The sequence below is a fragment of the Candoia aspera genome, chromosome 3, assembly GCF_035149785.1.
Source record: "Candoia aspera isolate rCanAsp1 chromosome 3, rCanAsp1.hap2, whole genome shotgun sequence".
NCBI lineage: Eukaryota > Metazoa > Chordata > Lepidosauria > Squamata > Boidae > Candoia > Candoia aspera.
Genome location: NC_086155.1, coordinates 186,160,599 through 186,448,956, shown reverse-complemented (window position 1 = coordinate 186,448,956; position 288,358 = coordinate 186,160,599). Strand labels below are relative to the sequence as shown.

At 40.7% G+C, this 288,358-nt stretch overlaps 1 protein-coding gene across 1 annotated transcript; it reads right to left on the bottom strand.

Annotated features, from left to right (window-relative positions):
• Nucleotides 1-107,242: 107,242 nt before the first annotated feature.
• On the bottom strand, nucleotides 107,243-273,852 carry CPQ (carboxypeptidase Q). The gene is made up of 8 exons (XM_063300259.1): nucleotides 273,805-273,852; nucleotides 250,828-251,286; nucleotides 244,453-244,660; nucleotides 233,334-233,541; nucleotides 169,152-169,263; nucleotides 155,659-155,750; nucleotides 141,403-141,604; nucleotides 107,243-107,580 (listed from the first exon to the last, which is right to left on the bottom strand). Exons 2-8 carry the CDS (start codon nucleotides 251,255-251,257, stop codon nucleotides 107,420-107,422), a joined length of 1,413 nt encoding a protein of 470 aa, XP_063156329.1. The 5' UTR covers nucleotides 251,258-251,286; nucleotides 273,805-273,852; the 3' UTR covers nucleotides 107,243-107,419.
• Between the last annotated feature and the right edge of the window lie 14,506 nt (nucleotides 273,853-288,358).

Below are 288,358 nucleotides of genomic sequence, written 5' to 3'. Positions count from 1 at the left end.
GATTTTATGGGACTGCCTCCCTATGGAGATCAGGCTGGCTCCCTCCTTGATTAAATTCAGAAAGATGCTGAAAACAAGACTGCTCTGGAGGGCATTCTAATTAAATCAGTCCATCTCTGATCTATTTTCTGAGTTGGTTTTGTTCTTGATTTGTTATTTTAGTGTTATATTATTTTGATATTAGGTTGATTTTCTTTCTACCATGGATGTTTTCAGCTATTTTTCTGTATTATTTTAACCACTGAGAGTAATTTGATTATGGCAGTGTAATGAATGAATGAATGAATGAATGAATAAATACATTGATAACTTGACTGTGGGTAAATTAGAAAAAGACATTAAGTTCATCTGTAATAATCATTTAGCTGTAGCATGCCTTTTAATGGGTTCAAATGCTGCTTGGAAAAGATAATGCTATGAAGAAACAAGTTATTGGTAATACCTGCAGAACCATTAAATAAGATGGGCTTTCGGAGTCTGGTTTAAATCAAAAGATGGAGGATGTCCAGCCTGCAGACCTAATGTGGTCCACAAGATTCCTCAATCTGGCCCTTGAGGCTTTCCTTACTGGATATACCTTCTTTCCATCACCATACACTTCCTCGCTTTTGACATTATAGTGGCTTATAACATTAGGTATAGTGTAGAGAAGGGAATATATTCCTCTTTCATAACACTGGTTTGTCAGGTAAATCTATAAAGCTGAATGATGTGAGATTCAGGAGAGACAAAAAGAAGGGATCTTGCTAGCAGAAGATGTGATGTCTGTCACTGTGGATGGCTTTCAAAACAAATAAGCAAACGTGAGGAGGATGTGGTTATCAGGTTTTATATGCCAAAATGGCTTAATGTGAAGCAGTTTGCATCAAGAAACCAGTTGCTGGGGGGACATACATGGGAAAATGTTATTGCACTCACGTCCTGCTCATAGACTTGGTTGGCCTTTGTGGCACCCAAATATTGAGCTAGTGGCTACATGCATCCAAGATTGAAGAAAGAAGTAATGTAGAGAGAGAGATTGCTGAATGTCCCCAAACCTGGTTTCTTCTTGTCCTCTCAGACAAGTAAAAGTGTGAGTTTCAAATGCTGACTCAGTTATCAGTCCTGCTGTCCTATCCCACATCAAAGGGTCTTCTGTTTCATGATTTAAAGGGCCCAGGGACATCTGTTTCTGTGTTAATCATTTTTTAATTAATTAGAAAAAGAAGCTTTAAAAAAAAAGTGCTTTGGATGCTGGTTTGAGATGGGTGGCTATATATTGAATAAATTGATAAATAAAATTATGTATTGATGATTCCTTGTTGACATTATGGATGAAGGCAGCAGTCAATGAGGGTTGCACAATCTGGGAAAGTTGTATGAACCCCTGAAAGCTTTGCCTGCAGCTCTAATAACACTTTCCAGAGTTATAGAAGGGCAATAGAGAGCTATGTTTATTTTAAACATTTCTGACTGAAAAACAGTTAGGTGAATGTACTTTACGCACAGGTGTCTTACTGATTTTTCTATTTGTTTCTCTGTTTTAAATTTATTAGCATAAAACATTATCCTTGAAAGAAGACATTAGGCCAGTGTAGCAGAAAACTGGTTTTATTGCATATACTTGCAATAAAAACTTGCGAATAAACTTTTTAAACAATAAAAGCTTATACAAGATAACTGTCCTACATTATGGTAATTCCAGTGAAACACATAAGGTAAATATTGAAAAATAATTAAGGATGCATCCCTTGTTTTAGTAGTGGATTTTGTGCAATTTAATAGTTCATATATTTACATTAATTCTTTGTATTACTTTTATGTTTAGTTATGAAGCGCTTGTTTGTGGATATGGTATATTGTGTAACATGCATTTTTTTAAAAACGATGACATAAGTCACCCCCTTAAGAAAGTTAGCATTCTGTCTCCTGGGATGAAGTTGATGGGAGCGCTATTCATTTGTTGCATAAAAGCTGCAGACTCTCTGAATTAGAATTTAGCTCCTGATGCTATGAGAGACAGTTTTAGGGCTAGAATTCCACTCAACTTGTAATTTTCTAGTTATTGTTAGCACAAATGGCTATTATTCATACTCTGTCTTTAGTGCACATTTTCCTCTTTCATTTCTATGCTTAGCAAGCCAAGAAAGGTCTCAGAGCAATCTGTACAAATTCTCATGCCTCAAGCCATGTTGTATGTTAATCAGTTTCATTCACGGAAAACATCTTTTCCAACAGCTCAGATGCCAAGTTGTTCTGTTGTTGACTTGGCTGGCAGCACCTGTCTAGTACAACACTAAGTATAATTTGCACCCAAATGCCTATATTTTGCAATGCCAGCACAGTGGCATCCTATTTTTTTTATTTCGTCTCAACAGTTGCACCCCATTGTCTTGCAAACCAAGTGGCCTCTTTGCTCTCCAAAACTGGCACAAAATGAGCCATGGATAATTTTTGCCTTGGAGGGACCATCTTGTACAATCATCCACAATTCACTGTCTTTTCCATATTTCCTAGCATTACCTCATTCTTCATATCATCCCTGGCTTACTTGTGTGGCTTTCATTAAAAACAAAACAACAAAACAAAACAAAACAAAACAAAACAAAACAAAACAAAACAAAACAAAACAAAACAAAACATACCAATGGTATCTATCGTCTATCCATCTCCATCTCCATCTCCATCTCCATCTATCTATCATCTGTCTATCTGTCTGTCTATCTGTCATCACAATTGGAATAAGTACTGGTAAACCTCAATAAATAAAAACCAGTTGGAGTAAAACAATCCATGAGAGGGCACCAGAGTGCATGTTATGACTCCATCCCAGAACGCTTCCACTTGAATAAGAAAAAGGTTCTCTGTATAGTAAGAGTTCATTTCTGGTATGGTACCATGGTTATATGGTCATATCCCCATCTGGTCTAGAATGATCTAATGTATACCTGTATAACCAATGTCATTGAGTTACCTTAATTGGAAGGTCAAATCCACATTTAGACATCAATGGCAGATAAATGGTGAAAGTTACAGATATGTATGCTCCTAAAACAGATGATTAGAACACATACGGGATTTGCCCGTTGGACTTTGCATTAACTTGCCAGATAAAGATCTAGAATGTTAGCTGATACAAAATGCAGCAGCCAGATTGTTACCCGGTATCTGCTTATAGACCATATAACATTGGTTCTTGAAACATCTGTGCTAGCTTCCATTTGATAAAGAGCAAAGAGCTTGGGACCAAGTGTACAAAAGGCCACTTTCTTCCAAATGAGCCTGCCTGAAACTGATTTGTGGGTCTGATATAGTACTGCTTTCAAGAACTGTGATGTTGTTGCCTGTTCTGCATAGCAACCTTCTGGTTGTGGTATTCTCTTTGTGGGAGGTTAACCCATCTCTTCTTTTAAATAAGTTATATTAATATATAATTTGTAATGCTACTCTCTGCTTTCACTATTAGTCCATTATTTTACTGACTCATTTTTAGGCAGCTTTTTATAATTTATAACTTACACTTTTATTGTTTTTATTTGTACAGTATCTGAAGTGCTTGTTGAATGGAGCAGGGCTGCCACAAGGTAAATGTAGATTTTTAGCTTCATGGTCTTACTGTTACCTCCCATTCTCCCCAATCTAGTGATATTACTCCAGATGGAATATACACTGTTAACTTGCAGATGAGCTTCACTGTTTTGGAGGAAAGAATAATATCTTCTCCAGGAAATAACACAATCATCTGTAATAACTATGTTCCTGCCCATCTGGCCAATTATAAAATGTTTATTAAAAATATTTTAAAAATCCAGAATAGTGCTATTTGCTGCCATCTGACCCTCTGCTACTTCTAACTGAACCACTGGTGTGTGTGTTTATGTGTAGGTGAATATGTATGTATGCATGGACAATCCAACAAGGGGATCTGGGAGAGTTAAAAAGTCAAGATGGCAGCTGTGATTGTGCGATTGAACCTCTCCTTTGTATATGCACTACACATAAAAAAGAGGCAGGATTTCAATTGGGTGGTCATGGCCATGATCTTGACTTTTTGATCCTTACTTTGACCACCCCAGGATCCAAAAATATTTTGCATAATAAATCAATAATAATTGTGGAGAAGAAAATGGCTTGATAGCTTTTGTTATGGAGAATAAGGAAATATGCAAGAGGGCTTGAAATGAGGAGAGGATTCAGAAAAAGACAATGTGCAACAGAAGATATTTTAAGATCTGAGCCATTGGGCAACTCTATACTTTAAAAAACATGGTGACAATCTAATTGATGCAATCAACAAGTACTGCCTACTTGACAAAAAACATTAACACAGCTATCATTTATGAAATTATAGGCTGGGAGAACAAAGCCAGGGATTTCAGAAGTAGCAAAAATACCAGTTTCGGGACAAACAAGTAACATATGTAGAAAACTTTTATACTCTAGACAACTGAACTGTGCATTGTTGGAACTTATCACAAACTTCCCAGTATTCTCTTTGAGTGAGATGGGCAGTGATGAAATTCGAAGTATAAGTTCTAACACTTTTATTTCCAATCTAGCCTACCATTGCTTCTTAAAATGAGATTGTTTCTGCTCAGATATGGATACTTCATTACAACTGGATGAATACTAGAAGTGCTATAGGAAGTATGAAGTTCCAAAAATGGTTTGGGATAACAACAACAGCAACAACAACTTTACCAGATGCTGAAAGAACTAAAACATAGGTTTTCAATTGGCCTCTCTGGAAAGTTCATTCTACAGAATGAGCTGTGACCACTGTGATCACCCATCTCCCCTCATTTGATAGGGCCATTTGGAGAAGAGCCTCTGATGAAGATCTTATGGCCCTGATATGAATGAAGAATCAGAGTGAAATGGACATTGCATTTCCTTAGTCTTAACCTGTAATACATTTATTTATTTATTTATTATTCACATTTCTATCACCGCCCATCTCCCCCTAAAAACATTTCTGTTTCTAGAACCTTCCTTTAAGCTGGTGTTCTCCAAACTGACATTCTTTAGACATGTTGAGGCTGCATTCCTCAAAATTCTAAGTCAACAAAACCAAGAACATTGTTAGCTGAAAATTATGGTAGTTGTAGTCCCTTAATTCCTGGAAAGTATTAAGTTGGCAAAGGCTGTTATAAAGACTTCAAATCAAGCTCTACTTCTAGTAAGCGTATAAATGTAATTCTCCCAATGTCCAATGTAGCTTATTTCCATGTAAGTGGACTAATGTGAGATAATCTCAGAGCCTTAAAGTATGTTCCTTCTGGGATCTCAGCTGTGTTGATGTTTCCTGTCCTAAACCCTTGTAATAGGAATAAAAATTAATTGCTAATTTAATAAATACATCTTCTCTCCTACCATATGCCCAAGTGTCATCTGTATTTATGGCCCATCATTACTGCTTTTCCATTTAATGGGAAGAGAGGCATCCTTCTTTTTGGCTTGGTTAATGAACCAAGGAGGGTCATACATCTCATCTGGAGCATGTTTCATTTTGCATTGGGTTAAGCAGAATTATAGTACTCACTTACAGCCTCCAGAGTTAGACCTGATGATTCATTTACTGTATAAACAAAGCCTTGCTTCAAAATGCCACAAAATTTATCTCCATGTTTCATGTCAATCTTTCCCCACTGTAACATCATCAATCAGCCAGATTGCTCTCATATTTCATTATGTTTCCATAGTGATTTGTCTTGCAAAGTTAAAAATAAAGTCCCTGGTCTGTAGCTGAAATTCGGAGGGTAGAAATCTCCATAATTGCTTAATAGTTGCCTGTATGAGAGAGCAGAGATAGAGTAGAAATAGATAGGAGCTGGAATTCAGCAATATCTGGGGGACCAGTTTCCCTCCTACATACCAGTTTCCTTCAAAATACTGCATAATTCTATATGTCCTCAAAATTACTTTGTGAGGTGTATACAGCATTAGGCATGCCATTAAATCTTTCAGCGCTTGAAAACCAAGACAAAAGAATTATGAGATCCAGCAGTACAGATTCTGTTAACAGTTTGGGCAATGAACAAATAGATTTTGAGATGCTGCTGATAACTTGCAAGGCTTGGTGCTCTAATTAAAGAAAGAGAGAATTCCACCGTAAGGGTGATTATAACCAAAACACCTTCTCTTAGGTTGCTCCATGGTGAATTCCTGGCAAATGTGATACACTGAAGTGGGTATGCCCATCAAATCCTAATAAGCAGATTAAGACATTGATGAGAAAGTGACTCATTAGATCAGGGTTTCTCAATCTCAGCAACTTTAAGATGCGTGGACTTCTTAAAGACTGCTGGCTGGCAGAATTCCCCAGCCAGCATGTTGGTCACGCACTGCATTAAATGTTCAGATCCTAAGCCATGTAGGGGTTAATAGTCAATAGTACCTTGCATCTGGCAATTTAGCACCCAGTATACGTATAATGTATTGACGTAGGATACACTTTTCAACACCCTGAATAGAGCATCTTTGACCATTCAATCTAAAGTTGTATGCTTAGAAATATATACTATGGCATCTGTTGAATATGCCATGAAGTCATTTTTGGAAAACAGTTTAGTAACATGTGCATATAGGGTTGGGATGAGATGGGCGGTAATAGAAATTTGAATAATAAATAAATAAAATCTAGATAGACAAAACTTTGTGAACTACCTACTTCAAAAAATGCAAGGGAGTTTACAATAATCTTAGGTCTAGTTTTCTCAAACAACAGATGAATTGGCAGACACAGGTATGCAATCCTTTGCATGCTACCTAAATTGTGTTATTGTCTAGAGACAAACAGAACTGCAGCCACCTTAATGGTTGTCATGAGACTTTAAGGGGTTCACAAAATTTGACCCAAGACAAAGCACCCAAGACACCTCTTGTGAATCTCCTCTCTCTTTATTAATACAACAAGGCAAAACAAATTTTGATTTTTGGGAAGTTTCATTACACAAACATAGCTCAACAAGCCAATTTCCTTTCTATCTGCTTTCCTGCCATCCTTACTGATAAGAGCTGAGGTGGCAATAAATCCATAAAGAAAAAAAAAGAAAAGTCGACAGAGGCTTGACTGATATGCAAAACATTTCTAGGCAAGATTATTTCTCTACTAGCAAAGTAAATCTCTCTTCTGGAATTCTAGAGTATTGGCTAAATGTGAACACTGCTACTGGTGGTCCTCGCTTAATAACCATTCATTTAGTGACGGTTCAGAATTATAAGAGTGCTGAAAAAACCGACTTGCAACCGGTCCTCACACTTACAATTGTTGTAGCATCCCCACGATCACGTGATCATGATTTGGGCGCTTGGCAACCAGTTCGCATTTGTGACTGTCGCAGCATCCTGTGGTCATGTGATTGCCATTTTTGACCTTCCTGTCTGGCTTCCGGCAAGTAAAATCAATACGGAACCGTGTGATTTGCTTAATGACCACATGGTTTGCTTAACCCCCATGGTGATTCACCTAACGACCACTGCAAAAAAGGTCATAAAACTGGGTTGGATTTGCTTAATGACTGCTTCACTTAGCAACCAAAATTCTGGTCCCAATTGTGGTCATTAAGTGAGGACTACCTGTATTCCTACATCCTGTCCTTACTTCCTACTTAGATATAAGCAAGGGATTAATTATGTTGGTTGGTATTTTCTCTCTTTCTCTGATTGGCAGGACATGATCTCTCTGCCTTTTTTGTCTTTCCACAAAAGCCATGTGCATTTGATAGATTTGCCCTACAACAGTCCTTTTCTTCCTTCAATTACATTGAAAGACCTGTCCCAGACTTTCCTGGACACAGCATACCTTCAACAGCTAACACTGCCTAGAATCCAGATTGTTTCACCAGCCATTGTAGTTTCATCTCTCCTCCTCTTCCCAGAAGACTTTTCTTTAGTCTCCAGCTTTCTCCTCCTGCTCTTCCCTATGGGAAAGCTATGAAAACCAATGCAACCTCTCCACTTTCATGGTCTTCTTTCAGCTAGAAAAACAGCATAGCTGGGGTAAATGTGGCAGGATTGAAGAGAGCCCTGGGCCACTGCATGCATATTCACTATTGTATTGTTGGAAAGTCGAATTGAGACCTTTAAGAAAGGTAAATATTCATTAGTTGTTTTTCCTTTAAAACTTTGCATGGGTGGAAATGATCTCAATTTGACAAAGCTTGTCTCCAGTGTATGGCTGCTGCAACATCTTGAAACAGATTAACAGCACAGTAGCCCAAGCTAGAATTGAATATGGCAGGCCTAGACACATCTGGGAACTGATTTGGAAACTGCGCAAGAGCTGGTTTTTAGTTTGCTTCTTTGAAAACTGATGGCAAGAAATTGTTCCAATATGTGATATTCTCTAGAGCTGATCTCTTGATCAACTAGAAATGTCACCTGAAATATCTCATTTTTACTGCTATTCTGATAAATTCAAATGCGTCATAGGTGAAAAAGGAAAGAATGGGTTGTTATCTTTCTCCTTTTCAATAAAAATCTCATTGTTGCAATACAGGAAAACTGAAAATAAGCTGAGCAAATAAGGCCATTTGTGTGAAACAGCATCAGGACAATGCAGATGGGAATCCATTTTCTTTTGTCCAATTTGCTTTTATAGGTGACAGAACCTATATTCTGTAATGTATAATTTCTTTTCTAATTATACTACTGAAAAAGGCTCAGGCACACAAACTCTGCACTGATCTGTTGCATTAAGCTGATATCTTTTTCATGTGCAGCTTTTTATGTCTTGAAACTGTTGCCAATGTTATGTTCATTTCAAGGGTGTGTGTGTGTGTGTATAAAACCCTTTCCTTTTCTTTGTTTTTCACAACAGTATTTGTGGCCCTGGAAAGGCAGCCCTCAGGCTACTATTACAAATAATGGCCAAGCAAGAATTCAGATTTCTGCTACAAAATGATCTCTAAGAGAACAGCAGGAGGAATGATGGTGAGATAGGAAATAGGACAGAGAAAAGGAACAATCCCATCCGTTTGTGGCACTCCTGGCTCCTTGAGCATGACCTGGACTATTGCTCCTAGATCCAATGTCATGTGGAAATAGGTTGGGATCCTCCCCCTCCCCCTCCCCCTTCTCCCCCTCCTCCCCCTCCTCCTCTGCACTTAAAAGGTTGTCATGGTATTATATGATCTGCACGAAGACAGGTTTCCCAACCTGACATTCTGTAGATGCAATGGGATGACAACTTCCAGAATTCCCAGCTATGCTGCATGAGAATTCCGGAATTTGATGTTTCAATGCTGCTGGAAGGCAACTAACAGGGAATTCTGCTGTAAGAATATCAGAATATAAGAGAAGGAAACTGAGAGAACACCAAGAATCCAACAAGTCAACTCTGTGCTACATATGTTCTTCCTGATGGCAGTATCAGAGTGACCAGGCATGGCCATGCCATGCAATAGCCCAAGCAAGGGATGCTGCTGGAGGAACAGATGAAGGCAGTAACCGGTATCTGAACAGCAGGGATAAGCATTTTAAAATGACTTTTAACATTTAATTAAGGTAACTGCTACATGAACGATGGCTTTAAAAGCAAACTGCCTTGGATCAACACTGAGTGTGGAAAAAATGAAAATTGGAAATGAAATCTCACACTCTATTACCAAGAACGTTTAGTCCAAAGTTGGATTCTGTGATGTCATTTATGGGGAGAAAAATGCATAGAAACAAGTGCAAGAATGGAACTGGTGGCCATTTGCTATTGCAGTCATTGCTATGAATTGCTGGCAAAGGCTGGCTAGATTGCTCCTCCAGCGTATCCTTGTGGCCCTGAAGATGGCACGGGGTGAAAAGTTCTAAGCAATTAAGCTAGCCAGAAGCAGTCACCTTTGTTATAGAGATCATGATGATTGCGAAATGTATTCTAATTACGATATATAATTTCTGAGCACTTGATGAGAAATACTATCTGTATGCCATCGTTAATCAGTATCTTCCTTACTTCTCTTTATCTCTCTTTTACTGAAGTTCTGGATTTGCCTTTTTAGAGAACTGTGTTACTGCTGACCTTCTGAGTTTCTTTTCAAGCATTTCTTCTTTCTTTAATGATCTGCCTATTATCAGTAGCAACTAACATTTCTGACTCATTCCACCACAGCAGGCAAAATGCAGTTTTGACATAAATGCCAGGAAAGTAAAAATGGCCTGCACTCTCTCTTCTGGTATCAAAGAAACAAACTTAATAGTGCATTTGAGATGTGAGTTATCAATTATCTTTCCTCCTTTTCGTGAAGCCAAGTTCTTCTCCAATAACCATACTGTAGACTTATTTAAAAGAGAGAAAGGGGGAGGGAGAATTTCCTTCTTAGCCAGAGACCTTCACAGAACAGTAATAAATGAGCTGCCATCTGCACTTCTAATTAAAAATCCAATCATATAATGTAATGAGTTTTCTAGGTACAATTAGTGACTGCTGATGGTATCTTTATGGAAACAGCTCTACAATTATGAGACAAATTGACTCTATTCATATATTTCAAAAAGATCCATTTAGAAGTTTGTTCTTTCCTTATCTAGCAAAGAATTTACATTTAAGTCACCCAGTGCACACCAAGTCAAATGGAGGGAGCCATTAGGGATTTGCATCAGCCTGGGGATTTTTCAGAGGTGTCTTTAAACATGAAGATCTGCTCTTACCCTTGGTGAAGGAAGGGCTCAAATGGACAGGATAATATACAAGTTGGGTAAATAGTGATGCAAACTGGGCATGGGTGTTGTGTGAGTACAGCATGATATGTAGCAGAATGAGATCCATAGGCTGAACTCTGAACTCATAGAATGAACTCTGCCATAGGCTCTAATCCAAATAACCTAGGTCCTAATGCTAGACGTTCAACTGCTAGGAGTGCCACAATACATGCTGAAGGTTGTATCACTCCATTCAAGCTTCCAGAAACACATTTGCAAATGACAGGATTTGGGAAAGGCTGATGAAGTGGTAGCTATTAGGTCTGGGACACAGAACTGAAAGTGGCAGCTTTCCAGGTAAATTCATTCATGTTATGGAGTCCTGGAGTCGCTCTCTGCCTAGGATCCTGGATCCTCTTGAATAGGAAAGATCCAGTACAAAAGTTATCCTGTTCCAGCTAAGCCTTGCTTGAGCAACAAGTCCTGGCATATCCAATGGCATATCAATGGCATATAATTGGATGGTCCTGATGACTGGCATGTTTCTCAGATCTAACTCTTGTTTAATCCTTCCTTTCTGATTTATATTTAGAACCTGGCTTTTATCGTTCCCATGGTTCCAGGATCTGAATTCATCTTGGACTGCTGCCTTTCCAAGTTGCAATGTTCTCAAGGTAATTTCTCTACTAAGTACCAGTGGCTCTTTTCTGTCCAACTAAAGTAACTGATGCAATTGTAGATTTGTCACACAGTAGGCAAATACCATTATGCACTCACTAATATTTCTTCCTCTACTAGCCAAGCCTACCCTCAAATATCTAGAACCATAATCATACATGTGCTTTGCACTCAGATATTGGCTTAGTGTTCCATCAGAGCTGCAGTGTTGTAGGTATAATGACATGTATGAAAACAAGAGATCTCATCAAGAATGGGGAGGGATAGTTCAACATTGCAACTGATGTTTTCACAGTTGTCATGGCTGGCAACCTGCTGATTAATGCCTAAGAAGTATATTTGTTATAGATGTTCAGATGGTACATTGTACAGTTTTAATACTACCTTTCTGGCAACTCTACACCAGAACAGGAAAGAATTCAGTGGTGATCTTTTTGATCTGCTCAGCTCCTGTGCCACTCTAACATTCTTATATTTTTATTTAAGACCCTGAAAATAAAAAGGATGATTTGTAGCCCCCAATTTTTACTTTCAGGTGAGGCAAGGTTTTTTTTTAAGTGGGAATTTCAGATGCCAAACTTTGAAAACTCCCACTTCTAACTCGATATTATTATCCACTGAAATACAGTTGCTCCTTACACAATTTCTGCTAAACATTTAGCTAAGGGTTAACGGACTTACTATTGTTAAGAATATTGGCAGAAGGCAAAAATAACATTTAAAGTTTGAATGGAATATTTAGCAGTCTGATGTGGTTGTGGCATGGCTGAACCTATAGGATGAAAGACCGAGGTCTCAAAACTCCCTTCCCAGAGCCCCCTGGATCTAGAGATCCTAGCTTCACCTTCTGCCTTGATGTAGCAGTGTGGTAGTTCTGCATGCTTTCGCTGATCTTCTTAGGGAATGCCTTATCTGATTTTTCCCCATAATCCCAGGGTTTGACAGATATAGGGCTCATACAACCTGGGTACCTTACTGCCAAGTTCTTTAAAAAGCGGGAAATGCTATGCTGCCATCTCCTAGCCCCGTGGCAGGGAGTCATGTGGCTAGAAAATTCCCCCTTTCCTGCCTTCATGGAGAGATAGACCAATTGTACAGGAGATGAATAGAATCAAACTTCATTTTAAAGAAGGAAAAAAGAGAACGTAAAAAATCCTTTTAAACTTTAAGTAGTAAAGGTAAAGGTTTCCCTCAACGTAAAGTCCAGTCATGTCCGACTCTAGGGGGCGGTGCTCATCTCCGTTTCTAAGCCTTGGAGCCGGCGTTGTCATAGACACTTCCGGGTCATGTGGCCAGCATGACGACTCGGAACGCCGTTACCTTCCCGCCGAAGCGGTACCTATTGATCTACTCACATTTGCATGTTTTCGAACTGCTAGGTGAGCAGGAGCTGGGACGAGCAACGGGAGCTCACCCCGCCGCGCGGTTTCGAGCCGCCGACCTTCCGATCGGCAGCTCAGCGGTTTAACCCACAGCGCCACCGCGGGTTAAGTAGTTTAAGTAGTTACATACAAATCAGAGATGGTGGAAATAAAATTACAGAACTGCCCAAATCACAGACAGCAACTTAAAAGAACCACCAATCGAATACTATGCAGGAAAAGATAAGAGTCTGAGCAAAACCCACAGAACGATGCTGGCTTGCACCTACCTTAATTCTGATGTAAAGAGATTCAAAGCTGCATAAAAATGCACAAAAACTGAGTTTCTATAGATAGAATAAAGCTCAACATACATTCAGTATAAAAAGTAATCTAATTTCATATTTCTGGTTAAACTTGTTATCTATTCCCAGTAGACAAATGGATCAATGCAGCAAGAGTTTCTTTCCAGATTCTTGTAGATTACAATGTTAACAGATGTAAGAGATCTAGGAAAGCTATGTTACTTTTCTTTCTAGCTTGGATACTGAACTTTTTGCTTCTTTTCTCTCAGAGATTTTCCTCCAGTTTTCAAAGTCAAGTCCTTTTTCTCTCTAACAAAAAGGGAGGGGTTTGGGTAATCTGACTTTGTATGTGAACCATGACTTGATGAGTACAGGTAGTCCTCGAGTTATGACCACTCATTCAGCAACCATTCAAAATTACAACAGCCCTGAATGAGGGGGACTTATGAGTGGTTCACAAAGTGGCCGCTGTTGCAGCATTCCTGCAGTCACTTGAGTGCCTGGCTTGCAATTACGACATGGCAGTGAGCCATGGCCACGTGATTGCTATTTGTGACCTTCCCCGCTGCCTTCCCAGAAGCAAAGTCAATGGGGAAGCCAGCAGGGAAGGTTGAAAGTTGCTCCCGTAAGTCACTCCCACTGCTTTTTCTCCTGAGCAGCTCTACTACGAAGTATGAGATCCCAGGGATCCCCCTGCCCACACTCTGTAGCATGTGTCTGTTTGCAGCACCTCCTCACCCACCTGCACTCCCTAGCACCCCCCCCCCCGTGGCCCTTGCTCACCCACCTGTGGCCCCTGCCAACCTCTTCACATTCCAAAGCACCTGCCCATGGCACCACCCACCCACCTGTGGCACCCACCCACCTTCTATGCTTCTGACTGCTTAACAACCTGCGTGGTCCTGGGGTTATGATGGCAACCAGGATTTCTGGGATTGCTGTTGCTAAGTGATATGGTTGCATAATGTTGCGCTTTATGACCACCAGAAATTCTGGTCCCAAGTGCCGTTGTAACCTGAGGACTACCTGTAGATATGAATTGCGGATGCTCTGATGCTGTCTAGCAAGGAAGGCTGGCAGGGAGGCTGCAGTCTTGTGGAAGCAGGCTGGGCACCGAACAGAAGTATTCATAAAGAAATTGCACACACAACCAGATTGGCTCATATGCAATTTTGATCAGACTAAGAGGTAAAATATGGGATATAGACAATAAGTAGTGTTTAGAGTAGGGACGTGGTGGCGCTGCAAGTTAAACCGCTGAGCTGCTGAGCTTGCCGATTGGAAGGTCGGCAGTTCGAATCCGTGTGATGGGGTGAGCTCCTGTTGCTAGTCCCAGCTCCTGCCAACCTAGCAGTTAGAAAACATGCAAATGTGAGTAGATTAATAGGTGCTGCTTCGGCGGGCAGGTAACGGCGTTCCATGTAGTCATGCCGGCCACATGACCACGGAAGTGTCTACAGACAAACGCCGGCTCTTCGGCTTTGAAACGGAGATGAGCACCGCCCCCTAGAGTCGGACACGACTGGACTTAATGTCAAGGGAAACCTTTACCTTTACTAGTGTTTAGAGTAAATGTTCAGAACATATGGACTAAGTCTATGCTCCCATATGATCTTATTGATCTTATTGTAATTGGGTAAATGTATTACAAATAAAGTTTTGGTATCTTGCTAGAACATCCTCTGAGTATTTTCTTCTAGTATCCCCAGGGCTTAGCTCCTCCATTAGGGACCATTCTCAGACAGTTTCTTAATCACTAGAAAAGCTGCATGAACTACATATGGCGGATTCTAGACAATTTTTTCCTCAATTATTTATTACAATTAAAATAACACTATGAGACTTGTAATCACAACACTCAACCCACACAGCAATTTGCGATAATAATCTTTCTGTTCTCTTTGCAAAGCCCAGGGTAAAAACCTTGAATTTTGTGACCCATTTTTTGTGAAATTATGTTATATGATTTGCTTTAAAAATGCATTCTAGTTCATTTGAATCACATATAAAATGGCTTGTAGATGAAAACAGGTGTAGACAGTTTCAGTGGCTCCATCAAAATTTCTGTGAAATGTCTAAAAGGTGTTTGCAGCAAACTGGGACAATAATATTTCTTTTAAAAAAGGTTATAACAGAATAAGAAGTGTCAGACCTTGAGGTTGAAAATGGGCTTATAGCCAATGTTTAAAAACACATAACCAGGCCTTTTTCCAATTTTTAAGAGCCCTGCCTCCAGATGTAGGGCAACATCAGGCATAGATTTCACTACTTGGAATAACTTCCTTAGAAGCTGATTTTGGACCCTTTCTAGTTTATTGTAATTGATGCCTGGGATTAACTTTATTGTTTAATTTTTATAGTAATTTTATTAAAGATTATAATTATAACAGTAAAAACTAATACAAGCTAAAAAAAGATAGAAGAATAAAAAGAAAGAGTAGGAGGCACAGAAAAGAAAGAAAAAAGTAAAAAAGTAAAAATAGAAATAGGATTTAAAGATGACAGGCTACAAGAATGACATGGAAAAAGATGTTATGCTGGACATATAAAAGAAACTGTCATGTTCACTGATTCAATGTAGTTTGTACATCATAACGTTTCACATGCCATGGCGCTGACACGCGTTTCGGTTTGGGAGGGAGCTGCTGTGAGACCTTGTACCAAGCTCTGTATGTGAAATCAGTACAATGGAATGTGTTTGGGTTATTTTCTCTGTTCAAGGACTTTTCCCGCAGACCATCAGAGACCGTTAGGAGAACCTGGGATTGTGAACTTGAGAAGATTCTACGGGGGGAGGGATTTCATTTGCACCGAGGGTTTTTAGTTTGAATTTGGCACGCTTTCATCATTCTCAGCTTTCTCTGTGATCCTGCATACTATTCTTTAATAAATCAGATATCTTTGAATTCCTACTCATGAGTCTGATGGTGTTTTAGAATAGGCAACCATTACAGAAACCAGCTGATGTCTTAATAATTAAAAGGTATATACAAATAACAAACCAAGAGAGTGACTTGGATAATTTTCCTATTTTGGATTTACAAAAGAGGCTTGTGAAAGCTTTGAAGAATTTTGTGAGAAAGGACAAAGAAAAAATGAAAATAAATCATTATTTGAATGGACTAAAGATTAAGATTGTTAGAAGTAAAAGGAAGGAATATAATGTTGGTTTATTTGATCAAGGTTAAAATAGATATGTTGTTATTTCTGGAAACCCTTAATGGACTTTTGCTGACACCAGGACTGAAATGCTGATGCTTTATGGATTTGTTTATAGATAAGAGATGGGATATAGGAAGAAAAGATCATTTGTTGTATTTTAAGAGAAAGTGAGAAGTCATTAAATTGTTTATACTTGTGATGAAGGGGGAAGTCACTTCTTTATATATTTCTTTTTTTTTTCTTTACTATATTCTTACTTTTCTTTCTCTATTTTTTCTTTTTTATTCTTTTTAGTTGGTATTAGTTTTTATTGTTGTATTTGTAATTTCTAATAAAATTTCTATGTAAAAAAAAATGTGTAGACTTGAACTTCCAGAATTCCCCAGCCAGCAACACCATAGTTGAGAATTTGGAATAGAGTCAAGTCCACACATCTGTAAAAACTTTTGATCCTTCACTTTCTATGGATTTGCTTGTTACAAAAGTGTGTAATATTTGTCCTTTGAATAATCTGCTATGGACTGCATTCCCAAAATCTGCTATGGACTGCATTCCCAGGCCAGGACAAAGAAGTAGGTCGAAGCAGGACAAAAACTCAATTAGTATTTTTTCTCTTCTATCAGATAAAATGTATCAACTGAGTGGCCCCTACACCATCAAGGCCAGCCACCTGCTCAGTGCAGGAATCCAGATTAAAGCATCCAAGACAAATGACTGTCCGGTCTCTGTTTGAACACATCCAAAGAAGGGGAACTCACCACCTCTCTGGGTAAATGGTTCCACTGTCCAACTGCTCTTACTAGCAGGAAGGATTTTGTTTTCCAGTCCTCCTTCCTCTGATCTGAGCCCATTATTCTATGTCCTGCATTCTGGAACTATTACTCTTCTGCTCTCAGAACTAAATATTCCCAACTCCTTCTGGTTCATCATATGCATATTCTATTCTTCCTCTAAATTCGAAACTGCAGAGAATTCACAAGCAGTAAAGATAGTGTCTTGGTTATTATTATTAACTTAGAATCAGAGCCATACTGTCAGTTTGAGGGGTTCTTCCTTGGCTGAGAGGTGTTATAATGCAGAATTGTCATTTTTAAAAAAATATCTTGAAATGCCAGCATCCCTTTTGTGTCTCCAAAAACAGGTGGAGCCCAAACATGCTATTCAAAGTCTTGTGTGGTAGATGCACAGAGGAAGCTGCACTTCCCAGCCGTATTGCAATATATTTAATGTATTTATATGCCTGTTACACAATCTATTCAAAAAAATGGATGTGAGCCTTTGGAAAAAAATAATAAATCCATTAACAAAAAAGCAGTACAGTAGTAGTTGCAATTTATTTATAACATACCTATGGCTAAGTATAGTTAAAATTGTACTTAGCTATAGGTATGTTATAAATATAAAATAAAAGAAAGTTCAAGTAAGCTTTACCATTCCAAGATAAAACAAACAAATAATAATAGCAACAATTAATTAAATGCCATTTTAAGTGAAAATCTTAGAAATGGAAATGGCAGACAATTTGCAAGTCCTTTCTTACAAAAGACTGCATGGAATTGGTTTAAAAACATGAATAAATGTTAACCTACATTCCCTGCAAAAATAACACAAGGAAGGTTTATTCTCTTTTTCCAGAATGAATTATAGATACATGAATTGCCCTAGATCCCTGTATAAAAGTGCATTGCAATCTAACTCTCTGACAATTAGGTTTAACTGAATTATGGTCAGTGTGTGTAAGATACTGTGTATACATACCCTTGCCATTGAATCTGTTTCATTTTATTCAAGCCCTCCAGATACGCAAGTCTCCCGATTAGTCTAGAAGTCAACCAAAATTATGTTCATAGAGCTACTACAATGTCAGCCTCTGTTATTGATTTTCCAAATTCTTTCAAGCTTCATTGATGCAACCATATTGTCTACAGGCTGATTCTACCAACGTCAGGGCAACCTAGTAGAATCAATTGTACAGCTGCTGTATGGGAAACTGCTGTAAGTTAGTGTTATGATTACTAATGGGTTTGAACAGAAAGCCTTGATGGTTGAAAAGCCAAGTCCATTAGCTATTATTATTTCTACTTCTCTTGCTCTGATTGCCAGTGGGGAGGTTTTGCAAAACTATTGTGCATCATCAAGGCCTCAGAATAACGAGGGATGGGTGCTTATTATACACCAAGAGTGCACAACAGTGGGTATGCCAAGGGCTGTACTGACTGTTGAATTGTTGTTGTTGTTAGTTGCTGTTGAGTTGTTTATGACTCATGGCGACCCCATGTATAACAGAACAAAATGCTGTTTGGTCTTGCGCCATATGCCTGACTGTTCCCATGTTTGCATCCATTGTTGCGGTAATTGCATCAATCCATCGCATTGAAGGTCTTCCTCTTTTCCGCTGGCCCTCGACTTTACCAAACATGATGTCCTTTTCAAGCGATCCGCCTTTCCTGACGATGTGCCCAAAGTATGAGAGTCTAAGCCTAGCTACCTTTGCCTCTAGGGAACATTCTGGACTGTTGAATGGACAGTGCCAAAAGACAGAATTAAATTAACATTAATTAATATTTTTACATTTAACTTACTGTTAATTAAACATTCTTTAAATTAAATTTAACTTAATTACTTGAACTGTATGTATTTATTTACAGTCAATGACCAGCAAAGTAGTTACAACACTAAAGCAACACATAAAGTGAGGCTCAAATACAATAAGGGCAATAAAGTGACCATATAAACTTGCCAATTAAAATTTACATGTATAAGAAATAGACAGAGAGAATGAAATAAAACAAAGCAAAGCAAAACAAAACAGATAAAATAAAAATAAAATTAAGATCAAGGAGTAAAAGGAGTTCCCTGTGACCTCATTCCAAGATTAGGACACTTTAAGCAATGGCTGCCAATAAGAACTTGGCGTCTCTGTAACAACCAAGGTTCTAGCATGAGAGTATCTATTGCAATCTATTGCTTGGCCCCTCTCCTTCACTGAAAGCTTGATATACTGTATATATATTTATTAGCAGAATAGCTGAGTCCATAGGGTGAAAGGCTGAGGTCTCAAACCAATTTTGCAGAGAACAGCAACAAAGATAAGGGGTCTGGAGGCTAAATACTATGAAGAATGGCTAAAGGAACTAGGTATGTTTAACTTAAAGAGCCTCGTGTGGCGCAGAGTGGTAGGCGGCAGTATTGCAACCGAAACTCCCCCCATGACCAGAGTTCGATCCCAGCGGAGGCTGGATTCCCGGGTAGCCGGCTCAGGTCAACTCAGCCTTCCATCCTTCCGAGGTCGGTAAAAGGAGCACCCAGCTTGCTGGGGAAGGTGACGACTGGGGAAGGCAATGGCAAACCACCCCGCTAAAGTCTGCCAAGAAAACATCGCCAAAGTGGCATCCCCCCAAAGGGTCAGACATGACCTGGTGCTTGCACAGGGGACCTTTCACATGTTTAACTTAATGAAAAGAAGACTGAGGGGAGACGTAATAGCAGTCTTCCAATACTTGAAGGGCTGCCACATGGAAGAGGGTGTCGATTTATTTTCTGTAGCACCTCAGAGTAGGACAAGAAGCAATGGGTGGAAGTTCATCAGAGGGAGATCCAACCTGGAAATGAGGAGTTGTGGGTGCTCCATTGCTGGAGGTTTTCAAGAAAAGATTGGACAACCATTTGTCTGAGATGGTATGAGGATTCCTGCCTTGGGCTTAGACAGGGGGTTGGACTAGAAACCTCCAGGGTCCCTTCCAACCCTATGACTCTATGATTCTTCTCCCAGGAGGAGCTCTTTCAGTCTATGTATCCTGGCCTTTCCTCCTGAGTTGGGGTAGTTTTCTGCCACTACCTATCTTCCAAGGGGCACCTCACCAGGTATCCTCCTTTTAACCTTGGTGTGTGAAGAACAAGGAGCCCTCATCACTTGTATAACCTTAGTGGAAACGAAATGCTAAAAATGAGGGGGGAAATGACATGATTCCTATACTGCAGTGTCCTGGCCATGTAGCATAATGGTGCATAACTAGAGGTTTCAGCTCTTTCTCCCCCATCCTTTTGGGTGATATGACTATTCTCACAAGAGATCAACAAGCAAAAAAGAAAACCTAAATGTATTTTAAACTATAAATACCCTAAATGCAAATATCTAGTGTTGAAAAGATATATATACCAAAAGAAAGAAAGAAAGAAAGAGAGAGAGAGAGAGAGAGAGAGAGAGAGAGAGGAGGGGAGGGGAGGGGATTCAAACAGCCTTGTAATGCTCTGGGTAAACTGCAGGATGGTTACATAGAATTTCGTTGTTGTTGTTGTTGTTGTTGTTATTTTACAAGAAAATCTTAAACAGGAAAATATTAGATCCTCTGGAACACATCTATGTACTATGATTCACAGCTTCATACAGCACACAGTTACTCAGCTTGTACAGTACCATGCTGCCCATTGAGGCCATGTTGCCAACCTTTGTTCTATGGTCCTAACATCTGGTGATGTCAGATGGTCTACTGCTCACCCTTAATTCTGATAGCATGGCTAAGGGAGGTCACAAACAAAACAATTAAACTAATATTTAAAATATATATTTATCTATTGCTTGACCCCAGCCCTGGTGGCATTCTGTAAATCCTTGAAAGCCTGGATGTTCCTTCAAGGATGGAGTCAATGTGATTCTTTAATAAGATAGTTGTATGAATTCAGTAAGATGTCCAACATCATGTTATTACTGTATTATTCTGCTATTTTTTGTTATTTTCTTTATTTTCTGTTGGTTTTTAATCTTATGTTTGTTGCCCAGAGTTGCAGCTGATGAGAGGGGTGGCTGTATAAATTGATAAAATAAACAAACAAATAAACAAATGAATACAATTCTGACATTCGCAATTAAAACATTTCTGTAGTTGAGCCTTCTTAGCAATGCCCCCCACTTCTGTGAAACAATTTGCCCCCTAATATCTGGACCATCCCCTTCTTGTGCTTCCAGATAGTCCTGAATACATGGCTGTTTAGAGGAGCATTTGGGGATGAGGATTAACCTATCTCCAGTGGGTGGCAACAGCTTTTTCCTCAGGCAATGGCCCAAGATGTCATATGAGCCCACTTCTAAACTGAGTGATTGTTACTGATCGTTGTGTCCCATCTGTCCCCCTGCCCCCCCACCATTCACAGCCACTTCTATATTGTTTTAAACTTTTATTCTGTTGTTTTAACCCTTGTAAGTTGCCCAGAGTCAAGTACAAGTGGGTGGCTATAGAAATTGAACTTATGCTTATATAAATAATAAATAAATATCCAACATACTTTAGGTGACGCGTAGGACCTCTGTAGGGATGGATGAATGTATTTATGTGACTACGTCTGATCTGTGTCAACTCTGTAATGTTTTATACAGGCTTCATGTTAAATGTGAAGGCCAACCTTTGTAAAATTAGGGTCACTGTCAGGTTTAATATGTTCCGCCCACCTTTAATAATGAGAATTCAGTTTTGCATACAGATAATTAAAATGGGAAGTGCTGGTGACCTAATTACAACCACTCAAGAATCACTTTCAGACTGTATTGATTGATTTCAATCTTGCAATTAATTGCAATTTGTGTTGATACAGATAATTCTTTTGTAATTCTGGTTCTTGTCTTGTGGCTTTATAGTACTTAGCAATTACCTTTGGTTTGTTTTCATTACAATTTTTTGAAGTTTTTTTTCACAATATAATTTAATTCATGCTTGTACATTTGCTAAACTATGCACATTTAATCCAATGACCCTACCCACTCCTGGTTTCCCATTGAATCCTACTGAACAAGAACTATGAGCATTGCATGTTATCTAAATTAGGCAACATTCAATTCTGATGATAATTCACAATTCTCAGAGCTGGGGAATGGTGAGGGGCAGGCCAGATCCTACTGAAGAAGATCTGTGAACATCTGTGGGGCAGGGGGCCAGTAGAAGTAATTTGCTTTTCTTTTGGGGAAAAAAGGCAACAGGGCTGTTAATTCATGGAGTACTATAATCTCAGCAATTGGTCCACTGAAAATAGAAAAAGTGGGCATGCATTGGCTGGCCTTCTTTGTGTTCAGCTATTAGCTAGCTTGGACTGAATAATGACTGGCTGAAAGTGCTCCCTGCATGCTACAGACTCATAAGCATCCTGCAAGTTTTGAGATCTGCAGATGGTATGGACAGTGAGTTACCTCACTCCAGGTACCATTCAAGATACTGGTTGTTACCTATAAAGCTCTTGATGGCATAAGGGCTGGCAATCTAAAGGTTTGCCTGTCTCCCATTGCCTCTTCCAATCTGGCAATATCTGACAGAGTTGGCATGACCAGGTCCCATCTTTAAAGTGGTGTTATCTGGCAGGATCTAGGAGGTTTGCCTGTTCTCTAGAACCATATGCCTCTTGTCAGCCCTTTGAGACAGGCCAGGGCAGGAAATGAACTCTGCATGAAATATTGGAACTTTATTGATATAGGCTACAATAAGAGTCTCTAAAAGCTGACCTTGTTTCCCCTTCCCTCCCTCTTATACTAAAGAGGGTCAAGACAAATGTTTCTCATGCTATCTTGTTTTCCTGGGCAGAATTCATGTTTTGCTAGTGGTCTTTGCATACTTCCACCAACCTCATTTCTGCCATTCTCTACACCCCTGGAGGTGCGAATTGCCCCAACCTGGCTCTCCTTTAAGGAGGCCTTGAAATCCTGGCTTTTCCCCCAGGTCTTGGGTTAGGTGGGGTATGAACCCCTGAGTGAAATGTTATGAATGTGATGGATATATCTGGCTCCTTGGCTGTTGCTGCCATGTTTTACCTGGTTTATTTTAGTGGCTTTAGTTTTTCAGTTGTATGCTGCCCAGGGTGATTACAAGTTGGGCAGTTTTATAAATGTGATAGATAAATAAACAAACAAACCAGACACCTGCAGGTTAATTTTAAAGTGTTTTGAGAATGTGTGGAAAAGCGGGTGGTGTGTCAGATTTCTTTTCTACAATAAGGTTCTGTTTCAGTGAGGTTGGTTCTTGCTAGATCAACAAGGTCTTCTTGAACTCTGGTGTCTTTCTCTACACTTTGGATACCTTCTTCATCCTTACTGCTGGTACCTGTTAATGCCTGTTTTGAGTGATCCTCATTAAACAACAAATTCGGCTCACCTTAAAAGTCCAACTCTTGCACCCACCCACTCTTCTAAGACCACAAATCCAGTGTTTTGGATTATTATTATTATTTTTGCCAATATTTGCATCATTCCTAAAGCAAAACAGTCTTAAGGGAAGGGAAGTTTTCAGAGTACAACTGGTGTTCCAGACAATAGAGCAGGGTTCACCTGGCTGATATTTATGGCAGATGTAAGAAGCTACATGATTGGAAAGGATTTTCAAGAATGACTCAGAAAAACACTGAATTAATCAGCAGCAAATTTAGATCTCTTCTTATGAGCCTCTTACATTAACAAAAGAAGCTGGTAGCAGATAGATGTAAATGTAGTTAACTTTACTGCTGGCACTAAACATTTCACTATTATTATCTAATTCCTTTTCAGGAGGAGATTCATAAGGCTCTATCAATGCTTGGCTTCAGGTCACAAGTGAAACTCTTGATTGTTCCAAACAGGTTTTATTTATTTGTTTTGCAAATTTATATGGCCACCTATCTTGCCATCGACTCTTGGCAATGGACAAGCATAAAACTGCACATTAAAAAAATAAGAATAGAAAAAGCAGTAAAAAGTGATAAAAGCGATAAAAGCGATAAAAGCGATAAAAGCGATAAAAGTAATAAAGATGCCAGGTAGAACCTCCTTAGTTAAATAACCAAACACAGGCCAGTCTCCATTAACATCCCGGTAAGGCCTGAGGGACGAGCCAGCCAAAAGGCCAAGAGGTTTTGGGCTGCCTGATTCTATGATACAGCTTGCTCTTTGCTGTTTTCATGCTATAGCGTTTAACGCTTCTGCCTGTTTTATTCCCATCTTGTTTATGGTTTTATTTTGTTCCTGGCAACAAGTAGTTTCTTACGGCAGACTGCTTTCACTAACCTAGGTCTTACTCTTACAACGATGCTCTATGCACATTGTCTATGCCCCTTGCATTGAGCCTTGAGGTCCAAGAACTGCTTTTCACATCCCCAAATTTAAGAAAATAACTGTGCAAGAATAACCATCTGTGCTATTTGTAAGAACAAAAGAGAACATTCAGAGATATTATTCACTGTGAATGGCCTTTTCCCATTGCACCTCTCAGCATGCATGGAGAATCATCACCTTGATTCTTATGACTGGATGTTACAGAGAAACATTTAGTACATATTTTATGCTGCTTGTTTCAATGCCAGAAATGTGGTAATGCAACTAGAATGGACTCTTAACTGCCAGCTGAAGATCTATTTTCAGGACTCTGATTCCTCAGGGAGGAAAGGAGAAAGTATATTCAGTTGCACACAATTACTGTTCTGCTCCCTGGTATTGTAATTCTCTTCTCTCAAGCTTAGCTGTGATCTTCACAACAGGACTCGCAAAGATTGGATGGTCTTGGATATATTATTTTAATTCTCTTTGCTGAGGAGAACAAATGTGGGATTTTAGGCAAAAGGAAGACAATGAGAAGAGTAGAATATAAGGGAGCAGTAAGGGAGAAGGCAGTATGAGAAATGAAAAAGGGATGAAGAAGGAAACATATGGATAAGAAAGGGCTAAGAATTTAGAGAGACAGTGTCATGTTCATCGTTTCAATGTACTGAATACATCGTAACGTTTCGCATGTCAATTTCCTGATCCGTGTCTCACGTTTGCTGGGAGGAGATTTTCAGCCGTGCCAGGCTGTAATCTCCTTACTGTAACTGAGGAATGTATGTTTGGGTTATTGCATGTGTTCAAGGTTACTTTCTCAGGCCGATGTGTGATGGTTGCCAACACCTGGGAGGGGGTGGTTGCTAAGTGGGAGCTAGGGCGGGATCGGGTTTGAAGCGAGGGTTTTTAGTTTGTATTTGGCGCGCTTTTGCTCATTCCCAGCTTTCTTTGTATTTGCACACTATTCTTTCAATAAACCAGTTTTCCTTAAGCACCTGCTTGTGAGACTGAGTCTGTTAGAATAGGCAACCCTTACAGACAGCATATAGCAAATACTACAGTTCTGTCTACTCTGGGGACCCTTGCTATAGTATGGATAGGTATCTGGGATATTCATGTATTTATGTGTTGAATCCATGGAGATGGGCATGTGGGGGGGGGGCAAATGACAAATGATATCTGCATCAATCCACATGACTTACCAGATAGGATACTAGAGCCAGTTTGGTGTAGTGGTTAACACACCAGGCTAGAAACCGGGAGACAGTGAGTTCTAGTCCCTCTTTAGGCACAAAGCCAGCCAGGTGAGCTTGGGCCAGTCACTCTCTCTCAGCCCTAGGAAGGAGGCAGTGGCAAACCATTTCTGGAAAACCTTGCCAAGAAAACTGCAGGGACTTGTCCAGACAGTCTCCAAGAATCGAACATGATTGAATGGATTAAAAAAAAAAAGTGGGGAAGAGCAATTTATGCGCGCTTTCCATTAAGGATAGTGGGCCTTACTTCCTAATAAGCATTCACAAGCCTGTGCTGAAAAGCAAGTTTTATTTTAAAGTGCTCACAAACAACTGCTGCCATTTGCAATGTACAAATAGTTCCTACATATGTTTGATAGATGATTGCAGTGGGCTAGCCTCTGCTTTCTCTCACGTGGCCTCCAATTTGGGGGGCCATTGAACTCTGCTTGTCTCACTGATGAAGTATTTGCTGCACAATTTCCTGTCAAATTGTGGCAAGAAAATAAAAAGATAAGGTGCACCAATCCTTAACAGACCTTAATAATTTTGCAACAAAACAAAACGATCACTCAAATAGCCGGAAGAAAATCAATCCTGTCCACTTGAATGAGACCGTTACATCACTGACCTTCCTCCATGCTCCCCAACCACTCATTTTATAAAAAAGAAGAGTTTCCCCTAGATACGCAACAGAAGCCCACCTGGTATGTAGATAGACTGATACTTTATAAGCAATTTCTTTATCTGTTTTGATATTTATTTCTGACACAGCACGATATAAGAAGCCAATAGCCAAAACTAGGCCACAGTTTGCTTTATGACTTACCTAACTTACTGAAAATTCTGGTCCCAGCTATAAAAACATACTGCATGTAACAAACAGCAAATGCCAATTTAATTAAATTACACATTTAAAGTAATTGAAAGCATAGTATGAAAAGGCAATTGCAATCATGAGCCACATTAGTAGCTGACCTTAGAATTTATGATGATGGATACAGTCTTAGAGTAATGTAGAGACTCACTGTGATGGAATTAGTATAGCTGTGCTTTTCACCTGAATTAATTTCTGACTGTAAAGCTGATATACATTCAAATGCTTTTCACCATCTGCTGCTGAAGACCACCATTAGTATGAAAATCTCAGAGTGACTTGGGTCTCTTCCCTATCACTTCATGGGGCCAAGCTGAAAAAAATGACTTAGTTGAAGAAAAACATTTCTTTACTCAAGAAATGGGTTCAAGGTTCTGTGGCTAGTAAAGTCTGGGGAATATTGTTATAGTTGCAGATATTTTCTGTATATGTGTTTGAAGAGATTAGGGGGAGCAGATCTGTAAAACATTTCTTTATTGCAACTGAATAATGTTTTGTTTTGCACAGACATTTTCCCAAAAGCATCTCTGCAGTGAAAGGCAAAAAAGAGGATTTTCCTGGGGTATTCAGGGCACGATCATAATGAAATGAAAGATGAGTGGAAGTGAGGCTATGTGGGTCATGAGCATTCTACTCTTCTGAAACATTTTGAAATGGATCCAGTTGACCTCCACCAGACACTGCATCTATAATGGCTTTAATGGCGATGGCTTCTCCTGACTAACTCTGGGAATTGTAGGGGATTATGAGAAGCTCTTGTAAATCTTTAACACTTCATCAAAATCTTAACTTTTTCTCCCAAGCCACAGCTTCCTAAATTCCCAGTTTGTCCTGAATGGTCTTGTCTGGTGGTTCATATGGAACAATTCCAGTCTAGTTGCCAGATAATTTGGAGTCATCCCTCCGGCTGCAAAGTGTGTAATAACGTGGGTAGATTGAATTGTGGAGTCCTTGGTGCTCTCTGAGCCCTGTTGGTTTCTTGCAGACGTTTCATTGCCAGACTAGGCAACATCTTCAGTGCGAAGAGGGAGTGGGCTTGCTCTCTGTTTATATACCGTGGCTTGCCCTGCTTGTGTTGGTGGAGGTGTTGTTCTCTCCTTGGGAGTTCTTTGATTGGGCTGTTGTTTGCTGCTTGGTTGATTGCCTGAGTTAATAGTTCCTTGATTAGGGTGTATTGTGCTGTTTGATGGTTCATCTGGTGTTAATCCTAGTGTTGATCTTTGCATATCTGGGTGTTGATTGCTGGTGAGGAGGTGTTATGGTCTTGTGGCTTTTCTATTGTCTCTTCTGAATGGTCTGTACATGTTGTTTACCTCTATGTGTCTGTTGATGGCTGCTTTGTCTGAATGCCAAGCTTCCAGGAATTCCTTAGCATTTTTGTATTTGGCTTGGTTTAGGATGCTCACTGTTTCCCTGTTGAAAGTATGGTTGAGTCTGTCCATGTGTTGTGAGATTAAGGAGTTCTCACTGTGTCTTCTGACTGCCAGTTGATGTTTGTGGATGCGCTCTGCTAGTCTTCTGCCTGTCTGTCCTACATAGTGGCTGTTACAGTCTTTGCACTGTATGTTGTAAATAACTCCTGTTTTTTTCTTCTTGGGCTATTGGGTCTTTTGGGTTGCTTAACATGTTTTGAAGAGTTTTAGTTGGTTTATGTGCTACCGTGATGCCATGTGGCTGTAACAGTCTGAACAGATTGTAACAGTCTGTAACAGATTGAATTGTCATTGGTGGTCACTAGGATTCATGAGAACATTAATTGTGACTGAGTTCTACAGTTTGCTCATCTGCAGATTTTCTGTGCTGCAGATCTGACTGTTGAGATCAGAATTTACTAGTGGTGGTGATTCCCAACTTTAGTAATGGGTTCCACACAGCATCCAGGAATTGATATGGCTTTCTCAGATTGTTGATTCCTTAAATATATAGTGAATTTCCTTGTATTTCATGAAAAAGTGTGCAAAAAATTACCACCATAAGATACACAGTTTCCCACATGACCATGACACTATTTTATAATAGGACTTTATTTTTATCTATAGTTATTAGTTATTTATGATTGTGTTTTATATAGTATATTTTTATATATTGTAATTATATTATATATCTATTGTTTTATTATTTTGTTGTAAAATGCTCAGAGACACCCTGGTGGGAAAATATGGGTGGTGACAAATTTGATAAATAAATAAATAAATAAATAATAATCTATATTTTGAGCCTGAAAAGCATTCTGCATACCAAAAATGATAATTAGTCACATCTAGAATATTTATTTCTTTATTCAATTTATACAGCTGCCACTGGCTGTGTGACTCTGGTGGATAACCTCCGGTTAAAAACAATTAAAAATTGAAAGCAAAATTGAAAACATCTGAGGCCATTGATCAGTCTGTACAAATAAATCCCCTGAAAACAGGTTCACCTAATGCCCTAGTTCAGTGCCCAAGGGAAAAATTATCTTTGCAGCACCTGTCAAGCTCTTTGAGGCTGGCAAACTCAGGAAACAAGAACTATAGTACTTGGATTTCTGACATGATTTTTGACTGTTAGTAGGGTAATGTAACAATTGCCAAAGCAATTCTCCAAATCAATTTATACCTGGCATAATTAAGGTGGAGTTACTCTCTTTCTCATGCTTCTCTGTCACAGACTAAGGATTTTTTTCTGTAATGGTCCTATACCCTCCTCTGGGTTCTCAGGGTCTGCAATTCCATCCCAATGCCTTACAAAAGGCTGTCAGGGTCAGGACCATCCAGATCTTGGGAAATAGCTGTTCTGACAGCTCTGGAAGAGAAGCTGGTATAGTAGCAGCAATTCCATCCTGCTGGATTCCCAAACAGAGCCTCACATCTGGGTATCTGTGGAGCAGCACTTCTGAAAGCCTCAAGTCTTCTGGGTAGGCACTCCATTGCTTCTGCTCTGGGGCCACAGCTGGTGCCATGTTTGAGACAAATGGGCACCTTTCCTACACCATGCCCATCCAGGTCTTGGTTATGCATGTCAGGTCAATCCTCATCCCTGATTGGGTACTGGATAAAGGAGACCTGACCTGGCATTCAGTGGCAAGTGCTGGAGGAACACCAGGGCCACTGAGGGTCTGATGACTGGGCATTGGGGCAGAGCCCACGGGTCTAGAATGTGGAATTGGTATAAGACACTGCCTTCCCCGAGGGCAGACTATCTCCATGTATCGAACCATATCTCATTGTGAGGTTATTCCTGCCCTTTTCCCCTAATGACTAACTCCCCCCCCCCCATGGCATCCCCTGCTCAGGTCGGAGACCCCCATCCACATGCAGATGATACAGAAATGAATATGATGAATAAAAATTAAGATGTGATAATAGTGACAAACTTGAGGCAGAACTGCCTGATAGGGACCTGCCTGTCCCTACTGGCTACCTGTGTGTAATGGTTGCTAGTCAAGGACCACAAGAATCCTCTGCTAGTTCTGAGAGAAGAAGCTGCCTTTCCTAAGACATGCCAGAGGAAGCTGTTTGTGGAGTCACTGCTATGACTGTCGTGAGGATCACTGTGTGCTATAGACAGTTGGTAAGAAGACTTCAGCAAAGGATCGTTACCTTGTCGTGGTGGAGCTTGAGCACTTCAATGACACCATGAGCTAAACCGTGAAGGGCCACCCAAGACGGGAAGGTCATGACAGAGAGGTCAGACTAAATGCGATCCCTGGGAAAGGTAATGGCAACCCACCCCAGTATTCTTGCCGTGAAAACTAAATGGATCAGTTCCACCAGAGATATGTCGGTATACCATCGGAAGATGAGACCCCCAGGTCGGAAGATGGTCAAAATGCTACTGGGGAGGAACAGAGAATGAGTTCAACTAGCCCCAGACGTGATGATGCAGCCAGCTCAAAGCCAAAAGGACGGCTAGCGGCCGACGGTGCTGGTGGTGAACGGCGAATCCGATGTTCTAAGGATCAACACGCCATTGGAACCTGGAATGTAAGATCTATGAGCCAGGGCAAATTGGATGTGGTTATTGGTGAGATGTCAAGATTAAAGATAGACATTCTGGGCGTCAGTGAACTGAAACGGACTGGAATGGGCCACTTCACATCAAATGACCACCAGATCTACTAGTGTGGACAAGAGGACCACAGAAGAAATGGAGTAGCCTTCATAATTAATAGTAAAGTGATAAAGCAGTGCTTGGATACAATCCAAAAAACGATAGAATGATCTCAATTCGAATTCAGGGCAAGCCATCTAACATCACAGTGATCCAAATATACGCCCCAACCACAGATGCTGAAGAAGCTGAAGTAGAGCAGCTCTATGAGGATCTGCAGCACCTACTGGACAACACGCCTAAAAGAGATGTTATTTTCATCACGGGAGACTGAAATGCTAAGGTGGGCAGTCAAATGACACCTGGAATTACAGGTAAGCATGGCCTGGGAGAACAAAACGAAGCAGGACATAGGCTGATAGAATTTTGCCAAGACAACTCACTGCATAACAAACACTCTCTTCCAACAACCTGAGAGACGGCTTTATACATGGACTTCCCCAGATGGACAACACTGAAACCAGATTGACTACATCCTTTGCAGCCAAAGGTGGCGGACATCTATACAGTCGGTAAAAACAAGACCTGGAGCTGACTGTAGTTCAGATCACGAACTTCTTGCACAATTTAGGATCAGACTAAAGAGCTTAGGGAAGACCCACAGATCAGCTAGATATGAGCTCACTAATATTCCTAAGGAATATGCAGTGGAGGTGAAGAATAGATTTAAGGGACTGGACTTAGTAGATAGGATCCCAGAAGAACTTTGCACAGAAGTTCGCAACATTGTTCAGGAGGCGGCAACAAAATACATCCCAAAGAAAGAGAAAACCAAGAAGGCAAAATGGCTGTCTGCTGAGACACTAGAAGTAGCCCAAGAAAGAAGGAAAGCAAAAGGCAACAGTGATAGGGGGAGATATGCCCAATTAAATGCAAAATTCCAGAGCTTAGCCACAAGAGATAAGGAATTATTTTTAAACAAGCAATGCACGGAAGTGGAAGAAAACAATAGAATAGGAAGGACAAGAGACCTCTTCCAGAAAATTAGAAACATTGGAGGTAAATTCCAGGCAAAAATGGGTATGATCAAAAACAAAGATGGCAAGGACCTAACAGAAGAAGAAGAAGAGATCAAGAAAAGGTGGCAAGAATATACGGAAGACCTGTATAGGAAGGATAACAATATCAGGGATAGCTTTGACGGTGTGGTCAGTGAGCTAGAGCCAGACATCCTGAAGACTGAGGTTGAATGGGCCTTAAGAAGCATTGCTAATGACAAGGAAGTAGGAGATGACGGCATCCCAGCTGAACTGTTCAAAATCTTGCAAGATGATGCTGTCAAGGTAATGCATGCTATATGCCAGCAAATTTGGAAAACACAGGAATGGCCATCAGATTGGAAAAAATCAACTTATATCCCCGTACTAAAAACGGGAAACACTAAAGAATGTTCAAACTATCGAACAGTGGCACTCATTTCACATGCCAGTAAGGTAATGCTCAAGATCCTGCAAGGTAGACTTCAGCAATTCATGGAGCAAGAATTGCCAGATGTACAAGTTGGGTTTAGAAAAGGCAGAGGAACTAGGGACCAAATTGCCAATATCCGCTGGATAATGGAAAAAGCCAGGGAGTTTCAGAAAAACATCTATTTCTGTTTTATTGACTATTCTAAAGCCTTTGACTGTGTGGACCATAACAAATTGTGGCAAGTTCTTAGCGGTATGGGGATGCCAAGTCATCTTGTCTGCCTCCTGAAGAATCAGTATAACGACCAAGTAGCAACAGTAAGAACAGACCACGGAACAACGGACTGGTTTCAGATTGGGAAAGGAGTACAGCAGGGCTGTATCCTCTCACCCTACCTATTCAGCTTGTACGCAGAACACATCATGCGACGTGCTGGGCTTGAGGAATCCAAGGCTGGAGTTAAAATCGCTCGAAGAAACATTGACAATCTCAGATATGCAGATGATACCACTTTGATGGCTGAAAGCGAAGAGGAACTGAGGAGCCTTATGATGAAGGTGAAAGAAGAAAGTGCAAAAGCTGGTTTGCAGCTAAACCTCAAAAAAACCAAGATTATGGCAACCAGCTTGATTGATAACTGGCAAATAGAGGGAGAAAATGTAGAAGCCGTGAAAGACTTTGTATTTCTAGGTGCGAAGATTACTGCAGATGCTGACTGCAGTCAGGAAATCAGAAGACGCTTGATCCTTGGGAGAAGAGCAATGACAAATCTCGATAAAATAGTTATGAGCAGAGACATCACACTGACAACAAAGGTCCGCATAGTTAAAGCAATGGTATTCCCCGTAGTAACATATGGCTGCGAGAGCTGGACCATAAGGAAGGCTGAGAGCAGGAAGATAGATGCTTTTGAACTGTGGTGTTGGAGGAAAATTCTGAGAGTGCCTTGGACTGCAAGAAGATCAAACCAGTCCATCCTCCAGGAAATAAAGCCAGACTGCTCACTTGAAGGAATGATATTAAAGGCAAAACGGAAATATTTTGGCCACATAATGAGAAGACAGGACACCCTGGAGAAGATGCTGATGCTAGGGAGAGTGCAGAGCAAAAGGAAGAGGGGCCGACCAAGGGCAAGGTGGATGGATGATATTCTAGAGGTGACGGACTCATCCCTGGGGGAGCTGGGGGTGTTGACGACCGACAGGAAGCTCTGGCGTGGGCTGGTCCATGAAGTCACGAAGAGTCGGAAGCGACTAAACGAATAAACAGCAACAAAAAAGACTGGAGTAGATAATCCTTGTGGTCGCTTCCAAATCCATAGTTCTATGATTCTATTATTGTGCAAGAGCCAGTTTGGTGTAGTGGTTAAGGCATTGGGCTAGAAGCTGGGAGACCGTGAGTTCCAGTCCCGCCTGAGGCACAAAGCCAGCTGAGTGACCTTGGCCAGTCCCTCTCTGTCAGCCTTAGGAAGAAAGCAGAACAAACAAAGCATTGGGATACAGATGTCCACCATTTTTATTTTCTAAGAACGTTTATTATCTAAAACAATAGATATGCCCTTTGGAACACCCTCTCCCCAGAAGTGAGGTTAACCTCCTCCCTCCTGGACTTCAGAAAGCAGTTGAAGACCTGATTTTGTCATCATGCCTGGAGTGGGGAGAGGAAGAGCCACTCTTGGGGTTGGTCAGTTCCCTAGTCCTGCTGGGACTGGTCTTGTCCCCCTTTGGGTGGAATTAGATCTGCCATTATTTGGATTGCATTACATTTTATATTGATATTGATATTGATATTGATATTGATATTGATATTGATATTGATATTTATTGATATTGATATTTATTGATTATTGATATTATTTATGATTTTATTGAATTTTAAACTGTTCTACTATGAACTGCCCAGGGTCCCCCATGTGGGGGAGATGGGCGTTGATATGATAAATAAATATAAATAAATAAATAAATAAATAAAATTGATGCAGGAAAACCACACTTTTCTTTCCAACATGCCAACTTTGAGATAATGATGGACAGACAACAGACAGACAGATGATAGATAGCATTAAGGGAGTCATTTGCCCTCTGGCACACTATACATTGATCATAGCTGTAATTGTTTCTAATTGTTCTTGTTTTTTGGTTTTATTTGCTGTTAGCTGCCCAGAGTCTCGGTAGTGAGATGGGGGCCATAAAAACTGTTTCCATCCATCCATCCTAGAACACAAAATGTCATGTGGGCAGAGTGCCTGAGAAGCATCAAAAAAGATGTCTGCAGAAAGGTTGCACCCATCGATATTTTATTGGGAACAGGATTAAAGGAAATGCACATGAGAAGAATGGAGGCATAACAGTGAGCAACTCTTCATATTAGAAAAAAAAACACTTGCAAAATCACATATGAAGCAAAACTGTTTGTATTCAGAGAAATGCAAGTCAACATTCACAGCCTGGTCCAAACATCTCCCAAACATCATCTCATCTATCACTTAGGGGGCCAGTCAACCTGAGAAGCAGACCACTTCTCCATAGGGTAGAAGTTCTGCCATGGTCAGCAGATCCAGCACTCACTCCGGCTGCACACCGAACCTCTTGGCCAGATTTCTTCTTTCTTTCCACTTCAGATCATTCAGCTGATGCCACTTCACTATAACCTGCAGTTTAATTATCCCTTGAGTTATATACCTGATGAGATGCCTTTGCTCATAAGGAGGGAGCTCTTGATCTTATGAGCTTAACCAACCTACTTACCCTCAGATCTGTAATGGTAATCAAGGATGAAAAATAATTGAATCCCTTTGCTCAGCAGTGAATAATGCATGTTCCCGCAGAGCTGCAAAAAAGTTATATATAAATAGGGACTTAAAATGTAATGCACACATCTATACACACACTTCATTAAATTATATGGCTTTATTTCTTTCTGTCTTTTTTTGGCATTTACAGTAGAGTATGGTTTAGCATACTTCAAAATCTATTACATCCCTTATGCCCCTTTGCACAGCCAGCCTTCTCAGTAACTGTACAGAATATCTTTCAAAAGAAACAGGATAAAAGGAGAGTACAGGGAGGAGGAGAAGAGGAATCTGATTCAAGGGAAGAATGTATAAAATATGCTTTTAATGTGGATGCATCTGGAAAGCATAATACAAGTGGATTAGATGATCCAAGCGGTCTGAATGGATGTGATTACCCTGCAGGGCTTGATATGAAATTCCTGAGAATGGCTGAGGTAGATTGGTTGGCTTGTCTGAGAAGAGCAAAGCAGAGGTGAAGTGTCTCTAATCTCCCCGTTTTGACAGTTCATTACTCTCTCCCTCTCGGTCTATGTAACAGGATGCAGATAGTGGTTATAAAAAAGGAAGAAGGAAAGAGACAGAATATGTTCAATGAAATCTATATTGCAAATGCCACTCTCAGTAGATTTGCGGGGCGGGTTGGGGGGCGATATTTATGATGCAGTGCCACCAGATCATCTTTACCATTTCAGAGAGCCACCGAGACAAGCGCCACACGAACTTGGGGAAGTCATTCAGCGGAATGAAACCAGGACTCACTTTCTGGATCACCCGCTTCTCTAGTCCCCCCCCCTTTTTTTCTTTTTTGCAACCCAACCACCATCATGTTCATCCAAGTGTTCCTTTCAGTCCAGTGGGGTTTCTCGTTTACTAGCTAGTTCCAGTGGGCAGCTGCATTAGTCTTTTTGTCAAAACAGCAATCCATGAAGAACAATGACCGTCACATCAACAGATTTAGTACGGCTTAAGCTTTTGTGGGTTACGTTCCATTTTGTCAGAGGCATAAAATGCTATCGTGAGACAAGAGTCCATATTTAGTCATGAGTGGGAGAAGGTATTGTAAAAAATTAAGTCGGAAGGTAATGAAATACAGAACATTCAGACACTGATGATTGCTTTATTAGCATTTACAAAAGAGATACTGTATGCCACTCTTGTACTGAAGAGTTTATTAACACACACCCTGTGAAAAAACCCACCTTTGTTGCCAATTGAGCCTCCTTCAGAAAGAGGCTACTCTTTCTGGTCACTAGGTTGTATTTCTATTTTAAAACTTCTACAGGTGTGGGCTCTGTAGTGCACAAACAAAGATTGTACCAAAGTGGGTGAGATTAAGAGGTCTTTTGTCCCCCCCCCCTTATTTTGTGGGGGTGTTTTTTTCTTTTTTTCTGTGTGTCATCTTCTGGCATATGAAGCTTACAGTAACGTCTACATGTTATTTTTCTTCTTTTTCTACCCAAAATATGGTAAGAAATCATGCTACCAGTTTTCAGCTTTTGGTTACTAAAATTCAAATGGTACAAAAGTGGGTTTGGAACCCTATGGATCCTGTGGTCTATGGATGGTTTGAATCTAATCCTTGTTTTGGTTAGGTGCAGGCCAGCTGTTTCATGATGAACTCTGCCTTTGAAATTCTTTTGTTCAAGAATGCCATTTTAAGGTCAGGAACAGACTGAGATTAAATTCTTTCCCACTGTTTTTTGAATATTTTTGTTTGTGATGTTAGACTGGTGTTTGCTTATTTTGTGTAGAGACTAGCTACTGCTCTACACAGAATATAGCAGGCTGTTTATTACAGTAAATGAATGGTATAACTAAAGCTATCAGATCTGGACTGCAAAAATCAAGGGAACTGGTACATGATATCAGAGAGTTTTCTGTATCTCTTTGCTGCCATCTAGTGGATATCCACATTTTGCAGCCCAGATCTATCCCATAAGCACAGCACATTTCTTGATTTCTGGAGGGCAACAAAGCCCTTCCTTGTTTTTAATTTCTAGGAAGTGAGTGCAATTTCTAATATCCAGTAAAAATTATTCCCAGATCAGCATGTACCCTTAGATAGGAGTGGATCTAATTTAGTTTGAGATAGACGTGGGTGGATTAGCCGTAAATCTTGTTAAGTGTGAATGACTGACTTCTAAATAAACATGCTGAATGTGAGTCTGAAGTTTGTAATTGCAAAAGAAGAAATTTTATATAGAGGAAACTTCACACTTGGATTGTCATCTAACTTAACAAACTGACCTGCCATATTCTTTTTTTGCCTTGCTGCGATTATCAGTAGGAGAATCTGTGGTGTGTGTTTGTGTGTGTGTGAAAAAAGTCAAGATTGTGGGTGCAGTCACATGACCTTGACTTTTTTGACACCCACCTCCCCGAAGATAACCTTGGTTATCAGGCTATGCAGTGGTTAGTTTTAAATGATGGGAAATGCACACGTTAAAAGGCTTTTTTATTTCTTACAGTAGAATAAAGCATTTTAATTTCCTCAAAGGTTTATTGTTCACTAACAACAGGAAATTAATGTTACCAGAAAATTAAAGGCAATGCCAGATAACCCCCTACCTTTTAGAACATAAGCCCATCATGTCTAAAAGCCACAATGTCTTGAAGCAGCTTTCCCCAAAGTTTCACTATAACTTTGATAATCCTTTATTATCCCTTATTATTTCATAATAAGTCAGACTGACTGGGAATTCTGAGAGTTGTAGTCTCACATGTCTGGAAGGGGCCACTTAGGAATTTTTAAAAAATATATATATTTTAAGATTATCTTCCTCCTCCCAACATTTATTGCCTGAAGAACACAATTGGTATGATTGGGTGCCCAGGGGAGAAATGTATTTCTCATTTGCATATTTGATTTTGAATATCTATTGAATTATATATTTTTGTTCTTATATGAAAAATGAAACAGAGAACCTAAGGTTCAGACTGGATGCATTGATGATCACACAAGGACAGATTTCATGCCTGTCAATCTCCTTTAAAAAAAAAAAAACATTCATAGCAAAGTTATCCCATGAAACAAGTTATTTACAGTATAATTGAGTAAAACCATTTGTGGGACTCACCAAAAGGACAGAAAGGAGCATGCAAACTTTCAAGAACTCTTTTCACTCAACTTATATGTCTGCTGTTTTGGTTTTCTTGAATTTTCATTTCAGTGTACCAGGTTAGCTGGAAAGATATTTTTAAAAATACTCAGGTGTTGCTATGGCAAAATGACTGGGAATTGAAGCCCTGGGCAGAGATCTGTAAGTCTTGATCTACTTTCACTTCTTTTTACACAAAGATGGAATCCCATATGGCAGAGAAAACCTGACTGGATGATTTCCAATATGTCACATCCTGGCTTGCTCATAGTGCATTTTCACAAAAGCTTGCAGGGGGAAGCCAGGACTTGGGATATGAAAATGCCCATTCATGCTTTCAGTTGATCAGCAGGGATTCTCTTCACTTCCCATGTGGATTTCAAGCCATGCCTGGTTATATCTTTGGGGGCCATTTCTTTTTTTCCTCATTTTCCTCAGCTTCAGGACTGGCCATTATAATGCGGTCATCTGGGAATCTCTTGAATTTAGCTACTGCAGGAAGGCTAGAGGACAATTTGCTTTATTGTATTAAAGACAAACTTACTAAACAGAGTCCAGACCATTCTTCATAAATCTGATAAAAATAATCCTGAAAAATCTGAAATGAGGGAGAGGGAAAAAAACAACCCTGTCAGAGTTGCCCAATCCCTATTAAGGCCTCACCTCCATTAAACTCAGTAAGACTTAGTTTTGAGAAAACACGAAAACGTTTGCACTCTGGATTTCCTTGAGTAATTAATTACAAAGCTTCTTTGGCCAAACAGAAAGGGTTTTGATCTCATAACCTTTAGGATCATGGGTCATGCTTTTGATTCTTCTATAAAAACAGGGTCATTGTTGGTCTGTTTTCCTTTCCTTTTTGTTACTGAGAGCAGGGCTGAGAAAAACTTGTGTTAACAAAAGAAACTGAAGAACTACACTTTGAGGAGTGCTACCACACACAGGCAGGATTCTCTTCCTAATGATTACCAGAAGTGGGGTTAAAAAACAGGACTCTGGTCCTCCTTTTCCTGAAATGTCAAAATTCTGTCTAGTTATAGATGTTACATATGCTGTAATGACATCAAGCTGTGACTTAAAGGATAGCTCTGTTGCCAGCATTTTGTGTGGCAGTATGTAAAGCCAGCCAGTTTTCTCTGGTGAGGAGTGCATACTTACAACAAGACATAAAGCCACTATAGCAAATGACTCACCATGTCATTTGAGTATGGAGACAAGTCTCCCTCAATGTTATGAAGGCTAAAATGGCAGCTGGAAAGATACAGATATAAAAATGCTTGTCAGGGAACAAAATTGTACTGAATTAATTCATAATGAATGATGTGACAGAAATCTCACAAGCAAAATGAATGAGAATAGACTTATCAAAATATACAGATATTTGTGCTTATGGCAACTTCACTGCTTGATTACACTTGTATGTCTCACATTCTCTGGCTATCCATATTTATTAGAAGAGTTCTGATTTTCAAGGTCCCTACAGTATCCCAGGGAAGTCTCAGTTTGATGCTATATCTGAATATTTGTGAATGACTGCACAGATTAGTTGCTTGTCTTGTATAATTACATGACCATTATTAATTTGGTTTTGGGCCCAGTTATCAATCTGCCTTATGCAGACTGAACTCTTCATAATGCAAAGCTTTAAAGTGCTTTAATTTGGCTTACTATATTCTGTGAACTCAGTCCCTGTGGTTTGTAAGTCATGGTTAAGATTCTGAATGTTGTGTAAACCCAGCCCGTTTTGATTGTTAAACAAATCATGGCATAGCATGACACATTAATTAAGCAATAGAGGTAGATTCATGGATGGAGAACCTATGCTTGACCAGGAGCTGCTGGACTATAACACCCATAGTTCCTAACAACTGACCATACTGTTTTAATTCTTGAAACCCAAAGCACTTCGAATGTGAATTGTTTTATATTCACTGGTAGTGGCTTCCAAATGTTTTTAGACTGGAGCATTTCCAGACCTTCCAGGTGAACACCTTTTGGCCTTTTGCAATGCACTGAAAACCTGGCTCTTCCCCCAGGCATTGAGATGAGCCCATTTGTAATGTCTTAGGATGATGGCTGTGGCTGGCCTTGAAGTATTAAGTTCTCACTGCTGGGTTTATTTTTGTTTTGGTTATTTTTTGTTTATCTGTTTTAACCCAACGTTAGCCACCCAGAGTTGCGATTTATGAATTGGGAAGTCATATAAAATGATTGATTGATTGATTGATTGAATAAATGTCAGGAATTCAACCTGGAATCTACTGGATATACAGTACAACATTAAGTTAAACCTTAATGAGCTACAGTGAGCTATATGCCATTCTATAAAGAGATTGGGCTCCATTCCAATACCCTCAAGGTACTGAGAAGAATCTCCTGATTTTCAGCTGTGAAAATGATGGAGCACAACTTGGAATTTGGATTTCCCTCAGGAAGATGTCATTGTCCCTTAGGTGTAGATTCTCATACAGAGCATCATCCGTCTTAATGCAGTTAGCATTGCTTGTTCCTAGCAGAAAGACCACATCCCTTCTCTAATACTGTGTAGACAGAACCCTCTTTCATACATTTAGGATGGAAGCTTCCATTGGTATGGAGTTTTCCAAGATGTTACAACTTTGCAGGCCCTCTTAAAATAATATTTTTGGATAGCCTATCAAAGACGTTTTGTAAGTTGAAAGTGTTTATTCAGTGAAAACACAGATCCTAGCAAATATTTGCACTATAACAGGACAGTACATACAGCCTAAGAGTCTGAATGAAGCAAGTGCCAATTACATCTATCCAGCCTTGCAGTTAAATGCTTATTGTATGCTTGAAGTTGCCAGCATGTCTACGCATGTATTTTGTCTGAGAATTTTGAATAGACTGAAAATGCTGATTAGGAGCTGCAAGTTGAGGGAAAGGTTCCCTCAACGTCACCTTCAGCCTGTTTAAATACAAAGTGATCACCGACAGCCAATGTGGTGTAGTGGTCAAAATGTTGAATCAGGAGGGGGAGACCTAGTCTATGTTCATCCATGGAAGCTCACTGGGTATCTTTGGGCCAGTCACTTCCTTGCATTCTATCTCACTAGGTAGTTGTTGTATGGAAAATCTGGAGGAGGAGGGTTATATATATTGCCCAGAGCTGGGGGGTTCAAACTTAACAAGTTGCGGAACCTATTAGTTAAAAGGTAAAAAAATATTCCGGAACCTCTGATTAAGGGGCAAAGTACTAGTGATGGAAAACTGGCAATAAAACAAAAAGCAATCAGTTTATTGTAAATGCAAAATGAACAACTCCAAAATAAAACAAAAACAAATACAACAAATTTCTGAATTATTTGGGTGGTTAATGTTTTAATGAAGCAAATCAGTGTTCAATAAGTGGGGTGTGATTGGTTTTCTTTGGATAAAAGTTCAGTATTTAGAGTAACTGATGTTACTTGTAAGCAGATATCTTCTCTATTGGCTGGGGAATTCTAGGAGCGGAAATCTATATATCTTAAAGTTGCTGAGGTAGAGAAATACTGATTTAGCCTATTTCTATACTTTTTTTGGGTGAGTTCATATAAAGAGAAGGTTCTTTAATGAAGGTATGTTGTAAATGGCATGAGATTTTTCAATGCTCAACAGGCATTTTCAGGATACTGTACTCTTTTGAAAGCTCTATCCAGAAATTCCTGTTTTCCACATGGAAATGTTATTTTAATGTGAAATCAATCTAAATGTCTATAACTTATTCTATCTCCTTTAATGGCAATTCAGGTGCAGTTCAATGGGTCTTACTCCTAAGTAGGTGTGCACAGGACACCACCTTGTTGATTAATAAGCAGACGTCTTGGGGTCTGCAATGGGGAAGGTGAAGAGGAAGGAAAGGACACACCACGGTCACTCGTGATGAATTTCTAGTTTCTCTGCTTTAAACTCCCTCAGCTCCCCTTAAGAAAACTTTTGCCTGGGAAACGTTTGCTGGAGTTTGGGAGCAAGCAGGAAGTCAAGTTTAGTGTATGTTCATGTGGGAAGATGGAATACTCCAGTGGTGGTTCGAGAAAGGCAGCCAGATGGGTGAATTGCTTGCAAATGCTGGTGACGACAAATGCTGGTGACGCACAGGCAGTGAGAGGGGAAGGTCAGCATTGAGGTGGGAGTGGATGGGATGGCTGTGTATTCAAGAGCAGTGCATTCAAGGTATTTAAATTTCCCCTTAGTCCCTCATGGAATCCATTCAACTTCTCACGGAACCCTAGGATTCTGTAGAACCCAGTTTGAAAAAGGCCATCCTAGAGCTTCTAGAGCAATGTTTCTCAATCTTGGCAATTTTAAGATATGTGGACTTCTACTTCCAGAATTCCCCAGCCAGCATGGCTGGCTGGGGAATTCTGGGAGTTGAAGTCCACGTATCTTAAAGTTGCCAAGATTGAGAACCACTATCCTAGAGGAAAGGCAAAGGAGAACTCTAACAAATAAATAAATATACCATATTTTAACTTACTAATCTCCAACCAGCACAATATGGAAGGTAATGAAGCAGCAGTAGGAACCTTTTGGATGCCTCATTGATAGTTGTTTTTGTTTTTCAGCAAATGCTGCTCATGTACGGAACAAGAACAATCGGACTTTAAAAGCGCTCCCTGTTTGAAGGTGCTGTGGAGGCAAACACATTAAAAGCAAACAAACATCTTGGGTGATGCTTTTAATTTTTTTTTCTCAAGTGCACTGGAGTTGATTGTGTCCTCCTTCCCTTGGGATTAGTTTTGTTGCCAAAGTTGGTCTGACCACAGTAGCCTACTCTACAATTTTCCAGGATATTTTCCAATACATCTGTGTGAAGTACAGGGATAGTCCACAAATTCTTATAGCGTGAAGGCTTTATTTACAAACCATTTCTTCCAGCATGAATGGATTGCTGTTTTAACAGGGGCAGGTATAAGATGGATTTAAAACGCTGTTGAATTCCAAATCCCTTCTGCACTTGCCAGTGATGGTCAGGGATGATTATAGGTTGGTTTGTGTGCAGTAGTGATTTCATGATCTCTGTGTTACCAGGCATGCATACTTAATGACTGAGTCTTCTCTCAATGGGTTCTGTTCAAGTTGACTTCTGAACTACACTACTTTTCTGTCTCAGTAACCTATGCATTGGGTTCCAATCCAGCTTTTGTGTGGATAGAAGGAACACCTGGGACTTGTGGTAGAACTGTAGTTTGATGAGCACAACCTAGGAAGATGGGTATATTCACTGTCTTTTTAGTGGAATCAGTAAACAACTGCATGCAAATTGTATGTTTGTATTCAAATTTGCAGAGATGTGATGTTTAATTTATACAAACAGAGGTTGAGTTAGCTTTTGTTCACTTGGGAGTCATTTGACCAGGGATGCTAAACTTGTTCATGCCACTATCTGTATTTCTCACTGGGTGTAAAACAGATGAAAACAAAGAGCTTTCAGTGGGGATAATTATGTGGCAAAAGTGATAGATAAGTGTTCAGTTAGATAAAAAAGGGCTTTCTGGGGGGAAATGCTTTAAAAGCTGGTAAGTCAGGAAATGTTCCACAGGTTAATAGTCCGCTGTATTTGAAAAAGTCAGTGATTGCAAATGTTTTTCTGGTTTTCAAAAGTAAAATAACATGACACATCAAAATACTGCCTCACTAGTGCAACCAGGAAAAATGACTGGATAGTTATTAATCTATGCATCCATTTATTGAGATAGGTAAACTTCAGCATTCTCTTACTGTAGGATTATGGGAGGGAGGGTTGGGATCTCCCCAGACTGGAGAAAATCCATATATAGTATTGATATTTGGGAATATGATGCTTTCTTGTTTTCCCACTATCTTTTGTGGTCAGCATAAGCAACTATGCATGACTAATATGTCATACAGTCCATAGAGATATGAACATCCAGATGAACATACTTTCTGCTGTCTTGCATTTTCTCTTATAGGGCATTGATCAGCACAAGACCCATAAATCATCGTGCTTCTTGGATGAGTCAACATCTTGCTACGTGAACATTTTTACATCAGAAGTTTTTTTCAAACTTCAGGCTGCAATTCTTACTTGGGAATAATTCCAAGCAAGACATCTACAGCAATATTCATGGAGTTATATTGATGGATTTGAAAATTCTTTCAAAGGATACAATATATATGGATGCCCCCTCCCCATCCTTCCTCTTTTGACTGCGGGGGATCATTGATACTGTGTGGCTCACCTCTGTCATGATTTATGGCATCACTACAGATATACCATCTTCCATAATCTCAATATAGCCTAAAAAGACCCTTCAAAATGCAGATGTTAAGTTACCCAGCAGCTGGACTGTATTTTGAGAGAAGGTTGGCAGGAAGATGTCTACCTCAAATTTAGATAGTTAGTCTTTCACTGAGAGATGGCAGAGTTTTTCAGCAAAGGTAAATCTTTCTTGGTTTAGGACTTTTCCTCAAGCATGAACAACTGATAAACATCACACAATATACCTAAGGAGTTCATAGTACATGCAAGTCAGTTTGCCCAAAGTTTTTGATATCTTAATTGATCTGCAAATGGATTTCTATATTGCTTTTAGGAGGGCTGTTCATTAACATAACCATATGTCCTACTTTAAAGAAGACAGGTTTAGATAAGAAGTTGTTAAGAATGGAGAGCAAGGGTCTTGAAACTGTTGAAATTGTGCACCCACAGTTATCACCTGGACAGCAGACTGAGCAAGTAGAGGGCTCACCCACTTAAGATATCCCCCACTATGGTGAAATGTATATTATTTCCCTTTAAATTATTTCCAAATGCACATATACAATTTTTATCTTCAATGTCTTTTTGGGGGCAGTGTGTATTACAATTTGGCTGTACTTTAACAGAAGGGTTGGTTCAGTGTTCCTGAATACCCTGTAGAATTAAACCTCTTGTTTATGTAAGAGCTTTACGTAAGGTATGATTTAGAGGCCACGTATGAACAGAGCAGAACAAGGGTCTAGATAAAAATGACCAGGATCGGACACATGGCATGTGGAGCACCACTTTTTAAAACATCAGTGTAGATTCCTAACCACTCCTTGAGGTTCTGATCAAGAACAGAATGCTCCAAAAAGTTTATCTGTTTTGTTGAAAAAGCTAGGGAATAAATGACATGTCTTCCTCAACCATCCAGAGTGAAAAACATGCTGGTTCAATAAAAGATCTAAAGCCCCCTTTGCCAGTTTTTGTTCAGATCCTTATTTCATCTGGAAGCAATATTGGCCATAAGGAAAAGAAACCTCAAGGAATGCATTTTTCACAAGATCCTACCTAGCAAAGGAATCTTTTGTTCCAGCCAGCCTAATCCAATAATTATGACAGAATGAGATACCTTGTCACTATTACCATCACCCACAAGCAGTCAGATGCATTTGGTCCTTATATTTGCATCTATTTCCAGCCTCTGGTTTCTTTTCGGCTTGTATAAATCTTTCACCTTTTACACATATCCTGCCTGTACCTTTATGTCAGCAAAAAAAGTTCACTGGAAGGAACATTTACATGTAATATATTCCTAATGCATACATTTTTGTATGCACTTTTTGGGTGAAAATTTCCTAACACAATTCTGAAAAGTGCAAATACTAGTGTAGAAGTATTTTTTGGTTTGCATATAGTTTGGGGAGCACAGTTTGAGTAAGTTCAGTTTTGGATAGCATTTTGGGCTGCAATTTGGGTACATAAAAATGTGAACCATATGTCCCACCTACTGTTAGAGAAAACAAGGTGTGTTTGTAAGTGTGGCAAGCAATACTTTGTTCTATAGTTTTGTATCATTATTCCTCTCTATGTTCTTACGTTGCAATATCAAAGAGAAATACAGAGGAACCTGCTGCCTTTCTGATCTTGAAAGATTAATCATGGTATTGAATATTGTAGAATTTTTGGGATAAGGATTGTGCATGTAAAGCCCTTTAAAGATTAAAAAAATCAGCTTAAACATTTTGCATCCCATTATACAATAGCCATGTTGAGTTGGTTTCTATGATGTATATTTGAATCATTAAAAGAAGATTATTATGGATCTGTTATATTTAGTACATATTTAAATCAAGACATAAGTAGCCACATTGTTGATGGATGGGAGTTTAATGATTCCCAAGAGTCTTAAAAATTAAAACAATTTATTTTAGTATTTTGCTTATGGGCAGCTCATGACTTCACATTAACAGTGTGAGGAGTTGGATCTAGATAGTTCTGAATTTTCTGTAGTGCGACTGAAACTGCACATGAGGTGACTTTCCTTTTGCTGTGCTGAGGAGCGCTTGTGGGTGGGCCACTTTTCTATAGAAATTTTTTTCTCTGTGTGTGTCGGCTCCTGGCAACTGCCTGGACAAGTCCCTGCAGTTTCCTTGGCAAGATTTCAGAAGTGGTTTGCCATTGCCTTCCTCCTAGAGCTGAGAGGGAGCAACCGACCCAAGGTCACCAGCTGGCTTCATGCCTAAACTGGGACTAGAACTCACTTTCTCCTGGATTCTAGCCTGGTGTCTTAACTACTATGCCAAACTGGCTCTCTACAGGAAATTGCTCTCGCCTGATCCTCCCTCGAAACTCCAGCATCTCATGCTTGTCCTATAGAGATTTCCAGAACTTCTTGCAGGACTGCTCACTGCCCTTATAGTGCAGCAAAGTGATAGTTCCTTGGGGGCTTTGCAGCTCCCCTCCACAAAGTTATTGCTTTCATTTTCAAGAAACCATCCAACACGTGTAGATAATGTGAAACAATAATGAAGATGGGGCATTAACTGAGGACTGTTCTTTGCACTCTCCAATTGGTAAGCTGGAGGAAACCTTGATTTGATCAGAGTGTTGTCAGTATTTCAAGGGCCAGCAGCAGCACAATCAAAGACTACAGCAGGTCATCTTCAAACCACTTTTGAGGGACTGGTAAGTGCAAATGGTGGTGGTTTGGAAGTGCCCTTTGTTGCCTACTTTGATGTATGAAAATTCCTGATAACCTGAGGTGAGTTTGTGCAGCAGAAACTCCTGTTTGTTGTTTATTCGTTTAGTCGCTTCCGACTCTTCGTGACTTCATGGACCAGCCCACGCCAGAGCTTCCTGTCGGTCGTCAACACCCCCAGCTCCCCCAGGGACGAGTCCGTCACCTCTAGAATATCATCCATCCATCTTGCCCTTGGTCGACCCCTCTTCCTTTTGCCCTCCACTCTCCCTAGCATCAGCATCTTCTCCAGGGTGTCCTGTCTTCTCATTATGTGGCCAAAGTATTTCAGTTTTGCCTTTAATATCATTCCCTCAAGTGAGCAGTCTGGCTTGATTTCCTGGAGTATGGACTGGTTTGATCTTCTTGCAGTCCAAGGCACTCTCAGAATTTTCCTCCAACACCACAGTTCAAAAGCATCGATCTTCCTTCGCTCAGCCTTCCTTATGGTCCAGCTCTCGCAGCCATATGTTACTACGGGGAACACCATTGCTTTAACTATGCGGGCCTTTGTTGTCAGTGTGATGTCTCTGCTCTTAACTATTTTATCGAGATTTGTCATTGCTCTTCTTCCAAGGATTAAGCGTCTTCTGATTTCCTGACTGCAGTCAGCATCTGCAGTAATCTTTGCACCTAGGAATACAAAGTCTTTCACTGCTTCTACATTTTCTCCCTCTATTTGCCAGTTATCAATCAAGCTGGTTGCCATAATCTTGGTTTTTTTGAGGTTTAGCTGCAAACCAGCTTTTGCACTTTCTTCTTTCACCTTCATCATAAGGCTCCTCAGTTCCTCTTCACTTTCAGCCATCAAAGTGGTATCATCTGCATATCTGAGATTGTTAATGTTTCTTCCAGAGATTTTAACTCCAGCCTTGGATTCCTCAAGGCCAGCTTGTCGCATGATGTGTTCTGCATACAAGTTGAATAGGTAGGGTGAGAGTATACAGCCCTGCCGTACACCTTTCCCAATCTTAAACCAGTCTGTTGTTCCGTGGTCTGTTCTTACTGTTGCTACTTGGTCGTTATACAGATTCTTCAGGAGGCAGACAAGATGACTTGGTATCCCCATACCACTAAGAACTTGCCACAATTTGTTATGGTCCACACAGTCAAAGGCTTTAGAATAGTCAATAAAACAGAAATAGATGTTTTTCTGAAACTCCCTGGCTTTTTCCATTATCCAGCGGATATTGGCAATTTGGTCTCTAGTTCCTCTGCCTTTTCTAAACCCAGCTTGTACGTCTGGCAATTCTCGCTCCATGAACTGCTGAAGTCTACCTTGCAGGATCTTGAGCATTACCTTACTGGCATGTGAAATGAGTGCCACTGTTCGATAGTTTGAACATTCTTTAGTGTTTCCCTTTTTTGGTATGGGGATATAAGTTGATTTTTTCCAGTCTGATGGCCATTCTTGTGTTTTCCAAATTTGCTGGCATATAGCATGCATTACCTTGACAGCATCATCTTGCAAGATTTTGAACAGTTCAGCTGGGATGCCGTCGTCTCCTGTTGCCTTGTTATTAGCAATGCTTCTTAAGGCCCACTCAACCTCACTCTTCAGGATGTCTGGCTCTAGCTCACCGACCACACTGTCAAAGCTATCCCCGATATTGTTATCCTTCCTATACAGGTTTTCTGTATATTCTTGCCACCTTTTCTTGATCTCTTCTTCTTCTGTTAGGTCCTTGCCATCTTTGTTTTTGATCATACCCATTTTGGCCTGGAATTTACCTCCAATGTTTCTAATTTTCTGGAAGAGGTCTCTTGTCCTTCCTATTCTATTGTCTTCTTCCACTTCCACGCATTGCTTGTTTAAAAATAATTCCTTATCTCTTCTGGCTAACCTCTGGAATTTTGCATTTAATTGGGCATATCTCCCCCTATCACTGTTGCCTTTTGCTTTCCTTCTTTCTTGGGCTACTTCTAGTGTCTCAGCAGACAGCCATTTTGCCTTCTTGGTTTTCTCTTTCTTTGGGATGTATTTTGTTGCCGCCTCCTGAACAATGCTGCCAACTTCTGTCCAGAGTTCTTCCGGGACCCTATCTACTAAGTCCAGTCCCTTAAATCGATTCTTCACCTCCACTGCATATTCCTTAGGAATATTAGTGAGCTCATATCTAGCTGATCTGTGGGTCTTCCCTAATCTCTTTAGTCTGATCCTAAATTGTGCAAGAAGAAGTTCGTGATCTGAACTACAGTCAGCTCCAGGCCTTGTTTTTACCGACTGTACAGATGTCCGCCACCTTTGGCTGCAAAGGATGTAATCAATCTGATTTTGGTGTTGTCCATCTGGTGAAGTCCATGTATAAAGCCGTCTCTTAGGTTGTTGGAAGAGAGTGTTTGTTATGCAGAGTGAATTGTCTTGGCAAAATTCTATCAGTCTGTGTCCTGCTTCGTTTTGTTCTCCCAGGCCATACTTACCTGTAATTCGAGGTGTCATTTGACTGCCCACCTTAGCATTCCAGTCTCCCGTGATGAAAATAACATCTCTTTTAGGCGTGTTGTCCAGTAGGTGCTGCAGATCCTCATAGAACTGCTCTACTTCAGCTTCTTCAGCATTTGTGGTTGGGGCGTATATTTGGATCACTGTGATGTTAGATGGCTTGCCCTGAATTCGAATTGAGATCATTCTATCATTTTTTGGGTTGTATCCAAGCACTGCTTTAGCCACTTTACTATTAATTATGAAGGCTACTCCATTTCTTCTGTGGTCCTCTTGTCCGCAGTAGTAGATCTGGTGGTCATTTGATGTGAAGTGGCCCATTCCAGTCCATTTCAGTTCACTGACGCCCAGAATGTCTATCTTTAATCTTGACATCTCACCAATAACCACATCCAATTTGCCCTGGCTCATAGATCTTACATTCCAGGTTCCGATGGTGTGTTGATCCTTAGAACATCGGATTCGCCGTTCACCACCAGCACCGTCGGCCGCTAGCCGTCCTTTTGGCTTTGAGCTAGCTGCGTCATCACGGCTGGGGCTAGTTGAGCTCATCCTCTGTTCCTCCCCAGTAGCATTTTGACCATCTTCCGACCTGGGGGTCTCATCTTCCGATGGTATACCGACATATCTCTGGTTGTACTGATCCATTTAGTTTTCACGGCAAGAATACTGAGGTGGGTTGCCATTACCTTCCCCAGGGATCGCATTTAGTCTGACCTCTCTGTCATGACCTTCCCGTCTTGGGTGGCCCTTCACGGTTTAGCTCATGGCATCATTGAGGTGCTCAAGCTCCAGCACCACGACAAGGTAACGATCCTTTGCTGAAGAGAAACTCCTGTAGGCTGGCCTTTTAGCGTGATATACATTCTAAGTCAAGCAAATCTTATTTATACACTGGTGAGGGAACCTCAAAAGGTACGGGTATTCAGTTTGGACAAATGTTGCAATGTTGAGAAATTTGTCTACATTTAATCTACCGCAGGTATAATGGAATGAAATGTTTGGCATCTAGCCTTGTGTGCACTTAATTTGACAGTGACAGACACAGAATTTTCAATTCCACAGGTTCTGTGCTGAATCCCAAAGGGTGGTTCTTTGCTCCTTTCCCCCATTGATAAACAGGGGATTTTATCCCTTCATATTCATCACTTAAGGACTCCAGCCATGTCAGACACGGTCTACAAGAGAATGCAAACGCACAGTGCTGCCACAATTTCCATACCTTCTGTTATGATTTAATTTCTATCATCATCTTTTTCCTGAGAGAGTTCAGCGTACTGCACAAAGAAAATAATGTGTGATAAGCAATAAACAAGACAGAATTAAAATACACACATGCACAAAAAGAAAATTATGAATTCAACATAAAATATTTATTTGTTGCATATATATGCCAGCAGGCTCCCTTGTTTATATGATTATAATCAATAAGGCAATTAATGCTGTGGCCGTTTGATTCTTGGCAATTGTCATCCTGCAAATCTCAAATAAACAAGATTGTCTGAAACTAGATTGTACAGGATTAAGCCATATTTCTGTGGGAGACGTAAGCACTGGAAACTGAATAAGGTTGTCAATGATCTGCAATAGAGGTCTTCTTGGTTAGGTGGTATAGGATTCTTTTAGTGGCAGGAACCCAACTGTAGGGGTTTTTTTAGGCAGCTAAGAGGCTCCTTGTGTATAATTCAGGAGATATACAAAACCTACATGTTCAGAATGTTCAGTTTGGTAATTTTATTATCTTACTGCTACAGTTCTGAACTGCACATTTCAAGATACTGTTTAAATTACCTCTGCGAAGAATTATGGAAGCTCAGAGTCCAAAACATCTGGAGTGCCCTAGGTTGGGGAAAGTAACTTGAACACTAGCTCCATTCTAATATGGGCTTCAGGAAATAACCCATATGCTTGTAGCCTGCCAACAGACTGTTTGTCTTACAGACCAGGCTTTGCTACTCCATAATCATAAACCACTAGCAATGATTATAGTCTTGAATCCAAGATAGGGGGCTTCATAACATTTGTTTAATGTAAATGCTTAGAAGATCTTTCTGGAGAATAAGCACGTCATCTCTGAGTAGGGAATATTAAATCACAATCCAGATTGGTAGTGTGGAGCACCTTAACATGGAACAGATGTAGTTTACCAGTTCATTTCCAGATTTTTAGACTGTGGTCATGGACTAATTGTGGCCGTGAAACACTGATGCTTACCCCAAATAAGCACCACTGATCACAGTGGGATTTTCTTCCAGGCACACATGTCTAGAATTGCACTGTATATTTTCTGCTTATGGTAGCATAAAGGTTTTTGACAATTATGTTAACTAGGATAATTCTAAATGATTAATCTGCTTAATAGGGATACTATATTTTGGATGTAAGGGACGTGGTGGCACTGCGGGTTAAACCCGCAGAAGCTGAGCTTCTGAATCCGCATGACGGGGTGAACTCCCGTTGCTAGGCCCAGCTCCTGCCAACCTAGCAGTTCGAAAACATGCAAATGTGAGTAGATTAATAGGTACCACTTCGGCGGGCAGGTAACGGCGTTCCGTTTAGTCATGCCGGCCACATGACCATGAAAGTGTCTACGGACAAACGCCAGCTCTTCGGCTTTGAAACTGAGATGAGCACCACCCGCCCCCTAGAGTCGGACACGACTGGACTTAATGTCAAGGGAAACCTTTACCTTTACCTATATTTTGGATGCATTTTAGGGATGTGAGGTTTTTCAAACTTCTTGCCTTTTCTGATTACAATAAGAACTAGAATAGAATTACTAGTGGAATAGTAAAGTTTGACTTGCTTTACCTGAAATGCAGTGGCCTCATCATAACACGTTGCCAGATGTATTTATTTGGCAATCCCATCATCTACAATAAAAGAAGTAAAAAGCAGGTTATCCAGACATTGTCCACTTGATATGGCATGGTGACTCTAACTCCAGCAAGCTAAGTGTTGTTCATAGTTAATTGTTAAGTGTTAAGTTAATAGTTAATAGTTAATAGTTAAGTGTTGTTCATAGTTAACCTTCAATTACTTTCATTGACATGGTTTGGTAATAATAAAAGAAAATTAAGTATTAGAAGTTGAACTACATCTCAGTACAGGACTGGCAAGTTGCAATTTGGAGATTTGTGCTATGTTGTTCTCTTTTAATTCTCGGTATATCAGCAGCTGAAAAGGAGAGCTTTCAAGAGAGCCAGTCTGGTCTAGTGGCTTAGGTGTTGCATCAGAAACTGCGAGTTCTAGTCCTGCGTTAGGCATGGAAGCCGGCTGGTTGACTTTGGGCCAGTCACTCTCTCTCTCTCAGCCCAACCCATCTCACGGGGTCGTTGTTGTGGGGAAAATGGGAGGTGGGAGCATTATGTACATATCCTGAGTTGTACAAAATAAAGGCAGGGTACATATCTAATAATAAATAATGAAATTTCTCCCACCCTATCACTCCACCCTGCCATCCACCCATTTCCTCCTTGCAGAGCAGCTGAGTCCCCTCAAAATTTTGCTTGTTACAGCAGTTAGCGCCGTCTTGGAATAATAAGGAAGATAATGGACAGATAAAGGAATTCTGACTGTCCCATCTCATAGATGAGTATGTGTGTGTGTGTATCTGTGGGTGTGCGTGGGTGTGCATGAGTTTGGAAGACTTGCTCACCAAGGGATCATCTGCTGAATCCTACATGCTGCTGCTACCCCATCCAGCAGATTTTTGGAAAACAGCAAATCTCTTCTGCCCGGGGTCTGGATGGCTTGCAGAAGGCTTTTGAAATCAGGTCAATGTTTGCAGGTTGCCCATGCCTGAAGTAAAATTACTATTTATTGTTTATCCATTTTGTAAACTTACATCAATCTTAAGTCTGAATAATACATGCAGCCAAATGAATGGTGGCGGGTCGATGGCACTGTAAGGTTTTTCTGCACTGCAGCCTTAAACTGCTGAATTCCCATGAGTAAACCAGCTGGAAATGTGGCTGGCTTAAGACATTCCTTTTCTGGAATTTAACCTCTTCTCCCGGTTGGCCTCAGTGTAAACAGGTTATGTCCAGGCTGTGTTTACCAGGGCCCCTGCCTGGTGGGCTTCCTTTCTTTCTTACCCCACCAGGACCTATAAAAAAAGGAGGGGGGAAGAGAGAGAAAGAGAGAGAGAATGGTGCAGGTCTACCATTTTTCTGCCACTTCAGCTAGGAGTGGAAAATGGCAGATCTCTTGTCAATCTCACCTGGTCAAAAAACATGTGGATCAGCAATGAGAAAGGCCTCCCCACACCAGGAAAGAGAAAAAGTATTCTGAATGCAAGGAGCTGAGACAGAATGGAGAGCTGACCTTGGAGATAGGGAAGGAATTAATCAGTGTTTATTTATTTATTTATTAGTTTGATTTATGAAGCCACCCATCTCAAATGTATAACAATGGGCAGTTTACAATGATTTAAAACTACAAAAAGAATAAAGTACATGCTTAAAATATATTAAAAAGCCTATAAAACCATATACAAACTAAGTAACAGAATCCACAGTGAAGGTCTAAAAAATAGTCTGCATTCAACACAATCACTGTATAGGCTGTACTGCAGTGTTCCTCAACCTTAGCAACTTTAAGATGTGTGGACTTCAACTCCCACAATTCCCATGGCTGGCTGGGGAATTCTGGGAGTTGAAGTCCACATGTCTTAAAGTCACCAAGGTTGAAAAACACTGCTCTACTGTGTTAAGGAGGGATTTAGAGAAAAGATTACACAATCCTGAGAAAATAATCCACCTGGATTTTGAGGGGAGAGAAACTTGAACAGGCTTTCAAGCTTCTGTTATTCTACCTGACTACAATAAAAAGCATTCCTGGAATCCCAGCCATGCTCGTTTCTTGACCTGGCCAACCTCAAAGGGCTGACAGGAACAAACAAACTCTAAGCTACTATATTTACCCAAAAGGAAGTTGATCCTGATGATGATCCTGATGATGATATCCTGACCCCCAGAAAGTTTAAACAGACCTCCCCCCCTAATCTTCTAGGTAGTGTTCTCCAAGCCATTTCACCTGTTTTAAAAGATAAATTATTTAGGAGAGAAATTATCTTCTTTTCAGGTAAAAGCCTTTTGTTCAGTAGCAAAATAGGAAGGTATCTAGCTTTCTATTTAAAGGGAGCTCTTATGTGGTTGTATTTTACAAAAGGGAGCTTTTGAAAATGCCTGAGGTAGACTAGTTCATTGTACCACTTGACACTTTTCCTCATCTCTCCTCTATGTTATTTTAAGACATTTTAACATTTGAAGTACAAAAAAAAAGTGTAAACATGACTTGTTAGTTTTACCTAGAATTGGGGGATTGGTTTAAAAATTCAAATATATTGTTCATGATGTATAATTCGGTAGAAATAACAATTGGTTCATTACCTGATGCCTTGCTTTAAATTCAAAGGTGACACTCCTAGAGGATCACAAAGTCTGGAAAAGCATAGAAGTAATGGAGATTACAAATCCATCCCAGGAAAAATGGAATCTCAGTTAAGAGAATGCCCTGGTTCACATCTGCACATCCATAACTTCATTTCCCATCATTTGGAATTTGCTACTTTATTGTCAAGTTAAGGACATGCCTGTGTGATCAGTTCTGTTTAGAGATGATATCTTTTTTCCATCTGAGAGGAGAACAGCTAAAGGGAAAAACTGGGAATAATTATTTGGGTGCCGTGTTTTTGCTTTTTTTCATTCGATGCTTGCTTATGTCATTTCGAAGCTAACTGAGATGGCAACCCAAGAACATTCTGTTTTGGCTTCCCTGCTTTACTTCGACCCTGTGATGTTTAACTTTCCCTGAACTGTGACTTCTTTTCAGACTTTAACAGACATGAGCACATTCTCAGAAAGCGTCACTGGGTGGCCCAAGCTTAAGATGGGTGCGAGGAATAAACCCCCACCTACCCTTCAAAGCCTTAAGAGAAGATTTTAGGGCCTGCAATTTCTCCCCTGCCTCCCCCTCCCTGCCCCAATATGTTTCTACAGCCTGTAACCAGACTCAGTAAAAACAAATCATCTGGTACTGGCTGGATAAAAAAGAAAAATAATAGAAGGAGCTGTGTTTAACATACTCTGCCTGTAGGCAAGAAGGCCAGTTTGTTTTTTGTACTATGATGCTGTTTGGAATGTTCCCATATGGCCCAAAGCAGATTTCTTTCTTTTTTTTCACTCCCATTTTTTTTCCCTCTGTCATAGAGAGGAAATACAATTTCTTGCAGGAATCTCATACAGTACCTGCTTTTGCCTTAGGGCTCCCTTCTATGGTACATTTGATTCCTCTGAGCTGGTCTTGTATCTGAGTATGCGAGAGAGAATTGTGCAAAGGACCATTTTCTGACTAGGCTCCCAATGAACTCTAGGTTTTAGCTAGCAATTTCTGTAGAGTGGTCTGTCTCGTGTTGATTATTCGTTTGTGTAAAATGTTTCTTTTGGGTGTATTTTATCACTGCAACATCCGGAGAGATCTTGGAGCATGTCTGTGATGTAAACTCAATGTGATTTAAATAACAGTGATCTGGTTCAGGAGTAATTCATTGCTAGAATTATGAACTGCATTCAGCGGGTACTGAGGCACAGCCAGATGGATGTGTTCTAACACTATCCTCCTGTCAGGGGCCTGGCAGAAAAGTATGCTGGCATAAAGTGTGCTGCTGCCATTGCTGATTCCTGTTTCCCTTGTTTCCTTTTCCCTTCCACTGAGCATCACCTGTCAGCGGAAAAAACAACCACCCATTAGCTCTCCTTAAGGTGTGATGGGGCAGGGATGGGTAAGGATTGCTGAATGCTTAGAATGGCGGCTAAGCCACCTGTTGTGATGCTCAACTAGCAAGCTCCAGGTGCAGAGGTATTCTGTTGCCCTGTTGCTGCTAGTCAGTCTTTTGAAAAGGTGCTAAATATACAGCTAAAAATAGCCTGGCTGACAGGTCACAGGTATGAAAGAGGGGAACAGGGTGAGGCTGGAGGGAGCACTTACAATGCTTCTGCTTGAACAACCCCTCCTCCTTGCCTGTGACCTGTCGGTTGAGCTATTTTGAAACATGGGTCTGGTTCTCTGTCAAAACAGCACTAGAGGTATGTTCAGAAGTAGCTCAGCTGTCAGGTAAGAGTGGTGGAGGAGGAGCAGGGGTGGAAGAGGCAGGGGTGACTGAGAACAAGTAAAGTGTGGTGGAATGTGAGGGTGACCTTGGGGAACAGAGGGAAGATATGCTGCCGAGGGAATGATCAGATAAAAGGAAAGGGAGTCCACAAGAGGGTAACCGTCTAAAGAAGAAACTTAGGAAAGACTCACCCTGAACACTCAAGCGAAAAATAGAGAGGGCAGGAGATTTGTCCTTTCAGACTTGCAAGATTCTGTTAACGTAGCCTTACAATAAAGTAGAATTAGCTCATCTAGTCATGTTTCCTGTCTGGTTTAACTGGAAGGGCTGACATAAAGGGACCAGCAGTTAGGAAATATACTGCCGACTAGCACTTCATAGGGTAACAATCAAGGCCTTGGAAAAGAGATGCAGATGCTGTGACATGTCTCCATCTACAAAGATCAGAAGAGTGCAGGCAATGTTTTTTTCTTGTGACACTCTGAATGAAAGCAGGATAGAAAGAGTGTTGAACTCTGGTGTTGGAGAAGACTTCTGAAAATACCGTCTCAGAAAATAAGAAATCAAACAAATGGACCATAGAACAAATTAATCCAGAGTTCTCGCACAATTTGTCATATTTGAAGACATTGTGTAAAGACCTAGTTCTCTTGAGAAGTCTATAATACCGGGGAAGGTAGAAGAATGAGAAAAAGGTGACCAGCGACAAGGTAGGTAGACTCGATTACAGTGCCAAGGGTGCACTCCAGGAAGCCTTGAAAGTCATCCTGGAGAAGGTCTATCTATACGCTTGCTAAGAGCCGAGACCAACTTGATGGCAAATAATCATAATCAATTACCATAATAAATATTATAGTTGCAATAAATATATGGCCACATGAAGACCTTTTCTCAGCAGAAGCAGCAGAAAACCAATATTGTATTACTTTACAGGGCTGTGGATGAGTAGGAGGCAACTTTGCAACATGATATAGAAAAAGGTTTCCAGGGCATGTTTGTGTTGTGCTGAAAGAAAGGTGAGGATGAACTCTCAGGAGTTTGGCTTCCTTCTTCCCTGTGTACAAGGTAGGAGTCACTCCACTTGATTTTGAATAAGCCAGAATTTCCATTAGAAACTCCACTGTTTCCATTAGAAAAAACTTGATGGAGTTTTTAAAGGTTAATAAAAGAACTCCAAGCAGCTAACAGCAATCTTGCAGAGTAGAAGCATGGACCAAAAAAGAGAACTTGCACATTAAGCATAATTGTGTTCAGAAAAGAATTCAGTCTTCACTCTGTAGTTAGATGAAGAAAAATAGAGATAGCTTACTTTTATTCAGTAGATCTGGATGCAGGTAGGTTCACAGTAGAGAGCACTTAATCATCACTGGTTCTTGGTAGCAGAGGATGGTTGGGGGAGGGCTGCATTCCTGCAGCACCTCCTGCTTGCATGTCTGCCCATGAAGTAATGGACATTGTTAATCCACAAACCCAAGGAGGAGGAGGAAGAGGAAGTCAGGTGACCCACATGACATCTCACAAGCACAATAGAGATGCAGTTTGCTAGAGTGACCCCTTTATGCTTATGAGACAATGCTGAGTTGACCCCTGATAATTCCAACAAAACTGTCATTCATTCTTATATTGTAACTCTCAAATCAAAAAGCAAAATTTTGATAGTTTGGATAGCTTTAAAGTAACTGTAAGTCACTGTTTCCTGAGTTTGAAACTGTTCAAACAGCATCAGAAACTGTTATTTCTTCAAAAACATACTTTTGTATGAGAAAAAAGAAAGAGGTTTTCACCAAAAAATAATCTTTCAAAATAACTATCCCCTTTATCTGTTTTAAACTTTCTTACATCAACTCCTTGTTAAGCTTTTAGCCAAAAGCTTTTAATTCTTTAAAAGACCCCTTTTTTATTCATTTGTAATCCAGAAAAAATAACAACTCACCAAGTGGAATTTTTATCCTGCTATTCAGAAAATCTTTCTTTAGCTGTGAATTAATTACAGTATATGATTATGATGTTAAACATACATTTTTATGACATTTGTATTGATTCGTATTGATCAATTCATAATTTCCATGCATCATTCTAAGGAATTCATTGATTGGCAGTGTAGGAATACTATGTACACACAACAAAATGCTTATTCTGAGCAGCTTCTGCTTTCCAGTGTCTCTGCTCAGGGGCTCTTTTGGAACACTCTCCACACTATTCTTGAATTGTAAGAATCAGGGATTCAGCCTACATAGAAAACATGTCCTCTTGCCCTTCCACTGAGCAGTGGGTCCCCTTGCTAGGGGACCTCTGGTTGTCTATACATTTCCTCTATCTTATTCCCCCCCCCTATTCTCCTTGAACTACATTTGCCTACTACAAGCTGTTTATGGAATTTTTCATCAGGGCTGGTTAGTGAAGGGCACTGAGGCGCTGAACAGGTTAACACCAACATAATGACCAGGGAACAAAGGTAATGAAGTCATACAGAAGCTTGGAATTCTCTAAAGATGCTCCTGATCTAAGAATGTGAAACACATATAGTTTCCTTTCCCTCTTTCATTTCTACTAATTGCTTCAGTGACTTCATCTAATAATCATGTATTCCTCATGCTTATTATCCATTGATTGAAATAGCTCTGCTTGCATTCCCCTTTCACTCATAATTTCCTGATTTATTTTTTTTTACATGTTTCTTATTTCTCCAGCTTCCTCATCAGGATGAAGAGTTTATCTCTTCCTGCTTGATCAAGCCTCTTCAAAATCTGAATATTTCTCATTGCCCACTAAGAAATCTGTCTTCTTGTAACTTTTTTTTTTAATGAGTAGTGAATGTATGCCTTGGCAGCTTATGGATTCATTTAATGTACTCTTTATGTAAAAAATAAAACTCATTGAACATGATTTGCTACTGAATTATACAATAGTGAAACAGGTGTGCTTTGTTCTCTGAATTGTGAGAACTCCGGGTCTTCTAAAATCATGATGTTCTGTTAATACCACTATGATATTTCTCATGGAGGAATTTTTAGCAGAGTAGCACATATTTCAGAGAAACTGGACTCAGGTTTGGCTGAATTACAGTAGTGTTAATATCAGAGTCAGACTGATTTTATTCAGCGCCATATTTATACCCCATTATTTTCTCTAGAGCTCAAGGCTGCTTATATGGGAATTTTCCTTCATTTCATCCTCGCAATAACCCTGTGAAGTAGGTTTGGCTAAGAAACAGGATTGCACCCAAATCTTCCAGTGAGTTTCTATGGCTGTGGTGAACTTGAATTTTGGATCATCAGCACCTTAATCCGTACACTACACTGACTCTCTAAGGACAATTCTCTATAAGGGCTTTATGCCAGTTTGGGGCCAGTTCCAGGTATTGACTGGTTTCGAGGGCTGAGCCAATTTTTTTCTGGCTCTGCTACTGTTTCTTTGAAACTGGAGCAAAGCTGGTGTTTTCTTTGAAACACAGACTCTGCAGAGCTTGTTGGAGGTCTATTTTCCAGTTGGTGGGAATTCTTGCCCCACCCCATCTCCGCAAGACAAATATTGTACTAGGCAATTATTTTCTGTACTCACTATGCCTTGGAGTTTCTGCATCAGATTTCTGATGTCTGTCTGTTGGCTTTGTTTAAAATGTATCTCCCATTCTCCCCGCCCCCTTGCAACAGCCACTTGGAACCACACTTACAGCCATTTGGAAAATAGCCCGTGCAAAGATGGTAGTATCTATCACCATTTGTAAGTATAGGAGGAATGGAATTTTTGCAGCCCAGATGTTTATTAAAACCACTGGGCTAAATTTTTCAGCCCAGCACCACTATTTAATCTTCTGAATTTTCCTTAAATGTCTACTTATTGCCTACTCTTTTTCTTCATGGCAGATAACAAAGATGAAAATACAGAATACGAAAAAGAAAGAGCATGAATGACTGTTGATGCTAATATCAATCAACAGTCCAAGATCTGGTGAAAGGGATGTGGTTTTACAGATTTTCTAAAGGCTGAGAAAGGAGGAGCCGGATGCAGCTCTCAAGGTTTTGTACCCTAACAGCAACACAGGAGAGGAGAGTTTCAAACCGGTGCAGAATCTCTGTGTAGACTTGCCCATAAGAACATCAACAGTGACCTGCTGGATTGGATCTTGGTCCATCTAGTCCAGCAGTCTGTTTTCACAGTGGCCAACCACCTGCAAGAGGAAGCCTACTACTCTCCCAGTGGATGGCCTTCAGAGACAGTTGTACTGCCTAGTGAAAATACAGCTATTGGAGAAAGAATTATGAAAGTTGACCTATCCAATAGAGGACCAAACAAACATTGTTTGCAAGGCATATCTGTTTTTAAGTAATATAACACCTCTTCTCATACATTATGTGAAGACCCAGCTCTCTGGAAAAGGCTTTAATGCTGGGAAAGGTAGACAGAAAGAGAAGAAGAAAGTGACCAGCAGCAAGGTGGATGGACTCAGATACAATGGCCATGAGTGCAGTGTTGGGAGACTTGAAAGAACAGGTTAGGGATAGATCATCTTGGAGAAAATCTATCAGTGTGGTCGCTCGTTGTTGAAAATGACTTGATGGCATAATGATAATAATAATACCACATTTGCCTAAATGCAGCAGTGGCATCTGCAGGGAGGGTCAAAATATTCAAAATGGCAGCTGTGACTGCATGATTGAAGCCATACCCCTTTTTACCTGCATTGTAAAACGGGTGGGGCTGTGATTGTGTGGCCATGGCCATCATCTTGACCTTTGACCCACTGCTGTGCATGCCCCTGGAACAGGGCCCTTGGATGGCTCACAGTGAACTTCCATGGGCTCACAGGATACTATCGTAGATAAAATATTATTAGATAAAACCACTGTAATAGCAACAACTGAATCCAGGAGGTATTAGTAATAAAATTATTAAAATGGCTCAGAATATTTTATAATGATTGCAATAAAGCTGCAGTGAAACAAATAACAGGAATTGCTCAGTGAGCTATTGCTAAATATCTCCTAGGATGGCTTTCTGGATCACTGAAAAATCTACTCAGCTGAGCCTTCTATTTCTGGGTTTCAGCTGCCAGGTGGTTCTGGAACTTGCATAAGCAGGTTACTGTCCCATCCCATCTGTCCTCTATAACTGGCAAATGCTTTGCAAAATTGTATGGATATAGAATGAATGCTTCTATTAGCTACATTTGCATGAGGACAGCTGAGTGACTGAGAGATGTGGCAGCCTTTGGGGAGATGTGCTGGACAGTGGAAGATCTTTGTTCCTGAATATTGCAAACCGCTCTGCCTTTCCATCATGCTTATGGTAGCAAATCAGCAAATTCTGCTGATTAACATAATTTGCATCAAGATGCTCGGTCTCATCTCGCCAGTGGAGCTTTCATACCAGCTGTGCTGACCAACACTTTTGATCACATTTGCCCCAACAGGGTAGTCACAAAACTAATAAAAATTTGAGAAATGAATACATAATAAATCCACTGCCTTCAGTTAATTGTTGCCATTGTAGCACCAAAAATACAATGTCCCCTTGTTCAGAAGCAGAAAGTGTATAATATTAAGAGGACATTTAAAAAATAGAAGATGAAAGTCCAGGGAACATTGCTGTTCTTTATAAGGTAAAGTCTCCTTCCAGCCAGGCTCAACTTCTACTGTTTTCATGGGTGCCTCCATGTAATTTTCTTGACAAGAATAAGAAGTGCTTAACCTCTGCCCACTTTTAGGATGCTTTTTAAACTATTGCTTATGCCTGGTCTAGAAAATATTGAAATCAGTACTTCTCTGCATGGCAATGTTTTCTGGAAAGTTAGGAGTTTCAGAATAAAATTCTGGACAAAATTTAACTTGTCCTGGGGAGAAGGACAAGTTAAAGAAAAGGTAGTTTTCTGTGGAAATGGGTTTGCCATTGCCTTCTATCAGGACTGTCCTTTTTTGTTTTTTAAAATTCTCACCTTGGAATTAGTGAGTTCCCATCCCAGTGCAAACCAGCTCTAACCCTGCTCAGCTCTTGAGTCAGCTGAGGTCCTTTAGATACTGCTACCTCCTTGAGAGCTATTTGTACATTGATCAATTAATCTGGCAAGAAGAGATTCTGTTGCGTAACACCGTTGTTAGGTCAAGGATGCCCCTGATTTCCAAGTATCAGTTACTGTTAGTAAAAAGAAGAGGACAAATTAAAAAACAGTGTTATTTAAAGTTATGCTTCAAAAGCATTCTGGAGTTGTTCTGCTTACCTTTTAACTAATACTTTTTTCTTCTTTTTCAAAAGCTGCACTTCATGACAAAGATCACTGTAGAAACAACCACCTGGCCAACCTCATGCTCCTGCCTGTGTTCAGCTGTTGAGCAATTTATGTTTGGGTCACTTGTGATATCTCTGAAACTGCAGCCTAACTAGTTTTTTCTTTAAGAGGTTGCAGCTCCAGAGCACCTGTGGATGGTCTGTTTTGCCATTTATAGGAATTGTTACCTCACTATCCCTTCAGCTGCTTCAGGAGGGCTTTCAAAGGGAAAGGTGGACTGATGCCTTAACAGCCTTCCCTCATAGGAACCACTGAGTATGTACTGCATGTATTTATTTTTGCTTATGACCAGAAAAATGCACACAGCATGAAGGAAAGAGGTGGATAGGAACAAAAAACAGATTAGGCCAGAGGCGTTTTTGTTACTGTAAGACCTATAGCAGCTTGGAGGAAAATAATAATTATGTTATGGTTGCTGCTCAGCATTTCAAGGTCAGAAAAGGTGAAAACAATTTCAAATAAGCTTCAAACTCCTTTTAAGGAAGTAGGGAGTGGAAACAATAGCAGCATGAAAGAGCCCAAATAATTTATGTATGTTTGGTTTCTTTTCATTGACTAAAATGGGATTGGAATAGTTAGTCTTCATTTTTTAAGGAAAGGGCAGAGATGGAAAAATATATATGAATCTGTAATAATTTTTGTTAAGATGATCATGAACATTGTTTGGACCTGTTGAAAGCTTATGTCTAGCCAGAGTTGCAGGTAGAATATTTTATAGAGTTCAGAGCTGCAGGTAGAATATTTTATAGAGTTGAGTATTTAGTTTATTACAGATTTATATTCTGTGTGCTTCTGTGAGGGTTCTCTGCTCCCTCGCATCCACATATATTGCCAAAGATTTGCTCCAAAAAAGTTGCAAATCCCTGGTTTTACAGGTAGAAGTTTTCCAGCATAAATTTAATGCATTGGATGTATCAGGGCTGGGAAAGGAGTCGCAGTTTGATAGCAGTTCTCCAGTAGTTCAGTCAGTAATGTGCCTTGGTATAAGAATGCCTTCTTTGTTCATAAGAAACATTTTTGATACAAAGGGTTTTTTTTTATGCTTTGGGAAGAAGCGTAACCTTGTGCCTTATCGCAGAGTGGTCATGATGGACTGGTATGATCCTGCTGAAAAGCAAAACAGCTTCTCTGTGGTTTAAGCTGCAGATGGGCTTACCTAACTGCTTTCCAACCATCAATTCAGATACACAGGTTTTTTTTCCCCCTTTTACAATGTGAAGGATTATCTGAGAAGCTGTAAAATGTCAAGCATGTCTTCCATCAGCCAGGAATTCTGCTACTGCGTAGTCCCTTGAAGGAGACTGTGAAGCTCTTGTTAGAGACCTTGGCTGACCCCATTTTTGGAATCACTTCAATTACCTGTTTGTGCATTGGCAAAAAATTGATTGTGGAGTGAAAGCTAAAGGGACTGCTCAGGAGGTCTAGGTTGAGAAAAGTCTTACAAGAAGAGGACACGTTATGAATCCTGATCCATGGAACCAGGTCATCTATGCTTCTTTTAAAGCAGTTTAAAGGAGGGGTATAAGAGGTTTTATACTGATTTGCTGCACATGGAAAATGGGCTGTAAATGAACTCTGAATAAACCCTAATTCACTGCATATGGTAAATTCCCTAAATATAGTAAATTGAAAGAAAGAGCCAGTTTGGTCTAGTGATTAAGGCACTAGGCTAGAAACCAGGAGACCGTGCATTCTAGTCCTGCCTCAGGCCTGAAAGCCTGTTGGGTGACTTCAGGCCAGTCATTCCCTCTCAGCCCAATTTACCTTACAGGGTGCTTGTTGTGGGGAAGATAGGAGGAGGAAGGAGTATTAGGTATGTTTGCTGCCTTGAGTTGTTTATAAAAATAAGGCGGGATAAAAAAAATTTAAAAAATCAGTTTTGTCTTTCATATTCATGCCACTCCAAATGAAAAAGTGTTTATGTATCCTTTTAATACATATTTGGCGAAACATTTTCTTAATTTCATAAATTGTATGTTTATGTCAGTGTTTCTCAACCTTGGCAACTTTAAGACAGGTGGACTTTAACTCCTGTGCTGGCTGGGGAATTTTGGGAGTTGAGAACCACCTATCTTAAAGTTGCCAAGGTTGAGAAATGCTGGTTTATGTGCTGGTGCAGCAACCAACATATAGAAGTAAATTAAGTTGGGCCAACGAAAATAGCTTGATAGAGTAAGCTGTATTTTATCTTTTTCCAAATTATTATCTTTCTGTGGAGTCCTCGGTGCTCTCTGAGCCTCGTTGTTTTCTTGCAGACATTTCATTGCCAGACTAGGCAACATCTTCAGTGAGAAGAGGGAGTGGGCCTTGCTCTCAGTTTATATACTTGCCCTGCTTGTGTTGGTAGGGGTGGTGTTCTCTCCTTGGGAGTTCCTTGATTGGGCTGTTGTTTGCTGCTTGGTTGATGGCCTGAGTTAATAGTTCCTTGATTAGGGTGTATTGTGCTGTTTGATGGTTCATCTGGTGTTAATCCTAGCGTTGATCTTTGCATATCTGGGTGTTGATTGCTGGTGAGGAGGTGTTATGGTCTTGTGGCTTTTCTATTGTCTCTTAATGGTATGTAAATGTTGTTTACCTTTATGTGTCTGTTGATGGCTGCTTTGTCTGAGTGCCAAGCTTCCAGGAATTCCTTAGCATTTTTGTATTTGGCTTGGTTTAGGATGCTCACTGTTTCCCTGTTGAAAGTATGGTTGAGTCTGTCCATGTGTTGTGAGATTAAGGAGTTCTCACTGTGTCTTCTGACTGCCAGTTGGTGTTCATGGATGTGCTCTGCTAGTCTTCTGCCTGTCTGTCCTACATAGTGGCTGTTACAGTCCTTACACTGCATGTTGTAAATAACTTGTTTTTTTCTTCTTGGGCTACTGGGTCTTTTGGGTTACTTAGGTTGTTTTGAAGTTTTAGTTGGTTTATGTGCTACAGTGACACCGTGTGGTTGTAACAGTCTGTTGGTGGTTTCTGAGATGTTTCTGATGTATGGCAGTGTTATAGGTTATAACCTATAACCCAAGCTATAAAAAGCATAACACAGGTTATAGTTTTCATAGGTTGGGTTATTATCTTTCTTTCTTACATTGTAAAAGTGACACCCTTACATGGAACAAGACCACTGTTGTGTTTCCATGCAAAGCACCAAACTGATCTTGTTGAATGGACCTTATTTTGGAAGTGCCTTCAGATGACGCCTGGGACAATGTCCTACCTCCCATGGTTCCCTTACTGAAGGCATAGCTTCTCCTATGAAGTTCTGAATGACACATGGTGCTTTCTTCCACAGCATTATAGACCCCTTGTACAAGTACAGCTAGAGCCGATTTCCATGTTCTGGGCTTTCAGAAGCAAGTTCCAGAACAACCTTTTTCCTGCTACTCACCACCATCAATTTTTCTTCTCATCTCCCTTTGTGACCTTCACCCTTTGCTTTCCTGTCCCTTCGGGATCTGTGCTACCTGAGGTCAAATATAAAATGCCATCCTGTTCTCAGGAATGCTACTCATTCCACGGCTGTGTAACAGACTTTCTCCTAGTGTTTGCAGCATGCAGGAGATTTAAATGCCTGGTTCCACTTCTCTGCCTCTTTCTCCCTCCCTCTCTCCTAATGGTTTCCAGCTGTGTGTTCTTTGGATATGTCTCCTCATCAGCTTTTTCCACAATGTGGAGCCAGCCCACTTCCAAATCCCAGATGTGCTATTTTATTTACTCGGCAGCATCTGGGTCTCGCAACAGTTCTGTCGCTGCAACGTGGCAAACTTGTGAAAAATCAGACTGGCAGCCAGTTAACAAGCAGCATTTCCCTGTGAGAACATTTCAAAGGAGAAAGTTAAAAGCCAGGAAAGAGGGGGGCAAGGGAGGGAGGGAGGGAGGGAAAGACGGAAAAGGGGAAAAACAGACAATGTTTTTCTATGCTGTGTTTTACAAGGTTACAGATGACTAGTAATGCATTAACTTTGGAAATCGGGAGTTTGCTCTTTTTGGAAGACTTCCTGTAATGTTTCTTCAATAGGGTGGCCTCTAGGCATTTTGGAACTACATATCCCATTGTCCCCAATCACAGTGGGTTAGCTCTTGATATAGGTGCCCCCTGATTATGCAATTTATTCCATGTCCAGTTGTGGTTGGCGCTACATTTTGTTTGCTTTCAACCTCTGCTTAGTATTCAACGGCCTATCCAGGTTTTTGGTGAAACTCAGGTTTCTGTGAGCCTTTTCTCATGTGTATGTAACACCAGTGCAAACAGGCTTGAGCAAGCTCTTTTTCTGCTGGGTCCTCACGACCTTTCTTTCATTTCATTCCCTGTCATTTGATTTGGTTCCTTCTTTGATTCCCTGTCTTCAGGTTGTCTGAGGCAGCCTGAAATTGATCGTAACTGGACCAGGGTTTTCCTCTTTATTTTTCCAATCAACTCTCATCAACTCTTACCCTGACACTGATTTTTCCAGGAATACAATCTGATGTACTTCATTGACCACTCTGTCCATGGCACAGTCAGGGGATCCCTAGAGGGTAGGGTCGGACCAGCACCCATTGTCCACCTTAGGCTGGTGTGGGCATCTGTCCTTCCCCCTGGTCCTTGGGGTCAGGCTTCTCCTGGAAAGCTAGACTGGAATCAGCTAAACAGATAGAAAAGAATCCAGGAAAGTCTGATAGGTAGTTTTATTGTTAAAGTAAAAGAACATTAGGAAAGAACGCCAGCATCTTCTGTATATCAAACATGAATCCTATTTATAGTGAAGTCAACATTCAAATTCTTGCACCTCTTTCTTCTGCCTAAGCTATGCAATGGTCTGGACAGCCCTCTTTTAAGTGGGAGGCCTGGTTTCCATCTGTCTCTTGTTTTGCTAATGGACAGATCTGTTGTCAGGCTGTTTTCTTCTGACAGTGTGTGAACAAACTCACTTACCTGGACACTGTATTCGGGTGCTTCTGATTTGGGCAGCAGGAGAGTCCAGTTCTTTCAAATAAAACTTTCTCTGTATCCACAAGATCTCCAAAAATCCTGGCGTATGTATGTATCCATATCGCCAAAATGCTCTTACATGTATATAGACACATAAGCACCCACACAGGGAAAGGTAGTGGAAATTGAGCCTCAGGAAGCACAAGCCCATGTGCCTTCAATCAGTGTTGACTCCTGGCAGCTGGCTGGACTAGATCCTGCAGTTTTCTTAGCAAGATTTTGGTAGTGGTTTGCCATTGCTTTGTTCCTAGGGCTGGGAGGAAGTGACTAGCCCTGTAGTAAATCCCACTAAGTTCAGTGGTTTTTAGTTCCAATTAACTATGCACAGGCTGTTGCTATATAGGGGACTGAAGTGTTTAGCCTCTCTTAGTGGATGTTTGCTGTGCTGGAAATGGAAAAAAGAGATCCTTGAAGTATTGGGCTTTTTTTTTTCATTGGTTTATAGAAAGTCCCATTGAGTTTAGTGCCTCTTATTTGTAGGGAAGTGTACAGTGGCATCAACAGCAAACCAGGATGATGCCAAAATAACATGCGATTGATGATGCCATCATGCAAATGCCACCATTATGTACTTGCTTCCTGTATCTGATGCAAGTATGTAAGACAAGAATTTGCATGACATCATGAATGTGTTGTCATTTGCCCTCCCTTGCCCCTCCTGCAAACATCCATGTAAATGTGTTTAGGGTTCTAATCCTGAAGAATCAACCTGTTAGCTCAGCCAACATCTCTTCCCCTCCACTTTACTGAGTGAGAGTCTATTATGGAGAATTTCTCTATCCATGAAAACTCTACAAATGGAGGATCTTGAATGTCTACAATTTCAATTGCATCCATCACCACCATGGATAGAGGAGGCTCTACATTGTCTCAGATATACTGTACATAGGTTTTTATCTGATATTTGTATCCTTTTCTCAACTTTTTTTCTTTTTGGATCTGATTTCACACACACACATATATTTCAGACTTTATTGATTTTCAAAATATAAGTAAAATACAAAATGTAAAGTACAGAAAAGATAGAATACAGAAGAAAAAAGAAAAGCTATAAAAGTGCAGAAATAGATAGCAAATATAGAAGGAAAGTGACTTCCGACCTTCTCCAACACAGATATAAATGCATACTGTATTATACAAATGTAATCTTGTACCATTAATTAAATTTTTAGTAACATTTCTATAAAATCAAACCATTCAATCGTCAAAACCCAATATCAAAACCTTATCTTTTTCAGATACAAGCAAATAATCCAAAAGTGGATTCCAAGTAGAAATAAATCCAATCACAGTATTTTCTCTTATCAATGCTGTCAACTTAGCAATTTGTGCCAGTTCCATTAGCTTAGCCATCCATTCCTCCATTGTAGGAATGTGAGGATCTTTCCATCTTTGAGCATATAAAGTCTTACTGCTGTTATCATACAGTATATAGAAACAAAGTCCCATGCTGCTCTTCAAGCTGTTTGTCCATTAAACCAAAAGAAACAATTCTGGTTTCAGCTGTATATCCATTTTAAGAACCTTTTGGATCATCACACATATTTGGTCCCAGAATTTCTTAGCCTTCTCACAGGTCCACCAAAGATGGTAAAAAGTTCCTTCACCAGGAGAACATTTCCAACAAACATTTGATACCCCATTAAACCATTTTGATAACTTATCAGGTGTTAAATACCAATGATACAGGCAATCATATATTATAATAAAATTAAACAATTATGTCTTCCCTGAAGGGGAACATATAACATTTTCCTAAGCCATTTACTCAGGATATGTGACAAATGAAAACTCTATGAATATATAACATTGGTTGCACTTGGCTTGTGCAATCAGTGTTTTGCTTTTCATTTACTGAAACTCTGATGAATTGCTATTGTAAATTGATTGGGAGAAAAATTGCATATGTGAACAGGTTTGTGAAAATCTTAGCTTTGAAAAGGGAATCACATTATGTGCTGGTTTGGTTATGCTTTTTTAAAAAAAAATTATAAAAAGCTGTAATTCTACATGATATTGAATCCTCCCTTCAACCCTCTTTCTTTGAATAGGAATAGAGGCAAAGGGTTTTTTAGCTTTAAAAGGAACTTGATCCAAGTAGTTTTTCAAAGAAAAGACCTTTCAGAGACACAAATGCCCTCTGATAGCCTTCAAAGACAGTCGTCCTCTGTAAAGCAGGGCACCCTCAGACACTGTTGAGCTGAAATTATTATTTTTTTTTAGGACTGTCTGTTATTTCTCATTTTCCAACTCAGATGACATGTAGATCATTTGCAGGAGATATCTTCCTGCTTATAGAGGATAGTTTTGGTAAACAAGAGCCAATACTGAAATCCATCCAAGTACTTGGAGATATTTCTGTTTCTGCTACAGAATAAGGAGACCTTGTTGTTAATATCTTCCAGCTAATGGTCATACAGTGAAATTGGTGAAGCTCACTGGGGAAATGTCTGCAGGAAATGAATGTGTTTTTCTATCATTCATCTTCCTTCCCGAGGGTCTTGATGCTCAGACCTGCTGACTGTATTCTTGATTTTATTTGGTCCATCCTTGTTTGGAACAAAGTAATTCTCTTACAACTCATCTCCCACCTCTACTTTCTCTGAACCTCGATGGTGCAAGAGCTCGGCCTCCAGCGTCTGACACAGTGGAAAGACAAGCAACTTAACAAACCCTCCTGTCTCCCTTCTCAGGGCCTTTTATTTCATCTCATCCTAAGTTGGTGTTTTGCTTTTAGTTTGCTTCTTTTTTACTCTAGCATGCTTGAAAAAACCAGAGCAAAGAAGAAAGGAAGTTACTGGTTGTTTGTGAAGGATAGAAAAAAACAAACAAAAACCCCTCTCTCCATTAATTTAACTGTACAATTTATATGCATGTTACTAAAGATTTTATAACATATATAATGGAAAAATGTTTGTTTTCATTTGCTAGATAGCATTTATTTAATTAATAAGATGTTTAAATCTGCTGTGTTTCTTAAATTTACTATACTTCAAATGACACCTCCCTTCCCCACCTTTGGTGTATATATGGATAGTTTTGGCTGTCAAAGTATATATATCTAGGTCAGGGTTTAAAAATAAATATTTTTAAATAATTAGGGAAGACAGAGTTACAATCCTGGGGGATTTTGAACCAGAATTTTGAAAGCTTTTATGAAGTATGGAGTTTCTCAGCTAATTGCAAGAAACGTCCTACTGTGAACAAGGCTAAGACAAAATTTAGCCTCTGTAAACTCACAGCGATTTCTGCTTCCAAATATTAAAACTGCTTAAAAGTCAGAATGGACAAGAAATCTTGCAGGCAACAAGTGACATCTCTGTTAATGCCTGTAGCCACTAGCTAGGTAGACCAATGATCTCCCACTCAGCCTCTCAATTTAAACTGTAAGTCCTAAAACATAATGGAAGTAATTTGAATTCCTATGTCTAAGAAGAAAAGTCCAGCAGAGATTTTGGGCACAGCCAGATGTTCAATCCACTGGTCCTTGAGCTGTATAAAATTTGCTTCCCTGGTTTCCAAGTCCTACTCTGCCTTAGTAACAACGCTGGTGAGTGATGCTGTCCTTATATAAGGGACAATTAAGAAAAGTGATTGATGGATTCCTCTGGCTTCACTTCTTCTTCCACTGAGCATTACCTGCTGGTAATGCAGCCATAATTCTGTCCCTAACATGGGGTTAGGCTGGGTGAGAGAAATTTTGATAGCCATCTGTCAAAAGCTGGTACCAATGTAGCTGTTCTATTGGTAAATGGAGACAGTCTTGTAAAGTGGGGACCCCACTCTCCATATCAGTACACATTGAAGACCTGGTGGGTAAATAATATTCTCTCTCAGATCCTCCTACCACTCCTCCCAGACTTGACTGCAGGAAAAGTGAGGATGATCCATCAGCTGTTAGTAAAGGTAAAGGTTTCCCTTGACGTAAAGTCCAGTCGTGTCCGACTCTAGGGGGCGGTGCTCATCTCCGTTTCAAAGCCTTGGAGCCGGCGTTGTCCATAGGACACTTCCGGGTCATGTGGCCAGTATGACTCACGGAACGCCGTTACCTTCCCGCCGAAGCGGTACCAATTAATCTACTCACATTTGCATGTTTTCGAACTGCTTGGTGTGCAGAAGCTGGGACGAGCAACGGGAGCTCACCCCGCCGCGCGGTTTCGAACCGCCGACCTTCCGATCGACAGCTCAGCGGTTTAACCCGCAGCGCCACCGCGTCCCTCCATCAGCTGTTAGCCAATCTGAAAAATAGCTAACAGGTAGTTGGGCAATAGCTTGGTTAAGTGAGAGACCCTGCTCAGCTGCTCTTAGGGGCTATTTTTGAACACAAGTGTAGCATTCTTCTGAAAGAGCACTAGACCGATGTTCTGGCTGATGAATATGGGTTTCAGAAGAGTGCTGGATCCATGTCTAACTTACAACAGGGGAGAGGGGCTGTTACCTGCAACAGGAGAGCTACTTCCTATCTTCACCTGCAGCTCTCTTGATTCCTTTCACTTATTTTTCAGCTCTTTTTAAGCATGGATTTGGTGCTACAAGTCATGTCAGGAAACAAGATTGCTCTTCTCATTGGTGGGTTGAGATGGTTAATTGCAGATAAGTGAAGTGGGAGGTGGGGAGCCAACTTTTTACCCAGTTACTATTAGGGATCTGGTGGGTAAAAAGGCCATTTGCCCAAGATTATCCTGTGATTGGAGGCTTGGCAGGCCAATTTAATATTAACAGTTCTTTCCTGCTTTACTTGCAGGCCCCCAACTCCTTTGCCACCACTGGTCAACTTTTGTTAGGGTATATTCAGACCTCCAGGTTTAGAGATCTCATAGAGCCCAGTCTGAAAGAACCAAGATCTCCTATGGCCAAATCATAATTGTCCTCTAAAGCCAAACCCAGGGACCAGGTGGAGGGTGTATGGAACTGGGCAGGTCCCAACCCCTGACTAGTCATCAACTACATTATCAGTGAAGTGGTCAATGACAACACAGCCAAGACTGTCTCTGGAAAAGAGGGAAAACATTAAAATGGAGTAGTTAAAGACAACTTGAAGCTGTCTCTGCTATGGGCCAGGGATGAGACAGGCAACCTCATGAGGACATGCCATATAGAAATGGCTACTAGGCATGTTCATGCCATAGTTAGGTGGACATGAGCATGAGCCCTTAGGGAGTAGTTTGCATAAACATGATTTCTCTTGGTCTAGATTGTATTTCCTTTGAAAATGCACTTATTTTTCCTAAAAACAAAATAGCAAATTTATTTAAATATCACACAAAAGCACAATGAATGTGTATTTGCTATAGATACATTTTCTTCCCCCCAAATTCCCATAACCACCAAGACCAAAAGTTGAGTATCCTTGTTATGAGAACAAAAAAACATCCAGCAATTTTTTGTTTTGTTTTGTTGAGAGGGTTTTGCTTTTGCTGATGCTGTGAAGATGTAATTGCAGAGTTGCCAATGGAATATCAGATTTACTTTCACTTCTAAGATATAATACATCCACTCTTTAAATGTTGCATGTGAATCCCAAAGTATTCCATTAAAAGATGTAATTTTTTTCATTCAGTGAGAATGAAAAAAAGCATTTTTTTCAGTGGTATTTAATTTGAATATATGAAATGTCACTGTGTTAGTAATTGTGCCCCAATGCTCTTTCTCTTACATTTACATTTCTCTTACATCCCTTGTTTAAGAACAAAAGAAGGCCCTGTTGGATCATTTTAAGTAACTCAACTGTAGACTCTTTTTTTTCCCAATGAAATGAACTTGATATCTCTGGGAAGCCTATTGACAGTATAAGCTGGGAATGTAAAATAATTCTGTCATGGATCCTAATGAGAGTGAATCTGGGTGTTTAGCTACAGGAACAATACTAAGATCAAGTCCAGCAAGGATTTGTCTTTCACTTAAAAAGAAGGCTTTTTTTTTTTACAGAAGCTGCACATGGTGGCTAGGTATCCTGGGCTTTTCTTTCCTCTAATAGTAGTAATACTCCATATGCTGTTCACAGAGCTTGCTTCTTCTTTTTAGCACTTCTTGGAATGACCAAGTGAACATGCAATGTCTCAAGTGCAGAGAAAAAGAACACTAAATCTGCTCTGCAAGCAGATAGGAAAATGGATCAGTTGGCAATCCATATGTATATTCCTAACATAGTTCCATTGTTTACCCAAGAGCTATTATGTCATTGAAATTTTCTGAGAAGCCAAATTGGCTCTTGATATTTGTTAGCTAATCATCGTAACTTTTTACTGAAGGAAGAATCTACTACCCAACACTCATCCTTAAAACAAAAATTCTGTGGTACAAAAGCCTACTGTTTTCAGCTAATGGAAAACTAACTCAAAAAATAAAGGCTGTGTGGACATGTAGCATGCCAGTGGAGGCATCTGGGTAGGTATTCTGGGACTTTCTCATTACAACCCTCCAATGGTAGCCAGAACAAGGGCAGAGGAAGATGTGCCTGTCAGGATTAGAATAATTGGGTCAAGTTTATAGTGCCCAGAACTGACAGAGAAGAGCATTAACGGATATAGGAAAGGGATGCTAAACGTTTTATCATTTGGGTTTTCCCCCCTCATAATTCCTTCTGGACATCCTACTACCATGCTTAACCTTGAGTGTAGGATAAATGGCTTTCCCCCTACCTGCATGCCCTTCAGATGTGTGTCTTACTGATTCCCCCGCCTATTTCATATATTGCTGTTGGTTCTTCCCACTTCTTGCTCTTCTACCAGTTGCTGGCTGAGACGGCCGCAGTTCATGATTCCAAAGAAGAAATGGATGACGGAAGCCAGAATGAACACATTAGTGAGGATTGGCTATCTTGTTAAATGTCTAGTGGGAAATGGATGCCTAGTTAAGGCAAAAGTAGGAAATAATTGTCTACTTGAGGTCAGAGCAGGAAGCTCCTTATCACTATGCTCATGTAAAACAAGGAGGGTACCTGGAACTTCATGGAAGAAACTAGGTTGTCTAAGTAAGGTTTTGTGTGCTGGTCAAAAGTGCAGTTCATTCACAATATACTACCCAACCACAAATTACTTAGTTTTTCCTTCCTCACAGCCTATCCATCTTTCCTCAATATATTTGCTTTCTGATTTCATCCTCATTCATTCTCTCCATATGTCCAAACCATCTCACCACCCTTCTTTCATACTACTCACTCACTCGCCCACTTCTGTATTTGATACAAATTCATTCCTAACCAGTTTTGTTTTACAGACACACTTCTTAAGTAACCATTGAGTGTTACTATAAACAGAAGAATGGATATACATTCAAAATTCAGTTTCATCCCATTCCCACTCTGCTCAAGTTATTTTTATGTTTCTCCTGATATTATGAATACGTATAATTGACTTCAGGCACATTGTAACAAGTGGGAATCAGAAGGGTTTTTTTTGCTCCAGTCACAAGAAGTACATTGTTTGCCAGATAACTGTTTAGCCCTGGAGTCCTCCTTAAAAGCTTTTTTCAAGTCCCTGCAAATGCACTAAGAATTGTCTGGGTACATACATCAGCTTCAGTCTTGCCTATCCTAATGAATCTATTCAGGTTTTTGTCTTCCTGACCCTGATTTTTTTTTCCACCTAGCGAGCCCCAAGATTACCAACATAATTCAGGTCACCTATTTTCTGACACTGGTCCATTAACTTCTATACACAGTGCTCGTAGTACTAAGTAAAAATTGAGTAATGGAGAATTTCAAGTCAGAAATGGTTTCTGAGATTTCAGTCTTAAAAATTGTTACCTGGAGTAGGCCCTAGAAAACAATAAAAATGGAACAAGAGGTATCACTATGTACATATGTATATTTTTTTTCCCATGCTGGTTTGATAAAAGTTCAGAGTGACAGATTGTTTTCAAACATCACAAAACTGTCTGGAAAGGGAAAACATTGAACTAGGATAACGCTTGGGGCCCATTTTATCTAGGGGCAGCTGGTACATGTTAGCTAACTTGGGATCCTTTAGGATCAAAAGCACATGTAGGAAATAGAAAGGGTTTTTTTAGTCTGTTCAGTCATGTCTGCTTCTCAGAGACTGCCTGGACAAGTCCCTGAAGTTTTCTTGGCAAGGTTTTTCAGAAGTGGTTTGCCATTACCTCCTTCCTAGGGCTGAGAGAGAGTGACTGGCCCAAGGTCACCCAGCTAGCTTTGTTCCCAAGGCGGGACTAGAACTCACGGTCGCCTGGTGCCTTAACCAATACTCCAAACTGGCTTTCATAGATAGAAAGTAGCACCACCATTAATGTTTGTTAGCACAGTTGGTAGCCCCACTGCAGTATATATTATAGACTGACAGCTTCATTAACTTGATGTTTTCAAGTTGCATTGGGATGACAGCTCCCATGACTGTTGGTGATCCTGATGGGGAATTCTGGGAGTTGCAGTCTGGCTTGTTTGTGGACAAGACATTGCTATTCTTTGTATTGGTCTGCACAATAAAAGTAATGAAACTGAAAGTATTTGCATAACTCCCTCTGATTTTATTATGGCCCTAGCAACTTACAGCATTACCCAACCATTGTTGAAGCAATATAAAGCCTCTCCTTGTTGATCTTATCTCAACAAAGTGATAGTTGGATGACTTCAGAACGCACCAGGTATTAGTGACTCTGCCTCAGTCTGTGAGTACAAATTCTTGAAGATGGTTACTTGGACATTCCAGTTGCAGGTGGATTCTGTCCAGCACCATGCTGTCATTTTATTTTTCATCATATACTACATATGCTACTTTTGGAGCCTCTAAGCAAGCATACAATTGATATTCACAGTTAAGGAGAAAGTTTTACCTGCACATACATCATATGCAGGTCCCTTCTTTTAATGAAACTATGTACCAATAGAGTGACTTTGGGAATAATTTACATAGATGGTAATTCCAAGTTTGAGATCCAGTACAAGTAGATTCCAAATGATATGGGGACCACATTAAATCTTTTTTCACAGCAGCAATTGGCAACTGCTACTTATGCGTCCAAACTGCCAACCTTGACAGTCCTCACACTCCGAAAAATGTATTGCTGAATATTTGTACATTTGTTACACAATTCAGTTGTAGGGCCCCTATTTTGGCTGGAGAAAACAGAATACAAATTAAGTAGACTTTAAGAAACCATAATTAATTTTCTCCATAAAGCTTTTTTAATGGCTTACTGATATTAGATACCTCATTTACAAATCAAACAAAGGCTTTTACCAAAGATACAGGCAACATTAGTGACAAGGAGAACCCAAAAGGGCTCAGGAGAATTTGCAGCCATACAGACACATGAAAGTATCCCTGATCAAGGTGTTTGAACATGGAAGGAACTTTATATGCCCTACCTGTATATTCACGCACTCCTCCAGCTCTGCATGACCTACATGATTCTGAATAGTTTACAGCACAAGTATGCTAGATGCATATCAATTTCCCACTTTTGTTGGCAGCCCCTTCTGCTGACAGCATGCAATATAAGTGTCCAGAGCTGACAAGACAGAAGCACTGTTTTTATTTGGCTCTATCTTGATGTATACCAGTAGATGCTTCACTCATATTATTTGAGTGACTTGAGAATATAAAGAAAGAAGGAGCAGTATCAGGGGTCTGAAGAATAAAATAAAGCCAAATAAAAGGCACAATTTTAAAAACTGATATGTGTACTGCATGCTTAAAAAAACTTGGGTCACAATAATTTCAGTTTCAAGCTTTATGTTTTGGTGCGTTCTAAGCATACAACCTCATTGCTTAAGGGCTGAGTAAAGTGATGACAGGTAAAGTTACATGGTAGGTAAAAAGTAAATCAAATCAGTAATTTTAAAATACTTTGGGAACTATGCAGTTAAATTTGGAATCTCAGCAAAAGTAGGCTTGAAACTTTGTTTTGGTCTTATCCAACCCACTATAAACTCATGGTCCTTTCTAGGGCAGTCTGAATTGGTACAGCCCCTCTGCCCCTCCCCCCATTATATGACCATCACATAGTTTTCCATATGTGACTGACTCTAGCCAAATAAACCAATTCTTACTTGGATTGATTTTCAGATTTCTGAAGTTGCAACTCTTTACCTGTCATGGGGTTTAGAGTTTACTAACTGATTTCTTTCTTATATCAGATAAAGGGGATCCACCCGGCCTTGTACTGCAAAGTATTTTCTGTATACCTTCCCAGACTCTGCAGAGCCATGCTTTTGCAAAACCCTTTCCAATTTCTGTCCCTCTTCTCTTAATGATGTTTTTCTCTACGACATAAACAAGATGCAAACATGTAAGCAGAACCAAGGCAAGGGAGTTCTTCTGAAAGAACTTCTGTATCAGGTCTCAATCCTCAAAGGGAAGCTGGGTGTTTTCTAATGTAGATGAGATTCTTCCATATCACTATATATTGAAATGTGTAGGTGGGGAGAATCATGGTTCACTCTTAGTCATAAGAAACAAGAGTTGTATCAAATTCTTTCTTGGACCAGTTCCGTTTTGATTAAGCTGGAAGGAAGATGCTGATTTTCTAGCCAGTTCTGAACTTTTAGTCTTTTGGGATATGGTTTAATATTTGTATTTCAAGGAATGAAACTGACTGCATTTGTTATTTTTCTGACATGGCTTCATGTCTACCCATTAACAGTTTGATAGGTAGCTGCCAGGAGGGGAACAAACAATACATCTGTAGTGAAAATTTCCATAGCTTCATTTGCCCTGAATTAGAGTTAAAGCCTTAAGAATTATTTGTTTTGGGAATGCATCAGTGTAGTTAACTGTTGAGGAAAGCATAAAAATATAGGCAAATGTGAAAAACCAGATGCAAGCTCCAATCAATGGGTAATAATTTTCCCATATTTGTTATGAACTGGGGCTTCCCATGGTGCCAGTTCTGTTGGGACCAGACACTAAAGATTGTTATGAAGACTTAAGTTGAAAAATGACATTATAATTAACAACCAATCAGTATAATTTATTAAAATATTTGAGGTTCTTGACTGAAATGCAGCATAATCACTTGTTTATTAAAAATGAGGACAAAAGAAAAGGCATATTTGTATGCTATTTGAATATGTCAACTTTAGCTAGATATGGTTAGGTGGATTCACATGAAGAAAGAGGGGTAGTGATATCACTACAAAGGAAGAAAAAAACACATGTGAGTCTAGAGGCATATAGGGTAATCAAATAATCACTTAATGTTCATTACTATTAATCTCTAAGTTAGCCTCTATTGGAGGTTAATGAATATTAAGTGATTATTTGCTTGCCCTATATGCCTTTAGACTCACATGTGTTTTTTTACAGTTAACCATCTAAGATGAATTTAGAACATTTAGTTCAATAAGAGAAAGACAAAGAGCAGAGGATTCACTTTAACAGAGCATGCACAGAATTCTTATAGGTGGAGGAAGCAGATAAATAACATCTAAAACAGGATTTCTCAACCTGGGCCACTTTAAGAAGTGTGGACTGCAACTCCCAGAATTCACCAGCCAGCTGTCCACTAATGGCTTCAAAAGCTTCATATTTTTTTCAGTCCTGCTTAGCTCCATCCCCATGGCCTTGGTAAGAAGTTTTGCTGGCTGGTGAATTCTGGGAGTTGCAGTCCACACATCTTAAAGTGGCCCAGGTTGAGAAACCCTGGTCTAAAGACATTGCAAAACTTCTTACCAAGGCCATGGGGATGGAGCTAAGCAGGACTGAAAAAAATATGAAGCTTCTGAAGCCATTAGTGGACAGCCAGGACCACTGAATGGAGCAGAGCTGAACACAGCGAAAGATGCGCACAGAAAAAAGAATATCTTAAATAGCATTCATAAGCACGTTAGAGAAATATAGGCTATTGATCTTACACACTTAGCCCACCCAAGCATAAAGAATTACACACTTAGACAAAGTAGGTTCAAAAGTAAGTAAAAGAGTCTTACTGATTTATTTGGTCCAGTTACATCCATTTCAGCAGAAAAGATGATTCTTCTTTCTTTTCCCTAAACTGAATTGCCCCTCAGCCCTCATTGCTACTTAAGGCTGCATGGAGAAGGGGGAATCTCCTGATTCTAGGCTCTACGCATGGCCCAAGATGGAAAGAGCTGCAGCTGCGTGCTTCTTCCCAGATGGAGAAGGAGGAGGAAGTGAGGAATGTGGGAGGGGCAACAAACAGCTTCCTCCAGAAGCACATAGAGAATTTGCATCCTAGAGTGAACTCATCCACATGCTAATGAGGCATGCTGATTTGCTGGGACCTCCAACAGCTTCATGCCAAGCGTATCAGGCAGGAGATTTAAAGATGTATCATTAAAACTTGCCATAAAAGGGAAAGTAGGAAGTTTACAGATGTAGCATTCACTCACAAGCATATATACAACTTGCACAGACACTGTTACTTTGGGAAAGAAAATATGGAGACAAAAGGTTACATTCCTGCAGAAAAAGGGAAAGAAAGGTTTTTGGATAGAGGAGGGAGGGAAGGCTGATAAGAGAGGAATCACCTTTTTAGGCAGCTCTGAGGTGCTTGAGCTTGCATTGTTGTTGGAAAAAGTTATCCAAGAAGGCGGAAGAAAAGAAACCCCCAGAAAAACAAAGAGTTAGGGTTAGATATCCACTTTTTCTGTCTGTCTTTTCAGGAATGCTGTTATTGAGGGCTTTGAGACACAGGGAGTTAGATCAGGGAGGCATACTTTCAGAGGGAAAAAGTGGTGACAAGAGAACGTGGCAGACTCTAACACAGACAGTCAAGAAAGGATGGTGGGAAAAACCTTGGGCTAGATTTCTGGTTTGGTGAATGGTTATATCTCCGGGCATGAACAACAGATAGACCAAGATGTAAATCCTCTTGGGTTATCTATATAAATGTTGAAACATTCAAACAAACATACATCTAGACTCCTTCCTTGGTTTACCGCAAAAGTCCCTTGGAGGAGCCAATGGGTCATTGTAAGGCACCTGCTAACCTGCTCATTGTTTAACAAAGATCTGGAAGTCAGCAACGTAAATAGGGAGGGGTTTAGGATATATCTGTACAACCTTGCATTCACTCATATACCATTTTACCCCATGGTGCTGCCAGATTTTGCAGTGCTTTTCTGCCAGCCTGGGTTCCTTTTCAGACAACCAGGCATCCCTTCCAGCATCCTTCTAGAGCAACATTTCTCAACCTTGGCAACTTCATCTCCCAGCATTCTGGGAATTGAAGTCCATACATCTTAAAAATTGCTAAGGTTGTTCTAGAGAGTAAGAGTGCCAGCTTCACTCTAGCTATGAGCTACTTACTATAAACAGTAGGCTGTATGGCTTGGCTAGCGTACTTCAGTTGCATAAGGTAAAGGTAAAGGTTTCCCTTGACGTAAAGTCCAGTCGTGTCCGACTCTAGGGGGCGGTGCTCATCTCCGTTTCAAAGCCTTGGAGCCGGCGTTGTCATAGACACTTCCGGGTCATGTGGCCAGTATGACTCACGGAACGCCGTTACCAGTTGCATAAACGTTGAGTCAAATTATTGGGTACTATTTGGAGGGGGGAGGCAAAGCAGGTAACCTATGATTGCCTGCCTTCACTGAAGGAGAGGAAACCATTTTAAGATGCCAGCCTGCAAGGGTCTACTTAAAATCAGCTGCAATGAAATTTAGGCCAAAAGATTAATAGGAAACTGACAGATCTTGTTTAAGAACATATTTATTTTGTCAGATTTCTTGAGTGGTAGCTATTTCTCAATTCAAGCTGAATGGTGGTATTCACGCTATATACTTTCTCATCCTGACAGCTTGCAAGATAAACATGTCAGCATAAGATTGGCTAAATACTTTCCCATGGAATCTAGACAGATGTTGCCAGCAGTGCCTACTTTGAAAAGGGGGATCATGACTTTGGAACTCATAAAGGATCTCAAATTTTGAATGATACCAAAGAAATGCTTTTAGTGACACAAGTACTTCTCTGGCCATCACAACTTCTAGTTCCATTCTGATGTATCTGCAAAGTGTGAGTTGTGCTTAGTGATAAATTCTGAAGCCGCTCAACTTCTGCAATTACCAGATCACATGAAGTATTATGTTGATCACTAATGCCTAACAGGAATTAGGACTCTGTTCCAGTTTGGAACTAAGATGAGATCCAGACCAAATCAGGGCAATTCAGGGTGTATATGTTTTTTCTCACCCATTCTCACCCATAGACAGACAGCTCCAACTCACCCATTCCCAGTTCAAAAATATCTGTAAAACTCTAGACATGATGCGTTGATTTGGGCAGAACTGGAGCAGCTATGCCAAAAAGAGTTTTTAGGCGAGAAAAGAACCCTTTGATGCTTGCTTGGGTAAAACACGGGAAAAGACAGAGAGGAATGTAGGTTCAATGACTGACAGGCTGGTCCTCAGCTCAGTGTCCTTCTAGCTATCAGACCAACCCCAGAATCCCAAATACAACCTTTTGGATATGTGGTGAGATCTGAGGAAAGAGACCTTTGGACATTAATTGAATAGCACAGTGGACTGCAGCGATCCAAGATGAACAGGATAGTCAAGTTGCATTCCAAAGAATTATTAGGAGCTCTGAGGATGCTATGAAAGTGGGGTTTTAATTGCACAGGGATGACTTCTTGACTTTGTTGATCCCTTTCCTGACCTCCCCCGGTATGCTCTTGGTACCCATGAAACTCACTCGATCACTTCAGACCTCTCACTGTCTTTCAACTGAACTCAAAACGGTTGCCCTTAACCATTTCATGTGGATCAGGAAAATCTTTTAAACAATGAAAAATGTTGCCTGGGTACAACATTTAATGTTGTGCCCAGTCAGTTATCTTTTCCATAGGTAAAGGTAAAGGTTTCCCTTGACATTAAGTTCAGTTGTGTCCGACTCTAGGGGGCGGTGCTCATCTCCGTTTCAAAGCTGAAGAGCCGGCGTTTGTCCATAGACACTTCCGGGTCATGTGGCCAGCATGACGACACGGAACGCCGTTACCTGCCCGCTGAAGCGGTACCTATTAATCTACTCACATTTGCATGTTTTCGAACTGCTAGGTTGGCAGGAGCTGGGACTAGCAACGGGAGCTCACCCCGTCACGCAAATTCGAACTGCCGACCTTCCGATTGGCAAGCTCAGCAGCTCAGCGGTTTAACCTGCAGCGCCACCATGTCCCTCCTATCTCTTCCATACAATGTAGGAAAAAATCCAGGTAGGTATTCTGTATGTTACCCACTGGAGCACATGGGATCTTGTATTTAGGCTTGCCAGTATACAGTGCAGCAATTATATGTGCAGTTACTTACTGTGCTGCGAAATCCAGAGAGCGAAAGGCAGGCTTACCATTGTGCCAATATTATTGCATTTTCACAGTATTCAATTTTCAGTATTTGGTGCTTGAAAACATGTTTTTCCTTTCTCCTATCATAATCAACCCAGGTAAGTGGGCTTTAAAAAAACCCACCTTCATTAAACATGAGAAAAGAAAAGAAAAAACTCCATAAATGAAAATCCCAAGTCAATATGATCTAACTTAAAAATGTTAAAATTACAAGGCCAATATAGAATGTATTAATGAAAACAGGAGAGGAAAAAACAGGAAAAGAAAAAAATTCTAAATATTACTCACAGGGTAAAAACTATAAAACCAGACCAAACTTGAAAGTCTTCTTTTTCGCCTTGGGTCTTTAAAAAACAAAAGAAGAAAGAAAATGCCAAGGCAATTCAAGCATTGAGAGAAATCCTTTTTAAAATTTAGTTTATTAACTTTACAAAAAACAGCAAAGAAGAAAACAGCAACGCATAGTGTGGCTGATGAATGTTGCAGACATTTATTAGACATTGCCTTTGTCATCCTCTGCTAGGAGCAGCAACATCCATCTGTGCCAATTCTATTTTGACAAGTTTGTTTATAGAGTTTAATTCTTAAACAACGAAGTCTAAACTGTGGTATTGAAAACAAAGCAAAAGGCCAACTCCTATCCAAAATCAGTAAAAATGCATGAGATGGTCCTACCCCCTTGTACCATTAAACCACCTCTCTGACTTGAGTTTGGCTCCTGTGATTACATGAACAAGTCCATGTAGTTAGCTTAGCAACAATGCAGAACTGGTTGACCACTGCCTTCTCTGGAGGTCTACTGGCTTCCAGTCTACCCTATGGTCCTGGGTGTCTTGATAGCTCATCTAAATGAGAATGATTCATCAGCCTGGTACAGTGGACCAAAATCCACTAAAACTTGTATTTGATAAACATATTGTTTAAGGTGCCAGAAATGGCTTCACTTTTTTTGCCTCAAACACTGCAAATTTTTAATAGAAGCCCTTGTATAACGCACACAGGTAGCAAATAGTGTCCATGTGCTTGCAATCTTTTACACCAATATTTCCCCCCATATTTTTATCTTTCAAAGTTTTTTTAAAATAAATATAATCTATTTTATCAGACTAATTAATGGAAAAAGTGTTCATACACACAACAGTATTAACAATATAATATAATCTCAAAAATAATCATTTTTTGTTTTATTGATTCTATTGTAATTTCTTTGTTTGATTTTGTGAACTGCCCAGAGTCATTGAGAGTTGGACAGCATGTTGTTGTTGTTTATTCATTTAGTCGCTTCCGACTCTTCATGACTTCATGGACCAGCCCATGCCAGAGCTTCCTGTCAGTCGTCAACACCCCCAGCTCCCCCAGGGACAAATCCATCACCTCTAGAATATCATCCATCCATCTTGTCCTTGGTCAGCCCTTCTTTCTTTTGCCTTCCACTCTCCCTAGCATCAGCATCTTCTCCAGGGTGTCCTGTCTTCTCATCATGTGGCCAAAGTCTTTCAGTTTTGCCTTTAATATCATTCCCTCAAGTGAGCAGTCTGGCTTTATTTCCTGGAGTATGGACTGGTTTGATCTTCTTGCAGTCCAAGGCACTCTCAGAATTTTCCTCCAACACCACAGTTCAAAAGCATCGATCTTCCTTCTCTCAGCCTTCCTTATGGTCCAGCTCTCGCAGCCATATGTTACTACGGGGAACACCATTGCTTTAACTATGCGGACCTTTGTTGTCAGTGTGATGTCTCTGCGCTTAACTATTTTATCAAGATTTGTCATTGCTCTTCTCCCAAGGATTAAGCGTCTTCTGATTTCCTGACTGCAGTCAGCATCTGCAGTAACCTTCGCACCTAGAAATACAAAGACTTTCACTGCTTCTACATTTTCTCCCTCTATTTGCCAGTTATCAATCAAGCTGGTTGCCATAATCTTGGTTTTTTTGAGGTTTAGCTGCAAGTCAGCTTTTGCACTTTCTTCTTTCACCTTCATCATAAGGCTCCTCAGTTCCTCTTCGCTTTCAGCCATCAAAGTGGTATCATCTGCATATCTGAGATTGTTAATGTTTCTTCCAGTGATTTTAACTCCAGCCTTGGATTCCTCAAGCCCAGCATGTCGCATGATGTGTTCTGCGTACAAGTTGAATAGGTAGGGTGAGAGTATACAGGCCTGCCGTACTCCTTTCCCAATCTGAAACCAGTCCGTTGTTCCGTGGTCTGTTCTTACTGTTGCTACTTGGTCGTTATACAGATTCTTCAAGAGGCATACAAGATGACTTGGTATCCCCATACCACTAAGAACTTGTCACAATTTGTTATGGTCCACACAGTCAAAGGCTTTAGAATAGTCAATAAAACAGAAATAGATGTCTTTCTGAAACTCCTTGGCTTTTTCCATTCTCCAGCGGATATTGGCAATTTGGTCCCTAGTTCCTCTGCCTTTTCTAAACTCAGCTTGTACATCTGGCAATTCTTGCTCCATGAATTGCTGAAGTCTACCTTGCAGGACCTTGAGCATTACCTTACTGGCATGTGAAATGAGTGCCACTGTTCGATAGTTTGAACATTCTTTAGTGTTTCCCTTTTTTGGTATGGGGATATAAGTTGATTTTTTCCAGTCTGATGGCCATTCTTGTGTTTTCCAAATTTGCTGGCATATAGCATGCATTACCTTGAGAGCATCATCTGCAAGATTTTGAACAGTTCAGCTGGGATGCCGTCGTCTCCTGCTGCCTTGTTATTAGCAATGCTTCCTAAGGCCCATTCAACCTCACTCTTCAGGATGTCTGGCTCTAGCTCACTGACCACACCGTCAAAGCTATCCCTGATACTGTTATCCTTCCTATACAGGTCTTCCGTATATTCTTGCCACCTTTTCTTGATCTCTTCTTCTTCTGTTAGGTCCTTGCCATCTTTGTTTTTGATCATACCCATTTTTGCCTGGAATTTACCTCCGATGTTTCTAATTTTCTGGAAGAGGTCTCTTGTCCTTCCTATTCTATTGTCTTCTTCCACTTCCGCGCATTGCTTGTTTAAAAATAATTCCTTATCTCTTCTGGCTAACCTCTGGAATTTTGCATTTAATTGGGCATATCTCCCCCTATCACTCTTGCCTTCTTTCTTGGGCTACTTCTAGTGTCTCAGCAGACAGCCATTTTGCCTTCTTGGTTTTCTCTTTCTTTGGGATGTATTTTGTTGCTGCCTCCTGAACAATGTTGCGGACTTCTGTCCAGAGTTCTTCCGGGACCCTATCTACTAAGTTCAGTCACTTAAATCGATTCTTCACCTCCACTGCATATTCCTTGGGAATATTAGTGAGCTCATATCTAGCTGATCTGTGGGTCTTCCCTAAGCTCTTTAGTCTGATCCTAAATTGTGCAAGGAGAAGTTCGTGATCGGAACTACAGTCAGCTCCAGGTCTTGTTTTTACTGACTGTATAGATGTCCGCCACCTTTGGCTGCAAAGGATGTAGTCAATCTGATTTCGGTGTTGTCCATCTGGTGAAGTCCATGTATAAAGCCGTCTCTTAGGTTGTTGGAAGAGAGTGTTTGTTATGCAGAGTGAGTTGTCTTGGCAAAATTCTATCAGCCTATGTCCTGCTTCATTTTGTTCTCCCAGGCCATGCTTACCGGTAATTCCAGGTGTCATTTGACTGCCCACCTTAGGATTCCAGTCTCCTGTGATGAAAATAACATCTTTTTTAGACGTGTTGTCCAGTAGGTGCTGCAGATCCTCATAGAGCTGCTCTACTTCAGCTTCTTCAGCATCTGTGGTTGGGGCGTATATTTGGATCACTGTGATGTTAGATGGCTTGCCCTGAATTCGAATTGAGATCATTCTATTGTTTTTTGGATTGTATCCAAGCACTGCTTTAGCCACTTTACTATTAATTATGAAGGCTACTCCATTTCTTCTGTGGTCCTCTTGTCCACACTAGTAGATTTGGTGGTCATTTGATGTGAAGTGGCCCATTCCAGTCTGTTTCAGTTCACTGACACCCAGAATGTCTATCTTTAATCTTGACATCTCACCAATAACCACATCCAGTTTGCCCTGGCTCATAGATCTTACATTCCAGGTTCCAATGGCGTGTTGATCCTTAGAACATCGGATTTGCCGTTCACCACCAGCACCGTCAGCCACTAGCCGTCCTTTCGGCTTTGAGCTAGCTGCGTCATCACGTCTGGGGCTAGTTGAACTCATCCTCTGTTCCTCCCCAGTAGCATTTTGACCATCTTCCGACCTGGGGGTCTTATCTTCCGATGGTATACCGACATATCTCTGGTTGTACTGATCCATTTAGTTTTCACGGCAAGAATAGTGGGGTGGGTTGCCATTACCTTCCCCAGGGATCGCATTTAGTCTGACCTCTCTGTCATGACCTTCCCGTCTTGGGGAGGTCTGAAATACTTTGGCCACATCATGAGAAGACAGGACACCCTGGAGAAGATGCTGATGCTAGGGAGAGTGGAAGGCAAAAGGAAGAGGGGCCGACCAAGGGCAAGGTGGATGGATGATATTCTAGAGGTGACGGACTTGTCCCTGGGGGAGCTGGGGGTGTTGACGACTGACAGGAAGCTCTGGCGTGGGCTGGTCCATGAAGTCACGAAGAGTCGGAAGCGACGAAACGAATAAACAACAACAAAAAGGTTGCAGAATGCTGGAGTAATTAAACAGCCAAATTTTACGAAGTTATGATTCACCGAGGTTGAGTCTTTTTTTTTTTGGCAGCAACAAATTTGGCCCTACATATAACTGGTTGAAAATTATAAAGTTAGAGAAAGTATAATGGCCAGCTTTCTCAAACTGTTTTTTCCCAGATGTGTTTTTTTCCTGTCCCCATATCCAGTCAGCATGGAGAGAGTTGCTTTATGACTTGGGATCCTCTCTCGTACACACATACCCTTTCTTTTCTCTCTCTGGGAAAAAGTATGAATAATCTTACATTAAAATGACTCAAGGGATGAAATCTGAAACTGAAGATAAGTCTCTCATTATTATGCTTCCTTCAACTATGAGAAATATATAAGCACTATGTCATACTGAGATAAGCATCAGCCAGATATACTTTGTTTAGGAACCAAAACAAATAAGAAACTACAGTGGCTAATGTGTTTTGCTGCTTTTTATTTCCAACATGTCTCTCCCCACCAACCCCTTAAGAAAAAGATGCAGAATAAACTAGAACAAAAATGTAAAACATTTACATTGAATTCAGCCTTAGCCACACTTAAAGCAGGCCAATTGAATTTGTGGGACTTTATATCTCACTGACTTCAGTTGGTCTATTTCAACTACATCTTGAGGCAACTCATTAAAACTGATTGATTTTTAACATGGGGTTAGTGGAGAAAATAGTTCAAATAAACTAGTATAACCCACTGGTGGTATTTCTATTGAAAGCAAGCTACACTTCTTGTTTTGAAACGTCCACTTTAATTCTGTATTATATGAACTGCTTTGAGGGCTCTGGTCAGTATGTCTTCTGGAAACAAATGCAAAAATACCAGTAGTGAGAAATCCAGTTAACAGATGGGTGTTTCAGAGAGAGTTTGTGGCTTTGCATTTTAAATGATTTGTGCAAGAGCACATAAACATATACCCACAAAAATTGCTCAGTGACCAAGTATTATATACATTCCCATGGAAACAGTAGGACATAAATCCAAACAAGCAGCCTTGAACAGCTCTTCCCTGCTTCAGTGGTCCCTTCAGCCATTCACTTGCAGTCCATTCTAGCTTTTTGTAGACATATTTTAAACATCTGCTCCAGCTCACTTACATTATGTACAGGACATATCAGAGCAATGGGCATGAAATTGCTCTGCTTAAATGTTTACAATTAAACTACTGCAAATACAATGAAGCATTGCGACACTGTTATTCTTTGCAAGGCTTCTACAAAGAAAAAAGTAAAGATTTTTAAAATTAACAAAGCAATAAAATGCATAGCATGGAGACTGTACTTCAGCACTGGAAGGAAGAAACATTCCTTTAAACAACTATCATAGTGTTCTCCCGGCCACATAAGTATATTGGATACCTCTTTTAATAATGATTGGTTGCAACTGCCTTGCAGTAGGTTATACAATTCAGGACTTGGAACATCAACTCATGTGGTTTGGGCTTGTCCTATTATTGCCACATTTTGGGCTAACATCAAGAGGATTGTTAAAATTACTCTGAAGCAATTTTTGTATGTTAAAAATGCACAGATTATTTGTAATCGATCAAGACATCAAAAATTGTGGTATTCGGGGCACAAGGTTTGGCTGAAAGCATTATTAAAGAGCACAAAAAGATACATGTACATATGACTGGTAGTAGTTAACTGTTTGTACCTGTTGTCTGTCATCTGTTGAGGTGGGGAGGAAAGAGAGGAAAGGAAGAAGCAATATGGTCAATTGGGGAAAGTTCTATTTAAGACATAATTTTCCAAGTCTTTCCTCCTTTTTTCAATAATAATAATAATAATTTATTAAACCTGTATGCTTCAGCAAAGGAACATTACCTTGTCATGGTGCTGGAGCTTGAGCACCTCAATGATGCCATGAGTTAAACCATGAGTCAGCATCTGCAGTAATCTTCGCACCTAGAAATACAAAGTCTTTCACGGCTTCTACATTTTCTCCCTTTATTTGCCAGTTATCAATCAAGCTGGTTGCCATAATCTTGGTTTTTTTGAGGTTTAGCTGCAAGCCAGCTTTTGCACTTTCTTCTTTCACCTTCATCATAAGGCTCCTCAGTTCCTCTTCGCTTTCAGCCATCAAAGTGGTATCATCTGCATATCTGAGATTGTTAATGTTTCTTCCAGTGATTTTAACTCCAGCCTTGGATTCCTCAAGCCCAGCATGTCGCATGATGTGTTCTGCGTACAAGTTGAATAGGTAGGGTGAGAGTATACAGGCCTGCCGTACTCCTTTCCCAATCTTAAACCAGTCCGTTGTTCCGTGGTCTGTTCTTACTGTTGCTACTTGGTCGTTATACAGATTCTTCAGGAAGCAGACAAGATGACTTGGTATCCCCATACCACTAAGAACTTGCCACAATTTGTTATGGTCCACACAGTCAAAGGCTTTAGAATAGTCAATAAAACAGAAATAGATGTTTTTCTGAAACTCCCTGGCTTTTTCCATTCTCCAGCGGATATTGGCAATTTGGTCCCTAGTTCCTCTGCCTTTTCTAAAGCCAGCTTGTACATCTGGCAATTCTCGCTCCATGAATTGCTGAAGTCTACCTTGCAGGATCTTGAGCATTACCTTACTGGCATGTGAAATGAGTGCCACTGTTTGATAGTTTGAACATTCTTGAGTGTTTCCCTTTTTTGGTATGGGGATATAAGTTGATTTTTTCCAGTCTGATGGCCATTCTTGTGTTTTCCAAATTTGCTGGCATATAGCATGCATTACCTTGGGAGCATCATCTGCAAGATTTTGAACAGTTCAGCTGGGATGCCGTCGTCTCCTGCTGCCTTGTTATTAGCAATGCTTCCTAAGGCCCATTCAACCTCACTCTTCAGGATGTCTGGCTCTAGCTCACTGACCACACCATCAAAGCTATCCCCGATATTGTTATCCTTCCTATACAGGTCTTCCGTATATTCTTGCCACCTTTTCTTGATCTCTTCTTCTTCTGTTAGGTCCTTGCCATCTTTGTTTTTGATCATACCCATTTTTGCCTGGAATTTACCTCCGATGTTTCTAATTTTCTGGAAGAGGTCTCTTGTCCTTCCTATTCTATTGTCTTCTTCCACTTCCGCGCATTGCTTGTTTAAAAATAATTCCTTGTCTGTTCTGGCTAACCTCTGGAATTTTGCATTTAATTGGGGATATCTCCCCCTTTCACTCTTGCCTTTTGCTTTCCCTCTTTCTTGGGCTACTTCTAGTGTCTCAGCAGACAGCCATTTGCCTTCTTGGTTTTCTCTTTCTTTGGGATGTATTTTGTTGCCACCTCTTGAACAATGTTGCAGACTTCTGTCCAGAGTTCTTCTGGGACCTTATCTACTAAGTCCAGTCCCTTAAATCTATTCTTCACCTCCACTGCATATTCCTTAGGAATATTAGTGAGCTCATATCTAGCTGATCTGTGGGTCTTCCCTAAGCTCTTTAGTCTGATCCTAAATTGTGCAAGAAGAAGTTCGTGATCTGAACTACAGTCAGCTCCAGGTCTTGTTTTTACTGACTGTATAGATGTCCGCCACCTTTGGCTGCAAAGGATGTAGTCAATCTGGTTTCAGTGTTGTCCATCTGGGGAAGTCCATGTATAAAGCCGTCTCTTAAGTTGTTGGAAGAGAGCGTTTGTTATGCAGAGTGAGTTGTCTTGGCAAAATTCTATCAACCTATGTCCTGCTTCATTTTGTTCACCCAGGCCATGCTTACCTGTAATTCCAGGTGTCATTTGACTGCCCACCTTAGCATTCCAGTCTCCCGTGATGAAAATAACATCTCTTTTAGGCGTGTTGTCCAGTAGGTGCTGCAGATCCTCATAGTACTGCTCTACTTCAGCTTCTTCAGCATCTGTGGTTGGGGCGTATATTTGGATCTCTGTGATGTTAGATGGCTTGCCCTGAATTCGAATTGAGATCATTCTATTGTTTTTTGGGTTGTATCCGAGCACTGCTTTAGCCACTTTACTATTAATTATGAAGGCTACTCCATTTCTTCTGTGGTCCTCTTGTCCACACTAGTAGATCTGGTGGTCATTTGATGTGAAGTGGCCCATTCCAGTCCGTTTCAGTTCACTGACACCCAGAATGTCTATTTTTAATCTTGACATCTCACCAATAACCACATCCAGTTTGCCCTGGCTCATAGATCTTACATTCCAGGTTCCAATGGCGTGTTGATCCTTAGAACATCGGATTCGCCGTTCACCACCAGCACCGTCAGCCGCTAGCCATCCTTTCGGCTTTGAGCTAGCTGCGTCATCACGTCTGGGGCTAGTTGAGCTCATCCTCTGTTCCTCCCCAGTAGCATTTTGACCATCTTCCGACCTGGGGGTCTCATCTTCCGATGGTATACCGACATATCTCTGGTTGTACTGATCCATTTAGTTTTCACGGCAAGAATAGTGGGGTGGGTTGCCATTACCTTCCCCAGGGATCGCATTTAGTCTGACCTCTCTGTCATGACCTTCCCGTCTTGGGTGGGCCTTCACGGTTTAGCTCATGGCATCATTGAGGTGCTCAAGCTCCAGCACCACGACAAGGTAATGATCCTTTGCTGAAGATTCTGCAACCTAGGGGTCTCCAAAACCATTGGATGATCTCTCCTGCAGTTTGAAACTCAGAGCATTTTTATTCATTTATCTGTATTTATTTTACTTTGGCTTCTATGCCTGAAAACTCTGAGCAGCCTACAGAAATAGAATTAATACAATACAATAACCCCCAGACTCCAACAAAACCATAACCTGTTCCCAATCCATCACATTACTGTGCCTACATCTCCAGTGTGATCAACCTTCCATCCCACACTCCAAGGCCCTGTGAAAGAGCCATGTCTTCAGAGCACTTTAGAAGCTTAATAGAGAAGGGGCAGTCCTTCCAACCAGGGTAAGACTATTTCAAAGACAGGGCCAATCACTAAGAAGGCTCACCACCTGGGTCCCTGATGAAAATAACTCTTTGTTAGCAGGACCTTTAACATACCCGCTCTGCCTGAACTCCCTGGACAGGTAGATTTTACCTAGGTGAACACATCCCATAAGAGTCATGCTGGATCGGGATCATGGGAATTTTACTCTAATAGAATTAGAAGGTGGCTGGGAGTTGGGTGGCATATACATTTAAATAATAATTTTTTCCTGAGTCACCTGTAAACGAGCTTCTACGTTGCACATTCTTCCATGTGTTCCCATGTGGCATATGTGGTATATGCATAGTGATGGGAAAGAATATGTTTCCCCATTTACCCTCTGTTATTGCAAAGATGCATTTTGCACAGAGATGTTTCTAGATCAGAGATTCCTGGTGTCCCACTTGATTGATGTATGTTGTATTGTGACCTCCATATAGTAAATAGTTATTTCTATCCATCTGAAGAAAATCTCTGAAAACTTGAGAAATGGATGCAAAACTTTTATTCCTGGTTATGGAAACGGTTCTTTCCTTGCATATCAATAAATCAATGCTGAGAATATAAATCTCAGCCTTTTCATTTTTTGTTTTGCACTTTGGGAATATGGAGGATGTAGTTTTATTCTTTCATGCTCCTGAACTCCCCTCAATGCAGGCCTTGGCCTTATCCCCTTCTCATGTAGCCCCTGATGTACAGTTAAGTGTGGTTCATTTCTTTAACCAACAGAAGTTGCATGCTGCTGATGTAGATCGTATGCTGTGTATTTGAAGCTTGTGAGAAAAGCCCCTCACTGAATAAATTTGACACAATCTTGAGAAGCAGCAGAAGCAAACTTTATTAATACGTTCTTGCAAGGACGGGTGGCTAGCAAAGTAGGCACACCCCATTAACACAAAGCACAGTTTTATTCCCTATCCCGGCCAGTAGAGCCCTCCTCCTGTTCCCTATGGGATAGGTACTGAGGAGTGTACAGCCTATCAGAAATGCCTAAAAATATCACGTGAAGTCCTGCCTCTGTTTAGATCTCCCATTCCCCACTTTTTATCTCCCCCAGTCCCTTATTTACTTCTTCCTTTATAAGGCAGCTAGCCCCCTTGGAGCAAGTAGGTCCGGGTCGTTTTTGACTGCAAAGCTTGCTAGAACTGGCTCTGAGCATATTTTCAGCATTGGTTATGCATCTTCTTTCCTTTACACGTGTCAAGGTAGGGAAACAGTCTCCTGTTCACCCAACCACATCCCGCATCCTCTGCACTACATGTCTTAGTTTTACAAAACTATTTACTGAAAAAGCAAGCTTAGTTTTACAATTTACTGGGAAAGCAAGCTTTCTTCCATTGCAAAAACAACATTCCATCATTCCTCACAAGCTCACCTTTTTGCCAGTGACTGATATTTTCATTTAATCCACTCCCTTAAACGGAAGCTTTAAAATAACATGTGAAACATAGGGCAGAGATGGAGGAAACAGTAGTTGACAATACAGCACACCAAATAAATATTTGTTCAGTTTTTTTTTTTTTCAGTTTGGAAGCATTGTGAATGATACCAATATAGCTCAGTGGTGTTCTGCCCCAGTTTTATAACTCAGTTTTGAGAACACAGTGATATATTGAGATACATATTGGATTTTACCGATTATGCAGTGTGATGACAGCATCTAAATAGCACCTCCAAGACTGAAAGGTATCGAAGTGGGGTAATTATTAATATACAATTTCAACTGTTTTATGTTATAAAATGTTGAGCCACGATTGAAGGGCTGGAAAAATGATACTTTTGAGCAATTCATCTTATGAGCCACCAATCAGTTTCAAATAATTACCTGAACAACTGAAACAAAACAAAACAACAAATACCCCAACCTAAACTACCCTATATAAAAAAGATGAATGAGTCCTCCCTCCTCATTCCTTTAAACTCAATAAAATGAATGTGATCTCAGCTGCATACAGAACGTTACGAAAAGGGGAAGAAGTTGATGCAGTTGTCTATCAACCAGCTTTCCCCATCGTGATTAGTGGATATTTTCTTTATCTTGTATAGGCTTTCAATAACACATTTTAGCCCTTTGCTCATGCTTGACTGAACACATGAGGGAGACAATGCATTGGATGACTTATACCTGCCTGCCCTTTGCCAACCTCTTTGATTTTTGTATGGATCTGTAGGGAAGCTTCACATCTGTTGTGCACACTGCACTCCAGGCCCACACAAAGGGGCAAGGAATGGGATGAGCAGGTGGTGATGATAGGGTGGGGTTGGCATCTGCAATCTGCTTCTTTGCACCAGTGTTTCTCAGCCTTGGCAACTTCAAGCTGTGTGGACTTTAACTCCATGCTGGCTGGAGAATCCTGGGAGTTGAAGTCCACACAGCTTGAAGTTGCCAAGGCTGAGAAATACTGCTCTGCACAGTTTTAACACTCTCCCCCATGCATTTAGGTGAACACTTGTAAGGGATTTTCTAAATACCTATAAAAGGCAATTTATTTTAAGATCTGTTAATATATACCTAGGTTCTTCAGTACCTATCCATTGGAGCAAGAATACTACTTGTACCCAACGTCACATATGGTATGATAGGTAGACAGTTGTACTGCAGCTGGAGCATCCCAGGCTCAAACTTCCACCCAGCCATGAACCTCAATTCATGAACCTAGATCAGTTTTTTTTTTCCTTTGCCTAAAGGATCTACACCATTTCAAAGACAGTGTTGAGCTACAGAACAGGCATACTAGAGCTTTTAAGGATCGAAATCATCTACAGTACCATTACACACACACTTTTTTGTTTCTATTAAGCTAGGAAGACACGGATTGCAAAAATGGGTAGAGGGGTTCCAAGGTTGGATCTCCCCCTCTGAGATTAAATTGTTTCTTTTGCTCTCAGGGAAGGGGTCTCAAACATTCTACTGGTCCAGGTCCAGGACGTCCTCTAGAGGAACACAGAATTGCAGCTGAGGAATTGTTTACTAAACCAGTCTATTTAAATGAAGCTCAACAGAAAAGTAATTGCCATTACTGCAACTGTCATTATACACAAATGGCCTAAGATACGGAACATCAGATAAGAAATGTGTATGTAAGTGGTTCATTAGAACCCAAATAGTCATGGATAAGTAAATTTAAAATATTACTTAGCAGAAAACACAAACTACACTGTAAAGGGAGCCAGAAACATTCCTTCTGATTCAAGCAGGAAATGCATATTCAAGTATAGCCAGCTGCAGCGTGTCAGTTGAATCACAATTATTGTAAAAAATTGGCATAATATCATAGCTCTCCAGGGCATAGGAATTCCATTCCTAATTTATCTGAGTTCTTTTTTTAATTAAATGAAAACTAAAAACACAAAATTTACAAATAAAAATATAGTTTGTGATGGGCTGGAGGAGGGGAGAGGGGTAGAAGACCTGAAGTGTGATCAGAGTATCTAGGCTGGTTTTCATGAGCAAAACTTCTTCATTCATTAGATCTTACAAGTCAAACAGGCTTCGCAGTAAAATATGTTCAGACAGGAACTGTTCTGTTGCTCTGCGGCCTTGTGAGATACAAAGAGCAAGGGCAGTTTCATCCAGGTGCAAAACACTTCATCTACACAGGTCAACCAGGCAACAAACTTTCTGGCATAGGCAGAACTGCCTGAAAAAAAGATAGAACTAAAGTGCCCTGTGAAAAAAATCTTTATTATTAAAAAGGAGGAGAAGGTAGAGTGAGAAGAAATTCTTTGGTTTAATGCAGTGTTTCTCAACCTTGGCAACTTTAAGATGCATGGACTTCATCTCCCAGAATTCCCCAGCCTCCATGCTGGCTGAGGAATTCTGGCAGTTGAAGTCCATGCATCTTAAAGTTGCTAAGATTGAGAAACACTGGTTTAACGCATCAGGCAGTATTTTTAACTCAGTAGATCTGAGTCCCATGAAACAAATGTAAACATTTCATTATATTAACTAGGCTTATATAATAGGAGAAAATGTTTCAATATAGCCTGAAATATTTTGATACAGTACTGTGGCTTCTACAGTTCTGAAAGTCGCTTAAATAAAATTTACTCTGCCACATATTATCAATCGAGAACTTCATTTTATAAGATGGATTTTTTTTAAAAAAAATGTAAAGCGGGTCCTTTAAGGGTACCAGAGTCTTGGGAGGCATTTTTGTAGTGCGTGTTTGAAAAAGAGAAATTGTGCCTTCAAACAGGAATAGCTTCAGTGGCCTGTTAGGTGTTCTCACAAGAAGTTTGAACTATAAAAAAAAAACTGAAGGCCAAATGTGACCTATGAATTGTCCATCTTGCATTAGGCCAAGTAAGGGCTTGGTCTCAGGCAGAAGACCCTGGGAGAGAGCAACAGGTGCTGGAGGACAGAGTCATGTTCCATGCAACCTAGAACACTAACCTAGTACACTGCCTTCAGGGCAGATGGAGGCATGCCAACATCATTGCTGACCAGATGTTTTTTTCCAGATGGAATAGAAAGAAGGAACAATCTTGTTCTTTGTCTCAGCCAATGAAAAAGACCTAGCATTGGCCTTGAGCCACTGGACTCTTTAGGCTCCATCCCCTTGGTCCCCAAAGAAGAAAAATAATTTCACACTATTTATTTATACCTAGTGGTACATCCTTCAGCAAAGGATTGTTACCTTGTCGTGGTGCTGGAGCTTGAGCACCTCAATGATGCCATGAGCTAAACCGTGAAGGGCCACCCAAGACGGGAAGGTCATGACAGAGAGGTCAGACTAAATGCGATCCCTGGGGAAGGTAATGGCAACCCACCTCAGTATTCTTGCCGTGAAAACTCAATGGATCAGTACAACCAGAGATATGTCGGTATACCATCGGAAGATGAGACCCCCAGGTCGGAAGATGGTCAAAATGCTACTGGGGAGGAACAGAGGATGAGCTCAACTAGCCCCAGACGTGATGATGCAGCTAGCTCAAAGCCGAAAGGACGGCTAGCAGCCGACGGTGCTGGTGGTGAACGGCGAATCCGATGTTCTAAGGATCAACACACCATCGGAACCTGGAATGTAAGATCTATGAGCCAGGGCAAATTGGATGTGGTTATTGGTGAGATGTCAAGATTAAAGATAGATATTCTGGGCATCAGTGAACTGAAATGGACTGGAATGGGCCACTTCACATCAAATGACCACCAGATCTACTACTGCGGACAAGAGGACCACAGAAGAAATGGAGTAGCCTTCATAATTAATAGTAAAGTGGCTAAAGCAGTGCTTGGATACAACCCAAAAAACGACAGAATGATCTCAATTCGAATTCAGGGCAAGCCATCTAACATCACAGTGATCCAAATATACGCCCCAACCACAAATGCTGAAGAAGCTGAAGTAGAGCAGTTCTATGAGGATCTGCAGCACCTACTGGACAACACGCCTAAAAGAGATGTTATTTTCATCACAGGAGACTGGAATGCTAAGGTGGGCAGTCAAATGACACCTCGAATTACAGGTAAGTATGGCCTGGGAGAACAAAACGAAGCAGGACACAGGCTGATAGAATTTTGCCAAGACAATTCACTCTGCATAACAAACACTCTCTTCCAACAACCTAAGAGACGGCTTTATACATGGACTTCACCAGATGGACAACACCGAAATCAGATTGATTACATCCTTTGCAGCCAAAGGTGGCGGACATCTGTACAGTCGGTAAAAACAAGGCCTGGAGCTGACTGTAGTTCAGATCACGAACTTCTTCTTGCACAATTTAGGATCAGACTAAAGAGATTAGGGAAGACCCACAGATCAGCTAGATATGAGCTCACTAATATTCCTAAGGAATATGCAGTGGAGGTGAAGAATAGATTTAAGGGACTGGACTTAGTAGATAGGGTCCCGGAAGAACTCTGGAAAGAAGTTGGCAGCATTGTTCAGGAGGCGGCAACAAAATACATCCCAAAGAGAAAACCAAGAAGGCAAAATGGCTGTCTGCTGAGACACTAGAAGTAGCCCAAGAAAGAAGGAAAGCAAAAGGCAACAGTGATAGGGGGAGATATCCCCAATTAAATGCAAAATTCCAGAGGTTAGCCAGAAGAGATAAGGAATTATTTTTAAACAAGCAATGCGCGGAAGTGGAAGAAGACAATAGAATAGGAAGGACAAGAGACCTCTTCCAGAAAATTAGAAACATTGGAGGTAAATTCCAGGCAAAAATGGGTATGATCAAAAACAAAGATGGCAAGGACCTAACAGAAGAAGAAGAGATCAAGAAAAGGTGGCAAGAATATACAGAAAACCTGTATAGGAAGGATAACAATATCGGGGATAGCTTTGACGGTGTGGTCGGTGAGCTAGAGCCAGACATCCTGAAGAGTGAGGTTGAGTGGGCCTTAAGAAGCATTGCTAATAACAAGGCAACAGGAGACGACGGCATCCCAGCTGAACTGTTCAAAATCTTGCAAGATGATGCTGTCAAGGTAATGTATGCTATATGCCAGCAAATTTGGAAAACACAAGAATGGCCATCAGACTGGAAAAAATCAACTTATATCCCCATACCAAAAAAGGGAAACACTAAAGAATGTTCAAACTATCGAACAGTGGCACTCATTTCACATGCCAGTAAGGTAATGCTCAAGATCCTGCAAGGTAGACTTCAGCAGTTCATGGAGCGAGAATTGCCAGATGTACAAGCTGGGTTTAGAAAAGGCAGAGGAACTAGAGACCAAATTGCCAATATCCGCTGGAGAATGGAAAAAGCCAAGGAGTTTCAGAAAAACATCTATTTCTGTTTTATTGACTATTCTAAAGCCTTTGACTGTGTGGACCATAACAAATTGTGGCAAGTTCTTAGTGGTATGGGGATACCAAGTCATCTTGTATGCCTCCTGAAGAATCTGTATAACGACCAAGTAGCAACAGTAAGAACAGACCACGGAACAACAGACTGGTTTAAGATAGGGAAAGGAGTACGGCAGGGCTGTATACTCTCACCCTACCTATTCAACTTGTATGCAGAACACATCATGCGACAAGCTGGCCTTGAGGAATCCAAGGCTGGAGTTAAAATCTCTGGAAGAAACATTAACAATCTCAGATATGCAGATGATACCACCTTGATGGCTGAAAGTGAAGAGGAACTGAGGAGCCTTATGATGAAGGTGAAAGAAGAAAGTGCAAAAGCTGGTTTGCAGCTAAACCTCAAAAAAACCAAGATTATGGCAACCAGCTTAATTGATAACTGGCAAATAGAGGGAGAAAATGTAGAAGCAGTGAAAGACTTTGTATTCCTAGGTGCAAAGATTACTGCAGATGCTGACTGCAGTCAGGAAATCAGAAGACGCTTAATCCTTGGAAGAAGAGCAATGACAAATCTCGATAAAATAGTTAAGAGCAGAGACATCACACTGACAACAAAGGCCCGCATAGTTAAAGCAATGGTGTTCCCTGTAGTAACATATGGCTGCGAGAGCTGGACCATAAGGAAGGCTGAGCGAAGGAAGATCGATGCTTTTGAACTGTGGTGTTGGAGGAAAATTCTGAGAGTGCCTTGGACTGCAAGAAGATCCAACCAGTCCATCCTCCAGGAAATAAAGCCAGACTGCTCACTTGAGGGAATGATATTAAAGGCAAAACTGAAAGACTTTGGCCACATGATGAGAAGACAGGACACCCTGGAGAAGATGCTGATGCTAGGGAGAGTGGAAGGCAAAAGGAAGAGGGGCCGACCAAGGGCAAGATGGATGGATGATATTCTAGAGGTGACGGACTCGTCCCTGGGGGAGCTGGGGGTGTTGACGACCGACAGGAAGCTCTGGCGTGGGCTGGTCCATGAAGTCACGAAGAGTCGGAAGCGACTAAACGAATAAACAACAAAGTGGTACATCACTGACTGGATTAAGTTTGAGTTGACACATTTTGTTCAACAAGTGCTGCTCAATGGACATTCCTCTTCCATTATAATGGAAATGATTTGATTTTTCTGAACCAGAAGCAGGGTGTCCGTAGGGCAGCCTTTCCCAACCTTTTGACCCTGGAGGAACCCTTGAAATATTGTTCAGGCCTTGGGGAACCCCTGTGCATTCAGGCTCAAATATAGGCCAGAATGTGCAAAATTATTATATTTGTTTCATGTGTAGGTCTGCATATATGCATTAACAGTGTTCTTAAACTAAGTTTTAAAATAAATCATGATCTCCCAGGGAACACCTAGTGACCTCTCACGGAACCTGAGGGTTCCACGGAACTCTGCTTGAGAAACTCTGCCACCGGGTATGATTAAAAATAAATCAAGATGGGGGCTGCAATACTGCACTCAAAGCTTTGCCTGTTTTTTTTTTCTTTTTATATGCATTGCACATGTGACAACATAGAAAATAGGTGGAGCTATCCTGACCCTTTGGACATACCCTGTGGACACCCCCACCCCCCGGCCAGAAGGGAAAACTGCATGCACCTAAGGAACACTTTTTGATTTAAGAAACGTCTTGCAGAAATGCAGTGCATCTGGGAGAACTGAGACATGTGCTTTGTTAATTTTTATGCAGGAAACATTGCTCACTTCAACTGTCAATTAATGGTAACATTTCTATCTCCCGTTGTCATGAGATTTTTATTATGCTAATCAATAAAGAGCAGAAAATTAGTCATTTGGGTACAGTTGAAGGGAATGTATATTTCATGAGACAGCTATAGATGTTGAGAATACTTTGATGCCCACTGGCAGTAATGGATAAATGGAAGTGCCCCAGATCTTTATGAATGAAGCTTAACTAAATATACAGTTGGAGACTTAGGGGCTGACTAATGCCTGCAGCACTGAGGCATGTGATTCATACTTTTGACTCTTAGCTTAGCCAATAGCTTTCCCAACATGATATAATTGTATATAATTAAGTAAAGCGTTCAGGGCTCAAGTGATCTGAAAGGTAAATAGTCCGGTTCCTTGGCCCAAAGGTAAGCAGTGCTGGGTTATGATCTATCAGAGTAAATATGCAGTACTTGCACTGAGCTCATTGGCTTAATTTCTCCTTCAGCATAGTTGAGAACGCAGCTTCTTTCTGAAGAACGGAAAGGTCCCAAAGTACATATAATTACTTTCTCTACAACCCAATTACCGCAAGGATGCTACAGCGACACACACTAGTTGCTTAGGTATGCTTTGAATCTCCAAGCGCTGGATTCATTTCCTCACAGTTCCACTGGCCAGATAATGTCAGAAGCAGACACTTTGGGGAATGGGAAACAACACTAGTCCTTGAAGCCCTTCCCTCTCCCCATTCATAGCTAGCCTTTCCTCTGGTTTACAAAGGTGCCCTACTTCTGTGTAACTGGAATAAAGAAAAGTCAATACTTGCAGAACTAGTTGCCTGATGCTCTACTGTAGTTGGGATGATGTTTGTGGAGGATGTGGACAGGCTTTGCTGGAACCCTGATGACCAGATGGATCAGCTTCACAGGCCAGATTAGCCTTTGGCCTGGAAGGTCCCAAACTCTGCTTTAGGTTTTTGTATAATCTAGACACTGATGGCGTTAATTGCTCTAAGGGTTTTCTTAACTTCTCATTGTGGCTAGGAAGCCAGTATCACCTGGGTTTAGAATCTGTATATTGCTCATATTGCCATTCCCAGGTCTGGTGAGTGGTGAGGCCTAAGAATTATTCTTGCTGGACTTGCCAATAATTGATGTTGCTGGGTTGGTTGATAATGGCATTTGCGGAATGCTTTCCTCCTCAGAGACCCTCTTCTCTTATCATCAGCTCTTCATCTAAGTATCCCTTGTAGCTATTAACACACTCTTCCCCCCATCTTTTCCCCCATTCAGTTTTGTGTAAAGTGGGAATGTTCAGGTCTGAGCTATGCTTATTTCAACACACAAAGGTGGGGAGGGGAAACCATTGTTTTCACTTAAGAAAAATAGTGGGCTTCTCTTGCCTGCAGAAAATAAGGTTTGCCTCTGCAACTGGCTTTCTGGGTATTGGAAATTTGTTGCATTCACTCCTAACTTAGGTTTTCCCAATATGGGAATGACCTTGGGAGATGAGGGGAAGAGATGCTGCCTAGGGAAGGATCAGATAAGGCGGGGGGAGCCTGCAGAACGGAACCTCCCTCCCTCATCAGGCTATGAAAAGAGACGGCAGGAGATTTGTACTTTCAGACTTGCAAGATCCTGTTAATGCAGCTTACAATAAAGTAGAGTTAGCTCATCTGGTCGTGTGTTCTGCCTGGTCTACCTGGGAGGGCTGACACAATGTTAGTATGTGCATAAACCCTGAATCCAAATTGTAACTGGGATACAAAGCAAGATCTAATGTTTCCAGAGCTGAACTTGCTAAAGTAAAGGCTGAATCAAACAAACAGAAGCTTTTCTTCCATTTTCCAGAATGGTACTGGTCCTCTGTTTTCTTCCATTCTCACAAGTTCCTCCTAAGGCTGGAACAAGGCTCTTCCTCTTTCAGAAGAAGACAGGGGAGACACGAGAAGAAGCAGGATGTTGCCAGACTACTTAGGAAGATACTGTACTCTGGCTGATGTTCATGGGTCCATTCTTCTTGTAGAGGCCAGCATGTAGTAAGGTTGGAGTTGAGGGAAGTTATAAATCAGTTCTTCTGTAAGATCTGTTTAACTACTGTATTTCAGAAATTCAGGTAGCATTCATAACAAATATGCTTGTAATGCACTGAGCAATGACAATATGATTGCATGCATTACATTCTTATAAACTGTATTGATTCACAATGAACCACATAACCTAATTACATATTTATACATATTACATAAGCAAACCAATTTGAAATATATGGGACAATTTAAAGTAGTGACTCATTCGGAGTTGATGTCATAGGGGCTTTCACAAAAAGTCTGCCATGAGGGAGCTTGCCAATTCAAAAAATAGCTGTCTTTCTATGAGTGGATAGTGTAAAATGCCTACTTCACAAATTGATGATACTAAAAAAAAAAAGGCTCTTTTCCCTTTTTTGCCTGCCAAAAAGTTTTCCCCCTCCAGTCAGTTTCACCCAGCAATTGTTTATGTCTGCTTCTTTCGTTGATCTTGCGCTTCCCCCCCTCCCCGCCAAATGGATTAGGGTTATCCATCAATGGTTGACAGGTACAGTACCTCTGCAAATTTATGTACCTGTGCCATGACCACACGGATATCACGCAAATTGATTACATTCACTAACACTAGTCGTGGGCAAGAAAGGAACAAGAACTGAAAAGTAACTTGTGAAGAATCTTTAAGGGTTAGGTTTAGTGGGTCTAAGTGTCATGCTCCCAGATCAAACGTTCCCAGAACATCTGATCCGACTTGCATGCATGAATGAAATCAACACGGGTTGAGACTTGCGAGTCAGTAGAAGTGGGAGGGGGGACAAGCCAGGAGTGTGAAAGCATCTTGTTTGGATTATCTCTGGCATCCAAGGTCAACTGGCACAGCCGTTGCAGACGTCTGCGCAGAACTGAACGGACTGGCACAAAAAGGGGGGCTGCATACCGAAGAAGGGGGAGGGGGTTGAGTTCACTGGACTGTTTAACTTGGGGAAAGCGCGGGAACTTCTATTCGCGACTTTTTCTCTGTACTGCACACTACAATCCATTAAAGAGATCTCTACTTAACACGTATGAATTGGATTTAATTGTAAACTAAGTGGCAATCATCACACTAAGTCCCAAAAGTCAAATCACATATTAGCCACTGTAAAGCACAACAACGTATATATTTTGTAGAGGACTGACTGGGGATACTCAGAGAAACATGCACAGACACAAAGTATCTATCAAATTTGTCACCGCCCATCTCCTCCCACTGGAGGGACTCTGGGCAGTTTACAACAAAAAAGCATAGACTTGGGGCACTCATGCCCAAGGAAAAATCAGGCAAAACATATTCATACTATGCAAAGGCAATCAGAATAATGAATGAATAGGGCTGTCATATCTGAGCTGCCAACATCTGAATGATGACTAGGTGGCAGCCGAGAGTGAGTTTTTGTTTTCTCTTGGCTACCATCTTGTGGCTGCCTAGATTATTGCAAAGCAAACATGGTAGCCCTATGAATGAACCAGCTAAAGAAGGCATGTATATATTTTAAAAGACAAAACACAGGCTTGCTCTGTGGCAGCTTTTCTCAACCTTTTGACCCTGGAGGAACCCTTGAAAGATTTTTCAGGCCTTGGGGAACCCCTGCACATTCAGGCTCAAATATAGGCCAGAAGTTAGAAAATTATATTTGTTTCCTGTGTAGGCCTGTATATATGCATAAACAGTGTTGTTAAATTAAAAATAAAGAATGAAATTTACCTCTTTAATGTGAAGTTGCCCGAATTTGAAATAATTTTTTAGATAAATCGTGATCTCCCAGGGAACCCCTACTGATCTCTTGTGGGAACCTCACTGAAAAACCCTGGTCTATGTCTATGCTATCCCTGCAGATCCTCGGGATTCTCCCTTTCAGCATATCTAGGTTCAGGATGCTCCTTACCAACTCAGCTTATTTTTTTTCATTCTTTCTGACTGTCTAAACAGCCATTTACCTTTGTTATTTCCCTTAATGGCCTACATCAGTTAGTTGTATTCTTGGAAAGGTGGATTGCCCTGGAGGGTGATGCCATGTTTTGCAGCATGCCAGCCTTCCAAGTATTTCCATTTATTAAAACGAACAAAAACAGAAGGAATGGGAACCATAGGACACACGGGAATTGTGGTAGTGGGATTTACAGCACTACAGTGAAGGCCACAGACATAATATCACACTCTGGAACCCCATCAGCATTTAAATGTTATAAATAATTTGTGTTCATCTCAATATACGCTCTTACCCGGGGTGGGGAGGGAAATGACTGTGTTAAGGGATCTTTGTGACATTTTGTGGCTGGGCAAACATCCAGGCAAGCAAAAAGAAAATAAGGTTTTGGGCCAAGGCTTCAACCCCAATTTAGAGTTTATATAGGTATGGGAATACAACAGCAAGCAAGAAGAGCCAGCTTGTTCAATGGGCATTCTGTTGATAATCAAAGAGTTCCATCTTTCAAAAAGTTTAAATAATATTTGGGCATGAAAACAGGACTCAGAGTGGGGCACTTAGGTTCTGAGTATAGCTGAGAAAGAGATGTAGAACTCGGAGCTAAATCTCTACTTGTTGAAATGATCTCATCACTGAAGGATAGAGCCAGAGGTTCTCTTGATCCTCTTTGTATAGAACCTTTCAGGTAGATTTTTCCTTGGTGCAATTACTCTAATTTTTGCCTTTGGGCACAGCCAGAGAGTCATGTTAATAAACCATCTATGTTTTGCCAGAATAATATTTTGCTGCCCCAACTGCTGAGCCTTGTTCTGCCTCAGTAATGAGGCCACCTAGTGGTGCTATCCTTTACAGGGGACAAATTAAAGAGGGAGATTGGTGGATTGCCCTGGCTTTATTTCCCCATCACTGAGCACCCCCTTCCCACCAATGGAAAAACAGCCACCAACTGCTTTGCTTAATGTGGGGTAAGGCTGAGGGAGGAGGCAAATTCTGACAGATAGTTAGACTCAAGGGTTCATGCATAACACCAGATTTATTTTAAGTATTTAGCAGATAGGTACACTTAATAATCACTTTTATGATATTGCTGAGTAGAGATCAACACAGCACTGAATCTTTTTTTAATAAGAATTTTATTAAGTTTCAAGCAAAGACAAAAGCTACAGAAAAACAAAAAACTACAAAGGAAAAAACTAAAAATGTGTAGAAACACAAGAGAAAAATTTTCAAAATTACAAAAAGAGGTGACTTCTGACCTTTAACAGCAAGGATATACAACAATTTTCCACAATCCCTTACTCTATATTAAACCAAAATCACATTATTTCTATAAATCATTCCATTGGCACATTATAAAAATCACTAAATACAGTTGTTCCCTCCCCTTATATTAAAAGAAATATATATATATATACACACACAAACACCTCCTAATCAACTTCCCCCCAAAGATAACATTTAATTATTTCCTCCCTACTACTATTCTATACATTCCTGTCTACTATAATAAAGATCAAACTAAAAAACATACAAATTGTCTGCCATTGTACTTGATAATATAAGAATTTTAATCTTAATATTAAACCCAAACCCCCCCAAAATTATTTTTTATTATACCTTAATAATCTTAATCCAAATCATTAAAGATAAATAAAATCAGCCAAACCCTAAAAGCAATCCATATAAATATTCTTAAACCCTTACCCCACTTCAAAATAAACCAGAGCATTTACATGTCCCCACAATGCACACAGAGCTTTTTTCTTAAAAAAAAATCAAACAGCCCAACTGCCCCCCTCAAAAACTCCAACTTCTCTTCAGGAGACCTCCCATACATAATAACCCCTTCTTTTCCATGGCGTTCCACCAGAAGATCAATTTCACTTATGGCTTCCAACTCGATATCTCCCTTTAATTTCTTCAACTTGTCTATCCAATCTTCATCCAGCATTTGAACAGAAGTCTCGATCTCACTCTTAGAAGAGACATTTCTGTCACTGTTAAATTCCTCAGTTTCATCCACAACATCCCCAACCAGATGACACATTTTAGACCTCATGTTTTCCACAATGTCCTGAATGCCTTGCATAAACACTTGGTAGGAATCAGAAAGAATCTGTTTAAAAACTTGTTGGAAATCAGAAAAAGTCTGTTTAAAATTCTCAATGTCTCAAGCAGTAGATTATGGCACCCCCAGGAGCTTAACCAGCAAAAGTCAAAGATATGAAAGAATTCTGAAATGTGTTTACATAAGTGAAAGTGAGGTATGCAGACAGTTCCCCAGGGAAAGTAGAAGCAGAAAACTGAACGTTCAAAACAGCCGATTCAACGTGTAGGAAAACATTTATTTTAATTTAATTTTTTTTAATCCTGCCTTTATTATTTTTATAAATAACTCAAGGCAGCGAACATACCTAATACTCCTTCCTCTTCAAATTTAGTACAAAAATAATAACAGGGAGACAATTATTTACTCTCAATCCTCCTTAATATTTGGATGGAAAACAAAATTCATCAGGAAGCTATCAAAAGACAAAGGTATTAGATCCACAATTCAAAATAAGTACATATAATAAAAGGACATGCTCTGAGTTGATTCAAGAAAAAATTAGCTTTTGAAAGAAACCTAGAGTTTCATCACAGGGCTAGATCACATATATTCCTGCTCTGTACTAAAATAATACTTTTTCTTGATTTATATTTGAATTACACTGGTACCTTCTCCTCCATATCAGCAATCACATAAGACACAACAGTCCAAAGAGCAGCACAGAGATTCATCTTGGCTGGATTCTGAACCGTCATTGTGTCGCCTTGGGAATGATGAAACCAGAAGTATTTAGTGATATCGTTATTCAAGCTGGCACCTGTGGAGAACAGCACAATAGCATTTCCTTGTCATGTGAATGTTAGAAATATTAAAATAATCCTTTAGGTTGGGTTTCATTAAGTCTGAGATGTTAAATCTGTAATCTGATGGTTTGAGGAAAGTCATAGACGTATAGAAGGAGATAACCCTTGGATATCTTCTCTGAGGTCAAAGACAGGAGAGGAAGGAATCTCCCGCTCAGCCTCTATAGTTGGTGTTTTCTGAGGTCAGGAAATTCTCTGATCCCAGCCAAATCAGAGCTAGGTTAGGTACAGATTAGAAGGGTTCTATGCCTCCCAGGCCTTTTCCATTATTCCTGATCCACTGGGAAATTTAAGCCAGCTATTTTGTTGACTAAACCAGTGTTTCTCAACCATGGCAACTTGAAGCATGCTGGCTGGGGAATTCTGGGAAATGAAGTCCACACATCTTAAAATTGCTGAAGTTGAGAAACATGGGTCTAAACTATTTCCTTCCCACTGCTTGGAATGAGAGGAGACTTTAAGAAGCAGACATTCCACAGGATGATGGGTGGGTTGTAAACCTATGGTTATGATTGCCCTCCTTTCTATAGCATGTATGAAATGATTTTAAGTCACCCTGCTTGTTTTTTTTACTGCTGAATGACTTCCATAATGTGTATCAGTCTTGCAAGAGTAAATGTAAATGCTGCCTAATTATTTTTAAAATATTGATGATTCTATTTATCATTTTACTATTCCCTGTAGACTAGTTTTAGGGAAGATGGTTCTCAGAAGTGTGAGACCTTGAGACATGTTCTGAAGTTAAACCACTACCTAGCTGGAGAGTTTGCCATCTGTGCTTGGTAACATAAAACAAATCACAAATCCCTTCTTTCATCTAATTGGGATGGGGTTGGGAACGGGGTGAGGGAGGCAATGAAGAGAAGAGAGGAAGATTGGGCTGAAGGGGAACCATTGCAGTCACATGGATGTAAGCATGACTTCACTGCTTTAGAGTTAAGTACAAGAAATCACAGAAGAGGCTGTTTAGATGTGACATCTGAAGAGGCAGAAGATTTCTGGGAGGAAGAGAGAAATCTCTGCTGGAACTTTGCCAACTGATTCCAAAGGATTACATTTGCATTAATGAGATTTTCAAGAATTACAGTTTGCATGAAGGGAGAGACTTTTCTCTCCCAGTCTATATATTGGCAGCAGCTTACAAAAATACAACATTCAAACCAAGCATCCTGAAATCTTTATTTTAATTGTTATTTGCTGCAGTCCTGTAATGGGGGATTTTTTTTTAAAGCTCCTCTTTCCTAAAAAAAACTAGGACACAGCATAATTTCACTATCAGTGTCAGAGTTGTTCCAATAATCAAAGTGATGATGGCTGTATCAAATAACATTTTAAAATCACAATGTATTCGATGGATTTATTGGGGGTGGTTATAATGGATGATCCCATTAGAAGCTTAAACAGATTTTAAATTAAATTTACAAAGGGTGGATTCCCAAGCACTGCTGATAAGTTTTTGCTCTCTTATGGGTGTCTGGGGGTTGGGTGGGGTGGCGGATGCTCAAGAAAATCAAGATGCCAGGACCTTGATTGCACAGTTGTGACCATCATCTTGACCTTTTTGACCTCTCTGTATAGGAACAGGGGCACCATTTTACTTCACAAGGTTTTTCCAAAGTCACACCTGTGAAGCCCAGGGCCTGCCACTATGAGATAAAGCCCGGTATGTCATTATCATCTTTTTTAAACCCCTACACATAAACCAGCATTTAGTTGTCCTTCAGACTTTTGCAGTGCAGTTCACCAGTAAGAAACCAAAACAAAATAAATAGGCCCATCAAATATATTAGTAATAGTAATGGAATTGTTTGGAAAACTGCATATGCAGGCAAAAAAATTCCTTGCCATGTTATTGCAAATATTAAAAAAAAAACCACCCCCAAACCAACCTCAACCAAATATAGCTATGCAACAAATCCAATTCAAGGAGGGAAAATTGAGAGGAACCAAAATTGGCATATTCACAAAAATGAGAAATTGAGGGGAAAAAACCTGACAGATTCATTCATTGACTCCCAGCCAAAGTGCTTAATTTTTGCTTTGAGTTGCTTAATAACATCCTGGTTAAACTGAAACCATTATTTGCTGCTGCCCAAGAAATTCTTGGCATGTGTCACGAATGATATTGTGGTCTGGACCAAAATCGCATAAAGTTCCAAGAGTTTACTGGGAGCTTAATGATTCCATACCTCAGAGCATCAGCAAAACTAGGAAATATGACACAAATCAGCCTCCAAAAGATGTTGCAGTCAAGAAAACTGACAGGAAGCCTGAGATCGTGCCTAAAATATCTGCTTAAGTAGAAGAAGAGTTGCAACCAGATGCCATGTGATCAGTACCGTGCTTCTGCGTAAGGACAATGGGATGGGCTCAATCCAATGCACAATCATAATTACCTTTATTGGTTATTTGGCATCTAAATATTGCACTGCATTTTTCTTTTAGTGTTTTAGTATATTGAAATACGGGGTGAAGGATTTCATTCATTCATGCCTATTGTACATTGCCCTAACAGCCAAGTAGAGGATGGGTAGTCTCAAAACCTGAATTTCAAGTAAGTTCAAAGGAAAATAGAAGAGGAATGAGAAAGGAAAGCAAGTATTAAAGTAGCTGGATCTTCACTGGGTAGTAGATGGAACCATGAAGCTCTTCCTGGGGGACAGAGATGATGCATCTTCCCAGGGGTCCCTGGCTGATGGCAGATACCAGATGAAAAAATCCTTCCCTTCAGCTCTCCACTCTCCACTCCCAGGTTATCTGACATTTAGAGCTGAGTGCTCTTTCCTTTTTAGTTACAATCAGGCTATATATTATAAGCTACCTCCTCCTCAATAAGAGAAGCTTGAAAAGGAAGAGTCATTGACAATGCTAGAGGATATATTTAGCAGGCTTCTAAAGTGCAGAGGCTTGCTTGCTTTTCTCCCCATTATCTTTTACTTGTGTGTTAAGATAGTTCTGCATTAAAGGCACAGGATTCAGATGCATGCATTTAAGCCAGGGAGGCAGAGAGAAAGAACACATATACATCCGTTGGTGCAATCTTAACCTGGAAAGTTCCAGGTGTGTTGGCACGGAAGCTCCCACAATTCCCAGTTAGTATTTTCAGCCTACAAGGGTTAATTCTGATCTCATATCATGAACTCCTGTTACTGATTTTTACATGGAGCCTAACAAGGCAACCTACAAATAAAAATGTTGTAATAAAACAATCCATGATTATCATGGAGAATAACTAGATTGTCGTGGAGAAAATCTATCTCTGCTAAGAGTTGTCACCAACTTGACGGCACATAATCAATTGAAGGAAGGAAGGATCATAAAATGTGGGAAGGAATTGGTTGATAAATCTGACTTTGCATTATCTGCTGCTTTCACAGAATTAGGGGAATGTTTGAGGAGCACAGCACATTATCTGCTGCTTTCACAGAATTTCTTGAATGTTTGAGGAGCACAGAAATTTGGAGAGAAGTTTGGGTGCTACTGACATTGTAGTAAGATGACTAAGCAGCTTCATTTTAAAGTGGTTTTGGTGTTTAAAAAGCCAAGCCATGTACCACCCTTCCAAGGACCATTTGCAGCTCCAAGGTGCTTGACAGGATCTACATAGTCAAGTGATAGCTTAAAATGTAATAAATAAATAAAAACCATCATGCAGGAGGCCTCATCACTGCATAATAATCTTACCTCTTTCTCTCTAGTAGTACCCAAATTATGGCCTTCTGTGGGCTTCAAAACAGTACACAGGGAGCCAGTTATACAGGCTACCCTACAACCTGTGATTCAGCTGGAATAAAATGTCTTATGAATATGTTTATTTCTCTAGTTAAAGCACTGTTACTGAACAACTCCTGTGATGTTAGATGGCTTGCCCTGAATTCGAATTGAGATCATTCTATTGTTTTTTGGATTGTATCCAAGCACTGCTTTAGCCACTTTACTATTAATTATGAAGGCTACTCCATTTCTTCTGTGGTCCTCTTGTCCACACTAGTAGATCTGGTGGTCATTTGATGTGAAGTGGCCCATTCCAGTCCATTTCAGTTCACTGATGCCCAGAATGTCTATCTTTAACCTTGACATCTCACCCATAACCACATCCAATTTGCCCTGGCTCATAGATCTTACATTCCAGGTTCCAATGGCGTGTTGATCCTTAGAACATTGGATTCGCCGTTCACCACCAGCACCGTTGGCCACTAGCCGTCCTTTCGGCTTTGAGCTAGCTGCGTCATCATGTCTGGGCTAGTTGAGCTCATCCTCTGTTCCTCCCCAGTAGCATTTTGACCATCTTCTGACCTGGGGATCTCATCTTCCGATGGTATACCGACATATCTCTGGTTGTACTGATCCATTTAATTTTCACGGCAAGAGTAGTGGGGTGGGTTGCCATTACCTTCCCCAGGGATCGCATTTAGTCTGACCTCTCTGTCATGACCTTCCCGTCTTGGGTGGGCCTTCACGGTTTAGCTCATGGCATCATTGAGGTGCTCAAGCTCCAGCACCACGACAAGGTAACGATCCTTTGCTGAAGTTTGTCTCCATAGACAGGAGCTAAATTATCTTCAGCACAGTTAGGTATGCAGGATCTTCCTTTTGCTCCACACTCAATTTTTGTCTATTCTAGTAAACTGCTTAATAACTGAAAGGAGGCAGATTTGTGGCTGGTACCTGGAAAGGTAGATACCAGAAACCTTCATGAATTACTGACTTTGTGCTATTCAAGATAGTTCTTGCTTCTTTAAACTCAACAGATGTACTTCCTCTGTTGCTGTGTTATAATCCGTCTTCAGTAATACTTCAATAGATTAAGAAAAATGTTCAGCATTTTTCTTCTTCATTAGCTTACCCTAAATGAAATTTTAAAAAATTTGGGGGATTGGGGAATTATATTAAATATTTTTAAGAAGGCATTGATCACAATGCAATATCAGCAAAATTAGTATTGTCGGGCTCCCCACCACCACTGCTTGGGCATCTCTGTGTTAACAAAACTATGTTATAAGCCTATTTTGGGGCTTACAGTGCAATTGCCATATAGGTTTACCTTAAACTGATGGGAAGCTTGTTGCCAACTTTGCTGGAAATGGTAAACAGAGGTATTACAAGGCCTGCAAAAACTGATGCCAAGAGCTGTACATGGTTCTGGGGTATCAGGGTTGTCTACTGCATCTTAGGAGAAAGTACCTCAAGATCTTACACCAGGCAATTCTCTTCAGTGCTCTAGTTATTGCTAAATATGCCCTCAGAAGAGGAATGAGTCTTCATTCAGATTTTCTGGCTGTCAGAAATTCTATTCGCCTTTCCAAATGTTTCTCCTCTGTATCCATCCATGTGAGGCCAGATTAGATGAGACATTACATGCATTGTTGAAATGAAGGTGTGGATTTTGATCCCCCCCCCTTTTTTTTTAAAGTTGCAACCTCACGATGCGCATAGGGCTAGTGGTGGCAGGAGTAGTAGTGATAGTGGGGAATCACTACCAGTGTTGGGATATGCGTTACATTGCTTTGTCATCTTTTTCTCTAAGTCCCTACCCTGATGAACATTTATTTATTTAAAAGGTTTATATGGCTGCCCATCTTGTAAAACACAAATCTGGGTGGCTCACAACAATAAACTTTGTTCTCTCCCAGTTGTTTTTCCCCTTGAGATGGAAGCTGCTATACACACAAATGGTAATTCCTTCCAGAGTAAGCCAAGGTGTGTGTGTGTGTGTATTCATGGAAACTGTGACTTGAGGGGAAAGAATAACACCTTTTTTCTGCAAGCACTACTTCTCCCCACCAAAAGCAAACCAAGAGCACAGTCTTTGCAGCCATATACTTAATATATCTTGGTCCTTAGTTTCATTACCAACGATGGTGTGGATTTGGCCTTATAGACCTGACATAGAATAAACCCTGAGTGAAAGTTGATTTTAAAAGTTGTGGGTCCTCCTTCCCCCATCCTCTCCCCCTCATTTTTTAAAGGCAAAATTTGTGTGGAGATCATGTGTCATTTCAGTTTTTCATTTCAGATGCCGCAACATCTAGAGTGGGCACCGTTCCACGAGATTCAGTGAATTGGTGCCTTCAGCCACAGACAATATGCTGAGAATTTTGTCAAATCAAGCCAAAATGATCAAGAAGTTAATGTATTTCCAGTGCCATTAACCCTGTCACTGAGCTTACACACTTGAAATTAGTGAGTCAAGTAAATGGTGCTTGAGTTACCCTACCACAGACCTTGAAATAGTTTCCGGCACTGAGTTTATAAATAACACCAGAAGTCCCGCTGTTTTACCTCCTGAATCACTCTTCTCTAAAGCTTTTAAAATTCAAGATTTAAACAAAATGGAGAAAGGAAAGCACTCATTCAGCTGTCTTGCGGTTAATTAAATGAGGATTGCCAGTGGGAATGAGAAAGGGAGAGAAAAATACGTTGTGAGTCCAACTTCCCTTTCTGTTTAAGCCATTTTATATTCATTTGTATTGATGCAGTAAATAGGCTAAATTATAGCTCAGATTATCACAGTTACTTTGCAGCACATTAACCTTTCGCTTTTGTGCCATGGAACCATTGCGGCAGCTGGAGATAAAAACTAGGCCTCTATACAACTGGTGTGAAATCAGGCCTCTGTGAAGGAAGGGGTTCCACTCTACAGCACAAATGTGGACAGGAATCTAAGATAACTTATCCTAAAGCGCTCCCAAGTTAGCAAAAACAAATGTAGGCTTTGTTTTATAAGAACACCCTGGTGGCTTTCCCCATCTCTGCTTCTTCCAGGCATTCCAGACAAAGATTTTTGTACTATTAAACAGCATGGATTACCCACAGCCAAGCTACTGCAGTTCAGAGATTGATATGATGGTTAGGTTTTATTTCCACTCCACAATCTGTATTTTTCATCCTGGAGCCCAGAAAAAGTCTTAGAAAAAAGGCAACCAGCCAGTTATCAAGTTCATACAATATGCTAGAATCTTTCTCCTTATTGGACTAGATATTGACTCACCCATGGCTGCTTCAGTATATTCAAAAGTTCTCTCCCCATCTGGACTGACACACAGTATTGTACAATAATGGCAGGGTTTTATCGTTTCACATATTGGTAAGTTATCTTAATATATCACCTATACAACTGGAAGTTTAAATGGGTAATGGATGCCATCAGTTGAAACCCCAATGATTTAAAGCAAAGCTGTATTTTAGTTTCATCATTGAATTTAATCTATCCTGTCTAGCATGTAAGCAACTGAAAAAATTTATTAGATAAGATGGCAAATGTAAATAATTTATTCTTAGGCAATTTCTTTGTTATCCAAACTAGCTATGTGGTATCTCCTGTATGCTGATACGTAAAGGACATATTAGAGTTGAAAGCAGTGGATTCACATCGTCTGACAACATATTCCAGATTTCTAATTTATGAATAATAGCCTTGATACCTGGAGAAGAAGTAAGAATGGAGAGGTCAGTCTATTTCTGGACTATATCACTTCTCTATGTATTAATTCGTAGTTTATTAGCCCCATTCCTGCATGAATCTGTAAGGTTCTAAATTTTTTTAATCCTGCAAGAAAATTCACATTTCATTTCCTATTTGAATAGTTTCTCATAAAATATTTGTTTATAAATATATTTTATCTTGTATGTACATATGTATGCATTTAGTTATTTAAATGTATTATAGCTGCCCACTCCCATGGACTCTGGGCCACTTACAAATACAAATACAAAACAATAAAAAAACATACAACTCCATAGGCAGCCTGGACTAAAACAATCAAATAATAACAAATCCAACCAAACCAGGGGCCCCACAAACATATAATGTATATTGTAATGTATGGTTGTAAGCACAGTGCACTTAAAATTTCAGAAAATCAGATGTTCCAATCCACAAATTTAGAGGCAGGATCAGGTGATCTGTAATGGCAATGACACAAATAAAAATCTTCATGACTCTCTACAAGGAAACAGCAGATAACGAAGGATTCCCTGATACTTCATAAATGAATAAGAAATAAAACTTCACTGAAGTATTAAGTAATGCAGGGATGGGTACTCTGTGATCCTTCAGATGTTGCTAACACCTCCCAGCATCCTTCATCACTGGGCACACTAACTAGGATTGTTAAAAGGGTTGTAAGTCAACAGAATGGGAAGGATGTCACACTTATTATAAATATTAGCCAAAGGTCTGGTAGGCTGTATAGTTGACTGTTTGGATCTGGGTCTCCCCATTACTTGTACAACCTTTGAACCATGGTACCACACTGTCTTTCACTTAACTCTTATATCATTCCCATCATCATTTCATGACCTTATATTGCACATATAACATCTTCTATCTTGATGTTTGCAAGCACAACTTATCAGTGAGAAGACAATGAAAAGATGAATATATAAGGCTTGCTGACCTGAACTTAGGAGAAGCTAGTAGATGCTTGACAGGGTACAACTAAGTGAGACTTTTCATTGTGAGCTGAAAAGAAACCACTTAAAGCAATTGATTGCCTTCTGTCACCATGAGGGTACATTCTCCTCTTATATCCACTGCAGCTTATATTCAGCATTTCCCACATTTCCCATATATTTACAAACACCTTGCTGTGCATTTCTCTGTGCTAGGGGATAGTTGGCTGTTGTCATAACCTGCATTCCTGTCTTGGGAAACTTCAGCTCCCAATATATCTTCCACAGCCCAAGTTACTGGATCACAGTGTAAGATGTGAATGGGTATGGGCCATGCAGACATGCATGGTCAAGCTTGATGCCCAGTGCAAGTCATATCATCAGCCAATGAATGCATAACTCTCCATCAGAATTCCAGTTCCATGTCAATCAATCTACTGTACTCGGCTGCCTTTGATCAATTGATGTTTAATTTAATTTGCACATACAGTACTGACACTATTTACCATACTATGTTCTGTTGGCCATTCACTGTGGGTAAGATTTGGTTCTTATTATTTATAACTTACGTTGAATACTTTGATGTTTAGTTAGTCAGCCACTGCCAAACCTTTGTGTCAAAATTTCAGGGATTTGACATTTCTTTGTCTCTCAGTCATGTTCTTCTTGATTCCCATGCCACTTACTTCTGAAATGTGATTTTAAGCAGCTTAGTTCTTTGAAGCTGCCATATTCATGGCTTAGTGTGTTTGCAGGTAGTAAGAGCTTTTGCCATTCCTTTCCTTTTACAATCCAGACACAGTCCCTAAAAATTCCCAACATCTTGACAGTTTCCTTCTGTTTTAAGGTAAAGTCTATTTAGAACTGATCTTAACTCCTCCAGACTTCAGAGACATATCCATGTAGTTTTCTTGGCAACAATATGGAAGTACTATTACTTGTCTTCGAGGTGCTCAATTTCCCAGTCTAGCCTAGAATTCTGGTAATTCTTGGTGTTATCTCAACTGAGGATTAATCAGGTCTGACTCTATTTAGCTTTTCAAGATTAGCCAGGGCCAGTAAAACATGAAACTTTTACTTAACAAATAAAAAAGAGATTTTAAAAAAATTAGATTATATCCTTTTCAACAAGAAATATTTTAGAAATGACCTCATTGCATTTATGTTGTTGGAGATGCAGTGAAATTATTGCTTTATTTAACTATATTGTTCCATTTCATTAAGAAGCAATTACATGTATTAACTCAACTTTGAGATTTAATATTTTCAGATGCTTATATTCTATATCACATGGGAGTTGACTTCTGGACAAAGAAAATGGACTTACAGTCAAAAGACTTACGGTTTAGCATGGAAAGACAAACGCATGGCTCCAATTATTCAGTAGTTTGCGGAATTGATTAATATCGATCAGCTTTAGATGACTGTAATCAGTCATGTTTCAGTAGATATATATATATATATATATATATATATATGTCTTTAAATATACATTTTGTATGTTTTTGTTCCTTTTTTCAGCTTTTGTTCTTTTATAAGGTTGTGTTCTTTTTTCCCTTTGTTTTTTGAAGAGTAATAATAATAACAAAACAATAACAGCAAGCCAGGGCCAGCTAGGTGTTGCCACCTAGTTGAGCTCCTTCTGGTTTAGAACTCATTTTTCTCCAAAATAATGTGTGCGACAATGCTCTGTGCCAAAAATTTTATTTCATTCTGTGGAATAAAAGACTGAATTTCCTCTTAGAAAAAGCCTGGACCTCAGCATTTTATAGAATCTATTAGAGAATGCAAGGTTGGAAGGGGTCCAGTACTGTAATGTCACAGCAATAAACTAATAGATGGAGCATTTTGTCACAGATAAGACTTTGTGAACATTATTTCTTGGTTCCCTTTGGGGAAAAAAAAAGAGAATCTTTTGAATCTCCTTGAATCTATTTGCTCTTCTTATGGCTGTTGTTTTTGTTTGTTAATGTTCTGTTTACTCAGGAAGTCCCAGCAAAGACTGTCAGAACTAACCGTGGAAATTTGCTGCGTGACAATTACTAATTTCCTGCAGCCTGCTTTACATAATTGTACTTGACTAAATATAAACTTGCATTAAATTGGTTCACTGATGATTGGCAGCTTAAGGACAACATAATAATCAAATTAATCAGTTGCAAGTGTTAGTTTGTGGGCTTTTCTCATCAAAGACAAATGTTTGCAGGTTTTCTTTGATGCAGCAATTGTCTTTACTGTAAAGTCCAGTGGAAGAGAAGTACTGTAATTCACTACAAGAGAATTCATGGTAGAATTCTATCTCCACCTCTAAGGAAGATTAGTAGATTAAGCAAACCATCTGTTGACCACAATAAAATAAATAATAAAAGGAAGTTGACACCTAGTCTCTATTCTCCCTTACTCCTCTAGTGGGTTTCAGACAGGTGTGTTTTTAAAAGATTCAAGATGCTGTGAATACGTTTTGACATTACTTTTCAATACATGTTTGACTCTAGCATAGCAGTGGATAGAAAAGGCTGCAGATATAGTCATATCTAGCCCCACCACCCACATCTGGTCTTCATAACTCAGTATTTGCACAGTTCTTGCATCTACTGTTGGGGAATGACACAACCCATAGCTGAAACTGAGATATGAAGACCAGAGGTGGGTGATGGAGCAGAAAGAAGTTTCTTTCAGATGGCTAACAGCAGGGGAAAGCTGGGCTGGCAACAGTAGGTGAGCTCCCAGTATGCAAAGTGAGAGTTTATAAGGTGGTGACATAGCTGCCTTCTTGTCCCTATTAGTACTGATGCTTTCAACATGTGCATTTCCTTCAGCCTGGGGGGAAAATAATGCCAACTGCCATTCTCACAGTCACCCACGCCCTAGTCACCTCCTGTTTGGACTACTGTAATGCACTCTACAAGGGCTGCCCTTGAAGACTATCGGGAAGCTTCAGTTGGTTCAAAATGCAGCAGCCCACATAGTTTTGCACAAGCCTAGATTTGCACGTGTCATCTCTTTTGCAGGAGCTGCATTGGTTGCCAATTTGCTTCTGGGTCCAATTCAAGGTGCTGGTTATCACCTTTAAAGCCCTACATGGCTTGGGGCCTGGTTATTTGCAGGACCGCCTTTCCCCAATCACATCCACCTGGCCCACCAGAGTGGGGAGGCAGGGCATGTTGTGGGTCCCATCAATTAGAGAGGTACATCTAATGGGACCACGAAAAAGGGCCTTCTCTGTGGTGGCTCCGCCCTATGGAATATCATTCCCTTGGAAATAAGATGGCCCCCACCTTGATACTTTACTGGAAGGCCCTGAAGATGTGGTTCTGTCAGCATGCCTGGGTGTGAAGTTTCAGCCAGCTTCTGATTCAGAAAATGAAACACTTTCTGATTCAGAAGGTGAAACAGAAACTTACCAGGCAGAAACCAGGAAAGCAAAACCCAGAAGTGACTCAGCAGCACAGGAGAAGTTACAGATGCTGATTGGCCAGTCTTCAGAGGAGGATTTGAATCCTCCAATCAGCGCGCAGGAAAGGCATGCAGAAAAGCGTGCGAAAGAGAAGGCAGTCCGATTGGCTGCAGAGGGGAATAGGTGCACGAGGGATCAGCATAAAAGATGAGCAAAGAGCTCACAGCCCCAGAAGAAGAGTCCTTACCTGCATTGGAAACCTTGTCTGTAGCCAGAGAGGAATCAGTGCCTGGGTTTCCTATCTTAGAGGACCTAGATCCTGCACACACTGCCATAGAGGATCTTCTCCCTGCCGAATCCAGCAACATCAGCCTCACGTCCAGTTTTGGACTTTGCTGCCACCATTCTGCGCATTCCAAGCACGTTCCCAGCCTTGCTCCTAGCTCTCAGCCAAGTCCAGAATCTCCAGTCCAGTTTCGTCATGCTCCAAGCTTCCAGCCTTGCCCAGGATCTCCAGTCCGGTCTAGTTGTGCTTTAATTGCCCAGCCTTGTCCAGGGACTCCAGGCCAGTCTTGTTGTGCTCCGGGTTCTCGACCTTGTCCAGGATCTGCAGTCCAGTCATGTTCCAAGCTCCCAGCCTAGTCAAGAGCCTCCAGTCCAGCCTAATCATGTGCCAAGCTCCCAGCCTAGCCTGGAATCTCCTGCCAAGCCCAGTCTTGTTTCAAGTTATCAATCTTGTCCAAGATGGTAGTGTACCCAGTCCAGCCCGGATTGTCCAATTCAGTCCAGTCCTGCCTACAGAGCCAAGCCTTGCCTGGTGGTTCCAGTTTGGTCTTGCCTAGCTTCCAGGTGCCAGTCTCGTTCAGGTGGTGTTCCAGATCCCGGACACTTGCCTCCAGTTCATTTTGCCACGTGCCCTTCCAGTTTCCCAGCTCCAGTCAGCAAATCCTGCCTAGCTGTTTTGCCACAGTCTCCTCCTGCAACCTTGCAGGTTCTCCCGTTGTTGCCTGGGTGGTCTTGATTTGAACCAGCCTAGCTCATTGATCACAAGGACTTATTATTGTAAATAGTTGTATTAATAAAGAGTGGTTTTGATGATAACCCTGTCTGGCCGCCTCATAGTCTGAACAGGACACTGGGACCTCAAGTTGAATGGAGCTGATCAAGTGGCTGATTTGATTGTGTTTATGGCTGCTGTGGGGTATTGATGGGTCTTTGTATTGTGGATTTTAATTCTGTAAGCCACCTGGAGTCACCATGTGTGAGTTGGGCGGCCATATCAATTTGTTTAATAAACAAACAAACAAATAAACAAGCAAACGGCTGTACATCTTCCTAGCTCAAACAAGTGAATTTCAAAACTTTCAAAGGTTATGCTTACAGGGTTCAAATACACACAAACAACTTAACATACCCTCTTCTAATGAAAACAAGATGTGTGTATGTGTGTTAAAAGGCAAAAGGATTTAACATTTGTTGTTAGTTCTCTAAGTGCTAAGCAATTAAAACTGCTCTCTTGGTAACTCAATAGCTTATAGCTTGTCAGATGCATAAACTCTTGTCATCTGGGTGGTTCAGGGGAGATTGGGTGGCTCATGGAAGCTGATGAAATGCTAAAGAAAATATGCCAACCTTTCTGTAGTGTTTCCAGAAATTTTCAATTTCTGCTTCCAGAGCTTTGGACTTTCAGCTTGTGGTGGGGACTTGAGAATGATAGAGGTCTGGATGTAGACTAGGAATTGTGGGTTAAAATATTTAGTCAGCCAGTTTATCCCTAATAAGGAAACAGAAGTGATTCAGCCATGCATTACTAGTTAAAACCATGTGGAAATTGTATATGAAGGGGTGTGAGAACATGGTCACCACTTCGGTCCCATGAATGTGAGCTCCATTTATTCCACCCTTAAGTTACAATATTAAGGTTAGGAGAACAACTGGCTAGGACTGTTTCTCCTCCTCCCTGCCGCCTTCTCTTTTTCATTAGAACATAAGAGCTGTGCTGAATCACACCACACTCTTCTCTTATCCAGCACTATGTCCCAAACACTGCCAAACAGACGACAGAAAAGAAACTGAATCACACCACACTCTTCTCTTATCCAGCACTATGTCCCAAACACTGCCAAACAGACGACAGAAAAGAAACCTATAAGCAGGGCAAACTAAATAAATCTCCAGAGAAGAAAAGCACAGTCCAGAAAAATATTACAATCCTGATAGAAGAGAATAGCTGTAGCTCAGGGTTGAACGGTGGAATCCTTGGTGCTCTCTGAGCTTGGTTGTTTGCTTGCAGACGTTTCATCACCTGACTAGGTAACATCATCAGTGCTGATCATGGGTAGATTATGAGAAGATTATGGGTAGGCTCATACCATGGTAACCTCAAGTCCAGGACAATAAGTTGTGTATAGAGCTGCCTTTAAAAATGGTTATGAAACTGCAGTTTGTGCACAATAGGGCTGCCTGGCAAACAGTTGAGCCATGATGTAATATTCCTGGGTTTCTTTAGATGGACTGGATCAGTTGATTTCTCTGTTCAATTTTAAGTATTGGTTTGATCTTTTGAAGCTCTGAAAGTTTTGGAACCAGCTTTTCTGTCTGAAAGACTGACTTCTTCCTTATGAACTTATTTCATATCTACTTCAAGATGTCTGTTCTGAGTAGCCCTGCCAAATGAAGTGAGATGCAGCAGAACCTGCAGGAAGATTCAAAACAGGCAAGATGGCAATTGTGATATCAAAGCCCTGTCCTTTTGTTATGTGTTTGCAATGTTGACTCATATACAAAAGGGAAGGTGCTTGGATTGCAATGCCAGAACTCCCATTTGCCTGTTTTGACCCCAACCCCTGCAGACATTGTTGGTGAGATATCTATCGTGTAATGCATGTTTCTCATAGTTGCATCCCATGGGGAAGTATCTTAGAGCATCCCTCTGCCATGCTTAAGACCTTTTTGGCATCATATTAAGTCCTTTTTATTCGCCACATATTCTGACCTTGTGAGAATATACACTGAAATCTGGTAATTCCCTATTCTCACAGGAGAATTAATTCACATCAGTATTCTCTTACAGTCAAAGTAAGCTAATTGTTTATAGCAAGTTCAGGATGAAGGCTTTCAACTTACAGTGGAAATGCAGATGAAGATGGTAAATTTAAGCTGATTGCAATGAGAGATGAGATGTTAAAATGATGGGCAGGTTGCAAGAAATGTAAAGAAATATGAGGTAAAAAGAGCACTGTGCTTTAGCTGATGTAGTAGGAGAATCCCACTATAGCTGATACATGCAGAGCATTCTAGGACCTACCAAGATCAGGTTGCTTCAAGGCTTGGCTAATCCTCAGTGGGTTTAGGATCCAAATGTCTATGAAATGAGTGATCACAGCCATTAGTATTCATGGATAAATCTATATTGGGCAGGACAGAATAGGGCAGCCTTTCTCAACTCTTTGACCCTGGAGGAACCCTTGAAATATTTTTCAGGCTTCAGGGAACCCCTGCACATTCAGGCTCAAATACAGGCTGGAAGTTACAAAATTATTATATTTGTTTCATGTGCAGGCTTGTATATATGAATTAGCGTTCTTAACTAAAAATGAAGAATGAAACTTACCTCTTTAATGTGAAGTTGCTGGAATTTGAAATAATTTTTTAAATAAATCCTGATTTCCCAGGAAACCCCTAGTGACCACTCGTGGAACCCTAGGGTTCCATGGAACCCTGGTTGACAAACCCTTGAATAGGGGGTCTGAAGTGACATGCAGGATGAGAGAAGATAGGGGACAACAGCATATAAGCTTATATATTTTATTTTGGGCCCTTCAATGTAATATTTGGGGTCTACTTGGATTTTAGTTTTAATTTGTTGTTGTTTATTCGTTTAGTCGCTTCCGACTCTTCGTGACTTCATGGACCAGCTCATGCCAGAGCTTCCTGTCGGTCATCAACACCCCCAGCTCCCCCAGGGACAAGTCCGTCACCTCTAGAATATCATCCATCCACCTTGCCCTTGGTCGGCCCCTCTTCCTTTTGCCTTCCACTCTCCCTAGCATCAGCATCTTCTCCAGGCTGTCCTGTCTTCTCATTATGTGGCCAAAGTATTGCAGTTTTGCCTTTAATACCATTCCCTCAAGTGAGCAGTCTGGCTTTATTTCCTGGAGGATGGACTGGTTTGATCTTCTTGCAGTCCAAGGCACTCTCAGAATTTTCCTCCAACACCACAGTTCAAAAGCATCGATCTTCCTTCTCTCAGCCTTCCTTATGGTCCAGCTCTCGCAGCCATATGTTACTATGGGGAACACCATTGCTTTAACTATGCGGACCTTTGTTGTCAGTGTGATGTCTCTGCTCTTAACTATTTTATCGAGATTTGTCATTGCTCTTCTCCCAAGGATTAAGCGTCTTCTGATTTCCTGACTGCAGTCAGCATCTGCAGTAATCTTCACACCTAGAAATACAAAGTCTTTCACTGCTTCTACATTTTCTCCCTCTATTTGCCAGTTATCAATCAAGCTGGTTGCCATAATCTTGGTTTTTTTGAGGTTTAGCTGCAAGCCAGCTTTTGCACTTTCTTCTTTCACCTTCATCACAAGGCTCCTCAGTTCCTCTTCGCTTTCAGCCATCAAAGTGGTATCATCTGCATATCTGAGATTGTTAATGTTTCTTCGAGCGATTTTAACTCCAGCCTTGGATTCCTCAAGCCCAGAATGTTGCATGATGTGTTCTGCATACAAGTTGAATAGGTAGGGTGAGAGTATACAGGCCTGCCGTACTCCTTTCCCAATCTGAAACCAGTCCGTTGTTCCGTGGTCTGTTCTTACTGTTGCTACTTGGTCGTTATACAGATTCTTCAGGAGGCAGACAAGATGACTTGGTATCCCCATACCACTAAGAACTTGCCACAATTTGTTATGGTCCACACAGTCAAAGGCTTTAGAATAGTCAATAAAACAGAAATAGATGTTTTTCTGAAACTCCTTGGCTTTTTCCATTATCCAGCGGATATTGGCAATTTGGTCCCTAGTTCCTCTGCCTTTTCTAAACCCAGCTTGTACATCTGGCAATTCTCGCTCCATGAATTGCTGAAGTCTCCCTTGCAGGATCTTGAGCATTACCTTACTGGCATGTGAAATGAGTGCCACTGTTTGATAGTTTGAACATTCTTTAGTGTTTCCCTTTTTTGGTATGGGGATATAAGTTGATTTTTTCCAATCTGATGGCCATTCTTGTGTTTTCCAAATTTGCTGGCATATAGCATGCATTACCTTGACAGCATCATCTTGCAAGATTTTGAACAGTTCAGCTGGGATGCCGTCGTCTCCTGCTGCCTTGTTATTAGCAATGCTTCTTAAGGCCCATTCAACCTCACTCTTCAGGATGTCTGGCTCTAGCTCACTGACCACACCGTCAAAGCTATCCCCGATATTGTTACCCTTCCTATACAGGTCTTCCGTATATTCTTGCCACCTTTTCTTGATCTCTTCTTCTTCTGTTAGGTCCTTGTCATCTTTGTTTTTGATCATACCCATTTTGGCCTGGAATTTAGCTCCAATGTTTCTAATTTTCTGGAAGAGGTCTCTTGTCCTTCCTATTCTATTGTCTTCTTCCACTTCCGCGCATTGCTTGTTTAAAAATAATTCCTTATCTCTTCTGGCTAACCTCTGGAATTTTGCATTTAATTGGGCATATCTCGCCCTATCACTGTTGCCTTTTGCTTCCCTTCTTTCTTGGGCTACTTCTAGTGTCTCAGCAGACAGCCATTTTGCCTTCTTGGTTTTCTCTTTCTTTGGGATGTATTTTGTTGCCGCCTCCTGAACAATGTTGCAAACTTCTGTCCATAGTTCAAGTTTTTATTGTGATCCATTGATAAAACTTGAATTATAGGAAGAATATAAGTAAACCAATAAATTAATAATCCCTAGGTGGTTTTTTAAATTGATTTGACATCTTATGACTCCTTTAATCTAGATAAGTCAGTTGAAATGTTCAGCAATGTCTTTATTCAGAAGCATTCTGAGACTTCATGAAGTATTAGTGGAATGAAATTATACATGTTATTCTGACCTGGTAATGACCTGGAGAAGATCAGATTGCTATATAAAAGTCAAGTACTGGAGTGTTAACAAAACATACAGACCAGCTCTCTGACAATGGGTGGGAGATTAAGAATCTTCTTCCTTCAAGGCATATTTTTCACAGTACACAAGCAGCTGTTACATTCAATATGCATTCCTTAAAGTATTTTGGTTTTCCAATGACTTACAAAGTCAATGTAAAATTTTCAGTAATTCAGAATTAGTTATAATTCATACTGAACCAGTATGATTTCTTATAGAATTACTTTCCAGGTGAAATTCAGTGAACATTTATAAACACAGGCCTTTCAAATAGTAACATCAAATTGCATTTTCCATATTTGCTCTTAGCCTAGCTGAAGATTCTTATGGTTGAGCTTTCATGTGAAATGTAGAGAACGGATTGAAATAGGTGATCAGCTAGGTAAATTTACAGTATTGGGTTGTTTATAAAAAGAGAGATTTATATAGCATAAATTCAAAAGCTGTTCAGAAAAGGCTAATATGTATACAAATATGTAGGAAAAGCAAAGTTGACCTGAAAGCAGCATATATTTTCATCTTATACATCATGAAATAATTCTGCTGATAAATCTTACCGGTTGTAAACATCCAAATAATGACAGCAGAATTCTACTGATGTGATGGTGATTTTGTACTTTTGCACCTTTTAAAAACGTACTCCTCAAGAGGGGACAGGGGAGCTTCTAGTACAGTGTGGGAATCAAGTTGGAAATGGGGGAGGGGGGAAGAGGGGGCAGAATCTGCAGAAAGGAGACCAAACAGACATGAATTTGCAAGCCAAACCACTGTTACTACTGAAAAGCTGCTTGATCTGGAAAGGCATCACAGCCTCCCTCCCTCCCTCTGTTCCCACACTAATCTATTGCAGCCAAAGTGTGTGTGTGCCTGATGGAAACTTAATGATGAAGACATTTATAACAGTGTTAAGTATTCAGGATGAAGTAACGTCTAATCCATAAAAGTTTATCCTACCCAACATTTGTGAGTCTCTAACGTGTTTTGAAAATCTTGGTTATTCAATTGTTGATACACAATTGTTTGTAACAAATATGCAACATGCAGCATTTTATAGCTACATAACAGTGCTTATATTAGAGACCTATTTCTTAATTTTTAGTGCTTTAATGTGTGTGTGTCTCTCTCTACACACACATATACTCTGTATGTATGTATGTGTATGTGTGTATATATCACACAGATACACATAGACATGTGTATGCAAAATACACACACAGAGTTGTACACATATGGAGCTCATTACAGTAACTATAGATACTGTCTGTATTCTGCTCTAATTTCAAAGGTAACTGCTAATAGAATAGAACCAGATTTAGTTCATTTATTAGTCATAAATATTTCCATTCATAAATAGTAACAACTAATGTGTTAGTGCTGTTTATCTGGCTGATAATGAAAGAAATGTCACACAAGTTTAAATTTTCCAGAGTTGGTTAGTAAGTCAGCAAAGTCCAAAAATGACAATGTTTGTCATTCATCAGTGTCTGGGAAAAACATTAATGATTCTTCCCATAACCTGTAGGGCTGAGTTCATTTAGAAATAGGAAGTAAAGCTCTATTAGTGTTGCAGAAAATGAAATTGGACAGCTCAACCAGATGAAAGGTGAATTTGAAATTTCTGGTTAATGCAAGCTGTTTCCAGACCCACATACACAGAGACATACACAAGAGCTTGTGGAAGCTGCTGTGGACAGCAGTACAGACTTGCAGTCTGTTGGAACAGACACCACCTCACCACAGAATACTTCATATTTCAATACTACAAAATTCCAGCTTTCTCACCAGGTTTAAACCCCAAACACATATCAATAGCAGTAAAACGTAATATGGCAATTGGATTCTTTCTATTATAGTGTGGTTTCAGGATAAATATTTGCCCTTTCAAGCAAACACGTGCATGGGAAATAGTTTGGGGTTATATCGTAACCTAATTTTTAAAAAAAGGTAGAAAAGAGTTTATATGGAATACTCTGTAAAAGTACAGATGGCTCCAATCCTCCATGCTTTTCAGAAGCAAGTTAAAACTATTCCAGCAGGCTTTCAGTCCTTTTCAGGTTTTGGACAACCATCATAGGTAGTTCACTATGATGATGGATTCTTTTTAATGATTGGGTTTTGGGATTACTCTTTGTTGCCTATATGGATTAAGGTGGCTGATAAATATTGCAAATAAATAAATGAATAAATAAAATTCACATTTCTGCAATCAAAAGACTCTGTTTACCATAGTATGGATAATTGTCCTAACTGCCAGGAAACACGCTGAGACAAGGAACTGGTCTCTAATGTTTTATTGCTTGTACATAACAGGAATCCTAACAAACTGAAGAAGCGTGGGAAAAACCCAGCCATATAAACCCCAAAGGTTAAGGCGGTCCCGATCTGTGTCTCTTTGAATGGCTACCTAATTCCTCAGTGCTACGCATGTGCTTAACAGTCTGGATGGGAACCCCCTGCTCGCCATCCTTACTCATGACAACAATAGTCCAAAGAACACAGTTTGAAGACATTTAAAGCTCTCTTCATGAACTTCCACACAATGATTCTGGCTAAAGGGGCTGTCCCTGGCATCTCATTCTATTGATCCCATCTGCACCCACACCTGAAAAATGGGAACATAAAAACCAGTGGAGATTCAGGATTATGTTTCATTAGTACTGACAAAGCACAGATGCCATCCTAGACATGTGTACTCAAAAGTAAGCCCTACCATATTGAATAGGACTTCCACATATGCAAAAATTTCAGACTAGGTGATTTTGGAATACAGTTATTTAATTTTTTTAGTAACTCAGTTTGATGCCCACCTTTCCACTTCTAGCCAAATAAGAGAGCTAACAGAAAAAGTAACAATAGTACCTAGCCAACCTTATTTATTTATTTCAATTTATATAGCCACCCATCTCAAAGACATGACTCTGGGTGGATCAACCCTAGCTGATGTTGAGAAAGCTAAGCAGAGATGGACCTGGTTAGGATGGGAGTCTACTAGCAAATCCTATGGCTGTAGGTTAGACTGCAAAGTTGAAAAATAACATTCTGGAAGAAGGCAGGGATAAATCACTATTGTTGCCAGGAAAACACCATGTGTGTGACCATATAGTCACAAGGAATTGATCTCAAGGGAGAATTCATTTTTACCTAAAATTAATTTAAAACAGCAGTAAACTCATCCTTAGTTCAACTCACAAAGTCTGGCTGAAGTAGAAGGTCTTAACTGCTTTCTGAAAGACCAAAAGAATGGGACCTGGAGCAGTTCTTGAGGAAGTGCTTCTCATAGCTTGGGAATCAACTTTTCCAGACTACATTGGTTAGACTTACCTCACAAAGTTGATGCCATGGTAAATTTCTTTCCCAATTAAAAAAGAAATTATTGGTTATGGGGAAATGTATCTTTCAAATCAAGATTATACTTCTCTTGGAATGGATTTAATATAGAAATTTTATGTGAAAGATTGAAGAAGTTGTGATAAGCTGCTCTGGTCCTGATCCAAAATATATTACTTTTAACTATTGGCAGAAAGTGTTTCAGATGACATCTTACAGTATTTTAGGTAAAAAAAAAAGTTGATTTCAGTTGTTGCTAGACAAACAGCAAGAAAGAGCAACTTGCCATGAATTAATAGGCTGACTATCTTCCCCATGATGCAAGAACAATGAATGTAAGTTTACGGGTGAGAGCACTGTAAAGCAGCTGTCATTTACTGTAAATTTGGTCATTTACTGTACTCTGATCCTGTGATTAAAATTAGTTCTGTTTCATGATCCAGCTGCTGTCTTGAAAGGTCCAGGATGAAGACGTGAAATACTTTTTAACACAAAGGGTTCAGATCATTTATATGTGGAAGCCCATTCATATTTATTTATTTACCTAATTTGTCCCTGCCCATCTCCTCCCATCGGCAGGTACTTCACGCAGAGCACTTCTCCATTTTTTCTGTGGCTGAGGGTGGGCTTATACCCAGAACTTTCCAGACCTAGTCCCATCATCTTAACAACTACAACCAACTTGATTTTGGAATGATAATCTAAGTGATAAACCACTACCAGTAAGATGGTGGTCAAGAAGAGCTGTAAACAGCACCATTCAACAGAGGAAATGAGAAGAAGCAAACAGTATATCATTGCTTCGATGTATCTAGTAGAAGGATCCAGAGAATGAATACTATAACATGGCAGTTTCTGATCACCAAGAATCCTTATTTATCCTTTCTTGGACATCCTCATCAGTAGGGAAAATGATGGCCAGTTAGAAATACAAGTCTACCGGAAATCAACCCACACTAACCAAGTGCTCCATTACCAAAGCAACAATCCAACCTCCCACAAGAGGAGCTGTGTAAGACAAGCACTAACTCACTGCAGCAACCCAGAACACCAGAAAAAGGAAACAATCTATACAGCATCTTCCAGCAAAATGGGTACCCGCTCAACTTTATCAAAAAGTGCCTGACCGCTCAACCCACTACAACCCAACCAACAGAAGCTATGAAAAGGATAACACATTATGAAAAGGATAACACTGCCATACATCACAAACATCTCAGAAACTACCAACAGACTGTTACAACCACACGGCATCACTGTAGCACATAAACCAACTAAAACTCTTCAAAACATCCTAAGTAACCCAAAAGACCCAGTAGCCCAGGAAGAAAAAACATGGGTCACCTACAACATACAGTGTAAGGACTGTAACAGCCACTATGTAGGACAGACAGGCAAAAGATTAGCAGAGCGCATCTATGAACACCAACTAGTGGTCAGAAGACACAATGAAAACTCCTTAATCTCACAACACATGGACAGACTCAACCATACTTTCAACTGGGAAACTGTGAGCATCCTAAACCAAGCCAAATCCAAAAATGCTAAGGAATTTCTGGAAGCTTGGCGCTCAGACAAAGCAGCCATCAACAGACACATAGAGGTAAACAACTTTTACATACCATTCAGAAGAGACAATAGAAAAGCCAAAAGACCAGAACCTCACCAGCAATCAACACCCAGATATGCAAAGATTAACACCAGGATTAATACCAGATGAACAATCAAACAGCACAATGTACCCTAATCAAGGAACTATTAACCAAGCAGCAAACAACAGCCCAATCAAGGAACTCCCAAGGAGAGAACACCACCTCCACCAACACAAGCTGGACAAGCCACTGAAGATGTTGCCTAGTCTGGCAATGAAACATCTGCAAGAAAACAACAAGGCTCAGAGAGCACCAAGGACTCCACAATCCTTGGTAGTAAACACCAATTCTGGCTGATCAGTAGTGAGATGTTGTTATCATCTCAATTGTTGCTGAAATGCTCCTCTTATCACTCCAGGTAAGGATACTAATTGTTGTAATGACATTCAGAAAGTCATTGAAAAGTTTGAAAATTCTCCCAGGCCTTGGGGCAGAGTGGTTGAGCCCCTGTAGGTTGTTTTATTGTTATTTAGAGCCTATCTTTTAAATATAATATAAATATATTTGAATGTTCCTATCTCTTTTTAGTGTAAGTTGCCCAGGGGTAGGGTGTTCCATATAAACTCTTTTCTACCTTTTTTTATTAGGTTACGATATAACCCCAAAGTGTTTCCCATGCTCATGTTTGCTTGAAGGGGCAAATATTTATCCTGAAACCACATTTTAATAGAAAGGTTCTAATTTCAAGGATCCGATTTCCATATTACGTTTTACTGCCATTGATATGTGTTTGGGGTTTAAACCTGGTGAGAAAGCTGGAAATTTGTAGTATTTAGAAGAGTCAGGCAGCCTCTAAACTGAATGAAGGAATAAATAAATGAATATATAAGTAAAACAATTTAGCCACATTTGGAGGATTACAGCATAGGTTTTCTACCTCTGGCATAGGCGTCAGTGAGTTACTGTTGGGAAGACCAACTGGAGAGCTCCCAGGTTTTTACAGGGTTAAGGTAAAGGTAAAGGTTTCCCTTGACATTAAGTCCAGTCGTGTCCGACTCTAGGGGGTGGTGCTCATCTCCGTTTCAAAGCCGAAGAGCTGGTGTTTGTCCGTAGACACTTCTGTGGTCATGTGGCCGGCATGACTAAACGGAATGCCGTTACCTGCCCGCTGAAGCGGTACCTGTTGATCTACTCACATTGGCATGTTTTCGAACTGCTAGGTTGGCAGGAGCTGGGACTAGCAACGGGAGCTCACCCCGTCATGCGGATTCGAACCGCCGACCTTCCGATCGGCAAGCTCAGCAGCTCAGCGGTTTAACCCGCAGCGCCACCGCGTCCCCCTTCATTTACAGGGTTAGGGTTGTATAAATCACTGTCTAAAGTGAGTTCTGTCTCCAGGGGCTGCTTTTCAGAATTTGGTGTGATGGTGAGTAAGGATAAGATAAAAATGTAATAAATAAATATCCCTGTGAGAAATGGTAATAAATCGTTCTAGAGAAACTTCCTTTTTATCTGTTAATAGTACTTGTCATTTTGAGAGGGGAAATTATGGCTTCTCTTCTCTTCCAGTGAATGTAGCAATTTAAAATGGATTAGACTGAAAAGAGATATTGCCTGAGTAGAAAGGGTGAATGGAAGGTCATAGAGCTTTTGTGCCTTTTTGCTACAGAAGTTCCCTTGTGGAAAAAGGAGTTGCTTGGCATTAATAACCTCATTCTTGCTACAATGAACTGCTCACCTTCAGTATTATTGGCTTCTCCAGCAGTCAGATATTTGGACTATGGCCTGGATTTCATAGCCAAAGGCCTGCAATCTTAGGGATGTTCCGGAATCCCCAGGTAGATTTAGATAAGCATTTTGTTTGTATCTTGTCACAGTTTTTCCAATCTCGGAGTAAAGAGAGGAATGGGTGGAAATGGTACACTTCCACTCTTAGTCACTCACCAGAATTTGATTCTGTTTATTCAACATTCAGGAGTTCCTATAAACACCTCTTCTAGAATCCTCAAAACAGTCATATCTTTTTTTTAAAACATGTCCAGCTGCTTCAGAAGCTTCTCACAGTGGTCTCAGTACACATAGCCACTTTGCCTCTCTAGGAAGGGTTTCTATGAGATTATTTTATTTATTAGATTTGTAAAGCTGTTTAATTCAAAAGCAACTCTATATGCTGTAACTAGGTGGCCCCCCAAGTAGAAGCCTATAGCCTCAAAGAACTTCTTTCAGAGGATTTGCATAAACCTAGTTTCGGCTTCCAGTATGGGCAGAAGGGCAATTCAGAAGTCCATGAGCTGCCTGGAGGAATAACTAATGTTTTCAATGACTCTCTGGAGAAGAGGTTAGTACTGCACATCCTCTCAAGCCTCTTCATGTTTTCATCAGCCTGTCCTGCACAGGGTAGTTGTGTTTGTACCACATGGTTTGAACATTATTGCATTGATTATTGCTTTGGATTAGGTAAAGAATATGGAGTATCAAACCACTGGTTTAGGTTATTCATGTTGGTCATAGTTATATGTAAGTTGTTTGCTTGTTTATTTGATTTGTGACATACCTGCAATTACCAGAATAAGGAAGGTGTGACTATATAAGCTACTTGTGCAGTTAATGACACAATTTAAATTGACCAGATATGGAAGCAGGGCTGAAACAACATCTAGTGCATGGGTTGGAGATGAACCAGACTGATAAATACCTCAAGCAGTGCCTGCAGCTTCTTGGAGAAAGAGCCAGGTCTTTATCAGGAGAGACCAAGCAACAGTTCTAGAAAATTCCAAGACTTTCAGGTGGGCTGAAGCAAACTGACCAATCACCAAGCCTAATATTGGATAAAGCGTTATGTAACCCAGCTATCAGATCATTCAGGAGCTAGCTGGGCTGTACCTACCAGAGTTCTGAATGATATTAAAAGTCCACCTGTGACATAGTTAAAATAAACAGGGACCAATACCATCAATACTGCTGAACCTGGGTCTCTCTTCACCTTATCTGCTTCTTTTTCTAAGGGTCTTTATTTATTTAATTAAACAGCATAGAAAAAGAAAATGAGAAGAAAAAAAGAAAGCAAAATGACAAAACAATATTAAATATATGAGAGAATCTCATACACATATACGTCTATCTAAAATGTTACCCAACAGTTTCAATAAAGGATGACCATCTTTCATTATTGTTGCTATAAGACACTTAGAGACCAAAGTTTGGAGCAGCAAAAAAACCCATCATAAATAAATGAATAAATAATCATCCATACATAATTTTTGTCTGTTAGCAACTCATCCATAAATTGCCTTCTCTGCTGTGATTTTCAGGTTCTGAGTTGGATGGCCATCTAGCTACAGCATACAACATTGGGTGAAGAATTCTTGTACTCAGAAATATGAGAACAATTTCTGACTTGTTAAATTTAACAGGGTTTTATCTTGCTCTTTGTAATGTTATCACTGCTTGCTAACTAAATAAAAACACTGACACTTATTTTGGATTTTTGAGCTCATGCTGTCTTCGCAGATCTCTAAAAGTACTGTGAAGAATTGCCTCAGACCAAGCAGCTGCAAATTAGGCAAGAGTGATGTCTGTCACTTAGTTACATGTTAGTAAGTCCAGTGAGGTAAAAAATCCCACTTATGACTGAGTGTACTCTATGTATGCTTTAAGATTGGGAACAAGGAACTTCAATTTCTGTGGCAAGGTGTAACCCTCCTTTGGAGAAGGTTCATTTATGACTGCAGAATATCACACACAGGCATGCCCATCCCAGGTTTGCAAAGTGAAAATTCTTCAAAGAGGCAGTCAGCTGACTCAACACTCAACTGTGTTTGCTAGGCTCTCCCTTAAAATATATATACATAAATAACTAGGTTTGGAGAAGTTTCTTCCAGTGCATAACACAGTTAAGTATGGAATGCTTAACTAGGGCTATGTTGAAGCTACTTCTCAGTCCTAAGGAGATGCTTCAGTTACACATACTTAGTTTCACTGCATTTTAATTGAAGTGGAGGATTAAATAACAAAAGGTTTATTTCATGAAATAGACTGAGCAATGAAAGTTCTCAAACAGAGTGTCCCTCCCTCCCTCCATCCCATGGTCTTACAGAAATTCTGCTCCTTCATCAAGTTACACTGCACTTCAAAACATATTTGATCAGATTCTTTTTTCTTGCACCTACTGTCTTGTTTACTTGCCTGGAATACTAGAATGTTTGTCTAGTTGGGATTCTGGTGTGTCTTTCCTACCAAAGAACATCAAGCAAGTCAGACTGTTTTACAGCTGCACGCACAACATGTTCTCAACTCAAGCACCGAACAGAGCTTGTGGGTTAGAACACATGTGGTGTAGTAAACATATTTTCTATGCAATTGAAGTTCAGAAATGAAAGACAAATTGATGGAAATTGATTAAGACTTCCTGCTAATGAAGTTCTGTCTTATTGGACTGACAATCTATACAAATCAAAAGACCATCAGATTTAATTGATTTTATTCAGTTTGACTGCATTTGGCTTGCATTTGGTAGAAAGGAAAAGACCACCCATTTGTACACACTGTGGACTGTTTAAGTTAAATTAAGAACAGCAATTTTTTTTGGTATTTTTATATATATAAAAAGATCGCCTGATTATAAAGAGTTCTTCAGCTATTCAAAAAAGAAGTGGGCTATTGAAGATGACTCAGTGTATTTACTGTTAAGCAGCTTTATTTAGTTTTAAGTAAGTTCTGTTGATGTATGAATACACTATAGCTTTGTTTGGAACTAAATTTGGCACGCCCACTTTTCCCAAAAATACCTCCTTGTTTTCCACCAGGCCTGATTTTAACTGCCTCTTATGTTCCCAATGGTAGTTCAGTCAGAATAATTTGGCTAGAGTACCTCCTTGAGACTCTCTCCCTTAACTCTCCCCTCCCTTTGCACAAGCCCTTCCCTTCACCCAACCATTATCTGGCATCCAATAACCACAGAGACCAGGAGGTCTACCCATGGAACCTCCATTCATATCAGATTCTTGGGAATCTGAAATGGCAACATCTGAGATGGCAACGTCTAAGGACTCTGGAATAATCCCTCCCTCCCTCCCTCCCTCCTATGGATCCTTGTACGTGGGATCCTGTCACAAGCACACAGAGAAATGTTTCAGGAACTATGGATGACCCTAGGAGGAAATCCAGTAAGTACATTAAAGGGCACGTACCTAACCTGAGATTAGTTTGTTTTCTGAGCAGGGAAAAAACGTCTTCAGGACATATGATGTGGTTCATAGTAGGACTGGAAAAGTTGAGAGAGAAGTTTATGTATGCAGAGACTTCAACGTATTGTTATTTCATCTCTGCAGAACTGTGTTCCTCAGTTTGGAACAGCATCCCCCCCAGAGATACGTGTGGCACCCACTCTCCTGGGGTTCTTGACGGCCCTTCAGACCTGGCTCTGTTCCCAAGCCTGAGGGTTGTGTGTCTGTGAAGCCTCTGTTGTGTTCTGCATTGAGTTTTTATTGGTATGATTGTTTTTAGTCTGGGCTACCATCTGTGTTACATGTCTTTTTAAAAACTTTTTTTAATTGTTCCTTTGATTTTGTAAGTCACCCAGTCTTCTGGAGGAAGCAGCCATAATCAATTTGAATGAATGAATGAATGAATGAATGAATGAATGAATGAATGAATAAATAAATGAATGAATGAATGAATAAATAAATAGCTAGCTAGCTAGCTAGCTAGCTAGCTAGCATCTGGTGTTGTGATAACAATTCCCCAAGTTCTGAGCTATCTTGGCCATTAATACAAATCTATCTGACTCTGAATCTATCTTTGCGGTTTTTTTACATGTGTTGTATTCCTGTTATAAACACACGCATTATTCAATCAAGATGGATGAATGTAAGCTTTCATGTAATAAAGTGACATCTATCCATTCAATCAAGGATGAAGTGGAAATATGGCAAAGCCTATTTGGGGAGAAAGCAATTTTGGGAGTGGTAATGAGAAAAGCAGAGGTGACAAGAGCAATTCTTTTCCTTTCCCGCTTTGCGATTCAAATTTAAAGTAACCTCTCACAAAACTACCTGTAAGCATTTGACATGGTTCATTCACCGGTTAACTAGATAGCAATCTGACGTTTTGGAAAATGAGCAGAAGGAAGGCTCTATTTTAAACTGGGATCAAAATGCACTTGTCAGTCTGAATGTGTGAATTAAGGTGATCCACACAATTTAAAGTAGGCCCCAAACCATTTTGTGCACTTCCTTACCAAATGGCTGAAGATATATTAAACCCAGATAATCCATTCTCTTACTCAAGTTTACATCCTGAATCAAGGCACCAAAACAATATGAAGCCCAGAAACATGGCTAAAGCAGTTTTTCTAAACTGATTTGGAAAATTTACCCCAGTCAGTCGAGTTCAACAATCTGACACAACGGTTCAAATCCATTCAATTTCCTGAACTGACTCAACAATTCAAACTGAGTCAGATCAAGGATCTGTATCAGATCAGGGCTGATTCACTGCAAAACAGGCATCAGTGCCAAGGGAAGAGGAAGATTCAAATACCTAGATTTTATATTTTTATAATTAATAATCAATATTTCTGAAAGAACTATATTCTTATGGCCAAATTGGTGACCCAACATGTTCTTATTAGTTACCAAATTATTACATATGATATTTTAAACCTGGAAAAAACCCTTTGCCTCAAAGCAGCAGAATGAATTTCAAGGAGATGTTAAAATGCAACTGTACAATAGATCATCCTTGGCCTCCAGCGTCCTCACAGCTGTGTACAAACTGGTCCAAGATACCAGTTCTTTTCTTTAGATGATGACGCTGTTTATAGCAACACAAATCCTATCAAGAAGGCTAGTTTCATTCGCTGAAGTTGCTCTTCACTGCACTGCTTATGGATTTCACTTTTGTGAGATGTTACTTTCCTTGTGCAGCCTTGAGAAGGAGTGAAGCTGAACTGTATCGAATTCTATATAATTCGATGCAGTATGTTTAGAAATCCAGTGTATGTTTTCATAAGTGCTTGTAACTGTTCAGGATGAATACAATGAAACTAAACTGGAATCCTTTGTTTCTGAAAAAAAAAGTATGATATTTCATCTCAGGACTACCATCTTTTCCAGTATTTCTACAATACCAAGCAAGAGCTGGGTGTAACTGTTATAAAACTTCCTTAGGCAACTAGAGTTGCCATGCTATGTAGCTTTGGGGCACATACATTCTTCATCTTAGCAGATGAAGAACACTGAGGCATGAGAGTCAGGCAGCAGACAAGTGATGATGATGGTGATGATGATGATGATGATGAGCTCCTTAGAGAGAATGTCAGGTCCCCAATGATGAATTAAGTATTGTATTTTGACTCCTTCGTTAGTCTTGCCACATGCGATAACTTTGCCTTCTTACCCCCGGCAAGAAGTCAGATTTGATTTTTGTATTTGTTCTTCAGCTTTACACCTCCTTGTTATGACTGATGAATATTTTCATTTTTCTGGTTGTTCAGCCGGTCCCTTCCATTTCAGCTATGAGTGACAGCTATAGCATACCTGACACAGTCAAAACAAAGCTTTCCATGGCACCAACTTTTCAAAATAACTTTTCATAATATGGTTTTTATTGGAAAGTAATGCGAAATGGTTGCCTGTTAGTGGAGAGGAGAAAATATTTAAGTATGCCATCAGTGAATTGCATCATGTGAATTGCAAGAACTGAAGGAAAAACTGCAAAAAAAATTCTGTGAAATGACTGAACAATCCCACAGTACACTATGGGTGTGTCTCCTGCAATAATGCTTTTCAGGCATCACTCAGGTAAAAAATTGCTACAATTGTCAAAGCTCAAAGTATTTTATTTTGGTCATTGGCCAGCCTTACTTAATATAAAACATAAAATAAAATAAAACTAAATGCAATAAAACTAAATTGAACGCAGTCAGCACAAGTGAAACTTTTGTAGTTCAGGTAAATCACTTTGAACACTGAGACTATTAAGCTTCATTGAAAAGACCCTCATAAATAAAGCCAGGAACAGACAAGCAGGAGGGTTATTGTGTTATTACTAAACTTGGAAGAAGTTTAATTAAGCCAAATTGTTTCTAATGAAGTCCTGTTGAATCTTGCTGGCTGTTAAACAAAACCTGGTGACATTGTAGGGGTGTGCATCACTCTGGTCAGCTAAACGATGATTGAGATAAAAAGAGGGAGCATGGCCTGGGTATTCAACTAATGAAGCTGTAATAAATTTGTCTCACGGATCTTGGTAAGACTTACAGTAGCGAAGCACGTGGGCTGTTGTTTTGATGGCTCCTGACTTATGCAGTGACAAAGGTATTCATTATACAGTATGGGATTTTATGGAATCTCCCTTCCAGAACCACAGCTTGCTGGTTTATTGTAAGAGAAGGCTAATCTGTGGAAAACTTACAATTATGGAACTAGTAATCTCCATTCACTGTGCTATTACCTCATTATTTGCCCCCATAAAACACTGATTATCAATGTGCCATCAAGTTGATGTCACTTCTTAGTGACCGCATAGATAGATTTTCTCCATAATGATCTGTCCCCAACCTGGTCCTTCAGGCTTTTCAGTAGTGTACCCATCACAACTGTAACTGAGTCTAACCACCTTGCTGCTGGTTATCCTCTTCTCTTTCCTTCCATCTTTTCCAGCATTATAAACTTCTCCAGATTGCTAGGTCTTCACATAATGTGTCCGAAGTATTATAATTTGAGCCTAATAATTTTGCCTCAAGTGAGAAATCTTGGTTGATTTGTTCAACGATCCATTTGCTTTTCTTCTTGGCTGCCTTAGGAGTCTTCTCCAACCCCAAAGTGGAAAACTGTCAATACTCTTTCGATCCTGCTTATCAAAGTCCAGCTTTTGCTTCCATAGACTGTCACGGGGAAAACCATTGCTTGCACGATTCTGATCTTCATAGCTATAGAAACATCATGGGATCTGGCTATCTTTTCCAGGGCCTTCATTGCTAATACTGTATAAAGCATAGTACATTTTTTTATCAGTTGAAATCATTTAATGGCCTTTTTCCAGATGCAGGGGGAAGGCTGGTACCAGACAGAATCGGCATCAGTCTTCTCCCAAAAACATGCTATCGATCTTGAAGCAGGTAGTTCAGAGGTGATAAGTAACCACAACATTTTAAAGCCTATGTTTTTAAGGTGACACTTAATTGGCAACCTGTGCACATTTTGTACCTCCTGACTTGTCATTGTTTAACAGGGTGAACAAACAGCAGTCCAGTCCAGCTTAGAACCAGAACACTAAGAAAAACATTTCTTTCTTTAGGGAAAAAGGGGCAGATGCAAAGTTTAAAAGCCCTGTTCATGTTTTATATTGTTTATAATTGGGTAAGATTTGGAAATAATTCATCCAAGTTTTGTAGTACAATACAGATGAAGAGCAGTCTAGTCCCAATCTTTTACAGTCAACTGATTAATAAATCTCAGACTTTTATTTGGACTTGTATCACCAAGGCGTGACCTCAGCATATCCTTCTCCCTGTTGGGCCACCCTATCATATCAATCTGCTATAAAAAACGATAGCTCCTTTCTCATCCCCACATTCACATGGTGAATAAGTGGATGGGTGGCCTCTTCTTTACATAGATGGGAAGGAACAGAGGAACACCAGCATCCAAAACACAAACAGAAGCAGTGCCTTGACTAACGAGAAAAGAGGGTAAAGTCAAGAAGGTTAGCATATGACTCCCCAAATTACCCAGTTAGGCCACCTTACAGTACCAGTCCTGCTGTAGAGAGTAAGGAAGCTAACCTTGATGGAGTCATGTTGGAACTGCTACCTAGACAAAAGGGGCTGAAGCATTTTTTAAAGTCCAGAACAAGATAACATTCAGAAGCAGCTCAGGCAGACACTTCCCTAATTCACTGAAGTAAAAGGAGGAGGGGAAAGAGATACAGCACCATCAGACTTACAAGATTCTGTTGTTATAACCATTCTCAATAAAAGTAGTTTTAGCCTTCCTGTGGAGTTGATTTCCTGGTCTGGTCTATCTGGTGGGGCTGACACCTGCATAGGCAATGTCTCATTAGAATGACTGCCCAGCTATGGACTAGTTGCAGCGGGAAAGGGGAGAAAGACTCACGTCTGATTATTTCTTTGAAGGCAGTGGTCAGTCAATGGGCCTTCCTAATGCTAGAATGAATGACTTTTTTGTGGGTTTTTTTTTTTTTTTTACTATGATAACCCTTTAGAAATGTTTTAGTGTGAAATCCCTGCTAGTCAGGAAATGAGGTGGATGTGCAGATATGAAAAAGAGTTCTGGGAGTTTGGAGGAAACAGAGAATGAAAGGGAAAGAAAAAAAGAAAGAGGGAACATTTAGAGTTCCTCAATGGGATTAGATAACACCGAGATAAAGCCTGAGGTTGCCAATTTGTGGAAAATCTCTTTTATAAGCTGTTTGCCACCATTCTTACTCTAGCTGTATATTTCTAGATAAAGCATATGATACAGTATTATATATGAACTAGGATAGATTACACCATAAATTTCCCCACATGCTTGTCCTCATGTGCAGCAAACTAATGTGAACAAGTGAAGAAAAAAAGACAGCATGTGTTATTTTTGGTTTGTGTCTTTTCCCCCTTTACAGGGGATGGCCTTTATGTGGGAGGCTATTTTTAATCCATTGCTGAAGGGAAGATTATGCTAAATCCTAAAGCTTAAAAGAAGATTGCAAGCATATTGTCCATGTATCATCTCAAACTGTTTTTTTTTAAAGTCCTTCAAATGTACATTATGTAGCCAAGCTTCTGTAGGTCAGTCCTGACATACGTATAAATGTTTAATTTCTGCTAAACAGCTGCTCAAGAAAAAGAGCTATCCAATGCTGGTCTGCGCAAAAGGGCATCAGATAAGGAAGAGAACACAATTATGCCCCTCCTAACAATTTGTAAAATTCATTTAGGAATCTCACCTGGTATTCCTTCATGTATCCAGTAATTAATGTCTGTTCCCCCACCACCTTCAGTAACATTGGTAATGTTGAGAGGCTCCAAAAGTTTCATGATTTCCTTCATGATACAACGAGCTTTAATGCTGCCTGTGAAAGCCAGGCCAGTGGGCATAAACGTTCCTTCATCTGACTCCATAACAATGTCAAAGTTGGAAATGTTTACCTGAAAAACAGAAAGTGAACGAGATGATGCTGAAAGGGCAATCTGGCAAGTACATCATGTCAGTGGTCATTTTATTTCCTGTGATACCATGAGATTAGACAGGAAAATTATCGGAAGAAAAATTGCATGAAAGCTGCGATATTACAGCAGTTCCAGCCTGGTTTAGATGTGATGTTGCTGCCCTAACCAACTGTGGTTTATTGGCACTTGAATTAGCTTTCCTTGCCTTTCTTTGCTTTTCTCACATGCATAGAGAAGAGATACTGTTTCGATAAACTGCAATTTTAATTACATGGCTAAGCCAGGAAACCATGTTTCCAATGTTGTCTATGATCCTTGTTTACAGACCAGATCAAACTGTGCTTTGCAATCCTAGTTTGTGGGAGCAATTAAAATCACAGTTTATAGGTTTGGAGATAAACAGTGATTTCTCCTTAGGAATTATCATACTGGATAAAATAAATGTAAACTAGGTGGATAAACCTTTACCTTTTCAAGTGATAAATAATATTCTATGTTATCTTTACTTACTAAACAAGTGCTGAGATATAAATTACTGCTTAGTGCATGCCTTATCTATACAAATATTAATTAGATTGGTTTCAAAATGATACTGAGTTGCAAGTAATTATTACTAAACTGAATAGTTTCATGCCCTGAGGAGGAATTTGGAAGCCTGGATTTAGGAGTTTCATTTAGTTTCATTTTTTCTTTTTGATCTTCAAACATCTAGGTTTAGTTGCAAAAAAAGAAGGGACACAATTGGCATTGCCACAGCCATATAACAGGCCTAGCTCAGGAATCCCAGCTTAAGTTTCACTTAATAGCACAAGGAGATTTTTAGCTCATTATGGCGGTCTTTCCCAACCAGCTGCCCTTCAGAAGTTTTAAATTTCAACTCCCATAATCCTCCCGCCACCATGGCATACCACATGGCCTATCATACTATGCTGGTAGAAAGCATTCCTTCTCGCTGCTGCAATCTATACCTCTCCAGTTAGCACTTGCTCAGATGAATCCCTAAATTGCAAACCTGGTCCTTCAGAAGGCATGCAGCCTTTTCAAGACTGGTAGCCTGCTTCCATTCAGTCTGGTCAGATTTCCTACTTAAAATATCTCCATTCCAGCGTGTTTATCCTTATCCATTCCATGTAGAAAGGGGAAAAGTAAACTCCCCAGCCCCCAGGGTTATTGGTACTTGGCTATGGGCATTTGGTGGCTGATTTGCAACCACTGGAGTTGGTAGGAAGGGGAAAGTTACCTGTCATCCAAATGATGTCCTTCCTGCATATAAATGCCCATTGAAAGCTGTGATGATGCCTCAGCACTGTAGTTTTGCAATTAGGTGTTTTTCCCAACAACTGTGACCTTGGCTATAGGTTATAGCATAGAGCCCTTACATGTTTATATTGTACATACAGTATGTATGTGCGTGAAGGAGAAGTTAGGAGGTATGGTGAGGCAAGTACACATTGCATATATAAGCAAGAAAAATCAAGGTGATTGTTTTTACTGGAATTGCAGACTTACTAGAAGGATTAAGGTTCAGGTTTTCTGTTAAACTGGCTTATGAAATTGATTAGATTGCCCCAAGTTCAGGGTGCAGGAAATGGGATGAGGCAAGAGGCCCCACAAATGAGAAAATAGCTTTTCCTCAAGTCCCTCTAAGCTCCAGCATTGCAAATTGCAAAATGGATGTTTTGGAATTCAAGCTGACCCCCCTCCCCCTCCCCCCAAATTTGCAAAGTGGATCTGTCTCTCTCCCTGAAGTTCACAGGGCAATCTTTTTTGTCTGTAGGTTGAGTCATGGCAACTGGATTTCTTTCTTTTTGGTTGAAACGTTTCACTGCTTGTCTAAGCAGCTTCTTCAGTCTGGGCAAAGGTTGGTAAGGGGACCCCATATATGTCTTCCAGGGTGGCTGCATTGTCCCTACACCTGAATGGCTTGTTAATTGTGCCATGGAGGTATGGATTGTCTTTGGGATGTCTTACTCCTAAATCCCTTGCTCATCCCCAAGTGGATCGTTAAATGTGGCCTTCCTGGTGAACTTGTGAAGTGGTCTTACTCTTCCTGGGGACTAATGAAAGAGCAGCATGAAAAATGGGGGACAACTTGGATGACTGAGAATCTTCATCGACATATTCACAGGGCAGTGAAAACATTAGAGAGAGGGAGAGGGAGAGAAGGAGAACAGGGCTGGTAGGAAGAGGTAATAGGGTAGATAGAAGTGAGAAAAGTTGGTCCTGGTCATTTATAGTTCTGCCAACTACTATGTATTGCCAGATACTGGTCCATCTCCTACTCACATGTGGGAGGGTAGGGAAGCTCCCCAATATGATTGACATAAATGTGCTGATTTAAATTTACTTGTCCATCAACTTCCATGCTTTCCCAGTGTTCTGCCTCAGTTAAAAAAATAATTTTCAAATACTATTTTGAGTGAAAGTGAATTTAAAAATAAGTATTTCAGTGAAAATCCAGTATAAAACCCAGATTTAAATTCAGATTAAAAGAACCAGACATATTAAAGAAGAAACAGGATGAAACACATTGCTTTGTATATTGTTGTGTATACATACCTTCATGTATTTGTAGGTTACACATTTCAAGCATGTACACAATGCAAACATTATGCTGATGATTTCCATTTTTTTAAATAAGAGTTTTGCTAAATGTAATAAATGAGCCTGGCTTCAGATTCTGTATTTGACATATACATGTAAGATCTGACATCATGTCTGAGATTAAAAAATCAAAACAAAAAGTGAATGATTGGCAGTCTTGTGCACCACAGTAATGTATCTCGATATGCTCTTTTAAAAAAATTCATTGCTACCACAAAGTCAAGAGTAGGCTGATTTTTAATGGTGCACGATGCACACTAAGTTTGTAAAACACCACCATGAAAGGCTGAGGATTCTTTTAATGGATGATTTATAATGTATGGCTTTATAGTGTATGGCTTCAAAGCAAATGCTTTCAGAGTAAATAGACCAACTGAGGGCAGCTAGTAATGACAATTGTGAAGAGGCCAGTCTGAGACTAGGTAAAAGGAATATATGTGAAACACCAGATGAAACATCAGAGAGTAGGTGAAACACTAGTATTAGAGGCAGGATTAAACAAATCTGGTATCTCTGATGACAGGAGAACCAACTAATAGCATCTCAGATCTCAGTGTAATTGGAAAGAAAGAGAATCCTTTACAATGGTGGGGTTTTATAAGCTGGTGGCAACAGCACATTCCTCAGTTGTTACCCATTTCTGTAATGGTTCAGATGTTTCTAATATTAAATCCAGAATGGGAACCACCCTTAGTATATGATATAGCTACACCTCTCCACCCTTCCATTCCTTATTCTAACTGCTTAATTTGGAGCATATGTTGGCAAAACATTAAAACAAGAATGTTTCTGCAAAGAAAAATCAGAATGAAAAACAAAGCAAAACCTTTCAGAGATCTGGAAGTGGCTTCTTTGTCTTTTGAGGGATAGCCTTTTTTTCCCTAGTAATTTTATTAAAGGTTATAATTACAACAGTAAAAACTAATACAAACTAAAAGAAAGAAAAATAGAAAGGAGTAAAAAGTGCAAAAGGAAAAAAATAAGAAAAACGTAAAGAAAAAAGAAAAATAAGAAAGAAAAATAAGAATATAGTAAAGAAAAGAAAAGAAATATATAAAGAAGTGACTCCCAACCATCATCAGAACAAGTATAAACAATTTTAGTAACTTTTCATCTCCTCTTAATGTCCAACAAATGATCTCTTTTTCGCATATCCCACTTATCTATAAACAAATCCATAAAGCATTGTCATTTCAGTCCTGTTATCAGCAAAAGTCCATTAAGTGTTACCAAAAATAAAAACATATCTATTTTAACCTTAATCAAATAAGCCAACTTTATATTCCTTCCTTTTAGGAATAGCCTTCTAGACTATAGCTATTTCCATGGAATGAATAATTGTCTGAGGTACACTCAGATCTCTGACCAGCAATGGTACAAAGAGTACCTGGTCTAACAGGGCCTTCCTATAGATAGCCTTGTGAATCATTTCAGTTACAAAGCACATCATTATTTTGCTTCTTTAACCTCTCCCTCATACCATTCCATACTTTTCAACCTCTGGATTCTGGATCTGTTAGAGAAGAGTGATATAATTGGGGATTTCAAGGTCACATGCAGCCTTCCCAAAGCCTTTGGTATGATACCCAGAGTGTCTTCAAAAGTTGCTGCTGATTTGTAATTTTTAATGCAACAAAAGGGAAACTGATTAAATATAAATGGAATAATCCTATCCCTGTCATACGATCCATAGTCCAAATATGGCCCCTGCCCCGCAAAAAACTGTGCATCCCTATGTTAGAACAACAAACAAATAAAAAATCAAGCAACCAACTGGAATACTTTTGTGATCAGGATTTAAAAAAGAAGAGATGCTCTGAACATGTACAACTTTGCATCTCAGACTCTAATCATGGCATATCATGACTGCAGGGCTAAAGTAGAGTTTGCTGCTGCTGTTCTAACAGACACTTTTACTTGGGAACAAGCAGATTTTATTGCAGAAAGGAATATTAATATATATATCCTTATATAAACAACGCAGAAAGCATCTATAATTTTGCACATGCTTGGCTGTTTGCCTCTTGCATATAAATAGTTTTTAAAGATAAGAAAGATGTTGCTGTACCCAACATTTGGCTCCCATGGGACTCAGTTATTCATGATGGACTGAGGTTTTATGCAAGGCCTGTTTTCTGCTTTCCTTATTCTCTGCTGATCTCTGGGTGATCACTTGGGAGTTCCCTGGCTGGTAGGACCCTGGGTTATTCCCCTGGGGCAACTGGAAAATGTTATGGGGTGTGTGTGTGTGTGTGTGTGTGTAGAGAGAGAGAGAGAGAGAGGAAAAAACTAACAAGAACGAATACAGAACAAAGAACAGAAAGAAAGGAAAAGAGAAAGACAAAGGTGCAGGAAAAAAAAGATAAAAAGAAACAGAAGAAGCTTCCAATTTTCTTTGCAGCAAATACAAGTATGATTACAAAGTTATCTCTTACTCTATGCTTACAAAAGGAAAAGCTCACTTTTTTTCTATTATCAAGTGTTTTTTCTAATCATCAAAACCACAAGTTTTGCATTTTTTTCCTATTTCATGCAAAAAGTCTATAAGGGGTTTCCAGTCAGCCATAAATGTAGATGTTGTCTTTTCTCTAATCAAGGAAGTCAATTTAGCCATCTCTGCAAGTTCCATCATCTTCACCAACCATTCTTTCACTGTGCATAGTGTCAAATCTTTCCACTTTTGAGCATATAATAATCTTGCTGTAGGAAAACATTATGTAGTAAGAACAGTAATCCACCTATTAAATCTCATAAAAGTATGTATGTGAACATGTGTGAGTGTGTATGTATGTATGTGTATGCATGTATGTATCTGTCTGTCTCTCTTCAGTTTCCTCCAGAAAGCAAAAAGGTAACTACTGATGTCAAAACAAGTTCAGATCAAGCTGTGTTCTCTTAAGTAATTTAACTCAAGAGTCAGGATTGACTATCGAAGGCACAGATTAACTGTGGGCTCAGCTGTTTCTTCCATCTATTCTCATATTGGAAGACTCATTCAAATATGCAGGCTCATTAAATTATCAGTCCACTGAGGTAATCACTTTTGTCAGGGAATAATCTGGACACCAGCCTCTGACTACCATGTGCAGTGAAAGCTTCCCCACAGGGGATGTCAACCAAATGGGAAAAATAAGTCAACCAAGTTGGATCAATAGGTGTAGAATTCCTCAAAAGCCAATTGACAGGGCTGAGGTATGGGCACCACATCCAGATCTGAAGCTGGGAGGAATATTCTCTAGCATCAGAGCATCAAGATCAGCAGGAAAGGAAATAGATATCAGCAAGTTGAAGGCAACTCCCTGTTAACTAAGGCAGAGGAAGAAGAGGCAGTTCACCAGAACCGGCCAATCCATTTTTTAAAATTGACTGTGATATTACATACCTGATATTACACACCTGGACACCTCACCTTTATACTGGAATTTTGAGTGGGTTGTTGGGAACAGGGCACTGAAATCTGAGTGCTCATTGTACATACTGGCTTACTAGGCTAAATTTGAGACCTAGCTCCTTAGTGAGAGGATTTACAATAACTTGCAATACACTTTTCATTTGAGTTCAGAGTGTTACTAATGATGTTCAAAGCTCTAAATGGTTTGGGACCATGATTCTGAATTGAGTACTTCACCTTGTCTAAACCTAAAGTATTACATCTGCCATGGGAGTCCTCTATGAGTCCTATCCCTGAGCACAGAGTAATATGTGAAGACACATGAGGGGACCTTCTCAGCTGTGAACCCCAGATGATGGAACACCAATCCTTGCCTCTCAAACAGTGATGCTTGAAGCTTTATTATTTACTTTGGGGAGCATGTAAGAATATGAGTGAATATTCTCAAATGTTGGGTTTGAGAAACTCAGCTGAGGTTGCTTCTAGGAGTAATGTCTGAAAGTAGACTGATCCAGAGGACAGGCTTGATTAGGCTCTCCAGCTAGTTAAAAAGCATTAGGGAGCCATGTTCCATGGTTCCCTAGACTCTAGCAGTGGAGTTCAAAATGACAACTGGTCTTTTTTTCAGCTACTCTTTCTCTCCAGCTATTTTTCTTTGAGTACTAAGTAGGAAAAAAGGGTCAGGTGTCTTAGTACAGGTGACTGAAGGGAGCTGGTTTACCAATATACAAGGCTGGGTCTGTTCAGGACAAAATCTAATCTCCTAGAGGTGAGGTAGCTGGGGCAATTGACACCTTTTTGTTTTTCTCACAACATATTAACTCCATCTTCATGGCCCTGTTATGGATATTGTAGGAATACAGTCTTTTTGCTTGAAAGCAGACTTTTTTTTTTTTTGCAAATCCAACTCTAGGTAGCCTATCCATCATTAAAGAAAGAGACTTTTGTGGGATACTTCAAATAGTTTGCAGGGCTATGTTCAGCCCACACACTTCCCATTAGTATTCATGGAGAACTGTGAAATGTCATGTCTTAAGTACATATGAACAGAGATCAATATAGTAAAAGGAAAATTTGGCACATGAAAAAAAAATTGTATATACTTATTTAGTTACCTGAAAGCTGTGAAATCACAGTGGGAGTAATAATGTACAACAACTAAATGCTAATTGATGACTATCAAGATCTAAATTATTTTAATGACCTCAATTAACGACATTAACGGAACATTCCTATAAGTTGCTTGATTTGTTAAAATGTAGGCATATATGAATGACACATAATCATTCTAGATTTGGAGATCTGCCGCCTTTCGGTTCCAGATAAAGAAAATCTTTCTACAGAACATCTCCATTGTTTGGGAAACGTTTGCAGCATTTGGTCCCCCATGGCAAAGTATTACAATTGGCTTATTATTTTTTTTAATCTTCCTTCTCTACAAACACAGAGCCTGACCATGTGTATTAGGTTTTCTATTAATAAGTTATAGTTAGCTTTAATACCCACACTTACTTATTGACATGGAAGCTCAGAAGTTCTGAAACTAATTACAGCACTGCAGTAGCAATCTTCTCAGTGCAGTGAAATGATAATCACCTTAGATTTCTAACAAAATGTGCTGCATGGAAATTTGGTAGCTGAAAAAGAAATGCACAGGACATATAATCTATGAAGGGTCTAATATGATTGTATTTATGCTTGAGAAATGAAAACTTGCCAATTCACTGACTTAATTCCTATGTCTCACAGGCCCACAAGGCAAATTAATATTGACCTGAGTTTCTAATGTTATCCTGGCATAGCTAATCAGACCAAACAGCACATATAAAAAAGTATGGAAAAATTCTTTTAGATTGTATTTTTCCTAAGTCAGTCACCAAGAGTTCAATCTACATGAGAAAGAACAGTCTGTAAACAGCACCCTGATGTTTGCATATGAGTCCAAGTGTGTAAGAAACACATATCTGCAAAATTCAGATGGATGTTCAGTATATACAAAATGGAACACCATTACTGACAATGCACTCAACATATTAGGAAGCTGAAATGTGTGAGGTCAAAGCTGGAAGACACCAAATCTGGACAGCAACTGAATGGCAGTGAAGAGACATGGAAAATTCTAACCTTTGCTGTCATCTAATAGGTGCCAGGATGTTGATAGAGCTGGTACAGGGTGGTTGGTGGATGGATGTGAGTTTTACTGGGGCCTCAGTGTTGGTTATTGTTTTAAATGGTTGTTTTATTGTATTATGTTTTTATTTTGTTCATTGTCCAGAGTTTCTTCTGGTAGATGGGTGGCTATATATACAGTATTTGTTTAACATAGGATAGGACAGGACAGGATAGTTGATGGCTGAGTCTGGAAGGATGAACTTTAGTAGAGTTAGAGATTGGACTCTAACCTGGATCATGGGAGAATAGCCGTCCATGCTCTAATAACATCATAGGTGGAATATGAAAATATCAGCTATGCTGGGCTACACTTGAAAAAAATCTAGAACCTGCAGCTGGTGAAGAACACAGCAACCTGATTGCTGAGTGACTAAACATGCTCACCAATCCTGCAAACATTACCTTGGCTGCCTCTGAGCTTTGTTTCGCAGTTGTTCAGTCACTTCTGATGCTTTGTGGATAACAGTTTGCCAGGACTGTCTATTAGTAACTGCTTCATTGAGTTTGTATAAACTCATGCTTATGATACCAATATTAAGCCAACTTGACTTCCAAATGGCTCACACGGTTGCTTTTTTATTTTTATCATCACCACCACCACTACCACCACCATTGCATTTTAGTTTTATTATTAGCATTTCCAGTGAGCTATCTGGTTTTATCTGATCTAGAATTGAATGATTTGGCCTTTCTGATGGTCCAGCTTTCACAGCTCTACATTACAACTGGGAAGATCACGGCCTTGACAATGTGTAATTTTATTGGCAGTATGATGTCTCTACCCTTTAATACTTCATCCAGATTGATCATAGTCTGTCTCCCAAGAAGCAGACATTGCTTTATTACATGGTTACAGTCACCATCCCTGTGGAATTTTGAGCCCAACAATATAAAGTCTGTTATTACTGCCTATGAGTTACCAAGTCCAGTTCAAGATATTTTCATTAAAAAAGACTTCACTGCCTTAGAAAATATGTACTTGTCTCTTCAATATCATACAAATCATGTATTAACATTAGCTGGGATGGCTCTGCTTGTGGTCCTATAAGTGGATCTGACTTACAGAGCAGAAGGTCCTTCTTGGTGGCAGTGTCCTGTCACTGAAACTTTGTCCTAGGAGGAAGCAAAGCTGGCCACCATGCTTTTTGTTTTTAAACACAACTGAAGAAGTGCTTGCACATCTTGGCCTAGGCATGGTGACAACAACTCCAATCTCTGATGGCCTTTTAAATGAACTTTAATTGTTTTACATTAATTGCTTTTCACTGTCTTGTTTCATTATTGATTTTTTTAATAAATCAATTGTTTCTGCTGAAGATTGTTTCATTATTAGTATTTTTTTGCATACCACTAAGGGAAGAAGAACAATATACAAATATTGCTATTTTACTAGCAGCAGCAGCAGCAGCAGTATGTGTGCTGGGGTCATTCCCATCAATCCAAGGGAAATGCTGACAAAGCTGCCACGTTCCAGAATGCTGTTATTTTCTTCTAAGCTTTGCTATTGCTGGTGAATAAGAATTCTAATTAAGCTGCACTAACATCCTGGCCATTGACTTACTTGGACCATAGGAATGTCTGGTGAATTGTTATTTTATATGCAAGAGGTGTTCCTAGTTTACTGAGGCAGAAGAAAATCAGGCAGATAATCAATCTACAATAATCTCAAGAAAAATCTATCCTCCATATATTACAGTCAAAATGTATCCAAGGAAATTAAAATATTTAAAATTACTATTATTGACATTAATTGGTTTGAATGAATGGATTCATGTGGATACCTGCAATGCAAAAATTATACGTGGAAGGCAATGACTAAAAACCAAGACAGTTCCTGTCTTGGAAAAAGCTGATATCAATTTGGTCTAAAGAGTATTTGGGATTCTTGAGATGCACTGGTCAATGACAGTTTGATAGCATTGATAAGCTTGTTTGGATTGTTTACTCATCTTCTCTGATGGTTATTATATTCTGCTGTTTTTTTAAAGAACATTATGTGACGTTTGCCATGGCCTTTTCAATTATTAGGACACACCAATATGCATGTAGTTTCTGACATTTACCATAATTTGTACATTCCCAATATTAATTAATAAAGGCTATTTATTTGAAGGGATTTTCATACTTACAGAAGCAAAAGAAAATGAATAGAAGAGTAGACTTCATAAAGGAAGATCCAGGCTATCTTATTATTGATGCTCTGCCGTAACATCTACCTCTTGCTAATATTACTCTTTTAAGAGAAAATAATTATGTTCTCTTTTGCAATCTGCCAAGCTCATAATAAAACCACCCCTTTTAATGAGCTATCCAATCACTCTTAAAAATAACCTTTAAAATGTAAAGGTTTCAAGTTTAAATGATGGATCATATGCCTCTGCAATTCAAGTAATTACTAGCTACAAGAAGTATTCTGTTCTAGGAAACCATTTCTCAGAAATATGGGCTACAACTCTGTAAAAAGTTAAGATGTTTTTAATGCTAACGGATTATTTACAACATTAATCTGTTTATTTGTTTTTGCCACAGAATGCTTATTAGACTTTCCTGCTGGTAGATATATGGCCAAATATACCATAATTATAACAGATCAAATTTGATATCTAGAGAAGGATGGGAATATTCCTCCAAAAGCACTTTTTTTTTTCTTGCTGATTTCTTCCCATCTCCCCCAAGGCAACTTTCTCCCCGCTCCAATGGATGTTTGCAGTATTCGGATTTGATTTAGTAATGCCCAAGGACTCTTTCCTAGCCCCCTCTATTATTTAGGCAATTCTTTTCATACTTAGAATATAAAATGGAACTATTTATAACATTTCCCTGTCAAATTTTCAATAAATAAGATTAGCAGCAGCACAGAAATACAAACTCTTTGGCAAGCAAGGAAAAATTAGTCTACTAGAAAGTGACAGCAAGGGAAAAATTCAATAGCTGTATAGGGCAGAATAAATATTATACACAAATGAATGTAATAAACCCTAGCATCTTTATGTTGCTGTTGCTGAGAAAAAGGCCTTTTGCTGGAGGGACAATTTGGAGAAGGGAAATGCCAGGAGCATGCTCAATCTTTTCCTTTCAATTTTTGGTCACAGATGCATTTTTTTGAATAAATTATCTATATACTTTTTTCTTTATTTAAAAAAAGACTAGCCTCTGCATGCCATAAGAGATGTCTACTGGAGCAGTGCCACTTGATCTGGGATGGAACTTTTTGGCCCATTTGAGTCATGGGAGGGTAAGTGAGCATTAAAAAAAATGTAAAATAGGTGTGCTACGTGCATAGAGATTTAAGATAGAGGCACTAGATGCAATTCCCTTCCTCCTCTCCATGTGTTCATTTGCACTTTGTTGGACTCCTTCAAAACAGTGAATGAAATATCATTTCAATGTTACAAAGCCAATCAGATTTGGCCAAATGAGGGGTGATGAAGTTGTGGCCCTTGAGATGTTACTGGACTACAGTTTTCATCATCCTGACCATGCTGGTTGAAGCCGACAGAAGTTCAGTTCCAGTAACCTGCAGAGCCAGAGGTTCATTACTCTTGGCCTAAGAAATGTTCCTGAATGCAAATGAAATCATTTCAGAGTGAGGGCAAAGTTTTCTAAACAGGCACTTTTTAACGAATAAAATGTGTGTGCTTGTGTGTGTGAGTATTTATGCTTAAGAAAATGGCAAATATTTTTGTCTGAGCCTTCAAATCACACACAAATACTTTGCAACCATCAACTAAACATAAAAGACACTTGTGCTGAATGTTTATTTCCGTAATGTTTGAGTAAGTATTGCAAACAGTTAAAATCAAATTAAGCTATGAAATGTTTATATAATAATCATATTTGGCTCTGAGACAATTCTATTAAGTTACCCCTCATGCCATATAATGCTTTGAAGAGATAATTGTGAATAAATTCCACAGGAATGAGATGCCATCCTACGGTCTTTTAACTCATTTTTTAAATTTTAGAAGTACATCATAAAAACATTACTGATGTTAAGAATATGCATCATTCTCTATGGCTAAAATGCACATTAAATCCTAAACCTTTTATAAAAACAACTCTGTTGATTTCAGTCCAACATATTGTAAAATGTACTTCTCACATAAGTGAAATATAAAACATGTTTTGCTCACCTTTTTTTTTCCATCCACAAATCACAAGAACTTAATTATTTCTGGAAAGCATTGATGATATCCAAAATGTCCAGGCCCAACAGAAAAAACTTTATAATTTTCAAGGAAGGTCATATAAAGTCTATACACAGATATGGTTATTTTCTCCTTCCAAGGCATAAAATATTAAGAATATACATCATTAGCAAGTTAAGGGCTAAATCAGATACTTTCTTTAATAGTCTGGTTGTTAAAGGTTTTTTTTTAAAAAAAAATTAAATAACAAGTGCAAGAGCCTGCTGTTTTCATTTAGTACCTCATGCAAGCTGAGTGTAGGGTTAATTCATTCCCCAACTATTCTCCAAAGAAAATTGTGCACCTGCAAACAGTACTGGTACTCCAATTAGTAATAAAGGACATGTTTTCCTTCTAAATCTTATAGCCAAGGGGAACAGCATTTTAATTTGAATTATAGCTGGGAAGGAAAGGTCCTCAGAATTAATGTGGGAAAACTGTAGCTTGATATTACATTGTGACTATGGTTTAGAAGAGGATTCTAAAGAGGATTAATTACTCTTTTGCACTGATGGGCACATCTGGAATTTCAAGGACAAACATTTCTTGCAAAATGGCTGGTAGAGAGATCTTGCCCACTGAGAATGATAACCAGAAAGAATATAAGCAGCTATAAAGTACCCCATGTCCAGAATATTACCTGCCAGCTCTCTAGCAGAACCTCATGCTGGTACTCCCAACCACCCTTGTTTATCTTTCTTTGTCTTCTAGCAGGAAAGTAAACTTCCAAAGCACTGGACTTTCATCTGTATTTTCTAGGGAAGCTTACAGAATCCATTTGGTGCACTTTTGGAAATCAAGATGGTGCTGGAGACAGCATAGCGCTTTTCCGTTTTTTAAATTATTTTTGTTCAAGGTGTAAAAACTGAAGTGGGGCAAGAGGCTGGCGTACTAAGGGAGGGCCTTATGGGTATATTGGCAGCCCTGGGTGCAACATTGGGGACTGTAGGCTTAGATGTTACTCCATCTTTGAAGACCATTGTTTGAGCAAATGGGGAGATTCTCAGGGAAAATAGGTAAATGAGGACAACTGGACAAATCAAGTTTTATTAATAAGATTGGGACATAAATAATGCTTAATGCAAATTGTAATTTGGAATTCTATCTCAAACAATCCTTCTTCTGATTCTGGAATGTTGATTTTGATATTTCAGTACCAATCCAGATTATCAACTTGATGGCTGTGTTTACAACACAGAGAGACCAGAGACTAGCTAATGACGGTTTAATCTAGCATGTTGTACAAACCCAGTTTGTGTGGCTGGTTTATAATCCAGCATGGAGTGTTATACCAGAACATTTGTTAGTTGCATAAATCCTGGTTAAGTTCATCAGAGGTTAGAACAATATCAAGTTTAGCCTATTGTTCTCTATACCCCATATCGTAATGTATTTTCTCTGAGAATATAAGCAGAGTTTCCAAGGCCAAACCATAATATGATTATGACTGCTTGATTTCTTTTTCCTTCCAACTCCTTCCAGCTCACAAGTGAGAACTGCAGGGAAGACTGCTAATAAAATGAAGTAATATTTATTTTATTCATCGAATTTATATGGCTGCCCACTTCAGGAAAAATGTGACTCTAGGCAGTGTACAATGAAAACCATAAAACAATGATATAAAAAACAATCAACAAATCCAAAGAATTAAAAATATATTATTCCATCAGGTCGCTTACTTTATGTAGCTTGTAGTATTGTTCGGCTCCAACTCCCCCTTGTTCTTCTCCAGTCCAAAGCACCAAACGCAGAGTTCTTTTGGGGTGGAGTCCTGTTATTAGACAGGAAATAAGCAAACATTTCTCTCTTCTCAGCACCGAAAGCATCTTTCACCTTTTTAGTAACCCAAGGAGCCTACTTAGTGCATTAGGAGAAAATTTACATTTTGCCTATAATGGAAAGTAATTTATTTTAAATGCCTCTCCTCCTAATCTTTTTGTTTCTCACCTTTTCCTCTCTCTGCACTGTTCCTGAAATCTCCACCCCATCCCATTTTGGTTCACAATCTGTCCTAACAGCCAGGAACCATGCTGAGACAAGGAATAGGTCTCTAGTGTTTATTACTGCTACATTAGACAGAAAATCCGAACAAACTGAAGAAGCGTGGGAAAAACCCAGACAGATAAACCCCAAAGTCAAGGCGGGTCTGATCTGTGTCTCTTTGAATGGCTGCTTAACTCCTCAGTACTACGCATGCGTTTTCCCCCCTGGATAAGGGCCCCCTCCTGCTCACCATCAGTGCTCATGACACAATCCAACCAATTTCTCCTTTTTTCTCTGCCCCTTTAAGCACACACTCAAATCTTTCTACCTTTCCTCCTTCTACCTGCTTTCTTCTTTCTCCACAGTCCACTCCATCACAGGGTTTCTCCACTCCTAGCCCTGCTATTCCATTCTGATTTTTGTTCCCCATCATTTTTCTACACCTTTCAGCATTTCTGAACTAACGATTTATAGCAACGCCCAGTTATTGTAGTGTGATATAAAGGTGGTCTGTGTTAAGGATTTAGGACCATTGTGATGGCTAGGTGATACCAGGGTTGAAATCTTCCTTGCTTTCAGGCTTAAGTTGCATACAATGGCAACCAATTTGTTAAAAATGTAGGTCTGCTCCAATTGTGTAGAAAGAATGTGTTTTGGTTTAGGTTATAGTGGGGGAAAATGGTCTGGGGAGGAAGAAGAGATAAATAACTCCTGGAAGGGTATGGTTAAGAGCTCCTGCTGTTCCTGGTTTGCAAACTGTGAACTAATCATAGGATCCAAAAACAAACAAAGCCTTCTAGAACATTTCCTGAAGGCCCCTGTTGCTCCTACAGAAGGGCTTACTATTTGCTGCCTCTATGGCAGCCAGCCAAACATTCTGGCTGTTTTTCTTCCATGTGCTCCTGCATCAAGAGGAAAGGGACTGCTTGTGCTGTCGTCTATCAATATTTCCCAGCATAAAGTTTGCAAATTGTGGCAATGAAGAGTAAGGATGCAGAACCCCAGGAAGTATATTTGTTTGTATCTCCAGTGGGTTGTTGTGTGACAAAGCTGATAGTCCCCTGCTTCTTCCAGTCCAGATTCACAAGAGAAAAGATGTTTTTTTGAAGCTAAATGTTAAGAGTTTCTAAAGCATTCCTGTAGAGTATAAAGTTTTTTAACCGCAACAGCACCAGTTCAAAAAGAGTGCAAGGCAAGGTCATTTGTATTTTAAACACATCTGTGGAGGTATAATCTTAAAATTAAATACAAGCCATTTGAAAGCTACCTAATGTAAGCCCATCTGTATTAGATTCAGCCCAAGCAAGGCATGTACTAAATCCTCTTTCAACAGGTTCTGTGCATGGCCAGATGAGACACACAAGTAAAATGGATCTGTATTTCATACAAAGCAATAACTGGGTTTGCTTTGTAATAACTGGGTTTGCTTGTACTAAGTCATGATTTGCTTACCTATAGTTGGTCACATAAAGCATACTAAGTCTAAAGAGATGTTTGATAAACCAAAATGAGCTCTCATGAAACCCTAGTCCAAAATCAGTTATGGGCAACTATGGTGGGTAGACCTTGTTGGGCAGTACAAATAAGAAGCAAATTCTGGTCTGCCTATAAAAAGTTTATATGGGCATGACTTTTCAAAATCCATGCAATTCTCCCTTTTGTTGGTTGGGATGGAAACAGAGGTATGGGTTACATATGACATGTAAATTTTATATTAATATTAGACTGAGAAGATTAAGAAAAGGAATTATTCCAGCTTTCTTGAGGTTCTTACTTTGTTTCATTACTGATCTATGGTTTGATTTCTTTCAAGTCCATTCGTAGAGTTGAAATAGAATATAGGTAGGATACATATGACATGTTTCATTAGGATTGCTTATTCACTTTTGGTAGTTCTCTTGCCATTTCCATTCCAGGAGGGGAGGGGGAGGAATGATCTGATTTCACAAGACGTAAGAAATTCCCTGACTGCCACTAGTATTTAACAGTCTGAGTGGAAACTTATTTGACACCTTTTAAAAACCGCCTCATGACACTACACCAGTCTATCTATAACTTGTATGAAGAAAGTAAAGCCCAGTGGCTACATATTTAGACACATTTTTATTACAACAGCCTTTGCCTCATATGTCAAATGCAAGGTTAAAATACAACTCTCTGCAGGGAATGCAATAAATAAAATCTGCTTTCCCACAATATTCAGAATCAAAAATATTACTGTGATGATGTTTTAATTCATTGGGTCAATTGACCTAGCCAGGAAATACTCCAGCCAAGTCTTCTCTTTCTAACAATTTAATCCAACTTTCTAAATCTAGAGTGTACAGTAGAATACTGCATTTACCAGAAAGGAAGACAACGGTTTCTCAAGGCTCAGCTAGGAAGAAGAGAGGGAGAAGTTATTCTGTGAGGCACTAGCCAAGAATGGGAACCAAAAGGATCAGTTTTCAAATCAGTTATTTTTGGCTTGAGTAGACAGAGATTATAAATAAGCAAGAAGACCTCTGAAGATGTGGGTGCTGTGGTTTGAACAGGCTTCTCCATGGAAGTTGTGAGGAAAGCCTGATTATGAGAAGTGCTTTGATATTTCAAGACTAGGAGAAAAGAGTTTCTTTTTTAACATCATGGAGGAAGAAGCTACTAGATTTGGTTTTTAAAGAGCCACAGAAGAAGGCCCTGACAAGACAGAGAAGGCATAAATAAGTCTGGGCCCCTGATAGTATGGTTGAGCTTGTTGCTTGGTCTTGGTTGTGTTAACTGAGTTTCTCAGTTGCTATTTTATGTTATTTTTGCTGTTTTAAAACTTGTTGGTTTTTTACTATGTTTTTATTCTGTTTTTAAATGGGTAGCTGAGATGGGTGGCCATATCGAATAAATAAATAAACAAATAAACAAATAAATAAATAAAATTGCTGCAGGCTCAGGGCATTTGATGAAGTACTAGATAAATCTGAAAAACAACATGGTATATAAAGGGAAAAGAGATGTGTCAAGAGACAAGCTGAAGACTTTTGGTGCTGGACATCTTCCCTTTAGTAAAGTAATTAGTCAATTAAAGATTAATAGACAGGAATAGACATAAGACTGGAAAAAGGTTAGAAGTACACTTGAGAATAATTGGTGCTGAGGCAATAGCTGCGCTATGTGGGAGGAAAAATAACAATATGAGAAGGTGCTATGGAGAACTTTCCTAAGACAAAGATGTCAACAAACATTAAACTTGAACTCTCAGCTTAACAATAACTACTGCAAACTAAAAAAGGAAGACAAAGAAGAAGATGCCTTCAAGTCTAACTTGACTCCTGGTGACAGTTAAGAGTTTCTACTTTCTAGTCCAGCTTTTGCCCTCCAAGTGGGTTTGATTTTGACTTCCTAGCTATCAAGGGAGTTGTTTCAGTGATACCCTGTCCAAATCATATAAATCCTGGCAGTTGAAACCTAACACCAAATTGGGAGAAAGTAAACCTTGCTGGCTTTTATTCAATTCTCAAATATACAACTGCTTTCCTTATGAAAAATGTGTTGACCTGTTTAGTACCCTCACTTGCCCTCAATGAAATCACCACATTGCCAAATGTGGAGACACAGAATTATTATGTCATTCAACACCATATAAAATTCCATTTGCTGCCATCTGGTGGTGCTCTGGATTTTTGCAGCCCAGATATGGTAGCCCTACCCCATATAATCAAGTTTCTTGAAGGCATGGGGCAAAGAGTGAGAGGACAAGGGGAGAGCTTGGCAGGATCCCTGTGCCTGCAGGACCCAAGGTAACAGCTTACCCTGCCTTCAGTATTTTTTTGTTTTTATTTTTGCACCTCTTTCCTGATCCTTTGAATCAAATTTGTTCATCCACCTGATCAGTTAGCAACACTGATTCTTCTGGCTTTGAAGTTTCTTCCTGTCTCTATCCTGACTTCAAATATTCTCAACATGACCTAGAATTCTCGAAAAGCAAATTATATCAAGCCATTTTCCCCTCTATCTCAATCTTGTTTACTCTGACTGGAAGCAGTTTTTGAGGTGGCAAGCAAAGGTCTCTCCCATTAGCCACTCTGTGAATCTTAATTTTTAAAACTGGTTATGCCTGGAATTAACCTGGGACTTTCTGCATTCAGAGCTGATTCTCTGCCACTAAGATATCAGCCTTCCCCTAAAAGCTTCTGACCATGGAAGTTGTACCCAACCCCAAGTCTACGAAGTTGGCCACCACTGTTCTACATAATCTCTTTCTCCATAAAAAGTGCTCAATTTCACTCTTCTTTTTTCTCAGCTTGGGTTATTTAAAATCCATAGATGTGCTGTGAGTCTGTTCCAGACCAGAAAAAACTTCATGTTTCCTTTATCCTTATTGGAGAAAGAAACATAACACTGTTATGTTTCTTACGTCATAAGAATTATGACAGAAGCATAACACTGTTGACCTTTAAACTAGACCCAGCTCTGCCATTGCCATTCTGTTCCTGTGCTTTTCTGAGTGAAGTATAGAGATTTACTACTCAATTCATACTTTTAATACAATTTTCTCTTCCTCTCAGTGACACCACCTTCATCTAGCTTGAGGCCTCCTAGAACATTTTCTCTCAGACTCCATCTCTATATAATTACACACACACACACACACACACACACAGAGAGAGAGAGAGAGAACACTGATGCAATGGCTGCTTCTGAATGCCAAGAGCCATCTGGTAAAGTTAAACAGGAGAGTGAAGAGACTGTAAGTTCTTCAGCACCAGGCTGTTTCTGACATGTTTACTGGGAGTGCAGAATCTATACTCAGCCATGTAATGATAATTTGTACGTCACTATTGAACACCCTAGAAAAGAGTCAGAGTCGTGGGGGGGGCGGGGAGGTCAAGAGGAGTCAAATGACAAAGGAAGCATTGCACCACTGTAATGCACACTCCTCCCATTTTGTACAAGAGTTGTGAGTTGCATGCTTGTGTGCGTGGGGTGGAGCTTGCATCACAACAGAGTAACAATACTTTTCTCACTTTGATGTAAGGTTTGGGGCTTTTGGATCCAGGCCCAATCCCACTTTACATTTTGTAGCCAAGGGAGTAGGACGAAACAAGGGCTGAAAATTCTCATTTTCTAATTCAGATGTTTGCACTTTGCAGGAGGAGAAATGATAAGAAAACCAACATGAATTCTATGCTCCATTTCCATACACAGTGGAAAGCCTGACTTTTTAATGGACAAGATGCTACTAAGATGTTACTGAGAAACAGTTTAAAAAAGGAGAAAATATTGTTTACCCAATATTCTATATTCTAAAATGTATAAGCTTGAAATATATATAACTGGTGATGTCAGGATTGCTATTACTGCAATAAGTATACTTTCCCTTTTTTCTTCTGGCTGGCAATTCTAAAAGTATTTGGAAGGCCCCAGATTAAGGAAAGGCTAGAAAAGAAGGATAGTAGGAATGTAGCCAGGGAAGAATGTGTTTCTCATCTGAATACACATCACCTACTTTCACACTGTTGAATCAATATATAAATTCAAAATTCTCAGTCCTCTGATTTATCATGAGAGTTTGCCAATTTTAAAAATGTGTATTAAGAAGTCTGTTAAATTCCCTATTATTAGGGAAGCTTGGTTGTACAAACTATGCACATTAGACAACATGCAAGCAAAATGCCTATGTTTAGAGAAATGTGTGCCAAAATTCATGCCAATCATAGCGCAAACTTTTTCAAAAGCATTCACAAGTTCAAGAAACCAAGGTGGGCACATTCACAAAATGAGAAACTGAAACTGTTTCTTTCCTCTTGGCCCTTGTGTGGAAAGATCCTCACAGTCGTGTAGGTACTATACTGTATGCCCCTAGCAGGAAATTCTTCCCTTGTATTCTAGTAAACATCTTCTCCACTATGTTGATTCTCAGCAGCCTTCCTATAGTTTGAGGCCGCTAAATTAGAAAAGACAAATTGAGAACTGAAATAGCACATCAATGGATGGCTCTGAAGCTGCCTCCCCATTCACATCATACTTGGAACAGAGGAATCTTAATGCAAGTGATCCTGGGTTATATCTGGTGTTGTGGGAAAATAGTACAGCACAACCGTTCATATGTAAAGACAAGCAAAGGAACTTCTGGAGGTCAAATAATTAAGAAGGGCCTTCATCCCCAAGTATGGTCCCCTCTCATTTTGTATCCATATTTATATTTGGTAACCATTAAACTAAAGATGCACTGTGATATGTTTCCCCTTACCTTGCTGCCAAGAAAACATCTTCTAAAGATATATGCTTTTTGCAGCTATTAATCTCCAGAACTATCAACCTTGAGGTAAAGATGACCTCTGTAATTACGGAATTGGAACTTCAGCCCAGATTCAAAGCATGGTTTCATCCAACCTCTGCGGAAATCCAGAGTAGTAAAGGGAAAAGAAACACCCATCTGGCTGAGGAATGTGGTTTGAATCTGAATTAAAAGACATGCCCCTATCCCATTGACTTTTGCACAGGTGGCATTCAGCCCAACCATAACTATTTTTAAAAAAGAACACTTCCCACCTGGATGTCATGTGAGTAAGTGAGAAACCAAGTGAGAGGCTAATCTGATCTCAGAAAGACCAGTTTTCTAAACAAAGAACAACATGAACACAATAAACTAAGTTTGCAAGAATCTCTAAGATGATGTACTCTGGAATTATTTGACCTTGTCATTTCCTCCATGATAAGTAAATACCCCATGATCACAATAATTAAAGCTTTTTCAGCAATGGTCAGGGTATCCACAGATGAAGGTTGCTTCCTTTTGACCACCTCTGAGATATTCTGCTGAAATTTTAAATGGACAGTAGTCAGAGGAATATGCATCTGCCTTAAGCAGCCTATGGGATGTGACTTGACTGAGAGCAAAGAACAAGAAATCATGATTGTCTCAAATACAGATTAGAGACCTTTATGATTTCCTCCTAGTCTTTAAACCCAAGCAGGAAATTTCAGCTCCTTACACATTTTGGCTACTTTCTGGGCAGTATTCTTACATATACTTTCTTGCACAGTGCCTCAGAATGTCAACATCTTCTGGACTTCCAGTGGAGGCATGATGAGCTACACATACCTCTATGGAGAGTGGAGACAACGACCAAGGCAAAGACCGAAGAACTGGTGAATAGACCAGTTATTGGGAAGCTCTCTGGACAAGGAGAGGATGGGATATTTCCCACATGTGTTCCAGATGACTGTTCCTCGTGAGGAGACCACAGGACAGTGGTCTCCTGTGGGTTTGAGTGCTGGGAGATGAAGGAATTAATCATCAAGCTCACAACTGAGGCAGAGCCTTCTAATTTCATGACCACTTTCAGAAATTGCTTATCTAACCATCTTAAAGCTATTAAAGATCTTTGGATTGACAAGTTTGAAAAGCCACCTGGTGAGTCTATCTTCATTTCTGAACAAAATAAAAATTAACTACAAGTTTAAGAACTTAAAGAATTTGAAATAAATTGCAGCAAGCTAAATATTTTAAACCAAGAAAGTTATAAACAAATTTAGGGTCCAGACAAATTAGGAATATTGAAACTTTTACTATAAGAGTTTGGAACTAACTATATAAAGTGAACACCTTTTCATGAGAACCAGAATTATTTTGTCTATGGTAAATCATAACAGAGATTAGAGACCTAATGATTTAAATTGGACACTAGAGGGGACTAAAGATTCCAGGCAAAAAGAAAAAAAACCCCTGCCTTTGGTTTTGATTAGGATTGGGATTTACAAAATGACACAAAACACTGTAACATTTGAAATATTAAAGGAGATCTTTGAAGAATGGGGCCTGAAATTAATAGCTACAATATCAACAATATCAACCCAAACCCGAACCCTAACCCATAGTCTGCTTCTATGGATAGACTATGTTTAAAGGATGTTAATTAAGGAATGACAGATGTGAAACAAATCTTGTTTGATGTGGAAATAGTGGAATCAGAAATATTGGATTAAAAAAAAGTGTGCATTACAAGACAGAGAAGGTATTTAAAGTGGAATCATAAGAGATGGGCCAAGAGAATAACCTGGATAAGGACCCTTTACTGGATATACAAAAATGCTGGCTTAAGTTTTAAAAATTAAAGGGGAAATGCAAATGATAAACCAAGAGAATGACCTGGATGAATGTCTTTTTATTGTATTTACAAAAGAGGCTTGTTAAAGCCTCGAAGAAGCCTATGCAATGGGACAAAAAAGAATTGAAGGGATTTAATGAAATCCTGACAACCCTTTAAGGACTGTTTGCTGATACCAGGATTGAAAAGTTGATGTCTTATGGATTTGCTTATACAGTAGATAAGGGATGGGTTATGGGAAGAAGATATATCTATTTGTAACCTTATAGAGGTGAAGAACTACCAAACTTGTTTATACTTGTTGTGGTAAAGATTGGAAGTCACTTCTTTATATATTTCTTTTTTTCCTTTATTTTGTTCTTTACTTTTTCTTCCTTTTTCTTTGCATTTTTAACTCTCTTTTTATTTTCCTTTCTTTCTCTGAGTTTTGTTTGTATTAGTTTTTATTACAGTACTTAAAATCTTCAAATATGTTTGTACAGTATGTATGTATTTATGTCAACAAGTTCTGGCATCAGCTCAAGTTCTATTCATCATCTATTCTATCTTTTCTCCATAATCTAGGAGCTCTGCCAGCATTTTAAAACAGTCTTTCCAACTTAGGAAAGTGACAGGAGCCTTTCCAGATCTTGTCCTAGTTTCTCTGCATCACGAAGGAAGCAGGTCTTTATTTACCCTTAGATAGCAAGATCTGAGTTGCCTTATGATATGCCTCATTTTCAGGGAACTTCATGGGAATGGTTGAGTTTAGAAAACTGTTTTCCAATTCTACCAAAATTACAGCTGAGGGTAATTTATTCATTTATTTATTTGATTTCTATCCTGCCTTTATTATTTTTATAAATAACTCAAGGTGGCTAACATACCTAATACTCCCTCCTCCTATTTTCCCTGCAACAACCCTGTGAGGTGAGTTGGGCTGAGTGAGAGTGACTGGCCCATGGTCACTCAGCCAGCTTTCATGCCTAATGCCCTTTGAGAGCTCACTCCAATGCTATCCTCTTTTTTTTGGTGGGGGAGTTGCTTCAAGTCAGTCTCTTGGTGACTGCCTAGACAAGTTCTTGCAGTTTTCTTGGTAACATTTCCAAAAGGTTAGCCATTGCCTTCTTCCTAGGGCTTAGAGAGAGTGACTGACCAAAATCACTGGCCTATGGCAAGACTAGAACTCATGGTCTCCTGGTTTCTAGTACAGTGTCTTTAACCACTATACCAAATTGACTCTTGCTAATTTCTTTAGAGGAAGCATATTTACTCTAGAGCAAGATCACCAAATTCTAGATCTCAGAGGCTATCTGGGAATGTTGGGTTTCCCCAGGCATTGGGGTCAGATGGATAGATGAGCTCTGTTATTGATGTGGTTTTTTTTGGGGGGGGTGAGTGGGGTTATTATCTATCCTTTGGTACTGGGAGTTATATGTGGTGCGTTTTTCTGTGTTTTAATCCTTGTAAGCCGCCCAGAGTCACTTATGTGAGATGGGAGGACGGATGGATGGATGACTGTACCCAGGAGCGGCAACAGTAACAAGCAGGAGATGAATCATAGCAGGTCAAGAAGAAAAGGGGAAAACATGTGAGTGGAAGAAGGAAGCCAAATCATGGAGAAGCAAGAAGCGTTTGGCCATTCCACACATATTCTGCAGTTCAGGTTGATAAACAAATCATACTGAATAAAGCTAAAATGAATTGGTGTAAGAATAGGGTCTATATGCTGAACAAATAATTGGTTTTAGATACACATCTGTACACACACATCACCTCTTCCATTATTCTGCTTGCAAGCATTACGGAATTTCTAATAGTTTCCATTTAGTACATACAGCCATCTTTCATTGTATAGGGTGAGCTGATAAGGTTACACAAATAATAAAACTACGGAATAATTAATGAAAAGCAAAATGCTGAATTAGCTAAATATCCATACTAGAAGCTGTATTTTTTAAAAATGAAGAAAATCCTCAATTCTATTATATAGACGTCTTCATGTTTCATCCATGTAGAAATGAACCACAATGGAACAATTTGACCACATTTCTATACATCTTGTGTTTATTTAGGCCTATGAATGGAATGAAGGCACCTCTGAGATGTCTTCAGCTCAGTTTTGTTTGAAGATTTGGAGATCTCTCTCTCCCCCACTCATTGGAACAAACCAGGATGCAGATCCTTCTTCCTATTCTACATAATGTATTTCTATGGAATGAATAAGCAATGCTTTTCAGACTCAACATCTGAAATTCTCTTTGACTGTTTCAACCACTGTCAGCATCTGTGGAACCTGCTATGCATCTTTAAGATTAAAAAAAAAAAAGAAAGCGGTGAATACTTCAGTAGTATTGGCAATTACCAGCTTAAATAGCTGACTTGATCCAGAATGGTTTTCATTAGAAATGCTTTAGGTATTTAGGTTAAATTACTACTACAACAAATTAGTCATGTAAAATCTGGGTAGAATATTATCCAATGAGTGGCAAGGTGAACAACTTTCACTTTGTGTTCTGTTGAATGATGAAGCTAAGCACAAAAGTTCCCGGGTAAATATTTCATCTGTTCAGTTTCTGAGAGCTGCTAAAATCATGGCAGTGCCCTTATTTGTAGAAATGATGTGTAGAAAGAGAGTGACCCATCAACATTTTTTCCATATTTAATAAAACTAAGATTTGCTTTTATAGGATGAAAACTTTTGGAATAAAAAATAGCATACAGTGTATGAAATAATATAGTGCCCAAACCTTATAATTCTGCTTTATGATCTTGTGTTTTAACTTTAATGTGTGTGTGTGTGTGTGTGTGTGTATAGTAGATACATCTATCTACGTATATATCTATATATATCACAAGAGTATTTACAATGTTCTTCTTCTATTTCTATGTTTGCTCTCCAACTTGTGGGTAGGATCAATGGGCGCAGATGAGGTGAAGAGGACATGATAGCAGGAGTGGAACTTGCCATTCCATTGCCATTATTTATTTGTTTGTTTAAAAGATGTGTATGGAACTGTAATTGTCTTACTTTGCTGGCTAGGGAATTCTGGGAGTTGAAGTCCACACAGCTTAAACTTGCCAAGGTTGAGAAACACTGGTCTAAGGTTTGGATAAGACAATAGGAGCATGAGCCCTGTAATCAGTACTACCTTTATCAAACAAAATGCCACAAAAAATGCAAGTTTTTTAATTCTCCAGAACTCTTCATCAGGCAAGATATTATAATGGGCACGAGATGCAAGCAAGCCTCAAAATTTGGTTACATGCCTCAGTTCAGAATCAGTCCCAAGATGAAGATTTTAGACTGAGAGCATCATTGTTGTTAGTATTAGATCCTCTTCTTGGATGCTAACTTAACTTTTGTTAATATACAATTATCCTTAAGACCAGTCACTGCAGCAATGTTCTAACATTTATTAAATGATCATTAATTTGGCCATAGTATGAAAGTCACATTGTATATTATGCATGTTAAAAACACAATGCTTAGTTCAAAGATAGATTTTTTTAGGAATTTTGAGCTATTCCTGGTATTTGTTTGTAGGTATATTGTTTTTAAACACCACCCTTCATCTGCAGTAGCAAATATTTCTAACACTGTAACTAGTGAAAAATTAATAAAGGAGCACTATAATCTTATTGGACATATACCTCTAGGCTGATCGGAGAAAAATGGGAGGGAGAAGATGTAGAACTAGGACCATTAACAAATATAATTGAATTACACTCTTGTACTATGAAAAACTACTTTCTCCTGTTTGGATAGTCACTGAATTCATATGTCAGTCTCCAGCTAGGATTCATATTTAATGCTTCAGACATATCCAGATTCATACTCCAGCAGTCACGTTTCATTTTGAATGGCCATTAAATTAACCCCTGAGTTTGAGCCAGAGGGATTTGGTATATACTTTCCCTTCATTTTGTGCATTTGCTGAAATACCTTCCTGTTTACAGGACCATTCATTCTGGTGAGGACTTTGTGAGAGGTTCCAAAGATTTCATTCCTCGCAGTTTCTGTGATCATGTTGCAGTGAATAGAGGTACTCTGATCCAATCTGTAATAACTATATTTTAACACCTCGGTTGGCAACCTGTGACCCATGAGACTACATTTTGTTCCCAGACTTTGCCCCCTGGATTGCACTGCTGAAATTCACTACCAAACAACTGAATTACAGTGACACATTTTTTTTTCACTTTTTGCATGAAATTGTTAATATTAATTTGACACTCATTGTCTATTAGATCAGGAATAAGTTTCCAAATGTTATGGACATTAGGTATTATGGCCTCTATAGTCCAATTCATAGAGTGAGTGTTATATTGCTTATCCATAGCCTAATTTGTGGAGTCCTTGGTGCTCTCTGAGCTTGGTGGTTTGCTTGTAGACATTTTTTTACCCAACTAGGTAACATCATCAATGCATTGATGTGCAGCACTGATGGTGTTACCTAGTCGGGTAATGAAACGTCCGCAAGAAAGCAACCAAGCTCAGAGAACACCAAGGACTCCACAGTTCACCCTGAGCTACATATATTCTCTTCCATAGCTTAATTTATCATCCAAACCTGCCTAATCAAACTACTTTGAGAAAAGGTGGGGTGCAAACATGGCAGTTAATAAACAGAGATTCATCTTTTATATGCAGGGACTAGACTTATGGACAACAGTGGTGTTACAAGTTGTGTTACCATGGACCAGGCAGTAGAAAAAAGATTACAAACACATAGGATGTGGCTTCAAGAAACAAAATAGCACTACTGTCAGAACTGTTTTTACTGGGACTTTCAATGCACACAGATGCGCTAACAAATAAGAAAGTGCTATGTTTGAAAATAAAAACACTACAGTTCCTAAAGAAACAGCTACTATCAGAAGAAAACATTGGAAAAATGTATTGTGAATGGCAAGGGATAAGGTTAAGGAAGTCTAAGAAGAAGGATAATCCATTAATGTTAGATCATCATACTTTTCATATACTGTAAATCAATGTTTCTCAACCTTGGCAACTTTAAGATGTGTGGACTTCAACTCCCAGAGGCTGGCTGGGGAATTCTGGGAGTTGAAGTCCACACATCTTCAAGTTCCCATGGTTGAGAAGCACTGCTGTATATACTTACCAAGTTCCTTAATGAGTGATAATGCTTCCCATGATATAAATGCTCCTCCACCGTCATCCATGGCTCCCTGCCCCACATCCCAGCTGTCCAGATGTCCACTAATCAGTACGACCTAATAAAATAAAAATATTTACATGACAAGCTGAATTAGAAAGCTCATCCCATGGAATCTATATAGGCTTATTCTTTCACCAGATGTAATTCCTATGATGTGAACCACAATTACACCATCATTATGATGGGTCAATTGTAATGTGCATTACAACTGTTCCTTTGTTCTAATAGGAAATTATGATAAGCAAGGGCTTCACGTGCAGAAGAATATCTGTCAACTTGTCACTACTTTGAATATTGTGGGTTAGGATCTACCATCTTTCTGGGTCAGTGTGCATATATTGGCAAGGTCACTGACAAGAACACCTTAGGGATATATGTCCAGTAAGATTGCTTTTATTGCTTTGTATGTTTGTATGTTTTTATTTTGAATTATTTTTTTCTGGATATTTGTCTTTTGTACACTGCCCAGAGTCACAGCGTTTGAGTTGGGCAGCCATACAAAGCTCAGAAGTAGTCCCTAGACATTTGACTTGGCTTGGCCTGTTATAATAGGGCTTGAATTCTGGTGTACCTCAGACTCAAGACATGGCACAGCTAAACAGGAATCTTTATTGCATATTAGGATGGACCCACTTAAAACAACTGACTCTCCTCAGTCACATGAAAGTGCATTCCCTTCTTATACCCACTGTAGTTTAATTCCAGTGCTTCTTTATCCAACTTCCTTTCCCAACAGACTTTTTGCCCTGCATGTTTTGACCTCGAAATGGGCAACTGCTGGATGTTTATAAAACTGACATCTCTTCCCTGGGAAAATTTGGCTTTCAGCTCTTACAAATTTGACATTCTGAATGAATGTCACGGACAATAAAAGTAAATAGCTGGCTTGGAAGGATTGCCCATTTATAAAAAGGCAAATGCTGTGGCATTTCCGGTTTCCCAGAAGGCGAACTGATGAGATCCTTCTTGACCCCCCGATTACATTTTTCAACTATTTCATTCTTTAAGATGATGCCTCTCTGGGATCAAAGGGCATTCTTAGAAATAAAGCTGATTCTGAAGTTGGTGTTTTCCTCTGCAGCGTGCCAGCCTCTTTTTAAAATGTTCTTTAAAAGGTAAAATGGACCAGAAGGCCTGGCAGGCAACTTTCTGTAGGCACATGTTAGGGTTTCCAGCTAGTGAGCTGATGTACAGATAGTCCTCAGTTAATAACCATTCATTCAGTGACCATTCAAAGTTACAGTGGTGCTGAACAAGGAGACTTACAACCAGTCCTCAAAGTTGCAGCCATTGCAGCATCCCCGCAGTCACATGATCGTGATTTGGGCACTTGGCAACCAGCATGCAATTACAACAGTCACAGCGTCCTGTGGTCACGTGATCACCACTATGGCCCTCACTGTCAGCTTCCAACAAGCAAAGTCAATGGGGAAGCCGGCAGGAGGTCACAAATGGTGATCACATGACATCGTGCCTAATGACCGCGCAGGATTTCTCAAACAACCATGACTGGAACTGCCAGAATTGCTGTTATAAGTTGGCATGGTCACGTAATGTCATGAGTGCCGTTGAGCTAAAGTCATCAGCGCAATGGCACTCATGACAATGACAAGGAAATAAGTGAAGGGGCACAAGTTAAGTAGCCATCAACCCACAACGACTAACGGCTAACAAACAATAGCTAAACGAATCACGGAGCCACCCAAGCCATCAGCGGCAATACAACGGGGATCGCCCAGCTGAAAGCAATCAGCAGAAGAATGGAAACCTGAGGATGGGCGATCCTGGAAACCCTCAACCAATGGCAGGGCAACGCATGGGACAAAGGGGGGTGACGTGACCGTGAGCGAGGGGGCGCTGACCGGCGCGGGGTATTTAAACCCCGCACCGGCGCGCTCCTGTCACTCTCAGCTTTTTTCTACCAACGTTGTACCTGCCCTGAAATAAACCAGAACCTGATTTGCAAACCAGCGTCTGAACGTTATTCAGAGGTAGGCAGCGCATGACATAAAGCTGAGAGTGCTAAACTCAGCCTCGCCGAGCCCCACCGGACGACAACGAGCCGCGGGAGGAGTAGACGGCGAGAAGACCAGCAAGATGAGGCCGGAACGGCGCGGGCAAGGAGGGCGAGCCGCGCGGCAAGAGACAGAGGAGGACCGACCGAGGCCAGAGGCACCGCGGACTCCCGGAGCCATGGACGCCCACCCCACCCGACCCGAGCCTCAGCTCCAACCCCAAGGGGAGATGGCGACGGAGGCAACCCGACCGCGGGAGGGAGCAGCACGACTTCCGAAACCAGCGGAGGACCCCGCGCCCCACATCGCACCCCAGCAACGGGCGTGGAGCGACAGCCCCACGGTGCTCAACACGGAGGAGGACGACGGAGACACCCATCAGACGGAGGAGGAAGCGGACCCGCGGCGGAGGGACGATGAACCCCACCGGCAACCCACCCCCGAGGACGCGCCAACGGAACCGGCCCCAGCGGCGGCGCGGGCTGTGGACGAGGAGGCACGAGCTGAACTCGCGGCCATGCGGGCTCAGCTGACGGAACTCCGGACCATGCTCCAGGCGCTTATGCCCCCCGCGCCACCCAACGACGTCCCCGCACAAGCCCACACCCCGAGCGAAGCACCGAACCCACACGGGCCAGCGGAGAGCCAGCAGACGGCACAGGCGGCCGACACCACACCCCGGGAAGCGAGAGGCGGGGCCGCGCAAAACGCCCGGGCCCCAAAGGACTTCCCCATCTTCTTCGATGGGACCCCCTCAAAACTCTCGTTTTTCGTTACCAACGCTAGGGAGTTCATGGGGAGGCACGGACACTCCTATGACTCCGAGGCCGACAAGATCGCCGCCGTGGCGATCAAACTCCAAGACAGGGCGGCGGACTGGTACGTCCAACTGTACGAGTCCAGCTCCCCCGCCCTCGCCACCTTCCCTGCTTTCATCAAAGAGATGAAAAACTACTTCGAAGACCCCCTAGCTAAAGTACGGGCGAAAAGCGCACTCCAGAGACTTAAACAGGGCACACGCACGGTCCCTGACTACGCCCTGGAGTTCAAAGCCCTCGCGGGAAAGGTCTGCGACTGGTCTGAGACCACCCTGCTGGAAATCTTCAAAAGGGGGCTCAACCGCGACGTTCTCCAATGGGCCCTCTACCGCGACGACCCAGAAACGTTACACGGGTGGATCCACCTCGCGGGGAAAGCCGAACACGCGCACCGCACCTTCCTTATGACAACCACGGAAGACACAAACTACGTCGGGAAAAAGGTACCCGCACCACACGGGGGGATGGCCGGCCCCATATACCCAAAAAAGAAGTTCAACCGGGAGCCCTGCGGGAGGTGTGGCAAATTAGGGCACAAGACGGCGGATTGCTTCGCCAACCGACCGCCGACCAGCGCGCCCAAGCCCGCCCCGAAAATTAGCCCCAAACCACCCAACCCGGGGCCGCCCCCTCACCGCCGAATGACCGTGGCCACAGCGACACCGGAAGAGGGCTGGGACGCTTACTGGGGAGAAGAGGACAATACCGACCCCGACCAGCCGGCGGGAAATGCTCCCCGCTTGCCCTGAGACGCGTGGCGAGGCAGGCGGTGGGACAGCAACGCGGACCACCTCAACGAAACGACAAAAGCTCCGTAATATTGGCAGCAATTCAACTCTCTGCCGGCAACGGAGCCACCACGGCCGCGGCACTAGTGGACTCGGGGTGCTCAAAAAACCTCATCCACCCCGACCTAGTCGCCAAACTCGACCTCCGCTGCTTCCCCCTCCCCACGCCGCTGGCATTCCACCAGCTGGACGGCTCTACAGCGGGAGGGAAACCAGCCACGCTACAAACCGAGCCGGTCACCCTGCAAATGGGCACTCACACCGAGCGCACATCGTTCGTAGTCACGCCCATCGGACGGCCCATTGCAGTCCTGGGGATGCCATGGCTCGCGAAAAACAACCCGCGGATCAACTGGGCGACCCGCACCTTCACATTCGGCGACGGCGAGTATCGAGCACCAGTACCAGCTGGCAAAAGCAACCCCACGGTAGGACGAGCGGAGGCGACCACACAAGACAACGCCGCTACCACAGCAGACCTACCAGAACAATACGCCGACTTCTCCGAGGTCTTCGGAGAGGCAGAGGCAGACCAACTACCCCCCCACCGCAAGACGGATTGCCGGATCGACCTACTGCCCGACGTCCCCCTACCTAGACCAAAGATCTATTCGATGACCCCGAAGGAGATGGCAACCCTCCGGGAGTTCATCGATAAAAACCTAGACAGGGGATTCATAGAGCCAGCATGCTCACCGGTCGGAGCCCCCGTCTTATTCCGGGAGAAGAAAGACGGGACCCTACGGCTCTGCACCGACTACCGGGGCCTAAACGCGGCTTCCCTGTCCAACAAATACCCCTTACCCCTGGTGAAGGACATGCTCGCCCACCTGTCCACGGGCAAAGTCTTTTCCAAATTGGACCTTCGCGAGGCGTACTATCGCATCCGAATCAGGGAGGCGGACGAATGGAAGACGGCGTTTAACTGCCCCCTAGGCGCTTTCCAGTACAAGGTACTGCCCTTCGGACTCGCGGGGGCCCCTGGGGTGTTCATGCAGCTCATCAATGAGGTACTGCATGAACATCTGTTTAAAGGGGTCCTGGTCTACATCGACGACGTCCTCATTTACACAAAAACACACGAGGAACACGTAACCTTAGTCAGGCAAGTCCTCGACAAGCTCAGAAGGGCGCAGCTCTATGCAAAGCCCACAAAGTGCGAGTTTCACAAAGAGCGCCTAGACTATTTGGGGTATCGAATCTCCGGGGACGGCATCGAAATGGACCCCGCAAAAGTCGAAGCGGTGCTAAACTGGGAGCGGCCCCGCAACAGACGGCAACTACAGAGCTTCCTGGGATTCGCGAATTTCTACAGGTCCTTCGCCCGGGGGTTCGCTGAGATAGCCCTCCCCTTAACGGACCTCCTCAAAACCAAAGGGGTGGGGGACACCCGACGCGCCAAGAACCCAGGCACAGTGCTGAATTGGACTCCCGCGTGCCAGACCGCATTCGACAAGCTGAAAGCGCTGTTCACGACGGAGCCAATCCTCGCGCACCCGGACCCAGAACGGCCGTTCGTGGTCCAAGCCGACGCCTCAGACTTCTCCCTGGGAGCCATCCTGCTACAAAAAGACTCCACGGGGCTCCTGAAACCATGCGCCTACCTGTCAAGGAAGTTCTCCGAGACAGAGAGGCGATGGCACGTCTGGGAGAAAGAAGCCTTCGCGGTGAAATCGGCACTAGAGACATGGCGTCACCTACTCGAGGGAGCCACCCAACCATTCGAGGTCTGGACGGACCACCGGAACCTCGAGGCCCTACGAACGCCTAGACGCCTTAGCCCAAAACAGGTCCGATGGGCCCAATTCTTCAGCCGCTTTGATTTCCAGCTGAAGTTCATGCCGGGCAAGAAGAACTTCCTGGCCGACGCCCTCTCCCGGCTGCCCCAAGACGAAGAGCCCGCCCCAGACACCATTGGGACGGTCCTATCCGCCTCGCAACTGGGGATGGCCGTGACCACCCGAAGCGGCGCACGGAGGCAGCTCGACGCTACGGCGCAGCCGACGGCGGGACAACCGGCGACGGAAAGAAGCCAACCGCAACTACCAGGGGGAATGCGCACGGACCTCGCCGCCGCCCTCAAAACCGACCCCTGGTTCCTGGCAAACCCCGACAAGGTAACGATGGCGCAAGACCTGGCATGGGGGGAAGGCAGAATCTACGTCCCGGACTCGCAACGCCAGGCGATCTTGCATAGGTCACACGACGCCAAGCAAGCGGGACACTTTGGGTTCCTCAAGACCCTACACCTAACACGGCGCCAATTCTGGTGGCCCGCGCTCAGGCGAGACGTAAAAACCTACGTGGCGTCCTGCCCAACGTGCGCTAGGGCCAAACGGGCACCAGGCAAACCCGCGGGGCTATTGCAACGGGTGGCAGAACCCTCCCGCCCATGGGAGGAAATCTCTATGGATTTTATAGTGGACCTCCCACCCAGCCAGAAGAAAACGGCCATTTGGGTGGTGAAGGACTACTTCTCAAAGCAGGCCCACTTCATCCCCTGCACGTCGGTCCCATCCTCACAACAACTAGCCAAACTCTTCCTCATCCACGTGTACAGGCTACACGGATGTCCCGCACGTGTGGTGACCGACAGGGGCACACAGTTCACCTCCAAATTCTGGCGGGCCTTCCTGAAGCTGACGGGGACCCAACAGGCCCTATCTACGGCTTGGCATCCGCAGACGGACGGAGCCACTGAGGTTCTTAATGCCACCTTAGAGCAATTTATACGATCATATACGAACTACCACCAAGACGACTGGGCTGAACTGCTCCCGTTCGCCGAAGTCGCATACAACAACGCCGTCCACACGAGCACGGGGAAAACCCCGTTCGAAGTAGTCTCGGGGCGCGACTTCGTCCCCATACCGGAGCTACCTCAACCCCCGGAACCCCAGGTGGACGCCAGCGACTGGGGACGGAAGATCGCGGAAGCATGGCCAGTAATCACGGCGGCGCTGAAGGAGGCACAGGCTGCTTACAAAGAGCAGGCCGACAAGCACCGGCGCCAACAACCGACGTTCCAGGCGGGGGATATGGCCTATCTCTCCACCAAGTTCCTAAAGTCAACCCAACCCTCGAAAAAACTGGGGCCTAAGTACATCGGGCCGTTCCGAGTCACGCAAATAGTGAACCCGGTAGCAATACGCCTGGACCTGCCACACAACCTCCGGAGACTCCACCCGGTGTTCCATACCAGCCTCCTAAAACCGGCAACCACCTCCCGATGGCACCCAAGCACGCCACAGCCCGCACCGCTAATGATCGACGGGCAACACCACTTCGAGATCAGGGACATCCTCGACTCCCACAAGCAACGAGGAACTCTACACTATCTGGTCAGGTGGAAACACTTCCCCCACCCGGAATGGGTGGCGGCGCACAACGTTAACGCGCCTGACCTGACCAGAGCATTTCACCGGGCATACCCCGACAAACCGCAATCAAGGTCAGCAAAACCAACCCCCCCCCGCAGGCCCCCCCCCGCCTCCCGTGCCCCAAGGGAAAGGGCCCCCCCCAAGCCCGCGACTTGGGTGGACCTTCCCCCCCCCGGGACTCACTCCCCCCGCCCCGGGCCCACGGGGTGGTGACAAACGATCGCCAGCACCCTCCCCCCGCCCCCCGGCCGCGGGGGAGTGGCAAGCAAGTCAACAGGGCAACCTGGGGGCAACGCCCAGGAGACACAACAAAGGCGACGCACTCTAAATAAGAAAAGAAGGGCCCTACCTGGAGCTGAGCAGCACCCGACCAGCCACGCCTCTCGCCTCGCCGAACTGAGCCAAACAAACAGGGTGTGGTTGGAGCATGCGCACGCCAGGTCAGAACCCGAGCATGCGCACCATGGACACACCCTGGGAAGGCACGTGGTAGAGGGAGGAGCAAAGGGAGGGGCGACAACTACTCCGGCGGGAACTTTGAAAAAAAAAAAAAAAAAATGTGGCGTTTTGACAGCTCCACGGGGAAAACCAAGAAAACCGGGGGAGAACACTATTCGAAAAGGGGGCAGTATGTCATGAGTGCCGTTGAGCTAAAGTCATCAGCGCAATGGCACTCATGACAATGACAAGGAAATAAGTGAAGGGGCACAAGTTAAGTAGCCATCAACCCACAACGACTAACGGCTAACAAACAATAGCTAAACGAATCACGGAGCCACCCAAGCCATCAGCGGCAATACAACGGGGATCGCCCAGCTGAAAGCAATCAGCAGAAGAATGGAAACCTGAGGATGGGCGATCCTGGAAACCCTCAACCAATGGCAGGGCAACGCATGGGACAAAGGGGGGTGACGTGACCGTGAGCGAGGGGGCGCTGACCGGCGCGGGGTATTTAAACCCCGCACCGGCGCGCTCCTGTCACTCTCAGCTTTTTTCTACCAACGTTGTACCTGCCCTGAAATAAACCAGAACCTGATTTGCAAACCAGCGTCTGAACGTTATTCAGAGGTAGGCAGCGCATGACACGTAAGTTCCTGGTTCCAATTACTGTTGTTAACTAAGGACTACCTGTAATGTGAAATAATGAATGAGTGACTGCTGTGACATGGAACGCACTCAAACTTTGGCAACAATGTCAATTTTGCCTCAAAATGCTGCAATTTTGAATGGAAGAAAGAATACTTGATACTTTCCCTGCTGGATCCTTGTACACTGAAGATCTCTGGTAGCTGCTTTTTTTTGCTGCAGAGGTTTTGTGACATTTTATTTACTTCAATATCAGTAATGACTGATATTAGCATACCCACCATCTATGTGAATTGGATGAGGCAATCACATTTGGGGTGGAGGGTAATTGCATCCTAGTCAGAACACCTGCTCTGGTAAATTCCAATTTTCTAGCCCTTACTTGCTTACTGGAAGCAGGCTAATGTGCATGCTTATCTGGAAGACTACACGCCCCAGATGCATACATTCCACCAGATCCAGCAGGGTAGGCATGCTCCAGATCAATGAAACAGTGCCATCTTGCAAGGCCCAGGAGACATGCAACAGTGCCTGACCTGTGGAACAGCCTCCTCCCTGGATATCCAGTTGGCCCCAACCCCGTTGGCCTTCAGGAAGGCTTGAAAAAGCCTGGGTTTTTCCACAGGCATTAGGGCTGGGTTGTTAGCAGAACCTGATTTAGGCAAGTTTGCAATTGAAGATAGTCTGAGAGGCCTTGGCTTTTGTAGTTTTTATTCTGTATTTATTCTGTCTGATTTAATGGTATTGTTGTTTTTATTGGTTTGAATACTCTGTCCAGAGTTATTGAATGGGCAAAATAAATGTCCTAAATAATAAAAAATAAATAAAATGTCAATGAGCTCACTTGTCATGGGGCTCCAGAGAATGATGCCATCAGATGGGAATAGCAACTGTTTAGCACCACGTGGGTTGGTTTGTTTTTGGTCCCTTCAAGTCAGTTTTTAACTCCTGGTGACTGGCTGGACAAGTCCCTGCAGTTTTCTTGGCAAGATTTCGGCAGTGGTTTACCATTGCCTGCTTCCTAGGGCTGAAAGAGAATGACTGGCCCAAAGTAACTCAGCTGGCTTCGTGCCTAAGGTGGGACTAGAACTCACAGTCTCCCGGTTTCTAGCCTGATGCCTTACCCACTACACCAAACTGGCTCTTTTAGTCTAAAGTCTTATTTTGTTCAAGCTATTCCTTTAAGACTTGAGAGACTGAAAGCGTATGTGGGGGGGAAGCAAACTTATTTTAAAAGTGTATAACATACAACACACAGCACACTGCATAAACCATGTATTTCTTTCAAATCCCAGCATGTCAGCCCAGTTACTGTATATGTTAACAATCAATAAGCAATTACTTATTAACAAGTGTGGCCTTTTAAAATAGAACAAATAATTGTGAATATGGTAGCAGCAATTTACTGTCAAATTGGAGGAGGGAGTGTTCTACATAATTCTTGTGCTTTTGGAGAAAAGGCAGGATAAACATCTAATGAATAGATTTGTAATGGATTTGATCCTAATAGTTTCAGATAAAGATGACTAATCACAGAAGAAAATAATACTCAGGTGACTTCTTTTATCTCAAACCTACATCTGACATTTTGGTGTTAAGGGCTGAAGTTGACATTCCAGACTGTGTGTTGCTGGTGCATGTGGGTGAAATAAATAAAAATGGGGGGGGGGGGTGTTGTCTCAGTCAGCCATGTGAGGCAGTGCTAGTGGTTACTTTTCTATTTCTCAGGATACTCAAAGCAGTATTGTCTGTGCCTATGCCTATATAATTAGACCTGGTGCTTTGCAATTATCTGAAATCACACAAGGTACAGCAAGATTTTCCAGAATTACTAACTAGCTAACAAGATCTCTTCCCAAAGGTTTGAATCCTAGAAAGAAAGAAATGGAAATTTCTTTCCATCCTTTCAAGTCAATAGGGTTTTGGCCATTTTTGTCCTGGTCTTGAGAATCCATGTTTCATATAATGATTCTGCCTAGCCTGAGAATCATTGGTGTTTTTGTTTCTATGAAAGGACTCACACTACTCACTAGGCAATTTTGGATGAGAAAGTGGTGTGATCTGCCGTGGGATTAGACATGTGTGCCTACAGATTTCAGAATGATGTTTCCAAGAATCTGTAGTTCTCGGCAGATTGAGAAACAAAACAGAAAAAGCTGCCTTTTATCAGGTTAGGCCAATGTTTCTCAGACTTAGCAATTTTAAGATGTGTGGACTTCAACTCCCAGAATTCCCCAGCTAGCATGGCTGGCTGGGGAATTCTGGGAGTTGGAGTCCACACATCTTAAAGTTGCCAAGGTTGAGAAACATTGGGTTAGGCCATTTGTCTTTCTAGCAGCAACCCTCTCTACTTTGACTGGCAATTCCTGCTGGCTGGGGAATTCTGGGAGTTGAAGTCCACATATCTGAAAGCTGCCAAGGTTGAGAAATGCTGCTGTAGAAGACCCCAGGTACAATGGTTTCCAAGTTCCATGCTGAAAGAAACCAAGGGAAGTTCATCTATGATTATAACAATTGTTATATTCATGATACTCTACCGAAGTGTTCCTACTGGTTTTCCAGATTTCCTACTGTATTAGAGATACGTTTTATTGTCCCATGACTTCTCTATCAATGATCCACTCTATGGTGCTGAGGATTCAGTAAGGAATCCTTTTAAGAAGCACACTGATGCACTGCATATATCAGGAGCCAATAAAGCAGGCAAGTACACAACCTTGGCTCAAAACTTTTCAGTATTGTTTTTTTTTAAAGAACTTTATTAATTTTCAGAGTATAGTTAAAATACAAAATACAGCCCATTTAATCATACATTCTTTAACTTGTTCATCTTCTAAATTCATCTGTAACATCTTGTACATCTTTGTAATAACATGTTCATCATTTATACAAAGTTCCATTTCATATTGAGTTGTTTCATTGACAAATTTAAAATTCTTTTTATCCACTTTAAAATGTTCTTTTTATCCACTTTAAAACATTCGTGCAAAACCTTCCAACTCTAACTGTTCCCTTGTTTTGAGCTTAGGTTCACCCTCTTCAAAGTTTAACAAATCTTTATAATTTAACCAGCTTGTTCTTTTAACTGTCTTTTGGGTAAGAACCCACATTGATCATGGTGAATAAAGTCCTGTAAAACTTTCTTCATTCTTTCTGCCAGTATTGAAGCAAATATTTTATAACCATTGTTCAACAATGAAATTGGTCTGTAATTCTTAATTAAAGAAGGGTCTTGACCTTCCTTTGGTAGACATGCAATATTAGTTTTTTTCCATGAATCTGGCATTGCGGAGCCTAACAAAACAGAGTTCATCAGTCTTTTAAAAGGTTGAAGAATCTGATCCTCAAAACATCTGTAATATAATGCAGACAAACCATCAGGGCCTGGTGCGTTTCCCAATTTAGTTCTTTTTATAGCTACCCCTTCCACTAGGTACCACTTCAGCGGGAAGGTAACAGAGTTTCCGTGATTGTCATGCTGGCCACATGACGCGGAAGTGTCCTTAGACAACACTGGCTCTTTGGCCATGGAAACGGAGATGAGCACCGCCCCCTAGTGTGTCATTAGAAATGACTAAACAGGAATCTTTACCTTTTTTCTTCTTCTATAGCTTCCACTATTTCAAAAGTAGTTATAGGATTATTCAATGTTGCTTTCTGTGACTGTGAAAGTCTTGGTAGATCTTGTTTATTCAAATATTTTTACTTACTTACTTACTTACTTACTTACTTACTTACTTACTTACTTATTTATCAATCAAATTCATCACCGCCCATCTCCTCCCACCGGGGGACTGAATGAAGATAAATATTCATTTATCTTCTCCAAAGAGGCTTCTTGTTTTTCATACAAGTTAGAAAAAAAAATTACAAAATGCTTTCTTGATCTTCTTGTTGTCCAATAATTCCACATTTCCTTCTTGAATCTTTAATACCATTTTCTTCTCTCTTTCTTTCTTCAGTTTGTATGCTAACCATCTTCCTGGTTTATTTGCAAATTCAGAATGTCTCTGTTTAGCATATTTCAACTTTGCTTCTATTTCTTTCACAGTCAACATTGAAAACTTTTCAGTATTGTTGACTTTTCTTTTTGAAGAACTCCAAGGAAGCCTGGAATATATATTTATTTCCTTATTTCTTGATATTTTTTAGTCGTTCCAGTATCTTCTCTGAGCAGATACATAATATATTCAACAATATCATGGATCAACAAAGGAGAAATTTAAAAACAGCTATTCTAAGCCCGAAATTCTAAACACATCAGTAGAGAAGGATGTCAGGCATGTCTTTGCCTGACATCAGAGATAAGAGTGTGGCAGTTGAGTGAGCTTCTTTGTAGCACCTTTTATAAGTGGGCATGGGAAATGAGATGGGTGTGTATTTTTTAAATAGCTATCTCTTTGGAGAACATTTTAAAGAACCTGACAGGTAGATATGGGAAGAAGGATTAATTTAGATATTACTGGTCAAAATCAACAGGGGTTTGAGATAATGCAACTGCAGAAGTACTAACGTCATGGGATCCAGTTAGAAACTTAACATCTCTGGGTTTGGGGTTAACTGATTTTCTCATGTTCTCAAAAACAGCTTCTTGAACGGTGCAAGGAAGCCAATAATCCAACACCCTGCAATAATTTGCAGTCTTACATTATTAAAACTTTTTAAAGCTTACACTACTTAAGAGTCTTAATAGCATGATAATGTCCCAACTATTTTGGGATTCTCCTTCCCTAAAAAAGATGAAGACTGATCATGCAGACCTAACAGTAAACGGTTCACACGCAAACACTCCAATCTAAAACTTCTGAGAGGACCACAGGAGACAAGTCAAGCCCTAAAACATAACAGGAAGATTTCAGAACCAAAAGCAAAATGATTGTCCGTGCAAATATATGGTCAAAAGCACTCTACGTAGGAGATACACAGTGATCCACAGCCTATTGGAAGACAACAAGCTCCATTTAGATGATCCATAAAAAGGTTATAGAGAAGTAACCAAGTATTTTACTTGGTCCTCAGAGGGAGATCAAGGCTATTTCTGTCAAGCCTAGATTATTAATGAGACTAACAAAAGCATGTGATTTTTAAAAAACATAACATGATACTAATTTCCTCTCCAAATAATAATGGGTTGCTTTTCAGCAGTAATTTCAGCAAGTCACAATGATGCCAAAATGGCAACACAAGGACAAGGGTGCCCTTGTGCAACTGCTTCCATTTACGTATTTGTTTCCCAACATCTGATGCAACTATGTAAGTCACAGCATATGATGTCATCACACTTCTTTTGTCATTTGGTCCCCCACCCTCATAAACACCCATATTGCTTTTGATGAGGAGGCTGGTGCAGAAAAAAGTAAGTTATTTTGTTTTTTTTATAGTTAATTCAGAAATAAAATATATTTCTTGTAATAAAAATGATGCAGTCTACCAACATCTGCAATTTTCAAGCCATCTGTGGAAAAAGTGTAATAACTGCTGCTTCGGGGGAGGGGGTGGAGGGGAATATTTCTGCCAAAAGACTGTTCAGCACATGATTTATATTCTGCTCTTCTTTTAAGCTGGATGAATCCATGGTTTCATAACAGTCTCTAGGGTGGTTCTGAGAAAGCCTATTTACCCTATAAATAAAGAAAATGGGTATTTTCAAATCCATTGAATATCCATTGATATTTTCTCAAGGAAAAGTTTCCTCTTATATACACATGGGAGTAGCTTTATAGTTATGCATAGTAGGGCTGTGCAGGTAAAAATGTAACTGTTTCTCTCCTGTCTCCTGGATAGCAACTATCCAGAATTATTCTGAATAGGCAAGTGAAACCTATGGGTAGAAGAAGCTTCTACCACTTGGTTGAATAGGTCTACAAGCTCCAAGTCTCTACAGCAGTGATTCTCAGAGGACAATGGTCTGCAGAAATCCACCAGATGGTCCACTACAACTTCCCCACATTCATGGCCAGAGTTCCCTTACCGTCTCATCCCTGCCTACTTGTGTTCACCAACAATCAGCTTGCCAGAGCCAGCTCATGACCTTGGCCTTATCAAGTGGGAAATACAAGATTACAATTGGAGGTACAAAACTTAGTTTCAAAAGGCCTTTAAAAATGGAGAAGATGGAAAGACCTACATAAATGCAACTACACGAATTCTTTTCTAGCCAAAAGAAACATGAACTCCCATCGTCTTAAAGGCAAAGGAAAGGGGTGTTTGGTGGATGAACCCCACATTTTACAAAGGTTTAGTGATCCATAATTACAAAACTGGAGTACGGTGTTCCAGGAAGAGATTGAACAGGCTGGCTGGCAAGGGAGGGAGAGTGGGAGAAAATCCTGTTCTTCTCCCTGAAGTTTCTCCTGACTACCCTTCAAACATCCATCACCTCTCAAACCAGATTGTATCCTTTAACCTGAATCTGCCTTGGGCCATCCTGGGCATATTATCCTGTATTTTATTGGATTTTTAAAACTATTGTTTATTTTTGTCTTTGAACTTGACTTAGGCCATTTCCACAGCATTGTCAAACGCAATTTGAATGCAGTCTGCCTATGTCCTGCTTATCCTCAAGCTTTCTGGCCAGCCTCAGATGTGCTCCAATCAGTGCCCAAACACTCCCTCTGTCTCATCCCACCCAAATTCTCCGAAAGGCTGAGCCTGAAGCATTCCTGAGAACAGGCCTATGAGTCACTGAATCTAATACCCCTTCGATCCCTGTGAAAGCACTTGCTGTGAATAAGCAATAAACAGTTTTTAACATTCATTTTTTCAGACAATGGGCACTGCCTTTTACAGTACAGAACTTCTATAGATCGATTGATTGATGTGCAACTTTTGTATATTGCAATCTTGCAACATATCAGAAGTGGAGCTTCAAAGGATGATTTTGAATCTGGGACAGGGTGAGCTAGGAGATATTTATCCCACCCTGAATGAATAAAAACTATCCTGAATTGACCGATTTCATTTTGGGTTTTGGCTTTGCCCCAAGTTACAACATAGCCCCAATATTATTGTATACAGAGAGAAGAGAAAAATAGACCTAGAGCAAAAATGAAATTCAAAATGATATTGATGGATTAGAAAAATGGGGTGAAAGTAGCAGAATGAAATTTAATAGAGTTCTTCATTCAGAAATGTACAGTTATAGAGTGGTGGACATGGGACTTGAGGATATTTATTGTGAAAAAGGTTTTGGAATAAATACAGTAGTTGGTTGCAAACTATGAGCCAGCAATTGGATATGGCACAAAAAACGGTGAATAGAATTTTATGGTGCATTAAATGAAGTATAGTTTCCAAATTATGGGAAGTGACTGTTCCATTTTATTCTGCTTTGATCAGACCTGCCTCCAACCCACACTTCCAAGTACTGTTCCCAGTTCTAGGCATGACGCTTTTAGAAGGATTTAAAGAAACTGGAACAGGTTCAGAGAAGGGCAACGGGGATGACACAGGACTAGAATAGATGTCTTATGAAGAACGATTCAAGGAGCCAGGCATGCCTAGCCTCAAGAACACAAGACCAAGGGGGACATGATCACACTCTTCAAATAACCGAAAGGATGTAACAGAGAAGTAGTTCAAGACTTACCTTCTGCTGTTCAAAGTGAAGGTCATGGAATAAAGGATTAAAGTGATGGGAAGGCAGATGTATGTGTGTGTGTAGTGTTGGCTCCTGGCAATTGCCTGGACTGGTCCCTGCCTTTTTTTTTTTTTTTGCAAGATTTCAGAAGTGATTTGCCATTGCCTCCTTCCTAGGGCTAAGAGAGAGTGACTGGCCCAAGGTCCCCCAGCTGCTTTGTGCCTAAGGTGGAACTAGAACTCACAGTCTCCTGCTTTCTAGTTTGATGCCTTAACCACTATACCAAACTGGCTCTCTAAATTTAATGTAAGGGGGGGACTCAAACCCAACCCTTTCTAACATTAAAAACAGTTTGGCAGTGTAATCAATGACTCAGAGAGGTGGTTGGCTTTCCTTCACTGTATTAGATGCATTGAATAAGGGATCGGACTCAGTGGCCTAAATGGCCCCTCCAAATTCCATGATTTTATAACTGGTATAGAAGAGTGTCTAGGGATGAAAGCTATTTTCAAGGAACATAATCAGGGGTTTACTACAATTGCACAACTGAATGATTCTCTTTGAATACATAGTAAAGATGTACTTTACAACAAAAGAGAAATTAAATGCTGGGTACATGGCAAACGTATAATGATTAATTCAATTTCCTAGATGCCAGCACTATGATGATTATCAAGCACTAACCAGTCATGTGTTGTCCTCTCATCCAGACAAGCTGCATTTAATAAAAACAAGGCAGCTAAGCAAAGTGATTCTTCATCCTCCCACTCACATATGTATGTCTACTTTAGGGAGTGTTTCACTGCTCTAAAAGCAATTTCCCCCTCCCTACTTATTCTTCTGTTCAAGATTCTGCTATGACATGTGTGTGCAAATACAAAATGAGTTAGCATTTTTATGGCAGGACCATTTGGGGGGATGACAAACCATAAATGATTTCCCAGCCCACTGCCAAGGTCTACTTGAAACCTTCCCCAACCTCTCACAAACTATTCTCATGCGTATCCTATGGGAATGAAATACCTCTGGATCTCAAATGTATTTCAGTTTCAATAGAAGATAATATATGTAGCTCAGGGTTGAACTGTGGAGTCCTTGGTGTTCTCTGAGCTTGGTCATTTGCTTGCAGATGTTTCATTACCCAACTAGGTAATGCCATTCGTGCTAGTGAGTGTGGGGTTTGCTCCCTGTTTATATACAGAGCTTGCCCAGCCAGTGTTGGTGGAGGTGTGGTTTTCTCCTCAGTAGTTCATTGATTAGGGTATTATTTTCTGTTTGATTGTTTGTCTGGTGTTAATCCCTGCTTATCTGGGTTGCTGGAGAAGATGTGTTCTGGTCTTTTTGTTTCCTTCTTAGCATTTTTTATTGTTTCTTTTGAATGGTGTATAGATGTGATTTATCTCTTTGTGTCTAATGATGGCTGATTTGTCTGAATGCCAAGCTTCCAGGAACTGCCTAGTGTTTTTGGATTTGGCTTAGTCTAGGATGCTCACTAGTCCAGACTAGTCCCTGAAGTTTAAAATTTTTTTTAAAAGTCCCTGCAGTTTAAAAATACCCAGAATCATGGACCTCATCAGCCTTGGCCTCACTACCTACTTTCAGACTGATGGACAAATATACCAACGAATCAGAAGAACACCCAGGGGACCACCACTCTCAGGACTCTTAGCCAAGACTGTAATGCAGCATCTAGAAACTATAGCTCTCCCACATATAAAGCCAAAATTACAGATCTGGTATGTAGACCACACCCCTACCCTAATAAAAAAGGAACAACTAGAGAAGACACATGAAACAATCAACAACATCTTCAAAGAAATAAAATTCACAAGGGAAGAAGAAAACAACACCACACTACCCTTCCTGGATATCCTCATCAGCAGTGGAAACAGTGGCAAATTAGGAACGCAAGTCTATCGAAAAACCACCCACACCAACCAAGTGCTCCATTACCAAAGTAACGAGACAACCTCCCACAAGAGGAGCTGTGTAAGAACATTATTCAGATGAGCACAAATGCACTGCAGCAACCCAGAAGAAGGAAACAGACTGCCTATATAACATCTTCCAGCAAAATGGATACCCGCTCAACTTTATCAAAAAGTGCCTGACCATTCAACCCACTACAGCACAACCAACACAAGTTACTATGAAAAGGGTAACACTGCCACACATCAAAAACATCTCAGAAACAGCCAGCAAACTATTATAACCACATGGCATCACTGTAGCGCACAAATCAAATAAAGTCCTCCAAAACATCTTAGCTATTCATCCATCCATCCATCCACCCATCCATCCATCCATCCATCCATTTTATAGGCCACCCAACTCCTCAATCACTCTGGGTGGCTTACAACTATAAAAATCCAACATAAAACAAAGACAACCAACAGGAAGAGCTAAGTTATCATGTTATGAGAACAAATGGGAAAGACTGCTGCAGTATTGGTACCTCTCAGCTTGGAAACTGAGTGGCTGGCACTGAGTCACTGAAAATTAAAAGGTCCATTACAAAGGGACCAAGAAACATGGGATGAGAATAACAGTGCCTAACAGTTTTGTTTACTTTAAAGAGTGCATTCCTCCACCTGAATCTGGGCTGGGATTTCAGGCAGGATTTATCCTGTGCACCTCCTAAAGTTTCAAGCTGCATTCTCTCTCCTGTTCCCATTCCATTCATGGTTGCCACCTGCATCAGAAGAAAGCTCCTACTGACTTCAGTGGGAATTTTCGTCCCACTAAAATAAGCAGCTGTGGGAGTCAGAATCCAATTTTCCTCCCTCACCTATAGATATTTCTTTCTAAAATCAGTTCTGTAGTTGTGACTGTTACTAAGTTTAGTTTAGACCAAGGTTTTCCCCACCAGGGTTCCACGAGAGATCACTAGGGGTTCCCTGGGAGATCATGATTTATTTAAAAAATTATTTCAAATTCTGGCAACTTCACATTAAAGAGGTAAGTGTCATTCTTTACTTTTAGTTTAAGAACACTGTTAATGCATATATACAGGCCTACCCATGAAACGAATATAGTAATTTTGTAACTTCTGGCCTATATTTGAGCCTGAATGTTCCCTGAGGCCTGAAAAATATTTCAAGATTTTCTCCAGGGTCAAAAGGTTGAGAAAGGCTGGTTTAGAACTTATCAGAAATATGGAAAGCAATTGTTCAGAAGCTGGTTGTATCAGCCAACTACATAACTGGTGGATATGATTAGCATAACACATGCTGGCTCAAAAAGGCTGTAAAATTGCAAAAATTGTAGCTGAAGAATTTGGCAAGCTGGATTGTACTGAAGGAATATTTATGTGGCATATATCTTGCAGCAGCCTTGAATTTTCCCATAACCTTTAGCAGGTTTTATGATCTCCAAATTTCTCTTTTCTAGCTTTGAGATCTTAAAATCTACCATTAAAAAAAAAAAGCTAAACTGGGATTTGGTACAAAAATGTTGCTACCATTAAAGAAATGAAAAATATGGCACTTTTTGTTTTAGGACTTAATGTGCAAAAGAAATGAAAGCTCATGTTCTCTAGGTCAAATGGATTCAAAGATGAACAAAGTTTGTCTGTAGAAATTTTCCACATTATTTACAACCCTGCCCCAAACCCAAGTATTTCTGTGTGTGTGTGTGTGCGTGCATGCTTTCGAATCAGCATTAACTCTTGGCAACTGCCTGGACAAGTCTCTTGCAATTTTCTTGGCAAGGTTTTGGAAATGCCTGCTTTCTAGGGCTAACAGGAAGTGGCTGGCCCAAGGTTACCCAACTGGCTTTGTGCCTAAGGTGGGACTAGAACTCAGGATCTCCCGGTTTCTAGCCTGATGCCTTAACCACTATATCAAACTGGCTGTCTAGTATTCTTAATCATGTGGAAAGACTCAATGGACAGAAATTCTCTACAGCAGCTAGCCACTATTTACCTGTGGAGGGTGATGAAGAATGAGAAGCCAGCATAATCACCCTCCTTGCCTATAGAACTTACATTTTTAAAAAAAAATGCCTAGAATAGTTAGGCTTTAGTTAATAGACTCACTATATTTTATTGTCATTTTTGGAAGTCATTTATCAGTTAACAGCATCTAATTAGTTGCATTTATCATTAATTTACTGCTAATTACCAGTTTGCACAAAATTCTCAGAGGAAAAAAATGTATTCCTAAGAGCAATCCTAAAATATAGAGGAAATATTATAATATAACATCACTAATGTAAATATATTATTTCCTCCCTCTAGATAGCTTTGTCAGATTTGGAAGTACTGAGAGAGATGCATTAGAGAAATTGAAAATTAGGTTAGGTCACTGGTAGTAAGGAACGCTTAACTGGTCTGCATAATTTCTCTGAGCTACTCAACCATAAACAAAGAGTGCAAGGCAATACTATATAACAGCAGCGAACATATTATAGTAAAAGGTTTTTATATCTTCTGACTTGCTTAGTCAAAAACTTATTAAAAATATTGTCATATCCTCTTTGTGCTATCTCATTTTTCTACCACTCTCTTAATAACAATATTCACTTTCAACTATGCTGTTGGTTTCATGTGAGATAATGTATAGTTTATTGTCTGCCGAAATCTAACTTCCTAGATTACACTAAACAAATCCAAGCTTAAAAATTAAGTAACACTACAAGTCATTGGCTGCATTTCTTTTATACAAGCTGAGCAAGAAATTAAAAGGAAATATGCAAGAGTAATAGTTAGTGGCCCTGCATTTTATATATGGATGCTACTTGAACCTAATGATTACAGTGATAAAAGATTACCATTTTCCAGTGTGGGTGTCTATTACTTGAATAACCTCAAAGGACTTTTTGTTAACTTGCTGCTATTCACAAGATAGGCAAGAATTTCTATGAGAAACATACAATAGCTAGTTGCAAAGGTCTCTAGGAACATACTGATGACAGATGCTCCATGATCCCAAACATGGAATTATGTGCCATGCATCATTTCTCATCAATGGGTCTAGTGCCATAAGCAGAGAAAGGAAACACACTAGGCCTCTCTTGTTACTAAGAAGGACATACCACCACACTTACTACCCTTTCCTTTTTTGTCACATAAAGCTTTTTTGATTTGTGGATAAGGGTGGGAAATGCACAGGTGGGCTATAGGCAAGTCTCAGTTTCAGGGAGATCTTTGCCAAGATTCACCCCCCACCACCACAGCTGTATCATTGCTTTCCAAGTTGAGCAAGGATGCTCACAGATTCAAGGCCATTCTACTTCATGGATCCTATCACTTTTCATTTCAAAGGCAACACGTTTTGTAAAAGCTACTCACTGGGATTTTTGTAGAGCATCAAAAAATATAGCCCCCAAAGGCTAAGATTAATTCCTTGGTTCTTGAACAGCTCAGATGTGCTCATTATTTGCCTGTCCCAAAGAAAGAGCAATTACTTAACAGTTTGAAAGGGATGCTGGCTTTTAAAGTTGGCTGAAAGTGAAACTAATGTCATTAAAACATTTCCGTTAAAGGATGGACATGTTCTTATACACAGATAAATATTTAGGGCTAAAGTCTTGAATGCTATTAAGGAGAATAATCCACTGCTTTCTTCAGGAGGAAATTCTAGAGCAGAGTTTTTCAAACTGTGTTGTATAGCACCCTAGGATTCCAAAGAACTTGATGGAAACCTGTGAGAGACTAAGGGAATATTAATATTAATAATAATGCTCATTTTAACACAATTTTCTGTCACTAAGTACAGCCTCTTGATCAGGGGTTCTGTTTTTTTTTTTAAACCTGCTTCTGCAGTCTGATAAAGTTTGAAACTCCCTGTTCTAGATCAGAGATGGGTTACATGGAGCTGTTGGCTGTATTTGGGGAACTTGTAGATACTGCATGCTTTTCTTGCTCAATGTGGTCTCTTTCAGGAGGAAGAGTTGTTGCTGTTGCTGTTATTATTATTATTACTATTCTAGTGGTGGTAGTGGCAGCAGTTATAATGGGGGAACTCACTCATCTTGAGCAGACTTGCTGAGTTGTTTCTCCTTTTCCAGCAATCCTTCTCCAGATTGCTAGCTTTCTCATATCATTAATAGATCACCAATAGCAGCAAATCCCCCAATGATCTGAATTAGGACCACAGAGAAGCAAAAGAAACAGGCTTCTCCATCCCACTCTGTTTTTAAAATGGTGTGTGTGTGTGTGTGAGTGAGTGAGTGAGTGAATGAATGAATGAATGAAAGTCAAGTGTATGCTTGGGTGCATGAATTTGGTGAATGGGAGTCTGAATGTCTATGAATGGGTACATTTGTATGGTCTCCAACCTGGTACTGATGCTGATCCTTTTCTAGAGCCCGACAGGAACTGTTGTTATGACTCCCTTGTCTCCCGAGGAACATATTTCTGTGACATTCAGATACATGTGGGGCGGGGGGGAGGGCAGGATAGTAGAGTAGAAGATCTCAGTAGCCGGACATTTCTAAACAGCAAAAACTGAGATATCTTGGTCCACATATTTATGTTATCAAGTTTGAATAGGTCTGAAGTTCTAAAATCCATATTTCTATTGGGAGTACAATAGAAAGGACAAAAAAAACCCTTAATTTTCAGCTACAGTTTCAAGTGTTACAAGTGGAGGAAAATCTTACCAGTCTTGGCAAGCAAAGTGAACAAGTGTGACCAGGATGAAAATGAGTTTAAAATAGTTAGGTGAGAAGCTATTTTATTTCCTTTCAACAAAGACTAAAACTGCTTTGAAATGGAATACCCATGAAATGCCTTGTGTGCAGGAAAAAGAAAAGGTGCTTACATGAAAATTCAATTTAAAAAGTTATGTGGAAGATAGGAAATTGCAGAAAGCAAAAAATACAGTAACTGAGCCATTCTAGACAATAAGAAAAGGCATGTGTCGCAGTCCTGCAGAGACTGAACAATTTGGGACAAAATTGTTAGGCTTCATCTTATAACAACTAACAAGATAAAGGCACTTTATTTGGTATCATCTCATCTGCCTGAGAAGCAACGTGTTCATACCATGGCTAAAAAGACCCAAATGCAATAAAGCAGACTTCAGCAATCTTCTTAGATACTGTGCAACCAATAAATAAATGGCTGAATTCATCAGCAAATCTCTTAGCCAGTTCACAAAAAAATCATTAGCATTCCCTCTTCAAATGTCATGAGATTTCAAGCCAGATGTTAAAATATCAATAGACTTGAACAATCCTATGTGGTTCTTGGCATTTAATAAATAATTATTTTAAAAAGTAGTTTAGTTGAGTGTATGGATAGCATGCTGGGAAACTGGAAATGATCAGCCCACAGCACTGTAGTGCTGACCTGTGTGTTATATCCATAGCTTTGAAGGTTTTTTTAGAAACTTTCATTTAGTAGCTCAAACAGCTGCAAAGCTGATAACTATGACCAACTGAAGAAAACATATTTTCCTAGTTCAGAAAAGCAATGACAGTTCATCATTTCAACTTATTGCATGGCTATGTTACAAAGTGAAATAAAACCCAAAATCCTGCTATTACTAATTTTACTGGCCAACACTTATAACCTAGTTGCATGGTTAGACTAAATGTTTGATTTTAGTTTTTTAGCTAGCCTGTTCTCTATACAAACTCCAGCATCACACCTGAGGATTTGAAACTGTTCTGTTGCAGTAAGGTTGATCAAAGATGAATGTGAATTATGAATTGTACTGCATAGATTGTTATGCTATACAACTTCCCCTCTTAGGTGAAATACTGGACCACACGCCTTTCTTCTGCTTTATGAGTCATTGCCTTAGCATTTTTGATTACACTGACAGCCTCTTGGTGAAGGAATAGCACGGGTATACCTGGATCCCTCTAGCGGCAATTATTTCTGTCAGAAAAGATAAAACCAGTTCAATATTCAGTAGTGTCTATGTTTATGTGTGCAAGGGATGAAGGAGGAACTACTTCCCTCTCACATCACAACATGGAAGATTTAAACCCATTATGACTTAATCCAAATGTACTTTCTCAACCAGCACAATTGAAATTAGTTATGATATTACAACTAAAAGGGGACACAACTATGAAACACGTGCAATGTATAGTTACATTTTGCCAGAAGGAATAAATGAGGAAACCAACAAAGTGCCAAGGGATCAATCCACGCCCACTGAAGCATGCAACTGTGCGCACAGGAAAAGATTCAATGTATACTACTCCTCCTCTTGTGTATTCAACGTGTTTTTTCCATTTCTTCTGCACTTCTGTTTCCTGTCCTGTGTGTATCACTTAGCTAATGATGCATCTTCAAGTAGATTCTATATGATGTGATTGGTATTTTCCAAGAATAAGTTTTCCTTTCCATCTTCGCAGTAGGAACAAAACTGTACATAAATCTGTGCATGCTGGATGTTGTGCTTACTCAATGCAAACACACAGATATTAGCTCATCTGCTTTAGCAACTGAGAAAAGCACCTAATATAGGGGTTCATGACCTTTTTCCCTCTATCATAAGCCTTTGATAGAACTACTTTTTGGAGTCATCTGACAGCAGTTGGCAGAACCAGAGCTAACGAAGGAGAGGGCCAGAGCCAAATTTGGTGGAACCTTTCTCTCTCTTCCAGCTCTTTCATCTTCTATTTTTCCCCACTCAAGGGAAAAAGTTCCAAGGAAAGACAGGTCCTCGTGCTAGTACTCTGAACTGATCTTCTGTTCAACACTCCTGAACTCAGATGATGAAAGGTGCGTGTCCAGTTGTATTCACCATCTGACAATATCACATGTACAAGCTTTTAAAAGAAAAAATGCAAGATAATCTGCATTTGTTTTTGAATGTAATGTTTCCTGTCATATGATTATTCTGCACATTTCCCCTAATATACACATTTTTATATGGTTTCCCCATATTAACATTTTGTACACAATTTCCACAAATGTACACATTTTTGTGCAAATCTGAGTTTGCAAATATTTTCATAGTACCAATATTTTTGATAGGGCAATGGTTTTTAAATGAGTAGCCTCAGATTTGAACTTTCTGCTGTTTGCTGTTTACAGGGAATGTTTTGTCTTCCTTTCCCACAGAAGCTGTGGTCATACATATCAGAAATAATTGTTTTGAATCCCAAGCAACTGTGGGGAAATGGTTAATACTTAGGGACCACCTATAGAATGTGTCCAAGCATAAACACATGGACACAAGCACAACACATTATCAGTCTGATAAATGAAAAAAAATCTTATATTGTTGCTAGTGTCCTTAGAAAATGGAAAAAAATCCCTTATCATCTTAGGGTTGTCAAGAAGTAACTGATGTAACGCACTACATCTTCTGAGTTGGGATTGCATGGATGAGTTGTTTATAGGACCACTGAGTCAGTTATGGAAAAAATGCCCACTAAATAAAGAACCAAAAGATCTGGAGATAATGAAAGCAAGTATAGTCTATTGGCATGCAGAACACTGGGGTCCTGGTTAGAGAAATGCTGAAGACCCCTGATTATATGCCCTTATAAGACACTACAATGAATTAAAAAGGTAATGTAAGTTACTATATGACCCTTAGGCCAAGAATGCTACATCAGATAAGGTGGGGGGATGACCTGACTATGGGGGCTGCCCTGGTGCCTTCAAATTCTGCATTTCCATTGACGACTCTTCCTCCATCCTGCCTTTCTAACACTAGCTAACATAAACATTTATTTTTTATTACTTTCATTAAGTGACCCCTTTCACACTTCTAAAAAAGACAACTGCCTGCTTTATGTTATCAGTCCCTTTTTCCCTTCAGGGTCATTCGTCTTCATAGTTTCAATTTTGCCTTTTATAATAGCCATTTTCTCAGGAATAGAGTCAAGCAAACTTTACCAAATTTCTTTTGAACTTCCACAAGTCCCAGCCTAAATTTCCAAACTGTGCCATGCAAATAGTTCTCTGTATTTTGCAAGATGGAGCAACTGCTCATATATCAGGTGCACATATTGAGTGTAGGATTAAATGAACTGCATGCACTTATAAAAATGCCAAATGGTTCTTGGAAATACGGCTCTACATTTCAGAAATAAGATGAGTGTGTGCACGGAGAAAGAATTTATTGGAAAGAGACCACATCCTAAACAAGGAAGCTGCTTTTGATATCACTATGGGATAAATGATTAAAGACCAGGCAACAGTCTAACTGAAAAAAATGTCATCCTTTTAGAAAAGACAGACAATTGGAGATATAATGAGCAAATGTACAGACTAGGTCAGCCAATTCAGAGAGCTTTCTACAACAGATGCCACTGTGTTTGCCTACAAATGGAAGTTGAGAGATCTATACTGTCCTAGGTCTAATTCATTATCTCAATTCCATGTGGCCAATTAGCAAGCATGAGGATATTCTCTAACTAGCAGTGGATAGAGACGAATAGGTTGTCCCTTTATATTCCACTAGTATACTTTTTTAGTCTTGAGAGGTCAGAAGAAAACTAGACTCTTTACTTCCAAGACACAAAAAAGCCAACCCCCTTCTCCATGTACGTTAAAAGGCTGAATGCTGAATCATTCTGCTGGCAGATAAAATGAGAGGCAGAAAAGACTCAATGGTCATATTAAGATGGCTGCCAAACACATTTGAAAAATCCATCTAGTACCCCATGAATGGGTCTTGTGAGTCTTTGCTAGACATCCCTCCTAATTTAAGCAGGCCTAGAACACATCACCTAGATCCATAGAAATTGAAACATTAGGAAAGGAGGAGACAATGAAATAATAAATCAAAATGCAAGTTGTGGTGGGTGGTTAAATAAAAGCAAAAGTTGATCAGTGTTGATGGGAACCAGTGAGTGCAAAGGGTCTTACCCTCTGCTACTCTGGATTCTCCAAGGAATGCTGGACATCAGGAGATGGCTTGCACTCAGGCTATCAAGAAGGCCTTGCTCGCTTCCAAGCACTGAGCCAGTCAGCCTCTGATTAAACTCAGACGCCAATTAAGCCTTGTTCCAGACTTGCTAAAAGACATGGGGTCCTTCCTTCTCTGCTCCCATAAACTGAATTTGGGGTGGGGGTGGGGGCTGGAATAATTTCAGCTTAAGGACAACAGTGGTTTAATATCCCTGACCTTTTCTTTTTTAAATTCATTGTTTGCAAGTTTTTATGAATTCTCTGGAAGCCACCACAAAAACGTAAAGCACTGGGGGTGAGCTGGAATTTTAAAATCACAGTTTCATTATGCTTTTTTTTTTTAAAGTTTAGTGACAGAGCACAGAGCACGTAATGCTGAAACAAACAAATCACTGAGAAGTCAAAACAAATAATTTCCTTTGATTCATTTCCCTGACAGCTTTCCTTAATGGACTGTCATTCCCCCTCTCCCTTTTAAAGATTTTCGAAGTTGGAGACCCAAGTTGTGAACAGCTTTCACGACCTGAACAAACTGAAACAGGCTCTGTTTTTAACACCAAACCTCAAGTCAGTGATGTGGAGAGCTTTGGCAATTCTACAATACCCAAGCAGAATGGGTGCAGTCTAAACAGGTCAGGCTGTTTGGTTTCTGTTTCTGAACCACTGAGCACAGAAGTAAATTATATAAACCTTGCTCAGAAATATCACCAATAGCCCAGATTTGATTAAGAGGCCTTGTTTTCTTTCATCTGATGTTTGAAGAAGTAGCGTGGAAAGACATCTCAACTTAACTGCTGTTTATAAATGCCTGTGCATGTAAACGTACAGTTGCTATACAGTAATTGTATTCGAAAGCTACAGAGAAGTTTGTGGGTTTGTTTGCTTTTTTCCAACAGCTGAATCCAACAGCAGGATATTGAGACTGTTGATTCGTCTCTCAGCGTTCATGGTAAATGATGCAGGATTTAGCCATCATTGTTATTAGGAATCCTGGAGCTGCCTGGCTGCATTCAGACAATGCACTGAACTGCAGACGAGCTGACCTCATATATAGATTAACGTTGTATGAATCCAACTGACTCCTGCAGTCTTTGACCTTGTGGCTCTGGACTACTATCTAATGAAATTACATTATCCAGGCTCGTGAGAATGGAGGAGGAGATAGTTCCAAACTCAGATTCAAAGGGCCTGGATCCTCTCATTCTGGAGATAACATGGAGCCTGTCAAGGTGGTTTTCATTATCACTGAAAACCACTTTTGACAGCCTCATCTTCCATTCATTTATTGAATGCTTCTCTAAAGGTTGTTGGTATTTGTTTTTTTTTCCTGCTTGTCCTCAGTTTGGGTGTAATAGCTGCATTGCCTAGGGGAGGGCAGCTTGCTTGTTGCTTGTTTAGTTTCGCTTTTGTTTTCCTTGCAGCACAGCCTCTCTTCCCGTTCTCAGCTCTCTGAGCGCGTGTGAATGCACAAGCCTGTAAATATGTTTTTGTGCTTTCTGTAAATAAATTTATTTTTATAGAAATGCCTGGTGTGTGATTTTTCTGATCTCTCTGGGCCAAATGCTTTCCAGCACTCTGCCAACAGGTTATGGGCCCAGTAATAAGGCCAGGGAAACCCCAGAGAGAGCAGAGAGATCAGCTCCACACCTCATGAACAATTTAAAGGCAGGTAACAAAGACCTGTGAAGATTTTCTTTGGAGCCGCCTGGAGATTTTCCAGCCACTGCCAGTCTGCAGGACAAAGAAGCCAACTGAGGTGACTTGCAAAAACAGGGAGAAGCCATGGCTACCTCCCAGCTCTCAGCAATGCCTCTGGAGTGCCTATCAGAGACCAACTATTTGAATTGGGCCCTGAAGATAGAGATGTATCTTCGCAGAGAGAATCTTTGGCTGCCAATTGGTGAGCAAACCCCCCAAAATCCCAGTGCTGAATGGCTTAGACAGGATGAGCAGGCTAGAGCCACCATATCCTGGGAGTTGAGGACAATCAGCTAGTCCACGTGCAAGGTATGCAGTCTGCAAAGCAACTTTGGGACACTTTGAGAGACTTTTATGTAAAGGCAACAGCAGGGAGTAAAGTTACCCTGACAAAAAAGCTGTACAAAGCCTACTTTGCAGAAGGAGATAGCCTTCCTGAGCACCTGCATTATATTCAGCAGCTGTTTGTTGAGTTGCAGGAGAGAGGAATGGAATTTACACCTCTCACAAAATCCTATATCCTCCTGTCCTCACTAAATGAAACATGGGACACGCTGATTTGTACCCTGGAGGCTATGCTTGAAGCAGACATCACCCCATCGTATGTTAAACAGCGCCTACTCACTGAATGGGAGAAGAGAGAGGAAAGACCCCCCCCCCATCTCTTCTGGAAAACTGCAGCATGAGAAAACAAGGGAAAAGAAGGGAAAAGAAGCTGAGGCTACAGTGCTAGCCAGCCAGTGATGCTTCAATTGTGGTTCAGCTGGACATTTGCAAAAAGACTATGCCTTGAGACCCAAGAGTAGAAAGACAGAGAAGAAGAACAGAAGGGCAACACAGAAGAAGGTTCTTCAGACAACCCAACTTGCACAGGTTGCTGAGAAGGGTAATTCTGATGTATGGGTGTTAGATTCTGGGGCCAATTGTCATTTATGTAATTGTAAAAGCTCTTTTGTGTCACTGTCTAAAACTGAAAGACAAAGTCTATCTTTGGCTGATGGGTCTGTGACCAAAATTATGGGACAAGGTGACTTGTATTTATCCTGCTTGGGAGAAACTGTGAAAGGTGTGTTGTATGTTCCAAGTTTACAGTCAAACCTTTTAACTGTGGCACAATTAGCTGCAACAGGGTATATCATAACGTTTAAGAAAAATGGTTGTGAGATACGTAAAAATGGGAAATTGTGTGCTACTGGTATGTTAAAAGACTCCTTGTACATTGTGCAAAATGCAAGGGAACCAAGCTGCAAAGCTGCAGTTGGCAACACTCCATATCATGACCGATGTGTACACCTGATGCATAGGAGATTTGGTCATGCTAATTTCAAGTATATAGCACAAATGCCACAGCTGTGTGCTGACCTAAAGATAAAACCCTGTGATAAATACTTAGATTGTGTAGTTTGCAAAGAATGCAAAACACAAAAAGCTCCTGTGAGTAAGCACAGTGACAGAGTTACAACTAGACCTCTAGAAATTGTACACTCTGACATTATTGGTCCTTTTGCTCCAAGTTTTGGACAAGCAAGGTATGCAATGACCATCACTGATGATTTCTCAAGACACATTTATCTACATCTTAAAACATAAAGATGAGGTAGCTGGTCTCTGATAGATGCTCAAGAGGCATCACTGAGGGCTGGGAGGCAGCCATGGCTTCTTCCTTCTTTTGCAAGTCACCTCAGCTGGCTTCTTTGTCCTATAGACCGGCAGTGGCTAGAAAATCTCCAGGCGGCTCCAAAGAAAATCTTCACAGGTCTTTGTTACCTGCCTTTAAATTGTTCATGAGGTGTGGAGCTGATCTCTCTGCTCTCTCTGGGGGTTTACTGGTCTGCTTACTGGGCCCATAACCTGTCAAGAGATTGCTGGAAAGCATTAGGCCTGAGAGATCAGAAAAATCACACACCAGGCATTTCTATAGAAATAAATGTATTTACAGAGCACAAAAACAATTCACAAGCTCATAGTAGGACTGAAGGGAGATGCTACAAAAAGGAAACTGAAACTAGTAACAAGCCCAGGCAAGCTGCCCTCCAGGCAATTTTCTTATATGGTCATTCTTTTCACACCCAAAACTGAGGATACTTAAGTTTGATTTTCTCACCCTGCCAGAGTGATTTGTTACCATAGTAACATAGTGGCTTGGTCCTTGCAAAACGATCAAGGAAATGCCAACAAGAGAGAGAGAGAGAGAATGAGAATGTGTATATTTCTGGGCACCACTTTGAAAAGTTTGTAGAGTTGAAAAGGTGCAAAAAAGTTTAAGACAAGAGCCATTTGTCACGTAGAAGGTAGTGATCTGTATGTCCTTAGATGTTGACAGGTTTCACCTAAACCAAAATGTGACACTAATTTGGAGGTTCCTTTTTTCTCAAGAAAAATTGACAAATGTCAAAGCATTATGACAAGCTCAATAAATTCTCTCTCAGGAGAGGTGTGCACATACCTTTTCCTTCTATGACACTAAACTTGAAGGAAGATAATGTTCGTATTACTTTATGTCACTAATTTTTAAGAATCCAAACACTCCCAATTATTGATAGACATGTTGGCATTGCAGTATGAGTAAGTAGTCAAAGCTGTTTTAGAACCCCTTCTTGTTATAATCATTAGCTAGCTATCAGCCTGCCATGGCTAGGAATTCTGGGAACTGTAGGCAACACATTTGAAGGACCCCCATCAGGGAAGTCTACCCTTGTCCTACTCCTATCTTTATTTCCTTGCTTACTTAAGAGCATGTGATATATAGCAAGTCATGTGGATTTTAGTGTTATTGAAGTCAATGAAATTTTTTCCCACATATAAAAATGCTCAATTTTCCCAGGGACTGAGTCACATATATCTTTTATTAGATTGCATCCAAATCTAACATTATTCTGCTAAAGATTTTCCAGTTTTAACTATTCTCACTTTTATCCTTTCCACCGTCGGTTTCTTTTTGCAGTCTATTACTGCAAGAACCAGTTATACTGCATTCCTGGATTAATGGTTTGCCATTGCTGATGAAACAGATTTTGCTACTAAAAATCTACAAATTCCCTATAAAATGCAGTCATAATATGAAGAAGAAAAGGAAACATAATGAAAAAGGCAGGTGAAAGTAACTGAAGATCTGCTTCTTGGCCTCTTTAAGAAAAAGGCTTGTTATTATCTGTATGCAAAGCAATAAAAACTTAATTGAATAGTTCCAGGTAATTAAAATTAATATACAGTAATATGTACTGGAGTTTTGTTTTTTATAAGACATTAGACATCATTTCAAATTTAGTTTACTTTTTAAATTTAAGATATTTAAAAACTCTATTGATAATGGAAACCTGCACCAATCCCTAACAATTCTGCATATTAATCTGACTGAATTCTGTGGGATTTAAGACCATGTTGCTGTCTTAATTTATTATAGTATTTACTCTTGATCCAAAATACATTTCCTAGCACTTGGATACTAAAAATTGGAATGTACATATTTGGATCATGGGATCATAGAATTGGAAGTGATGTTAGAGGTTATCTACCCAAGCCCCTGCTCAGTGCAGGATCCACTACTATATCTCTGGCAGAAGACCATTCAGACTCTATTTGAAGACCTCTAGCAAAGGAGAACTTACAACATCATATGGCTATCTGTTCCAGTGGCTGAGATCTTGTATGGTCTGGAAGTTACTTCTGATGTCTAGGCAGACCCTGCTTCCTTGTCTTTTCAACCCATTGGTTCAAATCCCGCCTTCTGCAGCAATAGGTCTATTCCCTCTTCTGTATGACAGTTCTTCACATATTTCACCTTAGTCACCAGTCATTATAAATATGTAATATATGTATCTATTATATTAATATTCCACTTTTTGACCCAAATGAGTCTCCAAAACAGCTTACAAATCAGTATTTGACCCAAATGAGTCTCCAAAACAGCTTACAAATCAGTATAAAAGCAATCATGTAAATAAAACCACCATCTTCAAAATACATAGAAGCATTAATCAACGAAAGAAGGCCCAGCAGAAATCTCAGCAGGATAAATATACTCAAAACTCTAAACTGAGAACATCATAAATCCAAGGATCCCAAAAGACTGCTTTAATTTTCTGGCTTAGTTTACATAGCAAACTTTGTTTGATTTGGGCTTAGCTCAATTTGTGAACCCTGTCACAGTGGTTTATAAGCCTTGGTTTATAGTTTAGTGTATGTATGAATCAGTCAACTCTGATTTAGTCAACAAAACATGGTTTAAGTAATCTATGGATTAGCCTAAGGTGTGAACCTAGTCTCTGTTAAAATACTGAAAACAGGACAAGATTGGTTTTGTAAGAGAATTTCATGCCATACTTGTTCCAAGTAGTCACCCAATAATTCTGGTAACAGAGAAACAGAGAGGAAGTTATGGGCAAATGGTATGTTTATACTGGACCAAATTGTTTATCATTAGCATTTTCCTATAAGCTGTTGCTTGTATATCAACAGCTATTTCATCAATGCCTGATGAGGAAAAACCATCAGCTTTTGGGTTGGCTAGAAAAAGAGATGAGACATAATGAAGATTTATAAAATGATGCATGTTATGAAGAAGGAGGAAAAGGAAGTTTTTCCTCCTCCTCTTGAAATATACCACCTGGTGATCATCCAACAAAGCTGAATGGTGGGAGAATCAGAAAAGATAAACAGAACTACTTCATCATACATCATAGCATGTATCAGGAGATGTAATGATGTATACAGTCTTGAATTGCTTTAAAAGAAAGAGAGACACATTCATGAAAATAAAGCTATTCATGGCTACTAATCACAATAGCTATATTGTACCTTTAGTATCAAAGGCTAGTAGTTAGGGAACATGAATGGGATGCTGCCAGTGCACTCATGTCGTTTGTAGGCATCTATTTGATCATAGTAAGAACAGAAAGTTGGACCAGAAGGATCTTCGGTAATATCCAGCATAGCATTTGCTGAAAGTTCAATTCAGAGGTACTTGAATTTAAGATAAGGTAGCAAGCTGGTTGGGCCTCCCATCTTAGACAGGCAAGAGACCACTCTTCAAATGGTAACTCACACTGCTACAACTGAGATTATCCTTAGCATCAAGGTTTGTCAAAACAGATATTAAATGCATACAGAGCCTCATGCTTAAGAACAACAAATCAGAGTTTCTCCTAACATAAGATTAAAGTTTTTCTTTTTCCTTTTCATTTACCGATTTGCTAAATTCATTAAAATCTTCAGACCAGATAGAACTTGCTGCCTTTTTCCTCTCAGTTTATAATTCATAAATTTAATCATACTGTACAATAATTTGATTCTAATGTTGATTTATTTTAACTTTCCAAGTTTCAAAATGATGTATTTTTTTTGCCAATTTTATAGTGCCTATAATTTTTTCTTACAACTTGCTTTTCTCTTGCTTCTATTTCTGATAATAAGTGTAAACTTAATAAAAAAAGTAATAAAAAATAGAAATAAAGAACAAAAACTACAGTTGCATTTGATTGCCTGCTGCAGAATGGACATCACTGCTGGATGGGAACTCCTGTTGTGCAAACATACCTCTGCTTTCATGATGTTGTATGTAACCCAATGAAATTTACAAGGAAATAAAACCTGCATTTCAAATAGTTGATATCTGAGAATAATATTATACCCAGAAGTTTATAATGACTTTTAACTATCTGTCATATGTATAGCAAAAATTATTATTAATATATAACCATACCATTAATGAATTTGGTCCAGCTTTGCAATTACATTGCTGGCATACAATTTATAGTCAAAAAAACCTTGTTGCTTTCTTTCAAGGTTTTCTCCCAAGGTTCAGTGTTTGTGAAAATACCATAACAGTAACAATATCAGCACTGTGCAGATTTGCAGACTTCTCGGTGTTTTGATATAATCTCTTGCTAATCTGTTTCATGCATTATATAATATGCATGACAACTGATATAGAATATCAGATGCTTAGTTATACATCTATACAAATTCTATACATATAGCGTATCAGACACTTAGTTATACATCTGCTTCAATCACACTATTTTTGGAACTCATACAAGCCAGATAAAAAGGCTCAGCTTCTTCCTTTCTTGAGAACATTGTAATGCTAAGAGTTCAGTCCTGGCTTTCTTGTGCACTTCAGTTAAACAGGTCCTGTATATCATTTGCAAATCGATTATTTTCCATGTTTATCTTAAAATTCGACTGGAGCAGATTAAAAACTGACAACCAGATTTATGTTCTGTAGATTCTCCTTTAATTGCGCAAGAACACATTTAATTTAACTGACAAGAAGGAATCTAAGATGCTAACACTTTAAGTTGCTCATATAAACTGCTGGGTAATAGGAACTGGCATACAACACGTTCGTATGAATTAAGAATTGAAAGCAAAACTCTTAAAATTCTTCAAACACACCAAATCTTTTAAAAACATGAATTTTAGTAATTACTTCCAAAGCATCTGAACCTTCATGACATAGCTTTGAGATTTGGAGAATCAGTTGAAGAATTCACCAGTGTTTTCACTTACTGAAAAAGGAAGTCATCTTCAAATTCAGCTTGACTCCTGGTGACTCCATGGATACTTTTATATAGGGCTTTTTGGCAAACATTTTACAAGTGGCTTGCTATTGCTTTCTTCCATGACATTTTACAGACTTCTCATCTAGCTTATTGCTGCAATATTTCTTGGAGGAGTCCTATCCAAGGACTAGCCAAAACCAACCCTGCTTAGATTCAGAACCCAGACAATATCACCCAAGGGCTACGGACTGCAGAGCTGAATCAATATTCTCAGCTAGAGGGTGCTCTCTTAGAGACACCTACAATATCTGACCAGGTTTGGGATTTTTTTTTTTAATACAGCAAAGCATACTTCCAAGTAAATATGCCTAGGACTGTACTACAATTGACTTAAATGTACTTTTAAGAGAATTAGATCATTTTTTAAAAATGCAATTTAAGAAGGCAAACAATATTCAAATCATTATTTTTCATTCATAGGATGACTTTGGACACATCCTTAGGGATGCTTCTATGAAAATATTTGGGAAAAAAGGTCAGCACCTTGTTCTTCTGAGCTGAAGGTGGATCAGACAGGAACAAATTGAAATTCAGTTCATGGATATATGATAATCTAGGAACTAGATTTATAGATATCCTCCAGTCATGAATGGGAAATAGTTTGAATTCCTAATGGATTGGTGGTCATTTGGGATCTTCCAAATATGATTCATTGCTGTTAATAGCAAGGTGGCTGTTTTTCAATGGAACAGTGGATTAGGCATGTAGAATTCTGTGTTTGGATCATCCTTAAAAACACTAGGAGTGAGAAATACTTCAAGATTCTAAATGTGGTTTAGCCAATGAAAGTATTCTTTAGAAGTTTCATCAGCTGTCCTTATATTAGTGTCAGATATCCTAATACATTAGAATAATTGGTTGAGCGATATTGACCATGTTCATAGAGTTTAATCCCCACTCTCTTCCACATAACTTGGTATTGATATTCCAGCAATCCAGCTGTGGACTTTTTTCCTGTCATTTCTGTTAGATGGTGGATGACCAAGGCTAAAATTCATGGATATTCAGTGATCCTGTTATGAGAGGTAAATAGCTGACAGTGATCAGACCAATAATAATATTATATTGCAGGCACCTACATACTGTATTTATTTCACATTTTTTTCCTGGAATATGGCAAGGCTTTTTTTTTTTTGGCTAACATGGCTCTCTTCCAACAGTGTCTGACAAAAGTAGCAAATCTTTGTCTCAACTAAGCATGGAGGAGAAGTTGGTTCGGTTGCATCTTACTGCAAACCTTTCTGGAACTAAGACAGGCATTCAGTTGTATTCGGTTTAGATGGATGTTCTTCTCCACTATCTTTTTATTTATTCTTTAAAGTGTTTTTAACAGTTGTGATATTAATTGTTGGTCGTACACTGCCCAGAGTCACCTTTAGTGAGATGGGTGGCCATATAAATGTGTTCAGTAAGTAGGTAGGTAGGTAGGTAGGTAGGTAGGCAGGTAAATAAATAAATAAATAAATAAATAAATAAATAAATAAATAAATAAATTTCCTAGATGTGGCTTCAGATCCACGTGGAAGGTCAACTGAGCTTCTGCTGATCAGATGAAGCACTGCTTGCTCCTTCACATAACACCACACTGCAGCAAGAGGAAAGTGTGACCTGCCATAATAGAAACTACCCGACAATACCATCAACTGTTCAGAAAGGGAATCAATTTGCTTCCCGTGCAGATCTGGTCATTCTCACACAGGAAACCAAACATTCACAATATTGTCCTACAATCAATGGTATATATTTCTTGTGGCAAACATCCTGAGCATTAGAGGAAAATATTTTAAAAAGCATGTATTTATGAAATAATCATCCAAAATGCTATATTAAGGAAGTATTTTCAGGAAAATTGATTTGTTTTAAATTTAAACTTTCTGGTATTTCTGGTATCTAGTTTAGCCCCATGACAGCAAGGGTCTTTCAAAAAGATACAAATCAGCAGTTTTTCAAAATGTCACTGGCATTTATTACACAATCAGTGCTATCTGATGGATCTGCAATTAACTTCTTCAGCCATACCCTTATTGCAGAAACCTAACTTCCAATATGGTCATAAAATAATATCTTCCTTCCTTCCCTCCTTCCCATGTTTTATTTTCTCATTGACACAGAACCAGAGAAACAGTAGTTCACTAATCCATGATTTTTGGTGGCCCACTCAAAAGTACAATAAAATATTTTGTTTTTTCCTTATCATTGGGACAAAATGGCTGCCCATTTTTTAAAATCTGAGTTTAAAGGGCTCCCCTTTCATAACTGTTGTGAAAAAGACTAAAGGAATGCACTTTTTATATAACTACATCCAACAGCCTTTAGGACTGCAGCAGGTGAAGTGTAAAAGAAAAGATAATGCTGTCCATTGCTATTAATGCGATGTGACAACTGTCAAGCTGCATTGCCTACAGTGAAGTCACTCTGAAGTGATATAAATCAACATCATTTGCCACTAAGTACTGGAAACTTTTTCTGCCAATTTTTTTCCCCAGCAAAACAACCATCATGTTTCAATGTATTTGGTGAAAAATCCACTGTCATGATTTCACTGGCCTTAGCTTGCTTGCTTGCTTGCTTGATTTATTTAATCTAAACTCAGGATTTCTCACATGTTGCCAGGGAAACCCTTTTTTGACCCTGAGTGTCTCCTGCAAGATACCCAAACATCTAGCTTTGACCTATTGTGCAGTACACAGACCATTCCATCCAATTTTCACTTCTCGTTGGAGCTCCTATGAAACACTCAGCTTCCCAATGACTGCCCCACAATTGTGCATGAGATTATCAGAGTTGTTGCACGCTTTTTTCTTTACTGAGAATTTTGCAGCATCAGCGAAAACATTTTGCTGTCTGTAGTGGGCAGCAAAATGTTTTGGCCAATGCTGCAAAAGAAGTGAAAACGGCAATCTCTGTCCTATATAAACTGGTTGCTGTACTTTCTCTCCATTACCAAAGTGGCTAGGACTACAGTACAGTGCCAGATCTGGGTGGGAAAAACCTGGACCACCCCTAGACCATAGTAAAGAAATATATTAACTCTCTGCGACTGTCTCATGGCCATCCAGATTTCTGCCTTGAGTTTACCTGATTTAAAACTAATAGTAAGCAAGCAAGAACAATAAACGGTGACTTGATTTTCTGTTTAACTAAGCAAGGGGAGAATTAACCATGCTTCCCTGAGATTGCATGTAGTTTAAATATAGCAATAGGTAAGGGCTCCTTTGATATGTTCATATAGCTTTCCTGACAGCATTATTTATGGAAGTAGTTTGTCACTGCCTCCTTCTGCAATATTTTGGGACATCCCAGTATATCCTATAGCCCTAGTGTTCCCCAGTGTTCCCCCATCCATGTGCTAACTGGTGCAATCCTGCTTAGCTTCTGAGCCCAGACAAGGAAACCAAGTGCAATCAACCTATGGAGGCACTGCTGACTTACCAGCCATCAGAAAAGAGGGGGGGAAATTAAGATGAAATTTGCACATTCTGTTTTACACATACTGTGATGTCATAGGGGCTTCCTGAGGGTTAATAGGATTTAATGAGTGATGCGGTGCCATAACCTTGTTTTTTCCTCATTTATTAAAAAAAATACATCAAAGAATGCAAGCTCCTTTTAAATTCATCACATTCCTTAGTAAGTATTAGTTGGCAGGGATTATTTACTGCTGGAGAGAGCAAAGAAATCATCATTGTCCCTCCTTTTTCCTGTCTGCCCTCACTTTAGATTAATAAGGCATTGCAACAGGTATTTTTGTCTGTACTTGAGATTGCACCTAGATTCACTCTAACTGCATGTTTTAAAGATATAATGTTGCTCTAACATATATGTGCACATGGCTATTTCTAAGAAGATGCCCTCCTTCTTCCTATAAGAACATCTTTCTTTGGTAAGCCGAGTAACTCCTAATCTCCATTATCAAATACCTAGCAGTGTTTCTCAAACTTTGCAACTTTAAGATGTGAGGACTATTGCTTTAAAATATGTGTCTATTGTTCACATATGCATCAAAGCATAACTTGATAAAAGTTTCTTGCTATGTCTGATATGAGCATACCTGTGGAAAGACACATCTATCTTCTATGATGTGTGAAACACCCTTTAGTGTTATTCAATATAACAAAATTCTATTCCACATTAAATATATTCCACATTAAATATATATCAACAAAAACAAATGGACAACGCTTTTTGTATCCTTCCCAATTATTTCAATGTAGAAAACAGATCTTTGAGTTTAAGTGACCTAATAAAATGGAACAATATTCTGTCTCTGAATGCCTTCTAATGTTTTATTAGAGGCTGCAACTTAAATTTCTGTGCAGATTTATTGATGCTGATATGGGGTGGAGGGCAAAGAGCACATCAAAGGGAAACTGTAGAAGAGAATGTATTTCAAATACAGTGCCAGTTACAATGAATAGTTCCCTGGAGCAAATCTGGCACAGAAATGTGCTCAAACGATATCAAGCCAGACATAAGGGGAAATGGAAATGCATAACAAAAAGTTAGAAACTCCCCAACTGAAGATCTGTGATGCAATCTTTTAGAAAGATCTTTTGTTCACCTACTTCTGGGAGTGCCAGAGGAGCAAAGCAAAATGCAACAATATGTTTCTAATATTGCTTCCTATCTTCATTCACAGAAATCTGCTTCCCAGTCCCTAGTCTCAGTTCTTAAAAGGATCAAGGAGAGGAAGAGAACACTTCATGCTTCATATGTCACAAATCAGAGTTGCCCTGGATTTAGAATGATGAAATCTCAGATTTCATAAATTATTTTCTTGCCAAGCTTTAAGACAATGTGAACACAGGAAACTGGCCTCTACTGGGTTAAACCCTGGGCTTAATGAGCGTGTGTCTATCTGACTATTCAGGGTATTTCCAAATGTGGGGTGGAGGTCTATTAGGAAAGTTCAACACCCACCCCCCGCAGATAAAATGCCATCAAAACTTGCAAAAGCTAGAAAGTGTGAACATTTCCTATGCTTCAGTCAAACAAGGAGCTGATTTTGCATTGCAGTGAATGCCATTTGTCCAACAACTTAGTTTTCTTCCTTTGTGCTTAAAGGCCTGGCCTGGTCTCTTACTGGAGTAGAATCAGAATTCATCTGGATTGGATCCCAAGTTAAGTAAAGCATGCCATTCTTTTTAAAGGGAATGGAGACATGGAGACACCATGGTGATTAGAATAAAACCAAAATCCCTCTCCCCACATGTATAATGTTTATCTCCTTTGTCATCCTTAAATCATCTACTGCAGCCCTTGGCATCCCTAAGATTGTTCTATGTGGCCCCAAGCCACCCTTTCATTAGCGTTTCAAGCAAGAACTACATAGAAATGCCAATATATAATCCTGGGCTCTTCTACATTCCAAACCTTGGTTCTAACACATCCTTCCTTTGGATAATTGATCTCTTGGCTGCCACACTCCTAGAAAGTGGCAATTTGAATGGGTTCTAGCTTGTGTCCTGATGGATTTATTTCAAGCCTTCTAGCAATGTTACCCTATTTCTTTTCAATACCAGGAATAATGCATCTGTAACCAAATGCAGAATACCACTTCTAGAGTTATGCCAACATTTCTCAGAAAATAATCTTCTGAAACTTTTTGTTCTTTTTCTTCCCCTAGAAATAGTAAACCATTTTGCTTAATTTACTTCAAAAATTTCCATAATTTACTTGTGGCAGCCATCATTCCACAGCTCTTCTCTTTGCCACTTGCTGAATTCCTTGGGACAGACGGTGTCAAATTACACCCAATCTATCATATGAATCTGTTGCAGAATTGATCCTTCTGGATATGTATGATGAAACAAGGGCAAGAGCTTGGCTTGGAGGCTACGCTATGGGGGTAAAAGCAGCAAAGGAATTATATTTCTCCACCCTTATTGCATCTGCAGATTGCCATCCAGCAGCCCTTTTTGGGGTCATCAAAATCTTTTTATGGAAAGTGGAATGGAAGATCATTTATTGGACTGTGATGAATTTGTGAGGCCTCTAGAGGATACAATTGCTCATAATTGCCCAGAATTGGATCCTAGCTAGGCAGGTCCTATAAAGGTGACAGAAGGTACGCAAAGTATGAGATTATCTGGGAGAGGTTTGAACCTGTCAATCTTAGGAAATTATAATTAGAACCTTGAACTGTATCTGGAAACCAACTGGCAACCAGTGCAACTCTTGAGGTAGACAGGGTCCTTTGTGATGTCCACTCTGCCCTTATGAATTTGTAAAACCCCAGGAGGTTAGGACAATATTTACTGAATTCTTGGGAGATCGGGTAGTGCCACCTGCCTTGAAGGAGTGGTATACCCTGTTCTCACAGGGTTGTTGCTCAGCCCATTTGTTTTAGGTGGCTACTGGCCAGTCTCCAACCTCCCTTTTAGATGGAGAGGAGCAGGATTAATCTCAGCATGATGGATTGGCTCTGGGTATAGAAGCCAATCTATGCCAGCACTATTCTATCTTTGGCCCAAACAGGGCTGTGTTCCCCCTGCAGAGTTGGTTTGCCATCTGTGGGTTCTCTTGGGTTTTAGTTCCTGCTGAAAGAACAAGTTGAAGTCATGCCCCAGACACATTTGCATAGCTCTATCTTATCTGCCAGTTGCCTCTGTTTCTGGATAGGTAATCCCTAATGATGGTTTGCCCATGCCTTTGTCAAGTCTTAATTGGACCACTGCAACTCATGTTATATAGGGTTTTCCCTGAAGATCACTCAGAAGCTATGGGTGGTCCAGAATATAGCAGCTTGAGTAGTTACAGGCATAACATGATTGGCTGCAAGATACCTCTACTTAGGAAACTGTGCTGCTTACCAATTAGCTTCCAGGTAAAATGCAAGGTGGTGGTTGTCACCTTTAAGTTCTACATGGCTCAAGACCTGTATAGCTGAGACACTGACTATGCTGAATAGAATCTGCCTGACTGATAGGATCACGGAGGGAAGGCTTGCCCCAGGTCCTGGCCCATAAGGATTTATCATCAGGGACCACAGGGGCAAGCCTTCTCCATAGTTGTCCACCTTCTCTGGAACAGCATATCCTGCAGGTCACAGCAGCCCCAAGCTTCCTTGGATTCCAAAAGGCTATCAGGTCCTGGGACATAAAATGAATTTTTCATGCTGACTGCAGAAGTGGCACCTGTTGATCATTATTTGCAGAATTGTTTATTTGTTGATGTCATGTTTTAATTATAATGCTGGATTGATGGAGTATCTACTGCTTAGAGTCTTTTGGGACTAGAGTGGCATATTTGCTGAAGCAAATCAATCAACCAATTAATTAATTAAAGTAAAATGATCTATGCTTACAAGTAGGGAATTTAGAAAGGCACCTATTTTCCTAACCTTGAAGTAGTCACATACATCTACAAATAATAAACATGACTGTAAAATTACATACAAGCATTGCATGTAAAATGTACATCATAGTGCATATTTGAGGGACTGGTAGGAATTAAGGCATGTAATTAACATGGACACATATGCACAAACTTAAAAACCAGCTGCAGGGAGATAGGATTTAAAACAAAATTTCTAATATTGAGATAAGATTTTTATCTTTTTCCTTCTCACACATGCTGAGATACGAGTGAAACTGGAAAACCAGCTTTTAAGATTTTCAAACATCTGGGTTTGAGAGGAAATTTGAACATTTAGTTCCTTAGCTCCACCTATAAATCAAAATACTTTGAAATGAATTGGTTAAGGGATTAAACAGAATCAAAATTAGAGCAGAACAGCTCCCTCTGCTAGTGTCCTCCATATGGAGCAGGTTGGCTGGGAATTCTGCAATTGGTAATGCCAAACCACCTAGAATGTTTGGGAGAAGATTGGTCTAGAGTCATTTCTGAATATTTAGATGATCTCCCATGGTTACTACCTATGATCTGGTCTCCATGTTCCTGTTAATACATCCCAAAATAGAATTTGCCTTTTGAGCACAAGTAAACTGCTTTAGATGCCTTTTTGAATGTTCATTGCTTATACCCCTAGTAAGTCATCCATGGTGGAGAGGAAATCTAGCTTGTTGAGTTTTCATGTCATTTCCACACTGCTGCTGTTTGCAGTCTGGTTGCTGGGAGGCAGACTTGGCCTCTATTGTTTAAAACAGAGGGCTGCCAAAGTGATGGCAAGAACATTCCTCTTGACCCAAAGGGATGCAAGAAGAAAAGAGCCTCATTTCTTATGTTTGCTGAGGAGTGAGATGTTTTGCCTCCTTCCAATGTGCCTCCTTTGGAATCCAACTGGTGGTATGAGACTGGGATGGTTTCCAGAGCAAAGGCCTAGTTCTCCTCATGTGTGGTAGCTCTGTTTCACCATCTGAGAACCTCTTCAGCAGGAACGCCCAGGTTAACTGCATACTATACTGTATGACCATGATCATCTGTGTGCATAAACATTTATCTGAAATAAAAGAATTCAACAACATCTCTACTTTGCAACAGCTTTCAGGCATCTTAACTATGCAGTACACTACTATTGCTCATTTCTCAAGGGCCAATATTACAGTTTTGAAGACCCCATAATTTAATGTGGGGTTTTATATCTGCACTACTGCTGCCAAACCCTTTTGACCCAATGAAAGACAGAAGGCAAAACAAATTGCATAATTTTAAAAATAAACAAAATGGGAATTATATTCATAATGAGCCTGCTGTTTCTTTACAGGCTGCAACAGTGTTGCTAAAACAGCCCTGTAACATAATATATGGAAACTGGGTGAAAGAAAAAGATGAATTGGACAGGGAAAAGAATTAAAATTAATTTGTGTACATTTTGGTAATTATTAAGCCAGAGGCAATACATTAGCTTGCTCAGATTCTTTTTTTTTTTTTTGCCAACACCCTCCCAAAGGAGAAACTCCTAAAAAAAGAGGCATTAAATTTTAATGATACAGTTTGAGTACCATTTTTGATAGGGGTCTGGGAAATGCCACAATTTTAAATCCAAACTACATTCAATAAAGCTATCCAAATATATCCAAGGAAATCGGCTTGAAAACACAATGAAAAGGGGAGGAATTGCTGAAGAGAAGTACCAGAATAGGAAACAACCAAATAAGGCATTTGCAAAGAAGGACAAGAATCGGTTTATCAAGGATCAATTGTGTTTTGTGCCTTCAGGGCCCAGAAAACCAAATTCTTCTGAACAGAGAAAGGCAATAATGACCATTCAGATGCTGCTGAACTACAATTCTGATCATTGTCCAGGCAAATGGAGCTGATGACAGCTGACAGTATCTCACACTATTTGGACCACTACAAGCCCTCCAGCCTTGGTTTAGATATTGCTAAGACAGGTTGGTACAAGCATTGTACCAGGCAATGTGCAAGATCATTATTAGGTCCTCTAATGCAGGGGTATGCAACTTGGTATCCATCAGATGAATTGGACTACATAAACCTGCAGCCAGCATGGTTAATGGTCATGGTTCATTGAGTTGCATCTCTCTCCATCAAAACATAGAGGTGGTCTATATCTATTTTAATTAAACTCTGTGTATTTGGCCCTGAAAGATAAAAAATAAGAGAGGTCTTGCTGGATCAGACCAATGGGCAATGCATATTAATGTCCTGGTCACACAGTGACCACCCAATTGTTAATGAGCAGCCCCCAAATAGGAGATGCTCATGTTCTTCAGCAATTGTCCAAGCTCCCTATCATGTACATGTTGTGGCAACAATTTTTACTTTTATGTGGGATGATCCAGTTCAGAAGGGGCATTGACTGATAACGAATAAACAGAGACAGAGCACTTTCCCAGACTTGGTGATCTCCAAATGTGTTCGATGCCAACTCCCATAAACCTTCCATGGCCAATGGAAAACTGAAACAAAATCACAAGATTGTGATTTGCAGATCCTGTATCCGGATTGCTCACCAAGAAAATCTCATTTTGAAAAAAACTTCCTGCAGTAACTTATTTATTATATTTTTATCCCATCTTTATTTTTGGTCAACTCAAGGCATATACATACCTAATACTCCCATCTCCTGTTTTCCCCACAACAATGACCTGGCGAGGTGGGTTGGGCTGGGAGAAAGTGATTGGCCCAAGGTCACCAAGCTGACTTTCATTCCTAAGTGAAAATTCACAGTCTCCCAGTTGCTGGCCCAGTACCCTAACTGCTACACCAAACTGGCTGTCAAAATCCTATTCCAACTTCTTATCTAAACTGACGGACAAGTTTCTGCATGGATTTGCATGAACAAAACAGACCAAGAAGCTACAAAGAAAGAAGAGAAACTGAGCCATTACATTCCACTCTGCCAGGAACAAACAGATCCACACCATAACTTGAAACAGCAACCGAGGAACAAGACCCAAACAGAAGGTGTTTTTAGACAGCAGTAAAATATGTGTAAATGTGTGTCATTTCACATGGACATTTATGAGATGCAATTTCCCTATTTTATTTTCCTTATCTTTACAATTCCTACCTTGCTTTTCTTCACACAATTCACTCTATGTTGCTAACTTCATTGCCAATTCTCTCTCTCTCTCTCTCTCTCTCACACACACACACACACACACACACTCACACACACAGATAAGGCTGAACTGAAGATTTTCGCTCTTTTGTTAAAAGCAGAATCTGGGGGGTGGGGGGAGGAGAGAGGAGGTTAAGAGGAGCTCCTCAAGCAGTGCTTTTGGTGTTGCTGAATGGTATATACCAGGGTTCCTCAACCTTGGCAACTCTAAGCTGTGCGGACTTCAACTCCCAGAATTCCCCAGCCAGCAAGCTGGCTGGGGAATTCTGGGAGTTGAAGTCCGCACAGCTTAGAGTTGCCAAGGTTGAGGAACCCTGGTATATACCGTTTCCATTGACTTTCTATTCTAGTGATCATAAGGAAAAGTCCAGTGTGAAAGCATGTAGAAAAGTGAAGAGTTGGAACTGGGAAGTGTGGCTCCCAAACCCATCTCTCATATTTTACAGCGGTGGAGCTTCACTTTGTTGCTTGTGAAGTGAAAATAAGAGTGTGAGGCTTTTGTGAGGTCAAAGGCATTTAGAATGCATGCACCGTTTCACAATGTAAGTCTTCCCACGTGATAAAAAGCAACTGCAGAGCCTGCAGCATCTACCTAATGTCCACATTTCCACATCATCCATAAAGCAGTGGTAGTTCATTAAAACGGTTCCATTGTTATCAACCTCACACGTTCAGAACCTTCTTTTATGTGCTTCATCTGAGGTCCCTTTGTTGCTTTCTGCTAGGCGGGTGTGATACCATCTTAATTCTACATTAACTATGGAGTATGACTCACAGTATTGTTCAGATAATAATGCTCAGTTTTCACCAAGTGTAGATTCTAAAGTCATCCCCTGCAATGAACCTAGAATGGATTAAGCCGGGGAGAAAGAGGCCACGTGTTCTGCCAGAAGATAATTTAGAATCTTGTTAAAGCAAGAGTAAATGGCTATTGCTGCTCAGTTACAAGATCTTAGCTATTTTTACATGGATACAAAATGTCCCAGAAAAATACATTCCTTACTTGCAATGCAAATCCCATCATGGGGATAGGACCATCCTTTGTTAGTCTTCTCCATCTGAGCTTCACTAACACTACAGATAAAGCATTGGAGGGCTGGGGTTTTGCATGCTTGGGTTGCTGGTGGCATTTCCTTCCCAGCACAGCGTGCCATTCTTAAGTGTTCTTCCATTCCATAGTGTTCTTCAGTCTAAGCAAGTGCTGTTTGTCTAACTAAGCATTTCTGATCCTTTGCAATGGTTAATTAAATCTATGACACTACACTGAAAATGCTCAATTATTCTCGTCATAATACAATGCATCACAATTAAGAATATTTCATTGCATGACTCCACTGTGATCTGGGCCCCTGAAAAGATTGTGAAAAATTACACCAAAAACATTAACAGTAATTATTTTAAGTGCTTGACTAAATATGCTTTGTACTAGGAATTGGAATTGTTTTTTTATAAAACGCACATTCACTAAGGCAGGGGAGCATAACTTCCTTCAAGCTGAAGGCCAAACTTGGCTCTTGAATAGCATGCCAGGAGCTGCATCCAAGGAGGAGACAGGGCCAAGCAAAGAAATGGGCAGCAACAGGGCAACGGTTTAATTGAATTGCTCTCTATGGTATATACGCATTTTCCCTTTCTCATTTTGCCATAAAAATTACAATTTGATGGAAACTTTTGGAGAGGATCTAAGGTTCTACCTAAAAGGCTTTCAGTACCCACACTCAGCTCTGGCACATGAGTTGTGCATCCTGATCCTTTGGGATAACTTGTTGGGGGTCATATGCTAACAGTGGGCACAGCCCAAGGCAAAAACAGTCAGATATTCTATTCTCTCTTTTTGCTTCCCCTAACTCTACTTCTCTCTCTCTCTTACTCCCTCTTCTTTCCCCCTGCCTTCAGCAGCCAGCCACAGCAGAAACATCTCTGAGGGACACTGGTTTTTTAAGGCACTTTTATATTTTGTATGTCAAAACTGTATTTCTGCACCCCAGCATTCCCCAACCCAATACCTTCCAGACGTGTTGGACTTCAACTCCTCTACTTCTGACTGTCTAGAAAAGGGTTCCCCCAAAATGGTCAATATTGACTCCCAAGGGTTGATGGGACTACCGGTTGTTGTTGTTGTTCACAGTACTATTAGTTGAAGTAGCAATTATTAAATTATTTTCATATAATAAATGTTTGGAGGTTGATGAACAATCTGAAACTTCATGAAGGGGTTGATGAGCTGAAGAGTTTGGGCACCCCTGGTCTAGAGATTATGGCAGTTGATGTCCAACACACCTGGGGGACACCAGGTTGAAAAAGATCTGCTATATACAATGACTTGGATATACTATCTCATTGAAGTCAATGGGATTCACCTCTGAATAGATAGATGCATAGAAGACTGCTTTTGGCTGAAGGGGCAAAGTAGCCGATCAACTTGATATTTCTGGTGTATATTTTTAGTCCAAGGAAATTCACATTTCAGATTTACATCAACCATATTTTCCAGTTTTCATTACTTCCAACTTCTGCTATTTTCAGTTTTAATTTTTTTAGTCTGGATCATCTGAGACATTTTCTTCATTGAAATATTCAAATCAGTGATACTATATATTGTTGGTATTTTTTGTTGTGCAAGGAGCAATTCACAGAGACACCAGGTAGCCTGGTTACCATGGTAATTGAATACTTTCTTAAGTATCGGCAGGATGAGAAGGTCAGACTTAATTGTCCTCAGGGTGGGGTGCGGAAAGGATGACCAAATAAGAAAACGCTGCTGATTGCCTAGAGGAGTTTGCCTGGACTTGCTACCAGAAGTTTCAGTTTCTGTTTTGCAGACTCTCTTTCCTGCTCTGCACGTGTGTATGAGCTTGTAAAATATGGTTCTTTGTATTTAAGAAGCTTTTGTGCCTATCCAGGGCTCTGAATAAGGAAACTGTTTTATGTTTTATGCTTTCTTTCAATACATTTATTTTTGTAGAAATGCCTGGTGTCTTTTTTCTGATCTCTCAGGCCAAACGCTTTCCAGCACTCTGCAACACATATGCGTTTGATTCTTAAATTATCTGCATTCTTTGGATAAATAAGTGACCAAGTTTCAAAATGTGAATTCTGAAAAGTATTGAATGTTTGAGTACAATCAAGATAAGCTAAGAACTTTTATTAACTGAATACGCCATGGTTACCAATCAGCTAATATAAAGGAGCAGATTTCTACATCCACTTAGGAATATTTGAGGAATACAATCTACAATTTCCTGTATGAAGGAACATGATCTCTACCTATCAGAATAAATGTGCTGACTGAAATAGAGCTATCCACCATATTGGATAGCTATACTTTTCCAAATATTTAAATACCAATAAGTATTGAACATTTATTTTGAAGGGGAAAATGTGCAGTTTTGGAGAGGACTTTTTTTAATGCAAAATTAAAATTCATGCAGAAACAGAATGGTAATCCAAATCTGACATTGATTTATCTTCCCAGTAGCCCTCACATTTTAAAGACTAGCCCAAGAGACACAAAAATAAAAGACAACAAAAAAGGAACAGGTTCACTCCTTGGTTAGAATCACATATTGGAAGATCCTTGTATGCCATACTGATACCCTGCTTGATGGAGGAAATACAGAGTTCTAGTATCCCAAGCAGATGCTTCTCAACCCTTGGCAGGAAGTCCTCAAAAAGAGGATTTTGCCAAGAAATGGATGATCTTTAGTTTTTTGCTTTTAAAAATGCTGGAAGAAAATAATAAAAGAAAATAAAATGCTCTGGGGATAATTCTTGGCCTTTCCCAAATGCTGAAGTCACGGAAGAAGGACTGAGTCCTAACCAAAGACAGAATTCTACACAGACTTACCCAAGAGTGAGTTCTATTGATTCCAATGGGTCTTACTTCTGAATAAATATATATAAGACCACACTATAAGGACAAACAAATATTCAAAGAAATTAAGCACCTTTGAAACTGTGTTAAATTATAGTCTGGGAATGTACACTCTGTGCAGCCCATAGTTGATTCTACAAGGCAATACAAAGCTGCAAACAAACCAGACATACTATAAATCTGCTTCCAGGTTTTCCTTTGATATTCCCAGAGACATGCATTGTCCATTTTGAAGCATCAACTGGGAATGCATGTGTGGGTGGAAACATCCTTAAACAGCCACAGTATTACTGCTAAATTAAAGAAACATCTGAACAGCAATCCTAAATAAATGGAAAAGGATTGTTGGAACCCTGCTAAGTACTTTACTGTTTCTTTCCCACAGAGAAACTATGACAACTGAAAGTAGCCACTCTCACTGTGGTAATTACAGTGTATTTTTGTCCATATGAGCCACACTTATTCCTTTAATTATAACACATACATTCCCATAGAAATGAAAAACAGTGTTCCTGGTTATTTCCATCAGATAACACACCAGTGCAAATATCATAATAATAGTTAGTAGCAAGGCTACCTAATTTAACTTTCAGTTTCTTTCTATGGAAATAGTTCTCCACCCTCAATGGACTTTTTCTCATTTAAGCTATGGCCTCTGGAATGGAAGTTTTTTGAATGTGATTGTCATGACCTCGTTGCAAGGCACAAAGAGCCTCACAACGTGGATCATGATCATTAAGGAAAAGGGGGAAGGAGATAATCTTTCAGGAATTAAACCAAGCACCCAAGGACACCCACACCCATGATCCCATCAACACCTGAAAGGAGGGACGTCAGAGGAGTGAAGATAAGGAGCACATGGTGCCCCGGAGAACTCAACCGTTGCAGGAAGACAAAGAGGACACCGGGGAAAACGCCCACGCAGCCATCAAGGATCCCATCAAGAGGGATCGGGGCATTGAGGGGTGGGGAAGCCCGGGGCCATACAGGGGGGTATAAAAGGGGCACCCCCACCTACCTACCCCGTTCCCGTTTTTCGTTCTGTCAGCTATCATTCCAATAAACCAGAAATCCTTAATACCCATTAAGTGAGTCTGTGTCTTATTGCGAAGCGAGGCTGGCCCTGACATAAAAACGGGAACCCCAAAAAATTTTTTTCCACCTGGTACCTATCCAACTCGTTTGTGAGGGACCCAGCCAGGCATGGAGAACCAGGAACCGAGGAGGCGCAACCCTTCGGCGCCGGGCGACGAAGCCCCGCTCTCGCAGGGCGGGATGCAGCTGAGGTCCGGGCGATGCAACGCCCCGGTAGGTATGGGACCCAGCTGGGGGGAAGCAGCGGGGGAGGGACCCACCCCGGCGCCCCGGAGCCCGCGAGGCACCGGGGGCGAGACGGGGGGACCCCCTCCAAACCTACAGGCAACCCCGACGGAGGCGCGAGACGAACCGCCACCCTGGGCGCTCGAAGGCGAGGGTGCGCCTGGCACCGCGGCGGGATCGAGGGACGACCCGTCCTCTACCACGGCCAACGGCGAGGGCGAGCGGAGCGGCGAAAACCCCGGCGGGACGCCAGGGATGGCGGAGAGGCTCGGCGCGTTGGAGGAAGGGATGCAGGCGGTGCGGCAGATGCTCCAACAGCTGACGGTGGCACAGGGACCCCGCGACGGAGGAGGCGCAGAGGCAACCCCGGTCGAAAGGCGGCAGGGCGAGTGGGACGGCGGCGCCGGCGGCACCCGACCCAAGGAGCCCAACCGACGACCTGAGGCGCACCGGGAGGCGAGGCGGGGTGGAGACCCAGCGGACGGCGGCGACCACGGCGGGACCCGACCCCAGGAGGCCATACAACGAGCGGAGGCGCGCCCGGACGTGAGACGGCGGGACAACCTCGGCGGCGGCGGCGTCCGGCCCCAGGAGCCCACCCCACGACGGGAGATACGCCAGGCTGAGAGGCGGAGGGACGACCAAGCGGGCGGCAACGGCGACGGCGGAGCCTGGATCCAGGAGCCCGACCGAGGGAGAACCCCCCGCCCTCCCCCCCGAGCGACGGGACGAGTACCTTGCGAGGAGACCCAGAGAGAGGCACCAATGCCGCAAGAGAACCGGAGACACCCCGACCCGCAGCAGCTCCGGCAAAACCCGAGGCACGACGCAGAGGGGGCCAGGAGCCAGACCAGGACACCCGCCAAAGACTTTGGCATAAAGTTCGATGGGGACCCCTCGAAACTTTCCTTCTTTTTAACTAACGCGAGGTACTACCTCGAAGAATGGGGTCCCTGCTTCAGAACTGAGCGGGGCAAAATCAATGCCCTGGCTATAAAACTAAAAGGGCGGGCCGCCGATTGGTACGTCCAATTGTGCCAATCCGGCGCCCGGGCGCTGCAGGACAGCACTGAATTCCTGCAGGCACTAGAAAGGCACTTCAGGGACCCCCTGGAGCAAGAAAAGGCAAAAAGGGCGCTAGAGACACTTAGGCAAAGCCCGCGCTCCGTGGCTGAGTATGCCATGGAGTTCCAAGCCCTAGCCGGAAAAGTAGACACGTGGTCTCAATCGACACTGATTGAGAAGTTCAAACATGGACTCAATTTAAACGTCCTCCGGTGGGCACTTGGCCGCGACAACCCCAGCTCCCTCACGGGGTGGATCCAGCTGGCAGCGGAAGCGGAGAACGCCCACGACACGTTCCTCCACGCAAGGAGGGAAACGCAACAGATGGCGACAGCGAGACCCCCACGCACCAGCGCAAGGCAGGTGAGGGCGAGACCCCAACCCTGGAGGGAGGAACGGGACAGACGCTTTGCAAAAGGGCAATGTTTCACGTGCGGCAGGGAAGACCACAAAGCAGCCGCATGCCCCAAAACGACGCCCAGAGAGAGCCCAAGGAGGGCACAAACAGCACCAACCCCAGCGCCGAGAAAGCGACCAGCAGCAAAGGGGGAGTACCGACGCAGACACGACCCCTACAGTTCGGAGGGGGAGGACAGCAACCCAGAAGAGGCGGCGGGAAACGACAACCACCTGGCCTAAGGGGCGCCGAAGGACAGGTGGAGAACACTGACAGGCGCTTCGACAAAGGGGTGAGTGAGGAATGCCCCACCCTCTACGTCCGTGTCACCCTCACCCATCGAAATAAAACCGAAAAGGTCTGGGCACTCATTGATTCAGGTTGCTCCAAAAGCCTCATGCACCCTGACCTGGCAGCCGCACTCGACCTCCGCTGCTATCCACTTCAGCACCATTTGGTGTTCTCGCAGCTAGATGGATCTGCAGCGGGAGGGGGCCCGGTCACCCAATACACCGGAAAAACCGCGCTACGGCTCGGCAGCCACGAGGAAAAATTGGCTTTCATCGTGGCACCGGTGGGGCAACCCCGACTCATACTGGGGATCCCATGGCTCGTGCAGCAAAACCCAGTCATCAATTGGAGAACCAGAGAGATTAAGTTTGCTGACGGGTGCTACCAAGCACCGTCAGGGGACAAGGTTCCCCGAGCAGCCATGGGGGGGGCGACGACGACTGCAGAACACACAGAGACAGCTCTGCCAGAGGGACTGCCAACCAAATACGGGGAGTTCGCCGATGTTTTCGGTGAGAAAGAGGCGGACAAACTCCCCCCCCACAGAAAGACGGACTGTACCATTGAACTGGTCCCGGGGGTACCCCTACCCAAACCAAAAATATATGCTATGACCCAGCGAGAGCTAGCTACGTTAAGGGACTTCATAGACAAAAATCTGGCGAGAGGTTTCATTGAGCCAGCGAACTCTCCAGTGGGAGCGCCAGTCCTCTTTCGCGAGAAAAAGGATGGGACATTGCGGCTCTGTACAGACTACCGCGGGTTAAACGCAGCAAGCATTTCAAATAAATACCCCTTACCCTTAATAAAGGACATTTTGTCCCACTTGGTGAAGGGTAAGGTATTCTCCAAACTGGACATAAGGGAAGCCTACTACCGCATACGGATAAGGGAGGGGGATGAGTGGAAGACTGCTTTCAACTGCCCATTGGGGGCGTTTCAATATAAAGTACTCCCTTTCGGATTGGCGGGGGCACCGGGGGTATTCATGCAGTTAATTAATGAGGTCCTGCGTGACCACCTTTTTAAGGGGGTTTTGGTTTATCTGGATGATGTATTGATCTACACAGAAACAGAACGTGAGCACGAACGCTTGGTAAAGGACGTGCTCAAGAAACTTCGCAAGGCAGAGCTGTTTATAAAGCTCTCCAAGTGCGAGTTTCACAAAAAACAAATTGACTACCTAGGGTATAGGATTTCTGCTAAAGGGATAGAAATGGACCCCAGCAAGGTCCAAGCCATCCTGGCGTGGGAACGCCCACGCACAAGGAGACAGCTGCAAAGCCTCCTGGGATTCACTAATTTCTACAGGGGGTTCACGCCCAGGCTGGCAGAGACTATACTGCCCCTAACTAACCTGCTAAAAACCAAGGGCTTGGGGGACACGCGCAAATCGAGGAACCCGGGGGCGCTACTGAATTGGACAGCTGACTGTCAAACGGCTTTCGAGAGACTGAAAACCCTCTTCACAGCTGAGCCAGTGCTACAGCACCCCGACCCCACCAAGCCTTTTGTGGTGCAAGCAGATGCCTCCGATTTCGCCATCGGAGCCATCCTGCTCCAAAAGGACTCCGACAACCACCTAAAGCCCTGCGCCTACCTTTCCCGCAAATTCTCCGAGACGGAGCGGAGATGGCACGTATGGGAAAAGGAGGCGTTTGCAGTAAAAACAGCCTTGGAAACGTGGCGACACCTGCTGGAGGGGGCCTCCTGCCCTTTCGAGGTGTGGACGGACCACAAGAACCTGGAGGCACTCAGCACGCCAAAACGGCTCAGCCCGAAGCAGGTGCGATGGGCTCAGTTTTTCAGCCGGTTTAATTTCACGCTGAAATTCATACCGGGCAAGAAAAACTTCTTGGCAGACGCCCTCTCCCGACGACCACAGGACGACACGCAAGCCTCCGACATCGTAGGAACAGTATGGACCGAGAAACAGCTCGGCTGCCCAGCTGTCACGCGAAGCCAGACAAGGAATCAGCGCACGCCAGCACGAACGGCGGGGAGCGATCGGAGGCGACGCTCAATTTCACCGAACTGGCAACAAAGACTCACACAAGCACTACAGCAAGATACATGGTTGCAGAATAACCAACAACATGTATCTTTCAAAGACAATCTCGCCTGGAAGGAGAAAGCTTTGTACGTGCCCGAATCACTGCGGGGAGAAATTTTACACAGAGCACACGATGACAAATCTGCAGGGCATTTTGGGTTTGTAAAAACCCTCCACCTAACAAGGAGGCAATTTTGGTGGCCAAATCTTAGAAAGGACGTAAAAGACTACGTAAGCAACTGCCCCATATGTGCTACCACCAAACGTAAAGGAGGGAAACCCCACGGGCTGTTACAGGCGGTAGCCAGCCCCTCCCGGCCATGGGAAGAAATTTCCATGGATTTCATTGTGGACCTCCCACCCAGCCAAAGAAAAACTGTGATATGGGTGGTAAAAGACTATTTTTCGAAACAGGCACACTTCATCCCGTGCGCGACTATCCCCTCCGCACAACAGCTGGCACGTTTATTCCTAACACACATATACAGGATTCACGGCGCCCCCTACAGGTTGGTGACCGACAGAGGCACACAATTCACGTCAAAGTTTTGGCGGGAATTTTTAAAACTAATCGGAACCAAGCAAGCACTGTCCACTGCGTGGCATCCAAACACGGACGGATCAACAGAGATCCTTAACTCAACACTTGAACAGTTCCTAAGGGCATTCATAAATTATCAACAGGACAACTGGGTAGACCTACTACCTTTTGCAGAGGTGGCCTATAATAACGCAGTACACCAGAGTACTGGCCACACCCCTTTTAAGGTGGTCTATGGAAGAGATTTTGTACCGATACCAGAATTGCCGCAACCTGAAACCCTGCCCTGCTCACCAGACGATTGGGCGGCACAGCTGGCAACAACCTGGCCAGTCATCCAGACGGCTTTAGCAGACGCACAAACAACGTACAAAAAATATGCGGACAACCACAGGGCGGAGGCACCGAACTACAAAGTGGGAGATAGGGTCTACCTCTCCACTAAGTTCATAAAGACCTCACAACCATCGAAGAAATTGGCACCGAAATTCATTGGACCTTTTAAAATCATACAGGTAATCAACCCAGTTACGTTCAAACTGGAACTGCCTTACAATTTGAGACGGGTCCACCCAGTGTTTCATTGTGCACTACTGAAACCAACGACCACATCCAAATGGCATGCGGAAGAACCTCCACCCCCACCCATAATGATAGACAATCAACAACATTTTGAAGTGAAAGAAATACTGGACTCAAGAAAACAAAGAGGAACACTACAATACCTCGTGAGATGGAAACATTTCTCACATCCAGAGTGGGTCCAGGCACGACACGTCATGGCTAGACAACTAACAAGACAGTTCCATGAGGCATACCCAGAGAAACCAGCACCATAGAACATCTTTGGGGGGGCAGTATGTCATGACCTCGTTGCAAGGCACAAAGAGCCTCACAACGTGGATCATGATCATTAAGGAAAAGGGGGAAGGAGATAATCTTTCAGGAATTAAACCAAGCACCCAAGGACACCCACACCCATGATCCCATCAACACCTGAAAGGAGGGACGTCAGAGGAGTGAAGATAAGGAGCACATGGTGCCCCGGAGAACTCAACCGTTGCAGGAAGACAAAGAGGACACCGGGGAAAACGCCCACGCAGCCATCAAGGATCCCATCAAGAGGGATCGGGGCATTGAGGGGTGGGGAAGCCCGGGGCCATACAGGGGGGTATAAAAGGGGCACCCCCACCTACCTACCCCGTTCCCGTTTTTCGTTCTGTCAGCTATCATTCCAATAAACCAGAAATCCTTAATACCCATTAAGTGAGTCTGTGTCTTATTGCGAAGCGAGGCTGGCCCTGACAGTGATGTTCTGGCAGGCAGGAAAACAGTTTCTGCAGGAGCAGAACTCCACAGCCAACAGAATGGCTGCAAAAAAAAAGGGGGTGGGTGCTTAAAGGAACAATCCCCAGCATCATTGCTACTGGACGGGAGCAGGACAAAAAGCCTGCGCAAAAAGGCTTTGAATGCAAGCAACCCTATTCTCCCAGATTTAAAACCATTGGAGGCTGTGCAGGTTTGGATGGGGAAAAACTGTCTCCGACTCAACCCTACCAAGATGGAGTGATTCTGGGTGTTTGGACCGCCCAGATTTGGGGTTGTTCCATCTTTGACCTTGGATGGTACAGCATTTCCCCCTTCAAGGTAGATACGGAATCTGGGTCTTCCTGGACTCGCAGCTCCTGCTTGGAAAGCAGGGGTCAGCTGTGGCTAAGAAGGCCTTTGCACAATTCCATCTGGTGTGACCTTTCTTAGATCGGGGGGGGGGGGCTTCAGACAGTCACTCATGCCCTAGACACCTTGCAGCTTGACTACTGCAATGTCCTCTACATGGGGCTGCCCTTGAAGACCACTTAGAAGCTTCAACTGGTTCAGAATGTGGCAGCACGGGCAGTGATGGGCATGCTTCAGTATGCCCATGTAACACCTCTGCTTTATGAGCTGCACTGGTTGCCGGTTTGCTTCCGGGTGCAGTTCAAGGTGCTGGTTGTTATCTATAAAGCCCTACGTGGCATTGGCCTGGTTACCTCAGGGACCATCTATCTCCCATAGTAGCTGCCAAACCGATTCAATCTTGCAGGTTGGCATGCTTCAGGTTCCATCAATTAAACCATGTTATATACCGGGACCCCGGAATCATGTCTTCTTTGTAGCAGCACCTGCCCTCTGGAATGAGGTTCCCCCTGAGATCTGGATGGCCCCCACTCTGCTGTTGTTTAGGAGAGCCATGAAGATCTTCACCCAGGTCTTTGGTAAGGGAGAGTGAGACCCCTCGCTTCATTGTGCTTGCCATCTTTTATCTTTATGTTTTATTGATTTTATTGTAATTTTTGTTTGTTTGATTGAAAGCTGTATGCCATAAGGAGTGTGAGAGGGCATTTCAGAGTTGCTCAGAGTCATTAAGGGTTGAGCAACATACAATCAACATCATCACTGTCATCTTTACTCTCTCCATTGTATGCATAAATTTGTCCTACAAATTAGGGAGACGCAAAAGCCGTGTGTGTGTGCGCGCACACACACGCACACAATCTTCAGTGTTCATTTTTGTTTAGTTCCCATTCTATATGTCTGAATACTTTTTTAAAAGTCTATTTTCCATGTTTGGTCAGTCAATAAAGCTTTTGCCAAAAACAGATTCCAAGAATGAATTATTTTAGTCCAAAAATGAAAAAGAAATCTGCTTCTATTTTCTGTGTCCAAAATTCCCTGTTAAATCAATAACTGACTTAAAAAAGAACTTTGTGTACCACATCTTAGCAACTTTATAGTACACATCATTTCCTAAATTTCTTAATGTTAAAATCTATTCAGTCAACAACTTGGCTGGGAAGGAAATATATTTATCACAATTTTTTTTAGGCGATGCATGGAAGCAGCTGGGGGAAAAAAGGCCCTTCTGACAGGGAATATATTTCCAAAAGTTTACAGAATTTGGCAATCTAATCTGGGGAATCTGTGTCTGCCCAGATGTTGCTCTGTCCCTCACCACTGGCCATGTTAGCTGGGGATTCTGGGACCTACAGCTCAGCAATATCTGAAATGCTACAGATTCTCTCTCTCTGATCTATTTGGCTATATTTGGCTATTCTGTGAAAGGAGTTACGCTACATCTAGAGTAGCAGGCATCATCAAGAAACAACTCAATTGTTAATGAAGACGTAAACCCTCAAAATCAGAGCAAAAACATACAAAGGTTTATTCATTCAATGCTCCTCTAATTCCAAACGTTCTGAACTCAGTCTGTCAATATATTCCTGTGTGTTTATTGAATACATATTCTGCACGCAGCCCTCCCTGAAGTGTCTCTAGAAATGTCAGATGGTTCAAAATGCAGTAGCTAGTATGCTGGTTTACTAGTTCTCTTCCGCTCACGGAATAATGTTACACTAATACTGCAGACAGTTGAACTGGTTATCAATTTTTTTCCCAGCATGATTCAAGTTCTAATGCCTTAAAAGGCTGGGTTCTATAATGCCTTAGGGACTAGCTCCTTGTGTGTCATCCTGCCCATTCTCTGTCATGGAAGAACAATTCAGCAAGTTTCTCAACAGCAACAGCAACGTTACAGAATGCCGGCCCACATGACGAATGGTTGGCCATTTCCCTAGCTAAAATTTCCTAACTGTCGAACTGCATTTTATTCTGGCAGGTTTTGTATGTCACAGATGATCTTTTATGGTTTGTTTTTGACAACTGAGCCCATTTTCTTGGTTTTACACTGTTGGTTTTACAAAACTGAAAATTATTAATGTTGTGTATCACCCTGACTGGATTGGAAATTATAATAAAGTAAACATAAATAAAATATCCATGTAGACTTACAAACACATAGCCCTGGATGAGATTATAACTAATGAATAATCCTCAGTTATAATAGATGAAGAGTGAATGTATATCTTTGGACTACAGAGCAAATGTTTTGCTATGTTTGATTCTTGGAACTGGGGTTTATTCTACCTCTAATTAGCTAGTGGTAGTTATTCTAACTGGAGTTAGCTTATAGCCCAGGATGTTTATTTTATTTATTTATGTGTTTATTAAATTTATACACCACCCATCTCACTATAAAAGTGACTCTGGGCAGCTTACAACTAAAACTAATAAACTATTATAAAAATACAAAAAAAAAAAAAACCAAATAGAAGATAAAAGAGGGAAACTAAAAGGCGGAGAGCGCGTCTTTAAGCCACAAACCACCCCAGGGTGGCCTATCACTCTTGGACCCCCAAGCTAGTTGGCAGCGCCAGATCTTGACGCTCTTCCTGAAGGCTAGAAGGGCGGGGGCCACCTCACCTCAGGGGGCAAGATGTTCCGGGGGGGGGGGGCAATGACAGAAAAGGCTCTCCTCAATCCTGCCAGTCGAAATGTTGTATTGTGTTCATTGGAATGTATGCCTGTATGTATCGGAGATGGGTAAGATAGTGCTTAAAAGCACCATTAACAGCCCCTCCAATTATATAATAGGAAGGAAATAAAACTACAGAGATTTCAGTAAGGTACCTCTAATGCTAGTCTGGAATAAACACAGAATCTTGGAAAATGTAAGAGGAATTCCCCACCCTGGTTAAGGTAAAGTCTATTTCAGTCTTCTTCAAACTTGGCAACTTTAAGATGGGTTCTGCGAGTCGAAGTCCACCCAAGTTGCCAAGGTTGAAAAACACTGGTCTATTTGAATCCTTTGAAATGTTTTTTCCCATATTTCTTCCACCTGGGCTGAGTTGCATTTATGAGATAAACTGTCCATGAACTTCCCTTTTGTCTCTTAAGTATTGATTTCTACTGTCCCTTCCGTTCCTTTCACAGCCCACTTGCAAGCTTCTTCCAAAGTATTAAAAATAATCATGTGGAATCTTGTGCAAACTAAGTGATCCCGTGCCCAATATCTTAAATGAGAATGTCACACATGTGGTCCTTTTTTAATTAAAAAAGTATTTGAAAAGCATACATTGCCACCTGTGGGCTTTTATATCCTAAAAGGTTTAGAAAGCATACATAAAGCTACTCATGCTGACTTTCACTATAGAAAACATTTTGATAAAGTTTCCCTGCTTTAAAGTTGAAACATGAAATAAATAAACCACACCAAGTGGGTTGTTCTCATATACAAGGCTGTGAATTACATTTGGATAAGCTTAAAGCACCTCAGTTTTCCTGATGTAGTTTTATCATGTTAGGGGAAACTATTATTATGAGAGTGGCAAATTGCACAGCAAATCAGCCTGTGCCACTGTGCTGGCAGTTTATAACCTGAAGTGCTCACCAACCAGGGAAAACAAAAAGTAGCCCTAAAAAATCAGAACTGTGTACAAACGTACTACACGCATGAAACAGCCTAAAGCAAAATGCCATTTCTCTGCTACAGGGTAGTTATTTGCATGTATGTGATGCTATGCATGCACTGAGGCAGGAAAGGCAGCCATATTGGGGCCTGCAGAAACAGGGGCCCCCACTGAGGTCCCCCTTGCTATCCACTCCTCTGCCTATATATTTTTGGGAGAATTTCCAAAGGTCATTTGCACCTAGTTTTCATTGCTGATCTAGAGCCAGTGGGGTTCCAGATGTGACTCAGGGCTTCCCAGATGAGCCCAGCAATCACAGGGAAAGAAGATGGTCTAGGATGCCATGATGAAGCCCTGGCTTGGTTTTTAGAAAACCCCTAAGCTACCATATATACATTCTTGCCACTTTTAACATGTATTTTTCAACATTCACAACAACAGCGTTTCAACCACCTAAATCATACAGGTGGTAACAGAAAGGTAGGTAAATAAAAGGGATGAGGCTTTTCTGCTGAGCTCATTACATGGAGCGGCGCCTTTTGGTTACGTAAGTTTTAAATGGGAATGATGTCATCTCAGAAGTGGCTGAAATACTGCTAAAAACAGTTCATTACTTTTTTAAAAAGATGAGTAAGTGACTGAAAATATACGCAGAACTTATCTTCCAGGGAGATTTTAAATCGCAGTACTGAACTCTAAACCCACGCTCTAAATAGTTTCAGTGTTTTGATCTGTCCCTGCCTGAAGCAGGAATGCTAGAGAATAGTCTGACATCTCTCCTCCTTTACGAGAAGCAGAAGTCTAGACAGTCTGGATTTCTCTGAGAACAAGACACAAATCTTCTGGTACTGCTACACATTCTACCTCTTTTATGGCATATGTACTTTCTGGAATATAACATGGATTCTGTTTATGAAATCTAGTTTTAAAAGATTCAGGATAGTACGTGCCCTGCCCCTAAATAAATCCAGATTCTGAAATTAAAGGTGGTGTTGGAGGAACTAACTCTGTATTATGGATTTTTGGTAATACTGTATATAAAATATTGGATCTCTACTTATTTTCCAACCATTGATTGTTTCTCCAGGCTAGTGTCCTGGTCTGCCTTCAGTTGACTGGGAAGGAGGGGACTAATGACACTGGACTGCTGGAAGTACAATCCTTGCATCCAAAGATAGTTTGTAAAACACACTGAGAAACAGGGTAGTTAGAAACAAAGGAGACAACCTTGATTCACACTAAGCCATATCATGGTCTGTTTGGTTTTGGTTTAGTATATTGTGTGAACTCATTTGTAGTGGTTTCTAAACCATGATTTATGGCTTAGTCCCTGCTAACTGTAGGTTACCCCCAAGATTTGAATCACCCCCCACTCTGTTTGGATTTTGGAAAGCCCTGAGGACGTGGCTCTTCACCCAAGCCTTTGGTGAAGATGATTGACCCTCCTTTTCCTCCTTTCCCTTGTTTCCATCTGGGTTGGTTTTCCCTTCCATCTTTGTTTCTTTGTTTTGTGTTTTTATTTATTTATTTATTTTATTTATTCAATTTCTATAGCTGCCCATCTCAGCAAGTGACTCTGGGCGGCTTAGTTTCATGTATCGTTACTTGTTTTTAAATGTTTTTAACACTTTGTAAACTGCCCAGAGTTGCTGGGAATTGGGCGGCATATACATTTAATACATTATTATTATTACTATTATTATTATTATTAATAAATAAATTGTAAGTAATTATACACACACACTCCATAATAAACTATGGGATTTACAAATTTTATGCAATTCCTTTAATAAGGAAAAAAATATAAAGGAGGAAAAAAAACCCACATGAAGACAGAGGAAAAAAAGAAAAGTTGAAATAATAAAAACATCATGCTACATATAGGAAATCATTCTGCTTACCTTATCCGTTACTTCAAAGAATAATTTTCATAAATCTTTTGCATTACATCAATAAAGTGCCAGTTCAGAAACAAAAAAAGAAAACACATATTGGGAGTCCAAGATTTTAATTCTGCAGTTGCACCAACTTTCCAAATTGAAATCTTCCTGCTGCTCACAACCCCAGCTAATGTTGGTTTATTCAATGAACTGTGGTTAAGCAAAACATGGCTTAGTATATCGTGTGAAGATTTTGCTTCGCACCAATGATGATCATATAGTTAATCACTAGACTATGGTTGAGGGAGTGAAAGAAAGAAAAGCCACCATCAACCCTCCTGAGAAGCTAACTCCACTAGGAATGATTTCTTTGGAACTGGTCATCTCACCCCCCCTTTAGTTTGCTTGACGGAAAGCTTAAAATGCTTCCTGCATTGAAAACTGGTATCTAATGTGATTTTCCTTTCCTTATTCCATCTTTTTTGTACTGTGTATTTTTAGATTCAAAACCTGAGGGCAAAGAATGCTTCTTCTTATTGACCTGAAAACTACACTAGGAGCATTTCAGGATGAAATACAGATTATAATTGCTTTAAATCCAATTTCCAGGGCCACAGGCAGCCCTCAAAAGATGTATGTGGCACCTTCAGTGCCCGCATTTGAATTTTTAATGTGACAGAAGAGGAAAATTATTAAATACACTATATTATTAGCTGCATTTAATTAAATTAAGTCAAACCGAATTTGTTTTTGGTCCATCCAACTCGTTGGCCTGGCCTGGCCTATTTTCTGGAGCAACACACCATTTAAAAGCCAAATGCATTTCTCATTCTGAAAGGAGTTGTTCAGCCCTGATGATCTATCATCCTCAGAGCTGACTCAGCCCACCCATGCCAGAATTCAACTTGCACAGTCCTTGCTGTACTAAATGATTACAAATACAAAGCATTTCTTTTTAAGAGCAATGAAACTTAACTAGAAATTCATGAATTGCCAATCTAAAACTTTGATGATAAATCCAAAGTAAATGGCATATCAATTCACACCTCTTAAACTCTGTTGAGTAAGTTAACAGTCTCCTTCAAGTCCAGCTCATCTAGTGACTTCACAGATAAGTCCATGTAGTTTCCTTGGCAATAGCACAGAAGGGCTTTCCCACTGTCTCCCTCCAGGATGTTTTTTTGACTTCTAACCTACAGTTCCTGGATTCTATGACATGTCTCATCCAAGAACCAGCCAAGGCCAGCCCTACTTAGCTTCCAAGATTAGACAAGGTCAGGCACATGTTACCACTATGTTGAAGAACAACTATAGCAATATGGAAACCCCAGATGGCTCTTGAGGGAATATTTACTATCTTTATTTATCATGCAGTGTGATGTGGCTTTATTAGATATTAAAGACATTTGGAAGATGTACCCATTCTGACTTTAAAAAGGATTCAGTGAAGTTCAATATTCAGGTAGTAAAAAGTAACAAAGTTACTGCTTTCTTGTCCTGGGTAAAATTAAAAGAAGATAGCAGTCTAACAGTCCATAGCTATTATTGCAAAATTCAAACGGCTGAAAGCTGAACTAAGTTTAGAAAGTTTCTAAAGCAACAATAGTTAACTTCCCAGTTCAGTGTTTCTGTAATGAAACAAAAATGCAAGAAATTTTTGCAATACTGAAAATGTGTGAGATGACCCACATTTTATACTAAATCATAAAAATCATGTTTAAAGTTTCACTGGAACACATGAATAGGCATATGTGGCAAATTTGGCTCCTCTTTTTTGATAAAAAGAAGGTAAAATACCATGTTTATCAAACTTCTCTCAAATATTTAACATACAGTTCCTTGGACTGGAGTTCCCAACTGGAATTGATGACTGGGAATTCCGATAGTCACATTGCAATAACATGTGTGGGGTGTTACACTGGAAAATGCTGTTCTCGTTTTCTTTTTCTTCTTTTAAATGGTCTAGTCCAATCTAGATACCCACTGACTGCTAGATCTGAGAATGAAGCCACAGGGGAAAAAAGCACTCTGTGGAATTAACTTTCCATGGCTAAGCAATTTTGTTATTCTTTCTAACATCAGACCTCAGTGTATTCCAGTGATTTTGAAAGCATGAGACTAGTTAAGCTCAGTGGAATTTTCAGTCCCCAAGCATGAAATATGCAAAATGTCACTCACCTGCTCAGGGTATTTACTGCCTGTTATTTCAGCAACTGTGTTAAAGGAATCAGCATCAGGATATGTTTTGGCTCCCATTTTCAGAGTTAAAACTATCTTAGTGCCCCGGGAGAACAATCGGGCCATCAGTTCGGCATCTTCAATAGAAATGCAGGCGGTGGGAATCTTGGGCACATCCGATTCATATGTTTGCATTCCAGTATGTGGGCTGTAGAAAAAAGCACAGTAAGCATGTTACCTTTGGGTTCACACTTCGAAGGAAGGTCATCTGAGCTTTACTAGACCAATGTGAAACTTGATTACTGATACTCTTCATTTATTTCTTGTGGGATAGCATGTTGTGCAAATCCAACCATGTGTTAATTTATGATGCAGTGTATTTTATGAAGCCAGACAATGGATTAATTCAGTACCCAAATTAGGTGTGTTATATCAACATAACCTTATAGTTTGTTAGTCTATTAATATCTGAGTTTGTTGAAAGAGCATCTGCTGTGCACTGATTAAATCTAAATGCATTTAAAGTTGAATAGATTAATCCTTTGGTAGCAAATGTGAGTGAATAGGCCCCAGAGCTGATGCAACCAATTAAATTAATCAATGTTCCACAGAGCGGTTTATTCCATCACAAGGTCATCAGGTTTCTTAAAGAAAACATTAATATTATCATATAAGCTGCCCATCCAGATGCATTCTGGATGCATTTTAGAATAGGCTCTCAGTTAGCAGTAGGACTCAATCTAAAATGAAGCCAGCAGAAGTACTGATCACCTATAAGAACTTTGGGATTTCCATCCAACAATGGCAGATACAGTAACAGAAAGCTCCTGACCCCTGGACATCAATAACATCACCACACAGTAGTACAGATTTCCCAGTCTACTGCCCTCCAGACATACTGAGTCTACATCTTCCAAAACATGATTTTGGAAATTACAGTAGTGTTGTCTACCCCGGTCCATCCAAAATGGTTTCTGATGGCTTTTACCAGATCATGATGATCCTTGCTGGGCTAAGGTATATGTTTCCATAGTGAAAGGGACAACAGATGTAGAACTATCATCTTTCCTGAAAAATATATAAAAAACAGGGCCGCCACTAGTTGGCAGCAAGGACAGAACTCTAACTCTTCTCCCCTGTAGTGTTCCTCTGAGTAACTGCAGCCCAGATCTGGCAGTCCTAATTTAAAGCATTTAAATTGTCTTCAATTGTTTCTGCCCACCCAGTACATTCCAGCTGAGCGGGTGTGCTCCAGGTCCTCTCCATTAAACATTGCCATCTTGTGGGACCTAGGAAGCGTGCCTTTTCTGTTGTGGCCCCTCTGGAACAGCATCCCCCCAGAGATAAGGATGGCACCCTCTCTCCTGGGGCTCCAGAAAGCTTTGAAAACCTGGCTTTGGTCCCAGGCCTGGCATTGATGTTTGTTGTTTATTTAATGGGCCCTGTTTTGTTTTGTGGATTTTGTTATTAATGCATTTTAGTCTGGGCTGCTTGTTGATTTAACACCTTTAGCTGTTTTTACATCTTCTTTAGTTTTGTGTACCACCCAGAGCTGGGTGGCCAATACATTTAAATAAATAAATAAATGTGTAGCAAGCCATTCCAAGATGTAAGTAGAATTTAATTTAATTTAAATATATGTTAAATTAATACAGTTAATATAATAATTTCCTACCTCCATTGGTTTAATAACTTTCTCTTGTCACATTAGAAATTACAATTTGGTGGCAACTTTGGGAGAAATTCGAGACATTCAGGGGCTGCAAGTGAAATGTGTAACATGAATTCTTCAGATGCAAGGTCAAGTGATTATGTATATAACCCAATGGCATCCTGGGTGGGGTGGGGATATGAAAGAAGTCATGGTAGTCATGACCATGAGATCAAAACTCAGCTCCTTTGTATGCATTTTTGATGTGTTGTGACTGCCATCTTGACTTCACTGATCCCCCCGCAGAGGCCTCTGTGTAACCCACATTATGGCCTTCCTAGTAACATTGGAACAAGATGGAAATCGCCAGTAACTCAGAACAAAGCTTGCAGGTTGTGAGCAGCTGTCTGAATCTGAATTATTGAATCAACCCTATTGACATTGATGTAATTTGGAAGAGAACAAATCAGACTGGAAGATTATTTTGGGATTCCCCCTCCCTCCTTTTTCTGCCCTGGGATAGAACTTTCATATTTGAAATGCATCAGATATCAGTTTGGCAATAAATCATCTTCTACACCTTCATCATACAAGATACAAGCAGTATATCTCTTTAAACTTGGGGGGGAAAGTCCAAGGGGGAAAAAGCTGATCTTTTTCGGTTGGAATTTTATTTCTGCATCTGAAATATATCTTCAATCAGAAAAGGGAAGTAAGTTTGGTTTTTTCTAGAAATTTCACTGAAATTTCATATACAGGGACCAAGTAACAGAACTCTCTGCCCCAAGAGAGTTTATCTTGTGGCTATCTAAGCTTTGTCCCCTTAAGGTACCTTAAAGTACAGGGGGGGAAAACCCATATTTAAAATTAGTAACAAAAAACAGAAAGAGAAAATTCTACGTATACTTTCCTATTTTCTCAGAATCGCAGAATTTGAAGATTAAAAAATTGTGAGTGCCAAAATGGCAAACTCTTTTGGTTCTTCCAGTATAGACTTTAGAGTATAGATTACTCTATAGATTTTAGAGTATAGTATTAGATTTTCCAGTATAGATTTTAGAGCTGCTTTTCATGCAGAAACATCGCTAGGATTGCTTTTTACAGTAAGTCCTCTGGAAAATAGCATCTTTAGTTACACAGTGTCTCCAGAGGAAGAAGAATTTATACATTTTGAACAGGAGCATTTCCCAAACCTCTCCAACACAAGGCTTGTAATTTGACTTTTTATCCAAAATTAATCTCCAAGTTTGCAGTTATATAGATCAGTGTTTCTCAATCTCAGCAACTTTAAGATGTGTGGACTTCAACTCATAGAATTCCCCAGCCAGCATCTTATAGTTGCTGTGGTTGAGAAACACTGATATAGATGTAATGTTCATTTATGCTTTCTGCCAGGTCAGTGTACCTGTGAGCTTCACCTACAGGAAAAATAAACTTGCCCTATCTGGGCTGCAGAAACCTGGACAATCACTAGGTGGCAGCAAGAGTTAAAGTTTTCTTCTAGCTGTTGTCCAGATCCTTGCAGCCCAGATATGGTTTACTGATAAAAAGGGCCCATGGCTTTTGCTGAACAGACCAACATCCATGTTGTCATTATATGCTGTAAGTAACCCAGTGACACAGTATCTTTTAGCCTGATGAAGAGCTTATTTACCCTTTTGTGCCATTCTGGTTCTTCTAGTAAAGGCATTGGCCAATAATGGCTTTTGGATCCAGTTTCTAAAGACACTTGGAATTACCTATGATGCACTCTAAATATTCTGGATTACAATTCTCACAACTATTTCCCATATATACTTTGTCTCTGTATCTACACCAAATGTAAGAACTTTGTGTAGTAAGAGATGACAGTGTCGCAGAATTAAAGCATCTGTATTGTTTCTATTACAATTCAAAATGGAATTATCTGACTTGTGATAGATCCATGCTGGGCCTTAGCCTCCCAATTTGGTACTTTAGAAGAAAGCCAGAAATATATTTTATATAGCCAAAAATGTTGATACTGCATGAGCTTCTGTTGACTTTTAACCCCCTCTAATCAGTGCTAACACAGTGCATTTCCATAATTTCTGCCATAATTTTCAGCCAATATTTTAGTGGAGTTTTAAATCCCCAGCATGGAGACACCACATGTGAAACACAGCAGTGCTGGAAAGGATGAGTAAATGGAAGCTCAGTAAATTAACAAACCCTATTCCTTAATAAAGCAGCAAAAGGTTACTGCTTTGGAACAAGTACAATCAATGGAAACAAAGAACAGAGACATTGAAGAAGCTGGCAGCTTATGGACCCCCTGCACAAATATAGAGCAATATAACTCTCCTTCATTACTTTGGGCCTCTAATTTGGAGACATCTTTGAAGATCTGGCAAGATATTTGATCTACAAACATTTGGAGAGAAAAAGCAATCGGGAGAAAAAGCATACTGAGTGTATTAATTAGAAAATGGCTTTAGCTTTGCTTGTTATGTCTGATTATGGGGATTGTAACTGAGGTTTCAAGGACTGCGTGGCATGTTGGTATGATTAGCCTTACGACTTCAGTATCGTCAGATTTCCACTGTTGCCATGTGAACAAAACAAGAGCAAAACCAAGCAAAACAAAACAGATTAATCATAAAAATGGCAACAGTCAGCAGAGACAGGTGTACTTCCATGAAGAATCATTTATTCACTACTCTAAATGGGCTAAATATTTGTTTGTTTGTTTATTCATTCATTCATTCATTCATTCTGTCTTGTATACTTTTATCACTTAAAAGGGTATGGGGTGCCTGTCCCTAAAATGTTCAGAAATCACATGAAGATGAATTAAGACCAGGGATTTTTGATAGGTTTGGAATTTTACTTTCCAAAAGATGTTCTTGTTTTTCAGTTTTTCCCTGGAAGGTTTGTACTGATCTTAAAAAGGAACCACAATAAAAAATATAGCCAAATACTATCAAATATATGCAACAGATGGAAATTTATATACTCCAAAGAGTCTAAGAAGTGTTAGATAAAGATCCCTACCTTGGATTTATTATTTCTAAATTGACATCTCAACTTTATGTTTGACATTTTCAGTGTTTATCTTCAATGTAGGTCATAAAATTCCTCTTATAGTATGAAGAGCTTTTATTAATACTACACAGCAAAGAGAAAGATTCAGAAAAAGAATTTATATCCTCTTTTGCTTTAGGTTTAGACTTATTTTTTCCCAGTCTTTCCAACAGGTGTCAGCTATACAGTAAACTCTTGGTTAAATTTAAATGCCCTGGGAAAACTGTGATTCAGTGGAACAACAGCTTGGATGACAAATGGTATATTACAACAGATGGCAGTTGCTGAAACAAATGACAGCATCCAAGTCCCGTTCTGGGTTTTCTATGTTCAGGTTTATTTACCTCTTCAGTAATCTAAACAAGTTTGCATACAACTAATTTTTGAACTGTATATATCAGAGAGCTTATTGGCAATAGAGCTAATTTGGTCTTCTGAGTACAGACAACTCATTCTGAACAAAATGTTGTTTTAGAAATTGGATAATTTTTCTGAATCCTTCCTAAGAGGCATTCTTGCTGAATTAGGAAAACATGAGGATTTCCCTGATCCCCAGTTTTAAACTACTTGTCCTGATGTATACTACCAGATTAATATACAGATTGGAAGAGATTTATTCCTCAATGACAGACCTTTTCTATGTTAAGACTTTTTAGTTCAAAATACTGTATAAGTGACAATATTTACTTATGTAAAGTATTGGGACCATATTCTTCAACCAGAGAGAAGTTCCTGGAACAGGTAAATAGTAAAAACAAGCCATTCCTGCCCTTTGATTCACAATTAAAAAAGAGGAGGAGGGTGGAGGAAAACAAGGGAATTCTGCCCTAATACTTCATTTTTCAAAATCTGTATAATCAGAAGCTTGGATTTTGTCCTCACAATGGCTGGAAGCTTCTGATCTCATAGACAGTTATTGCTACTGGTTGGGGCTGAGGTGCTGACTGGATGATTATGAACACTGAAGCTCAGTATAACTAGGTAGCATTAAACTGGGGAAGGTTGACATAAGGTATCAAGTAACATCAATCTACATTTCTGTGTTTTAGTGGCTGTATGAGATGAACCGTAAAATGGCCCTTTTGGCTACCAACTACAAATGCATGAAAAATTTTCAGAATAACTTCATTTTAGATTGCAGAATATCAGCCCAGATCTTTAGGCTGCCTTAATCGTTGAACAGAAGACATTCTTAAAGCAAATGGAGATTGGAATAGCCTGTTTTATATGAAAAAGAGGTTGCAAAATACTAAATTCAAACATATCTAAGTTTTGCCAAACAGAAGGGATCAAGTAGAGTTAAACATATGGTACAAATAGGAAGTGATATCTGAGCCATGAATGCAGGTGCTAGCAACAATTCCCATACACTCAGCAGCTGTGGTACATTGTGGGCTGGCCACATATTAGGGCTTGATGCGCTTTGCAAATATTTAGGAAAAGTGCTTTGGACCTCAAACGTTCTTCTTGCTATTCATTATAACAGCCCCTCTCCCCCACTCCTTAAAGTAGTATATCTTCTTTTCAGGCTGACACAAATCTGAAGTTCTATCAAATCATTTCCGAAGTGTGCACAGCCCTCCCTATCAGTCTTTCTAATGTTATGAAAGTGGGATTCATGAACGTTTCCCCACTAAGCTAACACTTTATGATTTAAATTAAATGTCTAATCTTAGGATTCTCTTTCATAACCTACTCAGTCTGGAGACCTGCTGATGTGTTGACTTCAGGATTTCTAATTCCTAGAAAGCAAAAAGCCGGGGAATATGGGGATTGAAATCCAACTCATTTGGGGAAGACCACTCAACACATCCACCTTCCATTTTGTTATCTCATTATTATTACCAAAACACATATGACACTGCAGCCCTATATACTCTCACACTGCAGAATGTCTATAGGACTTGCTTCTGCCTATAGCCCTCTAGTTTACTTTGATTTTTTTCTGTTTAATTTTAATATTTTCAAGTTTATCTCAATAATTACCTTCTGGCTTCATAATGGGCCAAGCAATTTAATTCGATAGATTCCCTAAAAGACTAAATATTTGAATGTTTGTTTTTAAAGGTTATTTTTGCTATGATTTTATGGCTCTTGACCCAGCATCCTTAGGAGTCTCCTGTAATATTGACAAGTGAGTGCCGAAATTTGCCCCTGGGAGAAAATGTGGAATGCTTAACAAAGAGATGCAGTGTCTTTTAATTTCCTATAAAGGTGGCACTTCCTGGAAGGATAAGCAGGAACCTCTTCAATATCAACTGCAAATTCTTTTTTAATTCTGGAAGACCAAGATTTAGCTACAAGAAAATGGGCAGAAAATGTCAATTCCTAAAGGGGATCCAGCTATATTGAACTAAAGGCATTTTCTAGAATGGGCTGAGACAGTGAACAGTACTTTCCTACCCATACATCCACAATTACCAGATTCTGTGATGTTTGTCAATTAAAAATGTATTACAGGAAAGTCTGTATGAAAATGTATATATTCATGAAAATTGCAAATAAGCATGACTATATTAAGAAAGTTTGGCCAAATATAGGCAATATGATGCTTGCATGCACCAGCATGTCCCCAGAGAACATCCTTCATACCTATCAGATTTCCTGCCTCGCATAACTTTTTGTAAAGTTTCTTTTAAGAAGATTTTTAAACAAGAGCCAGCATGCTGCAAAATAAACCATCAGACTCTTGCATCAAATACATTTGCAGGAATGCCTTTGAGCCCCACAAAGATGGGGCTGGATACAGGCATGTGCAAGGAGGGCAAAGGGGCAAGTGATAAAAAGTATCTCATGACAGAAACCCCATGATTTATGGACATTCTGTCAGTTTTTTTCTTCACTGCAATTTGTAACATGTCTACACTACTGAAAGACAGTGAGTATCGTTAGAGGATGTAATGGGCAGAAGGAATAACTTTGAGGAACGGGAGGAAGACAATGGTCAGATAAAAGAAATCTGAGTCCAGCCCAGAACTGTAACCTGAGAAAGTGTCTCAGACAAGACCCTCCCTGGTTCTCGCAAAGATAAAGGGAGGGAGAGGAGAAGGGTATTCAGACTTGCAAGATTCTGTTACTGTAATCTTATAATAAAAGCAGTATTAGCGTGCATGACATTGGTTACTTAGTCTGGTCTACCTTGAAGGGCTGATAGAGGTTGAGCTAAATGGATGACTGGTCGCATTCATCATATTGTCAAAGAATTCCAAATGTATCCTTGGCCTAAAAGAATTCTACTCCTGACAGTATTATTTCTCCTAAAAGTGTCCTCTTAGCACTCAGCAGGGACATCCCTACAACATGGCTAAGAAAATGACTGAGACTGAAAATAGAAAGAGGGTGGGGCTTTTTTTTCCTGGAAATATTCAAGATTCAGGCTCACTCTACTCCATTATTTAAAAATCAGTTGCTAACTTTTTCTTCCCCTGGGCCAGCAGGCCTCTGGATGTTCTATGTATCAGTGAAGTAGTCAGATGGAACCAGCACTTCCAGTCAATCTGTCTAAAACAAAAATGTTCAAAAAGGAATGCAATGGAAGCTGACAATGCCTCCTGATGCTGACTGACAAAAGGCGCTCTGTCCAGCTGGGCTGATTCAATGCCATTTGTCAGCAGGACAGACAAGAAAAGACACCACAGGTGGTGAAGAGGAAGACAGAGAGGCAGAAAAATCTTTGCACAGAGTTGCACATTGTCACTTGCAGGCATAAAGGGTAGGTTGTGTCACTGTGGAGTGACAGCAGTGATATTAGGCCCAGGTGTGTGAGTGAGTGTGTGTGTGTGTGTGTGTGAGAGAGAGAGAGAGAGAAAGAGACAGACAGAATATTGCTAAAAGAACAATAACAAACAACCTGGGTTTTTAAAACTTAAATCTTTTTTTCCCCACAGACTCTAATAGTGAAATATCCTTTAAAGTGACAAACAACACTTTCCATTCAAGAATGCAGATATATTGATCTAAAACATTTCAATATTCCATCTCTTCATTTAGTTAAGCTGTAGTTAAAAAAAAAGTACTATCACACATACTTAAACTTCTGAATAAATCACATATGGGCAAGTTTATCTAACACATTGAGGTATACATATACCATATTACAGCTTGATACATTGTAATAAATCAGACCTCTTTTTTTATCCGGTCTTAAAGATTACTTTTGTTTACGCCAATGGTGTGAAGTGAGGAAACATGCTTTTAATGGAATGCGTGTATTTGATATAAACAAGATCTGCATCATAGCAGCCACTTTTAGATAGCATTATATGACAGCAAAAGCCAGGCCAATGAGTTTCAGACTTTAAAAAAAGAACCCAGTTCTGGTAATAAAATTATTTCACATAAACATGCACTTTAGGCAATCTTTGCATTGATGTTTAGGGCCAAATCTTTAAGTAAAAGCCATCTAAGGTTCTGTAGAATACCTGGTCTAGATATGAAACCAAGATCCTTTAAAGCAGTGTTTCTCAACCTTGGCAATTTTAAGATGTGTGGATTGGAGAATGCTGCAGCAACCCCATGCTGGCTGGGGACTTCTGGGAGTTGAAGTCTACACATCTTAAAATGAGAAACACTGCTTTAAACTGTTCTCACTTCCTGGTGCATTATTACATTTGTCCTTTATAAACCTTTTTTCAGGTGCAAGATTATATTATCAGCAGTTTTATTTTCTGTGTTTGTCTCCTTTTTCAATATTTTCTATAGTAAACATTTGGATGAACTTTAACTTTTTTTCAACAATGATTTTAAAAAATCCAGCTGCATTGAGTTCGTGACTCAGTCTCTACTGGGCAGGGGCTTGTGTCATTTAAGATTTTTTTCTCTGTTTTTTGGAAACAAGACATGGATATTGTTGTTCTTATTGCAATTCTTTGTGGGCTCACTTGACCACAGCAGCTTCTTTCATGCAGCGTAACTAAATGCCTTCAAGCTGGGCTTGAAAATGTGGTACATCATAAAGTATCAGCAATACAGAGGAAACAGAACTTTGGGTTTTATCCCTCAGTCTACCCTGAGAAAATTCCCTCTTCAGATTTACTTATTTTATTCTTCAGCCATTCCGTTCAGAGATCAAGCCATCAAGGAAACTCAACTATGCAAGCACACCAAAGATACAGCCAAATTTGTTTTTAAAAATAGCACATTTGTGTATCCCTTTCTATTGGGCCCTATCAACTTTAGCAAAGACTAACCTTCCCATACCTTTCCCCCCACAAAAATTTTAAAATTGTTCAGCCTCCTGGTTCACAAAAATCATGCTAAAGTCAGGCTAAAGTTACGGCTGTTTTAATTACCAAGACTACCTGAAAGACCTTGACTTGTTTCCCAGTGTTTTTTTTAATGCACCCGCAGATCATAAATGCTGGACAGAATTCATTCTGAAATGCCATGATTCAATTCTCATATGGAAAGGAATGGGGAAAAAAGAAGCAATACACCATTTTTCAATATATTCTCTTTGGTGTCACAGGCAAATAACTTACTGAAGGGCATCTTATGTTTGCTGTGATGTTGCTTGCAAAAATATACCCACCAACTGATGTTTTCTCCCCAATAATATGTAGTAGTAGGCACATTAAGGGATATTCAGTAGTAATAATTTGGCTCTCCCCTTTGAGAAGTGGTGTGTATGTCTATGGAGGTGGGTTGGCTTCAGAATGTAATGCTTCCAAGTGGTGATGTAGCTATTGCTGGATGTGGGATGGAGGTCCAGGGACCCACATTCTTGGGGTGTCCACAAATTAAACCACATTGTAAACTAATTTTCTTTAACTTTCTTTTCCAGATGTATTTTAATTGATATTCCATCTGGAGGCACTAATGTAGATGAGCATTCTGAGAGTTGTAGACTCATACCTTTAAATTACCAAGTTGGGAAAATATTCAGTAGCAGAGTGAGATAGTTCAGACTTTTGAGTTGGGTTCTCTGTATTTTCAATGCCAAGGCAATGCTTGAGAGATTTTCTTTCTCAGGTGCCAAAATAACTTACTTGCATTGGTTGGCAAAGTGGACACCTTTTCTGCTTCACCCCAAGTCACAAAATGTCTTGGGACAACCTGCAAGTGAACATGAAAAGGGCAGGTAGGGGAACTATTCCGTCGTATTTAAATGTGAAATGTGCTGTTTCCCTTTTCAGTAATAATTTAGAAACAACATGCAGAAGCCCTTTTATGATTGTATGAAATGCAACTTTTAAAAATGTACGAAGCTGTTATTCCTCAGATTTGTCACAAAAGCATGAATGGCCCAAATAATGATGACTCTCCAGCTAGAAAGCAGCTTGAGATGTCAGATTCTCTACCTCAGCTACCACTTAGACATGAACAACGATCAGGAAATTTGTTTTCAACAAAGATGCCTCCTTTTCTGTGGGAACACACCTGAAAGAAGAGGTGAAGTGTGATTCCCTTTACACAATAGGCTCCTACCTATTGATAGAAAATGGAGCAATACTCTTGATAAGAGAAGCCTTTGCTCCCAGCTTTGCAGCTTCCACTGCTCCACGAACTCGGTAGAGCACTGTTTTACCGTAACTGGTATAAAGCTGGTTGTAAACCACGATCTTTCCCTGGGCTTCATGAGCTTTCTTGTGTAGGTCATCAAAAGAACTTACTACCAGCACCTCTGCTGTAATACCTGGAAATGACAAATTAGCCGTTAGAAATACAGGCCCAGTTCACAACATTTTGGGGTAAAACAGCCAAATAGCTGTGGAAACATTGTTAGTTAGTTTTACTTTTTCTTTTTTTAAAAAAGACAGCTCCAGTTTCTGAACTTCTAGCGTGAATAAAGTTGATAACAAAAGTAAAGTTAAAAAGTAAATGCAAGATGAAATAAGCATTTTCCTTCTGCCCTGCCTTCAGTATTCGTCCCTGAGAACAAATAAATATTTTTAGGGAACAGCAATAACTAAAGGAGTTTCTCCCCTACCCCCACATATTTTCATTACAGATTCATCTGAGGGCCATATTTCATAAGCCCTTTTTTGGTCTGTTTTTTGTTCTTAGTGAAATATTTCACAGGATGACCACAGAATAAAAGAACAAATTTTGTGGACTGATTACAGAGACAAGTGGAAACTATTCAAAGAAGAGAGGATGATTTGGTTGCTAAATATAGAAAACATAGGGCATGCCTGAAATTCTATCATTCTGCATTTCTTTGGAAACCATAAAACATACCACTAAGAACTAAACGGAAAAACAAATGCTGGTATGATTTTTCTTGCCACATACAGACAATTTATCTTGTTCCATAGGCAACAGAAAGAATGAGAAGAAGTCTCACAGCATTTCCTCAATACATCTCCAAAAATATAATTATAATCTGGTGATGATGATGATGATGATGAGTGGGTAATCTACAGTTAGATTCACAGTCTAAGACTGGTAGAAGCCTAATAATTCAAGTCCTAACCAAGGACCTAAGAATTATTAAGGTAGCATCTAAGAATATAGGCAGTTCCAAGCAGGGTGGTTATTTGTACAATTAGGGTGTTCAGGTCTGATAAATTCAATATTTCCAGATACCGAGGGAGTCCTTTGGGGTATTTCTCGGAGGACTCGTCATGATTGGTATAGCAATGGATTTCTTTTCCATAGGTGTTCAACTTCAATCTGCAAGTCCCAGTATTTCATAAATTTTTCCAATTGTTTTTCCTCAATCCTAGCATCACCCAGTATAGCAACATCAATGAACAAGACTTTCTTCTTTTCAATTACTGTTATATCAGGCATGTTATGAAAAAGATGCCTGTCTGTTTGGATCTTAAAGTCCCAAAAGTTCTCAACCTGTTCATTTTCCAAACCCTTCTCACCTTGATGGTCCCAGTAGACTTTACTACATTCGAATCCAAACCATTGGCAAGTTTCCAATATATAATTGGCAACTCAGTCATGATGCTGCTTGTAGTCAGTTTGTGAAATTTTGCTCCCGGTTTCTAACCTGATATCTTAACCACAGCACCAAAGTGTCTCATAATCTGACTTGAAGGCTTGTAATCCATTTCACATGCCAATTTTTTTTTCAGATTAGCTATGCAACACATATTCCCTGTGATACTTTATGGAAGTGAAAGTTGGACTTTAAAGAAGCAGGATAGGGAGAATATTGATGCCTTTAAAGGTGTTGTAGAAGACTCCTGAGAATACCGTGGATAGCCAAGAAAACAAACCGATTGATCATTGAACAAATTAACTATCATGAGCACTGATGGTGAGCAGGAGGGGGCCCCTATCCAGGGGGGAAAACGCATGCGTAGTAGCGAGAATTTGAGCTGTCATTCAAAGAGACACAGAGCAGACCCACCTTGACTTTTGGGGTTTATCTGTCTGGGTTTTCTCATGCTTCTTCAGTTTGTTAGGATTTTCTGTCTAATGTAGCAGTAATAAAACACTAGAGACCTATTCGTCTCGACGTGGTTCCTGCTTGTCAGGACATTAACCCAGAGTTCTCACTCAAGCACAAATGCCCAGGCTCAAATTATACTACTTTGGACACATTATGCAAAGACCCAGCTCTCTAGAAAAGGCTCTAATGCTGGGAAAGGTAGAAGGAAAGAGATGAGGATGACCAGCAGCAAGGTGGATGGACTCAGTTATGGTGGTGATGAATGCACCGTTGGGAGACTTGAGAGAACAGGTCATGGAGAAGATCTATGTGGTTGCTGGGAGTCAAAAACGACTTGATGGCACATAATCAATCAATCAACTGCAACATAACCACTGTCTACAGCAAAATACATCTCATTTTCAAGCTGAAGCAGCAGCAGAGAAGGTGTTCAGATTTCTGATTGAGGCCAGATAATTCCTATCCTCCTATGTGCACATATGGTAAACAACAGTAGTGCACAACACTACACATATGCAGAAAAGCTGAACACTAGGATGAAACAGTACATACATGACTATACATAAAATAGTTCTTCGAACAGATCTTTCTACTGTTCAAATGTAACAATAACTTTGTGAATATATGGGCATGTTTTACACATATATTAAAAAAAAGTGATTACCTGTAAGAATGCTTAGATCAGGACAGTAAAATAAGAGAGGAATTACTATTCCTCCCGTTTTGCAACCACTTCTGAACGCTGCTAGTACTTTCACTGGAGTGGGATTGCACGTCTGCAAGCAACATACTGGGATAAACAATTTTAAAAAGTCTACCCCAAATTATCGCTGACCTAATCCATTTTTATATCTCAGCAGAAAGAAAAGGTGCAATAGAAATTGTAGAGATAAATATCCAAGCAGACCAAAAAGTATCAGGTATGAATTGCACTTTTCCGACATGTTCAGAAAAAATTAGGGCTGCTCCAGGACTTCCAAAATGTCTGCTTGAGGCTTCATGCAGCCCATGAACTGCTTGTCCCTGATCCAGGAGAACAAAAATCAACCAAGCTGTAAGAAATGGGGTCTTGGATTTTGCATCCAGAAACAGGTAAGAAAGGTGTGAAAAATCTAACGGGCTCACTTTCCTGGCTCTCAACTTATTCTTTTTTTGAGTGCAAAAGGTGCTGTATTTGTGTATTCAGGGCAAAACCTACCACTGCTATTGTTGGCATGTAAGTGAAGTAAACTGATAGGCTCCAGCCACTCTTAATGAAGAAGAGTTTCAGCTGCATGCCTCAGAAACATCTTGGTGACAGGAGCATGCAAAGGGCTAGAATTAGGCCAGTGGAGAGGAAGCCAGAGATGTGGAAATTTTCATTTTCCACTAGAAAAATCAAGGTCTCTGCAGACTGGCACTGCAATCTATGTGACATATCAGCTTCTGAAACTAATGAGTAGAATTGACACCATGTAATTCATCCCAGAGCTCCATTTATATCCCGCACCAAGTGATAAAACATAGTAACATGGGCTCATGGTTGCTCATCAAGGAAGAAAGCATAGTAGCAATTCTTGGCAACCCCTTGTAATAATGAAAGATGCTTCCTACAGACAGGTCTCAATATCTTGGTTTCCTTTCACAGCTCATGCAACAAACTTCCCCAACTGGTGTCTTCTAGAGCTCTTGGGATTGCAGTTCACAGAATTCCCAGTCAACGTAATACACGTAACAAAATAATAAAGCCTCGGCTTTGCAGCTGACTGCCCCCAGCAACCCCATATGGGGCTGGGAAGGATTCCTTTCTGAAACCCTGAGAAGCTGCTGCATGTCACTGCAAACAATATTAGGCCAGATGAAACAGCTTCCTATGGCTTCTGGCCATGCTGTCTGGGAATTCTGGGAGTCACATTTCCAATATTTTTGAAGGGCAACAGAGCTACCCTAAAAATTATTCCAGATTTGTTTTTCCAAATATATGCCTAGTTCCTAAAGAAGAAAACATGTGTTCTAAATACACATACAACAATAGAGAAATAAATAAAAAACAGCTGTAACTCAGTCAATGAATCAAATGATTTTAACTGATGTAGGTCTGAAGGCAGCTCCATGCTTACATCTGTGATGGGTCATAGCAACAGTTTGGAATTGTTGCTGTTGGATTGTCCACAGCTGCTTCCCTGGTTAAGCTGGTTGAGGCAGACTCAGGGGTGGTGCTGTGGAACCTCAAGGTCATGGTTCAACATAAACCTCAGGGTCATTACTGGATCAATTCTGAATTTGATCGAGATGTTTGAGAATAGGGTGCCAAGGAGAAAAGAGAAGTTAGCCATCACTAGAGAATAAAAAGCAAATTTCTAGTGTAATCAGAAGAAATACATATAGACTTTAAAGAGGTTTGTAACTAAAATGCTGGAGGTGTCAACCTTCCTCAGGCTTTGAGCTATTGATTAATAGGGCTTAAGCTAGGAATTCACCTATTCTCAACTTGCACATTATAAACACATGCGTAAGCTGTTTTCTGTAACTTCTTACTGGGGAGAAAGAACTGCGAAAATTGTAATACAGTAACATTGAGCAGAACCAGCCTTCCTATTATGCAGACTGAGGAAATGGAGGTGGGCTGGGGGACAACCATGTACAGTGCCACCATCCATGTACCTCAGCAGTGGAAAATGCAATCTCAACTTCAGCATGGAAGAAAGTTTCAACAGTCAGCCCGGGCAGCAGATATACATGGGAACTGCACTTCTTGCTTTTTTCTACAGGAAGCAAAATGTCTTGGATTTGGAATAGTATTTAGCTCATGTACGCAAAAAAGTCAGAATCAGAGGCCAGATGCAGCTACCCAACATCTATTATCCTCCAGAGCCCACAGCAATGACTGGGCCCAAAAAGTTGGCCTGTTTTTTTCTTTTTTCATTGGTGGTTGGAGGCCAATCGAAGCGAACGTTTGTAGCTCGGGGTTGAACTGTGGAGTCCTTGGTGCTCTCTGAGCCTTGTTATTTTCTTGAAGACATTTCATTGCCAGACTAGGCAACATCTTCAGTGCAAAGAGGGAGTGGGCCTTGCTCTCAGTTTATATACCATGGCTTGTCCAGCTTGTGTTGGTGGGGGTGTTGTTCTCTCCTTGGGAGTTCCTTGATTGGGCTGTTATTTGCTGCTTGGTTGATTGACTGAGTTAATAGTTCCTTGATTAAGGTGTATTGTGCTGTTTGATTGTTCCTCTGGTGTTAATCCTAGTGTTAGTCTTTGCATATCTGGGTGTTGATTGCTGGTGAGGAGGTGTTCTGGTCTTGTGGCTTTTCTATTGTCTCTTCTGAATGGTATGTAAATGTTGTTTACCTCTATGTGTCTGTTGATGGCTGCTTGGTCTGAGTGCCAGGCTTCCAGGAATTCTCTGGCGTTTTTGGATTTGGCTTGGTTTAGGATGCTCAGTTTCCCAGCTGAAAGTATGGTTAAGTCTGTCCATGTGCTGTGAGATTAAGGAGTTTTCATCGTGTCTTCTGCCAGTTAGTGTTCGTGGATGCGCTCTGCTAGTCTTCTGCCCATCTGTCCTACATAATGGCTGTTACAGTCCTTACACTGTATGTTGTAGATAACTCCTGTTTTAATTCTTGGGCTACTGGGTCTTTTGGGTTACTTAGGATGTTTTGAAGAGTTTTAGTTGGTTTATGTGCTACGGTGATGCTGTGTGGTTATAACAGTCTGTTGGTGGTTTCTGAGATGTTTGTGATGTATGGCAGTGTTATCCTTTTCATAATGTGTTATCCTTTTCATAGCTTCTGTTGGTTGGGTTGTAGTGGGTTGAGCGGTCAGGCACTTTTTGATAAAGTTGAGCGGGTACCCATTTTGCTGGAAGATGCTGTATAGATTATCTGTTTCCTTTTTCTGGTGTTCTGGGTTGCTGCAGTGCGTAAGTGCTTGTCTGAATAATGTTACACAGCTCCTCTTGTGGGAGGTTAAGTTGTTACTTTGGTAATGGAGGACTTGGTCAGCGTGGATAGCTTTCCTGTAGACTTGTGTTTCCAACTGGCCATCATTTCCTCTACTGATGAGGAAGTCCAAGAAAAGTAGTGTGTTGTTATTTTTTTCTTCCCCTGTTGGAGGCTTTAAGGGGCAAACTGGGTGCCTTAAACCATGCAGAACCTGAAAATCCTTTAAACTCTTGAAACCTGTATCCAAAATAGGCCCCTTGGGACATGTTGCAGAAAGTCTGGTGCAGTCCTTGAACTGACAAAACTTGCTAGCTCTTTGGTTTATATCAGCATTTCTCAACCTCAGCAATTTTAAGATGTGTAGACTTCAACACCCAGAATTCCCCAGCTAGCATAAAGATTCTGAGATTGAGAAATATTAAATGAGAGAATAACTTGAACTATAGGACATATTTAGAAAAACACATTCAGATTCCAAATCAAAAATAATAGTAAAGGTAGCAATAATAAAAGTTAAAAGTCAGGCACTGTTACCTTCTGGAGGAGTTGCAATGCTGCCACCCAGTCCTAACATTGCAATGGTATGATTGTATGGTTCGATCATCATTGCCATCTCTTCACCCCTTTCCCAGTGGGGTATTTTTACTTGCTCCAAGTGGACATTTTCTAAGCCATCTTTCCTCAAAGCTTTATCCATGTACTGGATAGCCAGTTCCAGATTTCTAGATCCACTCAATCGTGGTCCAATAGTGTCCACAAAAAGTGCAAGCCTTTCATAAGATCTATTCTGGGCCTTGCCGTAAACAGCAAGATTGATAATCTTCTCAGCAACATTCCGATAACTGGCTATTTCCCTCTCAATATCCTCAAATGTTCTTTGGTGGCCGTAACTGGCATTGCTTAATAAACAACTCATGCTTTGAGGAAACAGGCAGATGGAGACCATTAAAAACAGAAGCTTCATTTTTCTCCACTTCACTATTATTTGTGAACCTGTAGGAGGAAAAAGGCAATATTACATTACAAATCAGTTCAGCAAGTTTTCAGTTATGAAGCGTGACAGCCTAAAAACTAATCCAGTTAAGTAATGTCATATGAAAGTGCAGTGACAGAAATTAAGAAGCCAGGTTTTGTGAGGGGAGAGGGGAATGCAAAAACCCTGCATTCATTGCCCACTACTTAAGGAAGCACAGGCAGATGCCTCCTTTTTGTAACTGAGAACTCAAAACACTGGAAAAGCAGTACATGAATGCTTAGCTTTTTCTGTTGGCTCCTTTCTAAGGGCTTCAGATTTTGTGTCTGGTTGGATGGGGCTTGCCTAAGGTTTTGGGGAGGGATGCTTTTGTATGTATTTAGCAACGAAGTGGCCAAAGAGCATGTGTTAATGTCCTGTCTTTTATTGTATAATCTCTTTAGGATATACAACCTTCCTGGCTTCCTTTATTTCTATGAAATCCCTAGGAAATTTATCATGAGGGAAATCTACCTATAGGACTTTTTCAGTAGCAATGTTACTGTCAGTGGTAAAGGGAGTCCTGTCCTAGAGAACCTACTCAACATTTGGAGAAACCATCCACTCATACCCATAATTTGCATGGAGCATTATAAAAAGCATTTTTTTCCAGCTCTAAGCTGAATAATGGTACACAAACAAAGCATGAAATGTATCTTCCCTTACCATCCCAACATTCTATATTGACTTTGAAATATATTGGCAACATCAACCCTCCCAACCTGGTGCTCTTTAATTGTGTTGTACTATAATTCCTCATCTCCAATACATCTATAGCAGGGTTTCTCAACCAGGGTTCCATGAGAGGTCACTAGGGGTTCCATGAGAGGTCACGATTTATTTAAAAAGCTATTTCAAATTCGGGCAACTTCACATTAAAGAAGTTTCATTCTTTATTTTTAGTTTAAGAGCACTGTTAATGCACATATGCAGACCTACCCATGAAACAAATACAATAATTTTGTAACTTCTGACCTATGTTTGAGCCTGAACGTGTAGGGCTTCCCCAAGGCCAAAAAAATATTCCAAGGGTTCCTCCAGGGTCAAAAGGTTGAGAAAGGCTGATCTAGAGGATACTGTACACACAAGTTAACTCTTGCTTTCAATCTTTTAGTTGACTTGGCATTTTGCACTCTCTTAAAGCTTTGAATATTAAAATAATGTGTTCAAACATTTTAAAAATAAAACTGAGCAGGAATTTCTGTAATATAAAAGTTTTTAAAACACTTAGAAGGATGCTTTTCTAACAGAAACTACTTAAAAAATTAAGATGCAGAATGCTTATCAAATACTTATTGTTAAATATAAAAGGACTGAACTGTTAGCCATTCTTTTTAATATTAAGCTTCAAATAGAATGTCAAATATTACGCACTTATAAATTAAATGGTGGGGAGAAAATAAAAGAAACCTATAGATGTATCTAAATCTATATTTAAGAAGTGTTTCAACAATAGGACCTCACATTGAAACACTCAATTTTCTGCAAAAATTTAGCAGTCCTTTCTTAGTTGCTAGGAGTCTTAAAAACTCTTATTAAAAGCTAATTATAATTGTCATAAGAATAAAGTAGGCTTATCTTTAAAGAACTAATCCCAGATGCAAAATTGAATTTTATTCTACAAAGAATATTATTCAAGTTATTCCATTCAGAGGCGGACTGCTAATTAGTTCATTTTTTTAAGTGCTTTGAAATTGCTGTTTGGTTTTTCTTTTTTCTTTCTTTTTTAATTCTCCTTTATGTTTCAAGATATGTTTCATGGACTACAGAGTACATTCTACTGGGAATATCTCTAACTCCAGAGCAAGCTCTATTGACACAAGTAATAACATGGGATATTTTGTTTTGGGTGGACATCACATTTGGATGAGCCTTGAATCTAGAATTGAAGCAAGGTAATTCAAACACCAAGGTAAATCAAGCCACCCCCTTACTGCTTCAATCTAGAGATGGATCTCTACAAATTTCTGATCACAATCTGTACATCTAGAGCTTGGGGTATGAGAGTGCTCTAGAAAAGCCACTTTCCCTGATGTTGAGATAGAAGCAGGAACAATGGAGAGGAACGCTTCCTATTCCAGTAACAGTCAAATGTGTCTTGCTCTGCTAGTGCCTAGAAAGCAGATCTTACCCAATCTCAGCTTCACAGGAGTTAAAAGAATTTCTTTCTGTTAGGATCCGCTTTGCATGGCTCTGTTCATTCTCAGTCACTAGCATGTCACTAGTGGTTCCTCCTGCCTGAGGATGGATTTTAGTTTTAGAAAGCAAACCAAAATAGCTATTTTTTCTTGCCTCTTTCTCCACACAATCCTTCCTTATTTGTTCAAGCCTGTCTTCTTTGAAGAACTAGTGATATTGTTTCATTTTTCTTTATTCAGCCAACTTCTAGTTTCTTAAACATGATTTTTTTTACACCTACCAGTTTTAGAATTAACTTTTCCTTTAGTTTTTGCACTGATTTGCAGATTTATGAATTCTTTCAAGCAGTTCACTCCATTCAAGCATCCTGTTCCTCTTTCTCTTCCATCACCATCATTCATCTTCACCACCATCACCACCACCATCTTAAGTGTAATATTTCACATATTTCATACATGTTGGTACACAGTTATAGATTAATATATTAATATTCATAATATATTAATAGTAATGGTTCACTAATAATAGTACTAATACTACTAACTGAATATGTTTGTTTTTTGTTTTGCTCTTAATTATTCTGTTCTTATATCCCCCTTGAGAAAGTGCTTATTAACTAGGTCCACACATTCTGCTAAAGCCATAATGTAATTCGTTTGGTTTTGGTTTTGTGTATTCTGTAACCAAAAGTTATAGCTTAGCGTAATGTAAAAATCCAGTTATTATTCAAGCCATTGTTTAACATACAGGGAATGAACTTTTCAGAAAGCAAAGCATTATGATTTTGCATAATGGGATGTGGCTATTTTTTAATGGACAAAATCTTGTGAGATCTCTCAAGAAGAGTGAAATCCTACAAGATGCAAGATCTATCATTTTAAAATGTTTTAAGTTAGTTTTTATTTAATATTGGGATTCTTTGGGAATCATTTAAAAGCACCGTGTGGGACTTTCAGGGAAGCAATGAAGACGGCTCCACTGAGAGCGGAGCCAACAACTGCGGCGGAGATCAGGATCACTGTACACTGTTTCAACTTCTTCCCAGATGCTGATTTTCCAAAATTGATCCTCACCAAAACCCCCTTTTCCTCCCCCGTCCTCAACAAATACAGGAGTGAATTTCCTCTAACCACATGCTATATTACTCATCTGATTGAAGGGCTCACTGGCTTTAGAATACAAAATACAGAATTGATTATACAGTACATATTTAATTGAATATATAGTTTGACTCACTCTTAGGTACTGGAGCAAAAAGACTCATGTAAAATATGTGACATTACAAGTCCCTAAGGCAGTTAAAGCTGCTATTCTTAATGCCCCACACATTAAAGAAACCACTATGATATTAATCTGGGTATTCCTGAGAAAGCTCTGTCTTAAGCTTTAAATTTCCTGTGTAGGACAGTAGCTCAATGTGCAAAAATAATTACTCACATTTAAAAGTGTTAGAATCATATAGCACATGGCTGTCTCAATTATCAATGTTAGAAGGCATAAATGATAATAAAAAGAAGGAAGAGGCAAATAACATAAAAACAATTACCTCAGAATTTAGGTATCAATAAAGGGCTACATCAAGACTCCAGAAGAGAATGCAAAAACCGCCCAAATTAATAAAACTTGAGCAACATTTTTATTACTTATCTGACAGGCCATCTTAAGATTCTAGCAGATGTAAGGATTTTAAAAGGGGCCCAGCTTGTTTGCAATGCAGAATGAGAAATGCGAAAAAGAAATAATAAGCTAAGGTTAATGACTAAAGGTTAACGCTAAAAGTTCTGATAATTTTATGAATAATCTGTTTTCTATGTTCTCTATTTTATTTTCCTCTAAGGAATACATGAAATCACATACTTAGAATACATGAGGTGGTCTCTTTAACACTGAATTACACTTTAAAACCTCTGGGCAAAGTAAAGTACTTTGAATGCTACATTGATGAGTCTGATGTCATTAGTAGCATCCAGAAGTAAGTTTGTTATGACAGCTGTGGAAAAGTTGGCTCAGAAGTTAGCTGAATGTGCAGTACAAAAGGAATTATGAATTTTGAAAGTTATGGGGTTATTTCCTTTCATGAAGAGAGAGCAGAAATGGCTGAAAAACGGAATATGAAAGAAACTGAAACTTTCTTCCAGAAAGCATTATCTCTAAGTTTTGGGGACTCAGCGCAGTGCTCTGAAGTGTAATAAAGTTTGCCTGGAAGATTTTGGCCTAAGGAAATTCCCTAAGAGAATGAGAGCGTGAGGACAAAACAAAACTACACACATATGAAGACATTCACCTACCATTTAGCATATTCAAAATCACGCTGCAAACCCCATCACTTGCTGGGTAACCTATTTGGCAAAACCATCTCCTTCTTGCATGTAAAAACCCATGTCAATTAAAACCTGTTAGAAACAGACAATCATTCTAAACTTCCACTGTTGCGGTATGTACTGTTCTATTTCACAGTGCTGTATTTATCCATGCATGTTCATACATGTTACAGGCAAGACAAGTCTACTTATGAAGTCAGAGACCCTGAGAGAGCTGAATCTTGAAGAATGCCAACACAGAGGTCTTCACACTAAAACATCCACAAAAGAGCAGTATACCCAAGACAGGTAAGCAGTGAAAGTAGGAACATATACAAATTATTTTTACTTCTTATACATCTATTTCTGATTCAAATCAGACTGTCTTATCACTAATCCTTACATGACCTTTGCTGTCAAGAGTTTTCAGAGACAGCATGGCTGGGGAATTCTGGGAGCTGAAGTCCACATATCTTAAAGTTGCCAAGGTTGAGAAACACTGCTCTACATTGTATTTGCCAAGTCAGCACTGAAACAAAACAATGAAAAGGCCTCTGGTCCGTCAAAAAGTTTATCAACCCTGATGCAAGCTGGATATTGCAAGCAACTGTTACTTGAGATGAAAGTTGTCATGTGTGATGTCCTGTCTCTTTTTCTGCCAGCCTCTTACACTGGAACTCAAATGCAATCAAGACCGTCAAATTACCCAGCAGTTATAGGCATTTCTTGGGCACTCTTAAGTATCTTTTAGCAAGATGTTCTGTGAAGTTTGATATAGATAGCAAAATAAGAGGAGGAAGGAGTATTTAGGTATGTTTGCCACCTTGAGTTATTTATACAAATAATAAAGGTGGGATAGAAAATAAATAAATAAATAAATAAATAAATAAATTCTGAAAGTTGCTGGAAAGCTTTTCTAGAAACAGTAGAATCCACTGGAATGTAGTTAAATAATTGTGAGATTTCTTCATCTGCATCACTACAGTTCATAAGACCCTATGTTAACCTAAATAAACAGCCTAATTTTCAATACATTTTATAGACAAGAGATTTCCATTAATTTCAGGGAAACACATAAGATTTTTAAACAATTGGGAAATATTTTACATCTATTAGACAATGTTATGACCTACCATTTTTCAAAGGTTCGTTGCTATATATTGCATTGTTGAAACTGGATCAGCAATGCACTGAACATATTTATATTTATTTGCTTGTGGATCTCAAAAGAGTTTCTGATCACCTTTCATAACTGTTGCAACAATGCATTAACAATCAGGGTCTTCCCATGCTGTCATACTGGTTTCTGACTTAATTATAGCTTATTGTGCAATCTTCTTGCAAGGCCCACATTAATAACATTAGCATGACACCTTCTCACATAACAGATGGAGGAGGCAATCTTTTTGTAGTTGGTATCTATGTATGTTTTAAAGGCAAACTTGAATTTTGAAAAGTAGAAGTTCGAAATTAGAACATGGAACATATCTCCGAAAGGATTTTTAGACGTATAGTAGCAAGTTCCACTTAGTACAATAGGTGGGGAGTGCAACCAGATGCCTTTCAGATGATTTAGATCTCAATTCTCCAGTAAAGAAATATTACAGAAGGGGGAAAAAAAGGCAAGGCCTCTACCAAGGGACTTCAGCAACTGCTATGTATTAAATGCAAGTCCTGTTTATAGTGAAATCAGATTCAGATATCCATTTCTTCCTCCTTTCTTTCCCATCCCAAAGACTCAGAAAGGGGGAAGTATTTCTATCTCAATCTGGTCAGACACTCTCCTTAGATCAAAACTTATACACCCAGGGGTTAGTGCGGGGTGGAAAATGAGATGATGCCCTTGGCAACCTGAGGAACAGAGGCAGGTGGGGAAAGTTAATTTCAAGTCCAGATTCACTATTTCCATCCTTGGTCTAGTCATGTGTCCTATGAATGCAGGCAGGGACGGATAAGGTAGGTCCCTCACAGCCAGTAAACCCACCATCGCTATTCTGTTGTCCAAACCCAATTCTGTTCCCTCAGAGTTTGAAGAATAAGTAGATAGCTCAGGAGGAATGGAGGGCCAGTTAGGAGGCTTGGGCTTGGAAGGTTATTGCAAATGGAATTGGCAAAGAAGGCAAGGTGTACGGACATTTTCTACTGCTTTCCAGGATTTATTTGTGTCCAGGTACTCCTTGCAATGAAGCAGGTATTCCAATATGTCTTTTCTGCATTCGGAATCCAAAATATGTTCCACCTTGAATCCCTCCTGCCCAACCCCCCAACCCCCCCCCCCCCGAGGATGCAAAGTAGCTAGGAAGAAAAGCTGTCAAGGATCATTCAAGGTTCAGAGGGGAATGGTAGACAACTGTGTGTATCTTCATTATAACTAGAAGTTGCAGATTAAAGACACCTGGTATGTCCTCTGTTTTACCATCTGATGGTGGATGATGAACCAAGGAAAAATGGGAGTTGGAAAAAAAACTCACCAAAATGGGGCATGAATTGAGCACTTCTATTTGGTAAGGTGACTGGGTAGAAAATATGAGTAGACGAATAACTGAGCAGAATCAGATAGGAGGGGAGGCCCTGACAGGAGATGAAATAAGTCATCTTCAAAAACATCAACAACAGCCTGTACAGCATAGCATTCAGATCCTTCTCAAGTGGAGGTAATAAAATCCAAGACAACTGTGCCCAGAAGGGGGTTCAGCAGCCTGGCTGTTTGATAATTAAAGGCTTGATATGGTAGCAAATGTGACATGAAGACACATAGGCCTTGACGTTTGCTTGGACACGAGACCATCAAAAACCCTTAAGCAAATGGTGGATAGACTTACTGTCATGACCTCGTTGCAAGGCACAAAGAGCCTCACAACGTGGATCATGATCATTAAGGAAAAGGGGGAAGAAGATCCAATCAGGGATTAACACAAGCACCCAAAGACACCCACACCCATGATCCCATAAACAACTGAAAAGAAAGACGTCAGAGGAGTGAAGATAAGGAGCACATGGTGCCCCGGAGAACACAACCGTTGCAGGGAGACAAAGAAGACACCGGGGAAAACGCCCACGCAGCCATCAAGGATCCCATCAAGAGGGATCAGGGCACTGAGGGGTGGGGAAGCCCGGGGCAATACAGGAGGGTATAAAAGGGGCACCCCCACACTACCTACCCCGTTCCCGTTTTTCGTTTTGTCAGCTATCATTCCAATAAACCAGAAATCCTTAATATCCATTAAGTGAGTCTGTGTCTTATTGCGAAGCGAGGCTGGCCCTGACATAAAAACGGGAACCGCAAAAAATTTTTTTCCACCTGGTACCTATCCAACAAGTTTGTGAGGGACCCAGCCAGGCATGGAGAACCAGGAACCGAGGAGGCGCAACCCTTCGGCGCCCGGCGACGAAGCCCCGCTCTCGCAGGGCGGGATGCAGCTGAGGTCCGGGCGATGCAACGCCCCGGTAAGTATGGGACCCAGCTGGGGGGAAGCAGCGGGGGAGGGACCCACCCCGGCGCCCCGGAGCCCGCGAGGCACCGGGGGCGAGACGAGGGGACCCTCTCCAAGCCTACAGGCAACCCCGGAGGAAGCGCGAGACGAACCGCCACCCTGGGCGCTCGAAGGCGAGGGCGCGCCTGGCACCACGGCGGGATCGAGGGACGATCCGTCCTCTACCACGGCCAACGGCGAGGGCGAGCGGAGCGGCGAAAACCTCGGCGGGAAGCCGGGGACGGCGGAGAGGCTCGACGCGTTGGAGGAAGGGATGCAGGCGGTGCGGCAGATGCTCCAACAGCTGACGGCGGCACAGGGACTCCGCGACGGAGGCGGCGCAGAGGCACCCCCGGTCGAAAGGAGGCAGGGCGAGCGGGGCGGCGGTGACGGCGGAACCCGACCCAAGGAGCCCAACCGACGACCTGAGGCGCACCGGGAGGCGAGACGGGGTGGAGACCCAGCGGACGGCGGCGACCACGGCGGGACCCGACCCCAGGAGGCCACCCAACGAGCGGAGGCGCGCCCGGACGTGAGACGGCGGGACAACCTCGGCGGCGGCGGCGTCCGGCCCCAGGAGCCCACCCCACGACGGGAGATGCGCCAGGCTGAGAGGCGGAGGGACGACCCGGCGGGCGGCGACGGCGACGGCGGAGCCTGGATCCAGGAGCCCGACCGAGGGAGAACACCCCGCCCTCCCCCCCGAGCGACGGGACGACGACCTTGCGAGGAGACCCAGAGAGAGGCACCAATGCCGCAAGAGAACCGGAGACACCCCGACCCGCAGCAGCTCCTGCAGAGCCCGAGGCACGACGCAGAGGGGGCCAGGAGCCAGACCAGGACACCCGCCAAAGACTTTGGCATAAAGTTCGATGGGGACCCCTCGAAACTTTCCTTCTTTTTGACTAACGCAAGGTACTACCTCGAAGAATGGGGTCCCTGCTTCAGAACTGAGCGGGGCAAAATCAATGCCCTGGCCATAAAATTAAAAGGGCGGGCCGCCGATTGGTACGTCCAATTGTGCCAATCAGGCGCCCGGGCGCTGCAGGACAGCACTGAATTCCTGCAGGCACTAGAAAGGCACTTCAGGGACCCCCTGGAGCAAGAAAAGGCAAAAAGGGCGCTAGAGACACTTAGACAAAGCCCGCGCTCCGTGGCTGAGTATGCCATGGAGTTCCAAGCCCTAGCCGGAAAAGTGGACACTTGGTCTCAATCGACACTGATTGAGAAGTTCAAACATGGACTCAACTTAAACGTCCTCCGGTGGGCACTTGGCCGCGACAACCCCAGCTCCCTCACGGGGTGGATCCAGCTGGCAGCGGAAGCGGAGAACGCCCACGACACGTTCCTCCACGCAAGGAGGGAAACGCAACAGATGGAGACAGTGAGACCCCCACGCACCAACGCAAGGCAGGTGAGGGCGAGACCCCAACCCTGGAAGGAGGAACGGGACAGACGCTTCGCTAAAGGGCAATGTTTCATGTGCGGCAGGGAAGATCACAAAGCAGCCGCATGCCCCAAAACGACGCCCAGAGAGAGCCCAAGGAGGGCACAAACAGCACCAACCCCAGCGCCAAGAAAGCGACCAGCAGCGAAGGGGGAGTACCGACGCAGACACGGCCCCTACAGTTCAGAGGAGGAGGAAAGCAACCCCGATGAGGCGGCGGGAAACGACAACCACCTGGCCTAAGGGGCGCCGAAGGACAGGTGGAGGACACTGACAGGCGCTTCGACAAAGGGGTGAGTGAGGAATGCCCCACCCTCTACGTCCGTGTCACCCTCACCCATCGAAATAAAACCGAAAAGGTCTGGGCACTCATTGATTCGAGTTGCTCCAAAAGCCTCATGCACCCTGACCTGGCAGCCGCACTCGACCTCCGCTGCTATCCACTTCAGCACCACCTGGTGTTCTCGCAGCTCGATGGATCTGCAGTGGGAGGGGGCCCGGTCACCCAATACACCGGAGAAACCGCGCTACGGCTCGGCAGCCACGAGGAAAAATTGGCTTTCATCGTGGCACCGGTGGGGCAACCCCGACTCATACTGGGGATCCCATGGCTCGTGCAGCAAAACCCAGTCATCAACTGGAGAACCAGAGAGATTAAGTTTGCTGACGGGCGCTACCAAGCACCTTCAGGGAACAGGGTTCCCCGAGCAGCCATGGGGGGGGCGACGACGACTGTGGAACACAGAGAGACAGCACTGCCAGAGGGACTGCCAACCAAATACGGGGATTTCGCCGACGTTTTCGGTGAGAAAGAGGCGGACAAACTCCCCCCCCACAGAAAGACGGACTGCACCATTGAACTGGTCCCGGGGGTACCCCTACCCAAACCAAAAATATATGCTATGACCCAGCGAGAGCTAGCTGCATTAAGGGACTTCATAGACAAAAATCTGGCGAGAGGTTTTATCGAGCCAGCAAACTCTCCAGTGGGAGCGCCAGTCCTCTTTCGCGAGAAAAAGGACGGGTCATTGCGGCTCTGTACAGACTACCGCGGATTAAACGCAGCAAGCATTTCAAATAAATACCCCTTACCCTTAATAAAGGACATTTTGTCCCACTTGGTAAAGGGTAAGGTATTCTCCAAACTGGACATAAGGGAAGCCTACTACCGCATACGGATACGGGAGGGGGATGAGTGGAAGACTGCTTTTAATTGCCCATTGGGGGCGTTTCAATATAAAGTACTCCCATTCGGATTGGCAGGAGCACCGGGGGTATTCATGCAGTTAATTAATGAGGTCCTGCGTGACCACCTTTTTAAGGGGGTTTTGGTTTACCTGGATGATGTATTGATCTACACAGAAACAGAACGTGAGCACGAACGCTTGGTAAAGGACGTGCTCAAGAAACTTCGCAAGGCAGAGCTGTTTGTAAAGCTCTCCAAGTGCGAGTTTCACAAAAAACAAATTGACTACCTAGGGTATAGGATTTCTGCTAAAGGGATAGAAATGGACCCCAGCAAGGTCCAAGCCATCCTGGCGTGGGAACGCCCACGCACGAGGAGACAGCTGCAAAGCCTCCTGGGATTCACTAATTTCTACAGGGGGTTCACGCCCAGGCTAGCAGAGACTATATTGCCCCTAACTAACCTGCTAAAGACTAAGGGCTTGGGGGACACGCGCAAATCGAGGAACCCGGGGGCGCTACTGAATTGGACAGCTGACTGTCAAACGGCTTTCGAGAGACTGAAAACCCTCTTCACAGCTGAGCCAGTGTTACAACACCCCGACCCCACCAAGCCTTTTGTGGTGCAGGCAGATGCCTCCGACTTTTCCATCGGAGCCATCCTGCTCCAAAAGGACTCCGACAACCACCTAAAGCCCTGCGCCTACCTTTCCCGCAAATTCTCCGAAACGGAGCGGAGATGGCACGTATGGGAAAAGGAGGCGTTTGCAGTGAAGACAGCCTTGGAAACGTGGCGACACCTGCTGGAGGGGGCCTCCTGCCCCTTCGAGGTCTGGACGGACCACAAGAACCTGGAGGCACTCAGCACACCAAAACGACTCAGCCCGAAGCAGGTGCGATGGGCTCAGTTTTTCAGCCGGTTCAATTTCACGCTGAAATTCATACCGGGCAAGAAAAACTTCTTGGCAGACGCCCTTTCCCGACGACCACAGGACGACACGCAAGCCTCCGACATCGTAGGAACAGTATGGACCGAGAAACAGCTCGGCTGCCCAGCTGTCACGCGGAGCCAGACAAGGAATCAGCGCACGCCAGCACGAACGGCGGGGAGCGATCGGAGCCGACGCTCAATTTCACCGAACTGGCAACAAAGACTCACACAAGCACTACAGCAAGATACATGGTTGCAGAATAACCAACAACATGTATCTTTCAAAGACAACATCGCCTGGAAAGAGAAAGCCTTGTACGTGCCCGAATCACTGCGGGGGGAAATCTTACACAGAGCGCACGATGACAAATCTGCAGGGCATTTTGGGTTTGTAAAAACCCTCCACCTAACGAGGAGGCAATTTTGGTGGCCAAACCTCAGAAAGGACGTAAAAGACTACGTAGGCAACTGCCCCATATGTGCCACCACCAAACGTAAAGGAGGAAAACCCCACGGGCTGCTACAGGCGGTAGCCAGCCCCTCCCGGCCATGGGAAGAAATTTCCATGGATTTCATTGTGGACCTCCCACCCAGCCAAAGAAAAACTGTGATATGGGTGGTAAAAGACTATTTCTCGAAACAAGCACACTTCATCCCGTGCACGACTATCCCCTCCGCACAACAGCTGGCACGTTTATTCCTAACACACATATACAGGATCCACGGCGCCCCCTACAGGTTGGTGACCGACAGAGGCACACAATTCACGTCAAAGTTTTGGCGGGAATTTTTAAAACTAATCGGAACCAAGCAAGCACTGTCCACTGCGTGGCATCCAAACACGGACGGATCAACAGAGATCCTAAACTCAACACTTGAACAGTTCCTGAGGGCATTCATAAATTATCAACAGGACAACTGGGTAGACCTACTACCTTTTGCAGAGGTGGCCTATAATAACGCGGTACACCAGAGCACTGGCCACACCCCTTTTAAGGTGGTCTATGGAAGGGACTTTGTACCGATACCAGAATTGCCGCAACCTGAAACCCTGCCCTGCTCACCAGACGATTGGGCGGCACAGCTGGCAACAACCTGGCCAATCATCCAAACGGCCCTAGCAGACGCACAAACAACGTACAAAAAATATGCGGACAACCACAGGGTGGAGGCACCGAACTACAAAGTGGGAGATAGGGTCTACCTCTCCACTAAGTTCATAAAGACCTCGCAACCCTCGAAGAAATTGGCACCGAAATTCATCGGACCTTTTAAAATCATACAGGTAATCAACCCAGTTACGTTCAAACTGGAACTGCCTTACAATTTGAGACGGGTCCACCCAGTGTTTCATTGTGCACTACTGAAACCAACGAGCACATCCAAATGGCATACGGAAGAACCTCCACCCCCACCCATAATGATAGACAACCAACAACATTTTGAAGTAAAAGAAATACTGGACTCAAGAAAGCAAAGAGGAACACTACAATACCTCGTGAGATGGAAACATTTCTCACACCCAGAGTGGGTCCAGGCACGACACGTCATGGCTAGACAACTAACAAGACAGTTCCATGAGGCATACCCAGAGAAACCAGCACCATAGAACATCTTTGGGGGGGCAGCATGTCATGACCTCGTTGCAAGGCACAAAGAGCCTCACAACGTGGATCATGATCATTAAGGAAAAGGGGGAAGAAGATCCAATCAGGGATTAACACAAGCACCCAAAGACACCCACACCCATGATCCCATAAACAACTGAAAAGAAAGACGTCAGAGGAGTGAAGATAAGGAGCACATGGTGCCCCGGAGAACACAACCGTTGCAGGGAGACAAAGAAGACACCGGGGAAAACGCCCACGCAGCCATCAAGGATCCCATCAAGAGGGATCAGGGCACTGAGGGGTGGGGAAGCCCGGGGCAATACAGGAGGGTATAAAAGGGGCACCCCCACACTACCTACCCTGTTCCCGTTTTTCGTTCTGTCAGCTATCATTCCAATAAACCAGAAATCCTTAATATCCATTAAGTGAGTCTGTGTCTTATTGCGAAGCGAGGCTGGCCCTGACACTTACCTACTCCAACTGTCTTGCTGTCATGGCAAGCTTCAATATTTCTTTCCTCCTCCTCCGAGGAATATATAACCTGCTGTTGTATCACAGTCACTGCATCTTATAGTTGGCTGTTGCCTGTCTAGTTAGATCAACAAAACCCACTTTTAGTTTGATCATTTGATTAGCTGCTGCTGCTGTTTTTGCAACTTCCCAGTCAGAGTTATTTCAGTATGGTTTTTCCTTGGCATGACATGACTGATTTACTGTATATATTGTTATTTATTATATTGTTACATACTAAGGTATATTGTGGTATTATATTTTAAATTGCCACTAGATTGGAGTGTATCCCATTTTGAGTCGATTTATGATTGTCATAAGCCTGAGAAATAAATGAGTAATAAACAAATAAGAATACAATTATAAATCCCATCTGGGAGCAATCTGTGGGTTACAAGGAGATGTAAAATTCACACTGAGTAATGAACACCTTCAAACTTCACATTCTTATATTTCTCTCCCTAGTTCATGGATGTAAAGGGCTAGAAACACTCTCTTGGGGGCAAGAGAAATAGTTTCCACCTTCTCTTGTTTGAGTAACAAGCTGATCCACTATCTGCCTTTATTTGTTTATACCCATTTGAAAATTGGCTCAGACACTATTCAATCCTTAAAAGACTCTAGAGCCCAAATTTGCATAATATGTGCACACATTGAGATATATATATATATATATATGCATGCATGCATGCAGATTGGAAATTAGTAGTATTTACATTTTGCTTAAGGATGCCAATTAATTCCCCACCCAACTCTTCCCAAATAAACTATCCAATTTTCATCTATCCCAATATTTTCACTCATCCCCAAATTAGTACTTTCTTTATCCATTATCCATACCGATCTAGATGATATAAATCCAAAAGCAATTCTTCACTTAATCACTCAACTTAAATATTTTTTAAAAAATAGAACACTGTGGTGTTACCATATAGGTTTTCTCTCTCCGCTTTGTAAATGTAGAGAATTCTTTTCTTTTTAAAAAAGTTAGTCTAGCTCAGCCTTTCTCAACTTTTTGGCCCTGGAGGAAGCCTTGAAATATTTTTCAGGCCTCGGAGAACCCCTGCACATTCAGGCTCAAATAAAGGCCAGAAGTTACAAAATTATTTTATTTGTTTCATGGGTAGTGTTCTTAAACTGAAAATAAAGAATGTAACTTACCTCTTTAATGTGAAGTTGCCCAAATTTGAAATAATTTTTTAAATAAATCGTGATCTCCCAAGGAACCCCTAGTGACCTCTTGTGGAACCCTGGTTAAGAAACCCTGGTCTAGCTAATGGGTTGCTGCTGAGTTGCATATACACGCATATGTACAAAACACTCAAACAGAAATGGAAGCCTTAAGTGGGGGCAGTCATCTCTTTCTTTTTCCTGTGAACCTGGTGTGAAAAGGAAGCAGATGCAATGCTATTTCTCTTCCCACGTTGATTTTACAGACAGAAGTTAGTTGGGATGTGGCTGAACAGAGTATAAGAATCTTCCTTCCTTTCTTCTAACCATCCAACAGCTTTCAGCCTCCCTGGCTTCCTAGGTTTCAAAATCCTCAAACTCTCCCTGTTGGGCTTTTGCAGATCAAGAAATATGGGTAGTTAGTCAGCAGAGGTATCCACATGATCAACACTTCCCTCAAGATGTCCAAAGCAGCATTGCACCCTTGTGGTGCAAGCTCACCCGTGTCGTGTAACATGATGCATGTACCGGAGGAGCGGAGCTTGCCTTGTATCAGCATGAAGCTGCTTTCCTCATCTGACCACGACTCCCACGCCCACTGCCTGCAGATGGCCTCTGGCAGCCAAGAAGATGTCAGTAAAGTGGTGGACAAATATAGAGTAGAAAAAAAAGGAGCATCATGTGCCATAATACAATAATATATTCAAAAAGCTTTACCGAAACTGAAGCTAAATACATTCTTAAAGGCCATGACAATGAAGTTGAAAAAGAGAAGCCAGTTTTAGTGGGGATGGGGAAAATATTGTTGAGTAGCTGAAGATGAACAGATAGTCCTAAAACATGACTAACACAGGGCCTTTCCCCTCTGCCAAGTTAAAATACTATCCCCCAATCTTTCAGTCAGCAGAAAACAATACCAGCATAAAACTGCTGTTCCTACTGCTAATCCTTATGCTGCCTCTACTGCCTTTGTTCCAGCTTGCTGCCAAATGGTGATGTCCTAATTTCACGTATGCAGGATGAGTGTTAAGCAGAGCAATTGCTTCCTGGCTTTGCTGCACTCCCTCTTTTAGAGCAGTGGGGAATTCTGGGAGCTGAAGTTCATACATCTTAAAGTTGCCAAGGTTGAGAAACACTGTTTTAGAGTAACACTACTGGCAGGAAGCCCTCCTCTAATCATGACTGTGATACAAGGATGCAGTGAGGTTGAGGCTTGGGGAGGTGATGGTTGACCAATGGCTTGACCCATGCTGCCCTGCTTTATGGTGCCCAGCAAAGCAGGTGAGAGTGAGTCCATTAACAACCCCACTGAACAGCTGAATAGTTTGGGGGTTGTGCAGAGCTTTGAAACAGTTCTAAAACCACACTAATAAGACACAAAAGCTTTCAAAATTGGGCCTTTCCACAAAGGTCAGAATATTTAAAGAACAACAGTCTCCTGCTTTCAGAAGACTGCTTTCAAATCCTAACATGTCCCAGCTCTCTCTGTGGGACAAGTAAAAAAGAATGGTGGGAACTCAATTGAGTATTTTTAAATTTGAAATATTTTAATTGATAAATTGTCAGGGGATATATCTTTTTACTTTTATTTTATAATTCCTAATGTTCTAGGCTCATCCCACTAAGGTAACAAATGTATTAATATAGTAATAGCAGAGTGAATGCTATATTATTATGTGATATATTTTGTTAGTTTGTAGTATATTATTGTATTTCTTTGTTTTACTTTGCTTTTCTCCTTTCACATTTTGCTGGTCATTGACCGAATAAATATGATTTTGACTCAGGTTTCTGTCTGGATCTGGAGAGCACCTGACAGCCAGGGGAAATTCATACTGTAATTAGATGTAAGAATAGAGCATTCACATTCCAACAGAAAACTTCACTGAAACATATTTAGAACTACCATCATAGCCTGAATCCAGGAACTTACCGTACCAAATGCATCTAAAATTGCCTTATTGCTAATAAAAAGTTTATTAATGATTGAGAGCTCAAGACTTAAATATTAAATATAAACTCTTTGATGTTGAGATCGTATTTATTTACATGCCAGACTTGCAATTGATGAAATCTCCAGCATATATTTGCACTGATCACCACAAATGCCAAAATCCCCATCAATTTCATCAGAGTGCAATTTATCTTTATTTACATAGTACCCAACACAGTTCACAGGAAAAGCAATAAAATACAAGCAAACAAAACTGAGCATAAAATACCCAAGAAGCAGTTCAAACTGACAGAGTGAACGGCACAATAATCGTGTCAGGCAGCGTTAGGGAAGAATTTGACAGCAACGTAAATGTTTGAGAATACACACCTTTTGCTTGGTATTTCAATGTAAAACAGAGCCTAATAGAAAATATTTTTTCTTATTTGAGCTGCCAAACAAACATTTGTTTGCTTCCTGTGACCTTAATTCAGGATGCTTGGATTGTATAACACATAGGTTGCTAATGCTGCTTGAAAGCCATAATCTTTGAGGGTGATTTAGTTTTTAAGCAGTAATATCTCACCCAGACTGCATGCGTCATGTTGGCAGAGAAAGATATGTAACAGTAGCATCATCTCCACATGGCCAAAATATATGTCAAATGTGTCTCTTTTATTATTAGAATTTAAGGATATATTGCAAGGAAATTGCAAGGGAACTAAACTATCACAAGGAAACTAAATTTTTCTTTCATTGCATTATTAGCTTTACTAAATGGAGTTAATCGGCATATCAGTGTTTGTACACACACAGATTCAGGCTATGACAATTTTACAAGATATAGGCAACAGAAGTTGTGTTCACACAGGCAAAAGCAAGCAGATCCAGGGACTCCTGAGAGATGAAATCGTTGCTGTACAGTTCAAGCAAATTTTAAGAACCATGCAACACTCAGACAGAACCATTGTGTTTAAAATTCTGAACTGGGAGAAGGGAGACCCAGATTCAAGTTTCTGGTCCACCCAACTTACATTACAGGATTATTTTTATGACACTTACATAAGATTTCTCTAAGGTCAATACAACCTCAGAAAGTGATGTTCCATTTGCCATTGGACAAAATAAGCCTATATTTCTTGGCAGTGTTGTTTCATACAATGATGATGAACAAAGGTTTCCAAACAAATGTATATAGGTTTCATATAAGTTAATGCTTATTAACAATGGCAGATGCATATTCACAATGGCAGATGCATATAGCATGCTAAAACCAAGATCAAACAGACTATATTATGACTTAGCATGATGAATACAGCCATAGATAGGATTCATATATCAAGCTAAGCCATGATTTACATAATTATGATTTATTGAATTAATTACAGTGGGCTAGCAACATGCACTGCACTAAGCAATAATCCATGGCTTACTAACAATGTCTAGATTTAGGTTATAATCAAATTATAGCTAAGCATGATGTTTGGATTTACTTTACATTGTTCCTCTTTTCTCTGTCTCTCACTTCTCTTTTGCCCTCTATGGCCTCCATCTCTTCCTTACTTTGACTCTATGCATTGGCATCAAATGGATCAGATAGCTGCTTAATACTTGCTTAATATTTGTGAGCCATGTTCCCTACAGCCAGCTCTTCTGTGTAACATTTCTATGAGATGGAATTTCTAAGAAAGCTTCCTATGTGGCTCTAAATACATTATACATCAAAAACCATGACTGCCTATAAATTATACCCTAACCATCCCTTCCCTTAGTACAGGTATAGGTTAACAAAACTCAGTTCTGCTTAGAATCATTATGCACAGTAATATTATCATGTCTTCAATAATGGCTTAAGAACATTAACTACAAGCAGGTAATTAGTTGGAATATTTACCATATTTTCAATGATGAGATTAATATTGAGATATTTGCCTTTTTACTGGTAAAGTCTTCAGCAGTAAGAAATGCAAGAAAGGTCAGACAGTAATGTGTAATGATTGCCTATTCTAGAACACCATCAGACTCATGAGCAGGATCACAAAGATATCTGATTTATTAAAGAATAGTATGCAGGATCACAAAGAAAACTGAGAATGAAAAAAGCGTGCCAAATGCAAACTAAAAACCCTCGGTACAAATGAGATCCCTCCCCCCGTAGAATCTTCCCAAGCTCACAATCCCAGGTGCTCCTAACAGCTTCTGATGGTCTGCGGGAAAAGTCCTTCAGCAGAGCACATAACCCAAACACATTCCATTGAAATGAACATAGATACAGAGCTTGGCACAAGGTTTCACAGCAGCTCCCTCCCAAACAGAAACACGCGTCAGCGCCATGGCATGTGAAACGTTACGATGTACAGTGCACATTGAAACAGTGAACATGACAAATGGAATTTGAAGAGACAGAAAAAAGATAGTGGAGGTGAGAACTTAGGCCACTTCTTAAAATATTGACCAGACGCTGGCTGTTTTTTTAATATTTAAAGGCAAATAATAATAATTTATTAAACTTAGATGCTGTTCAACTCTCACCTCTTGGCAGCTTGCAACAACCATACACCCTATTTCTTCTGTGCTATTTTCATATGTATAATTTATTGAGACATTTCCCTATAACTCTCAATATATTTTTTCAGCTACTGGCTTCAGATAAGCTACTGATTTCAAATAAGATTGGGAGCAAACTTCAATTTCCTTTGTTTCTAATATAAACTGCAAGGTTGTATGCACCCATCTTTTAGTACAGGTAATTTTAAAACCAAGAATGAGAAAAAGAAAGAAAAGTAATCTCATTCATATATGTTATCTCCTCTAAGCATTTCTAGATAAACTCCCTGAAGTTGTTGCATTCTCTTGGTCAAGAAAAATAATATTTTTAGATGCCATGGAATACACACATACTTTGAAATGCAATTGTCATGATAGAAAAGTTAAAATTTATGAATGTGGCCTAAAGGAATTAAAACCACCTCTTAAAAGTGTGAATCCTTTGGGCTAGATCAACATTCATGTGAAAATGGAAACGTAAGAGTCTTGCAGAATCTAAGCAAGAATCTATCCAGTCCAGTTCTCATTACAGCAGTGGACAGACACATTGCTCAAAAGCTCACATGAACACCTTGAAGATTTTGTTCTATTTGTACCCAACAATTATTATCCAAACTATGGAAGCTATAACTCACCATCATTCTTTGTAAGTTTGTCTAATTCTATTTAGAACTGTCCATGTCATGGCCATCACCCTATCTTCTGACAGCAAATTCTATAAATTAACGTGTATATTGTATGAATTACCGGACCCACGGCATATAGCACCACTAAATTGACCTTGGCTGGTTTTGGAAACTGAGCAGACTTTGTATAGAGAACTACCTGAAAATTCCAGGTCTGTTGACTAAATGTGGGAGTAAAACATAATCTACTGTAAACACTGTTAAAGCACAGAGCCATCACAATGACAACTCAGATTCATACTGTTAAAGCCATGGTCTTCCCAGGCCTAGCATAAGGCTGTGAAAGTTGTACTATCAGAAAGGCTCTATAAAGAAACATTGATACCTTTGAACTGTGGTGCTGGAGAAGATTAATGAGAATACCTTGGGCTGCAAGAATAGATCATTCAGTAAGAGAAGAAGTACAAACAGAATGTTCACTCCAAGCACAAATTAGGAAGCTAAACTTAAATATTTTGGACACATAACAGCAAGAATCAAGATCCTGATGCTTGTAAAAAATTGTTTTATATATAAAACAAAATAAAAAACATTATCTTTTTATTATGGACTGCAATGAGTTTGACAATTCAAAGTTTATTTATTTATTATTTAAATTTATATCACCGCCCATCTCCCCAACATCAATATCCATCCCGGCTAGCTCTTCTACTCTTCTGACTGAATCTCATATTTTGTCTTCCTTTCATATCACTGTGTTTTCTGGCCTCTTTTTATAGCTTTCCTCAAACCCAGCCTTCTTAAGAACATAAGAATATAAGCAGTGTCCTGCTGAATCGGACCTATCACCTATCTAGTTCAGCAGTCTCTTCTCACAGCAGCCAACCAACTGCACAGAGACACCCACTAGTCTCCCAGCAGATGGCCTTCAGAGGCAGTCCCCTGGCCATCAAGGCTAATAGCCATGGATCCCCATCGCTTCCATGAACTGGTCCAACTCTTTTTTGAAGCCAGCACCACATCTCATGGTAACAAATTTCAAGTTTAATTACATATTAGTAAAGGTAAAGGTTTCCCTTGACGTAAAGTCCAGTCGTGTCCGACTCTAGGGGGCGGTGCTCATCTCCGTTTCTAAGCCTTAGAGCCGGCGTTGTCCGTAGACACTTTTTCCGGGTCATGTGGCCAGCATGATGACACGGAACGCCGTTACCTTCCCGCCGAAGCGGTACCTATTGATCTACTCACATTTGCATGTTTTTGAACTGCTAGTATATTGGGAAAGGGAAAACAGCTTCTCCTTGCCCACTTTATCCATATCATGCATAATTTTGTACACCTCAGTCATGTTCCCTCTCATCTGCAACCTCTATAGATTAAAAAGACCCAAGTGCCACAACCTTCCTTAATAGGGAAGCTACTCCAGTTTCTTGATCATCTTAGATGCTGTCTTCCAAACCTTCTCCAACTCATATCCTTTTTGAGGTGGTGACCATAATGGCACAAGATATTTCAAATGCAATCACACCATTGATATACATAAGGGTGTTATAATATTGGCATCTCTATTTTCAATACTGTTTTTATTATGCCTAATAATTATCCCTATTCTGTGTGGTTACGGAAGACTAAGACAGAACATTTTCAGGTATCTGGCGAAGGGAGTTTTGGCACATGAAAGGTCATCGCACAATTTGATTGTCTTTAAAGTGCTTCTGTAGACTTTTTTCTTATATAATCTCACTACAAAATCTTTCCCTTTACTAGACGGGTGACCATTCATTCATATACAAAATTTATGGTACCAAAATTTGAATAATAATAAATAAATATACTCAAATCATTAATTGTTAGCAAGCAGTCAGTGAGTAAATTAGCCACGTTAATCTAATTTGCATGTACTCTACATTATATTTAAGGAATTTCTTTCATTTAGATATCTTTGTATTTGTGTTATACAGATAAATATGTCCATTTCTTTTTATGCCCTTATGGGATCACCAGATAAAGTTGGGCTAACATGTAGGTGCAACAATAGAAATTTTCTGCATCTCAGCTAAAGATAGAAGAGCACTGCCAGAAGGACATCAGTAGCTTAACTGTGATGAGTTGCCCAGTATTCACAGAAAAACCTAACTATATCCTTGGTGATGTCTTAGATCCACAGTAACCTATAAAACATCCTTATTTTCAGGCCAGCAACCTTACCAAACGCTCACTTTCCCTTCTGGTTTCTGTGCCAGCACCTGACCCCAAAGTTCTGCTTTCGAGACTATTGCATGTCAGAATCAACACTACAGCTTACTTCCATTGTAACTTCCGTATGAGGTTTTTTTTTTTCCTCTTCCACTCCAGTAATTCTCTTTAATTAAAATATGCAGAAATGCTTCAACAGGTCAAGCTGGAGGTGGCAAGAGCGACCACCACACAGACACATAGGAAGGAAAAGAAAGAAAGCGCACAACTTGAAGCTAGACTCCCCCGCTTCCTCTTTCTCGACACTTTGGTCTGCAGGCACGGGAGAAAAAGAGGTGTTGAATCGTGGGCCCCCGTTTCGGCCGGCTGCAACAGCTGCAACCGCGCTCTGGGTCACCAGCGGGTCCGCCCACGCGCTCGCGGCAACTTACTTACTCCTCGCGGTTTCTTCGCTCCGTGGTCTCGTTTGTCCTTAGCGTCAAATCCTACGAGAGAGAAACGGAAGAAAAAGGAGGCTGTCCAGACCCTTCTCTTATGAGGGCGTGGGACGGCTCCGCCGACGCACAGGCTTTAAAGGAGGAGCCTTCAGCCGTGGGCTCGCTTAGGAGTCGGTGAGAGCTAACAGGGACCCCATGCGGGCAGCGGCTATGTGCGTTGCTGCCACCCTGAGCCTCTTGAGCCACCAGGCCCTAGGAACAGAGGAGAGGCGTCCTTCCTATTTTAAGCTCCCTTTAGAAGACCAAATAGGTTTCCCACTGTTTTGAGGTGGTCCACCCGCACCCCACTTCTGGCAGGCTCCGCGTTTGTCGGGCCGGAACAAACTTCATATTCCAGTGCAGTCCTCTTAGCTACAGTCCGGTGGGAAAGGCTGTGGTCTGTTGCAAAGTGAGGGCTTTTGAGGGAGAAGAGCTAAATGCAATGTAAACTATGTTCCACGTTAAATACTTCTGAATTCATGTAATGGGGGAACTTGGTGTGTTTATCTTGGGTGCTGAGTTGAAGTGCACTCCACCTCTCGGAGTCAGCAGAAAACTAGACCTGCGTGAAGTTTGCTGATCCCTATCCTGCCTTGGGTGCCTCTGGACTCAGCTACTCGAGGGGCCTGCTTTCCCTCTGCGGCCGTGTTTCTCAACCCTGGCAACTTGAAGAGGTGTGGACTTCAACTCCCAGAATTCCCCAGCCAGTATGGGAGTTGAAGTCCACACCTCTTCAAGCTGCCAGGGTTGAGAAACACTGCTCTTTGGTAATGGGTGACCAAGCCAGACAGACTTTATACACTCAAGGCTGCCCTTGAGCAAGGTCAGGTTAAGGGGAAAATGCTCCTTTAACACTGAAATGCTATGGGAGATGCATTGAAGGCTGTGGCACTTATGAGCTGAGGGGTAGGTGAAGGCATTGCCTTGGGAATAAGGCAGAAAACATGTCTATGTCATGGTTAAGTGCAAGTCTGTACCATCATATGGGTTTCTTTATGCAATAAACATTCTTCTTGAAGATGTTCCTGTTTGCTGCCAGGGTAAAATACCTCTCCATGTGGTAATTAAGCAGAGGAAAATGACAGAATGCTTCCTTGTACTTTAGTTCCTATGGGCTGTTAACATTGCTTTCATCCATTAGTAGCATCTTTCTCATTTTTTCCCCTCCTTTCTGACTTCATCTGAAATCATCAACTTCAATACATAAATTTCCAATTAATGTATTAGAATTCCAAGTGTTTTTAAGTTACAAAATTTTCAGGGCTGTAATGTTCTGCTGTCTTAGCAATAGACATTCATTGTGCAGTTTAAACTGAGTGCTTCCTTCTTTCCATAATGGAATAAATATTGCAATAATATCCCGGTTGCTAGGGCACATGGGAAATTTAGATTTTGTATATCCTAGGAACTTACGTTTTGCAGGATCCATGATACCTGGGACACTGCTATTAAGCGTTCAGGGCATGAGGGATGCTTCTCTGTGGCTGCTGTTTCTGCCTTCTTATCGACAGGAAAACAAGGGTTGGTGCACAAGGATTTACAGCAAAGTTGGAGGAACAACCATACTTGAAATTTGGAATTCAAACTCAGGTGAAAAACCCAACCATTCTGAGTTCTTTATTTTATTTCTGAAAAATAATTTATTCTGTTGCTCTTCATTCGGAATAAAGATGACATAAATTTGCTGTCAGGCCTTTGGGCACTGCCTAAACTAAAAGTAATTTTTGAAAAAGAAACTTTTTCGATGCATAAACTCAGAGTTCTTTTTAGCAAGGTTTATTAAAATGAAAGTAGTTTTTCAAGAATTTCAGTGAGTGAACTAATTTTCAATTTAGAATCAGTATATCCCAGGGTACATTAGGGTGGAGAGTTTGTGAATCTTTTTCTCATGGTCTCATAGCACACGGGAGGGGAAGCAGCTCTCCACTGTTAATTGAGAAGCCTGCAGCTGGTTGTTTATATAATGGCCAATTAAATCTTGAACAGTCTGAGAACCAACTCTTACATTTCCTCTGCACTAATTTATTTGCCTAATTTAATACTGGGGGGGAAAGCAAAATCAGCTTCTATCCTCAGACAACTTTGTTTCCTCCATATTTTATATTTCAGAAGGTGAGATAGGTGGGAAAATGCCATTTTTTCTCTCAATGTATTGAAACTAATTGTGTGCAAAAATTCACACTGCCTTAGAAATGTTCTTTCCCTGCAAAAAAAAGTTTTGATTTTTCTGACTTACTATTTTGCTTGTATTTTTGAACTATTGTTGGAGGTGGCAGAAGATGCTGCCTCTGGTGCTTTGGTGTGTTGTGTGAAGTGGCTGACGATGATTGTACAATGAAACCCATGGAGAGATGATTGTACAATGAAACACAGTGCATTAAGATACACCTCCCTTAGTCATACCTTGTGGAAGAACCCCACATTTCACCCTTTGGGATTCTTCTGAAATTACTTTCTCCTGTGACAAAAAATATTGAAAAGAAATTCTTATTATATTGAATAAGAATTGATAGGAAAAAGGCAGGGAATTTTTTTTTAGCATGTCACTAATTAGAATGCTCAAAAGCAAGACAGTTCTGAGCACTTTATGATGTTGAATTATGTTATGAGCTGAATCTCTCTTCAAGGCAGCTGAATTCTGGAAATACTATTGTATGCATGTTTTGCAGTGTTGAATTAATTAAGCTTAAGGGATTTGTCACTTAACAGTAGAAATAATTAACGAATTTTTGTATCTCTAGCATAATGAATTGTTGGTCAATCATTTACCACTTTCAGCATTAGAGGAGGAAGGAGAAGAGGAGGATAAGGATGTGGGAATCCATAAAAAACGTTCAGATTTGAGGTCTGCAGTTATGCTTAAGCAGGAAATTAGCATATGACTGTGGAGTTCACTTCCCCCTACCTATCAGGGTTTTTCCTTTATTTTTTTGTTATTTTTATAGGAAAATCTCCCCTTTCCACCTCCCTCCCAACTTTGCATCTGTATGCCATGTCCTCTGTTCATTCTTACAAACAGAGAAAACATAATCTTTTCTTTCTGGTGGGGAAAAGTTCCTAAATCTATCCCTTTCCTCATGAACTTCTCCAGCAAAAACTGATTTAAATTCAAACTGATACTGAATTTAACCTGAAATTCTAAATGCAGCTATCCCAGAACCATTGCATCCTTTTAGTACAATGTCTTTCAATGGCATTAAAAGCAAACACACTTTCCAATTTTCAGTACTGCTGGTAGGAGTACTTTTATATAGTGAGTTCCCAAAAAGGACTAAATCCTTCTGATTTGTTGATACAATTTTAGTTTCCGTTAGCTAAATGGAAAGTAATAATAAGGTTTCAAGAGCTGCTGACTTTGTGCATCTGTTTCTGGAGCTCTGTTTTTCTACTAAATAAAGAATAGGTCGATATCTTTTTCACCTCTTAGAGCTGCTGTCCTGCCAGGATTTGAAATAATTCGCATATTCCACATCCCCACCAGTCTCTCTCTCTCTCTTTTCCCAGCAGTTTTGCACAAAACAGAGGTATGGAGGAAGCAGTTAGATTTAGTTCCTATGGACTGTTAACTTCTTTCTCTCAATGACCCTGTTACAGATTGCTGGTTTACCATGGCCAGTAATAAGGGCAAAGTCAGAGTTTGTTTTGTGTTGATTAGCTGCGAGCTAGAAAAGTGGTTTGGCCTCTGAGTTGGCCTTGCAAGCTGCAAACAAATACATGGGACTTGGGCAGTAGGTCACCTACCCATGCATCAAAGCTATAACAACACATGAGAGAAGAGGTCATGGTGGGTAGTTGAATGAAAATTTAATGCACGTGCATCTGCAGTGGAAAAAGGCAGAATCCCTCTTGGGGATTCACTAAGAAAGGAATTTAAAGTAAAATAGACTATCACAAAGCCATTATATATTAAGTGAAAAAGTAAAATATAGTAATAGTGATGGTGATTATGATCTTGTTGAGTTCAGCTGTGGATACTGGTGCACTTTCATTGGCAGCCATATGGAAGTGGTTTGCCATTGCCTTCTTCCCAGATATATAGCCTAATATTCCCTGAAGGTCTCCTATCTAAAAACCAACAAGGCCCATGCCTGCTTTCTGATTCTAAACAAGAATCAGCCCAGTCTAGGCTCTGAAGAATCATAGATTAGTGACATTCAAAAACAGGAAGGGACAAACAAAATTATTAAGCTTATAATGGTATACATAAGAGCCAGTTTGGTGTAGTGGTTAAAGGTACTAGGGAGATTGTGGATTATAATCCTGCCATAAGCACAAAGCCAGCTGGGTGACTTTGGGCCAGTCACTCTCTCTCAGCTGGCATTCAAAGGCACATCTGTCTTTCTGTCTATCATCAGGAAAAAAGTGGACCATGAAAAGTTTTCTTGCTTCTCCTATAATGTTGGTGGCAGACAGCCATCAAGCATTGTAGCCATTGATAGCCCAATATTCCATGAATTTTATTTATTTATTCATTCATTCAATTTGTATGGCTGCCCATCTCATCTACATTACTCTGGGCAGCTCAGAACAGGTAAAAACAATCCAATAAAAACAAGTTAATAACCAATATACAAACATATAAAAACTGTCCATAATCAATTTAAAAAAAAAAATCACAATCACCAGCAGAATTCATTCTACATCAGCTCAGTACAGCTTTCATAAGAGGTCTCCACCGTTCCCTGGCATGGTGGCAGAGCCATGTCTTCAGGGCCCTCCTAAAGGCCAGGAGGGTCAGGACCAATCTAAGATCTGAATTTGTTGAATCTCCTTTTAAAATAATTTAAACAGGGACATATATAGGAAATAGAAGATTGGTGTAATAAATGAAGATTCCAGGATCAGATCAGTTGCATCCAAAAGTCTTGAAGGAGCTTGCAGATGCCATCTTAGGGCCCCTTTCAATCTCTATGAGAAATTGTGGAGGATCATCATAGTGCCAGAAGAGGGGAGAAGGACAAATATTGTTCCCATCTTCAAAAAGGAAGAAAAAAGAGGACCTGGATAACTGCAGAATAGTCACCTTCACATTGATGGCAGGCAAAATTCTGGAACAAATTATTTCTATATTAGATTTGTATCCCATCTTTCATTCAGGAGCTCAAGGCAGCACACATAACCTTTGCCTAGTTTTCCCCACCACAACAACCCTGTGAAGTAGGTTGGCTGAGAGACGGTGATTGATCCAAGGCCACCCAATGAACTTCTGTGGATGAGAGTAGACTAGAACCTTGGTCTCCCCATTTTTCCTCCAACACCTTAACCATCTCACTACACTGGTGCAGTATTAAACAGTCAATTTGTAAGCATTTAGGAAAAACATGCATTGCTTGGAAGAAGCCAGTAGAAGTTTATCTAGAATAAATCATGTGAAACCAAATGGTCTCCTTTTTGATTGCATTCACAGTCTACGGGAATGTAATGGAACAGTGAAATAGTATTTCATAGATTTCAAGTCTTCTGTGAAATTCTGCTAGCGAAAATGACAAAATATGGGCTGCAGTATTTAGACGAACACAGAGCTGAACAATCATGCCCAATGAGGGTGGATCAGTGGTTCCCTGTCAAGCTGGAAGCGTTGAGCTGGGCTCCTCAGGTGTCTATTCTAGTCCCTGTGCTATTTAACATTTTAAAAAAGGATTTGGATGAGAAGTCAGAAAATGTGATTGTTAAATCTGCAGATGAGACAAAGATGGGGGAGATAGTAAACAGTGGACAGTATCAAGATTCAGGAGGATTTCGACAGATTGGAATATTGGGCAAATCACAGCAAAGTGAACTTCCACAGAGCAAATGCAAAGTCTGACATTTGCATAGGAAAAATCAAGAGCATAACTATGGGATGTGGGAGTTCATATTGGAACTGGGTTATTGGTAGATCTCAAACAACATGAGCCAACTATGTGATCCAACTGCATAAAAGCAAATGCAATCCTATGTTGCCTTAACGCTAGCATCAAGATCAAGAGAAGTCATTTCTCCTGTCGATTCTGCATCACTTAAGACCCACTGATGCATTCAGTTCTGGGTGTTACATTTTAGGAAGAACACTGACAAACTGTAGCATGTCCCAAGTACAGCACCTGAGATGAAAGAAAAACTTAGTGTATGAGGAATGTTTGCAATTATTGGACATGCTTAGCCTGGATAAGAGTAAAAAGGGGAGACATGATAGCTGAATTCAAGTATCTGATGAGCTTCCATGTAAAAGACAGGGAAGAATTGTTCTGAGTTGTTTCAGAAAAGAAGACAAAAATAAATGGTTTTAAATTACAAGGAAATAGAAAAAAATCTGTGTGATAAGAGCTATTGAACCATGGAAAAGATTGGTTTGGAAGGTGGTGAAGTCTCCTTTGTTGGAGATGCTTAAACAGACGCTGGATGGCGATCTGTCCGGGATGCTGTGGTAGTTGAGTCAGGCACTGGACAAGGGCTGAACTAGATGATCTCTATGCACATTTCAAAACCTACATTGTATGATTCTCTGAAGTTGGTAGCCCTCACCACACCTGATGCCAATGAATACCTGCTCCCTGTGCAGAAACATAGAAGCTGAAACATGGGAGATTCAGGGCAAAAAAAAGGAAGTACTTCTCACACTGCACATACATAGTTAAGCGAAAGAGGTTATTGACACAAGGCACCTAGGAGTTGAATGGCTTTGAAAGAGAGACAATTTATGGAGGGTAAGACTGTCAATGGCTATCACTCACAATAATTACGTACTTCTAATAATGAAGATGATAGACTTGGAATACTAATTACAGGAAACCTAAATGGGAGGGGGCAGTTGTCCTCTTGTTCTGCTCTTCTGGCCACTGAGGGAACAGAATGCTGGATTAGATAGATTTTTGGTCTGATATAGCACAGTTCTGCTGATATTCCTAAAAGCCATGCAGGTTTTTAAAAATTTTTTGAGAAGACATTTGTTTTGAGATAGCTATTATTTGGATGCAACTTGTCGTAATCCTTGTCTCCTCTTTCTAGTCAGCGCTCTGTAAAGCAAGTGAACAGGCCTCCTGCTTTGCAAATGGAAAGTCATAGAAACACTTGATGGTCCATTCCCCCTGTCCTGCCTCTATTGCCTTAGCTACCAGTCGACCGTTACCTAATCTCCCCCACAGGTATCTCAAGGCTGCATTTGGGTGGTATCAGAATAAGAAGGAAATGCTGTTTTATCAATACAGCTATGGGTCATTTTAAATGTGCCTCAATCATGGCTGGAGATAAGATGAAGGCAGTGTGGTTTGTGCTGTGGTTAGCTAATTCAGAACTAAGGGTCTTTCTCCACTAGGTAGCATTTAAACTACAATCAGTCATAATAAAATTGCACCCATAAGATGTGATTTTACATTGCATCTGTAAAATCCTGCCACATGAAAATGAAATTTGGAGAGAGGGTTATTCCTTTCATTACATTGTTGATTCCACTTACCATCAATTTCATATTAACACCTCTTCAGGGACAGGAAGGGAGAAGAGCTTAAGAAGTATGAGATAGCTTAAGTGATTTGATGTTTTCTGGGTTTTAGGGCAAGGGAGTGATGGAGAGAATCACCAGATGTTCTGAGAACATACTGATAGGGTTTGGGAATAAGTTCCACAGCTGTAAGCCAGCCACCAAAAACCATTTACACCACTCAGTTTTTTTGCTCTGACTTGTGCTTGGCAGTTCCATGATTCTTTGGAGTATTGATTCAGTAGCAGGCCATGAACATTTAAGAAGGCATTTTGTGTGAAGTATACTTAGGCCAGATTCAGAATTCCAGTTGGGAAGTAGACCATATATTGTAATTAATGAGGCTTTATGCAATTCACAGCTGACGATGAACAGGCTTTTGGCCAGCGACTGATGTTCTTCAAAGAGAAAGGGGAGGGGCACATAGCTTCTCATGGCCAAGTTAAAGTGCTATTTATCAGTCTTCAAGCAGGCAGAGAACTGTACCAGCATAACATTTATTTAGTTATTTATTTATCAGTGTTATATATTGCCTTAGTCACAGAATGAACTCCCACAGTTAACAATAGAAAGCAGATTGCATGAGAGAGTTGAATGATTGTGGCATAATAAATAAAACATAAAAAGAACACAATTAAAACAGCATAAAAACTCATCAGAACAGTAACAGTCTAACCCATCAAATTGAGAGCAACCTGCCCTCATTCCCTGAAAATTCCTCAGAACAGTTCCATCCATGCCAGCTTTTGGAGAACCAGACATCTGGTGTCAACCTGTTGACTGAGGAAGTTACATAAAGCAGGGACCATGACTGAAAAACATGGTTTCTGGGCCCACCTCATCGCCTGAAAATGAAGGACTGCTGTGTGAAGGCCTGGCTCTCTGGATAAGGTTCTAATTTTGGAAAAAGTGGAAGGAAAGAGAAGAAGAGGATGACCAGCAGCAAGGTGGATGGACTCAGTTACAATGGCCACTGGTGCACCGTTGGAAGACCTGAAAGACCAGATTAGGGACAGATGGTCATGGAGAAAATCTATGTGGTTGCTTAGAGTTGACCCCAACCTGAAGGCACAAAATCAATCAATCCTTGCATAAGGTGTGTATTAGGTTGGTTGATTCCACTTGGAAGTGGCAGCCCAGAAGGTACCTAGGAGCCAAGCATATAGGGCTTTACAGGTTAAAACCAACACTGTATGTTGTATCTGGAGACTTACTGAAAACCAAATCAAGACTCACAGCATAAGCAGTTCATACCCACCAAAAGGAGAGGGAGAGTGGAAGGCAGAAGGAAGACGGGCTGACCAAGGGCAAGATGGATGGATGATATTCTAGAGGTGATGGACTCATCCCTGGGGGTGTTGACGACCGACAGGAAGTTCTGGCGTGGGCTGGTCCATGAAGTCACGAAGAGTCAGAAGCGACTAAACGAATAAACAACAACCCACCAAGAAGTGGAGCATAACATTTTTCACTAACTGATTTTCTGAATGGTCTTAAAGGCATTCCCATGGCACTGGTCTAGTGGATAAGTCACCATCACCAAGGTCTCTTGTTCCTGGTGGGACAACAACTGATGTACCAGCCAAAGCTGGGCAAAAGACTCCCCCCTCTGGCCACAGCCTCCACCTGCCTGTCCAGCAAGGGCATTGAGTCTAGGAGGACCTGCATGTCATAAAACTTCTTCTTGAGGGGAGTGCCAACTGATCCAGATTTAAAACCAGAACTGACAGAAAACCATGGTAAATAAGCAGCAGCTTCATCTTGTTATGATTCACCTTTAGCCTATTTTGTCCTATTCATAACCCAATAGCTTTCAGACAATAGGTAAGACTTTCACACCACCTACAAGCATAGCTACAAGTGCTGAAGGTTGACATTAGTACTGATGATTCCTCACTCCCAAACAATGATGTTCTCTTCTAGTGCTTTCATATAGATGCCTCACTGGTGAAGGCTATGTTGTCACAGGCATAGTGCTGGCGAATGGTTCTGTTAATTACACTATACAGGTCATGCTAAGAACAGAGATTGATGGGTTCCCTTGGCTTTATTTCCTTCCCTCACTTCCACCAAGTGTCACCAAATTGCCCTACCCTAACCCATACCCAGTTAGTGGAAAAGCCTCCACCAATCATCCTACTTCATGTAGGTTAGAGATGGAGTTGTGGGAGAAAATGAGTTTTAACAGATGGCTAGGCTGACAAGTTTCTTTGGCCCACTTTCTTTTGGCCCAGAGCTTTTGTGCAGATGTGTTCAACGAGAGTCCAACTATCAACCAATATTATCTGATCATCTGGCTCTTTTTGGACTCAAGTTCAACACCATTTGAGATGAGCAGTCTGCATGTGCTTTCAGGCACATGGAGAGTTGCTCTATTTCCACCGTCACAGCTGTTCAGATCAGAGACCTGGTGAGTACTGTAAAAGGCAAGAACCCAATCAGAAAGAACTAAATGCTCCTGTTGATCAAAACAGAATAGTCCTGAAAAAATTGGATTAGAGGGAGCACCTGTAACTGCATCACCTTAAAATAGCCAAAGGTTCCCTAAGGATCACATGACTGAATGGTTGGAGAAGTACATCACATTATATCTATGGCTAAACCTGTGGTGAGATAAGGGGGAAAACTACTTTAACACCAGGATACCTCAGGACAACTTAAGGCAGCCTCAGGTCCAGGCTGGGGATCAGATGAAGGCAACAACATGAGGACACCGTTGATAAAAGAAGATTACTGGGGCATATTTATGCTGTAGTTACATGCAAGTAAAGAAAGACTCACAATGTACTAAAAATACAAAGGATGAATTCAGGTACCAAAGCTCAGTAAACAAATTTTGGTGCAACGTAGGTAACTCTATACAAGAGCCAGTTTAGTGTAGTAGCTAAGGCATCAGGCTAGAAACCTGGAGACTGTGAGTTCTAGTCCTGCCTTAGTCACGAAGTCAGCTGGGTGACCTTGGGCCAGTCACACACTCTCAGCCCTAGGAAGGAGGCAATGGCAAACCACTTCTGAAAAACCTGCCAAGAAAACTGCAGGAACTTGTCTAGGCAGTTGCTGAGAATTGGACATGATTGAATGAATAAAAAAAAAGTAGCTCTATATTTTTTCTAAAAGAATATGTTAGTGTTAGAACACCCCATCTGAATTATCATTATATACTTATTATACATATATGTATAGAAGTATTCATAGAAGTAGCCAAATGCTGAATTCATAAATAGAGGACTGTCTTTACAAGTAGAAAAGGCTAGCATATCTGTGCTGGAAAAGTCCAGATGACTACTAGATGGCAAGGAGATAAGATTTCCATGTCTCTCTGCTCCAATAAGTGGCCACCCAGCTTTTTGCAACCTAGATACGATAGCACTAAAACAGAACACTCCAAGGGCCTTTTCCCGCTTGTACCTAATCAGGCCACAAACATCATCTTTTTTTCTCTCAGGTATTTGTGATATTGCCTTCATCTCATTCTCGGTACATACATGAAAAAGGCTTAAGTTGTCCTTAGTTGTTAAAGGAATATTTTTACATTATACTGAGTCATCCCAGGAGACATACAATACAATCTTAAGCCATATTATTTTCTACCAACCTAAGAGTGGGTAGGTACCAGAAGATGGGTGCTGAGCAGGGCTTTTAACAATTCATCTTTAAAAGCATTCTGAAGTGTTAGTTTACAGTGCAGACTACACCTCACCCTATCCTGATGGCTATTTCTCTACCAGATCCTGTGTGCTGGTCTTTGTACTTTGCTTGGACCTTATTTCTAGTAAATATTATGCTGGCCTTGTACTAGTCTATTAGTCCTGTTACCTGATTTGATCCAACTTGCTGTTCCTAAAAAGCCAGTGAAGAGTAGAAGTCATGCAATTCTGCTTCAAGCTGGACTCTTTGGGCAACAGCAGTATTTGAAATTTCAAGCTTGACATTCATATCAAAAAGATTGTGCATAGCTGATTTTATAATTTGAAAACTGAATGCAGGTGATTTTCCATTTAAAGATGAATTTCTACAATAGCCAACTGTACAAGTATTATCTGCATGTGTAAGATATACAGGATACCTCTGAATTTTATGTATTTAACGTAGATTAAGAATCAAATTAGTTGCACACAATAGACATAAGGAAAACTGTAATTAAGCCCAGATACATTAGTAGGTAGTTAAGAGGTGGGATTATTCTATTTTTCAATATGTAACAATAACATTGCTTATTTCTGTTAACAACATAATAACAGAATATTTCCTTGCAATCACTGAGAGAGAGGTAATAGGTGTAGCCTTAATATTTTCCCATGCAATGTATTTTTCTCTGATAGCAAAACTCGTCCTGCAGCTGGGTTCCCAAAGAAATCTTTTGGTGGAAATGATGTGCAGAATGGATTTGTGTATCATGTCAGGGTTTGTGCACCTGATCTTGTTCCAATAGAACAGATGCTAATGTTTCACTGTAGGTTTTTACTCTTCACAAAGTTAATTTTCTGGAATCAGATATCATGGGAATCCTGTCAAGTGACAGCGGGAACAATCTGCATGTGGGAAAAGATGTGTAGTAGAATAGCTTTATTTATTTGCCAGTTTCAGGAAATGATTTCCAGATATTCTTCTTGGGATAAAATTACGTTGAAAATATACATAACTGTGTCAAGAAGTTTAAAATGACTAATTTCTCAGTAGACTGGAATTATCTTTTGTGGTGAAAAAATGCCTCTTTAGAACAGTGTATTTTGAAAAATAAAAAGGAAGTAACTCCTCTAAATTTTGCTTCTTGCTCCAAAAGTGAAAATATATATCATCAGTAGGCTGGGTTTGCACAAAACATTGGGATAATATGAAGTTGGCTAATTTGTGCAACAGTATGTATTGGGAGCCAGTTTGGTGTACTGTAGTGGTTAAGGTTAGAAACTAATGTTAGAAACTGGGAGACTGTGAATTCTAGTACTGCCTTATGCACAAAGCCAGCTGGGTGACCTTGGGCCAGTCGCTCTTGCTCAGCCCTAGGAAGGAGACAATTGCAAACACTTCTGAAATCTTGCCAAGAAAACTTCAGGGACTAGTCCAGGCAGTTAACACTGACTCGAAGGCACATATGCACAGAAAACGTATTGTGAATCTAGACAAAGTCAGTTATCTTAGTAAATGATCATTCAGTTATGGGCTGAATCAGTATTGATTAGATGCAAGCACTCTGCGTGCTTTAGCAATGAAGTCTGACAAAAGCTCTTCTTAAGAAGGGAGGTCTGGGAAAGGATGAACTCACCACCAGAATGAGTGAGTGTTTCTCTTTCTGGATTTTCAAAGCTGCCTGGGGTAGTACCACCTTCTTCCTAATTTGAGAATGTCTCATAAAACAGACTAGCAACCCAATGTTTGGATGGGTGTTTGTGTGGGTGCAGAGACAAAGGAGTTGAGCCTGGAAGACTGCAGGGAAAACAGGGAAAGTCTCCAGTTCAGAGACCAGCCAAGGAAACTCAGCCATAGTCCCAGAACAACACAAGGGAACAGCAAGCCTTGGAGCAGACACCCCAAAGCCAAGACAGGTTGAGGAAGAGCCAAAAAATGCAGGGGGGCGGGGATGGCCTGACCAGCATCTGCAAAGAAGCAACATCTCAGAATTCTACAAACTGAGGAAGAAAAGACTGAATGCTGAAGAGAGTGAGTGAGAGAGTAAAGGAAAGTTCCTATACCCCATGCCCTTAGAGAAGGATTTAGAAATTTAAATGAATTGTGTTTGGCTACAGCAGCTGAAGACCTGGGGAAATAAGAAAATTCACAGAGCTAGGAAAGTGTAGGTAAAGGTAAAGGTTTCCCTTGACATTAAGTCCAGTCGTGTCCGACTCTAGGGGGCGGTGCTCATCTCCGTTTCAAAGCTGGAGAGCCGGCATTTGTCCGTAGACACTTCCTCCATGGTCATGTGGCCAGCATGACTAAACGGAACGCCGTTACCTGCCCGCCGAAGCGGTACCTATTAATCTACTCACATTTGCATGTTTTCGAACTGCTAGGTTGGCAGGAGCTGGGACTAGCAACGGGAGCTCACCCCGTCATGCGGATTCGAACCGCCAACCTTCCAATCGGCAAGCTCAGAAGCTCAGGGGTTTAATCCGCAGTGCCACCGCGTCCCTAGGAAAGTGTAAAGATGGGAAAATATAGAACAAGGAAAGGTGAGAGATGGGAAAATGCAGAACTAGAAGATAAAGCTATAGAGATAGAAAAGTATAGATTAAATAAGATAGAAGTTTTAAGGAATATAGATACATTTGTCGGGATAAGAGAATCCTAGTTTAAAACAGGCAGTAAGAAAATAAATATTTATCTTAAGACTGGAAACCCTGTATAGATTTTTTGCTGAAAATGGATAAAAATGAACTGCTGATTTTGGGATTTATTGATTGAAAAGGTAAGTTTATGAGAAGAAGGGAACTATAATATGCAGTATGGGAGGATGGAGATGGTAATTGCTATGTCTGTAACTGTTCCAAAGATCGGAAGTCGCTTCTTTAGGTATCTTTTTTTTCATTTTTGTTATTCTTCACTTCTTCTTTTACCCTTTTATAATCTTTTTCTGTTTCTTCTTCTGTATTTCTATAGTTTTTTAAATCTTTGTAAAAGCTTCTTTTAAGAAAAATTATTTTTTTAAAAATATTTATCTTTGCCCTCTTGAAGGTTTTCTGCCTAATTTTTCCCTTTGTTCTACAATGTACTCTGCCATGTTCTTAGGACTTTCTATTTCTTAGCTGCAGCCCTCTTGACTCCCAGTTTCTCATAAATATATTTGTGACAATTGGAAGTTTGAGCCCTGTTCTGTTAAAATGATCTGAGGTATTCCTATTCTACTAACATTATAACTAGCTTTTCAGCAATCTTTCTTCCTTTAGTTGTCCTAAGGGGACCTGAGGTTATCAGCTTGCATTATCGTATAGGACAAGAATATACTGATGTCCTTTGGTTGTCGTAGGGAGTGGCACCACTATATCCACTGGCGACTCTGTAAATGGTACTGGTCCTAGAAGGTCTCACACCAATGGTGCCTTATCTTACGGTTCTTTTT

Coding starts and splice junctions, on each gene's coding strand:
- CPQ (XM_063300259.1), bottom strand. CDS start 251,257: ATGAAGCTTCTGTTTTTAATGGTCTCCATCTGCCTGTTTCCTCAAAGC. Junction 155,751..169,151: donor ATCACTCATTAAGGAACTTG/GTAAGTATATAC, acceptor GTCTAATAACAG/GACTCCACCCCAAAAGAACT. Junction 141,605..155,658: donor AATACTACAAGCTACATAAA/GTAAGCGACCTG, acceptor TCTGTTTTTCAG/GTAAACATTTCCAACTTTGA.